The following is a 288358-nucleotide window of genomic DNA, read 5'->3' on the forward strand; positions in this document are numbered from 1 at the left end:
CCCATGCATTATATATTGTCTATACTTATTTTTTAATATATGCATATTTGTGTATTTTATATAATAATTTCGGTACTTGTGAGTTATCCGGGCGTCCGATTTTTAAATCGGGTCGGATCGGGACATCGCATCGCATCGCATGCGACCATCGGATGCGATGCGATGCGATGCGATGACCCGATTTTTCCATAGGAATCAATGTTAAAATGGACTGAGTCCATTTTAACATGGAATTCAATGGGAAAAAGGGTCCTTTTCATACCCCTACTATCCAAGTGGGCATGGAGTTGGATATAAACCTGTGGCGAGCGTAGCGAGCCACCGAGCCCGAAGCGTGGCGAGCGTAGCGAGCCCCGCGAGGGGACACAGAATACCGTCCCCTCGCGGGGCTCGCTTCGCTCGCCACGCTTCGGGCTCGGTGGCTCGCTACGCTCGCCACAGGTTTATATCCAACTCCATGCCCACTTGGATAGTAGGGGTATGAAAAGGACCCCTTTTTCCATAGGAATCATTTTAACATTGATTCCTATGGAAAAATCGGGTCATCGCATCCGATGGTCGCATGCGATGCGATGCGATGCGATATCGCATCGCATCGCATCTGATTGTATGCCTTAACTTAAGGCATACAATCAAAAAATCGGACGCCCGGATAACTCACAAGTACCATAATTTCTTTTTTTCATATATAAAATTTGTTATATCATTCCGTGCCCTGGTGTCCTTCTGTTCAGTGTGAAATCGCAGGTAAACTCTAGATCAGTTTCTGGCAGCGCAGGTGCATAAAACCTTGTTTTTGTCCATTACACATTATGCCACACACAGTGGCGTAGCTATAAATTTTTCTCCCCAGCGAAAATATTTTCTGGCGGGGTGGGTGTGTGGTTAGGGTTATAGGCTGCGGTATGTGTGTATGGTTAGTGTTATAGGCTGCAGGGTGTGTGTATGGTTAGGGTTATAGGCTGCAGAGTGTATGTGTGTACGGTTAGGGTTATAGACTGCGGGGTGTATGCGTGTATGGTTCGGGTTATAGGCTGCGGGTGTATGTGTGTGTATTGTTAGGGTTATAGGCTGCTGGGTGTATGCGTGTGTATGGTGAGGGTCAGTGGCATAACTATGGAAAAATCTCCCCCCCCCCGCCACAACCCTTTTGCACGCCCCCCGCCACAACCCTTTTGCATGCCCCCAACACCCTTACCCCTGCATGTAGTGCCGCTGCGTCTGCCCAGGGACCTTCAGCCGGCGAATCAGTCTGCACTGCGGCTCTCCGTCTCCCTGCTCTCCCAGCTCCTGCTGTCATAAAAAACATGTCACTCAGAAAATGGCTGCCCCCGTACAGCAGACCGTTTTTAAGGATGCTAGAGGAGGCCTCCGCCTCCTCTAGCATCCTCAAAAACGGTCTGCATTACGGGGGCAGCCATTTTCTGTGTTTCACATTTTTTATTGCAGACGGAGCCAGGAGAGCAGGGAGACGGAGAGCTGGCGAAAGGTCCCTTGGCAGACGCAGCGGGACGGTAACAATAGCCACGCAGACCCCCAGCGCCCTCACCTTCCAAGCATCTCCCCGCCACCATGGGGGCTGCGGGGCGATAGTTACTCCACTGGTTAGGGTTATAGGCTGCGGGGTGTATACGTGTATGGTTAGGGTTATTGGCTTCGGGGTGTATGCGTGTATGGTTAGGGTTATAGGCTGCAGGGTGTATGCGTGTATAGTTAGGGTTATACGCTGCGGGTGTATGTGTGTGTATGGTTAGGGTTATACGCTGCGGGGTGTGCATCGCTAGGGTTATAGACTGCCTGGTGTGTGTGTGGTTAGGGTTATAGGCTGCGGGTGTGTGTATGGTTATGGTTATAGGCTGCTGGTGTATGTGTGTGTATGGTTAGGGTTATAGGTTGCGGGGTGTATGTGTGTGTGTGTATGGTTAGGGTTATAGGCTGGGGGGTGTGTGTATGGTTAGGGTTATAGGCTGCGGGGTGTATGTGTGTGTGTGTGTGGTTAGGGTTATAGGTTGCTTGTGTATGTGTGTATGGTTAGGGTTATAGGCTGCGGGGTGTATATGTGTGTGTGTGTGTATGGTTAGGGTTATAGGCTGCGGGGTGTGTGTATGGTTAGGGTTATAGGCTGCTGGGTGTATGTGTGTGTATGGTTAGGATTATAGGCTGCGGGGTGTGTGTGTATGGTTAGTCTGCATAGTACCGCAGGCAGCAGCGGAGGCTTCAGGACCGGCAACAGAAATCTTGGAGCCCCATACACTTAGATTTTTGGGGGCCCTCCTACCCCCTCAATCACTAGTAGTTGTGTGGAGCAGGGATGGATGGTGGGCGTATTGATGGCTAGAAGACCCATATAATGGCTGCCCCCAGCGCCGACAGTATCACTTCTGAACTGATAGCTACTACACACCGTAATGCCCATTAGACATTATGCCACACACCGTAATGCCCATTAGACATTATGCCACACACCGTAATGCCCATTACATATTAGGCCACACACCATAATGTTGGGGCTACCTGATTGGAGGAAATAGTTCCCTGGGTCTGATGACCTGGGTTACCCATTTACACGGCCCCTGACTCCGGTGAAGCCCCGTGTCCGACCCTGAACATTTGCATTTTTTACCCCTTTTACACCAAGCCCCGGCCGGACTGGAGAGGCAATAACCTGAGTCGCGGCTCTGGTGTAAAAGGGGTATATGTCTCATATGGGGGTTTTATTTTTATTTTATTTTGGGGGGGGGGGAAGTATCAAGATGGTGAAAGAGGACTCTCAATAATTATCATTGCCCGCTTGGTATATTTAGGACATAATCGCCTTTAGTACAGTATATTAAGTATTTTGGACCTAGAACCTGTCGTCAATCAGCTGCAAACCTTCCGCTTAGTAAGATTAACACCTGATCCATTGTGAATGTGGTTAATGCTGAATATTCAGCCCACAGCATCTATTCTAGAAATCATGTAAGAATACATAGAGCCACAAGCTGCTTTTTGCTTATTTTGCCCAAGCCCCCTTTTATAGGTCATATGCTGTACATATACATTCTTGCTATATTGAAATAAAATATACTGTTCTTGACCCAATAATACAAAATGACATACAGTACTAGGGATACACTGCCTCATTGATAGGGCAGCATGGATGGTGTAACGGTTAGCATTACTGCCTCACAGCCCTGAGGTCATGGGTTCGCTTCCCAATGTTAAGATATTCTCTGTAAAGGTCTGTTAATAAATAACTAATACCATACTGACTAAGATAATAGAAGTTGTGGCTTCTAAATGGTAAATGAGCTAAAACATAAATAACACAATTGCTGATCATGAACAATAAGTGTATCAATAACAGTAAACAGCTGCTGGACTGCAGACATTGCATTCCTGTAAGTGAGCAATTTGCAGACTCAGAATGAGGGACCAGAGATTTTTCATCTGGCTTTACACACATTGGGAAAACAAACATTGCATTTAATTTCATTAGATGAATAATGTATGTGCCTGTTGAAAAGCAATCTTTGAAATGAGAGACATTATGAAGAACAGATATTGATATAATTATATTATGTATATTATTATAGGCTTACACTGTTGGTGGTGGTGGGGGGGATAGGGGTGGACCCTGCTTACATGGGCACTTATCTTGCTCCATTGTTTCACACCTTTAGGCCAAAGTGTTGGTTGATGGTCCTGGAAAGCAGGTTGGACACAGACAGTACAGGAGAGAAACTCTGATCCCAGAACCTGCAGTAGAAGATAGATGCAGTGGGCTCAGTAGAGGGTCATCATTGGTACACTTAGCCTCAGACTTAGAACATCTCCTGCGCAAAGCATCAGAGAACAACCCGAGTCCTAAGCACCAGAGAATAACACCAGTCTTAAGCACCACAGCACAACCCCAGTCCTAAGCACCACAGCACAACCCCAGTCCTAAGCATCACAGCACAACCCCAGTCCTAAGCACCACAGCACAACTCCAGTCCAAGCACCAGAGCACAACCCCAGTCCTAAGCACCAGAGCACAACCCCAGTCCTAAGCACCAGAGAACAATCCCAGTCCTAAGCACTAGAGCACAACCCCAGTCCTAAGCACCAGAGCACAACCCCAGCCCAGTCCTAAGCACTAGAGCACAACCCCAGCCCAGTCCTAAGCACCAGAGCACAACCCCAGCCCAGTCCTAAGCACCAGAGCACAACCCCAGCCCAGTCCTAAGCACCAGAGCACAACCCCAGTCCTAAGCACCACAGCACAACCCCAGTCCTAAGCACCACAGCACAATCTGAGTCTGAAGCACCAGAGCATAACCCCAGTCCTCCTAAGCACCAGAGCATAACCCCAGTCCTCCTAAGCACTTGTTGCTGGTCTGATAATGTGTACAGGATAAACATCGACTCCATTTTTCTTTTAAAGTCTGTTAAGGTATTTGCCTCTGAAGCTTCTCCACTATAAACTGGGAGCCATGTGACTCCAAAGTGATAGGGCAGCATTATTGGGTTTATGTTGGTTATGGTTGGAACAGTATTTGGAGAATCTCCTTCAGCTTGTTCATTGGATGACATGTTGATATTGTGTTTATATCCTGTTCGTAGGACGCCAATTGTAACACTCAGGACTGAGGTTACAGAGATTTACCTTTCAGGAACATCTTCAGTGGCAACTCAGATTTCTTCACAGAGAGGCAGGAGTTAAACAGGTGACAGTGAAATAAAGGGAGTTTTATTACAATTTCAGCTTCTTCAAGCAATAATAGCAATTGTCACCATTTACTTAGAATACAGGTTCTGAGGTCTGCATTAGTCTGTGTGTCTCTTTAAAGAAGCCCTTGGACAGTTAAACAGTCTCTTTGTCATTAAGGCTCTGAATCCTTGCTTTTGCAGCCACAATCTCAAGAATATATATACACAGTATATAGAGTCTTTTCCAGCATTCTCAAACTATAGAATCAAAGTCAAATAAATGCTGCAGATGCAGCCTTTAGGATCTTGCCTTGCTTTCAGTACATTATCCGGATGGCACAGTGTCCAAATAGTAAACCAACAGTCTATGCATGGACTTGTCTTTTGGAGGGCGGTAGTGAGCTGCAGCTGTCCAGCAGCAGCCTGCTGGAAAGCTACCGCAGAGGAGAGCCAGCCGCAGGAAGGAAGCTGCCTGCAGCGATCTGCCAACAAGTTCAACAAGCAGACAGACAGAGCCACAGGCAGCTGTTCGGTGAGTGATTTCCCCCCTCCCGGTCCCCCCCCCCCCCCCCGCCGGAGACTGCCCGTCGTGCTTAAAGTGCTGCCTGACAGACAGACATCCCTGGCTGCAGCAATCTTCGGCAGAATAGCGGGCGGCAGCCGCCCCAGCCCCCACCAGCTAGTCAGCCGCAACCCGCAATGCTGTCCACCCCAAACCCCCGCCACCCACCCACCACCGGTGCGCTGGACACCACACCGGGACACACTCCACACAGCAATCTCTGTCAGTCTCTGGGCGGGTGGCGGAGCCGCCGCCCGCCCCCCTCCCCACACCCGCCCGCCCAGCTACTCAGCGGCAATGTCTTTTCATTACAACCAGGGCTCAGTTTTTGGGGAATTTGGCTATTTTCCCCATGTTTACATGGGACCCCTCTGGGTGCATAGCTTTTATCCCACAACCCAAAAAAACATACTGGTAAACTCATTCAAAGTAAAACATATACAGTCAATTCTGCTTATTTTGGTATAATATCTTTATTACTTATTTATTTAAGGCTATTTATTTTGTTTGCGTCTTAACTTGTGGCAATGAGAGGACATCTGGACTCTATTGAAAGTGTCACTTTTGTACATTTTAAAGTTTTTGTTCTATTTGCCTATTTTTTTGTTTTTGTTTTTGTTTCATCTGTAAATCGTGTTTGAATGGTGCAAAATACATTCCAGGGAATCTATGGGATGATGCTTGAAAGGATACGTCTTTAAGCTGTTTTTATTACTTGTGATGAGAAACTGTATTCATAAACTAAAGCAGGCACGTCCCCTAAATGCACAATCACCAATCCTTGTAGCTCCCCCAAACTCCCCATCCTGCATCATGAAATGTCAGCAAATAATGGGAATTATAACATAGTTGGGGGGGGGGGGTATCCTGTAGGTTTGCCTAGGGCGCCTAGATGCCTTGCACCGGCCCTGGTCTTTTGCAGTATCAGGAATAAACTTTGTAGCACTATAACACAAACAGCAATAGCTGAAACTTCCAAAGGCTGGGTGACAAACACAGACTAGTCACATATAAGTTCTGATTCAGCTGCTTGACTGGGAAAGTCTTTACTTGCTGGGTCTGTATTACAAACAAATGCCTGGTCATCACTTGTTAATTACTAACAGCAGCCAGAGTGCTCATCTCCTCTCAGCACTACTGTACCTTATAGCTTCACTCACTGTGGTTATGGAGGGATCACATAAACTCCAGGGCCTCTCAAAGGCCCTTATTCTGATCGGTGCGGATATTCCCGCATTCTTACGGTGCGGTCCGCACGCCACGGTGTTTTGCCGCGTGCGGCCATCGTCCGTAGAAACGCCCACGTGTCCTCCGCATTCGGACGGACTCACTCTTTAAGAACAGGGCGTGTTTACGGACGACATACAAAGCATGCGTGTGCGGGAGAAACACTCCGATTCGGCACGGTATTACAGAGTATTACAGAGTATGCTCGGGAATACCGCATCCGAACGGGAGCCAAGCGGTGCTACCGCACGTAAGCGGAGTATTTACGCCAAACAACCCACTATGAAGTATCTTCTGCTATACATCACATGACCCACTTATTCAATTACCTATCCTCATAAAAAAATGCTTATTTGGAATTGGAATCAATTAGATTCCAATATATCCTTACAAGCATGCCTAACACATGCATTGCACACATTAACCCTTACAGCAATGTAAGTGCAATGGTTTGTATTACACCCTGTGTAAAAGATTATAACCAATCTACACATATACTATTTAAAGTGCAAATAAAACCAACAACTGTAAACTTGCATAAAGAATTTATTTAAACAGACAATTAACAGAAATAAAAAAATATAAAATTATAAATTAAATAAGCAGGTCTTTGAGGTCCTGCAGGTCTGCTTGAAGGAGCCGCAGATGGTGCTCCGCTCGCAGGAGGGCCCCACGCACCCCCTCATCTGCCGGTGTGGTGTCATCTGTGGGCATGTCAAAGGGGCAAAAATTAGTCATGTTATTCTTGCATACATTTCACATACTGCGACATAAATTGCACAAATGCTAGGTGACATGTGTGTATATATATATATATATATATATCTATGTAGAGCATGGGTCCTCAAACTGCGGCCCTCCAGATGTTGTGAAACTACAAATCCCAGCATGCCTTGCCACAGTTTTGCTATAAGGAAGTGTTAAAACTGTGGCAAGGCATGGCGGGATTTGTAGTTTCACAACATCTGGAGGGCCGCAGTTTGAGGACCCATGATGTAGAGAGATAGAGACACACATAGATAAATAGATATGACACATACATATATACATACATGCTAACTTATTTACTACATACTGTATTTTTTGGCCTATACCCTTTACTCTGCAGAAGACATAACAGTCATATTGTTTCTTCTCAGTCACAACCCACCCATGACTAACCAATGACAACCAGGTCATGGCCTCCGTCAATAAGAACTTGTCACAATCTGCTCAGTTTAAGTTCAGTGATGGTTCGTGGCATGGGAGTTATGCAAATGTCAGGAATGCACAGTACACATCCTCAAAATCATAATTCTGTCTAAACCAAGCTACAATTCTGTGAGGGCAAAAAAACAATCAGAACTACAGGGGGTGTTTAGGTAGAGGAGGCTCCTGGGACACTGGCAACTTCTGACTCCATTCCAAGGTAGGCCGGGCCATACTCCATTTATAGCATACATCCTATAAGTTTATAAATAACATTCACCAACAATATAGATTCCACTATTTGATGGGTCATAATCAACGCTTGCAGCAGGTGAATTTAATCCACAAATGATCCACTCATCCCTTTACTCCAGGATCCTGTTTAACTACAACGGTTATGTGGCAGTCAAAATGGAGCTCCAAGCCATCCCACAAACCGGTGTAATTCAGAGGTGTCCTGGATGAAAGGGATGCCTTGGACACCCCATCTAACCCGTACCTGTATCTGTAGCTACCCACTTTGGGGTCTATATGAATAGTATGGGTCAAAAATTTTTTATCACCAGTGCAACATAACAAATACCAGTACAACTACTTCATGAATGATGCATTATGTTAACATACCGATCTGCTGGTATTCCGGGGCCTGGCACGCCTCCTCCCCATCGTCATCCGACTCCTCCGGGGCAACCGTGGCCTCCTCAGCCCCCTCCTCCGCCAGCTCCTCTGCAACAACAACCTCCTCCTCCAACTCCTCCTCCACCTCCTCCTCCTCCTCCTCCTCCTCCTCCTCCTCCTCCACCACCACCACCACCTCCTCCTCCACCTCCTCCTCCGCCACCAACACCTCCTCCTCCGCAACCAACTCCGCTTCCACATCCTCCTCCACCACCTCCTCACGCACCTCCTCCTCCTCCACCACCATCTCCTCCTCCTCCACTTCCTCCTCCTCCACCACCATCTCCTCCTCCTCCACTTCCTCCTCCTCCACCCTTGCCGCCACCTCCTCCTCCGGGTCTTGGGCCTCCTCCTGGCCCAGGGCTGCCTCCGCCTCTTCACGGGCCTGTCGTGCTTGGGCTCGTGCTGTGTGGTAGAAAAAAACATCATGGTCAATGTGGGGTCATTGGGGCACATGTATTAATCCATAACAAGACATACATGGAAGGGTGATAATGATGGCAAACGATGCAAGAAAGTAGCTCCTTACTGTTAATGGATTCCAAATTGTGACATTTAAATTAGTATGTGATTGGTAGTAATTTGTTCACACATTACAACCCAGGCATTTATCAATGTGTAACACATATTAGATCTGGCACATTGTATGCATCATAATCCTCAATGCTATGGCATTACATATAAAAGCCACATGACTGCATGTTAACCAGGAAGAAGCACACATAACAGTCTATGGACTTTTAAACCCATGGACACCCACTTATCATGAGACACATTTTATTGTTTATATATGCTATGTTGTAAGTGCGAAATTTCATAGCTAAAATACTCACAATCAGCAATTTCGCCCCTGAGTTGCTGGAGCAGCTGGGGCTGGCGCCTGCGGAGGTCCGACCACCGCCTCTCCAGCTGGCCGAGGGACCTACGCACCCGAGTGCGGGCGTAAATTCGGCGCCCTGCCGCAGCATAGGCCCTCCGCTTATGCCGGTTCGTGATAAAGGGCCCTGCACGGCCCAGCCTTGTCTCCATGACGGAGACAAGAACCCTCAGCTCCGCATGTGTGAAGGGTTCTGCCCTTCGTGTCTCCGCCATGTTGACAATGGCATCAATCAACCAATCAGGTGGTGGCATTGGTTGATCACAGTTATTTGTGTTAATAACTTTATTGTTCATCTTTACATGAACAGCGTCTCTGCGCCAACACAAATGGTGACAAATTCGCTTGCCTTCAAAACAGTAGTGTTGATGTATGGCAATGAACAAATCTGATATATATAAAACACAGTGTGTATGCACTTAGCAAATCCAATGACGCCTCGCTCCGCCAAGCAACGCGTGCTATAGCTTAGCAACGCATAGCTGTACTTAGCATTATTTACTCTATGCATCTATGTGTATGCGTACATTTATGTGTAAAAGACACATACACACACTTGCAGGTATCCTGAGACCAGCATTATACAACAGCCCTGCCTGCCTGCCTGCCTGCCTGCCTGCCTGCCTGGCTGCCTGCTCCTTGAAATGTTGAAACATGTGAATAAATTCTAATATCATATATATAGATATATATATATATATATATATATATATATATATATATCTGCAAACAAATCAGACATCAACACATGAAAAAATCCAAAACACATTACAGAATAAATCAATGTACTCACCAGTCATCAGGGATAGTATCAACTACAATAATGAAGATATAACAAACACATAAGATCCCTTTAACAAGGTATAATAATTAGCACCAATATTTAACTTCCCCCAAAACTAAGCACATATGATAAATATCTCCTATTTCTTTGCCATTAGGAGGGCAGGCTGGCTAATTTTCGTGTTGTAACACTGACAACTAACACACTGTACTTATTTGAAGGGGTGATTTGTACAATAATTGGTGTGTTCTGTCAACTCGATAACATGTACCTGAAGTATCTTTGCGCCACAGAGTCCCGCAGCTGGTATCCCCTCCGGCATTCAGGGGCGCGGGATGGGCGCATGGGCGGATCTTGCGGCTCAGATGGTACCTCCCACTCATCAAAGGGTATCTCACGCCGCACAGCAATGTTGTGGAAAAATATACACAGGCCCACGATCCTCGACACCATTTCAGGCGCATATTGTAAGTCACCACCAGTGCGGTGGAGCACTCTAAATCGACCTTTTAAAAGGCCAATTGAGCGCTCCACCACTTGCCTGGTGGCAACATGCGCCCGATTGAATGCCTCCTGTGGGCCCGGTGCTGGGTAGCTGTACGGCGTAAGTAGCCAGGGCGTACATGGGTAACCGGAGTCACCCAGAACCCACGCATCACGGCCTTCCAGCTCTTGGAGTCTATGCCATATCCCGGTTTGTCGGATGACATGAGAGTCATGGGCACTTCCGGGAAACTTTGAGTTGAAGGCGAGAATCTCCATGGATGGGCCACATACCACCATCACGTTCAGTGAGTGGAACAATTTGCGGTTCCTATATATCTTCTCACTTCGAGATGGAGGCACAAATGGTACATGGGTGCCATCCACAGCCCCTATCACATTAGGGAAGCCAGCAATTTGATGGAAGGCCTGCTGGCTTCTGCGCAGGGTCTCGGTGGCAAATGTCATGGCCATGAAGTGCCCTTTGCGCCTGAACATGGCCGACGTCACACGCCTCAGGATTCGGCAGAAGGCCGGCTGAGATATTCCAGCAAGTACTGCCACTACTTGTTGGAATGATCCTGAGGCGCAGAAATGCAACACCGCCAGCAGCTGTGTGTGAGGCGGAATTGCTGTCGTGATCCCGTGTAGAGGTTCCAGATCGCTCTGAATTAAGGTGAGCAGATCCAGAATTACATGTGGTGGTAACCGGTACCTAGTAAGTACCTCATCATCGGGCATAGCAAACAGAGTCACCCGTGTGCGATAGATTCTAGCACGTCCTGGCCTCCTTGGCCGACGAGTGGGGAGAGCCGCAAGTGCCCTTAGCCTCCTCTCCATGTAGCGCATAATAGCTTCAGCAACCTATAAAGAAATGAACATAAATACTGATGCACCTATGCACATAATGGCCATATCCCACTACAAATAGATTTGTAGCCTTCAATACGTACAATAGATGGCCGCCCCGTGAAATCCCGCAGATCCATTTGACTCTCTAATGATGACACAATAATATGAACTCAATACACACCGTCCAAAACACACAGATAAAGGTGTCAGCATTTTTTGCCGACATCATGTACTATGACACATTTCATCTATTGCTGGGACATGTTGTCCTGCAATAGATGAACCCACACAGGTTGAAGACCTGTGAGTGAAATAGTGAACATGTGACATGTTGCAATAATGATACACCACTTTGCTGGCCCAACAATCTGTAGTCAGTGAGGCAATGGTGCATACATTCATACACTTACATTGTTAATGGATATCATATCTACAAGGAGCATGGAAGAGCTTACCTTAGACCCTGACAAGTCCAGATCTGGAGACAAATGATTCTAGCAGGAAGTCACTATTTATAGGGCTCTCACATGTGTGGTCTATAACAGTAGAGATGAGTATTGCATGACTTGTGGGCTGGATTCTCTAAGGGATTGGGCTACTTTTAGCTTGCACTAAAACGCCACAATACCACAGTAGTCATGAATGAAATGTCATGTCATGCTAGCAAATAGCATGTGTATTGTGCAATAGTCACAGGTGTATCAGAAGATTCTATGCAATGTTAGCATTGGTGACCAGTATTTCATGTAGAACTTTCGCCAGGTTTTACACAATGGAATTTCCGCCACCGTATGCGGCGCGAAAAAACAGCGACGTACGCTCACGCACGGAACGCAGCTGCCGCTGATGTCCGCCAAACAGATTACACAAACAGTATATAAAGGTGTATTAGAAGGTGACAATGTTGTTGCTAACATGGCTGGATCCCAACCAGAGGTGGACCCAGTGCTGCAGCAACTATTTGACCAGATGGACTCCAGCACCACCTATGTGCCACTGCACATGCGGCCAGTGGGTAATGAGGAGGCTGCTGCCCCTTCTACAGCAGGGGAACCTGCACCTGACCATTCTACAGCAGGGCAACCTACACCTGGCCCTTCTGCAGCAGGCCAACCTGCAGCTGGCTCATATCCACCATCAGCAGAATTGTTTGGAACACAACAGGGGACTTCACAAGGTAGTACCATGGCCAGCACTTCAAGTGCAGCGACTGGTGCCAGGGGGCGTGGCCAGGGACGTGGCAAGGGGCGAGCCAGTGCAACAGCGGAACCACCCAAAAAAAATAAGGCATATGAAGCACAGGAGCTGGCCATCCTGGTTCCCCGAGCACGTGATTGGATAGAGTGTCCATCCGAGAAGCTGACACACACACGCAGATGGAAGATTTGGGAACAGATAACGGCAGAGATTAATGAAGTAGCGCCACAAGTTCGTGAGACGGACCATGTGAAGAAGAGGCAAGTTGTTTTGTGATACATGTGGCCAGTAATAGCCAAGTAATGATTGAATTGATGCTTAGATGCATTTAGCAAATGGGCCGTGAGGTTGTTACGATACACATACATTATTGCCATGTTATTTCGTTGAGAGTTAGAGTAGGGTGATTGTGAATGTGTATTGTAACGGTTGATATCCTAGTTGCATGTAATATTATATATGGGACATTAATCACATGTTGTAATATGTAGCACAGAGCAATGGCTGCAACAGCTAACATTGGGAGTGACATGTATTAATATGTCAACTTACATTGCAGGTGGCAGGACTTCAAAACCAACCTGAAGAGGAAGATGACCAAGCGGTGGGACCACAGCCAGACATCTGGGGCCGGCCCCATGCCATCAGGGCTAGAGCTCACCCCCCTGGAGGTGATGGCCGAGAGCTGTATATCAGTTGAGGAGATCAGGGGGGTGAGCACGATGGATAGCGAGGCCCCAGCTGAAGTGTTTGCGTCTTTTCTGGAAGGTAAATATTGGTCATGCCATAAACTTGTGCAAGTAATTATCGTAGAATGTCTACTAATTGTGTTTATCTTTTCCCACAGACACCCCACCGCTTGGTGACGACTCTGTTCAGGAGGTGGAGGAGTCCGTGCCACCTGGCCCCAGAGGTAGGCCTGTGCAGCAGCAGGCATCAGGCCAAGCCGATTTGGCCGCCTTGGCCGAGGTGCTTGGGGACATCAACCAGCAGGGAGACTTGGCATCAGAACGGGTGCGTAGGACCGAGGAGATCCTGGCGAGCTTGGTCAGCACCCAGCAGTCCATGGCTGCGAGCATGCAGGCCATGGCTGCAAGTGCTCAGGTGCTGGCCGAGCAAGCCACCCGCCAAAATGATCTCCTCCTCCACCATAATGAGCTTATGGTGGAGCTGGTTACCAGCAACAGGGTCCTAATGGCATCCGTTTCTGGTGCATTACCAGCGGCAACACTCCCTGCTGGCAGGAGGGGTAGACCAGCCAACCCCTCCACATCATCTGCTCCACCTGCCCCAGCATCTGGCCGTCCCCGAAGAGCTGCTGCACAGGCCAAGGAGCCTACCAAGGCCAAACGTGGTCGGAAATGAACTTGTGGCTGCATTAATCTCCGCCGTTATGTGTTCCCAAATCTTCCATTGTGCTGTGTGTGTCAGCTTCTTGTGTCCAATCACGTGCTGAGGGGAACCAGCTGAGCCCTTGCTTCATATGTCCTTTGTGGTTCCCCTGTTGCCCTCTTTTGCCTGCCATTACTGTCAGCTGTACTTGAAGTGATGGCCATGGTACTATCTTGTGAAGTCCCCGGTTGTGTTCCAAATGATTCTGCTGATGGTGCATATGAGCCAGCTGCAGGTTGGCCTGCTGCAGAAGGGCCAGGTGTAGGGTGCCCTGCTGTTGAATGGTCAGGTGCAGCTTGCCCTGCTGTAGAAGGGCCAGCAGCCTCCTCATTTCCCACTGGCTGCATGTGCAGTGGCACATAGGAGGTGCTGGAGTCCATCTGTGTGCAATTATATTTGTTTTGTATTATTATTTATTTTGCGGCATTCCTGCCATGTTGTTTATTGTTTGTATGTATTATTTTATGGTCATTGCATCACACTGGCATTGACTGTGACATGAATATAAATAAATGTGTTTACTTTACCCAAAATGTGTGGTTTCATGAGTACATGTCAAATACACATGTGTATTGCTAGTATTAATATTCTGTCATGTCCATTGTTAGCAGTTTGAAAGTGTCTGACAAGTACAGCATATGTGGGTGTTTAGTACGGGTTCCTTGAAGCAGCAATGGTTTCAATTAAAGCACTGACAAGCGTCCTATTAGTGAGTAATGAGTAAAGGAGTAGATTCTATTGGGTTCAGGTGTTAATGGTTGTAGTCATTAGGCGTACGTTCGCCTACCGCATGAACGAGTGGTGTCCGCAAAGCAATAGTACACTTGTGGACACCGCACATTTCTGGCCTTTTTGATCGCGTGCATTCGGAGTGGTTTCCGAATGTACGCCCCCCAACATAAGTGTACTCCCCCGTGTCCGCCCATGTTTCCGCCCCGTTTTGCCCACTTTGAAACTACGCCCATGTGTCATTCCGCATGACGCCCATAATACGCCCCTATTTCCCGAATGATAGCGGTGAACAGTTCTGGACGGGATCTGGCCGAACTGGTACCGAGTCAAGGCGTGGCACATGCGCGTTGCGTTCTCCACGCATGCGCAGACGCCGTAAACACGCGATCCGAAAGTATGCGGTAAAGTCCGCGTCAATCAGAATAAGGGCCAAAGTCTTTCTCTGCAGCTTAGCTGGCTATCTTCATGAGGGGTCAGTGCCCTTGCTCCTTGTAATGCTGACTGCTCCAATAGCTATCACTCAGCAACCATGCTCTCTCCATATGCTGGCTGACTCAGTCCTCTCTTTACTTTCACTTTCTAAAGACTCCTCACCTCATCCTGTGCATGTGTAGCCAGCTTCCTGAGCCAATCCGTGCACTAGGAAGTGCCTGCTGTACAGTTAAGTTAACCTCTCTGCAGTACCCAGAGTGTCCCTGAAATGAGGCAGCAGAATAAATAAAGCACATGGATGTTTTCCATAACAAAACAACAGATATGCATACACATTCCTGTATATTGCTTCAAAAAAACAGTCCTAGTATTTCTTTTTGGGGTGCTACCATACCTCCCAACTACTGTGTTGGGGAAATAGGGACACTCGCACGGCGAAAAGGGGGCGGGGCGTATGCAAATGAGGGTGCGGCTTATGCTAATTAGCCGCGACCTCATTTTCATACAAGAATAGACGCTAAGCGCATGCGCACAGCGTCTATTCCATTAGATTGGGGGGGTCTCCCAACTGCCACCCCCCGCAGCGGGACAATGCCTGCGGGACAGCGGGACAGGACCCAAAAATCGGGACTGTCCCGCTGTAATCGTGACAGTTGGGAGGTATGTGCTACATATGCCCTGCAGCACTGATCACTCCGCGCAGCGCTGATCGCTCCGTGCGTATGTCCTGCAGCGATGCGCGGCCCCGCGATATGTGCTGAGCGATCGTGGTTAAACACAGAGCTCAGCAAGACAACATGTGTATGGGGCTTAAAGTTATTTTTCATTTCACTGATTCAGTTCTGATGATCCATATTAATACATTTAAAAAAATCCATCACCAGCTTGCAGGCAGCATGCATACTAGACAAGTGTGTAAATGCTGGGCAGGGAGCACACAACCACCAAAGTATTCCCCTCCATAATAGAGCAACTGTGGACTCCAGATGGGGGCCGGAGGATGGAGAATTACACTCTGTATATTTGCTTTTAGTAGCAGAGGAAAATAAAGCTTAAATTACATATCTGAAAATACCTACATTTGTATTTTATTTACAGTGAAGATTATATAGGACTTTATTACTACCTCCAACTACTATTTATATCAGAATATGAAAGTACAGTTATATAGTTATGGAGCATGCAAATTTTGTCTGCTGGAAGTAATAAAAAAAGAAAACAGCGTACCGTAGTTTATTTTTATGGGCAGTAGCTGAGAATTCACGTCTTGCCACAATAAATAGTTTCGGCATGCCAGTGTATCTGACAGTACAGACAGACGGTAATGAGCCGAGCTTGACTTCTATGACACCAATGAGAGTAATATGCATCTCCATTATAATATAAATCTAGTCCTAGTAACAGCACAGTACACTGACCTAGCAGGGATGGCGGTATCTCAATCACTGCTGCCAACAGAATACATCAAAGCAATAATAGAGAGAGAATCGTATATTGTTTTGGGACCACAGTGACAACAGAGACCAGACAAAGCAATGCATTTGTAGCTCTGATCTTGGAACAGTATGTGTGATCTGCTCTAGTGCATATGCTCGTTATTGTACTGAATGTCTATCATACCAATTAAATTATGTTGAGGTTGTTCTAGTTGTTTTTTTTTTTGTGTTTTGTGGTTTGTTTTTTTTGCATCATGCTGGCAATGAGCATCCTGAATTCATTCTTTATATTACTAAACCTTAGAGAAACACTGAATGTTTCTGTTGCTGTAGTTAGTATACTCTTAGGACCTTATTTAGAGTTGTAGCATACTTGCCTACCCTCATGGAATGGCCGGGAGGTTCCTGAAAATCGGGCCCGCCTCCTGGCCCCCCCAAAAAATGGGCAAGCTCTCCACATTGCCGGCAGTCCCCCCCCCCCCCCTTGAGGTCCAAATTATGCAAATCACGTTATCGTAACCCCACCCCCTGCCATGTGCAATGCCTGTAACACAGCATTGCACTGTGGGGGCGTGGCCACGATGTGATCACATTGGCCATGCCCCCAATACAGTGCTTTCCTCATAACCCCCGACTCTGTTCTCCCAACTTATATGGCACGCTGCCACACACCCCCCCCCCCCCCTTGTTTGGGGCAAGTTTGAGTGGTAGCGCCATATATGTGTAGGGCCTCCGAAAAAAAAGCAATGCAAGATTGTAATAGCTTTGCATTGTGAGTCTGCTGTAAAAAAAAGTTCACACAAAGCAACTCACACCTTATGGATTGACCCCCAAGGCAATGGTGTCCAACCTGTTGTTGTGTCCCAGCATGCATTGCCACTGTTTGGTAATAAATAATGCTAAAACTGTGGCAAAGCATGCTGGGATGTGTAGTTTCATAACAACTGGCGATCTGCTGGTTCCCCAATCCTGCACTAGAGGGTGACATTTCCTGGGCAGGGGATGGGGGGTGCGGGGATTTGATGATGTTACAGTGCTGCTGCTTCTGGTTGATTAAACAGCTATTTTAAATAAAGCAAATACTGTCATATACTTTCAATGATGTGCTATTTTAGGTACTGTGTCCTTGTAATATTGGGAACATTACAGAACTCAGCAATTATTCCAATCCTTGTTTCCAACTAAACCATATGTTTCCACATTTCTCAAGTTTAAACATTGCACATTGTACATATTTTTTCAGTCTCAAATTGGTACTAGTGGGCTCTGAAACGGGTAATAGCAAGGGGTGTGCCATAGGATATAAAGGGGTAGATGTATGAAGCAGTGATAAGGGAGGAGAAGTGATAAAGTGTGTGCTACTTTATCACCAATCAGCTTCTGACTGTCCCTTTTTAAATCCAGCCTGTTACTTGACAGTTAGGAGCTGATTGGCCGGTGATAAAGTACCAGGCACTTTATCACTTCTCCTCCCTTATCACTGCTTCATACATCTACCCCAAAGTACCATAAGGCAGGGTTGCCTACTTTTTAAGTCTCCTCCCTGGGAAAAGCCCGGAGAGGAGACTGTCCGCAGCACTTCGGGGGCGAGGCCTGATGTAGACTTCATCAAGCCCCGCCCCCAGTACTGCAACTCCTACAATTTGCGGGTCTTTGTGGAGGGGTGGGGATAAATGACATGTTTTGCATCTTTAGCCCCGCCATCTCCCAACAAAAAGCCACGGAGGGTAAGCAAACCTGCCATAAGGCATAAATAAATGCATAAATACAGCTCTGTGGAGTTGTGTTTTCTCTGCCCCTGTTGTAATTGTAAAGTTGCTAGTGATGATTGTGGGTGTTTGGTTTCAAATAGTGGAAATACAGTACACCTATTTATGCAAAATCTCTGAAACTGATGCAGTACTTTTTACATGTAACATGAATTAATGATGCTTTTTGGCATGGGTTTGGCTGCACATATATTTAAAATTGATACTACTTAGTATTTGCTCTTGTCAAAAAAAAAAAACACATCACAAGTGCAACTACGTTGCCCTGAAACAAAAGGTCACTCAAGAGAAATGATTTTGCAATTATAAATGGTCTATGGCAAGTGTTTATTTCTATCATTAGTGACAGCACCCTTAGTGACAGCACCCTGATGTTGGAGATCCTTGGCTGTGTTGGTCAAAAATCAATGATAAAACCCATCTATGTTTTTCAGAGCTTGTGTGGTTGTGAGTTTTTTTAATGCGATACATAATGGGTGATAAAAAAAAACTCACAACTCCACAAGCTCATTGCCTAGGGGTCATCCTTTACTCAGAACTTCAGAACTGTCCTCACCTCTTCAGGCAAGCTTATCCTATTTACGTACCACACGCATAACCCTCTTATGGGCACTTATATATTATATAGCTTCCCTTTTGGACTTGGTGGGATTGCTATGCTATTATTGGTGCCTGTCCTTGTTTCCCTCCTATATCCCTATAGATTGTAAGCTTGCAGCAGGGCCCTCCTACCTCCAAGTCTGTCTGTTACCCAGTTTGTTTTATCACGGTCTACTATTGTAGAGCGCAACGGAATCTGCTGCGCTATATAAGAAACTGCAAATAAATAAATAAATTATATCAGCACGGTTTCTTTCCTGTATAATTTATGGCAATTCCACCACCATAGTCTTATACCCCTTTTCCATCTGAAAACTGTGTCGCACCCGGGATTTTGTACGGTACTTGTTTCCTAGCACGGCCACAACGATCATGATCGCGGGTAAAATCGGGGCCATCGCGGGCACTAAAAAATCGGCCGCGATTTCCCCATAGAGAACAATGTTAAATGCCTCAATTTACCCGCGATGACCCCGATTTCCCATAGGAAACAATGTGAAATGGATCAATTTACCCAAATTATCATAGGGAACAATGGTAAATGGCCCAAAAACACCCCTGAACATAAAAATGTCCCCCCAAAAGTACTATACGCCACCCCGCGATCGACGTGAACCCGAAGCGTGGCGAGCACAGCGGCGGTACGCGTCCTCCGACCTTTTCATACCCCCACTATCCACGTCGGCGTGGAGTTGAGAATAGAATAGTGTGGCGAGCGCAGTGAGCCACCGAGCCCGAAGCGTGGAACGGAATCTGCTGCGCTATATAAGAAACTGAAAATAAATAAACTCACCCAAAACTAACTTTCTCTGCACATATAACATTTCCCCCCCCTGCCATGCAACAGGGTTTTGCCCATTAGAGAAAGATTTTGGTCTTAGGGCCTTACTGAATTAGGCCCTATGTATAATGGTCAACATGACCACAGACATAAGTAAATACAGTATAATATTGAACGCCACATGCTGTGGAAAAAAATTCTTCCGCAGCAGGCAGCACTGGAGCACCTCCAAACTCCCTACAAAATATGCTACTGTATCGCAGTCCCCCACCTGATCTGCACCTTGAAAAACTAGATGGTTGGAAGGTATATGGTGCTAATGGTCTTCCACACAGTCCAAAAAGCATACTTTCCCATATTGACTGTCTCCAGTCAGCCCTATCCAGGAGGGGCAGCCAGGTCATTTGCATACTCTCCCATTCATCCTATGGGAGTATGCGAATGTGGTCTGGACTCAAGCTTGTATATCCTTGCATACCTGCAATGTAATGGTAGAATTTGGGAAATTCTGGGTATAGCAGATGAATTAGGTAGCAAACAGGGCCTTATAACCACTAGGTCTGTGTGTTATTACCCAGTTTTGTTCTGTTACTAATTGTAAAACACAACGGAATAGGCAGAGCTTTATATAAGGAACCGTTAATAATAAATAATTACTGTATAAGTTCTAATGTGGAAGGAACCGAAGCCCCTCAACAAAGTCCCCTATTCTGGTTGCTTTGCAATCAGCATTCGTTCGCAGTCCCATTGGCCGGGCTGTGCGCATGCACATTTCTGCACATACGCAGGGTGTGCGCACCCAACATGCGGGGGGGGGGGGGAGAGGGGCGTGGGGCACCGGGCAGCGTCATTACTACATGGGAACGCCCGGCGTTCTCATGGTAATGAGGCCATGACGCTAATGCGGGAGGCGGGCAGCTGACATCACTTGATGTCAGCTGCCCGCCCACTTCCCCCCAAGGGTGCACGCATATGTAAGGTTGCTCAGAGCAATCTTACATATTCATGTACGCACCACATCTTTCGATGGTCGGCAACCATCGAAAGATGTGGGCGTTGCCCCTGGCCTGCGAATGGATGTTACTGTGTAACATTCATTCGCATGCCCTGTGTGTGACACGCCCTTGCGAATGGGTGGTGCCAGCCAACCATTCGCAAGGCGAATTCGCATCCTTGCGAATAAACCTGAATAACCCCCTAATTTCTATATGTACAATGCTGTAGAATATGTTGCAGTTATCAATTAAAAGGTTATGACAATAAAACCAGTAACACACTGCATAATTCTACTTTATAGCACAGATGTCATCAAACCATGAACAACTGCTTAGATCAGTGTGAAGAAGTACAGTTATTATACAACACAGTAATGTACAGTACCTACTGTAATAGGAAGACCAAGTAAATGGGAATGCCCTTCATTTCTATGTGGGAATAGGGACGTCTCCAGATGTAATTGCTGCAAGCACTTCAGGGAGCAGCTGAAAGGCAATGTGGCTGTCTAATGGCAGCATTACATAATGAGTGACTGTTAGGAACCAGTGATGAGGAAACAAGAACCTGCCAGAAGCTCCACTTACCCAAGCACATTGCACAGCTCCTTCCAGTAACCGCCTGCTCTCAATGTACAGTATGAGCTAATGTAAAACCTTACACACATTAGGATAAGTCTTCAAACAATTCATTATATTTTGAGTTGACTTCTTTCTATAGTAAAGATGTGTTGTTGTTTTTTTGTAATCGATATTGATGTTATTTAAATAGCACAGTGTCGCAGCAGCTAGCACAGGGGTTCCCAATCTTTTTTGAATTACTGCACCCTAGAGTATCAGAATTTTTTTCAAGACAAGCCTTAACCCCCCCCCCCCCCACAAAAAAAAGCAGAGTAAGTAAAACATTAAGTAGATTTGGTTTACATGCAGATCTTAGAGTCAGTTATGTGGTAAAGGGCAGGATTTGCTTCTGTTTGTACACATATTATGATTGGCAGCCACCAGCACTGGTTTTACCCATAAATAAGTAACTAAATAATTTGAATTGGTATTTGCCACCAACCTGGGGCTCCCCTGCAAGTGTCCTGAGGCACCCCAGGGAGCCACGGCACACAGTTTGGGAACCACTGAGCTTTCATCATGGAACATGGATTCTGTTACAACCAGGGCTTATTTGTGTGGTGTTTGTATATACTCCACTTAAGTGCATACGTGTTCTCCTATAATAAAAAAAAACTGGTATTTGGATACTGTCACAAAAAAAACCCTAGGAAGAAGTGGTTAGGGTTAGGCTGTGGACAGGGATCGCATGAAAAGTTTACACCTTACATGTAATTTTCCTGCAATTGTGATCTGAGGCGTGTTCCTGTGCGCCTCGCATTGCAATCACAGATCCTACAGGCTGCCATGAATATTCATTGCAGCGCATAACCCTTGCTAGGTTCAATACATGGTATGCAAAAGGGCCACATACAATGTATCATATGCAATCCTACTGCCCGGTAGCTGCCAGGTGAATTGGTGGGTTATTGCGTGCGAGGTAGCAAATGCAATACCTATGGGGTTACCTGAAAATGTACACACCCCCCCCCCCCCCGTATTTGGGAAACCAAGATTGGCTCACAGAGCCTAAGACTGGTTATGTCTGGGGGGCTGGACTGGGGAATGCACATGCAAAGTACCGTCGCTGATACTGCACATGCACAGGTCCCAGCGCCTGTCATCTGCATTGTTCATAGGCGCCAGGACTGCGAATGGGAGCAGTGTTGAGCTTTGGGGGATATCCCCTGGTCCTCCCAGTAATTAAATCTGTTCCTGACTGGGCAGACTTTAATAGCATTTATTAAGTGCTTTATTTGAACTGCACTTGTGGTACCCTGCAATTGGGGTACCCCTTTTGGTGTCAAAGCCCCCATTGGTGGCCAATGCTGCCTATACAATTAAAGTGACATGGAGCACAGGCCTTTGGGGCTTGCTAGGCAACCACCCCGCAGCAGCACTCACCACAGGAGGGACTCTAGGACCAAGTTGTTTTGCCCGTCTCTCTGCAGAATGAGAAGTAAAGGGTACTGTCCTATTGGTGGTCAGTGGGTGCCAAACAGTGGGGGCTAAGCATTGTCGGGCACAAAAGTGCAGTGCGGAGTGACCCTGGAGAGAGAGAGGTGTGCAGTGTAGGCTGAGCAGGGGACTCACCAGGCCACAGAAGAGATCTGTCAGCAAAGTCCCAGCAGTGATCCCCAGTGAGCGGTGACCCCAGCGCAAGGTGACCCCAGCGCAGCCATGATGGCAACCAGCCCAGCCAGTAAAGGAGTGCGGCCCCTGGCGGTGATTGACAGTGGGGACCGGAGTGGCACACAGGAGAGCCACTGAGGAGAGGCACGTCCAGTGCAGCACAGAGGCGGTAATTGACAGCCGGCGGCCAGAGCTCACAGAGGACCCTGAGGCAGGTACATGGCAGCAGGAAAGGGGAGAGTGCATGGTGCACCAGAGAAACCAGCGGTTACCTGCCGCTGTGATGCCTGAGAGGGAGGACAGGGAGCCGGGCAGGAGAAGAGACGGAGCACACCAGGGAGAATACACGCCGGGAAACCAGCGCAGCACAGCAGCACACAGAGAAGCGAGACACTGGTGAAAACTCCGGTGCCAGTGACCCCAGTGGCGCAGCCCCGTAGCACAGTGAAAGGGATGCTGAAATCTATCAGAGCAGTTGGAGAGCAAGGTGTCATGACTGGCGGGAGCCAGCAACTGTTGCAGACAAACAGGTACCCTTCTCCTGGTCAACCCACCTATCACCAATCCTACTTCTCCCAGGTCTGTTAGCCCGATTGACACCACTCCACCCCTGCACCATTTAAATACCTTTTTAAATACTGCCTTCACCTCCTCCATATTGGCAGGCCTCTCCCTGTGAACGCCTGCGTAGACAAGGCCCGAATAGCAAAGTGCCCATCTAAAGCCGCCCTCCACAGCAGCCCTAAGGAGAGGGTTTTGTACATAAACATCTAATTGGGAGCACCCCCCACTTTAACTCACCAGTGACTCTGTATCAAAACACAGAATCTCTACCATTTTGGATTACAATTACAGTTATCGCATAAGCAGAAAATAAGGGACTTACACACGAATTGCTTAAACGGAGGCCAACCAGGCCAGTTATTGGAGCCTAACTTGAGTGAGTTGCATCCAGTGTTGGCATCGTGCCAAAGTTCAATCACTACTAGCCACAATTAATGTGAACATAAAGCAAACAAAGGTACCATAGTGAACTGCGCAGTTCAGGGACTGATTGTTGCTAGAATTCAGGACACTTGAATGCATTATTGAATTGGTTTCATTGCACTGTATCATTATTGCATGTTGTATTAGATTGGTGATTTTACTCGGTGGTTCGTTACGCAATATACTGTGCATATTGCGACCCGATGGTTTATGTGGGTCCCATTCCGCAAAATATCATTCATTCCTTCAACCCTTCATTCTTCTTTTGTCATTCACGCTATTGTCTTTTGCATGATCCAACATTTCTTTCAGCAGTGAGCCGTGATTTTTGCTGCATAATAAAATTTCACAATCACCATCCACGCATGTGGTGATAGTTTTGTTTGTGTGACTGTGTTTGGGTGTGTTGCCTCTGTGGGGTTCCTTGTTCTTCTGCCCTCAGAATTCAGGTGAGTGTAAAAGAGAGTCCACAAGTTTACAGCAACAGGGGGGATCAGGAGTTAAAGGTAGCGGTCTTATGCATTCACAGTCTGACACTTTCGCACTTGGCTTCACGAACAGGATGAATAACAGTGGGGGACACCTACAAGTCTTGGGGTAGTTTTCCTTGTCGGACGAACATTAAGTAGTACGGTGTCAAGCCAGCATTTGGCGTTGTTATAGAGGTATGCCAATTGTGGGAGTAAGTTTGGCCACATGTTTCAATCTTCAGTCGACAAACTGTGGAGCATTCCGATGATGATCTGATTGGCCCGCTCACAGAGCCCATTTCCCTGTGGATGGTATGCTGTCATTCAGACTTTTTGACAGCCATAGTAGGAGCACAGCTTGTGGAAGAGTTGGGACTTGAAGTAGGGTCCTTGGTCAGTAAGAATGCAGTGGGAGGTTTTTGGTTGGCACCCGCACTGGATGTTCCACCACGATTGTAAATATTTGTAACGTAATAATCAGGTGGAATAAATTTGGTTAATCCAAATCCTCAATTTATAGTCTGACAACTGTCAGTGTTCTATTATAGGAGGTTTGAGGGATAACATAGGTTAATACAGAGAAAAAGAAAACTCATTTGTGGGGAACGCTAAAGGTATATATGCATATTGATCAAAAAGTGTGATAAAAAGTATCAAGTCCTAAATAAAATGTAACTTTTAATAGTTATTTTTTTTAAATGGTAACAAATATGTAAACCCTGTTTGTGAGTGATATAGATAAATATACTTATTTGTATGTGGACTACTATCTTTATATGTTTCTTGGAGACTATAATAGAATGTATTTGGTATGTCCCTCTCACAGAGAGAATATTATAAGCAGAACTTTTCGTAGAAAATGCTTTATGGCTACCTATAAGTGAGAAAGAGGTGGTAGAAGGGAAACACCCCTTCATTTTCTACAGTGGATTCATCTATACAAATGAAAGAGTTAAGGGAATGTGCCAATCTCTTTACAGTTGGGGGAGATATTTCAGAGCAAACTGATTGTACCCGAGAGAGAGTTAAATAAAGTTGGCGTTTGCATGGGCTGTAGTGCAGTTGCCCGCTGAAGATGAGTTTATAAAAGGGGAAGCTGGGGAAGTTTTTGGAGCTTTCTCTCTGAGGAGAGTGGTGAGAGAGAAGTAGCCCGCTGCTGGGTGAAGTATTAACTTTTGCCGTGGTGATATTACATGGCTACCTCCGTCTGACACAGAGAAGCTGGGGAGCTGAGGAAAGTGTCAGCTTACCATAGAAAGGGGGTGGACCCTCCCATATTAGAAATATAGGGAGGGACATCCCTCACCATATACACAGAGCAGGAGCATTATATATATTGCTGGCCATACTGTGACACTGAGTGATAGGGAGAAATTGAGCACATCAGCTACATCTATCCTCCTGCAGATAGGTTCTCAGGTACACCCAGAAGCAGACTATTAAACTTCATCCTGCATATTATAAATATACATCTGAGTGAAGAGGCTAAAGCACCAGTGTAATAAGGATGGCATGACAGGCTGCATAATATATATATATATATATATATATATATATATATATATAAAGCTAAGAGAAGCAGAGGAAGCATATGTGACATAAACATTCGCACTACATATGCATTCTGTGAAATCACATTAAAGTCCCATCCTAGCAGGATATATTACACTGTAAAGTGGCAAAAGGTAGCAAAAGGTGTCAGAGGAGCCTGTCATATAGTACTGCAGGACTATCATCTATCTGTGGAGAGCAAGGCTCAGTGGATACAAAGTATATAATCAATATTAAGTCTGTCACTCTACCTCACAGCAGAAGCATCTAACGCTGACTATATTGAGGAAAAGATTATTAAAGGAAAGTGCATAGGTCCCACGCTGAAAGTTATACATAACTATTCATTGTCAATCAGGATACCTTTGTCACTCTATTTAGTATAATCCAGATACTGTCATTATTACTGCTGTGGGCGAATTTGTCCATTGATGTACTAACTCTGTGATAGACTGTGACAGATGGTTTATATATTCAGCAGCCACCACCAGGATAATATAATAACGAGAAGTATATGAGGCTGGATCCAAGTGCAATTTGTTTATTCCCTACAAGGTGCAGCATCAGGGAAAGAGCTCAGTAACCGACATAGTTTGACCACAGGATTCGCAGGATAAATTCTTCTTTATAGTCTTGATGTGGATTACAAATACCTTATACTGATATATTGCACCCAGAGTCACTTTGTTTCCTCAGCACACTTACCTTACAGGACTCAGGTAATAAACTGTTGTTGGGGAGGAACATTAAATAAGTGGCTCCACAAGGAATCCTAACAAAAGAAAACTAAACACATGCATGCGCTTGTATTCAATGTATACTTTGGTTATTGGTTGCAGCCAAATCTGTTAAAGTTGGATAACTATTTATTTTAGTCATTCAAGAGGAATAGGATCTCCGTTTACTCAAGTTCCTGATCCCGTAAATAAAGCTGTGCTTATGATTGGGAATATATGTATATATGCGGTTATCAACTGTGAACTGGTATTGTAGGATATAACTTGTTGTGTGTATTAGCAACAAAGGTATAAATAAATTGTGCAATCGTTTAATCCAATGGATCATTATTACGGGTGATTCCCCAAGCTCATCCAGATAGTTGTCACCAACTATATATATTTAATTTGCATTGTTACATAAGACACTGCTTGGGGTGGAGGCACTGTATAAACTTATATTCAAAGACCAAGAATAAAACAGCGTTACAAATACACACAACAGAAACACAAGATTAAAAGACTAAACACACACCCCTATGTTACAGGCAGAGGTAGTACGGATGGTGACTTTTTCACCTACTTGGGATTGAAATTTGCTGCTTAAAATGTTTAGTTTAAGAGAAGAGAGAATCAATGCTTATAAAACAGTATTTGACTCCTCTATCGGAGAACTAGAAGCTCTAGTTGAAAATTTAGATGACATATTGATTAAATTAGAAAAAGCTCTCACCAGGGAGAGTAAAATCTGGTGGGAAGTGGCCACTCTAGAGAAATATATTTCTGCTAATCTAGTACCTAGAGGTTTAAAAATTTAAAAGAAAATCAGCCACACCACACCCACAGAGCTATTCCAGCAAAAATGGGATGGTATTCTTAAAAATTGCTCAGTGGAACTGATGCAATTAATCATTATGGAGAGGAAAGAAAATCTAAATAGTCTAGACGGGGAAATAAAAGAATATAGAAATCTAGTTCAACCCTTTGCTGATCAAAAACATTACAAAGAGCAAGAAGAAATGATCAGCAATAGAATTAATAAAGCAGAGAAAATCCTTATTAACAGAAAAGTCAAAAAGTTTCAAAGAGATACTAGGGAAAATCAAGATATCATTAACCCTAGTTTAATAGCAAGAGAGCCAAATAGGGTCCAAATAGAAAATCCAAAGGGTGATAGAGAATATATGAGAAAAAGAATACAAGGGAACTATAACCAATACCAAAATAAAAAGAGAGATAGACAGGATTGGAGGAAAGATAGGAGAGAACATTCCCTAGAACATCTCCATAGGAGAGATAGAGAAAGAACCCCGGTACAAAGGTTTAGAAACCACAGGGAACAATATGAAAGAAATTATGAGACACCACAAAATTTTAGACCAAGATCTCCAATTCGAAGAAAACCAGCCCCAATTGAACATATTAATTCACCGCTACCCATGAGAAACCGCTATTCCCCATTAAAAAGGGTGGATTCTCCCTACCCTTTTTTAGGAAAAAGAAGGGGGAATTTCGACCACCACCTCAAACAAAACGGAGGGGAAAGAGGGGGGTCTAACTAGACATAAAGAAAAAAACAAACAGAAAAGAAAAGACAAATGAAAAAATTAACATCAAATTCCCCAATCAAATGAGGAGGCAGACAAGTTACATACTGAAAAAGTAAAAAAATTCAATTTAAGCGATCATCTATTGCTTAAAGAAGAAAGGTCTCTTCTGGAAAAAGGACTACATTTTTGTCCAGCTACAGGCATTAATCAGTTCAACATATACGTTGACGTGCAAAAATTCCTTAGGAAATTAACTTTGAAAAAATTTTTTGTCACAGACACCGTTCAGACCTAAGTCTACCTTCTACCCGGCCCATTTGAAGGGCTGTTTCATTGACACTTTTGGGAGCTTAGTGGTTGAGGATTTACAAAAATTAGGAGATAAACCGGATAGGAATAAAACCAATCTATCAAAAAAAGAAAGACTAGCTATAAAAGAATTAATGTAAAAAGAAAATCTGATAATTAAACCAGCAGATAAGGGGGGGGGGGATAGTAATTTTTAACAAAATTGACTATGAATCAGAAATATATAGACAGTTAGCTGAACAGGATACATACAAAAAAATAAGAGGGGACCCTACAAAGAAAATGTCCCTGGCCATGAAAAGTATCTTGGATAGGTTCCACAAAAAAGGCACTTTATCCGATAAAGAGTATAAGTTTCTAAATGTGGAGGATCCAATTATCCCCACAATTTATATCCTGCCAAAGGTACATAAAAGTACCACTAATCCGCCTGGCAGGCCTATCATTTCGGGGGTGGAATCCCTTACAGCCAATATGTCACTTTATATTGATTCCTTCCTCCAACCCCTTGTCATCAAAAATCGCTCACATTTAAAGGACACTGCTGAGGTTTTACAATTTTTAGAAGATTTTAACTGGAGTGAAGAGTTTTATTTGGTTACTGCGGATGTGAGTTCACTCTATACCATTATTGAGCATAGTCAAGGTATAGAGGCGACTAAGAAAGCACTCCGCACTTCCAATCTTAATACTCAGCGACAGGAATTTTTAATAGAGGGAATCTCGTTCATTTTAAACAATAATTATTTTGTTTTTAAAGGTGATTTTTTCATACAAAAACGAGGTAGGGCCATGGGGACCAGGTTCGCCCCAAGTTACGCGAATCTCTTCATGGGAGCATGGGAGGAGGAGTTTGTGTATAATGACAACCCATTTGGGGCGGGCCTGGTCTCATGGCGTCGGTACATTGATGATATTTTATTTATATGGAGGGGGGACAGAGAGATTTTAAACCAATTCTGCTGCTATTTGAACTCCAATAATCAAAACATCATATTAACGTACCAAATTAACAAACAAAAAGTCAATTTCCTTGATCTTGAAATTTACATAGAAGACGGCCAGGTAAAGACGGCCAGGTAAAAACAAAAAACTATGTAAAATCTACTGATTCTCGATCATATATCAATAAAAATAGCTGTCATCAGGATACCTGGCTTAATTCAATCCCTTTCGGGCAGTTTAAGAGGTTAAAAAGAAACTGCTCAGAATTAGAGGTTTTTAATCAGCAGGCAGAGGAAATGAAAAAGAACTTTCTGTCAAGTGGATACAAACAACAAGATCTAGATAGATCTATATCCATTGTAAAATACATTGATAGAAAAGAATTATTAAAGAAAAAAACCCCACATGAGTCCACAAATACAGATGCATTCAAATGTTCTTTCATTTCCAACTTTACCACACAGCATGGTAGGGTCAAAAATATTTTTAAAAAACATTGGCCCATTTTAAAGCGAGATCCGGTCATTGGGAATCAACTGCCGGATCTACCGAAATGCATCTTCAGGCGTGCTCCCAACTTAAGATCGAAACTCACTAGAAGCCTATGCCCGAGTTCACCTAAAAGGGACACAATATTAACTAAAGGCTTCTTTAGATGTGGGTCCTGTTTGGGATGTAAATGTGTCTCTAATAAATTTGGCACAAAACTTATAGAGTTATCCATCAACGGGCAAAAGTGCAATATAAAGGATTTCCTCACATGCCACTTGGTTAATGTTGTGTATATAATCGAGTGCACATGTGGAAAGTTCTACATTGGCCGCACTAGTAGGTCCCTCAAAATCAGGATGGGGGAACACCTACGTTATATTAAAAAAGGCCTTGAGGTACATGCTCTGTCTCAACATTTTCGGGAGGAACATAATTGCGACCCCAAATATATAAAGAACTTCGCAGCCCTCAAAAAGATCAATATGGGAGAAAGGGGGGGAAACATTGCCACACTATTAGCCAAAAGTGAGATGAGTATGATCTATCAATTTAAAACATTAGTGCCAAATGGACTCAATAAAGATTTTGAATTAAAATGGTTTTTATAGGTCTTTTAATCATCCTGTTATGATATCCGAGTGTCCTCGCCAACCCTAACTCCGTTGTCATCGAATGGGATTGGTGGCTGCGTGCTAGTGCTAGGCTTCGCCTATAATAGCCGCGTTCGACAGAGCCCGTTAGTCAGGCTCCGCCCCCGATGCCACCAGGTCTTGAGAGTTGACAACGCTGCCACCAATGTCAAGGATGAACAAGGGGAAGACTAACTACCCCAAGAAGGCGAGGTCACCCTTGCTCTGTAGCAAACAGGGTAGACGTAACAATACGTAAAGATGTAACACAAAACTATACCAAACAGGTGTAACAATACACAGAGGTGTTTCATCAATATCAAGATACGAGTAAGGGCAGTCTGGGGGTAGACCCCACTTATCTGTGCTCCGAGGAGACAACGGCAGCGGGAACCAGGGTACGGACAACTGGACAACGCACGGACACCAGGAGGACAGGAGACAAAACGGAGGACACGGCTGGGAATCAACGACAGGACGCAGGACGACTGGGCACAGGAACCAGGAGCAGTGGATAGGTGGGAACCAGGAACACTTGAGACCCTGAGGTGCAAAAGCTATAACCGGCGCCTGTCCTGGGCAGACGCCGGCTCTTTATTCAAAATCCCCGCTGACGCTGACGTGCGCCGCACTGCCGGGCGCATGACCTCAGCGCGCCGGCACGCCGACGGAGACGCTCGGGGACGTTGCCCGGCAACGCCCCGATGCCTGCTGACGATGCCGTGGGGACGGAAGCTAAGGGCGTTGCTGCGTGACGGCGCTAACGTCTCCCCCGGCACTCGTCTACACTGTCTGTCCCGGCGGGTCCGGGACAGAAGTGTAACAGTACCCCCCCCCTTGAGGAGGGGTCACCGAACCCTTAGAACCCGGTTTCCAGGGAAATTTTCTAAAAAACTCCGCTCTTAGCCTGGGCGCATGCAAAAACTTTTCTGGGACCCAAGATCTTTCCTCATCTCCAAACCCCTTCCAGTGGACAAGAAACTTGAGCTGACCCCTGACTACCTTGGAATCCAAGATATGTTCCACCACATACTCCTTATGCCCCCGAACCAAGACAGGTCTTTGAGTACGTGTAGAGCTGGATGGAAGGGTTCCGATGACAGGTTTGAGCAGGGAACAATGAAAGACATTATTGATGCGCAGAGACCTGGGAAGCTGAAGTCTGAATGCCACAGGGTTGATTTGTCCGATAATCGGAAATGGACCGATAAACCTGGGACCCAACTTGGGACATTGCGGTCGAAGTCTAATATGGCGTGTGGATAACCATACTCTCTGACCCACTTTAAAGAGACACGGTCTTCTGTGCCTATCAAAGAAAATCTTAGACCGGGCTGAGGATTGTCTAAGGGCTATGTGTACATTCTTCCAGGCTTTCCTAAAAAACGAGACAGTGGACGAGGATCTTGACGGATCAACCGGGGGCATGAATAAACTACATTTGGGGTGCAAACCTGAGTTGCAGAAAAAAGGAGAGCTCTTGATAGCTGAATGATAAGAGTTATTGTATGCGAACTCTGCTAATGGAATAAGCTCAGCCCAATTGTCCTGGCACTTTGAAACGAAACAGCGGAGGTATTGTTCCAAAGCCTGGTTGACCCTCTCGGTCTGTCCATTCGACTGCGGGTGGTAGCCAGAGGAGAAACTGACCTGAATCCCTAAGGCTGCACAAAACTGTCTCCAAAACCTGGCCACGAACTGGGAACCTCTATCTGAGACAATATCGACCGGGAGTCCGTGAAGCCTAAAGATGTTGGTGATGAATAAATTCGCTAGGATTTTAGCAGTAGGGAGCCCATGTAATGGAGTAAAGTGAGCCATTTTGGAAAATCTATCCACAGTAACCCAGATGGTGGTGAACTTGCTAGACGGGGGCAGGTCAACTATAAAGTCCATAGAAATATGGGACCATGGTTTTTTTGGAATGGACAAGGGAAACAGCGGCCCAATAGGAGACTGTCGAGACGATTTGTGTCGCGCACAGACCAGACATGAGGCCACAAATCTGTCGACATCTTGCCTCATAGAGGGCCACCAAACAGTCCTGGCTAACTGTTCAAAAGTTTTGGCAATACCTGGATGCCCGGAGCTTTTTGCCGAGTGAAAGTCCCTGAGAACCGCCTCCCGTAATTTCTGGGGAATAAATAAACGGTCCTGTGGGGTCTGTTGAGGAGCCGACGCTTGGGCAGCAATAACTAAGGTGGCTAAATCTTGGGTCAGGCCCGCCATGATTACTGAGCAAGGGACGATGGGAGATGCTTTCACCTCAGACCCCTGGAAAGTCTGAAAACTGCGGGAGAGGGCATCCGCTTTCACGTTCTTAGATCCCGGCCTGAAGGTGATGATAAACCGGAATCTGGTGAAGAATAGTGCCCACCGAGCCTGTCGTGGATTGAGGCGTTTGGCGGACTCAATATAAGAGAGATTCTTGTGATCGGTGATCACGGTGATGGTATGCTGAGCTCCCTCAAGCCAGTGACGCCACTCCTCAAACGCCCATTTGATGGCTAATAACTCACGATTGCCTACATCATAATTTCTCTCGGCTGGAGAGAATTTGCGGGAGAAGTAAGCACAGGGATGAATCTTTAGATCCAGTGGCCCCTTCTGAGACAGGACTGCTCCAGCACCCACATCAGAGGCGTCGACTTCGATTAAAAAGGGTAGCCTGGGATCTGGGTGGTGCAGAATTGGGGCAGAGCAAAACGCCTTCTTTAATTTTTTGAAAGAATCCATCGCCCGTTGAGACCATTGTCCTGGGTCAGCCCCTTTCCGAGTCAATTCCACTATGGGTGCCACGATGTCCGAAAAGGAGCGGATAAATTTGCGATAGTAGTTAGAAAAACCAAGAAATCGCTGAATGGCCTTGAGCGTGGTTGGGCGAGCCCAGGATTGAATGGCCTGAACCTTAGATGGATCCATGGAGAAACCTTGAGGGGAAATAATATACCCTAAAAAAGTCACTTGTGACACTTCGAATTCACATTTTTCCAACTTGGCATATAGATGATTCTCCCGTAGCTTCTGCAGCACCAGGCGGACGTGCTGCCGATGTTCAGGAAGAGATTTGGAAAAAATGAGAATGTCGTCCAAGTAAACTACGGCAAAACCCCCTAAAAACGGTCGAAGGACTTCATTAATAAAGTCTTGGAAGACTGCCGGGGCGTTAGCTAGACCAAAAGGCATCACAAGATACTCAAAATGCCCCGAGTGGGTATTAAACGCGGTCTTCCACTCATCACCACTTTTAATTCTGATTAAGTTGTAGGCCCCCCTGAGGTCTATTTTGGAAAAAATCACTGCCTCCCGAATCTGGTCAAATAATACGGAGATGAGGGGTAATGGGTAGGAATTTTTTACCGTAATTTTGTTAAGGGCTCTGTAATCAATACAGGGCCGTAAAGACCCATCTTTCTTCTCAACAAAGAAAAACCCCGCCCCCACCGGTGATTTTGAGGGCCGAATGAACCCCTTTTCAAGGCTTTCTCTAATGTAGAGGTCCACGGCTTGGGACTCAGGTGCGGATAACGCATATAAACGACCCTTAGGAAGTCTGGCATTAGACACTAACTCAATGGCACAATCAAAGGGGCGATGAGGAGGCAAGGTGTTGGCTTCCTTTTTAGAAAAAACATCTGAGAAATCACGGTACTGAGGAGGGAGAGCTTGAAGATCAGGGTGCATCACACGGAGAGGGAGAGTGAGACAAACATCCGAACAGGACCCTCCCCACCGAGTGATCTCACCAGTTTCCCAATTAAATTCAGGGTTGTGTTTTTTCAACCAGGGCAGCCCCAGGACTATAGGAGTGAGAGGACAGTGAAAAATAAGAAAGGTGATATCTTCGGAGTGAAGAGCCCCCACCGACAGACGAAGGGAGGGAGTCCTAAAAGATATACCGCCTTTAGACAGTGGACGGCCATCCAACCCACATACAGAAACGTGATTGGCCAAGGGTATGGGCATAAGGCCCAATTGTTGCACCAGGCCTTCATCTATAAAGTTACCGGCCGCCCACAATCCACAAAGGCAGATCCGTTCCAAGAACGGTCGGAAACAGAGACTGATACCTGAATTAATACAGAATCTGAGGGAGAAAAGCTCGACAGGCCCAAGTGAACCCCCCAAGTATCACTTAGGCCCTTGTCCTTTCCCGCCTTCAGCGGACAAGCAACAGCAAGATGACCGGGACCCCCACAATACAAACAGAGGCCCTTGAGACGTCGGCGGTTTTTTTCGGAGGAAGATAGTCGAGTGGCCCCCAACTGCATAGGCTCGTCTCCGGGTACCTCGGTAGACTCGTCTACAGATGAGGAAGGCAACACTCCAGACCGTCTCTCTCTCTGCCGCTCCCGAAATCTCCTATCCACCTTAATGGCTAACTGCATGATCCCATCTATGTCTTTGGGAGTGGGGTACTGTACTAATGCATCCTTAAGGGATTCGGATAAACCAATCCGAAACTGACTACGAAGCGCTGGGTCGTTCCAGCCAGAATCAATAGCCCAACGTCTGAACTTAGTACAGTATGCCTCAGCTGTGTCCTGCCCTTGACGCAGGGCCCTAAGATTTGACTCGGCCGAGGCCGCCCGGTCCGGGTCATCATATAATAACCCCATTGCTGAGAAGAATGCATCCACTGAAGAGAGAGCCTCAGCACCATCTGGAAGGCCGAAGGCCCAAGACTGAGGATCTCCCTGCAGGAGTGATATAACCATTCCAACCCGTTGAGCCTCAGAACCAGAAGATCCTGGGCGCAATTTGAAATAAAGCCTGCATGACTGTTTAAAATTAAAAAACAAAGACCGGTCACCTGAAAAACGGTCAGGGAGATTTAACCTGGGCTCCAGACTCCCACCGGAGGAGGAGCTAGACTGAGACCGTTGCTCGTGTGAGTTTACCCGTAGGGTGAGCTCTTGAAATTTCTGCGTCAGCGTGTGCATCTGTCCTGCAAGAGAGTGGGCAGCAGCCTGCTGTGACGGATCCATGATTGGGTTTCCCCACGACTACCGAACCTCTGAGCTGTAGGGGCAACAACAGTCCCAGAGTATGGTCTGGCCGGTTATAATGTTATGATATCCGAGTGTCCTCGCCAACCCTAACTCCGTTGTCATCGAATGGGATTGGTGGCTGCGTGCTAGTGCTAGGCTTCGCCTATAATAGCCGCGTTCGACAGAGCCCGTTAGTCAGGCTCCACCCCCGATGCCACCAGGTCTTGAGAGTTGACAACGCTGCCACCAATGTCAAGGATGAACAAGGGGAAGACTAACTACCCCAAGAAGGCGAGGTCACCCTTGCTCTGTAGCAAACAGGGTAGACGTAACAATACGTAAAGATGTAACACAAAACTATACCAAACAGGTGTAACAATACACAGAGGTGTTTCATCAATATCAAGATACGAGTAAGGGCAGTCTGGGGGTAGACCCCACTTATCTGTGCTCCGAGGAGACAACGGCAGCGGGAACCAGGGTACGGACAACTGGACAACGCACGGACACCAGGAGGACAGGAGACAAAACGGAGGACACGGCTGGGAATCAACGACAGGACGCAGGACGACTGGGCACAGGAACCAGGAGCAGTGGATAGGTGGGAACCAGGAACACTTGAGACCCTGAGGTGCAAAAGCTATAACCGGCGCCTGTCCTGGGCAGACGCCGGCTCTTTATTCAAAATCCCCGCTGACGCTGACGTGCGCCGCACTGCCGGGCGCATGACCTCAGCGCGCCGGCACGCCGACGGAGACGCTCGGGGACGTTGCCCGGCAACGCCCCGATGCCTGCTGACGATGCCGTGGGGACGGAAGCTAAGGGCGTTGCTGCGCGACGGCGCTAACGTCTCCCCCGGCACTCGTCTACACTGTCTGTCCCGGCGGGTCCGGGACAGAAGTGTAACACATCCCCTTTTCCCTGCTGATTTTTTGTATTTGAATATATTCCTTTTACTATGGATTTACATTAATGTGTCGATTATGGCTTTTAAGTGTTTTTTATGAAACTATGTGTTCTCTTTTTCCATGTATTTTTAACATATCTTTTAATGTTCATGATTCCCTATTATTGATATGTCCTTGCGTGGTGTATTCATTTATATCTTATTCCTTTCCTTATATATGCGGGGACATCAAAAATCAACGCTCCGCCAAATAAAATGGCGGTGGAACGCAAGCTAAAGCTGTATTTCATCTATATGGAACGCATATATGGGGACATTAAATACGGCCGGACCTACGCAGAAACCAGGAAACAAGTGATGAATACTATATGCGTATCACCGCGGAACCGGAAGTGACGCAGAGACGCATACACCTTCCGACTTCTGGTATCAGGTGGAACGCACGGAAGCGCAGACACGCGAAATACCGGCATCATATCACATCTCCTGTAATAGAAGGAGAAAAAATCTAGGAACTGAACAACATTATTACATATAGGACTAGAGGTTAGAAATCCGTGTCTGGAAATAGGTCTCACTGTGTAATTAGGAGGTCTGGGTATAAATACCCGGACATGGGGATATGTCTCTATGCCTTGATAAAGGACTTTCATGTCTGAAACGCTTTGGATGAAGGGACTGATAGACTTTGGACGGACCACCAGGACTTTGTTACATCTTCCAGCTTCCAGGGACACCTAAGGTTTTTCCATTCATGCTGTCTACTGTATGTCTGCTTCTCACACAAGTAGACATAGTGTTCTGGTGAGAGTCCATCGTTTATTACCCATTTGTGTACTGTGCATTGTTTTTTAATAATAAAAACGTTATTTCACTATTGGAGAATTTTCTGCTGAAATATTTTACATGTTGGGTGACTACGGACAAGTTCAAAGGATGAGTTTGAGGACCTAATCTCCAGACCTCACTCCATTAAGCGATCATTGTCTACCTGTGTGTGGACAATTAAAGAGGGTACGGTTCCCATCTTACAGCAAAATTTACATTGATTCATCAACACTTGAAGGTGTTACACTATATTGCTGTTTTTTCTCCTTTTCATGTCCCACGAGTAATCTACAGTGGTCCATGCGAAGGAGACATACGAAAGGAGCGCTTGAAAAACTGTCAGTAAATCTTTTGTATTGTTACCCCTGCCTCACAGTGCTGAGGTCATGGGTTCGATTCCCTGCCTCACAGCGCTGAGGTCATGGGTTCGATTCCCATCATGTGTGGAGTTTGTATTTTCTCCCCGCACTTGCGTGGGTTCCTCCGGGTACTGGGGGAGAAGGTAGCGCTAAAACCAATGAGGATTTTATAAATAAAATAACATTTATTAGTACACATACATATTACATTTCATGAAAAATGAAGATGTTAAAAACAATGCTCACTGCCTGCAGGGCCACTTTTTAACAATATTTGGGGGGGGGAGGGTCCACTCCTATTTGTGCCGCCAGTTGGTGAAGCAAGGGACCAGTTAGTATGGCAGGGGATTGTAAACTTCCCAAATCCAATAGATGTTAGATGGTTGGTGTAATTTCCGATACAGTCCTTTGGTGGGTTCGTCTGGGAGATCTTTAAATCCTTTTTGGATAGCATGAAAGCTGTGTCATCCCTTGTTGATGAAACATGAGGAAGAGTCCACTTGTGGGGCTGGAGTTTAGAACACGGTCCACTGGTGAGGGCGGCTGGTTGGATCCAAAGACAAAGTGCAAATGTGTGAAGTGGCAGTTGGGGGCAGGTAAGTATAGCAGCTGTTAAACAGTGGCCCTGCAGGCAGTGAGCATTGTTTTTAACATCTTCATTTTTCATGAAATTTAATATGTATGTGTACCAATAAATGTTATTTTATTTATAAAATCCTCATTGGTTTTAGCGCTACCTTCTCCCCCATTTTTCTTCTTTGTTTTTTGGGACCCACTCAGTCCCATTGGTAGCTGCTTTACAAAACACCCCTTGCCAGCACCCTATAGCTACCCAGTAACTTTAGCCCTTTCTTCCTCCAGGTACTCCAGTTTCCTCCCACAATCCAAAAACATACTGGTAGGTTCTTTTGCTCCTAACAAAATTAACCCTAGAATGAATGTGTGTGCGTGTACATGTGGTAGGGAATATAGATTGTAAGCTCCACTGGGGCAGGTACTGCCTCACAGTGCTGAGGTAATGGGTTCGATTCCCACCATGGCTCTAATTGTGCGGCGTTTGTATATCCTCCCCGTACTTGCGTGGGTTTCCTCCGGGTACTCCAGTTTCCTCCCACAATCCAAAAATATACTGGTAGGTTATTTGGCTCCTCACAAAATTAACCCTAGAATAAATATGTGTGCATGTACATGTGGTAGGGAATAAAGATTGTAAGCTCCACTGGGGCAGGGACTGATGTGAATGTTCAAATATTCTCTGGAAAGCGCTGCGGAATGTGTGTGCGCTATATAAGAAACTGTTAAAATAAAGGTATAATTGTATCCTGATTTTGCATAAAAAGAAATCGTAACTGGTACAACAAATAAATAACCCGCTCAGCAATTATCAGACTGCAACTGGAAATTATTTTATAATAAGTATCGAGTAAGATATGTGGGTCGTAGCATAGAAGTGTATTCAGGAGGAATACACTTCTATGAAAAGACCTCTGAGTGCCGCTGTTATTTATATATATATTACTGATGACCTGGCACTCCATGGCTAATAGTGCCGTGCATCCTCTCCATGCAGCTGAACCTCATTCAGTTTGCAGTCACATCACCGGGACATTGGAGACCAGACTATTCTATCGCTGTACCAGGGTTAAAGCTGGGAGAGCCGGCAACACCGCTGTCCGCAGTCCGCACAGCACACTACTAGTGTGTGTATGTGTAACCGCGAGCACGTGCTTGGCGCCGCCTGTGTGTCAGTGCCGGCACCTCCTGAGCTCGGTGTCAGAGTGAGAGCACGCCCCCCAGCGGTCACTCCCAGCCCGGCCGTACCCAGCAGCAGCAGGAGGAGTCGGCGGAGTGGCGGCGCCTCGCACAACCTGGCTGCACCGGGAAGAAGTTGTCCGTGCAGCAGCAGCAGCAGCAGCAGTACCAGCCGGGGCTGGGGGAGAGCACACAGCAGAACCAGCTGCCCGATCCCCGGTGACAGTGTCCTGGCCAGCACTGATGAGACATTATCCCCTGTAACCCAGCCAGCAGCATCCGGGGAGGCGATTACATGACGCCTGAGCACAGACAGGTAAGAGCCGGGAGGCAGTGTCATCACCCCGGGCTGGGGCTGTACTGAGCACAGGACACGTCGGGGGGCTGCTGGAAGTTACCCCAGGGGGAGGCACAGCCTGATTTGTGCAGCTATTCGTACTCCTAGTATTGTGTGTAATGACATGGGGAAGTCAGTGTGAGGTTACACTGTGACAGTGTAGTGACTTCAGGAGTTCTCTTACCCAGCAATGGCATCACATGGCAGCTATATAATAGAGGGCACCCAACAATGGCATGTACAGGGCACTGACCCAGCAATGTCATGCACATAACAGCTGTACAGCAATGGCATATGAACATGCCAGCTATATAGTACAGGACACCCAGCAATGGCATGCACATGCCAGCTATATAATACAAAGTACACAGCAATGGCATGCAAATGAGAGCTGTATAGTACAGGGCACACAGGTTACCCAACATTGGCATCACATGACAGCTATATAGTACAGGGCACCCAGCAATGGCATGCACATGTTAGCTATATAGTACAGGGCACCCAGCAATTGCATGCACATGACAGCTGTAAAGTACAGGTTACCCAGCAATGGCATGCACATGACAGCTGTATAATACAGGGTATCCACCAATGGCATGCACATGACCGCTGTATAATACAGGGTATCCACCAATGGCATGCACATGACCGCTGTATAGTTCAGGGTATCCACCAATGGCATGCACATGACCGCTGTATAGTTCAGGGCACCCAGGTTACACCAGTGTTTATGGCTCTGCATTCCCAGCCACACTGTACCAGGAAATGAACTTTTATCGTCATTGTTTCTCTCTCATTGGGCTGAGCTCTATGCTATTCTCTGCGCTGGTTATGAAAGTTCATGACTTAACCCTCTGCTGGCAGGCAGGCAGGCAGGCAGCCCAGTGCCCATATCCCTATGGCCGCAAACCTTTGCTCTTTTCTAATTACAGTGTCTGCTTTGCGTAATATAATTATAATGTTGATTCTCATGGAACATACAGTGTTAGTCACTATGCAATCTATGCTGGGGCTGCGCTGCCTCACTGTGGCTATTGTAGCAAGCCTATTGATTTATGATATGTTCTGGGAATTAAATGATGGAGTTTTGCTTTGCCTAGGTCTGAGCTGTTAGGGAAGGCTGCTTTGCTGGCACTGACTTGCTGCTGTACAGTGTAGCTTTGTAGTATAAGGCTGCCCAGTCCCCTACTGGTAAATGGGCTCCCTCTGTGTACTGGGAGGATGTGTAGCTCTGATGTTTCCATGTGAGGAATATGCTATGAAACGCAGCTGTAACAGATAAATGCCTGAAGAGTTTGCTTGGTACACAGGGATTTTGAAGGGGAAAAATTAGCCCGCAGCCGAGACCGCTGATATACTGTAGATGAAGCTAACCATTGCAGGAGCCTATGCATATTAGTTCATATATTCAATGGGATTAACTGTAGCTCATGGCTATTCAACATGCAGCCCTGCCACAGTTTCAGCAAGCCCTATTTGCAAATCTAAATCAGAGCATGCTGGGATGTGTAGTTCCACAGCAACTGGAAGGCTGCTTGTTGAATACTCGATTGTCGGTGTTCTATACCTGTCGTTATTTTGTCAGTCTGCATTTGGTTGTGGGGATCTATCAATCTGTATTTCGTCCGCCGTCGAATTAACTACATACAATAGTCCCTTTTTTTATTGAGGTAATGGGGGCACAACACTTCTGAGAAATTTTGTGGTAAAATTAATTTTTACTACATAAAACTGTGACCTATTTGTTTTACACACCCCTTTAGTACTGACTGTGATATCCCGGAGGATACTGGGATCATGCTTTTAGAAGGAGGTGCTAGTGTTCCCAAGGTTAATAGACATTCATTTGTCAACTGAAGAATAACTGATTGCTGAAAGGTTCCTTAAAGCAAAGGAAAATGAAGGTCAGGTGGGGGTTTGAGTGAGGACATCTTGCGCTGAGTACTTGCAGAATTCAAATAGATGGGGGCACATATTGCAGGTTAGACCTAGAGATGGGGCGCATATTGCTGGTTAGACCTAGAGATGGGGGCACATATTGCTGGTTAATCCTAGAGATGGGGGCACATATTGCTGGTTAGACCTAGAGATGGGGGCGCATATTGCTGGTTAGACCTAGAGATGGGGGCGCATATTGCTGGTTAGACCTAGAGATGGGGGCGCATATTGCTGGTTAGACCTAGAGATGGGGGCGCATATTGCTGGTTAGACCTAGAGATGGGGCGCATATTGCTGGTTAGACCTAGAGATGGGGCGCATATTGCTGGTTAGACCTAGAGATGGGGCGCATATTGCTGGTTAGACCTAGAGATGGGGCGCATATTGCTGGTTAGACCTAGAGATGGGGCGCATATTGCTGGTTAGACCTAGAGATGGGGCGCATATTGCTGGTTAGACCTAGAGATGGGGCGCATATTGCTGGTTAGAACTAGAGATGGGGCGCATATTGCTGGTTAGACCTAGAGATGGGGCGCATATTGCTGGTTAGACCTAGAGATGGGGCGCATATTGCTGGTTAGACCTAGAGATGGGGCGCATATTGCTGGTTAGACCTAGAGATGGGGCGCATATTGCTGGTTAGACCTAGAGATGGGGCGCATATTGCTGGTTAGACCTAGAGATGGGGCGCATATTGCTGGTTAGACCTAGAGATGGGGCGCATATTGCTGGTTAGACCTAGAGATGGCGCGCATATTGCTCGTTAGACCTAGAGATGGGGCGCATATTGCTGGTTAGACCTAGAGATGGGGCGCATATTGCTGGTTAGACCTAGAGATGGGGCGCATATTGCTGGTTAGACCTAGAGATGGGGCGCATATTGCTGGTTAGACCTAGAGATGGGGCGCATATTGCTGGTTAGACCTAGAGATGGGGCGCATATTGCTGGTTAGACCTAGAGATGGGGCGCATATTGCTGGTTAGAACTAGAGATGGGGCGCATATTGCTGGTTAGACCTAGAGATGGGGCGCATATTGCTGGTTAGACCTAGAGATGGGGCGCATATTGCTGGTTAGACCTAGAGATGGGGCGCATATTGCTGGTTAGACCTAGAGATGGGGCGCATATTGCTGGTTAGACCTAGAGATGGGGCGCATATTGCTGGTTAGACCTAGAGATGGGGCGCATATTGCTGGTAACCGCACACTTATGTATATTAGTGAGGAAGTTTGAGCCGTCTGCGGAATTTACGTGGTTGGAACTTGGAATAGGGTTTGTGTAAAACTTGGTACTTTATGTGACAGGGCCCAATCTGTTTCCTCATTAGCTCCACATCTTTTTGTCTCCACAGATTTTAGTTGTTTGGATTTTTACTTGCCTCATTTCTCCATGATTAGATCTCCCACTGCATCTCATTGCTATATGGATATACTTTATTTTAGTAAAGGATCTCTATTTAGATTGTACTGTTACCTGTTTTTTTTCTGTCCAGCATCTGTGGATTTGTACACACACACACACACACACACACACACACACACACACACACACACACACACACACACACACACTTCTAATGACACTTGCTAGTAAATCTCATTCAGAGTTGAGTGAATCCTACAGTGACAGTGTCAGCGCTCCCCTGTCCCTCCCCCAAGGCTGGCTGCATGGTTAATTGGTTAGTGAGCACTTAGTTGATGGAAAGCAGATGTAATATTTATGAATGTACTGCATGCAGTTACCACCGGTGGGTCATTGCTTCCTCACTTTGCTGTGTCAGGTATGAACACGAGGACTAGTTTTCCTTGTCTGAGTCAGACCCAGAGACACCTGCAACTCCGGCTCACCTCCTCTCGGCTATTTCATGTGTCTTCTGTGCGCTCACAAGAACTGTCCTGATGTCAGACTAGATAATGTGGGTAGTCTCCATTGTTTACATAGCAGAAATCTTGCGTTAATGTCCTTCCAGTCTATCATACATACTTTCACATCCTTTCTATTTGTGGCATATGATATAGAGTAGGTAAAGTGGGGGTGGTGGGTGGAACACATCGCATCGCATGATCATTAGTAAATAAAGTTATTTTGCTTTTCGTGCTTCTGATTTTTTCTCTTTATTCCATTAACCATTTTTCATTTAAAGTTTTAATTGCTACGAATTGTTACAATTCAGCCTCTATATGGGTGTTTGTATGCATGTATGTGTGTATATACAAAATATATAGTACACTAGCGAACCACCCCTGCTTCGCACAGGTACATCTCCGTTATTAGAAAAAATGTACCCGTGTGAAGTAGGGGCAGGTCGCTAGTACAGTATATAAGGGAAGTGGAGTCTCTTTCCGGTCTCTCACTCCCTGCTGACACAGTTGGCGCCATCAACTCAACCACTCTGCCCGGTGTTGTACTCCACTGTCAATGTCCCTTGCCCTTACTGGCTCCTGGCTGCTCTCCGTCCTGACTACTACTGCTGCTGCCGCCGACACCCAAATGACCAACCAGCTGCAGCCTGAAACACCACCTTCACATGTGATCCGCGCCGGCCAATCAGCCGTGTCCGTTCCCCCCCCCCCTCTAGCGGTTCTATCCCAGCAGCAGTGCCACTTCTCTTCTGGAGACTGAGTGCTGCCAGCAGCCAGAGAGGGACAGTTTACCTATTGTGCTGATGTCTCCTGCCCCTCGCCGAGTCTTCTTACGCACACTGGGCCTTATTCTAGTTCACTCTTTCTGACAAAATCCTTCTTAGATGGATGGAAGTAAAACCCCACCCAAATCTAATTCTCTCTGCACATTTTACATCTGCCCCCCTGCAGTGCACATGGTTTTGTCCATCTAAGAAGGATTGGTACTTGTTTCCTATCTGGGCGCCCACGATTGAAATCGCGGGCATCGGGGGTAAAATCGGGGCCATCGCGGGCATCGCGGCCAATAAAAAATCGGGTGCAATGTGCCAGACGCGATGCCCGCGATTTTCCCATAGAGAACAATGTTAAATGCCTCAATTTACCCGCGATGACCGCGATTTACCATAGGAAACAATGTTAAATGGATCAATTTCCCCAAATTATCATAGGGAACAATGGGAAATGGGGCAAAAACACCCCTGAACATAAAAATGTCCCCCCAAAAGTAGTTGACGCCACCCCGCCATCAACGTGAACCCGAAGCGTGGCGAGCGCAGCGAGCCCGCGAGGGGCGGCGGTACGCGTCCTCCGACCTTTTCATGCCCGACTATCCACTAGGGCGTGGAGTGAGAATAGAATAGTGTAGCGAGCCACCGAGCCCGAAGCGTGGCGAGGGGACGCGGATACCTTCACAGGTAAACGCGTCCCTTCGCGGGCTTCCCAGGTGTCCGCGTCGCCATGGACACCTGGGAAGCCCGCGAGGGGACGCGTATAACTGTGAAGGTATCCGCGTCCCCTCGCGGGGCTCGCTGCGCTCGCCACGCTTCGGGCTCGGTGGCTCGCTGCGCTCGCCACACTATTCTATTCTCACTCCACGCCCTAGTGGATAGTAGGGCATGAAAAGGTCGGAGGACGCGTACCGCCGCCCCTCGCGGGCTCGCTGCGCTCGCCACGCTTCGGGTTGGCGTGGATCGTGGGGTGGCGTAAACAATTGGGGGGGCCATTTCAGAGTTCAGGGTAACTATTTGGGCTCTAAGGCCCATTTAACATTGTTTCCTATGGTAAAATCGGGTCCATTGAGGCATTTAACAGTAAAATCGTGTCCATCGGGCCTTTTTACATTGATTCCTATGGCAAATCGGGAGCATCGCGTCGCGGGCATCGCGGGTACATTTATGGCCGGCCGCGACGCGACCGACGCGATTTCCATGTTTAACATGGGTTTCAATGGGAAATCGCGGGCATCGCGTCTGTCGCGTCGCGGCCAGACATAAATGTACCCGCGATCACCACGACGGGCGCCCAGATAGGAAACAAGTACCGAAGGATTTTCTCAGAGTGAACTAGAATAAGTCCCACTGTCTTGCTCGGCCACAGTGATTTTTCTTGGACTTGATTCACTAAAATCGTGATTGCTCGGCTCCCATACACAGGGCAGGCGACAGGGGGGGTCAAGGGGGACACCTGTACCGGGCCCCAAGCTTGTGAGGGGCACCAAAGTTCTGACGGGCTGTAAGCATAGCTGCGGCAGTGCAGTGCCTAAAAAAAAGGTTTATAAAGGCACCCACCTGGATTCCTGTAAGGGTACTTACCCAGACACCCCTCCAGTATTAGTGAATATTAATTGTGTATTTTGTAATAATAAAAAAACACATTCAATAAGCGGTATACAAAAAATGTTCTGCTCAAGGGGGCGTTGTTAGGGGGCCCCAGAGATATCAGTGTACCGGGCCCCAAGATTTCTGTTGCCAGCCGTGCCCATACAGGATAGGCCGATGGGTAATATACCTAAACCTTTCTTTGAAAACGGCACAGAGATTTGTCCAATGGTTTTCGAGATTAGTGCGTTCAGACAGACAGACGTGCTTCAGGGACATTCTTTTATACTATGTAATGATATCTCAAGGATAGGGGTTTCAGTGACTATTGGTGTTAATATTTATATAATAGCTACAGTTAACTTAGCTTTATTTCACCATAGTATGCAAGCTTGCCTAGTGCCAGCTTGCCTCCTGCACTAGCCCCCCCCCCCCCCCCCCCAAAAAAAAACAACACTTTGGGGGTTGCTCTTCAAATTTAAGCATCCCAAAACGTATCCATATGCAGCCGATGTCAGGGAGATCCCATTTTTGGTTCCAAACCACTCCAATTAATTTTCTATAGGGATTGCTATAGTATGAGATTTACTAATGCCCTAATGGAGACATTACCAGAAACTTCTTTATACGTGTAAAGCTGAGTTGCTGAGGTATGGATTATCTCTAAGTGACATCAAGGGAGAGAGTCAATAAAGAAAAACAGGGGGGGGGTTGAGAAGGATGCGTTGCTACTGTAACTGTGACTAGCACAAGGATTGTCAGTCCTCAGTACATACTGGAATGTGCGCTGGCTGTGGTTTAGCGATGCTTGAACAGAAATATAACGGAATACTCTAAATAGATTGGATGGTTTCTTCTTCTAAATTAAACAATTTATTATTTAATAGCAACGTAATTACAATCAATATGGATATCCAAAAATACAGTTTAAAAACTACATATATGTGTATAATGTCAAAAATTGTGACCGCTTACTGAGTCCCAGAGGGCCCCCACCACGGTCGTATCCCCTCGGAACCATGTGAGGTTAAGCCCCGTACACACGGGGGAGATATATTGCTCAGTTTCTCCTTTTCATCAGCGACCAGAGATGGTCACTGATGAAAGGGAACCTCTGCTGGCGGTGCTGCAGAGGTAATCAGCTGCGATTAGAACGGGGCTGAATACGGGAGCGCGCAACCAGCGATTTATCGCCGGGGCACACTCCCATCACTGGCAATATGGTCGCCAGCAACCATATTCCCAGCGATTTCAGCCCATATCGCCCCCGTGTGTACACAGCTTAAGACACATCCCCTCGCATGTCCCACTGGCGGAGAATCATTCAGTGGTCGCAGACCATCACACTATTTCTTCAGGCCATGCATATATGTCAGTGAAGACATTCCGCCGCCTGCCCCTGGCACACCTCCTCCCACCCTCACCCCTATGGGAACGCCTAGCATTTTCATGGGGGTGCCCATGGGGGGTTTTCACCTTTTTTTTGTTTTTGTTTTTTTTGAGCCGGCATATGCCAACAGGCGGTATTTCATGTCCTACCATCCACTAGGGCACAGTGGAAGAATAAGATAGTGTGCCCGAAGCATGGCTAGCGCAACGGTGCACTTTTTTTAGTGTCCATGACGACTGAGTCAACATTCGGGACAAAAAAAGGTCAAAAACACCATGTCGACCTTCCCCATGCCAACGTAATGACCATTTCGACCTAGTGGTGTCGCCCTAGTTGCTGTCTATCCAATGATCCATACCCGGCTTGGCCCCAGATGAGTTGAGGCTTTTGTTTCCTTTTAGTCTTCTGAGGTGACGGCGTTTAGATTGTGGTAGATATGTTATCAGATAAAGTACTCGCTTACATTTTCCTACTTCACCATGCAGTGACTTGGGGTTATCTTGCAATTAGAACCATTGCTAAGATGCGACGTCACACTGGGTTTTGAGATGCAAACCCTACATGGAATTGATTGCTTGTGGCTTTGGAAATTACAGCTAAATTAAGCAAGATTTTGTCCCCACCTCCATAAAGCTTTTAGATTAGTATGTTATTGATTATATGCAAAATCACTGGTTCTCAATTATCCTGGAATCTTAATGGATTTTTTTTTTTTATTGTGTAAAATTACCCCCAGTCCAATACCTGTACTGGTTTTACAGATGAAGTCCTGCACTAAAGGTGGCCATACATCAGAAAGAATTTCTTACAATCATGATTGTATACTAGCCTGTATAAAATTTTGATACCTTTTTTTAAATAAAAAAAAAAACTTTTTAAGGTCAGGACAGTAAAACTGTGGAACTCTCTTCCCGGAGAAGTGGTGTCGGCAGAGACAATAAATTGTATTCAAATAAGGTTGGACAATCATCTATTGGGCAGAAACATCCAGGAGTACAAATAACAATTAAAATCGGTATACAGTATAATTAAATCAGATTTCAGTTCTATAAGGGATGAAGCAAACACATCATGCACTTTAATAACGAAGGTTGAACTTGATGGACGCAATTCTTTATTCAGCCTTAATTACTATGTATTAACTTCCCTTCAACTCCCCCGGCACTTGTTTTTTTTTTCTGGACACACAATGTACTCACAATCTATCATACAATCCAGCGGCTGCATGATTGTATGATTGTAGCTTAATGTAAAAAGGGGGCTGGCCTACTAGGATCAAAAGGATAGGAGTACCAAAAATCCAGTTGTTGGTTTTTTTTTTCAATTTACAGGTTGCCAGCAACTGCCTCTCTACTCACATCTGCTGCGCAACTCCATTATGAAATAGACCTAATATCTCCCGCGCGCCCCCCATCCACTACGCAAACATATCTGAAGCTACAAATTTCTTCAGATTTCCCTTGAACTCTTCCAGGAATCTGATCTGACTCTGGGTTAAATTTTCACTCTATTCCAGTGGTTCACAAACTTTTTTAAATCACGGCGCCCTAGAGCATCAAAATATTTTCATGGCACCCCTAGGCAAAATGCTTCTTATCGAAATTCAGAAAAAAAATATTAAATTAAGTGCATTGTTTTTATATGTCACAGTTATCTGGTGAGGGACAGGATTTGCGTCTGTTTGTATATTATGATTGGCAGCCACAAGCACTGGTTTTGCCTGGTACATTGACCATAAATAATTTGAACTGATCTTGGTCCACCAACCCAAGGCACCCCTGCAAGTGTCCTGAGGCACCCCAGGGTGCCTAGGCACACAGTTTGGGAACCACTGCTCTATTCACTTCAGATACATCAGAGCAGATCGATCTGGTGCAGACAGATTGCTTCAGATGGATCCACACATGCTACATCAGATGTATCTGATGGATTATGTAAATATATATGCTGTTAGGCTGGGCTACTATGAGGATATATGAAGCAGGTGCCATTTAGAACCAGCACTGGGCTCCTGGACCGGTCCTTTTTACAAAAAATTATGGAGACAAAAGATGTAGGGGTCCCCCCATATTTTTGCAAACAGCACCCGGCTCCACTAGCCTGGGATGTAATGTCACAGCCCGGAGACACGTTTGTAGTAGTCCTTAGGGGCTGCAGCATTAACACCCCAACTAGTCACCACTGGCTGGGGCCCCTGCAGGAGTGGGGAACCCCCCCCCCCAATAAAGGGTTCCCTCCCCCTCCAGGGCGCCCAAGGTCAGCAGCCACCCCTTGAGAAGCCAGGGGACGTGCCTGGTGTGTGCAGCGGCCACCCCTTGTGAAGCCAGGGGACGTGCCTGGTGTGTGCAGCGGCCACCCCTTGTGAAGCCAGGGGTTGCATCCTGGTGTGTGCAGCAGCTACTCCCTGTGAAGCCAGGGTTCGTATCCTGGTTTGACAGCGGCGGATGTACTTGGTGTGGGGCGGCTCCGGGCTGGGAGGCGGGTGAGGGTCGGGCTGATGGACACACACACACTCAGGCACACGCCTCTCTCCGCAGCAAGACCCTTCCAAAGCACCTCTGATGGCTGTAGATCAGATTGATCCTTCGTGCAGCACTCATTGCTCATTGGTTTCATAGATCAGTATGAATCTGAAGAAAACATAATACATAGCCTCTGAGTATGACTGTACATCGGTAGAACATACTGTAGTTGCTGCCAGGAAACTCGAGCACCTGAGGAAACTTGTGCAAACAAAAGGAGAACATAAAACCCCTGCAGATGGTGCCGTGGTGGGAATTGAACACAAGATCTCAGGACTGTAAGGCAGTAAGCTGCTTGAAGTGCTTCCCTTGTACTTCTTCTTTGATATAAAGATTTACGATGGACTCCTTGGTTGTTCTATCTGTCCAGATGAAAGGTTTGTGAGTACACATCACCCACAGGCACAGGGAATAAAAATCCTGTACTCTTGGATATAACACATTGGGACAAGAGAAGAATTTGCTCGAATAGGTTCTCCACTCAAGCTTAAATATATAGATACTGTCAAAGACATCTGAATATATAAGCATCTCACTATCTTGAGATTATAAGAAGGCTTCTACTACACCAATCGTCTCCTGAGGTGTCGCAATTGGACCCTAATTACGGTCCTCTTTCTGAATCGTGACATTCTTGCCTTTGGACCCTGAAGGGTTAATTGCATTTTATTTATTTTTAAGATCATGAACCCCTAATGAAGTCTCTAATGAGACGAAACGCGTTGGGTATTGGTCACATTTTCATGAAAATAAAAAGAGAAAAGCTTCTCACAAAAAGAACTACTACCACTGTATTATCAATTTTTTACTTATTATTTTTTATTGAAATGTTTGATGGACATTACTAAGTGAGGGCGCTGAGGACACTATTGTTGGTAAAGTTGGGTGTTTTCTATCCCAACTAGTAGGGGATAGAGTGTCAGCAGCGACCACCAAAGATTGTATTTTAATAGCGCAATTTATAAAACTTGACAATGCGCAAAGATAAATCAATAAAAAAAAAGGGTCCAAGTAATACCAGTCCCACAGGGTTTATTCCTGTATGCAACAGGGATTCAGGTGTCTTGATTCCTTCACCTGTAGTGAGGTTTCCTTTTTGCTGGGTAATTACACTGGCTTGTTTTCTTAAGCCGGCTGCTCCACTTTGTAAATTCCCGAATCCACGGGTCAATGATATCTAAAAAATGAAAGAAGTGGGCGAACCAATAGTGTATTACCACTTAGTTTTTATTGATATAAAACAACACAGAACAAGCGAATTGGGTCGCGTACCGCAACATGCGGCTGTTACCTGCCGCTGGCTGGTTACACTCCACACTCAGCTCGATCACAGCTCTACGGACACAAACTTCACAGAGACGCTAGGGGCGTGGCCTAGCGTCTCTGTGAAGTTTGTGTCCGTGGAGCTGTAATCGAGCTGAGTGTGGAGTGTAACCTCTCCTATCCTTTAGAGTACGGAGTACTCGGTGTATGCTGTAAAGCCAGCGGCAGGTAACAGCCGCATGTTGCGCTACGTGACCCAATTCGCTTGTTCTGTGTTGTTTTATATCAATAAAACTAAGTGGTAATACACTATTGGAGCGCCCACTTCTTTCATTTTATATATATATATATAATTTTTTTTTTTTCAAAATTGAATAGAAAGTTAAGGCCCCCAAACATTTGGCTGAGAAAACATCCCAAATAGCATGTGTCTGATATCTGGTCTGATGCGCGGTCCTGTGTGCATCGGATTGGACCCGCAGATCATACGTGCTGCATGTAAAATCTCTGGGGTGAACTCCCTCCTGTCGTCAGGGAGTGGGAATTGCATGCGATGACGACAGGGAGTGGGAATTGCATGCGATACATCGCATGCAAAAGGGCAGCATGAAATGTATCGTATGCTATCCAGTTGCCCTGAAGGGATCCGGGTGGTTCAAGGGGAATTGGAACCACCTGGGCCGGAAGTCTGAATCGCACAGTGTTCCGCCAATGTGCTCCCCTGTTTAGTCCGTATAGAAAAATAGATTGTGCAGGCGAGTCTATCTTGACTATCTCGCCTGTTCTATGTACAGTAATTGGCCTAGGGCCAAATTCCAAAATACATCTAATGTTCAGATACGCCAAATTTGGTTTCGAACCTAAATGACACCGTGTGTCCACACCTTAATCTGCATTATTTCTAGACAACCATAAAATATTAAATTTACTATATATATTGATGACTTTTTATTTTGTTATTTATTTGGTTTTTATAAACATCTGGTTTATTAGAGTTTGCCAAACAGTTAAAGGTTATTAAATGGAGCTGGCACACCTTGTGGAATACTAGTTAGAAATGGGTTTAGCTACTGGATTAACTCTCGGAAGTGTTCATTTATACCCCTTTCCCACTGCAGCTCTTAAACGTTTTATTGCCGTTTTTTTAGCCTTTTTAAACTGGCAGAGCTGCAGTGGGAAAGCTCCAGGGTGCTTTACCCGTTTAAGAAATACCGGTATTTGTTAAACGGGTAAAAAGCAGTGTCAGACCCGTGTTTTTTTTGGGCAGTGGGAACGGGTCTGAAACGGTATCCCCTGGTACCTGCCCTGCGCCCCCCCCCCCCCCCCTTCCCTAGTACTTACCTGTGTGGGGGATCCGGGCACGGGGTTCGCGCATTGCTGGGGAGGCAGCGGGGTCCCGCATGGGCATGGTACTTCGGGTCCCTCCCTGCGTCTGATGGATGCTGGGCAGTGGGAAGGCAGCGGGGTCCATCCCGCATGGGCATGGTGCTGTGGGTGCTGGTGGTGCAGCGGGGACCATCCGGGGTCTATACGGCTGATGGGAACTAGTAGTTCCCACTATGCGTAATGTGCGCAGTGCATACGAAAGAGCCGATTATTACATATGCGCATATGTAATGAGTGGCTCATTCATATGCACTGCACTCATTACACATGCACATAGTGGGAACTGCTAGTTCCCATCAGCCGTATGGACCCCGCTTCACCACCAGCACCCACAGCTCCGTGCCCATGCGGGATGGATCCTGCTGCCTCCCCATTGCCCAGCACACATCAGCCGCAGGGAGGGACCCAAAGTACCGTGCCCATGCCGGAACCCCGCTGCCTCCCCAGCAATGCGCGAACCCCGTGCCCAGATCCCCCACGCATGTTAGTACCAAGGCAGGTACCAGGGGAGGGGGGTATATTACTGGTTAATTACCGTTTTGTACCTTTCACAACGGGTTCAGTGTGAAAGGTACAAAAACAGTAATTAACCAGTAATATACCATTTACTACATGCAGTGGGAAAGGGGTTAAAACCTGCTTTTAAAGCAGGTTTGGCAGTGGGAAAGCAGCAGCCTTCTGCATGTACCCTACAAATTTGCAATATTTTCCCTGCATGGTAACTCAAAGATTTTGGGCAGTACAATGCTGGGGGCGAGCTGGGACAGCTCGCATGGTCAGTATTCAACTGACTCCCCTGCATACGTTGTTTCCCCCTCGCTAGGTTTTTGGAGCGAGAGGGAAACGTAGTATGTGGCTGCTACATTAGCGAGGATTCCCCGGAACGTTGAATAGGGTGAGCAGCCGGGGCGGGGGGGGGGGTTAAATGGTGAGGATCGCTCGTTTTACCCCCCTCGCCGGCCGCATTGAATACACCTATATGTGTTAAATAAACCCTGGAGGGTGCAGTTACCTCCAGATTCTTCCTCAGCTAGCTCCTAAGGCTGCAAAGAAATATCCTTGTTATGTGTGGCAATGCATGACCTAATTGAATAGGCCCAGAATGACTATTAGCAGTGGGGTACACCCTGCAGCTAATTGGAATCCCTATAATTTACAATAGAATCTACCCAAAAAAGATTACAGTTTTAGGAATAGAATGTCATTGACATAATTGAAGTTCAACATTTGGGTCAATATTAAATACACTAGATGTACACTTGGTAGACCAACATCATCAAGTGAGCAGGACGGAGGATGAAGAACATCCCCAAAAGAGACAACATGGCATATAGCTCATGAAGTATCCAAAGGTCTGTGATATAAGTTGTTTTGCTGTTTGGTGCTTTGGCCCAAGAGGTTGAACTCCTATAGGGGCGTTTCAGTTGTTTTAAGTGCCGGCAGCCACTATATGACGCATGACGGAGCAATCCAATATTTGCTATGTTCGGGTGCTGGCGAGCTGAAATGAGCAAAAAGTGCACCCATAGGGCACATATCTTATCATGCCCCACACTTTAGTGAAGTTTGCCATATTACTCGGCTAAGTCCGGTCTATCAGGGTGCATTTAACGCTATCTTCCCCCCCCTAATTGAATTGAGACCTACAACCTCCTTAGGTGGGAGATGTGGACTGCGTGTAAAACAGTTGCACCCATTTTTTTCTTCTTAATAAAAGTGTATGACACCCTTGTCAACATCGGTCTCTAAAGGAGGTTAGGACAGTGTTGTCCTTTTAAGGAGGTTAATATTCCTTGCTGTTGTAATAAATGGAATTAGATTCCTGTGTGAGAAAATGGAATGCCATTTGGTAAAAGTGCAAATAGAGGGAAAATATAGTATTAAGGAAAAATAGAATATTAGTTGTCTGTTTTGTTTTTCATGAGTTATTGTCTACTAAAATAATGTATATAATCCATTTCGCCTGTGCTAGAACACATTTTTCCATTATTCCTGAGTTACAGTAATACCGCTTTCAGACAGCTGCGGCCGAATAACCCCGCATTTAAAGCGCTGTTTTTTTGGCTGTGTGCTGTCAGAGAGCAAATCTATTGACCCTTTCTCACAGAAAAAGGACCCATATATTTCATGAAATCCTCGGGTGGAACTGCTTCACCCAGGAATTTCATTTTCTGTGTGAAAGGGGTATAACTGAGAACTGTGCTTATTCGGGATGACCCTCTGTAACGAGGTGCTGGGTGAGCCCCCTAACCTGGAATCATGAAATCAAATTGCTTCAGTGTTCTTATTTTTTTCTTGCAAAACCTCATGATTTTTTGATATGCTGTTCAGCATGTCATCTATTATTAAACTCTCCTTAATCCAGGGAAAAGAATTGCTGGCATTATATCTTAATTTTTAAAGATCTGTCACCAGCCAAGTGTGTTGGACAAGTTTCATTATCATTCTAAATCTTCTCCACATTCGCATGTCCCCGGGTGGTAATCAGACAAGCTGCAGCCAAAGAAACTGTCTTCTAAAAGAAAAGTCTTGTCAATACCGGTGACCTGTCTGTGTGACTGAAGAGCGTATTCATTATTGAGAGCGCTGATAGGTAAGACTAGTATTTTTTTTATCCATCATCTGATGGGCTGCTAGGCCGATACAGGATCGCTCGTAATGATCCGAATTGGTCCCCAGCCCTGATGGTCAGGGTTTGTGCATGAGCATGTACCGAGCAGTCGCCGGCCCGTTTGTTGTGTGGTGGAGGGGGCGGAAACGGTGCTGGAGCAGGGGATGCTCAAGCGTTTTATGGGCATCATAAAATGATTTCTGCTGCTAGTGGACACATGTGAGGGGATGTGTTAGCTAACACATGCCCTTGTATAGTACCGTGGGGATTTGGTGGTGGTGGTGAGATCTCCCAGGTGCTCCCAGCCGGACCCTTGGATTTAACCATTTCATATTGACCCAATGTAAAGGTCATCCAGTAAGTCTTCACACTTCGGGGGTCGATCCTATTACACCCAAAGGGTGCGGATAATTCGCAAGTTGCAAATCATCACTACACCATGCGCACTTTGCGACAGGCCAAATTTGCTGAAATGTGCTCGCACCTCCATAGGGGTGCGAGCACTTTTCCGCAAATTTGACCCTGCGAAGGGTGCGAGATAAGGTTAATTCGGGTGCCCTTTTCGGCCTTAAAATGGCACCCAAACGGCAGCTCGCACCCTTCGGGTGTAATAGGATTAACCCCTTCCTTTTTTGTTCTGGTTCTCTCATTGGCTTAGTATGAAGATAAGATTATAGATGTTGCTGACAGCAGAAGCTACTTTCAAGTCTGTATGATCCAGAGTAGACCTAGAATTCTTTAATTTACTCCTGTGCTTAATACTGCAAGAGGAGAAACAGCAGAAATGAAAGCACTTATGTTTAACCAGTTTTATGAAACTTTTCTATGATATCTACGTAGGGGGAGGCAAGACACACTCATGTATCATTCAATGTTTTTACCGATACTATACAGCAGTAATCCGCCATCCACCGAGTATTTTCAGACTTTATTTATTGTACTTTCCCCAGCCCCTATAAACTCTAAAAGAAGTCCCCGCAGGGGCCATTATTGGCGGTGGCGAAGTGTCTGCATCGGCAAGTGCATACAGTTATTCATGCTTCATAGGGTATACGGTTCACCTGGTGTGCTTATGCAAATTTAACGCCGGAGCACTACTCAATGTCCTAAGTGGGGAAATGCTGATGGTACATTTTGGCATTTATCATGTGACTGTCTCTTGAATTCCTTCTTTCGGGATTGACTGGTGTTGTGTCCTGTACAGGTGACCCACTGTTCTTACCCCTGTAGTTTGTATACTGAGCATTATAGATGTGCATGTGTCGGATATATTTTCTAACTAAACAATACTGTATGTGTTCAATATGTGCATTCTGGCCAAGGTCTGATGCTTATACTTGTATGGCCTCTATGGCTCCAGTTTATAACCCCTGGCCCTTGGTTAACATCACCGTGGCATATGAATAATATTTCATAGCTAGAAAAAGCAAAATCTAAGGTGAATAATATCTGGGCTAATTGGATTGAGCCCAGTGGAGGCGGACTCTGTCTTGGCCCCATTGCCGTAGTTTGCTCTCTGGAACATAAATGTTACATATGATTGTCTGTGTTAATTTATTTTTTGTATGCTCATGTGTGATGCCCCTTTAAGAGAGTGTGATTCTCACTAGCTTTCAATTCGATTTTGTCAAAATCAAATCGAATAGACCTCAAACTGTTTTTTAAGCCGAACTCAGTGCTGATCCGATCACGATTCGCGGCCCCTCAGCATTGAAATCAAATAGAAAAATAGTCTGCGCAGGCAAGACTAGAGTCAAAATCCAATGTGTTTTTTTTCTTGACGATCGAATAGCAAGGCAATCGCACCATGGGGGTTATTCCGATTCCCTCGGAAAGGCACAATCACTCTGTAATAGACGAAACCAAATGCACTGCAGCCTGATGTAACATGTGCAGAGAGTTAGATTTGGGTGTTTTATTGTTTCTGTGCAGGGTAAATACTGGCTGCTTTATTTTTACACTGCGATATAGGTATCCGTTTGAAGTACACCCCCCACCCAAATATAAATCTCTCTGCACATGTTACATCAGCCCCACCTGCAGTGCATAAGGTTTTGTCCATTAGAGAGTGATTGTGCCTTTCGGAGTGAATCAGAATGACCCCTTAAGTCTATGTTTGGCTTGCCAAAGATGACGCATCGCCTTACATTGTTTACCTGTTGTATTACTCATGTTAAAGAATGTGTTTGTTTTTCTTTTCTCACCAGGTTATTATTTTTTTTATAGTGTATTGTTTGTATTTTTTTGTGTTTGAATAGCACCAGTGTATTATATTACTCTATAAAATGGGTAATAAAACATGACACTGTAATACAGACAGAGGCCCAGATGGCAGAGGTTCTTCGTGGGGATGTATGTTGGCCTGGGGTTAATGCTAATATATAAATAAAGATACCTGAGAAACAATTTCTATTCCATTAGAAGCTATTAAAAATAATCCAGTTTAATGATTCATTCTATTACCTTCATAAATAAAATATGCATAACTCAGTCCATGAATGTGTTCTCAACAGAAGTCCCCAAATAAAATGAAATGGGATCCCTCAAGGCCAACCATAACTATTTAGTGTTCTCTCCGTTACTTATTCAGTGGGGCCGCTCCTCGCAGTGCCGATCTTCACGTATCTGTGTGCCAGACATGGGAATCCACTTGAAAGTCAATTACCAATCGCTTGGAACGCACATACAGAGCCCGCACTAGAGAATACGTTCTCTGTACAGTCAGTAACTTGATTGAAGTCTTAAAAAGGCATTATGGGATTTGAGTCATACTAGGTTCATAAGTCCTGTTATCCCATCTGGGAGTCATGTAACAAATACTGTAGGTTAGGCTTGAAAATTGATTAAATTATTTTTGTTATTCAAAGTTTTAAAATGCTATTTTTTGGAGAATTATACTTTGTATTCTAGCATTCTCCATGCTTTTTTATAAAATGATCACTCTTATTTCTGTCAGCAGTATGTTATTTATTTCATGGAGGACCGTACATTCTCTGGCATTTATTCTAATTTATACACCTTTATGGGCTCCATGAAATAGACATTGTCTACCAGACTTTTGGATAATCCTTCCCCTTCTCAACACTACTTTGTACAATACCCTCCCTCCCCCCATACCACTGTGTTCCAACATATCCTCCCATACCACTGTGTTCCAACCTATCCTCCCCCCATACCATAGGGTTCCACCCTATCCTCCCCCCATACCACAGGGTTCCACCCTATCCTCCCTCCATACCACAGGGTTCCACCCAATCCCCCCCCCCATACCACAGTGTTCCACCCAATCCCCCATACCACAGTGTTCCACCCAATCCCCCCATAACAGTGTTCCACCCAATCCGCCCATACCACAGGATTACACCCTATCCTCCCCACATGTCACAGGGTTTCACCTTATCCCTGCCCCATGCCACAGGGTTTCACCTTATCCCTGCCCCATGCCACAGGGTTTCACCTTATCCCTGCCCCATTCCACAGGGTTTCACATTATCCCTGCCCCATACCACACAATTCCACCCTATCCCTGCCCCATACCACAGTGGTTCCACCCTATCCCTGCCCCATACCACAGTGCTTCCACTCTATCCCTGCCCCATACCACAGTGGTCCCACTCTATCCCTGCCCCATACCACAGTGGTTCCACCCTATCCCTGCCCCATACCACAGTGGTTCCACCCTATCCCTGCCCCATACCACAGTGGTTCCACCCTATCTCTGCCCCATACCACATTGGTTCCACCCAATCCGCCCATACCACAGGATTACACCCTATCCTCCCCACATGTCACAGGGTTTCACCTTATCCCTGCCCCATGCCACAGGGTTTCACCTTATCCCTGCCCCATGCCACAGGGTTTCACCTTATCCCTGCCCCATTCCACAGGGTTTCACATTATCCCTGCCCCATACCACACAATTCCACCCTATCCCTGCCCCATACCACAGTGGTTCCACCCTATCCCTGCCCCATACCACAGTGCTTCCACTCTATCCCTGCCCCATACCACAGTGGTCCCACTCTATCCCTGCCCCATACCACAGTGGTTCCACCCTATCCCTGCCCCATACCACAGTGGTTCCACCCTATCCCTGCCCCATACCACAGTGTTTCCACCCTATCTCTGCCCCATACCACATTGGTTCCACCCTATCCCTGCCCCATATCATAGGGTTACACCCAAACCCTGCCCCATATCATAGGGTTACACCCAAACCCTGATCCTGGTGTCCTTCATCAAATTAATCATCACAGTCTCCTTGTATGTTCTAGCCACTTCACATAGCAACCAAAGTGCATTATAGTAACCGCTAGAGGCGGCGTGCCAAGGGGGGCAGTTTGGCTTGACTGCATTAATGATGTATGAGGACACAACTGTAGGACTGCTGTTGCTGGTGATGCTGCGACTTGGCTCAAAGGTGATGTGGGGCCAAAGTTGCTGCACACACTGCAACATTGGTATTGCTAGTATTTTCTGCCATTAATAGTTGGTTCCTCCATTGCATCCAGCCATTATTATCTCTTATCATGCTTAACGAGGTCGTATATTGGGGTGTACAAGAGACTGTGCCGTGTCTATTCCAGAGGAGAAGGAGAAAACAGCATCTTCAGGGACTCGTGAGCAGTGTTTTGCCCGGGGGCATATGTTCCAGAGCCCGTTTTGAACGGTTGTTATTCAGTTCTACCACCTCCGGTAATAGTACCTATCTGACTACTGCACTTCAGCCCCAACTGTGTAGATCACTTTTATCTGGACCATTTCTGTGAATTTATCCGTGTGATGTTATCATGTGTTTTATATTATTAATGTTTCTCTTTCAATGGTCCTGGTGACACAGCTCAACACTGGGATGTAGGAGGGTCCGAAGGAGCCAGGCACCTATCCTAAAGTTTTAGAGGGTAGGCTCCTCCCCTACTGCATCCCTGGACTCTTCAGTTCGTGTTAGGTGCCCACTGGAGTGGGTGCTATTCTAAAGGGCTGCTGGAGCAGCCGAAGAATTAGAGTAGTTAGGGGATTTTTATTGTTTTATTAACTTTCACCCTAGCTAGGTAGGCACAGTGTGAGGATTCTCATAGTGAATCCTCACACTGCTAGCGCAGCAGGAGCTGACAGAAGCGCGTCCTGTCAGCTCACTGTGCACAGGGGAGACACTGTCTGGTCTCCCTGTGCAGCGCTTATAGCCTTTTCTAAAAGGCTGCCTGGGCTCCGGAGTACCCTGAAACCGGCTCCACGTTTAGGTGGGGATCATGGGGGACAGGCGCTCCGTGATGGCGGCGGCCATTTTATGCGGAGCTTACACGCTGAGCTCCTAGATGAGAGGACAGCAGCGTTGTGACAGGCATGTTCCAAGTGATCCCCATTTGAGGGGGAGACACTGGGACTAGGAAATCCTACCTAAGGAGCGGCTTGCTGGGGGTGGTTGGCGCCAAAAGGTCACGGACCCCGCAGCAGCAGGGACCTGTGGTCTCTTCCTTCACTCTGACTTTGGCGCCTTTCAGAACGCTTGCAGCGGAGCTGAGCTGGCTTACTGATCCTGGCAGAGTGACTTGGATTTCCTGGGCATCGCTTCCCCGCAGTTGAAACCAACAGACAGATAAGTGACTGGGTGCATTGCTCTGTATAAACGCTTGTACATTGTTTGCACTGTGTATACTGATAGATATACATTTATCACTTGCATCATGTCTGAGCATCAGGCTGTGGTTTTGGGGGAGGGAGCCCTTAATGCACTGAGCGCGTGCAATGTTTGCACACAAAAGTTTGTCCCTGAACAGATGGCCAAGGGGGGCTTATGTATTACTTGCGCTGATGTGAGACCCATGGGCAGTGATCCCCATAGGGCAGAGCAGATGGAACCTGCGTGGGCCAGGGCCCTAGGCAGGTCAGTAAACGCTTTGGTGCAGCTTTTGGACAGGCAGAGTGATGGGCTGGTAGAATCACAGAGACCTATGCCATCATCTCAGCAGTCGTCTGGCTCCTTGCCTCTTACCCAGGCAGATCCTGCACTTATCCAGGTGATGCAGGATACTGCAAAAGGGATTAACAGGTTCAGTGAAATGCTGGACAAAATGGATGATGTGGCAGGGACCCCTAGAAGGTCTTATGCTTTAACTACTGTGGTAGATGAAGAGGAAGGAGAGTATACTGACATCCCCTGGGATCAGGGTGATGATTTGGAAGAGAACTCTGCTGCTGGTATAGAGGATCTCATTGTAGCTGTGAAGCAGGCTTTAAAGCTGTCTGTGGAGGATAAGACTCCTGTTAAAGGTGTTTTTAAGCGACAGCGAAAGGAGGCTGTTACTTTTCCTTCAGATGAGGGGTTACAGGAATTATTAGAAGGGGCTTGAAAGACTCCTGATAAGAGGCTTCAGATGCCTAAGCGATTCCTTACTCTGTACCCCATGCCAGAGTCTCATGCGGAGCTCTGGGAAAAGGTCCCAGTTGTGGACGCTTCAGTGGCACGTTTGTCCAAGGCTACTGTATTGCCAGTACAGGGGGGTGCAGCTTTTAAAGATTCTGTGGATAAAAAGCTGGAGGGAAACCTCAAAGCTATCTTTGAAGGGGTGGGGTTTACCTTACGGCCCCTTATTGCTTCAGCCTGGGTCTCCAAGGCCATGATAGAGTGGGCTGGTGAATTATGCACCATGCTGCAGGCTGACCCTGGAGCATTACTGCTTGCAGAAAAGATTAAGGCAGCGGCAGAATATGCAGTGGAAGCAGAGGAGGAAGCTATTAAAATGGCAACCAGAGTGTCCACAGTCTCCATTAATGCCAGGAGAGTGCTTTGGCTTAAAGCCTGGGAAGCAGACAATGAGTCCAAGAAGGCTCTGGAAACATTAGCCTTCAAAGGAAAGGTACTCTTTGGTACCGAATTAGAGGAGATTATAAAACAGGCCACGGGCGGCAAAAGTACATTCCTGCCGGCCTCCTCAGCAAAGCAGACGTCCAGATTTTCTGCTTTTAAGCCGTCCTTTCGGCCCTCCCCTAGAGGTGGTGCGTCCTTTCGAGGACAGTCTTTCAGGGGAAGGTTTCAGTTCTCTAGAGGCAAGACACAAAAATCAAAATTTGGCTCTTTTCACAAGAAGCCTGCCACAAAAGGAGAGGATAAACCCTCTGCATGACTGTCAAGGGCTTCGCCCGACAGTGACAAAAGTGGGGGGGGCGTCTCACACTCTTCAGGGACGCTTGGGCTTCTCTAGGCCAGGATGCCTGGGTGTTAGATATTATAACACAGGGTTACAAAATCCCTTGCAGAGGGCCGCCTCCGAAGAGGTTCATCCCCACATCCTTACCAAAGGAGGCACGGCTGCGTACAGCTCTTGTGAGAGCAGCTCACTCCCTTTTGGAAAAAGGGGTGGTTACACCAGTCCCCAAGGCAGAGTGGAAGAAAGGCTTTTACTCCACGCTGTTCCTGGTGCCCAAACCAGACGGGTCTTTCAGACCAATACTAAATTTGAAATCCCTAAATGTTCATTTATGGGTAGACCATTTCAAAATGGAGTCCCTACGGTCAGTACTCCTGAGTCTGGACCAGGGAGAATTTTTGGCGTCCATGGATGTCCAGGACGCATATTTGCACGTTCCTATACACCCGGAGCATCAGACCTTGTTGAGGTTTGCCATAGGAGACCTGCATTTACAAGTCCGGGCGTTACCCTTTGGGCTAGCAACCGCGCCAAGGGTATTCACAAAGATAATGTCAGTAATGGCGGCGGTGCTGAGGCTCAGGGGAATCACAGTAATACCCTATTTGGACGATCTCCTGTTCAAAGCAGAGTCAGCAGCCACGCTGCAGAGTCACTTGGCAGAGGCCATCAGTTTTTTGCAGGCTCACGGCTGGATTTTAAATTTGCAAAAATCTCAGTTGGTACCGTCACAAAGGCTCCAATTCTTGGGAGTCATACTGGACACCCATCTTCATCGGGTATTCCTCCCGGAGGTAAAGGCCAGGGATCTGGTCATCCTAGTCCAGGAGATTCTCAGGGCTCAGAGCATTTCAGTATGGAGGTGCCTCAAGCTCCTGGGGAAGATGGTGGCGTCATTCGAGACGCTTCAATTTGCCAGGTTCCACTCTCGGACGTTCCAATGGAACATTTTGTCAGCCTGGTCAGGAAACACTTTGACCATGAAATCCGAGATGATAGTGCTGTCCTCGGACACCCGAGAATCCTTGAAATGGTGGACAGAAGTAGATTCCCTTCAGTGGGGTCGGTCATTACAGACCTGGGACTGGTTGATAGTAACTACCGACGCCAGTCTCAGGGGCTGGGGGGCAATAGTCCTGGATCTCAGGCTTCAGGGCCTGTGGACGGCAGAGGAATCAGCGTTACCAATCAACATCTTGGAGCTGAGAGCTGTCTGGAAAGTGATTTCCTTGGCGGGAGACAGGTTACAGAACCTCCCTTTGAGGATTCAGACCGACAATGCCACAGCTGTGGCGTATCTGAATCACCAGGGAGGTACACGCAGCAGATTGGCCATGTGGGAGGTATCCAGAATCTTCCTATGGGCGGAACAGAATGTTCCAGCTGTATCGGCTATATTCATCCCAGGAATAGAGAATATAGAAGCCGACTTCCTGAGCAGGGAGGAGCTCAAGGAAGGGGAATGGAGCTTACACCCTCAGGTGTTTCAACAAATCACTTCGATGTGGGGAACTCCGGATGTGGACCTGATGGCATCCAGGATCAACCGTCAAGTGCCCAGGTTCTATGCCAGAACAAGGGATCCACTAGCGGAGGCAGTGGATGCCATGACTATTCACTGGCAGGGAGATCTCCTTTATGCATTCCCACCAGTACCAATGTTACCGAGACTTCTGAAGAAGATACAAGGGCAGAAGGTTCCAGTGATCTTAGTGGCCCCAGATTGGCCAAGGAGATCCTGGTACTCGAGGCTTCAGAGGTTGTCTGTGGACTCATGGCGTCTACCTCTGAGACCAGACCTTCTAAGACAAGGCCCATTCAATCACCTGGATTCAGATCGATTGATTTTGACGGCCTGGCTATTGAAACCACCATTTTGAAAAGAAAAGGGTTTTCTGAGGCAGTAGTACAGACGATGATAAAAGCCAGAAAAGCTGTATCTTCGGCAAATTATTATAGAGTCTGGAAGACTTACATTCGATGGTGTGAGAGAAGAAAGGCTCATACATCTCATTTTAAGCTATCAAGAATGATGGAATTTTTACAAGATGGTTTTTCATCGGGCCTAAGCCTTCAGTCACTGAAGGTGCAGATTTCGGCCTTGTCCATCTATTTCCAGAAAAAGATAGCCATTTTGCCGGAAATTCAAACCTTTTTACAAGGAGTATCCAGGTTGAAACCTCCATACAAGCAACCAGTAGCACCTTGGGATCTATCACTGGTTTTGGAATGCCTTCAGAAGGCACCTTTTGAACCTTTAAGGTCGGCTGACTTTAAGTTTCTCACGTGGAAGCTAGTGTTTTTGTTAGCAGTAGCATCTGCTAAAAGAGTTTCAGAATTGGGAGCTTTGTCATGTAAATCTCCCTTCTTAATTTTTCATGAGGACAGGGCTGTTTTAAGAACAGTGCCTCAGTTTTTACCGAAGGTGGTATCTACCTTCCATTTAAATCAGGAGATAGTTCTACCTGTGTTTCAACCCCCAGAGGGTTCTAAGAAAAGGGACAAGTTGAGAACTTTGGATGTTGTGCGTGCCTTACGCATATATGTGGACAGAGTGAAGAGTGTCAGGAAGACTGACACATTGTTGGTATTGTATGACGTACACAAAATTGGTTGGCCTGCATCTAAGCAGACTATTGCTAGGTGGTTGCGGTCTGTGATAGCCTTTGCATACACCAAAGTGGGTAGACCAGTACCGGCCAAAATAAATGCGCATACCACCAGGTCAGTTGCCACCTCTTGGGCGGTTCGACATGGGGCCACAGCTGAGCAGGTTTGCAGAGCTGCCACTTGGTCATCTGTTCACACATTTGCCAAATTCTATAGATTCCATGAGTTCGCGTCGGAGGACGCATCATTCGGGCGAGCAGTGCTGAGAGCTGCAGACCTGAGCGTACCCTCCCAAAGGACCGGCTCTGGAACGTCCCAGTGTTGAGCTGTGTCACCAGGACCATTGAAAGAGAAAAAGGGATTTTTGTAAGAACTTACCGTTCGAATCCCTTTCTCTGATATGGTCCTGGTGACACAGCGATCCCTCCCTTACGCTCAGTAAGTATGCCAGAAGTTTCATGATGTTCATGTTAAAATGGTTAAAAGTTAACAGTTTTCTGTTATAAAATGTGCATATAATATGTGCAGGCGTTTGTACTGAGTTATGTATTCCAGTGGCTTTGAAAGATTGAACTGAAGAGTCCAGGGATGCAGTAGGGGAGGAGCCTACCCTCTAAAGCTTTAGGATAGGTGCCTGGCTCCTTCGGACCCTCCTACATCCCAGTGTTGAGCTGTGTCACCAGGACCATATCAGAGAAAGGGATTCGAACGGTAAGTTCTTACAAAAATCCCTTTTTTACTTAAACTACTTCACATTGTGATATTTATCTCCTTTATGACACATGCTCCAAATGGAACTCATAATATAAAGGAGGATCACCTCAATGAACACACTATAGCGCGGTTAAGTAATTACCTAATATATTTTTTGGTGTACTTTTGGTGAAGGGGAGAGGAACCCCTTATTGGTCTATTGCTGACCTTGTCGCTTAGCACATTACTTTCACAATCACCTTCCTGTCCGGTATTTAAACCAGACTGTTTGGACTGCAAAGGGTTAAAGGAATCAAACCTGGCCTGATTGCTAGATGAGTCTGACCTGTCATGGTACCTTCCCTTTCCTCATTATATGCCTGTCAAGATGTGAGGTAAGTATTGAGTACAAGTAAAAGTGCCTGTTCCTCTGGGAGTTTGGTGTGAGGCTTAGCTGGGATTTTGCTGCTAATCATGGTTTAAAATGTCATAGCAAAATTCAACACAAAAATTGAGATGTGACGTGTGCAGGTTACGGTAGCAGGTTCCAGTAGAAGGAACGTCAACCTTAGGAGCGGCCTAAACAAGAGGATATTCAATTAGCCTCCATTGTATGGAACATTCTCTGAACTCTCTTATTGTAAAGGAAACTATGCTATATGTAAGTCTTATCAAACTTATTGAGCGAGCAAATTTTTCCATAGTTGAGAGATTTAATGTTCGCCTGCAAGTTCTACAGCTTTTGGCGGACAGTTTGGCCATTAGGCGGTTCGTTTGTGATAGTCTCTAGGGGAAATTCTATTGCTGGCAAAGGGGGCGAATTGCTGTTTCCATTGTGTTTAAACGCTGGCAATGGTAGTCCTTCTCGCACTCTTCACTCGGCCGATTTGCATCCTGATTTGTTCAAGAGTACCCTAGCGTTCATCTAGCACCCTGCATCTTTCAAAATCTGTGCAGTTCCACTTTCCTGCCTGGGCTGTCACAATCGGCTGTGGTTCTATTAGCGCATTAGTATGATCTGTATTTCAGCAGAGGGCTACAGACCAGTGTTGGAAGCACCAGAGAGTGACACCCCAGTCAGGGAAGAGGAACTGCACGAATTCTGAAAGGTGCAGGGTTCTAGAATGAACATTACTGCCCTATAGTTTTTTTTTTTTTTTTTTTACTTTTGAGTGAATTCCTGGACTGGCTCACATATTCGGCTGGACAAATGGATTTGCTCTTAATTGAATTCCCCACCGTCTGATGTTAATAAGGTTGACCTAGCGCTTGCGTCTAACATTAGGTACTGTCGATCTAGATCTGGGGTAGCCAATCCTAGTCCTCGAGAGCTACCAACAGTGCATGTTTTGCAGGTCTCTTCACAGAAACACGAGTGAGCTAATTAGCTCCATCTGTGTATCTTTTAAAATGTGTCAGTGATTAATGAGTGCAGCTGTGCAGCAGTTGGTTGTCTGGAAAATGTGAACTGTTGGTAGCTCTCGTAGGCTAGGGTTGGCTACCACTGATCTAGATGCTGTTGACTGTCTTTTGGCATCTAACTAGACGGGTTCTACTAAGCGTGGTGAACCATAACATGGACGATGTACACACCGTCGATCCACTATAACATAACCAGAGAAGTAAGTTCCACAGGGATTGATGATCCTTATGACCATCAAGTTTTTTTTTAAATGAGCGCTAGAGAACGTCTTCTCCTAACATCCAATACACTAAAGGTAACAAGCGTGGGTTAATTTTCCATTTAGAAATACATATTGTATATAGAACCAATGTACAGATTGTACTTGCTTTGGAATTTTGTAGCCGTGTATTGTTGTGTGATGACCGCTGGCATTGTGATCATACAATATACACGTACAGTTTGTGGGGCGCAGGCATTGTACAAATGTGTTCTGCAGTGGAACTGTTGGAATCCGTTTAGGACAGAGAATAAAAGGCCATTTAAAATAAATGCAAATACGTGTAACAGTGACTGACATATTATATGGAGCACAGTAATTTATCTGCAGTTCTCATGAGTCACGGCCATTTCACATGTGTGATAAATCATATGGTAGTTCTTCTAGAGCGTGGAACAAAAGGGCTGCAGGTGTACAGACCCATCATTTTCGCTTAAATAACTTTATAAAAAGGCCAACACGTGTACAGTGACCTGCTAAAATCAGCTGCTCACATTTGGAAAATGAATTCTAACATTACAGGAGGTTGGCCCTTCCTGTGTTCTGACTCGGCTCTCAGAGGCTAATTTCTCAAGAGAAGCCAGCACAAAACAACTGCGTTCTCTGCGCTGTAATATACAGACATGGGAGCAGGGGTCTGTATGCTACACTGGCACCTTGTTCACGCTTAATTACATCTGAAACCAATGTTGCATAGTGAGGTATGGTTTTTGAAATATTTGCATTCAAAGTAAATTACTTTACGTTTTCTATATTATGCAAAAGTTAATTCATTCTTGTTTCTCTGTCAGAGGACTGATTTTTCATAGTGAACTGATAGACCACATTCTCCAATCTGTGTAGGTGTCTTGCCCCTTTAATATGTATACAGCACAATTGGTCATGAAGTAAAAAGCACTGATAGAACTTTTATCTTGAAACTGTTGCTGTTTAAAAATTGTGCCAATATTTTGGATGTTCTAAACATTGTATAGATCGGGATACGGTCATTGGGTCACCAGCAAGTTGTTAGTCATTAGGTCGACATGCATTTAGGTTGACATTTGTCTAGGGTTAGGTCGACAGGGTCATTAGGTAGACATGGGTTAGGTCGACAGTCAAAAGGTCGACATGGGATTTTTCACTGTGTTTTTTTTTTTGAGCCGACATGTGCTGACAGGCAGTATTTCATGCCCTACCATCCACTAGGGCGTGGTGGGAGAATAAAATCGTGCCCGAAGCATGGCGAGCGGACGTGGTGCACTTTAACCTGTGTTCATACAACATTCGGGTAAAAAAAAAAAGTGACATCCCCCATGTCGACCTTCCTGCATGTCGACCTTCCTGCATGTCGACCTAATGACTGTCTAATAACTTGCTGGTGACCAACTGATCCACACCCGTATAGATCAGGGGTAGACCACCTGTGTCAGTCCAGCTGCTGTAGAAGTACACATCACAGCATCCCCAGTTTAGCTTGCCTGAACAGGAAAGCTGTGGCAGAGCATGCTGGGATATATGTCCACAAGCATGGAGTGCCACAGGTTTGTCTACCCTTAGTGTGCGATTGTTAGATATATTATCCCATGGCCACATCCAGGAGCATGGTGTCGCAAAAGATATCTTCAGATCTGCCCTTTGCTTTGGTTCCTTTTTTATTGGTTCATAAATCTGGATCAGGCCCAAATTGTACAATAAGAAAAACAAAAAACTGCAACATAGGCTAGATTATCCAAGTTTGAGTAAAACCAACATATAACCTATATGAGCAGTTATAGTTTGGGGAATCCATGGTACGGTGCTTTGCAAAGTGCAACTTAATATCTGTCAGACCACCTAGTGGGATGCACAGGTGAAGTCAGTACTAACTGCTGAATCATTCCTACGCGGCACAATCTACAGATCCACAGGTGGCCTGGAAAACATGAACTGTTGGTAGATCTTGAGGACCGGTTTGGCCACCCCTGCCTTTGGCAGAGATACACAAATCCTGTTAATAATCTAAGTCTGATGGTTTCATAAAAGTATATGCAATTTCCTATCCACAGATGAGAAACACCGTTAAAGAATAATGGCTACCTAAAATAAAAACATACATGTCTATGGATACAAAGTATTTTTTAGAAGCACAATTAGAGCCAATAACGGGTCGACCCAATGCATGTTGACCTAAATTGGGTTGACCCAGTGACCCATACCCTGTTAAACAACCCGTCTAATCATGCCTTGCCATGGTTGCTCGGTAGTGACGAGCATCTTTTGCGCATCTTTTTCCATTAAAATGAGTCTTATTTGCAAAAAGAAATTCCTGAATACATGTAAAATACCATTTAGTTTGAAGATACAGCCGCAGTCACTTACAGAATGTAGGCCTGCCACATATCATGCCTCCCAACTTGTAGGTATGTCGAGGAGGGACGAAGCCGCGTGGGCAGAATTAGAGGGCGTGGCCTATAAGCACATCATCCCGCCCCCATTTTGACGCTTTGGGGGCATGGCCCAGAGGCTCTGTGAGCCTCTCGCCATGACCCCAGCCCCTCTGGCTGCGGGAATAGACGCTGGGCACATGCGCACAGCATCTATTTAATGCTGGCCAGCAACTGACAGGGGGGACTCCCAACTGCCCCCCTGACTGCGGGACACTGCCAGCAGGGGCGGATTTAGGGATGAGGGCGCCCCTAGGCACAACAATAATGTTTACTAAGTAGGACAGTTTATAGGGGCAGTATCTGCATGTCCTATCCATTTACACTCTATTTAAGATGGAATATAGTACAGTACAGTGGATATTTTGCAGTTATTGGTACATTTTGGGCTGACAGTACTATCTCAGGCATCCAAGTGCCGCCCCCAAACATGTGCCGCCCCTAGGCCGGTGCCTCACGTGCCTAATGGGAAATTCGGCTCTGACTGCCAGACGCGGGAACGTTCCCGCGGTATTTGGGACGATTGGGAGGCATGTAATTTTAATCAGCAGAGTCTTTGCTGCGTGGCATTCTAAAGGCAAGATGTATGAGGACACATCTGCCTCATGGCCATATAAAGCTGTAGGCTATGTCTTTTGTAGCCAAGGGCATAACTAGAACTTTGTGGGCCCCATTTCCCCACTTGGTACCCCTCAAAATACTCTAGACACCCCTCCTCAGTGGCTGTTAATTTTTTGCCCTATAATAGTGATCTTGTGAACTGGCTGCCCTACAAGGTGCCATAATGTGAACATTACACCAGAGTACTCCCAGAATTCCGTGCTCTTTTACCTGAGCTACTCCCTCCCATCCTTGTGATCTCTGTACCAGATATGCAGCATAATGGGCCCCATACATCAGCAATTAATTGTGACAATCCTCCGTTCTGGAGATGATTGTCACAATTAATCTTTAATGTGTGGTCTCCACAGTTTTGGCGATTTTGATCGGGATTGCTGAATCAGAATTTTAAACATGTTTAAAAATCTGGATTTATTGGAGTTTCATTTTTGTACGTGTGGGCATTCCCTAAGTAAATTCTGCTTACCTTTCATCCTATGGCAGGGGGAATGTGCGGTGTATTCGACATCGGCCATGAACCATCGATGATTTCGAATCGTCGATGGCCATCCCTAGTGGCCTGCGATCCGCTGTGTTCATGAGTGGGGTCGGCGGCTCGGCTCAGGAGCATAGAACACGTGGCGTGTCTCCTGTGCTCCTAAATTCCCCCATCTGCAGCTGCGTGGCTCAGGGTGGCCTGCGGTCAGTGAGGGGAGGGTGCGGTTTCTGGGCTCCGGGGGGCTCCGTTTATTTACATTTTTTTGGACTGGGCAGGCGGCGGCTCCTCCTTTCCCCCAATGTAGGCGGCGGCGGGCTCTGGATGACCTGCAGTCCATTAAGGTGTTGGCGGGGCTCTGAAGGGGTCCTCCATTTGTCCCATCTAGCATGTGCGGCGGCAGGGATTTTACATTTTCTATGTCCATTGCGGCATTTTATGTCCAAGCTGCAGCGCCTTTTTTTTATTATTTTTTTGTAAAATAACTACACAGCCAATAGGATCTTGCCCCGTCATAACCACGCCCCCAGGCTGATATCTAAATACATCAGCGCAAGACCTGGGCGGGCATTTCGGCAGGAGAGGAGCTGTCAAGTGCTCCTGAAGTCCAGTATCTCAGGTGGGTGGCAGGCCAATGCAAAAGAGCTTAGCTGGCTGGCTGCTGCCCCCTGGGTGAAGACACCTGGATAAAGACTACAAATTTCCTAGTAGAAGAGAGACTGCTGTTTAAAATGATTTTTCAAAACCTGTATTGTGTGTATTATTTTAATATTTTCACTGCAGGAATTTAAAGTCCTGGCAAGGTGGCATTTGTGGTGCTCCAAATGCCACCATGCTGGGAATAAACTGCTGGGACTTGTAGTCCTCCTGTAATGAACAATATTATTTCAGCTATTAACCCTGCACCCACCGCCGAGGGGGGCGGGGGATAGTCCTGGGCTTCAGCACATGCCTGGGGTACACTGGAGAGGGGAGACCCCTCTATTTGAGGGGGTCCCCTCCTCCCCAGGAATACCCGACATGGGCTGACTAGCTAGGGTGGCTGAATGCTTGACGTGTCCCCTGACTGTGGCATTACCTCCCTGGCTAGTGGAGCCTGGTGCTGGTTCCTAAAATATGGGGGACCTCTAGTCATTTTGTCCCCCTGTATTTTGGGAACCAGCACCTGCTCCAAGAGCCCTGTGCTGGTTCCTAAAATACGGGGGACCCCTATTTGTTTTGTCCCCCGTATTTTGGGAACTAGCACCTGCACCAGGAGCCTGGTGCTGATTCCTGAAATATGGGGGACCCCTAGTTGTTTCGTCCCCCGTATTTTGGGAACCTGCACCAGCTCAAGAACACAGTATTGGTTCTTAAAACATAGGGGACCCCTAGCTGTGTTGTTTTTCCCTCTTATAGTTTTATAGCATTGCTATAGTGACAAGTGAAAAGATAAATTGATTGAGGTGATGTATGGTCTCTTTCCAGATATGAAGATGCAATCTTATAACAGGAAAAATCTGCCGATTACTGAAACAAATCTGTAGTGTGTGGGCAAGTCAAATAGATTGAAGAAACAATTTATCTGGGGAAAAAAAAAATCACTGGATCGGAGAAGAAATTAATTGTGATCGCAGGTGTATGGGGCTCTTAACTTCTGTGTGCTAGAACGGCCCCTTTTTTGCTCCCTACTGTAAAATTCAAGCAACTCTTTAATACATTATTACATTATTGTATGCGTTATTGGGCTTTTATGCTTCTGTCTATAATTTACTGGTACAAATGTAAAACCATTGACATATTAAGAGCTTACTCGAAGCAAGAGATCTTTCCAAGAGCTTTTATCTGCTAATTGTGGAACGATGCACAGACATAAACAAAATGAATAATTGAAAAAGTCGGTTTTAGCTGGACTTCTAAAGGCACAGTCAGCTAAAGGATAATCTCCGGCACCACATGTGCTTACTGGCTTTCTTGTTATCAGAACCCAGTAGTGTTTTGTTTCGTGATTCAGCTGCCTTGGAGAATAACTCATCTGTATACCGTTGTCCTATATTTCCCAGGCCTTAATTGCTGCTTATTAAATATGTAAATAAGTCAGACGTTGGCTGCTTACATCAGGTTGATTGGATGTTCCAGAGCACAGCTGCTCATAGGGAAATGGGACACTTTTATTTTTTATTTTTAGCAGAGGTAAAAATAAATTATCCCTCTAGATTGTTGCAATACATGTTTTATTGTTGCTGTATGGAATGGGATCATTGGGTCGACACCACTAGGTCGACATGGGACAAGTTTGACACAAGCATTAGGTCAACATGGTCTAGCTTGACTGTCAAAATGTCGACATGGGGTTTTTCACTGTTTTTATTTTTTTTTACCCGAAAGTTGACATAGGAAACAGGATTAAGTGCACTCGCATGGCTCGCTGCGCTCAGCACACTATTTTATTCTCCCACCACACCCTAGTGGATGGTAGGACATGAAATACCGCCTGTCGGCACATGTCGGCTCAAAAAACAGTGAAAACCCCCATGTTGACCTAATGCTTGTGTCGACCTAGACCCATGTCAACCTAGTGGTGTCGACCTAATGACTGTCAACCATCTTTAGGTCGACCAACCGACCGTATCCCTGTTGTACAATCACCGTAGCAAGAAAAAAGTTCTATGAACTCCACATATTATTACAGTTTTATTGCAAGTACTTCTGCTATGCTGAGATCCCCCCACGTATCCCTGAACAGACTCTGAGTTGATTGGTCAGCTGGCTGCAATACATTGCCCTTCTCTGTATTTATTGGAAGGCAGATGCAACAAGGATGTTAATCAAAATAGTGATGATCTGTAGAGCACTGTGAGGACTTCCCTTGTATAACAGATCTGTCAGTGGTTGTGACTTAAGGTGCCCACACACTAGAACGATTTTTGAGCCGATATATCGTCCGATTTTGGTCCGATGCGAGCTCCCGTGGATCTTTAGCTGAATCTTCTGATCTTACGTGCTGCACAAAAGATCAGAAGATTTAACAAAAGATCCACAGGAATGCACATGGGATCTTAAGAAAAATCTTTGGTAAAGATGTGCGCTTGCCTGAAATCTTTTGTCCAGGATGGAAAAAAGATTACAAGGCTAATTTATGCGCACATCTTACGATCGCAGATCTTTCTAGTGTGTGGGCACCTTAAACTACTACTAGTGCAGACTTCATACCGTGTTTCCCCGATAATAAGATATCCCCCGAAAATAAGACCTCCCCAGATTTTGGACATGTGTCCAAAATAAGACCTCCCCGAAAATAAGGCAGATTCAAATTTCAATCCTGTGGATTGCAAACAATAAATACTAGACCCCGCTAACCTCCAGGTGATCTTCAATCACCTCTGAGGTATTTAGAGACCTCCGGGTTCTACAGATGCCGCTTTGCTCCCAGTCCCAGGGATGCATTGCGGGAGCCGCGTGACGTCGCCGCCCACATCACACGGCGGCTGCAGCAGAGCACGGAGCGCTGGTGTTGATGAGACAGAGAGGAGGAGAGGTGTGTAAAGGAGGCTACGGTACGTTCCCTCTCTTTAACTGGGGGCATGTTTACAAGGAGCACTGGGGCATGTTTACAAGGAGCACTGGGGCATGTTTACAAGGAGCACTGGGGCATGTTTACCATATCAAGGGGGTTTGGGGCATGTCAAAGATGGCGGTCTGGGGCCTGTTTAAAAGGAGCACTGGGGCACGTTTAAAAGGAGCACAGGGGCATGTTTAAAATAAGACCTCGACTGAAAATAAGGCCTATGGTGGTTTTTGTTGGTTGAAAAAACATTATTATCGGGGAAACACGGTAATAATCTATTAGTAATCTGAGGGATATTTGTTCTGTTTTTTACTATCTTGGTAAATGTACACATCAAAACAATCTGGGATACATCTATGTAATACCCCTTTCACACCGCAGCTATAACCCGGTAATTTGCCGATTTTTAACCGTTTCAAATCGGTTATAGCTGCAGTGTAAATGCGTCAGTTTTAAATTACTGTTTCAAAAACGTTAATTAAAAACGGTTAAAAAGAAGGATCCTACAGTGTGAATGGGTCTGAACCGCTTAACTTGCTCTGACCTGTTTTAAGAAACATTTAAAAAAACGGGTCAAAGCAGGTTTTGCGGTGTGAAAGCAGCATAACAGACCATGGGCCTGATTTGAGATTTCTGCGCTAATGCTTATTCCTGTATGCAGCGGATGTGCAAATGGCAGACCTGGATCCTCTATTGAGACGCCCACCTCCAGCTTTGAAGATCCAAGCAACTGTGTACAAGTATGCAGTAATAGTCGCAGATACTATACTCCTTTGAATACCTAGCGTCATGCAGATTGACAACCGGAATCAAGATTATTTTGCTACGTTTTGTGCACACAGGGTCAGGGTTGTAGACTGGGACTGCTCCCCCCCCCCCCCAAAAAAAAATGGTTGCGACACATCTGCATTTTGCCAACAACTCCCCATTACCTCCCCTAAATGGTCTCTGACTGTAAATCACTTTGCAGATAAATATTTCTTCAAGCATCATTGTTTTATAACTATATATGTCTCCATTGTATGGGTTGCACTGAATTCAGCATTTCAGGTTGTTTATTGCATTATTACACCAGACCTGTATTAAGCTTCTACACAATGGGCGGGATTCACTAAAAACCCCCGCTGCACATCGCCGGCATTCGCATTGTTAATAATCGCATATGTACTAACATATGCGATTATTAACTCAAAGGCGGTGGCTGGCGATGTGCAGCGGGTCCCCCTCCCTGCCTGCACCCTTACCCGGCTTTAAGGGCTCCGTTTCCTCCTCCCTGCACTCGAAAGTGGTGCAGGCAGGAGGAAATCACTGGTCCGGGCAGCACAGCAGGAGGCTGCCCGGACACAGGTGAGGGAGGGCATCGCAGATCGGCGGGGGGCTCGCTGGGCGGAGGGGGATGCGAAGGGAAGCCCAAAGGCTTCCATGGGGTTACGTCATATAGAACTGGTGTAACCCCCAGCGGTGGGGCTTTGCTGCATATGAAAATGCGGTAAAAAAACCAAAAACTGGGTTTTTACAGCATTTTTAGTTTGATGAATCTCGCCCATTATACCTTATATATTACTGTTCCAGTTCTGAATTCATTATTTATAAAGATTTTAAAAAATAAACACCCCCAAAGCTCAGGGTAGAGCTAGATTAACCCTTTGAGCAGATATTTTGAGGAACCTTCACAGCAACATTGGCACTCAAAAGGGTTAAGTTTTTTACTAGGTTGAAAGCTCTGATGGAAAAACATAAATACTGTAATCTATTTCACTCAAAACCCATGAGCAAGACCTGAATCCATAAGCATAATGCAATATAAATATTGGAGTGTGATGCAAAATTGACATTTTATCACCTGATTAGGTTTCCCGTTTCTGCTGCCAATAATCTCCTTTATGTGACCTAAATAAGCAATGCTGTTACAGGAATCTCTGTGGCTGTCATCATGCTGCCTGGTAGAAATTAAAATGTAATTTGCTAGAGTAATAAGTGGAATCTGCATGTGTTGTGTAATCGTTCTACTTAAAAGAAGACCGGTAATGTCATGAATAAATTGATGTCATTCATGGCCTGTGACTAAAGTTCTCTTTAAGGCCTTGATTAGTGCAAGAATTAAGCAGTCAGCCATATCGCTTGCCAGTGTTGACAAATGCCCACAAGTCTCACTCAGGCTGAGAGAGAGATCCCAAGCAGAATTTCTTCTGTTCTTACTGCAGTTTTTGAACAACCCTTTTGCGTGGTTGCAGTAAAAAGTTTAGACCGAGATAAACTCTAATGTAAAATAAACGGCACTGCAAGGGTAAGTTAATAGGTTTCAATGTGAAATGAATGCCCTTATGATATGGGAGTAACGCATAAATCGCTGGATCTGGGTGGAAAATTATTATAAACAGTCTGACCCAGAGACTTGGGTTGTACTGTATATCAACGCAGGCTTTACGCTTTATCTTTAACCTGTCTTTGAAGACACAGTGTAGCGAGAGAGAGTTTGTGTGCTGAATTGAAGGCTTGTGTTATAGATTTCTTGTGTTATAGATTTCCACCATTTCCCCTCACAACCATGTGTTCTGAAGACACATCCCCTCGCGTGCCGCCGCTGCATGGGAAATCATTCGATGGTTGCCGACCACTGAATGATTTCTCCTGCCATCGCAAATAAAAGTCAGTCTGAACTGACTTTTATTTGCAGGCGCCCAGGACAAAGACAGGGCGGGCCGGCTGAAGCCATCGGCCCTGCCCACTAACCCATGGGAACGCCATGCATTTTCATGGTGACACTCATAAAATGCTGGGCGCTACCATGGCCCTGCGCCTCCACCGCTCCCCTGTCCCTCCCTGATGCGAACCGCCCTGCGAATAGGTAGCTCGCTGTCAGGGTTTGCACATGTGCAGAAATGTGATCCGCAAGCCCAGACCATCGGGGCAGGGACTGCATTCGGATCACTATGAGATTTCAATGGCTAGTCTATGAAAAGGGGGTGCTCGAGTTAGGCTGCATTGGGAGGAGAGTGGGGTTAGGCTGCCAAAGAAGGTGGTTGGAGTTACCCAAAGCGTACTTAACCAAAGATTGCCCTCATTTTCACCATCAGGATCCCGCTGACGGCATTCTAACATTTTGAATTCTGACCAACGGCAGTCTGTGCCTAAGGCCTGATTCAGACCTGCACGCTCGGCTGGGAAAATGCAGCCAAAGTGAATATCTGATGACCGTTGGGATGGAGGGCCGTTGACATCAACAGCAACCCACTCACCACTGCCTTCGCTGCTCCAAAAAAGTCTAGACTTACTTTGCGCTTGGGAGAGGGTGGGGGGAATCCATTTGATTGTGAGCGGTTATGAATGGATTTTCCCCCTGTGTGCATTCGCAGCCTTGCACATGGGTGGGATTTCACTCATGCAGGGCCGTGGTGACCTCATCGCTGGGCTCTAAACTGGGCCTCTAATCCTACCCAGATATTGAAAAGTAATTTTCCACATAATTCAGTGTAATTGCTAATTATGTATAATTACAATCTTCTTAAAGGCAAGATGTTCATTGCTCAAGTTTTGAAGCCTCTCCTTACAGATGTTGCTTAGGGGTATCACTGTGACCGAAAAATACACGTATATCGTGCATAGCCAGGGACTTATGTGTTTTTGGACCAATGATTGTGATGGTGTGCGTCCAGGTTGCAGATTTTACATCTGTGTTATGAAGTTATCCAATTTTTCCAGAAGACCTCATCTGCAGGAAACCGCCTGCTGCAAGGATTGTATAACCATACACCAGGGGTGGCCAAACCGGTTCTCGAAATCTACCAAAAGCATTCTAGTTAATTCAGTATATGAAGGTCACAATAGTAGAACCATAGTACAACATTTTGTTTTTACCAAGCCCCGGGGCTTTAGGCCCCTTTCACACACTCCGGCTGACACCGGACGACGAAAACCCGCACGGGCACACAGTAGTTAATAATGGACATGATTGTGTCCATTCACACAGGACGACCACGGCCTGGCCGCCCGGTGGCAGCCGGATGTCACCACTGGAAGGGACGGCTGCCGCGCTGTGGCCATCCCCACCATTGTAAACTCCGGTGTGTGGCACGGCTTCTTGGCCGTGCGGGATTTCCCCGCCCGGCGGCTGCCGGTGTGTGTGAAAGGGGCCTCACTGGTTCTGTACCTATTATGAAGTATTCTCTATGAATTACTGCAGTTAGGCATTAATGGAGCTAACTAAAATGGGGAAAGTTTACTGCTTTATCTCATATAAATGGCTGGCTGACCTTCTGGGAGATTACTGAAGAACACAGATATAATTTTTTTTAATAACTATAACCTTGAAACAAATGATTGCAAACAGAGGTGTAGCTCGAGTGTTGGAATAGTCACACTAGTGACGCTACTGTATGTATCCTGGTTAAAGCTGGTTTGTGATGCTGGAAATTCCTTATTATTTTAGGCGTGCATTCTTTTTCATTTACAATTGCATATTTATTTTAAAAAATGGTTCATGTTCAGCTGGAGTCCACCATTGGGCTACACATTACAGTATTTACCAGCTGGGGGATCCTGTGCCGATGACCACTTGCACAAGCTTGGTTGGAGCAACCTAGTAGCTTAGCCGACTCCACAACCCAGAAGTAAAGTCATAATATATATGCCCCCAGGGTTGGACTGGGACATGAAGGGCTCACGAGGGACTGCAGTTGTACGGGCCCATGCTTAAGGCTCATTAACCAGAAGGCCAGCCATGACTTACACTTACACTAATCATCTATATTTCTATAAAAATACTTACTACTCCTCACCTCTATGAGGTGAAGTACCCCCACTGACCACTAGAGGCCACTTGACAGACTAAAAGATGTCAACAGAAAGTGAAAGCTATTTTTACAGAGACACTGATCTTTTTCAAACTTACTGGATATGGAGAGATGGAGCTGTGAAGACAGAGATTGGAGGTAGGAACAGATACGGTAGGAACTGAAGGTGGGGTGGAGAGTTTGTTAAATCTGTCATCGCTCAAAGTGAAAGTACATTGCAGAAGACACCATTTAATGGGCTTTTAACTAGTCCGTTGAATATTGGTGCAGGTGTTATAATTTTCAACTTAAGCTCCCTTGTGCTTCATTGGGTAACTGACCCTTTAATAGAATAACAATGTTTAATTGGAGTCTGTAGCCAGACCCCTAGAGAAGGAGGTGGGGCCTTGTAAGCCTGTCATCCAATCCTGTATGTCCCACAGAAACAGGACTAGTGGTATATTCTTCCTTCTTGACCCTTACATCCCCTTATTCATGACTCATGAATAAAGCTTTTTTAGGGATGATTGCAGGTATCTACTCTTTAGAACATTTTACTTGTCATTTGGGAATTTACAGTCTTTATTTTTGGTTTGGCTTTTATAGTGAATTGTATCTGATTTAGGGCTAAAGCCTTGTACACCAATGTTATGGAGTGTTCAGTAGTAGCATACCCAAAATAAATCTTGCGCGGGTTCAAAATGATGTAGCCTCTTGTCTTGGCACGGTTCATATTTGTCTGATTTAGGAAATGAGCTATTTCAGTCTTATGGGGCCTACACATGGGCCGATTTCAGAGCTATATCACTCCGTGTTTAGGTGCCATAGCGTTGGACGGCCCCGCTCATCACTATCGCCTGCCAATTGCTGGATAAATCTAGTTACATCGCTGGTCAGGGCCAGCGTTCTCACAATCTAGTAATGCTCCGATAGCTCAGCAAAATCTCCTAGTGTATAGCCCGGTTACTGGATATTCTGTTTAGTGCTTTGTGTTTGAGTGATTTGAAGTCCTCTGGGGTGCAATGCAAAGACATTTCGCATTGGCAAAGTAATGAATAAACATTAAGGCAGTTTCTGATAGTGAGATTAGGACTTGCTTATCTGGTATACCTCCGTGGCTGTGTACTTTACACTTCTGAGGTTCTTGATCCAACTTTTTTTTTTTTTTTTTAAAGGGGGGGGGGGGGGGGTGGATTATAATGCTATAATTGTTAATTGTTGAACCATTGAGGTCAGTGAAGTAAATCTGCTTTATTTTAGCCTGGTAAGTTAATTATGAACTTTGTACATTATTATAGTGCAGTTGGTCAGGGAGCTCGGTCCTTATTACCCCACGCAGTGCATGTTTTGCAGGTCTCCTCACAGAATCACAAGTGAAATAATTAACTCCACCTGCGGACCTCATACAATGTGTCTGTGAGTAATTAGTACACCAGTGCACCTGCTGGGTTACCAGCAAAACATGCACTGTGTGGGGTAATGAGGACCGAGTTCCCTGACCACTGCTATAGTGTAATATTAGCTAGCTCTACATTACGTCTTCTATTGGACTATTTATTGATCTTTATGACACTGATTCATGTACCCAAATGAGATGAAATAATTCTTCTGCAAAATAAAAATGATTTGTTTCCTTGCCAATGGTTCCCATGTGGTGATACAGGGCTGGATGCATAGTGGATACTATTCCATGTCTTGCGTGAAACTTCTCTGCACATGCCCAAAAAGTGATATACATCAGGGTTGCCGACTTTCAAAAAATCCTCTCCGGGAGAAGCCCGGAGAGGAATCTTGCATTACGCGTTTTGGGGGCAGGGCTTAACTGTGACGTCATTAAGCCCCGCCCCCATTACAACAAATAGCCGAAGTAACTGTTGTCCGTTACCCCTCCCCTGAGACCCGCGGATTGCGGCATATAAATGCCGCGATCGGGGGGCTCAGTGGGGGTCCCCCTGATTCCGGGAGGGTTGCCCACCCTTCCGGGGGCCGGGAGGAAGGACCCGATTTTCGGGAGACTCCCGCAAATTCCGGGAGGGTCGGCAACCCTGATATACATGCTAGATGAGAGGAATATGGTTCAGAGTTAAACTGCACTGCAGGTACCATTGGCAGCTCCAGTCGGAGTCCCTCGGTGCACTGAATGCATTAGATTTGCAAGTTTAATGCTTGTTTAATATTGCATGGGATAAACTACTGTATGTTGAAAGCTTTTTACTGAAGCTGCAGATAAAATAAAGTGCAAAATCGTGTTTGCTAGCAAATCCATTTTCTCCTTGTGGGCTTAAAATGGGCCTATACATATTATCTATTGCTCCTACAAATCTGCTTTTAAGTGAAAGGTAAGGCGATCAAAATAGCCGAATTACTGTGTTGGGTACAGCAGAAATGGTACTTATGTAATATCTGGGCGCCCGATTTTTTTTCATCGCATGCAATATAGTGGCGATGCGATTTTTCATTGTAAAGACCTGAGTTTTAATTGTATAGTCACCCATGGGTGATTTCATACCCCCACTATCCAACTACGCATGGAGTTGATTTTATATAGTGTGGCGAGCGCAGTGAGCCACCGAGCCCGAAGCGTGGCGAGCGCACCCAGAATACATGTAAAGTAATCCGCGTCCCCTTGTGGGGCTCGCCCCGCTTCAGGCTCGGTGGCTCGCTGCGCTCACCACACTATATAAAATCAACTCCATGCGTAGTTGGATAGTGGGGGTATGAAATCACCCATGGTTGACTATACAATTAAAAATCGGGTCTTTACAATGAAGCATCGCATGCCTTAAGTAGTGGCATGCAATGAAAAAATTGGGCGCCCAGAAAATACATAAGTACCGCAGAAATTATTGAAAATCTTGCAGGAAGCTTCATTGATACTTTCTGCAGCTGCCCAGCTGAAGGTTCACTCTACAGACAGATGTCTTAAATATAAATGACATATTAATTACAATTAAAAGAATGAGTCAATAAATAATTTAAAACAAATGCATTTTCAGTCACAGATCTGTCTAAATTGACCTGGTGATGTTCAGTTGTTTTTGCCAGAAGACCCAAGTTACTGGGTGCCCATTACTTATTGTGTATGTTGCGCACAAATGCATCATATAGATTTGGTGGGGGGATTCAGTTGTTTGCGCTGGCAGCTGTTGGTTACTTTGTTTTGGTGTGAACAGCTGCCAACGCTGCGATCGCGGCTCCAGAAAGGGGGCTGCCACACTGGCCAAAGTTCAAATAGGGGAGCAACACCCACTGCTACCAACTGAAGGGGCGAATTGGCCCACCGGGAAACCGAGCCATTTCCCGGTGGGCCGGCCCAAAACTCATTAAAAGGGGCCGGCCCAAAACTCATTAAAAGGGGCCGGCCGCGCTCCCCCCTGAGCCAGCTGGCCCCACCGCACCGCAAAGGTACCGGACGATACCCAGCTTGAGTCTGCCTGACTGTGGATTGCTTCCCTCCGGTAGGACTGTGCATCCTTCCCGCCAGGTGAGCCCTACCTCACCTGCCTCCTCTTTGCACGGGAGAACCTGGGCCCCTCCAAGATTGCTGACTGCGGCGTCAGACCACGTGGGAGCTGCTGTGCAACCCACCCTGCCCCCCCCCCAGGCAAAACACCACCGCCGCCGAAATTTGAAATTTGGACTTTAATGCAGCCCTACCCCTGGAGCCGCCACTGCAACACTATAGATTCTGCTTTGCAGCCTCCTGCGCTGGCAACCAGAAATGTATGAATAGTAACCCACTTGGGCACTCAAATGGCACTTTTTTGCTGTGCCCAGCTCTTTAAATCTGGTTTAGCCTTTTACACAGCTAAAACCGGCACAGCAGGGTGAGATTAGCACGATAAAACAAAAACTCTGTTGGATAGCGGTCCCCGATCTCCTGTCACTTTTAGATGGGAAATCGGGCATGCTTAAGCAATTGATTTGCCCCCATTAAGTGTAAAGTACTGGGTGTGCTTAATTTGGGCACCCAAAGCCCAGCTTTTCGCAGATTGTGCTTGACACATCGCGAGGGTGTGAGCAAAATCTTTATCAGTTCATCTTTAATGTGTTATGTGTGACCAGGCCACAGGAAGGAAGCAGCCACGTGGCCTTGTGTGCTGACTCACCTCAGTGTGACAGAGGAGTAGTTACTGTGAATAGAAGATTCCAGCAGGCTGATGATGATGATGATGATGATGAAGGCTAATGAAGATGTGACTTATTTCAGCCTCTTGTAAGCGCAGACCTGATGCCTGTGTACTTCATGTTTCTTCTGGCCTGTTTGGTTTCATTGCCTGGTAAACATGCCACTTATGTTGTGTATTAATCATGCTTCCAGCAACACAGATTTTACCTTTCTTCATGAACAGAAAGTTGTTTCTCCATTTTCTCTTGTGCCTGTCTCAGGTCTAATAGACTGGGAAGCGTTTGATTCTGCCGTGGTGGTTGATATCTGGTATAAAGCGTCATTCCAAAAAAATAAGTAAATAATAATCCTTTGGTTGAGTTCATACCGAAGACTTTTATGCCATTAAATGTTTAAATATATATATAAAAACTATTTAGAATATTATATACTAGCAAATTTACTGTCATTGAGAAACGTAGTCAACTGAAGCATATTAGAATCTGCACATACCTCCTAATATGGCCCCTTCCAGGAGGGACCAAATGCTCTGTTCCTAGGCTTCCCTGTTATGTAAGTTTACCAGCACCTCTGGTGAAACATCTTTCTTATCAATTTACCTGTTCAACACAGGTGATGGCATCATAAATTAAGAGGAAAGTCCAGGAGCGGAGCTTTCTATCCCTCCTGAAATGGGTCATGTTGAGAGGTCTGTATACTTTGGGCGGTATTCAATGCTCTCTAGTGAGCAGTGCTGATTGCTCACCGTGACGGGTCAGTATTCAATTGAATTAAACAGAGAGGATGGCTGAAAACAAGCTACTCTCGCCGCAGACACCCGCTCGCCAGCGCCTGGCCCTTTGTCGACATTTCTTATATCACTAAGGTTGTAGTGTCGATGTCTGGCATGTCGGCATATCAGCATGTCGACATTGCCTGTGTTATTGGCCCAGGTGGAGTCCTCTGGGTACAGCGGTAAGGTGAAGACGCTGTCATGTCGTCATGGGGTGGTTCCGGCAGGGAGTAAATCTAACCCGAATCCTAACCACTTACCCTGTGGTGTAGACAGTATGTTTGGCAGCAATTTGAATGAATGCATAACAAGCAACAAACCATGTATTTCTACCACTGTTTCAAATCTAGGAGGTAGGGCAGTGGTTCCCAATATCGGTCAAGTACCCCCGACAGTCACGTTTTTCTGGTCACTCGGCAGGTGCATCGGTGTAATCATTATTCACATTTTTTTTTAAAAAGATCCATAGGTGGAGATTATTATTTTACTTGTGATTTCTGTGTGGAGACCTGGAAACCACGAGCTGTTGAGGGTAGAGGAGGACCGATATTTTGAACCACTAATCTAGAGTATAGCATTTCTCATTGCCATGGAAATGTGTAATTGTGTGGTTATTGTTCAGATTGCTGGAACTACTGACTGTCACTGATGACTGTTCTAAATGTGACAGTGTGCCGTTGACTAGTAGTACCCATTTACTGTGTTCTGCTTTTTGGTGATGTGCTTGGCATGTCCTATAAATGCATATATAGATGTACTGCGACAGTTCTTCATTTTTTATTTATTTTTGGTGTACAGATTTTAATTATTTATTGACTTTTCAAAATCATGAATTTTTAATCTGGTGTGTATGCAGTCCTGTTTAACTGTTCAGACTACTCTGTAATACTCGCTTCTTAATTACAGGTAACCTGACGTTTTTACCTTTTATATAAAGCTCAAAGCAGTATATCATTTAATATGCGTGTTATATCTGTACCATGTTCTTGGGATTATAATGTGCTGTCCTTTTGCATGTCAGCAGCAGCTAGAATAACATTCAATTCATCTTTGTATTGTACATTTATTTTGCAGTTTTTGTTTTTTATTCTATTCTATACTACATTAATATGGTATAGTTGCTATTCTACAGTAAGTGCTGCATTAACAGTGCATACATATGAGATTGCGTATGTACTGCTAGTATTTCTGGATGCCACAAAATAATTTTAGATGATAGTTTACCCTATGGAATAGGGGATTACATGTGTTTAGGATAAATTCTCCTCTGATGGAACACAAAAGGCCAGTGTATTGATTAGCAGTACTGCTTGAGTGGATGGGTTACTAGACCATTTTTTCACTTACCCCACTTATTGGAGAAACAGCACCTTTTTAGAACCTAGAGAAAGCCTTAGGGGGGTATTCAATCCCCCGCTGTTATTTCCGACAGGGGAAATAGCGGCGGGTGCCTATTCAATGCTGTCTTTCCCGACAGCATTGACCAGGCATCTCGGCGAAACGAGCCTGACTTTAAAAGCAGTCAGGCTCATTTTACCAAGAACGACCGTGGATTGTCAAGCTCATGGCCGGATCTCGACGATCCATGTCCGCTTATCATGGCCACGCCCCCTTTTCGGCACTCGGCAGGCGGGACATTGAATACTGCCTGCCGATTTGCCGTCGAGCGAGCAAAGAACGGGAGAGGGTCATGGCTGTCGGGGTGTCCCGACAGTTGTAACCCGGGATTGAATATCCCCTTACTGCTTTGTGGCAAGTATTAAAGCATTTAAAGTGCGTTCTTCATGCAGCATTATGTGCTGGTGGCATAATATGCACTTTCATAGTGTTCTGCTAAAATTGAGGGGTTAACGCTATTGAACTCTGTTGGCAGCATTAACGTTGGTATTGAGTGAACGTGAACCCGATTTTTTTGTGTGTGTATGTGTGTGTGTGTCCATATGTTGTCATTATTGTTTTTCACTACCTGGGTTAAAGTGTTTACCAAGCTTTAAAATGTGTGAATTCACAGTATTAACCCCCATGTGTTTTCATCCATTAGACTGACACGGCTTTATTTGCTTTTGTACAATAACTTCATCTCATTGAATTACTCCAGCGTGACCTTATCTGTAAGAGTGAGGCGCTGAAGAGGACTTCAGTCGCGTCTCTTGCCACGTAATGTGCGATCTGTCTTTGTCAGTAAATTAGAATTATTGTGTCCAATTTATAATTCTTGTGTATGAGTAATGCGGGCCCTGAAAGCACTGGCTGGTGCCGGCTGTACAGATGTAGTAATTGCACAGTGTAGCAGGGGAAGCTTTTGCAAGCTGAGGCAATAAGACTAATGATGCTAGAGAAGCCTCTTATCACTTCAATTAATGAACAGACATATTTATGAGCTTTCCACTAAAGAGGAGACCTTGATTTATATGTAGTTTCTGCAAGTATTTGTAGAAAAAGATAGATGGATACAGGGATATACTGGATTAACATTACTCTTCTATAACCAATAACAATAGCCATGTTTAGGGCCCTCTCCGCCAGCTACCGCATTCCTACTAATCGCATGTGCACTAACATATTATTAACGCAAAGGACATCCCTCTGCTTATGTGACAGGGCTGCACTGCAGAGGGAATTCCATAGAATTCCCATAGAATTCTATAAGGTATCTCCAGCAAAATCTGGCGATTTTCTCTTCGCAGCAGTGCCCCGTTGGAGTGGCTTTACTGCATACAAAAATGCGGTAAAAACCCTTATTAAAAACAGGGTTTTTACCGTATTTTGGGTTTAGAGCACCACGCCTGTTTGGTCCTTCCACAACATTGCAGTTGATGACTTTGACTCGACCATGCCAAAACATTAAATGTCTACTCTTTAACCATTCTTTGGCAAGACTTGTATGCTTTGGGTAACTCTTTGCTGCATTGTCAATTTTGACACTCACGGAAAGGTGATATTGGATCATTTTTTCTCAATACAAAAAATGAGCACCTCCAATATTTTTTGTCTCATTTGTTTGATTTCTTTCTTTTTATCTTTATTGAGGACTTCTGTGAAAATCTGACTTAATTTAAGGCCAAATTTCAGCAGAAATATTGAAAATCTGTAATGTTCACAAACTTTTTGAATTCTGCAATTTTTTTAAAATCTTTATGAAAATAAACGGTGCTTGAACGATATCCAATATTTATTTTACATAGTTTATATACAGTATTGCTTGGTTTGTAAACTATAGTTAAAAAGTCTATTAAAGTTTACCACCAATTAGTTTCTCTTTAAAAGAATTGCTCAGGCATGTGTGTGTGTCATTTTTAATTGATTTGTTCAGCCCTTTGTACCTTTTATTTTGCATGTGTTAAGTGAACCATTTCTTGCACATAATGGAGAGTTAACCCCTATATACTGTACCATCCCCACCAACCCTCATTGTGTTTTGGTGGTAACTTTCCAATTGAAAGTATTTTGATTAAAGATTACAGGCAGTGGTGCAGCTACAGACTCTCAGCAGTTGGGACCTTCATTATTAACTAGTTAAAAGCATGTGTAAATAACGGCTTCTGCAATTTACTTTCACTTTGAGCTGTGACAGTTTTTATCCCACAAACACTCTATCCCACCCCAGTCCCTATCTGCTCCTACCTCCAATCTGTCTTTACAACTGCCTCTCTCCATATCCATGTTTGAAACAGATCAGTGTCTCTGTAAAAATTGCTTTCACTTTCTGTTATGGCATCTTTTAGCACACAAATGAGTAATTTGGTCCGTCGAGTGGCCTCTAGTGTTCAGTGGGGGGTACTTCTCTTTATAGAGATGAGGAGTAGGTAGCCTTTTATTTATATTTAAGCCTTGTGGTGGCTCCAGGATTCAGGTCCTGATTTCAGGCACTTAATCCCAGTTGACAGCAGTACTGTAGCTAGGCGAGCTACCCAAACTATGACTTAGCTACTGGTAGCTCGCGAGCAACAGGTTGGAGACCACTAGTTAGACTGTCAGTAGGTCGATACCATATGGTAGGAACTCTTACCAGTTTAAAGTCCATACTCAGTCACTCTCTAGCCAAAGTCTCCAGGAAGTCTACATTGAAAGCCTTCTTGTGCCTACATTGGTTCTCTAATACACGACCAGCAAATCAGGTCCGTTTTTGTTGAGGTGGTACTTGTTTCCTAGCACGGGTCCCATCGGGTCCCATCGCATACCTTAACTTAAGGTATGCGATGGGACCCGACCGACCAGATTTCGGCCTTTTTTTTGAGGCTTCCCGAGAAATGTAAAATCGGGTCCATCGCATGTCATTATAATGGCATGCGATGCGAATGACCCGATTTTACATTGTAAGCATTGTATGTAATGTTAAATTCCTATGTAAAATCGGGTATATTGTATGCAGGGCTATTTTTAAGCAGGCTCCAGCAGGAACTGAGGCCCTTATTCTAGTTCACTCTTTCTGACAAAATATTTCTTAGATGGACAAAACCATGTGAGGCAGGTGAAAATCCCCACCCAAATCTAATTATCTCTGCACAAGTAACACCTGCCTCACCTGCAGTGCACATGGTTTTGTCCATCTAAGAAATATTTTGTCAGAGTGAACTAGAATAAGGGCCTCAGTTCCTGCTGGAGCCTACTGAAAAATAGCCCTGATTGTATGCCATTATAATGGCATAGAATGTGACCAATGCGATGGACCCGATTTTACATAGGAACCAATGTTAAATGGCCCCCCATACCCAATTTTTTATTGTATACCCACCCTGATGGGTAATTTGTATGTCAAATACCCCCCATTGTTAACGCCACCCCACGATGAACGCCAACAGGAAGCGTGGCGAGCGCAGCGAGTCCGCGAGGGGCGGCGGTACGCGTCCTCCAAACTTTTCATATACCCACTATCCACGTTGGCGTGGAGTTCATTTTATATAGTGTGGCTAGCAGAGCGAGCCACCGAGCCCAAAGCGTGGCGAGCGGACGCGTAATACCTGTGAAGTAATCCGCGTCCCCTCACGGGGCTCGCTGCGCTCTCCACGCTTCGGGCTCGGCGGCTCGCTGCGCTCGCCACACTATATAAAATCAACTCCACGCCGACATGGATAGTGGGGGTATGAAAAGGTCGGAGGACGCGTACCGCCGCCCATCGCGGACTCACGTTGATCGTGGCGTTAACAATGGGGGGGCATACAATGAAAAATGGGGTCTGGGGGGCATTTAACATTGTGGCCAATGTAAAATCGGGTCTCAGGCACCATTTAACATTGGTTCCAATGTAAAAAATCGGGTCGGTCGGGTCAATCACATCGCATGCAATTTGGTTGCATGCGATTGACCTGATTTTTGCAACCCGATTGCATACAATTAAATTGGTGGCGCTGTGCTAGGAAACAAGTACCGTTGAGGTTTGTGATTAGTCCTCCCAATGCTATACCTCTCTTGTAGCATCAGCCAGCCTCTTTTTATGCCTCATAGCAGTGAGAAGTGCTGGCACTGCCCCGGAGAAAAATGGGTCTTCAGTTGGGGAACGGGTAAGAAGATTCGTAACATTCATACACTAGATGAGAGACCGGATCCAAGTTTTATGCTAGAATTTTTTTTAACCTTGGTGTAGAACATTACATATTTTAAATCTAATTACAGACTGGAATGCTGTAAAGTATGTTATTGACAACAAGCCCATAGGGAATAATATGTTCTCTTTTCTAGGTGGTTACAAGGCTTGAAAATCCTGTTCATACCCATCTAAAAACATCTTGAAGCGAACAAGGCCTTAACGCACAATGGACGGCCTGTAACCAGGCCTAGGTAGCCCAATCCAAGTTGAGTTAGAGAAGACTGCTTAAGTCCGGAGCCAAGCATTGGATTATTTCCGTGTACAGTGGAAGATCTGAAAGTAAAAGGTACAGTATGTATAAATGCTAATATAAAACAAAAACGCATAAACAAACCTGGATGCGTTTCCTTTTTTTTGGGGGGAGCGAGAGATCATTTAATAAACAGAAAAGATGATTGTACTTTGCTGGCACAATTTATTCCGCTTATTTTTGCCTTCTTCATATTTGCACACCCTTCTACACTCTGTAACGCAGTCTGGTATAACCTGTCCTGCTGCTTTCAAGGTACTATGTTGCCTGTCATGTTTTTGTTAGAACTGAAATACTTTTTAGTATTCGAGATTTTCAGCAGTTATGCATTCAAGGATTTCGTCTACAAAGATGAAATGCACTCTGGTCTGTTCACAAAGGTTTTCTTTCTGAGGGGTATGAAGCAGTGATAAGTGAGGAGAAGTGATAACGGGACAGATGTATTAAGCCTTAACAAGAGATACATGCAATGGTGATAAAGAGAGATAAACATCCAGCCAATCACCTGCTAACTGCCATGTTACAGGCTGTGTTTGAAAAAAGTCAGTAAGGAGCTGATTGGCTGGACGTTTATCTCTCCTTATCACCCTTGCATTTATCTCTTGTTAAGGCTTAATACATCTTCCCCAAAGTGCCTGGTACTGTATCACTAGCCAATCAGCTCCTGACTGTTCAGTTACAGGCTGGGTTAAAAAAGGGACAGTCAGGAGCTGATTGGCCGGGCACTTTATCACTTATTTTCCCTTATCGCTGCTTCATACATCTACCCCACAATACTTAACGTTAGGATCAATCACAGTAGCAGTATAAGAAAGAGCACAAACTAACGCATTACTCACAATCAGTTACTCCCCATCAAATGATTTTTCCTCTGTTCGCAGATAAAAGTAAGCCAGGCTTTAATTTTAAGCAGCTCGGTCTTCTGCCTATTGTGACGTCATCAGCCCCCCTCAGCAAACAGGGGCATGCTTTCATTCGCTGGGGTCCTAGCATTCCTGTGGGATGCCCATGAAATATTGTGCAGACCCCAGTGTCACTCAGGCTGCGAGCGCCTCGGCGAGAAGCAACTTAGCTGAAGGTGCTCGCTGCCAGGGCCTGCACATTGGCGACAATGCGAATGCGTAGAGCAAAAACTTTGGGGGGCGAGGGCCGAATTCAGACCTGTACGAACCGGTCTGAATTGGCCCATAGTTTCTGTTGAGTGGACTTATAAGGGGTTATTCTGGTTCATTCGCTTGGATGCAAAATCGCATCCTTCCAAATTAACCAGATCCCGCCTTGCGATTGGCCCACCAAATGGCTGCGAATGGATTTTTTTATATCAGTTCGCCTGCCACTGGGACCGTCCCACATCTTCCGATGGTCGCCGACCATAGAGAGATGTGGAAGGTGCATGCAGATCTAAGGTTGCTCAGAGCAACCTTAAATATGCGTGGGCGGGCAGCTGATATCCGGTGATCTCAGCTGCCCGCCTCTCGCATATCGGTCACTGCCTGATTAGCATGGGAACTCCCTGCCCATCAGCTCCTATCTGACATGTTACAGGCTGGATTTCAAAAATGACTTGTTGGTTGGTAGTTTATCACCCTTTACTAACTTGGTGGAAGAGCATCACTAAAGGCCGCCATACAATATGCGATTTGGCCCCGATTTCACCCGATCCAGATGGATCGGGCAGTGAAATCAGACCAAATCGCAGGTTTTGACACCCGGTCCGACCCGATGCGCGGTCCCGTGCGCATCGGGTCAGAGTCGGGACGTCGGACCGGCTGCACATAAGATAAATCTTATGTGCAGCCGTGGGGACTCTGAGGACACCGGCGAGGGAGGGGGGCGGGAGATGCCGGCGAGGGAGGGGGGCGGCAGGGGGAGCCGGTGCAGGAAACTGTCATGCTCCGTCCGGGTAGGGGGGGGACGACGACACGCCGCTAGTAGTGCGGACGCTGCGGGGGACACAGGCGGCAGTGACATAGAGCCGGGCAGGGGGAGCCGGGAGCATTCAGCACTGAAAAAAAAAGCCCATACAATGAATGGGCAGCCTGTGATTGGCTGAGCGCTCTCTCAGCCTGTCAGCAATTGGCTGAGAGAGCGCTCAGCCAATCACAGGCTGCCCATTCATTGTATGGGCTTTTTTTTTTTCAGTACTGACAGCTCCCAGCTCCCCCACCCGGCTCTATGTTACTGCCGCCTGTGTCCCCCGCAGCGTCCGCACTACTAGCAGCGTGCGTCCGTCCCCCCAACCACCTTGCAGCATCCCCCGCCCGACACCTCGATGTCCCCGGCCCCCCTGCTCGCTCCACATTGCAGCTCCCCGGGAGTTGCAAATGATACATTGCATGCGATGTATCATTTGCAAAACTTGGCACATCAAGTGCCAAATCGTGTGTCCCCCTCCCGGGGAGCTGCAGGGGGAAATCGGGTCCGACTTGTCCTTAGGACAAGTCGGACTAATGTATGGGGGCCTTAACACCCCTATAAGTTTTAAAAACACTGGGGCAGATGTATTAAGCCTTAACAAGAGATAAATGCAAGTGTGATAAGGAGAGATAAACGTCCAGCCAATCACCTGCTAACTGCCATGTTACAGGCTGTGTTTGAAAAATGGCAGCAAGGAGCTGATTGGCTGGACATTTATCTCTCCTTATCACCCTTGCATTTATCTCTTGTTAAGGCTTAATACATCTGCCCCACTGTTTTTATTTACACATCTACATTATGTGCTTGGGGTGGAACTGTTCTTTGAGACTGGCCAGTGCATGAACATCTGAAGCTGTGGAGTTTCCATAAACTACCTCCAGTCTCTCACTGTTACTTGTTGTCGGATGATACTAGGAGTTTTTGTTTCTGACCAGGAATGTATCTGGCTCCCAGTGTGTGCAAGTGTCGACACGTCCTCTTGTTTTGTTTAATGCTAATATAACTGCATAGTTTTTCACTTGTTAGATTTCTGGTATGCATGTAGCTACGGAATATTGCCATTTATAGAGACAGCTTCATGACTCTGCTTTTCAGAAAACTGATACTTTAGATCATTAGAAGGCGGTAATCTACGCAAATGAGACAATGGTATGTTAATTTCACCTTAGTGTAACACTTTAAAAGCTTTTCAGGAAACGGTGTGGGATGCATTAGCATCTTGTTCTGCTCGTCTTTATTTCTGTTTCGGAGAGAATAGATTTCCCGGGGAAATTTAATAACATATGTAATTGTCATTGTAACATCTTTACAATAAGGAAGCGTTGCTACTTTTTCAAAGTCCTGTTTGGTATGGGTCCTTGGGTCGATATGGGCTTAAGTCGACACCTGAAATTGGCTGAGGTTGACAAGGTTGGAAGGCTGACACAAGAATGAGGCCAGCAGTCAAAAGGTTGACATGAGTTCTTCATGGTTTTGACCCAGATGTCGACCGTCGACATGTGGACACGGTCAGGCATGTCCAAACTATGGCCCTCCAGCTGTTGTGAAACTACACATCCCAGCATGCCTTGCCAGAGTCTTAGCATTCCCTAATAGCAAATCTGTGACAAGGCATGATGGGACTTGTAGTTTCACAACAGCTGGAGGGCCATAGTTTGGACGTGCCAGGTCTAGATGTTCTGCGCCCCCTTGCATGGCTTTCTGCACTCGCCATGCTTCGGGCATGGTGCCTCTCTGCACACTATTTTATTCTCCCACCACGCCCTAGTGGATGGTATGGCATGAATTACCGCATGTCGGCTCAAAAATAAAAAGTTAAAAACTGGACTTCCGGTGGGCGGGGCACCTAGAGCAGCCGCATTTTAGAGAGGCTCCTTCCAGCTTTAGGAAAATCTACCTCCACTGCATACCCTCTGCACTATTCCTGAACATAATTTACCCCACTGAATAACTTATATCAGGAGGTTGGCGGTGACATCCTTTTGGAGCCGACACGTCTAATTTACACCGGAGTCTGGCCTTCAGCGTGGAAGGCCTGCATGACCGCCTGAGTTTGGATGCGAAATCCAGGACCATACTACAGGCACAACACGGAGACCGGACCCTAGTTTGATCGTGGCTGCTTGCCTGTGGACTGCGGTGGCCCGGAGGAGCAGCGCACTCCCTGCTTCGGGTGAGCCCCCCTGCTGGCTTCGCCTGCCAGTGCGTCTAGGTCCTTTGAAGGATGCCGCCCGCAGTGTCTGACCTGCAGGTGTTCCTGAACTCCGTGATAACCCCTCTGCTGATCGGCGGGGCTCCGTCCAGTCCCCCATCTGCATACCCGCCACGGCCTCCCTGTCTGGCTCGCCCCGTCCGCCCTGTCTGGCTCACACCCCCGGACCTAGACGATTCCTTCCTCTCCTGTCACTGCTGCTTGGTCCTCCCGGGGAACTAGGGAGAGTTCCTACTGCCTATCTAACCGGGACTGGTGGGTGACTTGGAGGGACAGGGACACCAGGAGAGCCTGCACCCACTTATTCTCTGCACACTTCTGCTTAGCTGGCCGAGACTACCACCTTTTGATCCTGCGATCCCCTGGAGTAACTCTTCGGCAACACCCAGTCGGCCAGTGATGACCCTACACATCGGCATCTGCCAGTGCTCGCGGTTGACCTATCACAGCACTCCACTTATCTTCTGCCGCTGCTGGACATACTGCTGGGGGACATAGGCGGCGGTATCCCTGTGTTATTGATGTCGGAGGTGAGGTAAACACTGACACTGCAGAGGAACACAGAGGCTGTCGGTAGTTGGAGGGGAAGACAGCCCAGTGACGACGCTTGCAGCGGTTGAGAGAGGGGACGCCCAGAAGGAAGCGAAAAAAACCAAGCACCTGGAATATTACGGAGGACTTTGGTGACTTTGACTTTTTTTTTCTTCCTTTATCCCCATCTCCACAGACCATTACCTTGCCGGACTCACACCAGGTAATTGCACTAATAAACCAGTCCCTAAGTATCTTTGAGGGTTGAAACACCCCTCTTGCACTAGACCTCTGCATACACCGTTACCAACGGACTTTATTATTGCCCTTGGATTACGCCTCAGTGCAAGTCTTCCACAAGGAAAATCTGCTACTTCGTTTTTTTTGTTTTGTTTTGTTTTTGTATACCTGAATTAGATCTTGACCAGTTGTAACATTTTCATAGAGTTTGAGACACAATAGTAAGGACATATAGTATTATTGGTAATTTGGTAGGTGTCCAATATTACACTACTAAAAAATACTCCCTATCCATTGTAAACTGCTATGGGAATTACTTTTCTTTAACAAGAATTATTGTTCTATTTAAATTTTGCTATTTTAATCTTCACCTATATTTACTTGACATTGTTACTGAGTTATTGAGTTCTTCATACTCTTTCTGCCTTTTCAATAGTTTTATATAATACGTTAGTGATACTTTATAATACTAATAAGATAAATGAGCAATTTAGAGACACCTGTGGTGTTTGTAGAAAACTTCTCAGACGACTAGTTGAGCTACTGTACATTACGACCTGTGTATTTCAATATTGTATTTTTTAACACAGGTAAACATTGAAAATAGCAGTACTTCCAAAATGCCTGATGACAATGTTATTGTGACCATGTTGGCGACCGAAGTATCACGACTGCTAATGCCCTATTTTGAAAAAAGATTTAATGCTATATTATCTCTTTTTGACCATCTGGAGGTCTCTCTGGATGACCAGCCCCACAATGTGGGAGACCTTCATACAAAATTCCTCGAAAACTGCTGAAAGTTCGGATGTGAGCCCTGGTGACATCCCTACACCCAGTGTCTCCTCACACGTTGCTGAAACAATCATACCTAAAACTGTCTTTGTTTCAAACTATGGGAGTGACTACTTTTGTTCACCTTTGAATATAGTGACACTAGATTTATTCATGACAAGTGATACATACTTAAACCTGGAAGTGTTGCAGATTTCTTCTGAATTCCATCAGAAGCCTTTGATTGACAAGACCATATTTCACCCGGCCTACTATGGAAATCGACTGGCTTTATTTACTTCTGGAGTGGTGAATATGATTCGGAGATGCCGCCTTCTTTCCCCGAACCCTATTCGTTATTTGATACCCTTGTTTCAGGTTGGTTTTTTTTTTGGTCCGGTGACATGAATGTTCAGGTGGTTATGTTATTTAACACATAGGACTACCTACCTGGTCATGACCCCCTCTCAAATAATATGACACTTGAAGAGTTCATTGTCTGAACTCAACTTTATTTAGGGTATTCTGCCTTGAACAGAGGAAATATTGGTACCAGCTTTTAATGGGTTACATCAAGGGCCATTAAGAATTAAAGATACATTCTATCCTGCTACTAATGGTTATATATTGGCCCTGCTCCTTTTTGGAACGTTGACTTTCCTATTGTGGTGGCTTATGCCGCCCTCCATGTTGTGGCTTCTCCAACCCCCCGAATCTGCTTGGTACAATCCTCAGCGAGTAACCCCCGTTACGCAAGTTGCGCATCTACTCACTGCCTGCATAGGGGCGGTAACATGAGTGAATTCTTAGTTTACATTAATATGACTCCTGGCCATCGGACACACTTTTGACACTTGACTATGCCATGCCCCTGGTTTCATTTCTTTAAAAGATAAAAATATTCTATTCAGTTTTAGTTTATTCAGATTGCGACGCAGATTTCACATGACTGTACTTGGTCACATGATATAGTGTATCTGATTCCAACTGGATTGTAACAAACAGAAACCCTCTAAACTTGTTTTCATAACATGCACCATATAGCTTAGGACTTTATACTTTATTAGTGAATTATTTGGACCTATCATATTGTGTTCAGTTTGTTTTTGACTATTTTAATATGATGACTTGTTGAATTTAACATGAACCGTTGAAGAAACGATTCCTGTTCACGTACTTAGGTTTGGAAAATTAAGAAAAGGTGGCAGAGAAACTTTACATCATTTAGTTTACAGATATTAAAATATTGTAACTTTTTCCTAACCCTCTTGGAAAGGACAAATCTGCTTTCATTTTACTAAGTCACATAGCTATTGAGATTTGTAATACTTAGAGACAGGATTATATGCATTTGCATATTTTGCCCATTCTCACTGCTTATTGCATATTTTACCTAAAATCTAGTGATGGTGCATATTTTAGGCCCTGCCCCCTTTCCACCCGCGAGTCACAGCACTGCAGGCTAGGGCAATATGGGCGCAGTGTGGGGAACCTTGAATGTACGATATGTCTTACACTGCTCTAGGCTGCCAATCCATGTTTATAAAAGTCAGTCGGGCGGATGCCATTACGAAGCTCCTGAACTTTTGCCTGCCCCTGGCCTGGGACTTTACACCAAGAGACAGACTTCTGCAGCAGAGGAGGTGGGTGGAAGGGTTGTGACATCACGTGGCGCGGAGGAAATGCCGTGTCACAGTGAGTATGCGGCGCAGGGAGGAAGCCTTCCACTGCGCCGCCCTCACACGCTATGCTGACATTTGACCAATCGGCGCTGGAGATGAGGGTTTGTGTAGTTGATGCAAGAAGAGCTTTGGACGCTGCAGTCTGCTGTAGCAGCCAGGAAGAAAAAAAATCCTGTGTACAGCGCTAGACATCTGCAGATGCTGTGGGCCTATTTTTGAGGTTTATTTGCAACTAATTTTATGCTGATTTTTAAATAAGTTAAAAATTACTTTTTTTATTGTTTATATGTAGCATATTTTAACACTTTTCATGCATATTTTAAGTATTTTGCATGCATATTTCAAGATTTTTTATGTTGCATATAATCCTGTCTCTAGTAATACTATTCGATATTGCATTTATACTGCTTACATTTTTATATGTATCTGCACTGCATATTCATGTCTGATGTAGTGATGTGTATGACTTACTATATTGTGATGCAAATGTTTCAATAAAAATCTATAGTAATAAAAAAGTGAAAAACTTATGTCTACCCCCAACCCTGTCGACCTTAGCCATTTCAACCTATTTCAACCTATTGATAATGAACTTGCTTTACTTCATATGTGGCAGAATTACTGCAGGTATATTTTCCTTATTCCTCCACACATTTTTTAAGTGTTTCCAGTACTTAGGGATTAATGTGTAAAGCCATCGGATTTCATTACACATATCAGTGATTTCCATCCATTTAGACCTTTTCATGAGCTCTAATAAAGGCAGAGTACTCAGTGGAGAGTTTGGGTTCAGCAGAGCTAAACATTAGCGGTATAATTACTTCTTAACAAGGGAGACTGCTTATAAAGGGCCCATTATATGTCCTAGCCTTTATTGCTAAAAGCATTTGTTACGTTGTTCTACTCTGCCTGAAGATGTTCCAAGATGTGTTTTCTCTTTGTACAACATTAAGGGCTCATTATTCCCAGGATTGATATTGGTTGTTCCAGGATATAATGTGTACTGTAGGACATAAGGACCATTGCAGTATGTGCTTTACTGGTCCTAAAACCAAACATGGATTTCTCCATTATTATATAGAGACATAAATGGCATTTCTTTGCTCAAAGTTTATTTTGCGATCATTTCATGAATTTTTTTTAAGTTTATTACGGCAGGACATGAATATCTACTTGCATTGTTCTTGTAAGATATGCAAGTTCATTTTAGCACCCTTCCTCTTTTAAAATGCCAGCAGTTCCTCTTCCTTGCCTGGGATGTCGTGCTCTGCTGTGATGCTTCTAGCACAGTATGGTCTGTATTTCAGGACTTAATAATAAGCCCCACAGCAAAAAGCGACACCATGGAAGGGGATCTGCAGGGATTTTGAAAAATGCAGAGTGCTAGAATGAACACCAGCAGTTGATATGGACTATCCCGGTTTCCGTGATTATGGCCCCAAAACACTCACAGTAATCCAGTCAGAATCAGCATGATAATTTATGCAGCATCTTGGCCAGTTCATCCAGAAAGTGACAGCTGTATTCTGTTTACCAGTTATGGAACATAAACATGTAAGAAGACTGTGTGACCTCAGAGAACATTTAGATTAGTCAAAGTTTGACCATTTTATTGGCCCATTATTAGCAGAGTGAATAATTGTAAGTAGACATTTTTGTTTTTTTTATATATTGATACATTTCTGAATCCACTACTAATTAAGATCAGAGAAGGTAGTCTTAAAATGGACTTTCATCTTAATGAGAGCAAGGCAAAGATTTGAACAACTGGCAACCTTAATCATTTTCATAGAGATGATATTGAAATCGTAGATAGTTTTAGCCTGTTGGGATCACTCCTTAATGCTACAGCAGCGAGCAGACCGACAATCCACAGACAAACAGCACTTGGAATATAGCCATGAAGGATCCTGATTACAAATTCAAGTGAAAAGATGTGTCTGCATACAAAGCTACAACTCAATCAAGCTATGTTTATTTAGTAAGATTATTTGGTGCGGAAGCTGAATAGTCCAGAAGCAAAATAGGAAGATTATTTGAGCTTTTGGTTTATAGTTCTGGAGACGAAAATTAATGATGCCATGGGCTGTCTGAAGAAGAAGACAATCGGCATTAGAGAAGTTCCTAAGCTCTTCCTAGAAGAAATGACCATACTTTCCTTTCCTGCTCGGTTACATGATTTGAAAAACAGGATCACTAGAGAAAGACTTTATGCTTGGAGAAAGTTGAAGGCTAATGAAGAATGGGGAAGACCAGCAGTGAGATGGCTTGATACCATCTCAACTAGGGACACCACACTTTCAACACTAAACCGCCTGGCTGACGGTTGAAGTTTGTTCTTGGTTGCTATATGGGTGGCCAACCCCGGGATCGGCGGAATCCCGGTATTTGGCCCTAAAATTGCCAGGATTTCAGTCTCTGGATTTGAGTTTCCAATTCATGTATTCAATGCTCCTATGTCGCCGTAAATAACGGTGAGAGTGCATGTTTTTTGGAGAGTGGTGAACTTTTCTCTCCTATTTTGTGCTTCCCTGTATTCAGCTCTGTTGCTTCTCCAAAAATATTTTGCGAAGCTAACTCAGTTCACCCTGCACTTCTCCCCATTTCTGTTCAATGGGGATTTTAGTGTCTCTCTCCAAAAGTGTATTCAATGCACAAATTGCGAGTCCTGCTGGTTTCTTTTTTTAGAGCAGTTCTCCATTTTTCCCTCGGCATCTTTTTTAGGTGAACTGTAGGGTTATCTTGGTTAAAGTTGTTATTTTTTTTTGTTTTTTATGGCTTATAAATTAAAAAAAATGTACTCTAATGTATTTCTTGCAAGTGCCATAATGCTGTACTTCTATATTAATTTTTTGGGAATTTAATAAGTTATTTTAATGGTAACCAATAAGAAATCATTTTGGAATGCTCCTAGTAATTTCCCATGCTTCCTCTCTTCTTCCTCACCTAACCCCCAAACAGGCTTTTAAACACGCTAACAATTATAAAATAAATTAAATAAAAACACAGGGCAAAGAAACAATGCTAAAAGCACAACACAAGGATAAAGGCCAAACAGAACAAAATACACCCGTCTGCACAAACCCAATTAAAATAGTCACACAGCCATTTGTTGTAAAATAAATACTGAACAAAACATTTAACTTTCTAAACCTTTGTAAAAAAATACAAGTCCACAAATGTGAGGAACACAAGCTGCTGGGATGAACACACTGCTCAGGAATATCCCACTCTGACCAGCTCACGTGGAGAGCAGGAGAAAGCAGAGAAGTCTCCAGTTACAGCACTCCCATTTGAACTCGCATAATTATGCTAAGTTCGCAAAAGGGGTCAGTGAGCTGGCCACACGTTGAATACTGAGGAAGTCAGAAATGAGGAGATAAGAAAAAGTGGTGAGCACTTCAGCGAGATCACAGGGACACAAGACAGTGAGCGGTGAGCCAGACTCTCAAAAAACATTGAATACTCAGGAGTTCAGGATTAGTCTAATGTCAGGCAGCATCTGAGCACTCGTGTTTGGCTCTGTGCTGCATGAAGTGGTCAGAGGTCATGCCGCACCGTTCTGATTTGCTGCCACCCGCCCACTCCCGGCAGAACCTCCCCTGATCCTGGCCGATCAGGGATTCCCAGGACTGGCATCCCTAGCTGCTATCCATAGGGTTGTCATAACTCTGCATTGATATACAGAAGTAACAGCAACAACATTTCATAAAAACTTTTTTCATTTGGGCAGCTTTATTATTCAGTTCACTCTATTGCCTGATGCTGTCATATTCGTTAATTAGATTAATCATTCCTCCAATTAATACTGTAATGGATGATTAGTACCTTTCTATATATAAAATGAAAATGAACTGGTCATCCATCAGATCCTTGAAAAAAAAAAATTGTTCCCTGCATAGTGCTATAGATCGTAAAAAAAAATCCCCAAAACCTCAGTTAGGAGGAAGAGTAAGTGACTGTGGAGGCAATCCACTAACATGCACTGTAATACATCGCCCTTTACCGTATCCGTTATAGTCGCATATGCACTGACATGCGATTATTAATGCAAAGGACAGCTCTTGCGATTTCACCCTGTGTGCGAAGGCTGCTGCCAGCTCAGTATTGTGGTCAAAGCCTATTTATGTCATCTGAGGGCTGGTCTTGGAAATTATTGTTATTGGTGTTAGTGCCATTAACCACTTGCTTTGCATGGTTGCATTAGATGCCACCACACCAGGCTGGGCTTTTCCTGACATCATTGCATCAGATGCGTCCTATCAAAATCGCAGGAGAATCTCCCTGCTGCTGCTCTCAGAGGGATCTCACCTCTCCTTCCCCCAAAGTAGTAGCAAGTACAGCACAAAACCTGGTAAGTGTACTGTACAATTGGGCTTACACTTGCAGATGCACAGTGTGAAAGCAGCACATGTACAAGAGCTTTACCCTATATGGAAAATCAGATGCTACAGCAAGACAATAGAAACCAATATTTTCCCACATTTGTGTTTGTTGGAATGTTTTTCTTCATTTCTTCCATGTTCTGGATAGTCTAACGATGCAATTAGAAGCATCAATGCCACCTGTTGAAATAAAAAGTATCTTTGTGAATGTTTTTGTTACATTCATTAACATCTACATAAGTATAATTGAATGATGTGTGTGTGTGTGTGTATGGATGTTCCATGATAACTCTGGAACGCTTTAACTAGTGGTTTTCAAATTTTGCACACTAACTTATCAAATTAACTGATGATCTAAGTTCGAGGATGGGTTTAATCAGACAACTCCTTAAGGGTGCTGGGGTTGGGTCCATGCTATTTCTGTTTTTTTCATGCGTTGTGATATGTTGTTGGAAAGCTTTTGACTTTCTGAATACAACACAATAAACAGACTCCCTTAAGTGGACCCTTAACTCTTTGGGCGGTATTCAATGTGCATACCGGCGACGTGCAGCGAATCCGGTTTAGGATTCGCTGCACATTCGCCACTGCTCGCTGCGTTCCGGAGCCTCGCCGGCTCAGGTATTCAACGAGTCAGGGGCTCGCTGCCGGGTATATTCACTACACCCGATCATGCATATGTAATGATCGGGTGCAGTGAATATATGAATATCTAATGAGCGGCTCGGCTGGTCTGTGTAAAAAAAAATATATATATATATTTTTTTTAATTAAATATATATTTATGTGCTTACAGCACATGAATAAAAATAGCATGCCCCTCCTCAGAATAAAATTCCAGATTTTTTTACACCAATTGTAAAAAACAAAACACTTTATTTTAAAAGTTCACCTTCCACTTCACCATAAAAAGATAGCGATTGCTACTCAGTGAATCATGGCGAAAAAAACCTTGAAATGTATTCGCCATCTGGTCATTGAATAGGGTGATTCACCGTTTTAGTCAGAAATTCGCCTTACAGCACAAAATCGCCATAAAAACCTGGCGAATCAGCCTCATTGAATACCGCCCTTTGAGTGGCAACATCGCTGTGAGAGATTCGCGAAATGCCAGCCTTGCTCACATTTGTTATATAAATTCAAATAAAAAATGTTGTGTAAAAAATATTTCCTTTTATAAGGTAAACATCATAGGTCATTATGATGAATAAACACCTATTTTGACATATTCCCTTAGCACTCAAAGGGTTAAAGGCCTATAAGGGTCCATTAAATGAATAAAACATTTTCACTTTACAAAATGTTTTGACAAACTGAAATGAATAAGCGATTCATCGGCAGAGTGGTCTGTGAATCGAATACTGTAGATATCATTGTGAACTCCATATGAGATTGATTCCCAGTCAATTATATTTTCTCTGCATTGTTTGCTTATTCATTGAGGTTTTCAGGATCTTCTGCACCTGCTGCAGCAGCTCCTGCCCTGCTGTTGTTGGGAAGAGAAGGTGGATAGTTGGAGACTTGCTGTGCCTGCTGCAGCAGCTTCTGCCCTGCTGTGGTGGGTAGGGTAGGTGGATAGTTGGAGACTTGCTGTGCCTGCTGCAGCAGCTTCTGCCCTGCTGAGGTTGGGAAGGGAAGGTGGATAGTTGGAGACTTGCTGTGCCTGCTGCAGCAGCTTCTGCCCTGCTGAGGTTGGGAAGGGAAGGTGGATAGTCGGAGACTTGCTGTGCCTGCTGCAGCAGCTTCTGCCCTGCTGTGGTGGGTAGGGTAGGTGGATAGTTGGAGACTTGCTGTGCCTGCTGCAGCAGCTTCTGCCCTGCTGAGGTTGGGAAGGGAAGGTGGATAGTTGGAGACTTGCTGTGCCTGCTGCAGCAGCTTCTGCCCTGCTGAGGTTGGGAAGGGAAGGTGGATAGTCGGAGACTTGCTGTGCCTGCTGCAGCAGCTTCTGCCCTGCTGAGGTTGGGAAGGGAAGGTGGATAGTTGGAGACTTGCTGTGCCTGCTGCAGCAGCTTCTGCCCTGCTGTGGTTGAAAAGAGTAGGTGGAGCAAGAATTGCATGAGCATAAACTTTCGCCGGTTTGTCGGACGGGATCCCGACAGGAATTCACCCGACGTCGGGATCCCGACTGTCAAAACACCGACAGCCGGGTTCCCGACGGCCACCTGCTATTTTTCCTCGTGGGGGTCCGCGAGCCCACAAGGGGCTTAGTTGCGCTCACCATGCTGTCTGGGTCCGGCCAGTCGGGAACCCGACGTCGGGATAATGACTGTCAGGATCCCGACTGTCGGACTCCTATACCACACCCTGTCGGACGAGCCTTAAGACTAGTACACAATAAATGTAAATTGAGAAAGGTGCATTCAGATAATCTAGCATCGAATATCCATAGACAGGTGTTGAATCTGGTATCGTTATGATTTGAGTTTTGCGGATAAGTTTTCTTCAATAGATTTATCTAAAGTTTTAAACCCTTATTAATGCCATGTACAGCCGACACGGAGGCCGCTGCCAGATTCCTAATTTGGAAAGTGGAGACTCAGCACGGTTCTCAGTACTGTCTGGCTCAGTCTGTTCTTGTTTAGCTAGCGGGGCTCACAATATTAACCGTAGGAGGATATGCGGTATTGTTTTATATATGTTATTATTGAACGGGAGCAATTATTCCATTTGAAGTACATTTCTCACTTTCAGGGCATTCTGCATAAGATCCCATGTTGGCAAGCTCTCAAAATTAGTTCTCTAGTCTTTTATTGTTTCTTTTTATTCTTCTGTATTTCACATTGTGGAGCTTGACTGCTGTTAAGTGTTTGGATTTAACCTTTTTTTCGTCACTTGTATTATTGTGCTGTGCCGAGCACTTCATGTAATATCACTGTGCTGGGCACAATGCACTCTATTCTCAGAAGTCTATTTTGGGGATAACTGGATAATAACTTGTGTCAGGGTAATAGTCAATGTGGAAAATACACAAAAAAAAGTCATAACGCGATCATGGAAAAGACAAAACCCCCCAGTAACTTCAAAGTTAAAAATAAATGTTTGTCACTTTGCTTGACAAGAAGTTATACAGTAAAACCTGTCTAACTTCGAGCATTTCATTTTGAAGGTTTTTCTCGAAGACATGGTTTGTAACCTGTCAAAATTTTGATTGAGTAGGAGGAGACTGGTCTCTTTACACACAGACGTGTACAATAGGAGCTCTTGCTCACCTGTCGTGTTCCTGGCAGGTGAGCAAGCACTCCTATTGTGCACAATCTTTCAGGAACACAAATGATTGGGATGTACAACACTGATGGTTTTTATCTTGGATTGAAATAGTTAGTTTATACCCCTTTTCCACTATACAAGCGGGGGTCGCACCTAGGATTTTGCACGCTGGTGCGACCCTGTTTGCAAGCCCTTTTCCACTAGCCCCGACCCGGCATAATGCCTGGCAAGCGACGTCATCGGATGAGAGCATCTCCCAGCAGTGGCTTTTACATTGCAGTGAACGGGATTTGGGTTGCATCGACCCGGGTTACAAGTTTCCACTGCCCCAGGACCATCCCGGGTTCAACCCAGGTAATTACCCATGTGGATTGCCGGGGCACTCAACTTAGAATTTTTCCTGGGAAGGCGTTACCACTTGCAAAAAAAAAAAATGGTTATTTTTGCTAGTGAAAAGGTGTAAGGCTACACAAACATTGCTGCAACTTTCCAAAGTTTGTTTTAGTTACCATAATCACCTATTTTTGCCATGAACATCAAACTGTGTCTAAGGCCGCCAAATGTGTCCAGGTAGACATAGTTTTGTGTTGCTCTTCTCACACAGCACCTTCAATCTTTCTTTCCCATATGAGAGGATTAGCACCTTTCAGATTATTTGGCAAGCACAGGGAAGGGAGGACTAAATGATGTACTCTGTTGGGAGACTTAACAAAGTCATAGATATTATGTAAAGTTCTTTAACAAGAATATTGCTTTGCATTCATCCATACATAGTTACACTGTTACAATAGGTTATTAAAGACACATGCACACTAGGCAACTGGCTCTATCGCTGATATCATTAATGATATCGGCGAGAAGCCTGGGCGAATGACATTGTGCATACACACTAAACAATATCGGTAATCGATAGTCAGTCGTGCCACCTGCCCGCGACTGCTGCAGCATTGAGCATGCATAGAATAGACAGGGGGGGGGGGGGTCGTTAACAATATTTACCATACCGATAAGAGTAAATTACACCTGTTCCCTTAACACAGTGGACACACCCTTCTTTTGGTGTAAACCAGTACTCAGGAAATTGGCATTTGGGACATTGGGCAAAGTGTGCACAGAATTACACTTCTTTGCCACAAAGAAATGTGTCATATTACTAACATTTAATTATCAAGGCCTGATAAGCTCACAATTTATGTATGATTCCCGCATATGGGAATACAAACATCTCCTTTCATTCACCTTGCTACAGAAAATAAATCTGTTTTATCTACCACTCATGAAACTTGGTGAACCAGTACTCCTACTGTGCACTTAGTTACCATGGAACGCCCTTGCTTGTCCTCTCTCCTTATGTCAGTCGGTGTGACCAGCTGCTCCTATGCAAACAACTGCATCTTGATTCGCAAACATATGTGTGGTGGTAATCTAGGTGCCCCGGTGCTACTGTAATACTCCCTACACACGTGCAGCAAAAAGGTGAGCGTGCATCCAGTCTGGTATTAGGTATGTGTGAAAGCAAAATCCCCGGGACGAAGTCCTGGTCCCCATCCTGCTCTCTACCAGGGTCCAGCTGAGACCTGGGAAATTGCCAGTTTGATATACTGTGATCAGCTGTTTCCTGTGCTTGTGAAGGTGTAGAAGTCATATTTTAGGTGACGGTTGCATCGTTTTTTTGTGTTTTAAATGTAATTGTGCAATTAGTATGAATGACAAAAGTGATGGTGTACTGTGAAAGGATCCACATTCCACAATTAATGTGGTACCGTATGTGGCCTTGACCATAGTAGCGGTCTGAATCGCGTTCAACCGTCATGGCAGCAAAAACCAAGTTGAAGATGAACCTTCTCCGTCATACTTGCCTATATTTAGGACCTATGGGACTCCCGAGTGGCAAATGCAAGGAGCATGGTCATACAATACGATGTGTGTGATCACAGTCCTGCCCCCAGTTGCACAATTCCCCACTTTATACCATAAAGCAGTGGTGAATGGACTGTGGCGGGGCAAATCACGTCATGAAGCCCCCAATGTGGCTGCTTGTAGGGAAGGGACCGTGCCTTACTCTTGATAGGAGTCTGGGAAACCATGAGATTCCCAAGACTCCTGGACATTCAGAAAGAGACTGGAATCATATCTTCAGCCTACAGCCCCTTGCTTGGGTTCATAGTTTAAATTGGAGTTACAATAACTGGTGCCTGCTTTTTGTAGGATGGGCATAGTTGTTATGCTAGGTACACACCAGAACGATCCTGATCGTTAGCAGATCGCGTGATGGTCGCACGATCTGTTGGAGCACACGATCTGCATATGATCTGCTAACGATCTGCATCTGATCCCAATCCGATCAAGATATGTATCCAGTTGTACCTGCAGCAGGTAGGATCTGTAAAACAACCAAACAACCAGCGGGACACGCATCGGATCGGAATCGGATGTAAACATGCCAAGGCATGCCCAATTCACCTACAATCAACATACCAAATTGAGGCCAAATCTTTCTGGTGTGTACCCTACATTAGTTGGAGTGTGGATCGTATTGTCGACTCGACTTAGGTTGACAGTCATTAGGTCAACACCGTTGGGTCGACAGGCGTCTAGGTCGACATGGGTTTAGGTTGGCAAATGCGTTAGGTCAACAGGTCGTGAGGTAGACATGGTTTTTTTCACAGTTTTTTACCCGAATGTCGACATGGACACAGTTGGAAGTGAACCGCAGCTTCGCTCACAATGCTTCGGGCATGGTGCCTCGCTGCGCTCAGTATACTATTTTATTCTCCCACTACGCCCTAGTGGATGGTCGGGCATGAAATACCGCCTGTCGGCACATGTCGCCTAAAAAAAACTCAGTAAAAAAAACCATGTCGACCTCGCGGCATGTCGATCGAACGCATTTGTCGACCTAAAACCATGTCGACCTTGTACCATGACCTAGACGCCTGATGACCTTCATCCATGTCGACCTAGAACCCTGTCGACCTTGTTGCCTGCCGACCCAATGGGAGGTGGGGGGCGTGATTGCAGTTACATTTTCCTTGCAGCCCAACACCAGTAACTTTCCTTATAAAACCCCAATTTTTCCTGCCTGTACAAATGTGTTGCCCCACCCAACACAATTAACCTTCATTTTATTCTTAGTGGTCTTCACAAGGATTTGGTGAAGACGCTCCCCCCCCCCCCCCCCCCCATTGGCCATAGCATCGGTTCTGTTGAACATGCAATCCAATGAAACAATGAATTGGGTGGATCAAAAATATACTGGTAGGTTAATTGGCTTCCAATAAAATTAACCCTCCAATGTCTGTGTGTGCGTGTACATGTGGCAGGGAATATAGATTGTAAGCTCCACTGGGGCAGGGACTGATGTGAGTGTTCAAATATTCTCTGTAAAGTGCTGTGGAATAAATATGAGAACTATATAAGAAACCTTTTAATAAATAATAATAATAAACTGATGGTGCCCACTATACGATGTTCTTTGGAATCCATTGCAGATGGTAACATTGTCTGATATATCGTATAAAGTATACCATTCCCTTTAATTATACCCCGTGCCCCTCTACAGCTCAGCAGGCTCATGGTCTCGGTCTTCTTGCCTGGATCTGAAATGAATCCCCTGCTCTGCTTACTTTTCTAAGGAATGCGGGTGATCAGCACCGCTCCGTCCTGCCCTATGTTGAGCTCCTAGCTGCAAGGGCTGGTTTTAGCTGAAGCTTATCACCGCAGGGATAGCAACCGTATAGTTACAGCACAGGGTCTGTATCAAACAGGCCCGCCCCAACTGCCACTGCCTACATCTGATCTGCCATCACTGTATCTTGTTCTCTAAAGGTCCATACACACTGGGCGACTATGCCCAGCGTGTATGGACAGCGATGATTTTAATCATCGCTGCGGGGAAGGCCGCTCAGTGCATACACACTGAGTGGCTTTCCCCCTGCCCGGCGCCAACGGAGGGGGGAGGACGGTGTTGCAAAGCGCAGTGCTATGCAAAGCCGTCCTCAACAGGCTGTTTTGAGCGGCTTTCAGCTTAAAGTCGCCCAGTGTGTATGGGCCTTTAAAGACTGTGTAATCTGTCTATTCTGCATGTGTTAATGTCCTACATTTTTGTTTTTAAACCCATTATGGAAAGTTTTTAAGATAAAGGTTTTTCCATCCTTTAAGTACTGTATGAGTACTACTTATCACTTTTCTCTATAGGCCCCATACACTAGTGCGATTTGGGCCCTTTTCACGTTTTGACTGTCGGGATCCCGACTGTCGGAGCCCCATACCACACCCCTGTATACAATGTATAGTAAATAAAATGTCTCTGTTGCGTTGCAATTCTATGTGTGAGCGTGCATGTACAGTATATGCATTTGAAAACCTACATATGTAGTTCAGCCGTTTGTATGGCGATACAGACCTGGACGCACAGCACTACCAAGTCACACCACAGCATAGCGTGACTAGAAGGGCCACATCTCCACAGTGAGGGTTTAGCTACTAGATTAATGGCCAAACTTAAATTCCTGTGGTAAGCCATAGCTAACGAGTCAAATACCCAAATCTATGTAATTACCGTCTGCAGTAAGCCTGCAAGTAGCCCGATTTCTCCGCGCACCTCAGAAGGGTGTGAGCAGTAATCCCCTCCTTAAGTGCACCCTCAGGGCTAGTCACACATTTACCGTGGACAGTAGTTATTAGCTCCGGGCACTTGGGAGCTTAATCCCCATATTAAGTGCTTGTTGCCACCTGTAAACAGATCTTCTAATTATTAGCATTTAGGGGGTAATTCAGTACCGTTCGCTAAGCAGCGGCCATTCACTGTTTAGCGAGCGGTTTAACGCCTCCCGCCGGACGCCCCCCTCGCGTGCGACACTGAATCCCCTCAGTAACATGAAAGGGGTGTGAATGAGAACAGATCCCCTCGCATGTTAGATATATGCTCTACTTATAAGTAAAATGTATGAAGTCTGAAACCAGAATCAAATCATTTCTTACATTTTTTTTTTTTTAGAAATAGATTTTATGGTTTACATTACCCATAACAGCCACCTGGTACAGCAGTAGATGTAAGTTCATACATAGCTATAAGCTGATGCAGAGAATGGTCCATTTGTAAGGTGCAGAGTGGGGGAGGACAACAGTTTGTGTTTTCCTTGCTGTACCTTGCTGTCATCCCCATCATTGTGCGGCAGGGGTGGGGCTGGGATCACGAGAAATCACTTCATCAACATAGCGGACTGTCCACTTCTCTGGAGGCCATATCTTCCGGGAGAGCTCCTGGAAAGTGTGTGAGTCTGCCAGACGTTGCAAGAGAGTAGCAAGTAAGAGTACGTTATTACAAATTGCAATTGCCAAGCATTATTTTACATATTTTCCATTTGGGATCCCCCAACCAAAATTGCATTATTTTTTTTTTGTTCTATCCATTCTCCAAGTGTATAAATAGCCTATGTTCAGTTTCTGTTCATAGGGAGCAAAGTTCACAATTACCATTAGTGTTTTTTAAGTCCTGCCGTAATGAACTTTAAGGTCTTAAAACTCAAAAGTTTAAAAATGTCGGGGAATACAGTATGCTTTATTAGGCCTGAATATTGCGTTACTTGCCACTTTCAATTACTTTTTCAATTTTGGATGAACAAGATATTAGGCGGTAACGTCGATTCATGGACAGCCAGTTACCATAGAGGTGTCCGGCCGCACATTACTTTCATCTGAATCCCCCCCCCTTCTCTTCACATTATTCTCTGCCCCATTACCTCTTTCCATGAGGAGTAGGGAAGCGGTCTGCCCCTAGTCATCACACCAATAGGCCCAACGTGCCCAATCTCCGCTATGTAAGTAAGGTGGCTCCTGCGATCGGCCCATTCAGTCAAGCCTTCGTTTTACCATTTGAAAGTATTCTGTCTACATCACAGAATGCTATTGGCCTTTGGCCCTGTACTACAGCACAAATGAGGAGGAGCGTGATTACAGCATGAAAATCATTTGCCAAATACTTCAGTTGTGAAATACAGTAAAACCATATTAAGATATTACTCGCAGTTATCTTCAATTAGATTAATAACCTACACTAATCTCTAATTAGATTGCAATACACTAATAAAACTGATTATGTGGTCACAATCATACTGTATAAAAGTCACTATTGTAACCCCTTCAGTGTCCTTAGCACCCTATTGCTGGAACTCTCAAGTCCAAAAATACCTTCTAAGTGACCTTTATTGATGTATGCTTGGTAATTGCAACTTTAAAGTGCTAAATTGGAACTTTTCTGACATTATGATATTTTACCATAGGCAGCAATCCATGTGCCCTTGCAGCTGCTCCCCCACCGGATTTATGTCCTTGCTGCTGCCGCCGCCACCTCTGAAGATAGCAAGTACTTTGACACGATCTCTTTGCCTCCCCCGAAGATGACGCCATGGCGATAGCTGTCACAGATCTCAGGGGCCCCTGTGCCCATTATAGATATGACACTTGCACCGACTTAAGTTACTTTTTCAAATTGCTGTCCGGCATATGAACAAAATTAATTTATGGTGGTTTTCCTTTTAAGGTCTCTCGCCTTTTCCTTGGACACAAAATCCTTTAGCTGGAACATACATCATCTTCTAGGGGGTAGAAAAATCCCCTGATTACGCCAGTCGCTGAACAATAAATCCATGTTTGCGTCCTTGTTTAGAGGACATGCTATCTACAGTAGGGGAGAGCTTGGCAGGCTCCGTTATGGTTAATTATTTCTAATTGATGCTATAGTTCAGTTCATCAGTGTAACTATCGTTAGTAAAAGGATAAAAAAAAACATCTTAGGTATTGTCGTGGGAAATGAGTGTCACTGGAGCGTTCAGAATACATGTTTGCTGTCGTTGTGTGGGAGACGATCAGACCCCACAGCGGCTGCAGCACTTAACAAGAGGTAGTGTTGGGGATAGCACAGGGATTTGTGAGGAGGAAACTGTTCCAGTGGGAGGAAATTACCTTTCATTACCTCACACTGCATAGAACGTATGCACCCATTAGCACATAGGCCCTGCTTTGGCAGAGAAGAAAGCATGCTGGTAGACGTCTCTGGGCAGGAGCAGATTAAAATAGATACTGTATGTGGCAATTACAGGATGATTTCCACAATGACAGTTTCTCGGTCGGCTGGTCTCATTTAGAGTCGCAAGGCCTAGGTCAAGCATGGCCAAACTATTGCCCTCCCAGCATGCCTTGCCACTGTTTTGCTATTAGGGAATGCTAAATCTATGGCAAGGCCTGCTGGGACGTGTAGTTTCACAACAGCTGATGGGCCAGTTTTGCCATGCCTGGCCTAGGAGTTTTCCCACAACTTTTAACTCTTTGTGGTCGTTGGGTTGACATTGTCTAGGTCGAGAGTTATTGGGTCGGCCAATATTGGTCAACACATGAAAAAGGTCAACATGCTTTTGGACAATGCAACTATGATCCACTTCTGTGGGAGAACATTGTTCTTGGTCATAGACGTGCTGAGAACATAGCGCAGATATAAGGCTATAGTAATGTATACCAGAGACGTGGTCAGTCACACACATCGCTACAGGAGATGAACAGTCCCTTCATATATATGAAATATTAATGTTGCTTTATACATTTATAACCTCATCAGACTTTAGTCCCGTAAGTAAAACATACATTCCTCAAATAATTTAGATGCCACCCATTCAGATTAACACGTGTCACTACTCCTGATCGCATCAGCCATCCCTGCAGACTTCTGCTAGCATTCAATGTGTACGTGGTATTCTCACCCACCCGGTTACATATTTATGGGTCATTGGGTCAACCAAATTTAGGTCAACATGCATTGTGTCGACCACTGAATTTGGACAGGGCTTAGGTCGACGCCTGAAATCGACATGGCTACGGTCGACAGGGTTGGAAGGTTGACAAAAGCAGGTCGACAACGTCAAAAGGTCGACGTAAAATTCACGGTTTTGACCTGAATGTTGACACAGTCGACATGGACACCATCAAAGTGTACCGCGTCCCCTCTCATGGCTCACTGCACTCGCCATGCTTGTGTTGACCTTTTAACTCTGCCAACCTTAGCCATGTCAACCTATTTCAGATTTTAAACTAAGAGCCCTGTCGACCCAAAGCATGTCTTCCTAAATGAGGTCCACCTAGTGGCCACATCCTATTTAGATATTGGTAAGTAAAATAAACGATCTTAGCAGCGACTTCTCACATGTATGGCCAGTTTGAGAAAGGTCAAAGTAAAAAATAGTTATCCAAAAAAGACCCTTTTTTTTATTTATTTTTTATTTTTGTGTATGTATTAGAAGCCTCCTCTGTATACTCCCCCCCCCCCCCCCCCCAAAGTGTTCTCTGTGCTAAAACAGCAGGTTGCTGTGTTATAACTGATCAGAGGCTGCTGTCAGTTGTTTGACTGAATAACTCGGCAGAGATCAAGTGAGATTTCAGGCATGGAAATATATTTTTTGTTTCTGTGCCATTCACTTACCTTAAAAAAAAAAAAAAAAAAGTAGTTATTTAGTACACAAAGTTCTAGCATTTGATGCCACTCCGGTATTATTATTGTGCTTGTTTTCTATGTTCTAGACTTGCAAGCAGTGTAATATGACATTGCCACTGCTACCTGTCAAGCAGCAGCAGGAGATTCTCTCCAAGGATTGCCGAATGTTTTGTGCTCATCTGAGAGTTCCTTCTGTTTGTCAGAATATACAGTATACTGAGCGCTCTGCGGCAGTGATGGGCAAAGTGATACACTTCCAGGGCCATAGTCAGTGTCCCCCTAACCTTCACAAGGGCTGCACGTTACTCTTAATTCTATTTATAAAGTACAGTATTTAATTAACCTTTTATTTATTATCAGTTTTTATTTAGTACCTGAATACAGGTCGGGTATCCCGAATCCGGGCATCCCGTATCCGAATTATTCCAAAAACCGTGGTTTTTTGGAATAATTCAATTTTTTTTTCTCCCCCCTAACCCTCTTTTAATACTTACCAAGTCCTTCGGAGTCCATAGCAGGCCTTCAGCATCCTCTCCGGCGTCTCCAGCGGTCCCAGGAGTGCTTTGCGCGAGTGCGCGCGCGCGCCGGTGATGTCACCGGCGCGCCTGGGAACTTGCGCAAAGCACTCCTGGGACCGCTGGAGACACCGAGACGGTGCTGGTGGACGCCAGAGGACTCCATGGACGCTGAGGGACCATCAGGGACCCACCAGGGGCAGGTAAGTATGGCTAAAAAAAAATTATTCCAAAAAACGGAATATTCCCTTATCCGGAATGCTCGTGGTCCCGAGCATTTCGGATAAGGGATACTCAACCTGTATATTCCTTTAACCCCTCATGGACACTAAACGATGTACTGTAGTACTGATATCATTAATGAATACGGTGGTAAGCCCAGGCAAACGATACTGTGCTTACACACCGAACGATATCGATAAACGATATCATTAGTGACTGCCTGCTCTGGTGGGGGGTAATAAATAACGTGTGGGATTACGCATCATTAACGACATTGAACATATAAGATGTATTCTTATATATAGCGCACACATATTCTGCAGCGCTTTACAGAGAATATTTGAGCATTCACATCAGTCCCTGCCCCAGTGGAGATTACAATCTATATTCCCTACCACATGTACATGCACACACAGACATTCTAGGGTTAATTTGTTGGGAGCCAATTAGCCAACCAGTACATTTTTGGAATGTGGGAGGAAACCGGAGCACCCGGAGGAAACCCGCGCAAGTACGGTGAGAATATACAAACTCCGTACAGTTAGTGCCATGGTGGGAATAGAACCCATGACCTCAGCGCTGTGAGGCAGTAATGCTAACCATTACACCATCTATACTGCCCATAGCCTTCTGAGTGATCTTTTAACAGCTGATTTAGTGTGTATGGGATGTTATGTGGCGATTTTAGGGCATTTTCAAAGTGATCTCACTAGATTGCGTTGATAAATACAGAGTGATGTAGGGGCCATAGCGATGCGCTGCCGCGGGTTTCACTATCACCCGGCTATTTAATATCCAGCAAGCAGGATAAATCTATAATCCCCGGTGTCAGGGCCAGTGGTCTCCGTCCCTGACAGATCACTCAGAGCACAGCGCTGACACATTGCTGTGTGTGATGTAGCATCGGTCAGAACGCTTCAGCATCTCCCCGTGTGTAGGCCCCATTAGACTTGGGAACAAACTGTAATCTAAACAAATCTGGGAAAGGACAGGCAGGCAAAGATAAAGTAATGCATTTAATCAGTGGAAGACACATCTGTAATAACATATCAGAAAGTCTTTTAAACAAGATTTACGAGCTTTAACAACTATGTACGAAGGAGCTGGGAGCTGCAAATGAAGGCTCGGAGGGCCGTATGGGACCCATCCATAATCTATAGACTATAAAGTACAATAATTGTTTCTGTTTCTAGCTTCTGATTCGAATTTTCTGTGTGTTTGTTCCCTCTAACCTCAAACTTATGTACAGTACCACAAGAACTTTTATCCTTTTGATCTCTGTTCTCTATTTGCCCAAAGCCCTTTAATGATTCAACAGTTTACGGAACCATTTTTAAACGGTTCTTTTTTCACACGGGCAGTACATTACTAAACAGTTACATTCCTGTTCCTTTAAACTCCACACAGACATAGGCATTCATCCACACTCACACCACTTATCTAAGAAATAAAGACGCGTACAACTGAATTGGGCTTAAAGGGGACGGCTTATTTATTTTGAGCAGGGGCGGCCTATTTGAATCTAACTAAAATTTATGTCCCTGCTCTAACTAAGGTGGCGGGCAAAGAACGGCATGCAATATAAATAACATTGCTGGAAAATAACAAAGTAATAAAAATAACAAACTCCGGATCTAAGGGCCTCCTGCCCTTAATTGCCTAGGACCGGCCACCTGCCAGCGTCCATGACAACGGCACAATTACGAAACGGACTTTTCCAAAAAAGGGGCCACTTGCCCTTAAGGTCAGGGGGTTGACCTTCTGCCTCTGCCCCTGACCTCGCATATCACTAAGGCAGAGCTCACCACTCTGCCCGAGTCATCAAAAAATTGGGCCACCTGCCCTAACCTACAAATGTCCGCAACAATTTACCATATCCGAAGTAGATGATTGTTAAGGTCCAGATGTGGGCCCACCTGGATCGGTGATGCCCACATCTCGACATCAACCACCAGCTAAGTGTAAATACAGCTCTAATTTAAACTACCGTTCTTTCCGCCAAACAAAATAAGCCGACAACAACTAAACGGATAAATGCAAAAGATGTCTTAAAGCGAATTCTAACTAACAATTGGGGCGGGAGGGAGGGCAACGGTTCCTGAAGCAAGAGGCAGAAACTTCTGGAAGCAGAATCATCATCCCATCAATCTCCACCTCCAACGTCAAGACAGCCTATCCTGAAACATCATTCAAATCTGCCAACCCGTCAATCAAGACAAGCCGAACCCCCGGGCCCAGATCCAGTGTGTAAGCTAAGGATTCCTGCCGATAGCCAGGTGAGTTTATGCTGTTTTCAGCCAGACAAGCTGGCTTCTACAGTCTTTACCACCTGTTCCCCTGGAGTATTGTGTTTAGTATTGTACTTTGCTGATTCCTTTTCAATGAATCGGTCCATTGGTAAAACATAGCTTATACGGTATACAGTGATAACAGAAGTCACCTCATTGAAATTACCTCATATAGTGGTGTTTTCAAATGTAGAACAATCTGATGACCATATAGGAATTCCTGAACTACATGACTCTGATTGGTTGCTATGGGTAATGCGCATGCACCAGTTTGGGATGCCAGTGCCAGGGATGCGGCGCCATGACATCACAACGTCCCTAGCCACGCGACAGCGGAGCACACTACTGGCGGTCCTCTCTCCCCCGGCTGTCAGTGTTCACCTGCTCGTACAGAGCACAATACAATCTTCCCGCCCGCTCGTTCCCTTCCCTGCTCCACACAGAGCACACTACTTGCTGTCCTCTCTCCCCTTGCTCACCCGTCTGGTCCGGCTCTCAGTGTTCACCTGCTCTCGTATGGAGCACAATACAAGCTACCTGCCCCCTCCCTCCCCTGCTCCACTACAGTCCGCCCGCTCCATTCCCCTGCTATGCCGCAGCAACACCAGTACTCTGCCCACCAATGCTGTATTTGCCCATAAGCCAGCAATGTATATGTTACTGGCACCACTGGTCACCAATGCACATTTCTTTATATGCCAGTAATGTATAATGTATATATTACTGGCATATAAAGAAATGTGCATTGGTGACCAGTGGTGCCAGTAACATATGCATTTCTGGCTTATGGGCAAATACAGCATTGCCACAGGCCAGCAATGTTTATGTTACTGGCACCACTGCACACCAATGCACATTTCTTTATATACCGGTAACAGGGGCGTAGGGAGGGTAGCAGGGCGCTGCACCCCACACTCTCTGCCCACCAGTCCGCCCTCCGAATGGCGTCCACCGTGGAGTCGAAGAGTCTCTGACAGAATTACAGAGAGCCTGTGCCCTGGCCGCTGCCACAGAGCAGACACAGTATAGGTACTCCTGCACCTCCAGCATCTGTCATCTGGCGACCATCTTTGGAGGGGCGCAGGGTCTCTGTGATGCTGTCAGAGACTCTGCCCCTCCGTGGGTCTGAGGGGCGGGCAATAAAAACATTTAAATCCCCCTGGGCAATGAGCATGGAACACCTGGCAAGGACCATGTAATCCCCCTTGACAACAAGCATGTAATCCCCCCTGGCAACCAGCATGTAGGTATATTTGTAAGCCGCACTAGTGCAGGTATTGTGCGCAGAGGGAGTGGCACTACAGGGGGCATTATATGTGTAAGCAGCACTACTGGGACCATTATGTGTGTAAGTAGCACTACACGGTGCATTATGTGTAAGTGTCACTAAAATGCTATGAGGGGGTGTGCAAAATATATAATTACACCCTATTTCATAGTCTCTTGTGGGGCCCACACACGGGGCAATTTCAGGGCATTTTCTAAGCGATCTGACGTACTTTGACTAGATCGCTTAGTAAATTCCCCTACATCGCTCCGTGTTAGCAGTGTGGGGCCTGGCGATTACTGCCCAGCATACTGGATAATTCAAGTTAGGTCATCAGTCAGGGCCAGTGTTCTCATCCAAGAACACTGGCCCTGACCGATCGCTCCGCACACATCGCTGTCATGTCGCTGTGCAGCACTGTTTGTTGAGCAATGTAGCTTCGCTCAGATCGCTCAACAAAATCTCCCCGTGTGTAGACCCCATTACACTTGTTAAGGTCCATACACACTATGCGATTTTGCCCAGCATGTATGGACAGCGATGACGTGAAAGTCACTCAGTGCATACACACTGAGTGATTTTCACAGGGGGTGGACGACTTTCCATAGCAGGACTCTATGGAAAGTCGTCCACGCCGCCGCTCATCTTCTGGTAATACGGTGATGATGCGGGAGTGCGCATCAGCGCTCATCACTGTCCCGTACACACCAGGGACGTGCAGTGAGGTAAATGGCTCAAGAGTCCCTGGCAAGTACCAGAACCAGATATGCACACAATATATGAGCCATGGGGTACATGCCAGCCTTATACACATGTGCAGCAGTGTACACTTCTGGAGATTCACTGAGTTTTGATAAGAGATGTGCAGAAAAGGTAGCCAGGTGAGGCACTGCCTCACCTGCCATAGACTTTTTACTCCATAGTTTTGACTATAAAAATTATTAGAATAATAAAAATATTTTTTTTTTTATAAATTATTTCTATTTTTGACATACTTTATCAATTCATAATGCCGGCCTATACGCTAGTATGACAGGAAAGGCTGTGCCTCACCTGCCGCACCCCACCACACTCCACTGGTACACAGTGGGTGGCATTTGAGCTGAAAGCAGCACAAACGACAAAACCGAGTTGCTTTTAGCACAAAACCACACAGTGTGTATGGGCCTTTAATGGGCGCTAATGACTTGTACACTGAGGGGATCTACTGGTAACAAGGCTTTGATGCTGATCTTTTCACCTCTTCTATCCTGACAGGAGCAGAACAGAAAGCTCCTCTTCATTACTCAGTGTGTTTTCCCTTTATTCCCTGTATGTCTAGTGGCAGTGTGTTTTTCTGCAGCTTTAATTAATATATAAGCAATAGACAGTTGGTGTCCAACTTCACACAGAATAAAAGAGAGGTTAGTGGTGGGTATGACTTTTCTGTAAATTAACATTTATGTATTCATGACTACAGCATTTTTTAGCTTCTGTTCCACAGATAGGCTCCACAGCTGGGATTTGTAGTTCCACAGCAGTCTGACTTATTTGTTATGTGTTTTGCTGGCTTTCAGGGATACTATGAATGTTCCCAGTGAGAGCAGAGTCAGTATTTTGGTCTGTGGATTTATGGATAGTTCGGGCACCTGAAGAAAACCCATTAATGTTGAAATCTTTTGGATATAAAGATGACATTGTGGTTGTTGGATCTTATCACTTGACAATTGTTCTATGGCTATGTCAGAGTGTCTGGTTTATTATTACTATGATGATGATTATTATTAATCTTTTTGTTCTATATTTGGCAGTGTTTTACATTGAGCTGGTTATATCAAAAACCTAAGCGGACATAAAACACATTGCTTAGGTCAGGGGTGTCCGAACTTTTTGCGACGAGGGCCAGATTTGGTGAAGTGTAAATGTGTGGGGGCTGACCATTCAGCCTGACATTCTTTGAATCATTAATCACATCAGAATGGTCCCCCACTCTGCCCCCATTCACTGTATGTCCCCCAGCCTGCCCCTCCTTCACTGTATGTCCACCATTCTTTGTATGTTCCCCACTCTGCACCCATTCACTCTGTCCTCCAGCCTGCCCCCCTTCTCTTAATGTTCATCAGTGCCTCCATTCATTGTATGTCCCCAAGCCTGACCCTCCTTCACTGTATGACTCCCATTCACTGTATGTCCCCCAGCCTGCCCCTGCTCCCCTTCTCTGAATGGCCATCACTGCCTCCATTCACTGTATGTCCCCTAGCCTGACCCTCCTTCACTGTATGTCCCCCACTCTGCCCCCTCCCTTCTCTGTATGTTTCCTAGCCCCTTGTGTGAGCTAGAGGAAGGAGCGGCAAAGCAGGCACTGCAAGGACAGGAGATGCTTGGGCTCCTGCTGCCCTCCTCCGCTCTGCATGTTACGGGAGCAAGCTTCCCCCTTGCTGCCCCCCTCCCCAAACACTGCTGTCACTGTGACTGTGGAGTAGGGTGATATATATACGATTGCAGCAGCAGGGGTAGGACGCCAAACACATCTGACTGTGGCGGCCGGCACCTTCTCACTGCAGCAGACAGCAAGGTAAAGGCGCGCTCGCCGGGGCCCCACCTTTAGTGTCCTGTGCTGTGCTTCCCACGTCTGATGCTCTGCCCGCTTCCAGCTGGAGGCTGCGGGCCGCTTGAAATGACAGCACGGGCCGCATTTGGCCCCCGGGCCTGACTTTGGACATGCCTGGCTTAGGTGGACTTGCTGGGTATACGGTTGTTACGTCGACACGCATAAGGTCAACATGCATTGTGTTGACAACCGAAGGTCAACATGGCTTAGGTCAATATGGTTGAGATGTCGACACAAGCATTAGGTCAACAATGGCTAGGTCGACTGTCAAAAGGTCAACATGGTTTTTCCACTTTTTTTTTTTTTTGAGCCGACATGTGCCAACAGTCAGTATTTCATGCCATACCATCCACAAGGGCATGGGAGGAGAATAGATCATTGTGCCGAGCATAACATGCGGTAAACTTTGTCGACCATGTCAACATTTGGGACAAAAAAAGTGAAAACCCATGTCGACCTTTTCACTGTCGACCTAATACTTGTGCCGCTCTTCCAATCATGTCGACCTATTTCACATATCGACCCAAGCCATGTCTACCCAATGCATGTCGACTTATACCCCATTCACACCAGCCTAAATTCCCGGGTTGAGTCCGGGAACAACCCGGTACTAGCGCTGGTGTGAAAAGTTCCCGGGACAAAATCCCGGGCTAATTTCAACCCGGCTAGGTACCAGGGTTGTTCCCGGGTTCAACCAGGGGACCTGGCTGGTGTGAAAGGTACAGGGTATACTTACCAGGGTTGCCGGGTCCTCCGTGTCCTGTCCGACGGGAATTAATGCAGGCAGCGGTCGCAAATGACGGGACAGCCGGTGGATGATGATGACGCAGCTCTCCGGCGGCAGTGAGGGCGCCGGAGAGCTGCGTCATCTTCATCTGCCGCCTGTCCCGTCATTTGCGCCGCCGCCTGTGTGGATCCCTGGCCTGTGCAGAGGACCAGCAACCGGGGTGAGTATTCTGCCCACCGACTGCCAGACGCCATCCCGCCGACTGCCCGCCTCCTCCCCACCTCCTGCCGGCCTCCTTCCCGCCCCCTTCCCACACCAGAAAATGCAGGGACATTTCTGGTGTGAATAGGTCCAAACCCGGGAATGTCCCTGCTTGTCCCGGCAACTGAATTCCCGGGTTTGTCCCTGCATTTCTGGTGTGAATGGGGTATCAATGACCCATACCCCTTGCATTACAGTAAAACAAGGTATTGCTATATAACTTACCTAGATAACCATTGCAGCTGTTGGTAGGGAATATATATTTGTCTCCTGCAACCTAGAAGCATTATCCACCGCCTATATGGAGCAACCATTGACGACTGATGTTTCAGTTACCGGTGGTGTGTTCTCTTTGGATTGTGTAGGGAGAGTGGCAGGCGAAGGCATCTAAGATGGGCTAGCCATTGTGAGATAGTAAGATGGTCAGTGGCTGGCACCCTCACCAGTTCCCCACAATTCCTCTGAACTGAAGCTTACTCCTTTTCTGGCTCTAGAGAAGGCTAGAACCAGGCTTTCCCCTGGTTATCCTCTGGCTTGGTATTTGTGTTAAAAATAAGCTTAAGATAAGGATACAGGACTAGATGGCACTTGATGTCACTTTACCAACCAAGCGTGTTGCAAAGCTGTCTTCTTTTATGGGCCGTTCACTCACTTCCTTATTGCGGAGTATATTTATAGTGAAATCTTTCGATTTTTGATTTTATCTGTTTTTCCCCTCCATGGTTCTATTTCACTAAACTAAAGTGAGTAAAGAAAATTTCTTCTGTCCTCTTCACAAAATTGACCATTATCAGTGATCCAATTGCGGTTTGGACAAGAGAAATCCGAAGGGTGTGAGATGACAAAACTTTGTCATATCTAGTGCTCCTGTGCACTAGAGAGAGACGCGCTCTAGGTTTGTATTTTGAAACTGATTGGAAAATATTTTCTCTCCACAGGGGGCTGTGTGTATGTTTGTGTGATAACCTTGGTTGCATGTTCTGTCAGACCACTTCTATGCTGTACAATCGTGTCCTACAGCAGTTTCATCCTGATTGGCGGCTCTCTTCAGCTGTGTTACACATTTAGGGGGTATTCAATCTGTTGCAAAATTTCTTGACAGCGCAGCATGTCAGCGCCCCTCTCCCCGCGCAGCTTGTCAGCGCCCCTCTCCCCGCGTAGCTTGTCAGCGCCCCTCTCCCCGCGTAGCTTGTCAGCGCCCCTCTCCCCGCGTAGCTTGTCAGCGCCCCTCTCCCCGCGCAGCTTGTCAGCGCCCATCTCCAAGCGCAGCTTGGCGGCGCCCCTCTCGCAGTGCAGCTTGTCGGCGCCCCTCTCGCAGTGCAGCTTGTCGGCGCCCCTCTCGCAGTGCAGCTTGTCGGCGCCCCTCTCGCAGTGCAGCTTGTCGGCGCCCCTCTCGCAGTGCAGCTTGTCGGCGCCCCTCTCGCAGTGCAGCTTGTCGGCGCCCCTCTCGCAGCGCAGCTTGTCGGCGCCCCTCTCGCAGCGCAGCTTGTCGGCGCCCCTCTCGCAGCGCAGCTTGTCGGCGCCCCTCTCGCAGCGCAGCTTGTCGGCGCCCCTCTCGCAGCGCAGCTTGTCGGCGCCCCTTTTGCAGCGCAGCTTGTCCGCGCCCCTCTCCCAGCGCAGCTTGTCCGCGCCCCTCTCCCAGCGCAGCTTGTCCGCGCCCCTCTCCCAGCGCAGCTTGTCCGCGCCCCTCTCCCAGCACAGCATGTCCTCCCCAGTCACCCATCACCACAGAACACAGCCAGAAACACCCATAACCTCTCACCCAGCCAGCTCAGAACCCCTTGCAGCGCAGTCAGCTCAGCAGACACCACTCACACTTGCTGAGCTGACGTACTTAAAACTCACTGTTAAGAGGTACAACAGCCACGTCTGCCACAGCGCGTTTCCCAGCTTCTTGCTGTGGAGGCTGAGCCGGTAGGTGTAACTCATGAGCTCCGCAAAGGCCCAGCTGGGCATTTACAGCAGTTCTCTAATGGGCGTGTTAATTGCAGTACAGAATGAGCTTCTCCGCCCAATTGGAGCTGAGCTTTGATTGCAGCATCCACTGTCACTGCTGTCCCAGTGTCCCAAATCCCCTCTGGCCCTATGCTTGGCATGCCCCTAGGCCTTTGCCCACAATGCCTATGTCTAGAGTCAGCTCTGATTTGCAGCCTTAAAAATAGGTTCCCAAACTCCACCATTACAGTCCAGGTATTAAGGAACTCCAGACTTAAGCACAGGTGACTTAATTAGTTTCACAGTCAATTAGATTTAACCATCTCCACTCAAGCACACATATGTTAAACCAGAGGTTCCCAAAGCAATCCTCAATGTACAGGGTTTAGGACTTTAGGGGTATCTCTGTTTGAACACAGATGGTTTAACCCAGGCATGTCCAAACTATGGCCCTCCAGCTGTTGTGAAACTACAAGACCCATCATGCCTTGCCACAGTTTTGCTATTAGGGAATACATGGCAAGGCATGCTGGGATGTGTAGTTTCACAACAGCTGGATGGCCATAGTTTGGACATGCCTGGTTTAACTAAACTGGCTGAGGTGCTACTTTATACCCCTTTTACACCAACGAAAAACCCAGGTCGGACCCAGGTCGGACCCAGGTCAGTGTTGGTGTAAATGGGACCAACCCAGGTCCATTGACACTGGTCTCCTACCCAGGTCCTGACCAGGGTTGAACACTGGTCGGACCTGGGTCGTGAGCGGTGTAAATGGTCCCAACCCAGGTCGGGACATCTGGCTAGTGCTGAAAGGATACCAGAAGCACGGGACGCCTTTCCGTAAGTCAGTACCATGTGTTCCACAGTGCATTGCAGCAGCAGAAGACAGCAACCCGTGCGGACAGTGCACACAGGCTGCTACCTGGCACTCCACAGGTGGACCTGCCACAACCCTATCTGGCTTTTTTTTTTTACCCAAATGTCGACATAGTCGACATGGACACAGTTTTAAGTGTCCATGCACTCGGCACATTATTTTATTCTCCCACAATGCCCCAGTGCAGTGATGGCTAACCTTGACACTCCAGCTGTTGTTGAACTACACATCCCAGCATGCCCTGCATCAGTTTTAGCATGGCCAAATAGTAAAACTGTAGCAGGGCATGCTGGGATGTGTAGTTCAATAACAGCTGGAGTGTCAAGGTTAGCCATCATTGCCCTAGTGGATATTAGGGCATGAAATACTGCCTGTCGTTATATGTCGGCTCATTAAACAGTGAAAAATCCTATGCCGACCTAATGCTTGTGTCGACCTAATGACCTGTTGACCTTGTCCCATGTGGACCTTGCAGTATGTCAACCATCTTTAGGTCGACCAACTGACTGCTGCTGCAGGGGCAGAGGACTGGGGGGAGCACATGGGTGATGCTGCACTTTTATACCGCTATGTGCGCTTCATCACTGAATATAACTTTTTGAAAAAATATTTAGCTAAATAAACCAACCAACATTTTTCAATGCTAACTTTTCATGTCTTTTAATTTTTATTTAAATCATTGAGGGAAGGTTGGCTGGCAGTTTATCAGTCCTAAAATTGACATTTTTATTGTCATCCATAGGGGAAAGCAGGGCTGACCCAGGTTCAGTGTAAATGGTGCAGACCCAGGTCCGACCCAGGTTGAAGTGCTGTGTAAATGGGGTATGAAGCAGGGTCCGACCCTGGAAACTTCCGTGTTCAAAGACCAGGGTCCGACCAGGGATTTTGGTGTAAAAGGGGTATTAGTCATATGTGCCTAACCATGGATATCCTAAAAACCTGGACTGTTGGGGTGCCTTGAGGGTCATGTTTGGGAACCTATGTGCTAGAATGTAATGGTGAAGTGACATTTGGGAATCTGAGATTATGCCAGTACATTATAGACATTAGACCAGGCTTTCTCAGCAGTCCCACCCACAGGTCATGTTTTATGGCTTTCTGTGTTTGTGCAGACCACGATGTGGGAAGCATTGTCACTACTCTGTAACATGATGCCTGCTGCGATTGCTTGCAACACATATAGCGAGTATACATTTTTTCTATATTTACATATTGCTAGGCAACACCATACAAGTTGTTGTAAAAAAAAATCCTATCCTTTAGTGACTACAGACACAAATGCCTAACAGAAGGTGAGTTCCTATTCTTAACACTGCTTGGATTTAGAAATCTTTCTTCAAATTCAGTCTAAAAATATTTGCAGCTTGTTCCGACAAGCCAAGAATCTAGGACGGGTAGTATTCCTGCATTATTCTTGTACAGTTGTTAACTGTTGTCAAGAGAGGAAATAAATAAATAAGAGACGGTTAAATTGACCAGCCAGCACTTTTCAAAGCTGCCGCATGTCTGCTCGATTTTAAAGAGGCAATCACAGATACAGCGCACACCTGATTTTGCATTTTGCTTACTGCCCCTTTAAATCCAGCAGTCAAAGATGTGGAAGCCTCATGCCGCTTAGTACATTTACACCATAGTCTCAGAGCATAGATTAGTATTTTTGATTCCCATAGAAAACTTAGTGATTAATAGATCTAAAGCGACATTAATGGTGGAATCCGTATGGTAGGTCGGCACCATCGGCCAAATGTAATCGTTCGGCGGCCCGGTGAGGCCCCTTTAAAAGAAACCTTCTTGCATCCTGCACAGCCGCCGAACTCTGAGGCTATATACATTTGCTGCATATGTTTGACATGGTCAAAAGGTCGAAATCGCAATGGTCGACACAAAAAAGTCAACATGAGTGTTTTTTTTGTTTTGTTTTGTGAACGTTTTCATACTTTGCCATCGAAGAGGACTACATTTGGGGGCAGTAAAGTGTGCTAAGCACAGTGGTAGCAGAACGAGGCACCTGGCCTGAAGCACAGTGAGCGAAACAGTACACACATTGGGAAAATTGAGAGAACTCATGCCAACCTTTTTGAGTTTTTGTCACTGTTGACCTTGTGCATGATGAACTTTTGGCATCAATAGCAGCATAACGTTTTTCAATGTAAACTGTTAATGGTGTTATTTAAGCACATAGGCCCAAATGTATTACACCTTAACAAGTGATGAAGTGGAGCGTCATAAAGGGCCAGATGTATCAAGTTTCAAAAAGTGAAGACTGATAAACAACCAGCTTCTCAATGATCCCCCAAATCTTTTTCATTCTTAAATGTTTTTTGATATATACTTTTTTTTTTTTGATGATCTCAAAATATAATGTACAAAAAGGTAGATGCTAACACTCTGGAAACCCCTGTTTTCAATGCACATGAAACGACCTCAATTAAGAAGTTTTAACTCTCTTTTTTTTACAACATTTTTTCATTTGAATTTATATAACAAATGTGAGCTAAGCTGGCATTTTTAGTGGATAATTTTTTTTTCCCCACGAGATATTGGCACTCAAAGGGTTAAAACATGGCTTCAGCCTACTTCAAACATTTTTGACAACCCACGTCCCATGTGTCCTTCAATGTGAGCATCTTGCTGTAGAGCAGTGGGAAATACTTTGTGGTCCAGGCGACGGCTTATTTTCAGTAAACATTAAAACCAAGTAAAGGAAATGTAAGTAGCGCAGAGTGAGAGGTCTGCTCTACCTCCTGCACACATCCTGTGTGATCTGACGTTACTGGGAACTGAGCAGACAGATGCAGACAGTGACCTATTAGAAATTACCTGGAAGACGTTCAGCATTGCTTTGTTACTTGGAAAGCCTTTTCATATATTGCTGGGGGGGGGGGGTGTAAAGTATAAAGATAGGAGATATCTATAAGAAACCTAGGTATCATGCAGAGATTAGTAACCCACATCAGGAATTTGGGGTTATTCAATCTCGCAGACATTTCCGCGTGTCGGAAGTATTGGCAGTCTGCATTCAATCCTACCTGTCTTTGGCCATGACTCTGCTATGCAGCTTCGACTTTGTTAAAAGTTAAAGTTGTATTGTCGAATCATGGCCGTTATCAGCGGTCATTTATACCAATGAATAGAGTTTGACTCTCAGATTCCGAAAGCCAGAAAACCTGAGCTGACATTGAATAGGTCAAATGTAAATTTGACCTATTCTTGTCTAATTGAATACCTCCCTTTGTCAAAAGCAAGATCTTCTGCTCTGAGGGACCCAGAGAGATGCATGAGTTTGGGATGGTTTCTGGTTTACATTTCGCCTATATACTAAGATGACGGGTTTCTGATGCGTATGGGCATAGTACATGAGTCTATGGGCTTATTTCCCTTCATTGCTGTCAAATCGCACCTCCCACGGCCATTACACCGATTGTGGGTCCCACACTTTCAACCTTAGGCAAAAGTCCGCATCTAGTCCCAGGATGGCATTTGGGAGAGTTAGGGAGAGGGTGTCTGCTCCACGCTCCTTCACTTACTGCAATGCGTCCAGAAAATCCTCGGTTGTCAGATGGTTCACCAGCCATCTGACAACCGAGGACCTCTGGACGCATTGCAGTACGTGAAGGAGCGTGGAGCCTGCACCCTCTCTCTCTCTCTCCCAAAATGTTATCCTGGGACTAGATGCGGACTTTTGCCAAAGGTTGAATCAGTGGAACCCACAATCGGTGGTGATATGCTTATACTTCTGTTCCTTTGTCAGTGTATTGTGAGATTAATAATTTGTTGAAGTACTGAAACATATTGCACTATGCTGGTGATCTTTGTTCTCTAAATTAGGACAACTGATTACTGCCAGAATTCTTCTAGGCTATGAGAATCCTGCACTCCATTTGAAAAGATTTGTACTGTGCGTGAAAACACTTGTATTTATTTATCATTTTTCACCTTGTTTGAAAAGTCAACAAAGCACAGTTTTTACACCAATTTTCTAATTCTTATGCTGTTACTGGCGATATACAGTAGTCAGATTGTGCTGCATGCACAGGTCAGTAACCAAGCACGGGAGCGCATCGTTAACGATATTGAACATACGCCATACACTTAAAAAAATGTTATCACTCAGGAAACGCCGATAGGAAGTGACATGGGCAGGTCTTGGATACTAGAAGACAGTCTGGTAAATCTCTGTCCCACATACGGAGCAGAAGATAGATATTGCTTTTTAATGTTCCTTAATATTTTTGATCACATATTTCCTGCACATATTTCATTACACACAGAATACAGAGTAGGTTTATTTTCTGTACTAGGATTTTTGCAGACATCACAGTGGGTGAACATAAAGAACCCAGTGATAGTATTCCCGGCCTTTATGAATAGAATGTCTTTTTTTTATTATTATTATTAATGGGGTGAAGGGGGTGGGGGTATTTAACATGGCTTCCATCAACAACATATTCCAATGTTTATTAACTTTCCTAAAGAGGACATGTCAGGTTTGTAAAAAAGGCACAGTGCATTTTACATAAAGCTATACACTCCTTGGCATTACTGTCTGCACCATGCTTCATCTCTGCATCATCCGCAACCTACTGTGGTATCTCTCCACTAACAAGGCAGGGAGCAAAGGGCCAGATGTATCAAGCTTCAAAAGTGATAAAGTGGAGAGTGCTAACCAACCAGCCAATCAGCTCCTACCTGTCATGTTTCAAACCCGTCCTGCGACATGGCAGGTAGTACCTGATTGGCTGGTAGTTTTTCACTATCCATTTGATCACTTTTTTGAAGCTTGATACATCTGGCCCCAATTGAGATAACATCTCCAGGGGCCCGACGTTATCATGCACTGTCCTGAGTAGATTTATACGTTTGACTGGTCATTTTCTTGTCATTTAAAATGCTCCTGGCCTTGTTACTAGTATAACATATTTGAAGACGTATTTCAAAGATACATCAGGATATAATAACCATAATTCAGCTATTTTTAACAAACAGTGGGGCAGATGTATTAAGCCTTAACAAGAGATAAATGCAAGGGTGATAAAGAGAGGTAAACGTCCAGCCAATCACCTGCTAACTGCCATGTTACAGGCTGTGTTTGAAAAAAGTCAGTAAGGAGCTGATTGGCTGGACGTTTATCTCTCCTTATCACCCTTGTATTTATCTCTTGTTAAGGCTTAATACATCTGCCCCAATATTGCCTTTTCTCGCATAAACAGATGTATTGGGTTACATTTGTATAACTGAGGAAACAAATTGGAAATACAGATTGGTAGAAAATTGCCCTTTGCTGTGTTACTTGCTGAGTTTAGCTGTGGTCTATCTTTCTTATGCCATTGGTTCCCAAACATTTCTAATAAAATCAATTCAGTAAATTGTGTTGTATGTTGAGGGACAGGTTTTGCGTCAGTTATGATTGGAAGCCACAACCACTGCAATACCATCGCAAAGCTGGGTCTAACCCAGGATTTTGATCCCAGGTCCGACCCTTTCACCCTAAACCTGTGTCACCATTATACACAGGGGAACTCGGGTCTAATTCTTCTTATGAATCGAATTGCTAGGTTGGTTGATTCAAGTTATAGGTTTGGTGCTTTCACAATACCCCACGACACCTCAATAACCAGGGTTATTGCCTCAATGTAAAAGGCGTATAAATAATATGACTCTAGAGCACCAACCAAGGGCACCCCATGGAAGCCACTGCCTTATGCTGTGTACCCTGAAGATCAGTCCTTTTTTGTATGACGTGTGTTGTTTCTATGTATAACTACCTCTGTGCACATGCTGTACACCCTTATAGGTACAATCCTATTTTTATACTCTTTATATTAATCTCCATGGCAATGGGTTCCCACTCTGAAATCTCATGGCTAAAGCTTTCTTCTTCTGTTCCTGCCTTACGGCTCTCAGTTTAAAAACTACATTAATACTGTCTCAGGCTGATACTATTTATAACTGTACTACTTATCTGTTTTTCCCCCGCAGGCAATATTAGGCAAGCAGGTCCTGAAATAACTTTTTGTGTATCATTTGCTTTATTATAATTTAAATGGAAGCTGGTATCTTGTGTGGGTTTTTTTTGTCACTATCTGTTTTTATGGCTTGCTGTAACTGCTATAATTTCTCTTTCCTTTCATGTTTAATAAACCTTTCTTCCTGCTGTCAATTTTGCAGTGATTGCGTGGGCCGTGGGGGCGGTGTTCTTTTGCAAACAAGAGAACAGTCTCTCTCTTTCTGTATATGCAATGTATGTATGTATGTGGTTATACAGTATGTATAAATGTATAGTATAATATGGGTGACTATATATATATATATATATATTTGTTTGTGTGTATGTATGTATGTATACAGAGGCGTACCTAGATATTTGTGGGCCCCATAGCAAAAGTTTGTAAGGGCCCCCTATTTGGCAACTGATGGTGATAAAAGTATATAAAACATATTACTGCAAAGATGGGCCCCCTTAAGCTCTGGGCCCCATAGCAGCTGCACCCCTTGCACCTATGGTAGTTAATCCCTTGTATGTATGTATGTATGTATGTATGTATACATACCTGTATATATCACTGTATAACAAAAGCGGTACTCTGAGACTTGGAAACAGGAGAAACATGAGGATTACTTTTAATCCATGTGCAGGTAACAAAGTAACGTTTTGAAACTTGGCGGCTCCGTGGTCAGACTAACAATATGCACGACGGAGCCGCCGAGCTCCGAAACGTTACTTTGTTGCCTGGACATGGCTTAAAAGTAATCCTCACGTTTCACCTGTTTCCAAGTCTCCGAGTGCCGCTTTTGATATACAGCGATATATTCAAGGTACCCATCCCTTCTTGAGGGCACCGGAGCGAGTCCTTTCGCCAGCATTTGCCTGAAGACCCGAGTGCCAGGCCCCCCTATATATAGAGGTCATGTTGTTTTTGATATGGGAGTGACAGATTCTTGCTGGTTTATTTGTGTATGTATATGTAAATATTATTCCATAGGGCCATATAGGTCCATTAAGGGCATTCGACAAGTCGAAGGATAACATATTTAAGTTGTTTATTACATCACCTTATCAAACGGCTGAATGAGAGAAGCTCCATCTGCTTTTTTCTATTAAATTTTACTTCTATAGACAAAATTGAATCGAAATCAAATGGTTTTCAGTCGCATTCGATGCCAATCCGATCCCATGGCGTGGTCCGGTTTTCTCTATATCAGATAGAAAAATAGACTGTGTGGGCAAGACTATATAGTACAGGTTGAGTATCCCTTATCCGAAATGCTCGGGACCACGAGCATTCCGGTTTTTGGAATATTTTTTTTTAGCAATACTTACCTGCCCCTGGTGGGTCCCCGATGGTCCCTCGGCGTCCATGGAGTCCTCCGGCGTCCACGGCAGGCCACCAGCACCGTCTCCAGCGGTCCCAGGAGTGCTTCGCGCAAGTTCCCAGGCGCGCCGGTGACGTCACTGGCGCGCACTCGCACAAAGCACTCCTGGGACCGCTGGAGACGCCGGAGAGGATGCTGAAGGCCTGCCGTGGATGCCGGAGGACTTGGTAAGTATTAAAAGAGGGTTAAGGGGGGGGGGGGGGGGGAATAAAAAAAATAAAAATTTGAATTATTCCAAAAAACCACGGTTTTTGGAATAATTCGGATACGGGATGCCCGGATATGGGATACCCGACCTGTACAGAAATAGTACAGATCTGTCTTATATAGTGAAAATCAAATGAGTTTTGCTTGACATGCGATTCGATCCTGCACATGCGCCAGGGTTAACGTGGCCTCTTATTTTTTAAGCCATGCCCGCGGTTGTGTGCCGTATATGAGGCAGGACTGAGTGTCACACCCTGTTTTCATCATAACGGGGCATGTAGAGCACTCTGAGCTGCTGAGTTTCCGCCAGACTCTACCTGCACAGTGGATGATGCACGCATCCATCACCGCTCCTTGGCAAGGGGATAACGCTAAAATAGCAGAGCTGCTCTACTGTTCTGGTGTCACCCAGTGTGCGCCCCCCCCCCCAATGAGTATGAGATGACTTGTGTTGTGGGACATGGCACTTTATCCTGTTAAAAGTTTGCTGCAGCCTGTCACTGTGGGTAATAAGTGGGTGCATTTCTTCACATGCTCTTAAATTCGATGTCAAATAAAGGTATCTTTAACTTCTATTTACATGTCATAGTGCTGTATTACTACAATTGTGAGTGTATAATAAATGCATTTCCCATCTGTCCCATAACCCAGCAACAACAAAATGCCATTAAATAGAGTATAAAGATGTTTGTGCTGATAGTGCGCCCGTATCGTGTTTTGGGTAGCACCTCACTGTATTTACAATGACACTGTATCACCTGATACAGACTGAAGAAAGCACATATGGTGTATTAGATATTGACTTGGTTCATTTGTCCCGGTTGTCTCCCTAGGTGCTACGGGAATGTGTACACAGCGCACAGAAGATGAATGAGCAGATGTGTTTACCTGGTGTTCCACTGCCTACGTTTAATGAGCATCACGGGAGTCTCTGTTACATTTCCTGAGACGAGAACTGATTACTAACAATGGGCGAGGAACGGAACCTGGGGGTGTCCCAGAAGATGCTCTCTCCATCCCGTAGTACCAGCAGCTGCTCCTCCAAGCTGGGCAGTCGCCAGGTCTGTATGCACCCATTGTTGTAATGTGTGTGTGTGTGTGTGTGATACAGGAATTACTACAGACAAAACATTATTAGTAGTAGTTATTCTACGTGGTAGAATTATTATTTTGAGTATTAGTGCTGAGACTGATGCCTTTATTAGAAAGCCAAACTGTTGCCAGAAGCAACAATAATGTTATCCTTAGTTTATTTTATCCAGCAGGACTCAATGTCACAAACCCAACAAAAACACATTTTACAAAGGAGTTAGTATTAAAGCAAGTAGAAAACCACACAGAAAAAAAAAATGACAATAAGCATAATACAGGGTTGGTGCAGTCATTTTGGGTAATATCTTCCACAGTTTATAATATATATTCCACCCATGAAAGGTACCAGGTGAGGCAGCTATCTTGAGCGCACTATGTAGGATTGCCCTGGCTGAAGTAGATTACACAAAATGCAGTGGTTGCAGCATCTTAACGTTTATAGTAGGGTCCTGACTCAACAGTCAGGCCCATGCATTTTTCCTCCCCTCCACAAGCTTCCCATGTGAGGAAGCCATGTTGGGCACACTACAAAGGCTACACTGTAGGAGATAAGCCATACAAGGACCTAAGTCATATATAGGAAAACAGATACTTGCCTACCTTTAGAGCCTCCACTCCGAGGCTCTCTGCAGCTTTTCTGGGGGTGGGACTTGTTAAGCCCCGTCCCATTAATCCCCGCCCCCAGTCCTGTAAATGCAGTGATTCACGGCTCTCTGGGGAGGGGGTAGTACTAAATGACACGATTTGAGTCATTTTAGCCTTACTCCCTCCCGAAAGAGCCACAAATGCTGGTATTTGACAGGCAGAGGGCGGGGGAGTGGGGCCGATGCGGGGGGGTGGGGTGGGACGCTAAATGCGGGAGGCTTGCCCACCCTTCAGAACCCTTCCAGCCATTCCAGGATGGTAGATAAGTATGCTCTGTATCAAGCGATCCCATCATTAGGTCACAGCCCAGGCTCAGGCCCCAGTACCATCCAAGGCCAGGAATGCCTGCATTATATGAATAGACATGTCCTGCCAATGAAGAAACCATCCAAAGCAGCCATATGAGATGCACCGCATAAGTTGGCATGGTGGGTAAAGCAGGTATAGCATATAGTGGGTGGGTAAAGGACAAAAATGTAAGTAGAAAGAAAAACACTGTGGCATAAATGTATTGGACCCTATGGGTAATGCCATCTATATGTGGCATTGCCCATTAGAAGCCTGTAGCTTATTTCTACGTCTCCCACTGAGAGAGATCCAACGGGATCCCTCACAGCACTCCCAGCACCTGCTGGCGTTAACACCGGTATGTACCTGATAAGAGGATTATGTACCGCAGCGTGTATGTGATGCTTAGTACATCCCACCAACTCTCTGTTATATTGTACGGCAGACTGAAACAATCAGATATCGTGTCCATACACACTGAGATATTTCTTAGTGTATGGCCACAATATCTGCATTCCTCCCTGGGGAGGAATGCAGATATTGTAACGTACTTTACTTATCTTTACAGATAAAGTAAACGTACTTTACTTAAAAAAGTTTTACATTGATATAGTGATGCATTCAGTATAGAAAATTGCCACGTTCCGTGCACTGGCCCTTGGCCCCTGTGCACGATTTGTGTCAGAAATCTCCTGGTCTGTATGCTTGCACAGTTCAATAGTCCAATCCTTGCTGCTGGATTGCAGCGTTATTAGTCTCAGTCTATTTTATTATACTCTGTTGGCGGCGTCCCGTCAAACAGTTGTATAATGGTGCAATCAAATCTTCGGGTACCCCTTTAAATCTTATAACTTCTTCTGCAGATTTTCGGAGGAGGGGGGGACTGGTGCAGATTAGGGTGCCGGTGTCTTCTCCGCTGCTAGTGGGATGACGGAGGTGCCGCATGAGTGTTAGTACACTCAATGCGTCACACGCCGCTGACACCCGTTCGCTGCAGGGACTTTGGGCAGCGGAGGTCGGTGTATTGGGCAGCGGCGCCACCGTCGACACCGCCTCGCTTGTCCGCCCGGGGAAACCTCCTGCCTCTCTGGTCCCTCTCTACCTCCTACTTACCCTCTCCACGCTGACGATCTCTCGTGCAAGCTTCAGACGGTGGAAGTCTTCAGATCTTAGTTCTTACATCCGGGGATGATCTCAGCCCGATTCTTTGTCTTGGCTAGGTATGTTAGGTCTCCAACGTGTTTCACCTAGTTGCCTTCTTCAAGTAGGTGTGTGTAAACTATTTATATAGTGTCATTGCCATTGAGACCATGGGCCTTATTCTAGTTCACTCTTTCTGACAAAATCCTTCTTTTTTTTTTTAATTGAGTCTTTATTTATACATTTTTTTTTTTTTTTTAAAACAACAAGACAGTATCCATATATATCACAAGTTATACAGCAGTATACCAACAGAGGTATATATACAAACATGTAGGTACACAATAGATTACAAAGCTTACATATACACCCCCACCCCCCCCCCACACACAAAAACCCCTGACCTATCATGTCCTCTCTTACCTTCCTTTCTACTATTCTCTATATCTACGCTCATTTATAGTTACCAAGAATTTTAAGCTTTACCTGATGCAATTCCTTCGACCCTTCCACCACCCGCCAGTTCTTTTTTTTTTCTTTTTTCTTCTTCCCTTCTTTTCTTTCCCTTTCTCCTTCCTTAGAAGCGCATTACCCAGACTACTTTTACCCTTAATGGATACCATAATGACCAAGGTAAAGAGGCAATGAAAAGGGGACAAGACTATATTAAAAAAAAAAAAAAAAAAAAAAAATTGTGTTCAATGATCTATTCTTATAAACGTGACCTTAATCTCGTGATTTGTCTAAATGTGTCTAAAATTACTATTGGGCCTGTTGACTTTTCTCTTTTTTTTTCTTTCCCTTCCCTTTCTCTGTTCCTTTCCCCTTTTTTTTTCCCAATCAATTTATTCTTAATTGTGAGTACCCTTTTAACCCCATAATCATTACTGTTTAACCCGCCTCCCCCCCGCCCCCCCTCCTTTAACTAATCTCCATTCGTGCTGTGTCGAGTTGAGCTACTTGTGACTTATGTATACGATCCGTGTAATATTGTAAATAACATTACCTACCCGTGTTATCTAACTGTGTCCCTATAAATTTACCCCTTGTTTATTATGTGGTATTGAAGTTCTCCCCCAATACCAAGGCCCCTCCAACGTGTTACATTGATTTTATTTCTCTTAGATAATTATACCCACTTAATCCCCTTGCAAGTTCCTCCCCTAACCCGTGTAGTTATATTGTGCTTATTTAATGTGCTAATCCAGTCCCTTTACAACTCTCTTGACCTCGGTCACTCGCCATCGTTCCGGGCTGCCACTTTGTATAGTCTTGAGTGTCGCCATCTACCCCAAATCTTTCCATATTTTACCTGAGCCCTTCTGGAGGCGTATACATATCTCTCATGGTCACACGTACTGTTAACTAAGTTCATCCATTCGATAATGTTTGGGCCAGAGGAGGCCATCCATTGCCTTGCGATGATGACTTTCGCTATTGCGGACACATTTATCACTAGATCCTTCCACTCACCAATGGGATCATCCCTCTCCCACACCCCCATTACCATACTTAGCGTTGTAAGGAGTTCTCGAGGTACTCCCACCAACACCAACTTATCCTCCACCGCCTCCCAAAACTCCTTGATGACCGGGCATTCCCATAAGAGGTGCCAAAAGGATCCTACCTCCGCCCTACATTTCGGGCAGCGATCAGAGTGGGTTCCTGCTATTTTTTTTAACCTGACCGGGGTTAGGTAACTCCTATGTAGAATATTAAATTGTACTTGTTGTATACGGATTGAGGTAGTTGCCCTTCCCGGAGCTGCCAATGCCCTCCCCCAACCTATCTCAGTCACCTGCGGGATGTCTGCTACCCACTTGTCCAAAAGGACCTGCAGTTCTTCATCCTGGGCGTATGAGTTCAAAAACCCGTATATTCTGGACAATCTCTTCCCACTCAATTGTTTAATAAATCTTTTACAAGGCGATTCTACTATATTATGTTCTATCCCCCCTTCTTCTTGCTGCAATGCACTTCTGACCTGAAGAAATCTAAAGAACATATGTCTAGGCAAATTGAATTCCATCTGGATTTCATCAAACGATTTGATGTTTCCATTCTTATAGAATTGTCCAATCCTTGTCATCTCATATTTCCCCCATATCTCCATTCCCTGTTGGTCTTTTATTTCCCTCAGTGCATCCAAGGAAAAAATGGAGGTATCAGGGTCCAACCCCTCATATTTAATCACCTTATGAACCCATCTCCAGATTTTTACCGCTTGCGTTACTATAGGTGGGGGATGTCCTCGCAGATCCATTGATACGAGCCGCTGGAGTGGAGCTAAGTTGTCCTCGACGCAACTCATAAGACCCGCCAGCTCCACCGTGGCTTCGCCATCTCGAACCCAAGCGCAAAGATGAACCAGCTGGGCAGCAATATAATAAACTTTAAAATTAGGAACCGCCAATCCACCCCTATCTCTATCTCTGCACAAAATATCCATCCTGATTCGAGGTCTCTTATCTCGCCAAATAAAAGAAGAAATAATACTACTAATTTTCTTAAAGTAATCATCTTTTATATAAACCGGAGATTGTTGAAATATATATAGTAGCCTGGGCAAAATCGACATCTTTATCAGATTTACCCTACCAATCTGAGAGATAGGGAGTTTTGACCAGCAGCGACACTTGGCCTTAATATCCTTTATTAACGGCGTGAGATTGTCCTGAATATAGTCAGTTGTAGCTTCCGAGACCCACACGCCCAGGTATTTGAATTTTCCCGTGGGCTGCAGGGGAGAACCCGTTGGGCCTCCTACCAAGTTATCACCTACCCTCATCAAATGTGATTTCCCCCAGTTGATTGTAAGTCCCGAAAATTCCCCAAATTCCCGCATACACTCGATAATTCTAGGGATATCCGCCTCTGGGTCTGCCACACCCACTAACAAATCATCAGCGTACAAGGAAACCAGGTTCAGACCAAGCCCCGCTCCGGGCCCCACTCCCACTAGTAGTTTTCTTAAAATGCAGGCCAGAGGTTCGACTGCTACTGCAAATAGCAGGGGTGAAAGGGGACATCCCTGCCTGGTCCCCCGAAAAAGTGGGAACAGCGGGGATGTAAATCCATTTATCGACACTCTGGCTTGCGGATTTTTATAAAGTAGTGAAATCCACCCCATGAACCGATTCCCAAAGCCGAAGGCCTTAAGAACCGCCCATAAATATTCCCATTCAATGCAATCGAAGGCTTTATTTGCATCGAATGATGCCACCGCTACTTTCGCCTTCCTGCTCTTTGCTATTTGAATGTACGAAAAGACCCTTCTCAGATTGATCATGGTTGACTTCCCAGCCATAAATCCCGTTTGATCGGGATGTACGATCTTATCAATCACCTTACTTAACCGATTCACCAAGACCTTAGCAAAGATCTTTGCGTCTGACGAAATCAAGGAGATAGGCCGATATGAATCAATCTGAGAAGGGTCCTTCCCGCTTTTGGGAATCATTATGATCGATGCCTCAGACATAGAAGGGGGGATATTCTCCACTTCCTCCATCGCCTGAAACAATTCTAACAGCTGTGGAACCATAATTTTATCATATCGCTGATATACTTCCCCCGGAAGGCCATCTAATCCTGGAGCTTTATTAATGGGCAGTGATTTAATTGCCTCCGCGATCTCACTCCATTCAATGGGGGCCTCTAGAGATTCACTGAGTTCCTGTGGTAGCCGGGGCATATCAATTGACTCCAGATACTCCCCAATGGCCTCCCTCTCCTTGCTAATTTGGCTTTGATACACCTTTCCCAGGTGGGCCATAAATACCTGTACAATCTCAGGGGTCCCCGAAATCGTCTCACCCGATTCTAGTGTGATTTTTGATATTATATTTGAAGGCCGCTCTTGTTTTGCCAGAATTGCCAACCATTTGCCTGCCCTATCCGCACTAGCATACCACTGGTGAGCCCCGAAGCTTAATCTCCGACATGTGACATCCTGTAAGTACTCAAGCCATTTTTTCTGGGCTTGCAGCCAATCTTCCCCATCTACCTCTAGATTGGACTTCAGATATTTAGTCTCGAGGTTACTCATTTCGGTCTCCAATTCATTGGCCCTTACCCTATGCTGTTTTTTTAGGGTTGCTATCTTCTTGATCATGGCGCCCCTTATATAAGCCTTAAAGGCATCCCACACAATTATCTTTTGAGCTGTCCCATTATTTGTCTCAAAGTATTCCCACATGGTGGACTCGAATTCCTCTTGATCACCCATTTGTTCCAACCAAAAGGGCTGCAATTTCCAGTATTTGAACCCCACTTCACACTCGAGATCAATCTGCATTACTATTGGGGAGTGGTCCGAGATTCCCCGGGCTTTGTATTCTATTTGGGAAACCTTGTTAAGGATAAATCCTTCTTAGATGGACAAAACAATGTGCACTGCAGGGGGGCAGATGTAAAATGTGCAGAGAGAATTAGATTTGGGTGAGTTATTTTGTTTCTGTGCAGGGTAAATACTGCCAGCTTTATTTTTACACTGCAATATAGATCTCACATTGAAGTAAAACCCCACCCAAATCTAATTATCTCTGCACAAGTAACATCTGTCCCACCTGCAGTGCACATGGTTTTGTCCATCTAAGAAGGATTTTGTCAGAAAGAGTTAAGAGCGTGTTCTTTAAATAGAGTGTGCAGTATATCTCTAGCCACTCTGGTCTAACTTGCTCTGCTGCATGCAATGCATAAGCTGTCAACCCTGACTTATTTATACTCTGTCATGTTATGTTGGGTGGAAGTTTTAGTTAAACATCTCCGGATTATAGGAGATGTTTATCAAATGCCTATTTCACAATTTTGATGCCATTTTCTATGTATTCACCCGAGCCATGGCCTTTACTGCAAAAATATTTGAACCAACATAATATGCGGTGAAGTCCTATTCGAAAATGTGCAAAGTGATTAGTATATTAAAAGCATATTTAGATTTAGTGATCTGCATTAATTCATATTTTGTTGTTGCTTTGGCTTAGGAACATGGTTACATAAAGTCAATTATTGAAGACCATCATTTAATCATAGACAAGCTGCTCATGGCTCACTCAGCATATAGATAGTGGTTTGGGCTCTTATTTAAAGACCAGCGGTTAGGTAGACACAAGGCACATTGGCTAGGGAGACACAAGTCTTGATCGATGTATGTACTTACCGCCATTCTGAAAAGCGCACCCAGTCACTGGAGCTTAGGGGCACTGCATGCGAAGGACGCAGAACCCATTCTACACATGTGATAAATGTCCACACCATTGGACTTTTGGGGCCAGATGTATCAAGCTTCCAAAAATGATAAAATGGAAAGTGATAAACAACTAGCCAATCAGCTCCTACCTGTCATGCTAAAGACTGGGTTTGAAAAATGACAGGTAGGAGCTGATTGGCTGGTAGTTTATCACTTTCCATTTTATTACTTATGAAGCTTGATACATCTGGCTGTTGTTGAGAATTTTGTTGAGATAGCCAAGCAGTTACTTATTTATTTTAATATCATTACTGTATTTAGAACAGCAGACATGAAATAATTGCCACAATTAATGTAAAGACCATACAAAGTATAATATGAGAACACAGGACACATATGGTATGTGAGTAAGGATTAGGTGCATGCAGCCATTAAGCCAGCCGCTTAGTGTGACATATGCTGAATTTTTTGTGTTCACGTCTTTGTAAGGTGAGTGGGGAGCAGGATACTTGGTCCTTCCTCATTGTGAGAATATGCTTAACGAGAGGATCTTGATGTGATAGAGCTGTGGGGTTTGGAAGATATGGTGGTCCAGTTGATAAGAGTTGGAATCATCTGATGTTGGGACCTTGCTTGAAACCTAGACGGCCATTAAGCAGGTAGCAGCACTTGTAATTATGGCTTTGCAGGCAGGGGCCGGCGTTTAATACACATGCAATGCTGTGAAATTCTCAGCATTGCGTGTGTACCAGAATAAGGTCCAATGTGTAGTTGCTGCACGGGATGTCCCGGGGACACTTCCTAACTGGCTGACGCTGCAGAAGACTGGGGCATAAAGAGAAGCTGAACTTTCCTTGGTAATGGTTGAAGGTGAAGACGGCATATTGCATAGAACTGTCTGATGGTTATGTGAGGACAGGAAAGCCTCTCTACAATCAATAGATGGCTCACATATCCGGCTGCCTACACCATGCTTAGCTGCCAGAAGCTTCCTTCTTTCTTTTTCTGTCAAAGTAGACTTGTACTCCGGAGACTTCTGTTATTGTTCACAGGAATCAATCAGTGCTGTTTATGTGAGTATATATCGGACAGTCACAGACCTGCAGCAAGGAGAGGTCATGGGGTGAGGCAGGTAACCTGCAGCAAGGAGAGGTCATGGTGTGAGGCGGGTAACCTGCAGCAAGGAGAGGTCATGGGGTGAGGCAGTAACCTGCAGCAAGGAGAGGTCATGGGGTGAGGCAGTAACCTGCAGCAAGGAGAGGTCATGGGGTGAGGTGGGTAACCTGCAGCAAGGAGAGGTCATGGGGTGAGGCGGGTAACCTGCAGCAAGGAGAGGTCATGGGGTGAGGCAGTAACCTGCAGCAAGGAGAGGTCATGGGGTGAGGCGGGTAACCTGCAGCAAGGAGAGGTCATGGTGTGAGCCGGGTAACCTGCAGCAAGGAGAGGTCATGGTGTGAGGCGGGTAACCTGCAGCAAGGAGAGGTCATGGTGTGAGGCGGGTAACCTGCAGCAAGGAGAGCCGCCCATGTACCCAAGGAAACGTCCAGCATTTCCTTGGTGACACCCATAAAATGGGCTCAACCCCGCCACCGCCCTCCCTCCACTCTGCGAACAGCCTGGTGAGTGAGCAACTCACCGCGGTCGTTCACAGTCAGGGTTTGCACATGGTGATCCGGAATCGGCCCCATTATAATAAGAAAAACAATTGAAAAAAGTGGTTAATCTGTGGCCACCCATACACCTTGGTGCCTGATGGTGCACCCCCTCTTCTCACATACCAGCTCATCAGCTGATACAAAGTAACTGACCGCTTCTGCAATGTACTTCCACTTCGCGCTGTGGCAGCATTGACTTTGAGCTGTAACCGTTTTTAGCGCATTCCTATGTGCTCCTACTTCCAATCTATCTTCACAGTTGTCTTTCTACATATCCAGCAAGTTTGAAACAGATCCGTGTCCCTGCAAAAAATTGCTTTTGCTTTCTGTTATGAAATCTTTTATCACACACGGGAGTAATTTGGTCCATCGAGTGGCTTCTAGTGGTCACTTGGCAGTGCCTCACCTCATAGAGGTGAGGGGTAGTTAGATATTACACCTTCTGTGTTTGTGCATGTGTGAAAAAGAGATGTAGTTTCACTCTTTGCCAGCAGATGGCAGTGTTTCGGAGACTCACGGACATTAGACATATATAGATAGTGTGTGTATATATATACCCGCCCGGGTTTTTATGATTCTAAGCATACCTGCTGTTTTAAACTTCCATGTATGTGAGCATTTATAACAGTAAAAGTGTTTTTTTTACATTTACGCTCATTGTGCGCCTTTCTGGTTTTTCTCCTACATGTTCCCTATATTGAGGCCTTGGTGAGCTCTATCCAGAGATTGAGCAGCACCGCGTGATTTTTGGATAATGGATTATTACGTATTTTGGAATGTTTTTATATTTCAATGAGGTATCATGCATTTATGTTGTATAAGTACATCAAACATAAAATACACACAAATGTATTTTATTTGTGCATGAAACAAGGTATTAAAACATGACACAAAGTTTGTGTAGAATCTCAATGACACTGAACTTGAATGCCATCAATCATTGTCTTGCACATATTTAGCGATATATTAGATAGCTATTGTAGATAGATATTGACGAAAATTACAAGTGCCCATTTTTTTTTTTTTTTCACTTTTGTCTTCTTTTAAACCCTCTTCTTTATCCTTTCTGATCATCTCCAACACAGTCTACTATGTAAGCTTCAAATATTTTCTATACTACTAAACATTTTTAATTCTGAAATTCACATTCTTTTGTGTGGATCGTTGAATTTAACCTCCAATCCAGAGTCTGTTATCAAACTTCTTCTAGCCAATTATTTTCCCTTCTTGTGTTAGCAGTGAACCGTTTATTTTATGCAGCTTGGTTTTATAGATATCTGCTAATAGGTATTTTGCCTCATTGCTTTCCTTGGTTTATATTGTAAATATCAAATTTTATTTCAACGCCTATAAAATTCACACGGTTCTTTCTATTTACAGAATTAATCTCTAGGTCGCGTATATACAGAGTCTCCTTTGCTCATTCACTTTGGACATTATTTAAGCAGTGTAAAGCTGGGTGCACATTAGAAATTACATATGAATATCGTTGGCACAAATCGTCTAATGTGTACCCATCATAAAGACCGATTTAGAGAAATAATTAAAATGTATTTACGGAGAGCTGAAACTAACCCATGAATATCCAATTTCCAGTGTGTTGACTACCAATATTTTGCCAACTATATCCGCTCACTTTTTCCAACATAAGTCATACAGCAGTCCCATCCAGAGGGCCATTCCATGTGACGGAATGTGACTTTTGGGTACTTATCTAATAAAAGTCCAAGTCCATGAATAAGGTGGAATTATTAATCTAGAACTTACATTGATCATAAATCAGTTAAGGAGCCTGAACAAGGAGAGATTTGCTGAGCGTTCTGAGCGATGTGTCAGCGCTGTGTGCTTGAGCGATCTGTCAGGGCCTGTGTTCTTCGGTGAGAACACTGGCCCTGACGTTGGAGATTATCGATTTATCCAGCATGTTGGATATTAATCACTGAGCGCTTCGCTATTGCTATGGCCCCTACACACGGAGCAATGTAGGGGCATTTTCTAAGCCAGCGGTGGCCAAACCGGTCCTCGAGATCTACCAACGGTCCTCGTTTTCCAGATCACCTAGCTGGTGCACAGCTGTAGTCATTACGAACAGTCACATTTTCAAACCTGCTGCATTCATGTATACTAAATCCACAGGTTGCCTGGAAAACATGAACTGTTGGTAGATCTTGAGGACAGGTTTGGCCACCCCTGTTCTAAGCGATCTAGGGAGATTGCTTCGAAAATACCCTTACATTGCCCCGTGTATAGGCCCCATTAAAGCTTAAAGTTAAATCTAGCTAAATAAAAGTTTTTAAAAAAGTGTAAATGTACTTGCGACTGGAAGAATTTTTCATTTTGAATGAATCCTGTTCTAAGTAAAATAACATTAACTTTCTGTGAAATCAGAGCCGGCTGATTCTTCCAGTGAAGGCCCAAAAGTTTAACCCTTTGAGTTCCAATGGAATTTGTCAAAATAGGTGTGAAAATTGCCAAGCAAACCTTTATATTCATCATAATGACCTGTAATGTTTCCCTTATATAGGAAATATATCAATTCAAATAAAATATGTTGTTCTTTAAAAAACAAATAAAAAAAATAATAAAAAGATTATAAGGAATGTGAGTGACGCTGGCATTTTAGTGGATATGTTGGCACTCAAAGGGTTAATGTATTCAATTTTTTTTTTTTTTTTTTTTTCATTTTTCAGGCCTTGGAGTCCAGTATCATTAGCTTTGAATGTAAATGTGTTCTCAATAATGTCATTCACATTCAGTATTATCTTGTGTTTGGACGTAGCTATGAAGTGCTTGACTGACTTCTTGGTTGCAAATGTAACCAACTCAAAAACACTCATTTGAATGCATTGATTTTCATCATACATTTCAGTGGTGTGATTCTAAGAACTAATCTCCCTTTTTCCTGAATTTTTATATATTTTTTTAAAATAAGAAATGTGGTTTTAAGAATCACTTGGTAGGGAGATAATGTTTTCTCAATGCACAGTGTGCTCTGTTTCGCAAGTACATCATGCATGGCTGCATCAAATACAATCACGCACAAGGCATGTGAGCAGCGCTAAAAGAAAATGGCAGTTGTTCAATGAGTTCCACTTATTTAAGGTGATGGGAATCCTCACTAGTTGTTACCGTTGGAGGAAATAGAACATAGGCTTCCGCAATAACTGGTATCCTCTTACTTTGGTGGTCTATGTTTGACCGTAGCCACCAAGGTGCTCCAGGATGCGGTGTCCGCCAAGTGGATGAAGGTTGGAAGTAGGAAAGGGCTTCTGCTCACATGGAATAATATCCTCCCACTCTGGTGGCTTGGGGGTGGTAAGCCACTGGAGGGTTCAGGGAGCATTGTCCGCCACAAAGGAACAATTGAAGAGGGGGGAAGTACTTGGTGTCAATAAGTCCACACTGGGCAAGTGGTCCACACAAGTAGGTCCTGTGCGTCAAGATTGGCTGCATCAAATGTAGGTTTCAGCTGAGGGATATCCAATTATCCCCTAAGCAATTTCAGATGTTAAAAACTGCGTGATCTAGCGATTTTTATGACCAATGGTCATTATCAAAGTATCCCATTACAGGCGGTTTTTAATGTCCAATAGTGGCCTGTGACCACGCGAAAACCCATGGGATCAGGTTTTTTTTTACCGATCCCAAGTGTTATGGTGGATTTAGCAGCTGCTTATGTGGATTTATGCTGTGCATTCCTGAAGCATTGTCCCCGATAAGTGCAGATATCATGAAATACAGACTCCAGCCTTGAGGCTAAATAGGAAAGCCTGCAGCAAACCATGTACCAGCGGTCAATGACCACGGGTGATTGGATACCCCCATAGTGTCACCACCCCTGTTTTTGACAAATTTTTTGGCAAGCTCATAAAATGACATTTCATCTTTAACTTCATACAGTACTTTGCATGTAAAACTGCATGCCATACCATTTCAGTAAGCTGTCAATGCAATTAACACTGCCTCTACCATGGCTTGTTGCTAGGAACCTCCAAGATTTTATATATAGATATATATATATATATATATATATATATATATATATATATCTATATATAAGAGAGAGAGAGAAAGGAATTCGGCTCGGCACTCCGTGGTAACAGGTCATCTGTAACTGCGTGCCTTGTCAAGACAAGATACAGCCAACGTGGTATCCCTAATGATCCATGAACCCCAGGACACAGACCGGCACTGCAGCGTTCTTAATGCAAATATTTATTAGCTCAACGTTTCGGGCGGTTGAGCCCCGTTTTCAAGAGCAACACGGGGCTCAATCCCCCGAAGTGTTGAGCTAATAAATATTTGCATTAAGAATGCTGCAGTGACGGTCTGTGTCCTGTGGTCCATGGATTATTAGGGATACCACGTTGGCTGTGTGTTTATGTGTGTATATATATATATATATATATATATATATATATCCATATCCCCTGAGGAAAACTGGCAGAGTCCAGTTGAAACGGCTGTCAGGTGCAGCTGTTGTATGTATTTACTGCACATCATCTGGATTCTTCACCTAGTGTGGGGGGTAAATATATATATATATATATATATATATATATATATATATATATATATATATATATATATTTTTTTTTTTAATATTATTTTTTTTTTCAATCACTTGTTTTACGTTGTATCAAAATTTTGAGGTACTGCTAAAAAATGACATGCAGAAGTTTGTACCTGCAGTGATATTGAGAAAAAAATATTTAAAGAACGAATACCAATGGGGCCTATACATGTAGCATCTAACTAGATCGCTTAGAAAATGCCCCTACATCGCTTCGTGGGTAGGAGCCATAGTGATGCGCAGCCCGGCACATTGCTATCGCCCAGAGATTAATATCCAGCATGCTGGATTTTAATCGGTCAAGGGAAGTGTTCTCACCAGAGAACACTTGCCCTGACAGATCACTCAGCACACAGCGCTGACACATCACTGTGTGCTGAGCGTTCTGACCGATTTAGGCCAATATAATAGTGATGTGACGTAGCGGGTATTAATTTATTTTTAAGGTTACCGTTCCAAGTTATTAAGTGATGGGCTATTTCTTAATATTTATTACATCACCAGCTGACTGATCCGAGGATTTAGTAAGTGTTTTGCACAAACGAATTGTACAGACACATGTACCAATCCGCTGCCTGACATGCCTGGCCACAGGAACCAGAAGTGGCATCATTGTTGGCTGGCATATGGGGGTCGGTTGGCGGGATGCCCATACACAAAGGCAGGTGTAAAAATATACTTGCAATTTGGAAATATCACAGCTCACGTGATACAGTATGTCTCTGAACAGAGTTCTTCTCAGAAATATCGGCTATGCACACGGCAATTCTGCATTATATTATTTGTTGGCTGTACAAGTAATATATCCGTGTGTACCCAGCCTTAATGGTAGAACATTGCTTGTTTTTTTTCTCTTATGTCAAAAAAAGCTCTGTTCATTGGAAAATTGTGCGCACTGCACCTTGCCCTATTTCTGTGACATTTCCTTTCCACATTGAAGTGGAAAGGCCTTGTCTTATCCTTTGTTAATGCTTTTGGTGAAACCAATTGGCAGATCCGAGAACCAATGATCTTCCTTTTAGTCGAATCCCTGTTTCATATAAAGACGACCTTGTGTGATGTTCCCAGGTGACAGCATTCACTTTAAGGACATTTTTTTAACCTAGCCTGTGACCTGGTAGTTAGGAGTTGATTGGCTGGTGGTTTTACATTTTCCATTTGATCACTTTTGAAGCTTAGTACATCTGGCCCTTAATAGTCTAATGTGCTGCATTTTTATTGCAGAGTGTATAATACCCCATTCACACCAGAAATGCAGGGACAAACCCGGGAATTCAGTTCCCGGGACAACCAGGGACATTCCCGGGTTTGGACCCATTCACACCAGAAATGTCCCTGCATTTTCTGGTGTGAGAAGGGGGCGGGGAGGAGGTGGGCAGTCGGTGGGGAGAATACTCACCCCGGTTGCTGGTCCTCCGTGCAGGCCAGGGATCCACACAGGCGGCGGCGCAAATGACGGGACAGGCTGCGGATGAAGATGACGCAGCTCTCCGGCGTCCTCACTGCCGCCGGAGAGCTGCGTCATCATCATCCACCGGCTTTCCCGTCATTTGCGCCCGCCGCCTGCATTAATTCCCGTCGGACAGGACACGGCAACCCGGGTAAGTATACCCTGTACCTTTCACACCAGCCAGGTCCCCGGGTTGAACCCGGGAACAACCCTGGTACCTAGCCGGGTTGACATTTGCCCGGGATTTTGTCCCGAGAACCTTTCACACCAGCGCTAAAACCGGGTTCCCGGTCTCAACCCGGGAATTTAGGCTGGTGTGAATGGGGTATTAGAAGCACCTTGTAAAGATACAAAAAAAAGCCAAATTGATGTGTTCTTGATAAATGTTCAATCGTCATAGAATATAATCTCAGGAATCATAATTTGTTACTGTGTGTGAAAGCGCGGCACTCCAAACATAAAGGATGGTTTTTATAAATATTCATGAATATTTTACGATCCACTTAATTTAAAGTACGCATAGTGCAGTCGTTGATAGAAATTCCAAGTTAGTCTCAGCAGAAATAAATGTGTTCTATAGAGTATAAATATTTGTCATGCCCACAAATGCTACAACAGGCTCCAACAGTCAGTTCTGTGCATAATCTCTGCGTGTTAAGGGATGGCAGAGATTTCCCTGTTACACTATTCCAGATGTTATTTACATTTATGTGAGACGTCATTGCTTTATGATGGTTAGTGGTGTCACACTGTAACCAGTGTATTTGTGTGAGATCGCTAAGGTGTGCACCATAGACTAACATTTATCAGTCTTCAACAGGATAGCTGGGAAATTGTAGAAGGCCTGAGAGGAAGCTCAAGTTGTACCCTAGAACCACAAAAACTGGAGGGCTTCCTGCTAAAGAAAAGGAAATGGCCTCTCAAAGGATGGCATAAGGTACGTGACACCTGTTTTCTCCTTCTTTTGTGTCTCGTTTTACCTTTTGTGTGTGTGTGTGTGTTTGTTAAAAAAAGAAAAGAAAAAAAAAAAGAAGAAAATAGTGTAGGTAGGTATAGAAAAAGTATTCTAGTAGGCTGAACATTTTTAAACCCGTGCAGTTCCTCTTTCCTGCCTAGGGTGTCGCTGTTTACTTTGGTGCTTCTAGTACAGTCTGCCCTGTATTGAGATACAGGCCACACTATGATAAAGACACCACAGCAGAGAGCGACACCCCAGTCAGGAAAGAGGAACTGCACGGGTTTTGAAAGGTTCATGGTGTTAAAATGAAACTAAGAAAAAAAAAGCATAAAAAAACACCTTTGGGGATGAAGGACAGATATACAGCATTGCATTAGAACAAAACAATTTTGTCATTAAGATTATATGATTTTAATGTAAGTGAATATTGTCTTAATTTCATGTGATGCCCAAATCAGTATAAACGAAAATGAATAAAAACAGTGTATATGTCCCTATATAGTAAGTATTTGCTTAGCTCTGGCACGCAAGACCTCTTGCTGTAATGTAGCCATGGGTCCCTTATTACTGTATTAATGCTATTAGTTGTCTTGTGAATTGGTCACTTCTTTTGCCCTATGATATTAGTAGTTATTCAGAATAGTTATTTTTGTCCATCCTTTCTACGGATTCACTATGAAATCCCGGCGGTCGGGATCCCGGCGTTCAAAATCCCGACGCCGAAATCCCGACAAGGGGACGTGGATCGCCCCCTTCCTTACGGGCTCGCTGCGATCGGCACGCTAATTTATTCTCCCTCCAGGGGTGTCGTGGACACCCACGGAGGGAAAAAGTGTTGGGATTTCGGCCGTCGGGATTCTGAACGCCGGGATCCCGACCGCCGGGATTTTAACTGCATCCCCTTTCTACCATCTCTCCAACCCCCTAACCAACCCCCACCCCTCCCCCACTCCTCTCCATTCTCATTTTTCTTCTCCTTTGTTCTCATGTTTTCTCTGGGGCTTATACTGGGTACACACTAGTATCTGCAAATCAATTGATCTGCAAAAATATGCTGCCTGATCCGTCGTGAGTGACATTGCAACTGGCCCATTGAGCTGTCAATCACTGACTGCTCCCGGCGCGGCTGTATGGGCTGTCAGCGGATTGCCCGTCCACACAATATATCTTTAGATATTTCGGGCATCAGCTGTGTTGCACATTCAACACGCTATTTCTATGAACGACGCCATTCACCGATATATCAATGATATACACTAGCCGATGCTCCATAGATTTATTACCCGTTCAGTCGAATGGCCGATATATCAGCCATTGTGTACCCAACATTAGTCTGGTTACAGATATCTGTAACCAGACAACTGAGATCTGCTGATGTTTGATCTGATGATCAGCGATACCTTGTGGAATTGGCAAAATACAGCACATTAAAAAGATTCAATCATTTTTGGGTCAGAATTGTCAAATAGAGGACTTTCAACATGTTTTGCCGATGACCCAACCCAGTTATCGGCAACACAGGGAATTTAGTATTGAGGAGGGAGCAGATATCCCTTGGGATGTATGAGTAATCCTTTATATGTGCTATACATGTACATAAAACTAGCTGATGTCATTTCGCTTTGTTAGATTTTGCAACTGAGGAACTCGCAATGACCCTAAGGGCCAGTCTTAGTATTTGTAAAGCATACACCGCCATCACCATAATCATCACTGACACACCCTGAAGTATGGGAATATGCATAACCTGTTATCTCCAGTCTGCCGCAGAGTTTTTCAATGACCACAATCACCTCCCTACTGCTTGTGTTTTTTCAGGCTATTTAATATACATGAATCAAGACTTAAACATAAACTGCATTTAAAAGCATACAGTTGGCTAAAGAAAAAATTGTAGTTTTGAGCAATAATCTGATAGTCTATCCAGAATATTTGTGTTACGGCAAACTGGGTTTCAGTAAAATATCTATTTCCGCATCATTTAAAAATGACAAACGTTACCCCCAAACCTGCTTACCCTTCTAAATGTCAACAACCTGTTCTCAGGTAATAAAAAAGAGGATTATGTTTCATTATTTGAATTTACTGTATCAGCCAAGACCTCAAACTCTTCTACGATTTAGTACCCTGAGTCGCTGCCATCGATTGAAGTATAAAACCTTTGCCCCATGTTTCCTTTAAAGTAGCGCAAAGGAAGGGGAACCACCGGTGTTGCTGAAGCTGCTGTATCGGGAGGGTGTGAAGCTCCCAAAAAGTACAGAAACGAGAAAAAAGAAATCTATGATACAGCGTTAGGTTTCTATTATGACAAATTTATTACAAATAAATTAAAAACCATTCATGAATAAAATATCACACAAAATATATAATTCATATGAGAATTGTCAAAAAAACATGGTCAACATGTATAATAAGAATTTAAAACAAAGAATTGATTCCAGCTAGTATTCCGATGTATTGGAGAGAGTCAATTGTTATCCCAAGAACACCATAGAATGTATAGTTACCAGAGAATGTAGATGTCCTTGATTATATAAGGACTTATGGAAGGTCCCGTGATTACCCAGTTATGGATGCCAATAATAACACTCCAGTTTGAAGTGGTGCAGTTTTGTGGTATAACTATACCCAACTTGAGTCCTGCAGAGCGGAGTCAACAATGGAGTCCAAAGTGATGGCGAAGAACTGGTCCGGATGAGATCTGGTGTAATGGCTCCAAAGATTGGAGAAAGGTGTGGGATGGGATGTCTCTCCAGAAATAAGCTGGAATACTGGTGCTGCTGCGCAACGCGTTTCGGCGTGTTAACACGCCTTCATCAGGAGCTGGGATAACAATTGACTCTCTCCAATACATCTGAATACTAGCTGGAATCAATTCTCAGTTTTAAATTCTTATTATACATGTTAACCATGTTTTTTTCTGAGAATTCTCATATTACTTATATATTGTGTGATATTTTATTCATGAATGGTTTTTAATTTATTTGTAATAAATTTGTCATAATAGAAACCTAGCGCCGTGTCATAGGTTTATTTTTCCGTTAAAGTAGGACCATATAGAATAAAAGAACACCACAATAAATCCATGCAGACTATATATGTTTTATAAGTGTGACAATCTGGTCAAAGACAGACATCCTTAACCCGTTGAGTGCCAAGCGGATTTGTCAAAATAGGTGTGAAAATTGCCAAGCAAACATTTTTATTCAGTATAATGACCTGTAATGTTTACCTTGTATACAAAATCTAATCTTTTTTTACACAATATTTTTTATTTGAATTTATATAATAAATGTGAGCAACATTGGCAATTTTAGCGGATAATTTGAACATCTCTCCCAGAGATGTTGGCACTCAAATTGTTAAACCAGGCAATATCAAAGTAAGTTTCCTGTCACGTCTATGCTGCTGCCGCCGGGCTGCAGTTATACATGTTGACAGCAGCATATACAGAGAGCTATGCTATATACATACCATGCGTAAGGTGACACTGTACAGGTATTTTGTGTCGGACACGGTCATTGTTCTGTTCTCATGTTTACTTCGCTCTTCTTTAGAGATATTTCTACCTGGACAAAGGAATTTTGAAGTATGCAAAAGGCGTGACTGAAGTAAGTTGCATTTTTTTATTTGAAATAATATCTGTTGTGTAGCCATGGTAGCAAATATTGTGCAATAAAGGTCATTCTTTTATCCTTTATTATGTAGCTTGTGTAGCTGTGATCATGTGTCATGTGCTGTACAACAGAGTCATTCACAATATGTCACAAACCTGTTGGTAAATCTAAATAGCATAAAAGACAATGAATAAGGAAACTCAAGCCATTCACAGCCACCCAGTATAATGATGCAGCGTTGATGATGCATACTCCATTACAGTAGCAGTGGGGTTACACGTTGTCAGGCTAACAAATGGTTTGCAGCTAGCCAGTGGATTATATTTAACAATGTAGGTAGATTACTGGTGTATATAATACAGGGGATGCTGTTTATGAATAGCCCTGAATACAGCGGGAACATGAGTTACCAGTTATTACCTAGGTGTGTGTGATAGTGGGGTATATTACTATGCTAGAAATGTCTGCAATTAGGTTTAATGTTTCATAGTAAAGGTCTATACACACTGGCCCGTATTCAATGCAGCCGGCGAGGGGGTTAAACGGCGGGGATCGCTGAAAACAAGCGATCCACGCTGTTTAACCCCCTCGCAGGCCGCTCACCCTATTCTACGTTCCAGGAAATCCTCGCTGTGGCAGGGCATGCTGGGATGTGTAGTTCCACAACAGATGGAGGACCATGAGTTTGACACCAAACCAATCAGTGGTTCCTATGCTAGGTGCCGGCCCGGGGTCTGCACAAAAGAAGAAAACTGTAACGTGCCCACTTGGATGACTATTTTAGTACCCTCAGACTGAAATTTACCAGTAACTGCAAATGATTTCCACTATGCTGATTATACGGCACCATGATCAGTGTAAATGGTTAGGCCTGCCCCTGTAAGCTGTCCTACTTAGTAAATATGCATACATCATTTAAAAATACAATGAAATGTCATATTTCATGGATATTTCAATTATTAGACTGTGTTACATTGCCAATCATCAAATGATGGCTTATAACCAATTAATGAAAATAATAGAATTAGGTACAGGGAACATCCGTCACCGTTGTGTCTAGGGGTGCCACAGCCCCTAAATCTGCCACTGGGTATAAGTTAAGACAGAGTACATGAATTGGAGAGAGTGTGTAGCACCATCAGTTCTGCGGGTCTGAGTGGGGGTAATCAGCTGGTTGCACAGCAGAAAACTAAGATGGGAGTTCTGTGTCACATGGGATGTTGCTATGGGCAACCAGTCAGAATCTACTTATTACTTCATTCAGCACCTTCTAGAAGATAATAGAAAGTATCTGATTGGTTGCCTATAGCAACATCCCATCTGAAATATAACTCCTGTGACTGGTATTTTTTACATTATGTTTGATTTCAGTTTATGTATGTATGCGTGTTACTCCTTAGAGTTACTGATATGTTATTTATTTATTATTTAAATCGTGATCCCACAAAGAGAGAGTTAATTTTTTCTTCTTCTGTACATATCCTAATTTAAACTCCAGGACCACACCAACAGAACTTGTATCCTTTTATTTAACCTTTGTAGAATTTTTGAGTAATCATGGTTCAAATATGAATATGACTGAGCCCCCTCTCCATATCTTAGGTGGCAGCATCCACTTGGATGCCTTTATAGCACTTGCAGGGGTGCCACATCTTTTGGAGATCCAGGACCGCATAAAATTACTAATGTTCATTGTGGAAGGCAGAACCAGAGCTGGTGGCCGCCCATCATAAAATATGTGGGCAAACATAAGCGTAACCCTGCCCACCACCACATACTGTAACTGAACTTAATGATGAGGTTCATTTACTTATTTTAATATTTTTTTATATATTTCTCACTTGGAAACATTTGGCCTAGGCCGGGGCACCATGATAAAAATGGTGATAACATAATGGCTTTGTGAAGATTATAGTCTTGCATTTTTGCATCTTACCCCCTGCGGGAATGAAAATATTTAATACAGTATTTTGCATTTTGGAAATGTCTAATGAGTGTAACTAGTGCCTAATGTATATGTAGGCTCCATTCGTACAACACTGGCTTCAGCTTTGCCACCACAGTCCATTGATGCACTTTATGTCCAACCATTCAAGCGTTTGCAAATGTCACTCATGTAATCATGGTCATGTATTCGGAAATGTCTGGCAGATGGAAGCCGCTCTGGGATACCATGTTACCTCATAAACTATTTGCTTATTAAGAAGATCTCATGTAAATTTGTTTATACTGTGTCCTTGCAGATGGAGAAAGGAAAGCTACATGGCTGCATCGATGTCGGCCTTTCTGTCATGTCAGTTAAAAAGTCAACTCAATGCATTGACCTGGATACAGAGGAACATATATACCATCTCAAGGTAATATCACAAAAGCATTACCACTGTATAAAACCTAATGGCTCCATATACAGTATCCATTGTAAACATAGGCCTACACCTTAGGGTTTGCTTTTGGCTGTTCTCGATGATTCTTACCTTGTGTGGAGGATGATTTTCCCGTGACATTTGTAATATAATTATTATCGTGTCACTAATTTACCTTATGATTGAATGTTTGGCAATTTCTGCTTTGTTGGGTAGGGCAGTGGCAGCCACCCTGGGTATTGTGGTATTGCAGACCAACAGGCCTAAAAAGAGTGATTGTGCATTGCCAGTTCAGGGGGCCTCAAGGAGGAATTACCACCGCAAGGTGCCTGAGGATGATAGAGTGGCAATGTCAGAGCAATTGGCCTGGGAAGAATATCCGGGCCTCGGAAGGATAGCATGGGATTGTGAGAGCAGCAGGTCTCCGAATGATAGCATTGTATTGTAATCACAGTGGGCCTCAGAAGGATAGCATGGCATTGTCAGAGCAGCGAGCCATAGAAGAATATCCTGGCGGTGTCAGAGCAGTGGGCCTTGGTAGAATATTCTGGCGGTGTCGGAGCAGTGGGCCTTGGTAGAATATTCTGGCGGTGTCGGAGCAGTGGGCCTTGGTAGAATATCCTGGCTGTGTCGGAGCAGTGAGCCTTGGTAGAATAAATCTGGCGGTGTCGGAGCAGTGGGCCTTGGTAGAATATCCTGGCTGTGTCAGCATAGTGGGCCTCAGAAGGATAGCATGGTGGTGTCAGAGCAGTGGGCCTTGGTAGAATATCCTGGCTGTGTCGGAGCAGTGGGCCTTGGTAGAATATCCTGGCTGTGTCGGCGCAGTGGGCCTCAGAAGGATAGCATGGTGGTGTCAGAGCAGCGGGCCTTGGTAGAATATCCTGGCTGTGTCGGAGCAGTGGGCCTTGGTATAATATCCTGGCTGTGTCGGCGCAGTGGGCCTCAGAAGGATAGCATGGTGGTGTCAGAGCAGCGGGCCTTGGTAGAATATCCTGGCTGTGTCGGAGCAGTGGGCCTTGGTATAATATCCTGGCTGTGTCGGCGCAGTGGGCCTCAGAAGGATAGCATGGTGGTGTCAGAGCAGCGGGCCTTGGTAGAATATCCTGGCTGTGTCGGAGCAGTGGGCCTTGGTAGAATATCCTGGCTGTGTCGGCGCAGTGGGCCTCAGAAGGATAGCATGGTGGTGTCAGAGCAGTGGGCCTCGGTAGAATATCCTGGCTGTGTCGGAGCAGTGGGCCTTGGTAGAATATCCTGGCTGTGTCGGCGCAGTGGGCCTCAGAAGGATAGCATGGTGGTGTCAGAGCAGCGGGCCTTGGAAGAATACCCTGGCATTGTTAGAGCAGGGGGCTAGTGAGGATAATGTGGAATCCCTGTCTGTGGCCCCCAGCTCCCCTTCAATACCAGTAAATTCACAAGTACAGAATGTTAAAGAAAATGATTACACATGATTACACTGCGCAAATGACTGTGTGTTGCAGGGTTTTTATCGCTTTATCAGGAATTTTGATTTGTGCTCAGCATGAAACATTGAAGAGTCTTTTATATAATTAGAGCAGGCCTGATAGTCATCAAAAGATAGAAATAACGGAACATTTTTAAGAATCTTCCTCTTAACTGAAATCAGCACTGTAGCGATCTGCATTCAGAATTATCCGAGCAACGAACTGATCTTGTGAAAAAAAAAATGTGTTTTGTTGCAGTTTCATGCACTGTCTCCCCTCTCTCTAATACATACATTAATAATTCCACTCCTCTCATAGTGGACAAAACAGCAAGTTAGCATCCCTGATTGCCCATTAGCTATGTCTTTTAATATAGCGTTTTAGAAAATGATTTGTTCTTTTACTGCTGATCATACTTACCTACTTTTCTAGATTACTCCCAGGAGATCTGGGGAAGGCCATGTGGGAAGGGACTACATGCCCCCGCATTGCGGTCTTGTACGCAGTTGCATAATGGTGCAATATACAGCCTTATTCCACTGTAGGAGGGGCAATGACTAACCGATTTACAGTGTATTGGCGATAAGTAGGCTTTTTTATCAGAGATAATGGCTGTAAAAATCTGTAGGTCCACGACTTTACATAGACCCATGTATTTTCTCAAGGAAAATTAGTTTCTTGGTGAGTTACAGGATAGGTAGGGGGGGAAAAACAGCGAAAACCCCCATTCTTCACTGGTGCTAAATTATCGGGACAATAGGATAGCATACTAAAAATCTGTAATATTTATTTCTGTGGTTTAACAAATGTTTTTGCAAAAGAGCTTTTTTTCTGGGAAATTACTCAAACAGGCTCTTGTGTCTTTGATGTTATTTCAGAGCTCTCCTTTCATTAGTCCCACATTGTACATTCGCTGTATGGGTCCTGTAATGCATTTCCTCACACATCCAGTTCCTGGAAAATGCTGAATATTTTATACATGTTGGAATTTTTGAGGGTGTTTTATTGTCGGTGTACATTTTGTGTAACAACGGTGTCCCAGATTTCTGCTACATTTGTATTAATGGTTCTAAGCTTCACAAGTAATCGAATGGAGAGTGATAAACAGCCAGCTAATCAGCTCCTACCTATCACGTCACAGACTGTGTTTGAAAAATGGCAGGCAGGAGCTGATTGGTTGGTTTTTTATCACTCTCCATTTTATCACTTTTGAAGCTCAGTGCATTTGGCCCAGTATCAATTAATAAAGTTCGGAAACCTACAATAAGTCATGGAAACTGTTTTTCAAAATTGAAAAAAAAAAAAAAAAAATTTAATTAGCCAAGTTCCTTGTTCTACAGGTGAAATCTTCCGAGGTGTTTGAGGAGTGGGTGATGAAGCTCCGGGACCACCGGCTGTACCGTCAGAATGAGATATCTGTGTTTCCACATGATCTAAATGCTCAGTTTTTCCCATTGCTCTCCAACACCGAGTCTGCTTCCAGTTTTGATCCCATGTCAGGACCGCAGGTAATCACACAAATTTCTTCATTGTCGCACAAACCTCGATTTTGTATTGGCCTTTTCTGAAGATAAAGGTAATAATTATTGTTCACATTTAGAGCCTGATTCAGTTTGGCTTACCAGGCAGCGTACATTCACTGCCTATCGAGCCAATAAATGCTGCCCAGTGAACCTCACCCATCGCTGAATCCCCTCGTACCAAACACATCCCCTCGCATGCGGCCCCAAATAGTTATCGCCATTTTATTGGGGGTGCCCAAATAAAAGGTTGGCCATGCCCCTGCTATCGCCCCATGCACACCCCAAGCCCTCCCTCCCCACAGCAAACGGCCCAGTGACTGTGTAATTTGCTGAAGCCGTTCGCTGCCAAGGTTTGCACATGTGCAAGCCCCGATCATTGTTGTTGGGGACGAAATTCAGATCGCAACGTGCGATCCTGAATCGGACCCTTAATAATTAATTGTATGTGAGTGAGGGGCTTTACTTTTGGTATATTTTCCTTAAAAGGTAATGCACTGCACTGGAACTGGAACAACCTCCCGCCACCCATCAGGCTATCTGATTCCCTTACCTCCTTCAAGCGCTCCCTCAAAACGTACTTTTTTCAACTAGCCTATCCCTCCTCCTAACCTCTTTTTGAGCCTCCTATCCTGCCTCCGTTCCCCTCCGTTCCTACTTATCCTATTGTTTTTTCATTCGTCCACCCGCCTCCTTTTAGTATGTTAACTCTTATGAGTAGGGTCCTCCTTCCTCACGTACTCACCCTACCTCTTTACCTCACCAGTGCTCCTGTCCTGTTCTTCCCTTCCCCTACTTCATCTTCAGTCTCCTCGACAATTTCGACACCTTCTCCAGAACTAATGCTGATTTTAGTTCTACCAGCTATACCCCTATTTATGCTGTATTTTATCAACACACCCTGTACGTTACCTTGTCATTTGTTTTTTGTTTGCTATGTACGACGCTGCAGACACTTTGTGGCGCCTTATAAATAAACGTACTACTACTACTACTAGAGGACAGATGAAACATTAATGGCAACACGAACGAAGCACAAACAGATAATTTGACACACAATAAGGTTTATTTTCTTCCATTGACAATGACACATAGTATTCATCAGATTATGTTCTCCAATTCCCGTCTGGCTGTACGTCTCTCACTTCCCACTGCCTCCAGTGTAATATTTGTTGTTACGGTTATGTATTGTGCTCATTGTAATATACAATTCTATGGACCTCACCTCCTTTGTTAATCCACGCTACTTCCATTGCTGACGGGAATACATGTGAGGTTGTCAACAGCCTTATAGTCTTGTTTTGTTAACAAGGGAGATAATGCGTCTCCGTCTGCACACATCAATACCGGCACGAGGGGCATTGAGTGCAGGCTGCATTTACGTCCATTCCGTGTGAAATATTCATGTGTGGATTGCTGATACATGTTTATTGCTTTGGTCTTGTAGATAAATGCTGCCTGCATCCCCCTTACTGACACCTGGACAGTAGGTTGTGGCTAGAATCACTTCTGTCTTTTGACATTTCCCATCATGCACTGGGTCAAGGTATACCTGGAGGGGGGATATAAGTGTGGCAATTCACCGTGCCTGTAGCAATAAAAGAAAATAACCTACACCTATGCAAATTACAGAGAAAATAAAAAATGCTGTGAGGGCAACTTACATCATCCGTACTCACATTCTAGTCAAAGAACAGAAGTGGATCTAGACACAACCCTGGTCAGTAGGCCGATATCAGACATAGGTTCATAGAGGAGATGTATGAAAGCGGTGAAGTTGCCCATTGCAAAAAATAGCTTCTTAAGGTGCCCATTCACGCTGCAATGATTGCACCTATTATGGGCTGCATCGCATGCGATGCGATCCGCGGGCAGTACAAAAAGTATGTGCACACATACTTTTTGTACTGTGCGATGCGGTGCCCGCGGGAGCGCGCATCTCACTGCACGGTGCTAAAGGGGGTCTTTACAAGTGGAGGCTCCAGTGGGCGACCTGCAGCGAAGTTCAAAATAGGGAAGGCATAGCAACTGCTACCAACTGTCATTCAAACTGACTCGCAGGCAGTGGGTTTTGCTACCCTATTTTAATTTTCGGACAGTGTTGTTGGGGCCCTTGAAAAAGGCTCTTCAAAAAATGTCAGCTCCAGGCCCATGATATGCCAATGCATAAGATAATAATAAAGTCATGTGTGCATTGGTTTCTTATTGCGGTTATATTACTTGGGTCTACTTTTTAATATTCATGTCACTTGCTAAAACCATGTCACCTGCTATAACCGTGTCACAGTGACCATGTTATCTATGAATTTACTGCTGCAATAGAGACAACCCTTTAGAATATGTATTTATTGTTGGCAATAAGCAGCTGCCACAATAGGATACAAGAACTGGTCTAGTCAGTATTATTCCGTATTTATATTCCGTGTCTGTCCGATTATTTGTTGGTACTGTATTCCATTATGTACATGGGAAAATTCTTCATTGATTTTATAAACTATTTGTGCCGGCTGTGGCTCCCTAGGCATTCTGCTTCAGTGTTAATCAATAAGTGTCCTCTTTTATCTCTCCACTGTTACTTTATTTATTCCTGCTTATGTTGTTATATGTTTGTCCTTTTCTCATCCGCCTCACATACTGTACACACGGTGTTCCCACAAAGCTGCCTGCCTGACAACCTGCAGAATGACTGGGCTTTGCCAAGTCTCTTGTTACCCACTGCTTTTCTGAGAACACTCTTAGCTTCCATGTTTTGGCGTTCTTAAATAGAATCTGCTCCACATTTAATGACACCTCTCAGGCATCCCTTACGTTGGACACCTGTGCCCGCGGTGCAATTCTGGGATGCATGTGGCGTTGGCTGTGTGCGCCGGAAAAGATCATTTCGTGCTGAATATTTGCTCTAAAGTAAATCCACCGTTCAGTGCTACTCTTTCAATTTATTTGTGTGACTGGAGAAAATATTTCATACCTTTTAAATCTAAAGTGTATATTTTTTATTTTATTAGCACTTTGATGTGAATGTTAGTTGCAAAGCCTTGTTTCAACTGCGTACTAACACTTAAACGGTTCATTGGAGTTTACATGTAATCTGATAATAATCTTTGCCCATTGTGATATTATAATTAAAATCTTTAGCCATTGTTCATTCAGTGGAACGTTTATTTTCTTCCTTGTTCCTGAATTCCATCTACGCATACACGTTGTTAGCATTGCTTACTGTGACCGTTACAGAACATTTTCACTTTTCTGGTGACGGTAAGACTTGTTCATAATTTGTGTACACTTGGGTGGTAGTGGGTTGTAACCAAGCTGTGTGTGTCGGGTGAGAGGTACTAGTGGGGTGCGACCATGCGTGTATCTTGGGAGGGGCACTAATGGGGTGCAACCAAGCTGTGTGTGTCAAGAGAGAGGTACTAATGGGGTGCCACCACGCGTTGGGCGAGAGGTACTAGTGGAGTGTGACTAAGCTATGTGTGCTGGGTAATAGCAGGGTGTGAACAAGCTGTGTTGTGTTGGATGAGAGGTTCTAATGGGGTGTGGCGAAGATGCATGTGCTAGGTAGTAAGTAATAACAGGGTGTCGCCCAGCGTTGTTGTGTTGGGTGAGAGGTACTAATGGGGTGTGACTAAGATGTATGTGCTAGGTAGTAAGTAATAACAGGGTGTGTCCAAGCTGTTTTGCGTTGGGTGAGAGGTACTAGTGGGGTGTGACTTAGCTATGTGTGCTGGGTAATAGATAATAGCAGGGTGTGACCAAGTGGTGTTGCGTTGGGTGAGCGGTACTAGTGGGGTGTGACTTAGCTATGTGTGCTGGGTACGAGGTAATAACAGGGTGTCGCGAAGCTTTGTGTGTTGGATGAGAGGTACTAATGGGGTGCGACCAAGCTGTGTTGCGTTGGATGCGAGGTACTAGTGGGGTGTGACTAAGCTATGTGTGCTGGATAATAGCAGGGTGTCACCAAGCTGTGTGTGTTGGATGAAAGGTACTAGTGGGTTGTGACTAAGTTCAATGTGCTAGGTAGTAGGTATAACAGGGTGTCACCAAGCTGTGTGTGTTAGGTGAGAGGTACTAATAGATAGAATTCCTTTATTCGTCTCACAATGGAGAAATTTACAGGGGTGTGACCAAGCTGTGTTGCGTTGGGTGAGAGGTACTAATGGGGTGTGACCAAGCTGTGTTGCGTTGGATGAGAGGTACTAGTGGGGTGTGACTAAGCTATGTGTGCTGGGTAATAGCAGGGTGTTTCCAAGCTGTGTTGCACTGGGTGAGAGGTACTAATGGGCTGTGACTAAGATGTATGTGCTAGGTAGTAAGTAATAACAGGGTGTGTCCAAGCTGTTTTGCGTTGGGTGAGAGGTACTAGTGGGGTGTGACTTAGCTATGTGTGCTGGGTATGAGGTAATAACAGGGTGTCACCAAGCTGTGTGTGTTGGGTGAGAGGTACTAGTGGGGTGCGACCAAGCTGTGTTGCGTTGGATGCGAGGTACTAGTGGGGTGTGACTAAGCTATGTGTGCTGGGTAATAGCAGGGTGTTTCCAAGCTGTGTGGCACTGGGTGAGAGGTACTAGTGGGGTGTGACTAAGCTGTGTCAGGTGAGACCTGCCCTTGCTGCAGTATGAATATGGTTTGGGAACAATTGGAAGTGCTTACCATGAAATCTTCCATTGTATAATACGCTATTTAATACGTAATGATAAAGTATATACCAGATGGACAAGTTAGTGGGGGAACTCTGCTGTCTCATCCTGATGAAGGGGACTTCTTCCCCGAAAGGTTTAGAATAAATGCACCATTTGTTTCACTAACTTCATATGTGATGTCATGTATATACTATATATGATGGACAAATCCCGGGGATCGGCAGCACTGTACACATAAGCCATAACATAGTCTTTCTGAGTCCACCCCAAGACTCCTATTGGCTAGTTTTACAGGAGTCCGGTGGTAGGCTTAAAAAGAGTCATGTATGGCTTAGGGACTTGGCATACATTTCCCCACTAAGCCTCTGATCTTTGTAGCATAATTACTGTACAGCGCGGGCTAAAATCACCAATTAGTCCAATTCTTTTTCATTTTTCTTTGCTGTTTTTGCTGTGAGATCTTAGTTATGTGATAGAGAATCACCTTTGCTGTTTGAACGCTGCTGGAAGAGTTTGAGGCTGTTTTTTCAGTTGATACAGCTGTGACAGTCTCTCAGCAGCGCTCAGTGATCTGACATCGCCGTCTTCCTTTATAATCGTACTAATTTGACTGTTCCATAGCTGTTTGTGTATCTTTGTGCCTTTATCTTTCCTGTCTTTTATGTATGTAAGTCTGTGGAACTAATTAGTGGGATGGTACAGTCATCACCAAGCCTCACATGAACCTGAATGCATTAGCTAATAAGTCACTTCTTGCTTACTTTCACAGGAAACTCACTTCGCCAGGCAGAACTCGCTGAAGCTGGCAGGCGGCCTAAACTTTTCCTGTTTAAATAATGACACCAAAGTCCCAGCCTGGCTCCAGTCTAATGATGATATGGAAAAATGTGCTAAAGGTACCTTACTACAATACAGCTGGTTATGACTCCATACAACCATCTATGAATAATAGATCATTTAGCATAATGGGTGGTTAATATTCATGTTGTTCGCTTTGTGGATTGTAAAGCTGCAGCTTCAGCAGTAATTGTGGCACCATGCGCTGCAATAAACTCTGCTCCAACTGTGTATTTTATGTTGCCGTGCCACAGGGGATCATTTTGGTAGATTACTATTAACCTCGTGACTGGTTGCACCACTTTTATATCTGAGCATGTTCTTCAGTTTGGGTGGGACGTATCAAGCATTGGAGGGAGAGAAACGACCAACCAGTCTGCTCCTAACTGCCATGTTACTGGTTATGTTTGCAAAATGACAGCTGGGAGCTGAATCTCTCTCTCCACTTGTTTCCAAGGCTCGATACCTCCCACCTTTGGTGAGATGCATCATTGCTTGTAGAGTGATAAAATGGAGAGATATACAGAACCAACCAACCAGCAAGCTCCTTTCAAACACAGCCTGTACCATGGCAGTTAAGTGCTGATTGGCTGGTACATTATCTCGCCTCCCTGGTAGAACAACATGTCTGGCTGATTAATTTTGAACAGGAAAACATTTGTCAGCTATTGCTACAGATAACAGTAATAATCTATGTTCCCGTAGATCTTTCACAGTGTCACAGCTACTTGGTGGAAATAAGTCAACTCCTTCAAAATATGGAAGTACTCCACAGGACGTACTCAGCGCCCGCAATAAACGCCATCCAGGTATTCCATTAGCAAGAATGTGTTTTGTGCAAACAGTGATTTCCCATGTTAAGGCCTTAAAGAAGCTAGAGAAAGTGAGATAAAGGAGTGGCTTTGCTAATAAGCAAGGTAGAAGTGTTTACGTACATCTAGCATCCTAATACAGACAACTTCGAGTCACACCATGCATTGGGGGTGTATTTTTTGTGACTTTGTCTATTAAATAGCAGAAGCATCTTCTGCTGATTAAAATGATTATGCCTGTACAGATGTGTCCACATACATCTATCCTCCATGTGATACAAGTCACGTTAGACATAACACGTGAGCTTTGTGTGACTGTTCGCAAAGGGACCAATGTTTGGCATATGTGCAGCAGCATTTATGCACATGTGCATACGCCGGGGTGTGCGGCCACGGCGAACAGACTGCAGGGGGGGGGGTGCGGCAGATAGTCGCGCCCATGGGAACGCCCAGTAGACACCAGCCTTGACTCTTAACCCTGATGCAGTGACGGCAGTCAATCTAGATAGAAAATATCATAGACTCCCAGAATGCACTACTCTTTGTCTCAGGAATGTCTTGACGAAGCTAAATGAGCTAATGACATTTAGTAACCGATACAAATGCATTTTTGCCAGGTTGGTCCCCTTGAGAGTCCCAAGAAAGAGAAAGGTATACACAGGAGGAAGTGGCGGACAAAAGGAATGAATAAAGATCCTAAAGGTTCCTTACAGGTAGTATTTCCTATTCCTGTTCTGTGTTCACACAGAATGATATATTGAGTAATTGGGTACTTGTATGTTAGTTGGGCGCCCACTATAGTTAGTACGCTCATACCCCCACTATCCATGTCGGCGTGGAGTTGATTTTATATAGTGTGGCGAGCCACCGAGCCCGAAGCGTAGTGAGCGGACGCGGAAAACTAAGCAAATAGCTTAGTGGGCGACCAACTAACCTATAAGTACCGTATTTTGTAATGACACACAAGACCTCACAAATGTATCCTTTCAGACTTTTAGGACTACTGTATTTTAGGCTGCACCAACTCTGTGGAATGCTTTTTCCTTGCTAAACAAGACCCCTAGCCAACAATTCCTCCAGCAATTTCTGACAAGTAACCTTTTCAGACACAAGCTGATCGTATTCCTGAACCACCCAGTTAGCCTACATAAGCTATAAGACCCCTGTACACAGTTCACACAAAACCTACATGTGTGCTTTTACTACACTCAAACAACAGTCAAACCCCAGATCATATGCAGTATGCCGCATGTTGCACTTAACCTCCATAATAAAACTCCTGTTATTAAATAGAATGGGACTCATTTTTTCAGTCTTTTATTACCCAATATTTTATTACGCTTTCGTTCCCAATTCTAATGTGCTGTTGCTATATAAATATATGTAAGTAAATACATATTCTTCTTAAGCACATGTAAATGTGAGAAACCAGTATGCAGAGACTTTGCAATTGCTGCCACATTCCAATATTTTTTTTTCTTCGTGACATTGTTTCCATTCCAGAAATCACTGTACCAGACAAATGATGGTTTCTTAATGGTTTATTGGCAAACTTAATCTGACAAAATGACTTCATTAGATTAATAGGGAAATTCAATGTCCGGCAATGTCTCCATTGTGTGTTTCATGTTCTAGAATTCATTGTAATGCCAGACATCTATCTATATAGTGTATTTTCTGTCCTACAAGGCACTGTAATAAATCTCTTGCTGTTCTGGTAATCCCCCGCTATGTTTTTCAGGTGCCGTCATCGTTTTCAGGGAACGTGAGATTGCATGCTTCCAACCCTAATTTGTCTACCATAGATTACACAGAGGAGAAGCAATACTCCAGTGGTTCGGACAGCTCGGAGTTCTTAAAGATGCAGGATGATTTGTGTCATATTGCACACAAAGGTGAGCACACTGGACTTACATTACTGAACTGGCAGTACATGTGTGTGTGTTATGGTTACATCCAGAGGTGTCGGAACGCTTTTAGGCTTGGGAGGATGAATATGATATTTGAGGGTTAACTTTTCAAGCACTGAAAAGAACGGAGAAGTAGACAAATGAGGAGGTTGCCCTTAGCAACCAATCAACTTGTGCATTTTAAACTTTCATCTGGGTGACTGCACAATTAGGACAGCTCCTGCAGTACATTGATAGGTCAATGACACTAGTGTTCTAGTACAGAGCACTTAAGTTCAAAGAACGTTTGCATCATCTCCATTATTATTTCACACCGGTCTTTAAGGACCCCTAAGGAATGAATGCACCATGTCTTTAAAAATGGGACAGTAATGACTACACCTGTGCACCATCTAGGTTAATTGTTAAGGGTCCTCAAGGACTGGGTTGGCTACCCCTGTTCTAGAGTATGCATTGTGAAACCTTGTTCTAGTTAGTTCATCCACATTTCCCTAATTCATGGTGGTAATGAAGAGCTTCCCTCACCTCGTGCTGTTCTCGGTTATCCAATCAAAAAAAGGATTCCAGTTTAGCTTTCTTACTTCAGCGCTACAAAGTCATTGTCCAGTTGAAGAGTAATGGTTCAGAACATTAAGCATCTGTCGTGCGGAAAATGTGCTGCAGTCGTTGTTATCTGGCACACACAGGGAAAGGTTCGACCTTGCAACTACTTAGACCTGCCATATTTATAGACCGCACCATATAGACTTTATTTCTGTTGGATCAGCAGTCCAGATAACAGGTTCTCCAGTCGCTGAGAGATGTTTCCATGTTTTTCTTTTTCTCTATAGCTTATTTCACTTTAAAGTCTGCTTATAGCACAGTCTTCGCTGAGCGAGAGAAGCTAAAGCAGTTCTGTGAGCAAGACTCTTCGCCAGCCGCACAAATATTGGGCCTGAAGAATGCCTTATCGGCGGTAAGTTATTACCGAACACGTGGGACATTTGTGTCATCAAGATGTATTATCACTCACATTTGTTAAACTCATTTTATTTCAAGAAATACCACAAAGTGTCAATCAATCTGTTTCTATATTGGACCGGTGGTTCCCATACGCAGTCCACTCCTCATGGCATCCCAGCATGCAGCAGCTGTGGTTTAGCACAGATGGCTTAAGCTTTAGACGCACTCGACCAAGCACAGGCAAACTGTGGCTCTTCAGCTGTTGTGAAACTACCAGTCCCAGCATGCCTTGCAACAGTTTTGCTATTAGGGAGCACTAAAACTGTGGCATGGCATGCTGGGACTTGTTGTTTCACAGCTGGAGAGCCATAGGTTGCCTACGCATGCACTAGATTATATAATAATAAATAATAAAGGCCCCTCCTAAGGATATCTTTTACTATCTTGTCTAGTCTTCACACTCCAGCCCATCCTTACCAACCCTCTCCCTAGTCTGAACCAAGTACAGATTAGCAGTATCCTCTTTAAAGATGGCATTGCTGCGGCTTCAGCATGATGGCCCTTGTGTCGTTCAATGTTTATGCATTGGCGGAGCTGGCATCTAGTGTGTTTAGAGGCTTTAGTTGGTACAGTACCTCAATCAATTTGACCATCTGAGTCCTAAGGACAGACTTTGGGAACCTCTGCATTAATAAGAGTTTTTGTGACTGCTCACCCTGACTGCTCACCCTGATGATGGCGCAACACTGTGAGGCAATGTAACAATAAATCTCACTGCCATACATACCACACCGTGTGACAGCGCAATGTGTCTGTTACATTAAGCATGTAACAACAGCATATTGGACGTGCATTCTTCCCATTGGACGCTCAGCAGATCCAGTGAAGTGATTCAACGACCGAAGACCGTGACCAACCGATTTGGGCGCACACACTATAGAATGGTTGTTCAGATTGGTTAAAAGCACCAAGAGGACATTTTAAATTTTATAGCAGTGGTGTCCCTATCTTCTGTGACATCTGGTGGATTAGCTCATGATGTTTGTACATCCTCAACCTTCTTTGACAAAAGGTGCTGTGGCAGATAGTGGGTGTGGTCTTTTGGCTCATCCCCCATTTAAGTCACCATAGAGATCCCGGAGATGCAGACGGCCCCTGGAGACCAGTCATTATGCAGTGCCGGGTCCTACACTGTGACAGGAGGTGGCTGCTGTACGTAATGTTACAGCGCAGCACCTGGCACTGACAGGAGTTGGCACTTGGGTGACGCCACTGTTGTTTAGTGTGTACCCAGTTTAACAAGATCTGTTCATTGAAACTATACTTTTACATAGATTGATGTGTGTGATCGTATCTGAAAGATCCAATGGATCAGTGCTCAGGCTGAAAAACTGGATGAAATCAGGATAAAGGTGCGATGAACTCCACGCTTTTAGTACTAGATTGCATAGCATCTAGTACATATAGTATGCAGTGTGCTACAGCACCGTGCTTTTAGTACTAGATACTATGCAGACTGGACTAGACATGTCTAACCGTTTTACAAAGTGAAATTGTGATTGATTGCCATATAATAATTCAGTTATCGAAGGGAGATTTTGCTGTCTACCCTACCTCCCATGTAGCAGTAGGGAATATGATGTACTGGGACTTATAGAAGAGGTTTGGACAGACTCCCTTAGCACAGTGTCTTCAGGTAATACAGCCCTCATTTTCTCTTTGTAGTCCCAGTTTATATGGGGGAGATGCATACTTACCTACTTTCTGGCTGCTCTTTCCGGGAGAGGGCAGCCAGCTCGGGGGGGGGGGGGGGGGCGATGCTGTGGGGAGGGAAAAGGGGTGGGGTGGGGGCGGAGCCACACGTGTGGCAACTTTGTGGGCATGGCCAGAGCGGTAGTGCCATTTTAGCCAGGCCCACTGCAGTGCAATTGCTCACCATCGAATGATTTTTCCTCCGCTTGCAGATAAAAGTAAATCAGGATTTACATGTAAGATACACGGTCTTCTGCGAATTGGGTGCAAGTCATCTGCCCGCCCCGATCAGGCAGGGGCACACCTGCGTTCGCAGGGCTCCGCCCAGCTTTTCTATGGGTGCGCCTCATTGGCCTTTTGTGGGCACGCCCATGAAATGCCCCCTGCCGGTCAATCAGGCAGCGAGTGCCCCGGCAAATGAAAAATTTGTTGAAAGCGCTCATTGCGGGGATTTGCACATGCGCCTTAGCGCAGACCCCTACCAATGAGGACTGGTCGGAATTCGGACCTGTGCGAACAGGTCTGAATCGGCCCCTAAATGCATAATTGGTAGTGCTTTTTTGATTATTAAATACAGGTGACTTTAAAAATACAGAAACCTTTGGTTAATGAGGTGCACAATGTATATTGTGCCACACAGATATTCCTGGTATTACAACACTTGATCTTGCTTACTGGCCCAGTATTGGGTGTCCTACAGAAAGACCTCAGTGACTTACAGTATATAGAGGGGGAATTGTTCTAGCATTAGGACCGAAGCTGCAGTATGGGTACACTGGGTACACAATGGAGCGATGATGGATCTACCCCCACTCACTGTGTGCGGGTGATTGCGTGCTCCCTTGGTTTAGTAGCGACGGACTCTAGGTTTGGTGTGCCGCACATCATCGCTACCGCCATCCCTAGAGACCTTGTTTATGCTTATAAAGTACAGAACAGAACCATAAAAACTTGTTGCGTTGTGCATATAGAATCTGGGCCCAATGACATTTGTTCCAATCTGGGAATGAATCTCAGTCGCTCCAATGTATACCCCGTTTTACAGAAAGCTATATACAATATACAGTACACAGTACAGTTGATGTAGCGTTCCTGTAATCTAGTAGTGACACAGCAGCTTTTAAGACCCCCCCCTCTGTTTTTTTTTAATGTAAATATCTGTGCACTGCTCTGAGGCTGTTGCTTATGTATGTATACATCTGATGCAGAAATGCAGCCATCGTCATCAGCATGGAAACTTGCTCCAGGCTTGTAGACGTTCTCATACCGGGCATATCTCATAAATACCTTTAAGCTAAATTGGACACACCTCTGTGGAGTGTCTCCATGGAAGATCATGCAATAATTGTTAAGCCCCATACGCACTACCCAGTCTCTGCCGACACCGATATTGGAGCTGTAAAGGAGCGATGGCTGGGGGCAGCGACGGTCATGCTGACTGTCGTTAACTAGGATTCCCTCGTCTGAACATGTTAGGAGGGAGAAGGTCGTTAACGATGAGCGGGAGCGGGCGTCATTAACGATTAGGAGTGTACACACAAGGCGATAATGTAAAAGGTATCCCTTTTCTGAGTGATATTGTGAACAATATCGCCTAGTGTGTATGGGGCTTTACACCGTAGGCAGAGGATGTTTGTGTGTGTATGTGTTGGTTTTCTGCTGTAGATACTACACTGATGTAACGTCATTGTTGCTGGAAGTACCTTTATGTAATCCGAATTGCATCTGTGCAGTAGTGATGCAATGAGCAAGATTCCTGCAGCATACACAGACACCTGAGCTCAGGGCCAATCAAAGGACTGACTTTATTTTCTACTGTATTTTTTTATTAGCAGTTACTGTATTTATACAGTGCGCTCACATAATTCACAGCGCAGAGAATATTTAGTCATATTCACCAGTCCCTACCCCACTGGAGTTTGCAATCTTTATTATTTATCACATCATGTACACGCATGTCCAAACTATGGCCCTCCAGCTGTTGTGGACATAGGCGTGCGCACAGGGGGTGCCAGGGGTGCACAGGCACCTCCTAATGATGGGCACCCCCCTCACAATTGCAGCCAGAGCCGACATCGGGGAGCAAGCTTGGGCCGGCTGCAGTGTGTGACAGACGTGGCAGAGGCTGCTGCAGCAGGATACTACAGTACTATCTGTATCTAGTGACGCCCCTGGCTGCCTCTAGGGGGAGCTGACATGCACAGCTTCGCTGCCTGGGTGAGAAGGGACGGAGGAGTGAGTACTTCCTGCTTGCTGATTGAAATTTGCTGCAGGTCACAGCAGGTGTGCTCAACTTATCAGGACTCGGGAGGTGCTGGAACAGGGGGATTTGTATATTATCTGGGCAGTCTATGGCTATGTTTTATGGGGGGGTTTATAAAAAGTTATTTTTATATTTGTTTTTAATCATGCTGCCTGCTTTTTATTATGTCAAAAAGGTGTGTGTGTGTATGTATCAGCTTTTTGTATGTATACTGCATGTGTGTCTGCATAGAGGGGCTGTGTATACTGTAGGTATGCTGTGTGGGTGTGTGGGAGGGGGCTCTGTGTATACTACAATACATCTGTGTGTGTGTGTGTATGTGTGTGCATGCTGTGCCTGTATGTATAATGTGTGTGTGTGCATGCATAGAGGGGGTGTATGTGTGTATATGTGTGAGCATACTGTAGGGGGCTGTGTATATGTATACTATGTGTGTGGGGGCACTGTATGTATATACCTGTGTGTGCATAGGGGGCATGTGTGATGGGCATTATTGTGTGTGGCATTATGTCTAATGGGCATTACAGTGTGTGGCATTATGTTTAATAATAGGCAATGATGAACATGCCCAGTAGGCGGTGATGGACACGCCCCTCCAATGGTGCACCCCCTAAGAAAATGGCCTGCGCACGCCTATGGTTGTGGAACTACAACTCCCACCATGCCTTGCCACAGTTTTGCTATTAAGGAATGCTAAAACTATAGGAAGGCATGCTGGGATGTGTAGTTTCACAACAGCTGGGGGGCCACAGTTTGGACATGCCTGCACAAGACTAATTATGTTTTAGAAGGAAACCGGGACAACTGAAGGGAAATCATGCAAACATGTGGAGAACATACAAACTCCACACACATATAGCGCCTTAGTCAGACATTGATGCCATGACCACAGTGCGGTGAAGTAGTAATGCTGACCCCTGTTACACTGTTATGGTCTTCAATTATTCATGTCCCATAGTGGAATATGCAAAAAGGCATAAGAGATGACCGTACTGTATACTGGATTAGTAGAGAAGGAGTTTTCTGAATCAGCATTTGTAGTAGTCTAAAAGCTTTGTCTCCCAAGGGCAGCCCAAATATAGGGGCCTGAAAGCAGCAGTATACCTTCATATAACCTCTGACCCTAATCCGTGGCCTGTGGTTTGTTCAGAGAGAGAGAGAACTTGTTCTGCTTTTTACTTTCTGCTTTGTATATATATGTGTATGTGTTCTTGCTTTGCTTTTATGTGTTTGTAAAAAAAAAAAAAAAAGGAAAACAGTCAAATACTTACAAAGACGCAATACTATGTACACTTACCACAATCTAGTCTATTTCAGGATTACTGTATCTAAGGTTTTTCCTGACTCTGGTTGGCTGTGTAACCTAAACATGTGTCTTTCCAATGTCTAACTTATATGGGATGACCTTGACCTCCAAACACCCTGAGATTCGCCAACCATTTGCCAATGTTTTTCTGCTTTATTATCGCTACTGTATCTGTATTTTTCTTAAAATATTCCAGGCTGTAAAACAAAACGCTGATCTCAAAGAACGCTTACACAGAATTCACGCTGATTCTTTGATCCGTGATTCATCCACTAGTTCAAAGTGCAGTCCGGAGAAGGTGGGTGGAGATCTCCTTGTTTAGGAAATTACCCAGAATCCATTCCTTCCAGCAGAAGTTAAGTGTACATAAGTATTTGTCATGCAGGTGAAATAACTGCGATTACTTCCCTCCCTCTTTCGTCTTCCTATAACCAAAGCTTTTATTTGTTGGTGAAATTATGTGGTGTGTGTGTGTGTGTGTGTGTGTGTGTGTGTTTGATTGTTTGTGCTGAAATCTGCATTTCTCTACATATTTCTACTCATTGCACTGGATTGACAAAGTAGATTAGTGGTCACCAATTACCTACTATGGATGGATGGATTTGTGTGCGCATATTTATACTGTATATTACACATTATAGTGCATGACTGTTTTTTGGACCATTGAGATGATGGGTCAGCCGTTAATTGACGTAATTGGTTGTGGAGACAAGGCATGCCCCGAATCTGGGCTCTCCTGCTAATTGATGCCCATTAATTGTGTCCAACACCACCTTGCGCATGATTAAGCTCTGGCTTAAGGAGACTCAAATATGTAGATTCTGGCGCATGATGTACCAGTCACCCAAATAATACTGTGAGAGCTGCTCGCCACAAACGGCTGAAAACAAGGAATAGGAATGAGTGGGAGAGGTAAATGCAAGTATATTGTCACAACCCACTTCCTTTTATGAAGATCTGTCCCCGGCATTTGAAGGAGGATGGCCTAAGGTTTTTGATGTTACTTATACGACTATACACGGTGCCATTTACTGTCTATTCAATCCCGATCGAATCGCATGGCGCCGTGTACACATTCGATTTAGACTATATAGTACAGATCTTTTACTATACTGTATATAGGGGTATTCAATCTCCCGCTGCCATCTCCCGACGGGGGGGAGATGGCCGCCGGGCCCTATTCAATGCTGTCTTCTCCGACAGCATTGAACAGGGGATCTCGGTAGAACGATCCCGAATTCACAAGCAGTCGGACTTGTTCTGCTCAGAACGGCTGTGAATTGACGAGCTCCCGGCTGCAGCTCGCCTCTTCCCGGCCGCAGCTCACGGCCACGCCCACTTCTCATCCCACAGCAGGCGGGACATTGAATCCTGCCTGCAAATTCTCAGTTGAGCAGAGCGGGACAGGGTCACAGCTGTCGGACCAGCTCGACAGCCATGGCCCAAGATTGAATAACCCCCCCCTATTCTATTTTAAAATCGAATAGAAATATAGACCAACTTGAACAGTGTTTATACTATGGAGGAAATTTACTAACGTGTATTCTACTTCACATGTGATGTTGCTATGGGCAACCAATCAGATCCTGTCTACTATCTTCTAGAGCAGGGGTGGCCAACCCGCGGCTCTCGAGCCGCATGTGGCTCTCCCCCTTGCTAAGTGCGGCTCCTGCTACCCTCTGTCCCCGTCCCCCCGCTGCCGGTTCCCCGGCCCGAATCCATCTCCTTGAGGGGAGGAGAGCGCGCATTGCGCATCTCTCCTACCCCTTAGTGTGCATCATTGAGCTTGATTCGTGGATGGACCAGTCACAGGGAAGTGAGGGGGGGAAGGAGACGTGCGCTGTGCTCTCCTCCCCTCCGTGACATGCAGGAGTCGGACTGCAGGGGGACGCCAGACTGTCCTCTCCCCGCCCGGCAGCAGCAGCAACAACGGTGAGTGCTGCTGCTGGGAAATTATCACGGGGGGCATAACTAGCACTGTGGGGGGGCATATGTGGCATTGTGGTAACCTATCTGGCACTGAGCACATAACTAGCACTGTGGGGGCATATGTGTGGCATTGTGGGGACATACCTGGCACTGGGCGCATAACTAGCACTGTGGGGGTATATGTGTGGCACTGGGGGCATATCTGGCACTGTGGGGCATATCTGGCACCGTGGGGCATATATGTGCAGCACTGGGGGCATACCTAGCACTGTGGGGGGCATATCTGGCACTGGGGGCATAAAGTTTTGTCATGTAGCCACTCCCCCTTGTGTCATATGACTACTCCCCTGACCACGCCCCTGACCACACCCTTCGGCGCGCGCATGATGTCGGCTCTTTGGCTTGATTGCCGATATTTTTCGGCTCTTTACCTCGGACCGGTTGGCCACCCCTGTTCTAGAGGGTGCTAAATAAATAAGTAGTAGATTGGTTGCCCATAGCAACATCATATGTGAAGCAGAATACACATTCTTATTTCTGTTTCTTTGGGGTTTATTTACCTAGATTTGGAAAGAGAAGCAGCAGCCAATCTGCTCTTACTGCCCTGTTACAGGCTGTGTTTGAAAAATGTCAGGAAGGAGTTGATTGGCTGGTACTTTCTCTACTTCTGAGTAAATGGGAGGGAGTGTCCCTTGGCATCTTCCACTTTAACATGGTGCAACTGTGCTTGCGATTCGATCCTGATTTGATTGGGATCAAATCGAACGTCAAGCAAAACGCATTTGATTTGACTGTATAGTACAGATCTGTACTATATAGTCTTGCCTGCACTGTCTATTTTACTGTGCGATTTACACTAATCGGGGGCGCGCATCGGGGTTGAATCCGCATTGAATGAGGCTGAAAACCATTCGATGTCTATTCGATTTCAATTAAATTTTGAGTATAGTCAAAATCTAACTCAAAATCTCACTGTGTGTACACAGCATAAGAGAAATGCCATATGAAAGTTTAAAAACCAATGTTAATCACCTGTACAATACAGTATGGGCCTTATTCTGGTTAGCAAAAATGGACAAAACCATGTGCACTGCAGGTGGGGCTGATGTAACGTGCAGAGAGAGTTAGATTGGGTGGGCTGTGTTCAAACTGAAATCTAAATTGCAGCGTAAAAATAAAGCAGCCAGTATTTACTCTGCACAGAAACAAAATAACACCAAAATCTAACTCTCTCTGCACATGTTACATCTGCCCCACCTGCAGTGCACATGGTTTTGTCCATTAAGGAAGGAGTTTGCTTTTGCAATCCAGCCAGAATAACCCCCTATATATGTGAGAGCGGTAAATCTTCCCTTTATACTACATGATCCCCATTGTAGAAAGCTCTTTTTATCCAGTTAAATTCTCCTGTGTGTAAAGGTAACCATACTATAAGCCATGGTGTCGCATGCAATACTGCAGCAACACACCCGGCGGCTAGATTACATGCAATACATAATGGGGTTAATTTGCATACAGTGTATCACATACATGATACAATGTATCCTTGGTGCAACGGTGGCACTCTTCAGATCCAATGCTCATCGTATCAGAATCGTAAGTAAAAGACACCTGATTGGACACTTTTCACATGATATATTGGTCCAATGCGTTGACACTGTAGAAAAGAGCCAAATCATACTTGTGTATGGACACCTTCAGAATGTTCTTTTCTTACTGTGCCATATCTGGAGTTGATGCCTGTAACTCATACCTGTGCTACAACAAGTGAATCATTTAACTCAATTCTCAAACTGGGTCCATGTGTCATGCAGGGCACCAGCAGTGGGGTGTGGTATGGGACTCCGACAGTCGGGATCCCGACAGTCATTATCCCGACGTTGGGATCCCGACTGCTACACAAGCCACCTATTCTATTCTCCCTCTATGGGGGTCGTGGACCCCCACGAGGGAAAATAGCGGGTGGCCGTCGGTCACCTGGCTGCCAGCGTTTTGACAGTCGGGATGCCGACGTCGGGTAAATGACTGTCGGGATCCCGACTGTCGGGAACCCATCCGGCACCCCCAGCAGTGGTGCCACATGCTGATGGTCCAGGACCAAATCTATTTATGGTCCATGCTGGTGGCTGCCTGTAATAAAATATCTGTACACACAGGAGTACATCCCTGTCCACCACCACCACCTGCAAAATTGTTCTCGAAGAATCTTTTGGTTTTTGGGTGTAGTAACAAAGATGCTGACACCTGAAGCCTCTCCATATTCCCGGTCATACTTGTTACCACTATGCTTTCAGTCAACTATGTTCCCAGTGTGTAGGAAAATGAGGTTGGAAAACACAGGGCAATGACATGACATAGGGCGAGATTCTCTATCACAGAAATGCGGTAAAAACCCTGTTATCTGGGATTTTACCGCATTTCTGTATTCTCTAACCTCCCTCCGCAGTGTCAGCGCTGCGGAGGGAATCGCCAGAAAAAGCTGGCGATCCCCTGCAGAAGCCTATGGGCTTCTTACCGCAGCGCTGTGTGAGGGATCAGTCACGGATCCCTCCCAGCATGCCCCGCGGCCGGAGCGTCGGTCTGCGCATGCGCAGACGGACTCCCGGGTCATAGACCCGGAAGTCCAGCAACGGCGCCGCATCGCAAGGGACAGCTCTTACCGCAAGAGTTGCGTCCCTTGCGTTAATGACCGCATATTTTAGAGAATATAAGGTCATTAGAAATGCGAATGCCGGCGATACTGGGCTGCGGATTTTAGAGAATCCCGCCCATAGTCTCCAAGACTTCTTCCAGCTGCTGGTCCTTCAGAACACAGGTGTGAGCAGCCTAAGGGGGTGATTCTAGCTGTGCAGCTTACCACGCACCAGAGACACTGGCCATCCTAACGTCCTCCCCTGTCGAATCCCCTCATTTACATGCAAGGGGATGTGTAACGAAGACACATCCCCTCGCATGTCTCTGCTGCAGGAGAAATCATTTGACGGAATGAATGGGCACAAATTCCATCAGAAATGCTCCAAAATCAAGAAGACTAGAAGCTGTTGTAGCTACATAAGGGGGACAAACTCTTTATTAAAACATATATTTTGGACTACAATGTCATTACAGTCCCTGTTGTTGTCAGCAGCCCAAATACTTTTGTCCATGTAGTATATAGTATGGCTCCTGGCATCACAGATTACATTCTATTAAGAGGACACAGTGTTGATGGAGTGACATAGTTTATTTTCTCAAACTGCAGAACACAATAAGCTTAGACATGTGTGCCATCCCTTTGGCATTTTCTAGTATGTGTACGATCCCTTGGATAATAAGTTAGAAGATGTGTGACAGAGTTCATATTACCGCTTGAGAACTATACCACATATAACAACATGCAAGCCTTTAAAAAAGAAGAATCCCAATGCCAATGTTTTGCATAACTGGCAATCTTAGGGCCACAGAAGGAAATGATAGAACCCGATTTGTGGTTCTAGTAATGCAACACTTTTCTAAAATGCGCTAAACAATTAACAAGTACAATCCAACTGCTTGCTGCAGCTTACAGCGCCCTCTAGCTTCAGTCATCCGCCTCTACTGTATGCTTACTTGCTTGGCTGCTATACAGTGGTTTAAACTGTATTTCTACTTGTGCATAACAGTGACTGAGAACAAATTGGTATTGTATTGTTAATTGGCCATGTGCTGTTATTTAGATCAAAGTAGCATTTTCCCTCAATATTCCAGCCCACATCTGTGATTTATTTTTCAATTAAATATTGTTTGTGACTTATGCATAAGTGTAACGTGCCGTCTCCGGGGATGGCCTTGTAGAACCGGCAGATAAGGGTGTTGTCTGTCATGTGCACAGATGCAGCCGTATCGTCCCCATTCAATTATTGACAAGCCAGCTCCCATCTGAGGGAGATGTGCGGGAGGTGAGTGTCCTATAGGAGTATCCTTGTTATCATGAAGAAGGATAAAAGCACCAGGAACACGTGTAGTGTTGTGTTTTGTTTCATACAGCAATGAAGTCATGAAAAGAACTTCAAAAGTAGAAAGAGGGCAGTCTGTGGTCTCATACTGTAATTCTTTATAGCACTACTGTAGATTGCAAGCGAACATGCTATGAAGTCATTGCATTAAGGAGTTCAACGTCTGCCCTGGTTCTCATTTATTACTGTGTGAGCACGACCTGGGGATCTCTTGTCGCTGTATTATTAGACCACATGGCCCACAGGCACCTTAGGAGGGAAGCAATGATAAAACACGCACTACAAATAATGTATAACAAACTGCTTACAATGGAGCTACAAAGGATGTATATTTTTCATTGTTTTTACAGTTGAAGGTTTATTTTATTTTTTTCAAAAAGCTGTGAAGAACATCGGTCTCTATTATACTGGGCAGCTCTTCAGTCCTTCATACAGGAAGGACATAAATCACCCATGGATTTTGATTGAAAAGTATTACATCTAGATGATATTGTAATGAGCACTGATGACCATATAAATCCAGGTGCGGTACATTGGTATACCTGGGAGTATGGCTGGATCATTGGGACATGTGCCCCTTTATGTGTCTACTAGTGGTCATTATATGTGTCAGTGGTAACACTGATTTGAGGAGAGTCCCATCGGGTGTGGTATAATTCACAGACAGTCGGGATTCCGACAGTCATTACTCAGACGTCGAAATCCCGACTGCACAGCGGGGGGAGCGCAATGAAGCCCCTTGCGGGGCTGCGCTCGCCAGCTATTTTATTCTCCCTCTATGGGGGTCGTGGACCCCCATGAGGGAGCAGTCGGGATTCCGACATTGGAGTATTGACTGTCGGAATCACGACTGTCGGAGAGCCGTCCGGCACCCGTACCATCCGCCCTTCTTGGGTTATTGGTATTTGTCTGATTTTATAGAATAGTAATGCCAAACAATGTCGACCTTTTCCATGTCGGTCATTTGTTGACTTGTGTCAACATTTTCATCAATGTTGGCCTTGTTCATATCAACCTTTTTGGTGTCGGCATAGACATTGTCTGGCAGAAATGCGGATGCCACAAAATATCCGTTTGACAGGGATGACAGATCTTGTCTGAATCTTCTATTTAGTTTACTGACCATTAATGACAACCGTTATAACTGTAAAAATAATCCTCTCTTTTGAATGATGTGGTTGTTAGGAGAGTCCTCGTGAGCAGAAGCCTCTGGTTCACCAGATGTCCAATGAGAGCCGACTGTCCATCACAGATTCCATCACAGAGTTCTATGATGCTCAGGAAGTTTTGCTGTCTTCAAGTTCATCTGAGAATGAGGTCAGTGACTGTTTTCTACATTTTCCCATACACGTACCCTTAGAGTCTTCAGAGGTACGGTTGTTGTATTGGGTTGGGATCATTTGGTCTACAGCATGATGGTCGACAGTCATTAGGTCGACATGGGAAAATGTTGACATTGGTCTAGGTCGACATGGTTATAGGTCGAAAGGTCATTAGTTCGACAGGTCATTAGTTCGGGTCATTCGTTCGACAGTCAAAAGGTCGACATGGAGTTTTTCACAGCTTTTTTTTTTACCTGAATGTCAACACAGTCGACATGGACACAGTTTAAGGTGCATTCTCTGCGCTCACAATGTGTTAGGCACGGTGCTTCGCTACGCTCGGCACACTTATTTTATTCTCCCACCACGCCCTAGTGCAGGGGTGGCCAACCGGTCAGAGGTAAAGAGCCAAAAAATATCGATAGTCAAGCTAAAGAGCCGACATCATGCGCGCGCCGAAGGCGCATGCGCCAAAAAAGGGGCGTAGTTTATTTTGACCCCTTGGGTGGGTGTGATACAAATATGCCTCCAATAGTGCAGTGCCATATATACATATGCCCCCAATAGTGCCAGATACACATATGCCCCCCACGGTGCCAGGTATGCACCACACGGTGCCGGGTATGCCCCTATGGTGCCAGAAAGCTGGTGTGCCCCCACAGTGCCACAAACTGCTATGCCCCACAGTGCAAATTTCCCAGCAGCACCACTCACCGTCGTTGCTGCTGGGCGGGGAGAGGACAGTCTGGTGTCCCCCTGCAGTCCTCCTGTCATGTCACTGATGGGAGGAGAGCACAGCACACCGCGCGTCTCCTTCCCCCTCACTTCCCTGTGACTGGGCTGTCCACCAATCAAAGCTCGCTGGCCAGCTCCTGATTGGCTGCTGGCCCGCGAGCTCTGATTGGCGGACAGCCCAGTCACAAGGATGCACAGTAAGGGGTAGGAGAGATGCGCGATGCGTGCTCTCCTCCCCTCAGAAGGTGAAGGGATTCAGGGAACCGGCAGCAGGGGGGACTGGGACGGACGGTGGGCGGCGGGCAGCAGTGGGAGCAGGAGCCTCACTTTACAAGGGGGGAGAGCCGCATGAGGCTCAAGAGCCACGGGTTGACCACCACTGCCCTAGTGGATAGTAAGACATGAAATACGGCCTGTCGGCACATGTCGGCTCAAAAAACAGTGAAAAACCCCATGTCGACCTTTTGACTGTAGACCTAGACACTAATGACCTGCCGAACTAACGACCCGTCAAACTAATGACCTTTTGACCTAGAACCATGTCGACCTAGACCCATGTTGACATTTTCCCATGTCGACCTAATGACTGTCGACCATCATGCTGTAGACCAAATGACCGCATCCCGTTGTATTGGTATTTAGAATTTATGTATATTCATTTCAGGGGGGTATCTTTTTTTTATTTTTAAGGCTGGCTTGGCATCACTTTTTCATCCCCTTACATCATACATCCCAACATTAGGAAGCTTCCCGATAGGGGCATGGCCGCTGCACACTCTGAGCATGGCTGAGACATAGTGGGTGTGGCTTACCAGAAAAAAAAAACTCCTCTTTTTACTACACACAGACAAGACACCTGACTTCCCAGTAAAGTCTCCATCAGTGTCCACTGCCCATGTTCTGGTCTTCAGAAACATGTCTCCAGTGCAAATGTCTTTAAGGACATTGGTACTGAGCATGTGCAGATCGCTGGAAAAATTGTCACGTACTATTTTTTCAGTGATTTCTGCTGCTCTGTAGCACTGGCCAATGCAACTCCAGAGACAGCGGAGAGGTTAGTATAATTGTATAACCGCAGGGAGAGCAGTGCAAGCCCCCCACCGACACTTATATATGCATACATTTTTGGGATGTATCCTTATAATCCACATTTGCATTAGTATACTATAATTTAATTGTTACTGGCGCACTAACATGATGTGAACCAACACATTTAGACCTTTTATGCAAAAAAACTATCACTTCTGGTGTTACTCACTTTTTTAAGGCCATTGCCCAACTTGTTGTCCCCTAGAGAGTCATACTCTATACCATTATACTGTATGCACACTGAAAATGAATTGACAAATGCCGGTACTTATGTAGTATCTGGGCTGCCGATTTTTTGATTGTATGCCTTAAGTTAAGGCATACAATCAGATGCGATGCGATGCGATATCGCATCGCATCGCATCGCATCCGATATCGGATGTGATGACCCGATTTTTCCATAGGAATCAATGTTAAAATGATTCCTATGGAAAAATGGGTCCTTTTCATACCCCTACTATCCAAGTGGGCATGGAGTTGGATATAAACCTGTGGCGAGCGTAGCGAGCCACCGAGCCCGAAGCGTGGCGAGCGAAGCGAGCCCCGCGAGGGGACGGTATTCGTCCCCTCGCGGGGCTCGCTTCGCTCGCCACGCTTCGGGCTCGGTGGCTCGCTACGCTCGCCACAGGTTTATATCCAACTCCATGCCCACTTGGATAGTAGGGGTATGAAAAGGACCCATTTTTCCCATTGAATTCCATGTTAAAATGGACTCAGTCCATTTTAACATTGATTCCTATGGAAAAATCGGGTCATCGCATCGCATCGCATCGCATCGAATCGCATGGTCGCATGCGATGCGATGCGATCTCCCGATCCGACCCGATTTAGAAATCGGCAGCCCAGATACTACATAAGTACCCAAATGCCTACTCTCCCAGAATCTCCAGCGTTTGGGGGGAGATCGGAGAGTAGCTCACCCTCCCCCCATTATGTTAGCGAAATGGACAGGACAAGAGGTGTAGTGAAGCGGTCCTATGACCATTAAATATCAAGTATATAGATATGTGTTCTTTTAGGGAAAAGTTCAGTTTGGCCCAAAATGCTAATCTTCCTCTCAAAAGTTATGCAGATGTCAGAGGGGTATTCAATCCTGGCTGCTATTTTCACCTGTGGAAATAGCAACCGTTGCCTATTCAATGCTGTCATTTTCTACAGCATTGAAAGCAGTGTCCGACAAAACAGATCCGACTTTTCTTTTTAAAGTCGGATCTGTTTTGTTGGATAAGGCAGCGGATTGTCGAGTTCTCAGCCATTTCTCGACAATCTTGATCCCTTTTCGCCAAACATCAGACTTTCCGACAGTCGGAACATTGAATTCTGACTGTCGAGTTGCAGTCAAGAGAAGCCAAAACGGCCCGGAATCCCGACTGCAGGACGTTTCCGACAGTCGGAATCCCAGATTGAATAACACCCCCCCCCCCAGTTGGCAGACTTTTTTTTTTTACAATATTTACAATGTGCAGTTTATCACCAAAACTTCCTTGTTCTAATGAAAAACGAGAATTATTAAAAATTTATTTTTATTATATTTCCCTTAAAAAGTTCCCTTGATTTAGGGAAATGTGCCTATTAGTAATGGCTGCACCTTTGCCCCAGCAGGGTGGTCTAGAAAACGACAGATGGAGCTACAACTCCATAAAAATAGGCCCATTCTCATGACAGTGTGATAATGACCAGCTGCCTTGCTTTTATGGCCAGAAATAAGTATTACAGTTTTATTTCTAGATTTTGCACAAAATTCTACAATTTTTATAAAACAGTTTTTAATTCAGTCATTTTTATTGATTTTTTTTTATAATACACTCAACAATTATATCAAGTCAGACATAATAAAACAAGTGTGACATTCAATTAAATAGATCAATATCAGAGAGTTGTAAATACTGTAGGTTAAGATTACACAAAAGACACAATTTTCCAAAGGCGCCATTCTGGTCCCCAAGTCAAAGATAAAAAAAGGAGTATATTCACTTTTATTTAGGTACACAAAACTCCACCTTTTATAGACCGTAAATTGTACATCACTATGAGAGAAAATGATGACATACACAACCAATGTCTACCCAAATATTAAAACTATCCGAAACAAACAGCAATGTGGTTTAAAGCATTAGTCTGGCCAGCTCTCAAACCCTTGAAAGGACAGAGATTAAGTAACAGTCCCTTCCAAGGTAACTCTACGATAAGCAGGAGCACATTGGGCATACTTGATCTTCAAACCCCGCAATCACATGGCATCCAACAGGAGATGAGGGTGAATCTTTGGGGGCACCATAGCAGCATCAGAACATCCAGGAGTGGAATAGCAATTAGCCTCAAGTTTGGACAGATCTGTTGGAAAGAACAAATTCAAGATGTAGACCAGTGGTTCCCAACCTGGGGTACTAGTACCCCTGGGGGTACTTGAAAATAATGTTGGTAATGGCGGATGACGAAAAGGTCTTTTGATGGCTGAAGAAGGCCCATTGCCATGGAGACAAACCATGTTGTGTCATATGCCTGACCAGCAATCCACTGGGAGCTTCCCATGCTGCCCTCAAACATCAGCAGTCATCTGCCCAGCACTGACAAAGGTGGAGGAAGCAGCGGCATTAATCCTACCGGTGTAAGCGGGAATCCTGGAGATAATACAAAACCAGTGTCTAGACACAGAAGGGTACGATTCCTTGCTGTATACTACTCCTCCGCTCCTCCTTAATATAAGGACATGCATAAGAATCCGCATACCGCTAAGTAATGTCCATATTTCAAAATGAGAGGAGGGGGTACTTATCAATGAAAAGCGTAATCAAGGGGTACGGGAGAGAAAAAAGGTTGGGAACCACTGATGTAGACAATCGCAGGAGATGTGGGGACTGCAGGATCACAATGCAGAATTCACAACACTTCTCAGAGGCACAAGGAGAAATGAGATCCACCTATTTATCATCAATCTTGTTGAGAAGCCTTTGAGTAGATCCATCAACTGCCTGAAGGAGTTGTTGCAAAGAGACATCCATGCTTAGGGTTAAAATCACACAGCAGGAATTACAGCACAACAGTGAAATCAGAAGTTCAGCCATAAAGGCGCCCCGCGGCAAGATTGTGGCAACTATGCCACAAAATGTGCAAACAGGCGATTGTGAGACAGCACATATAGAATAAGAGATTTTATAACAAGCGGTTCAGGCGCTTAACAACAAGATGTTAATAAATTTATGACTGGACCCTTTGGAATCAGGAATATTAACAAGGGTATAATAACCAGATAAAAACATTTATTTTCAACATAAAGTGCATAAAATACATATACAGTAAGAAAATGTATTGCCATAAAATAAGTTAAAACAAAAAGGGGGATAAAATGTCCATGAACCTCACCATTTAAGAGCGGTGCGGTGGGCTGGGTACTGATGATGGTAAATCCCGTTTTATTCTTATTTTATGGCAAGGATATGCACTTTATGCAAGTTTTGGACTTTACTGTATGTAACTTTTGCACTTTATGTTGAAAATAAATCCTTTTATCTAGTTATTATACCCTTGTTTAAATTCCTCATTCCAAAGGGTCCAGATCATAAATTTAATAACATCTTCTTGTTAAGCGCCTGAACTGCTCTCTTTATAAAATCTCTTATTCTATATATCTGTCATAGAGTTTGTGTTGCTCTGTCCTTTATCAAGCAACGGCTGCTGACATCAAGTTTATTGTGCACATAATAATATTTTAATCTCAGTATTCCTGATTGTGAGACAGCAGGCGGCAGAGGTGTTGAGCTAAAATCAGTTGGAGATCGGAAAGAAACAACCAATTGCTCAGTTCTGGATACACTTGTCACTATGCTGTTTTGGGACATCTAGCTGGGAGATTTCAAGATGGCAACGAATACATCCAGAATGCTAAAGCATGAGGAGGGACCAGACCAAATCACCAAAGATTACAGCCAGAGGCCAAGGAGAGTCAGAAAGGAGCAACGGGCAACAAACAGGAGGAAGCACCTGCTGGGCACAGTGCTAGGAAATAGCCAGCGGAGCCAGGAACTCCACGCCAGAGGACCTGGCTATGGAGATCACTAGCAGGATAAGTAGTCCACTTGAGTATCTCAGGGGGTGCAGGAGAGAATACCCCACCGCTATACCTAAACTGGAATGGATCTACTGCTAAAACAGAATATATAAACAGGAGTAAAGTGGGAGAGCTGGCAAAAAAGTCATATGCCAAACTACTCCAGGCCGCGTCACCCGGTTTTTCTATTTCTATGATAATGTAAGAGGCGTACACACCCACACGGCACTGACCACACCCACAACGCACTGGTCACAGCTCCTCCCATTTGCAGTATAGACTCTGTTACAGGCCAATTTAGTTTCCCATTCTTTATATATTTGACCTTCTTAATTTCAAGCCCCCCGCCCCAATAAAATAAAGTCTCATTATCTACAGTCTCTAGTATTGCTGTCCTTTGCGCTGGCCATTTATGCATGTATCTGTCTGTGTTCTAGGTATCAGATGATGACTCGTATGTCAGCGATGTCAGTGATAATGTATCAGAGGATAATCTAAGCAATGACATTGACCATGAAAGACAATCGCTAGGTATGCAGCGCTTTGGAGTTTTTTTCTATTGGGCAGTTATGTTGCTTTTACATTTATTAGAGAAGTTTGGTTTTTGTAATAACTGAATGAATGCAGTGGCTGCTTCTATAATACTACCAGCACTGGGTATAATGTCCATTTCTCTCCATGTAACTATGATTGCAGCTTCATGCAACATAAGAGAGGTCGGTGACTTGTGCTAGCACAATGGGAGAAGAATCAGACTTTCTAAAGAGGACATCTGGAGAAATGCTCATAGCAACCAATTCGCTTCTAATTATCCCTTTATAGCAGGGCTGGGCAATTGCAGCCCTCCAGATGTTGAGGAACTACACATCCCAGCATGCCTTGCTTCAGTTTCAGCATGGCCATATAGCAAAACTAATGCAAAGCATCCTGGGATGTGTAGTTCCTCAACATCTGGAGGGCCGCAATTGCCCAGCCCTGCTTTATAGTATATACAAATTAAATGATAAATACAAGTTGATTGGTCGCTAGGGGCAATTTCTCTAATTAACGGTTTGATGCATCCCTCCCATAGTGTTAGTACACGTCTTCCAACACTCTCTGCATTGGAATCATGGAATGGAATTGGCAGATAGGTAAGTGTGGGATCCATGTAAATTGTGAGGATGGAAATGTGTTACAGATTGGGATTTTTTTTATTATAATCTATACTGTATATACTATATATATAGGCGGCATCCACACGTGCACATACGACGGATGGGGTAATTAATCACCCACTGATGCACTCATCGGGCATACACTCTGGCCCTTTCTGGTTTGCTCGCAAAGACAAATTCCTTCTCAAATGGACAAAACCATGTGCACAGCAGGTGGGGCAGATGTAACATGTGCAGAGAGAGTTAGATTTGGGTGTTATTTTATTTCTGTGCAGGGAAAATACTGGCTGCTTTATTTTTACACTGCAATATAGATCCCACTTTGAAGTAAACCCCCACCCAAATCGAATTCTCTCTGCACGTGTTACATCTGCCCCCCCCCCCCCCACACACACACACACACACACACACCTGCAGTGCACATGGTTTTGTCCATTTGAGAATAAATTTGCCTTTGCGAGTGAACCAGAATAAGGGCCTCTGGGAGTTCTAATGAGTGATATCGCTCTGGAGAGCTAAAATGAGCAATATCGATAATTGTAGTGTGTCCGGGGCTTTAGAAAGAATAGTTTAATATTGCGCTAGTATATCCAGAATCATGGATTGTTTTATTAAAACAATTGTTATTACTAAGAATTCTAGATTTAAAGAGGAAGGGGGGGGGGGGGGGTGCTCCATATACTATAACGTAATGTGTTACAATGCAACATTCTCTTGATGTAGATGAAGCATCTGTAGTGGATGGCTGTCCCAAGCACCGATCGTGTCTTCCTGCACCTTGCCCGAACACAAGTAACATCAGCCTGTGGAACATTCTTAGGAATAACATCGGGAAGGACCTCTCCAAGGTCTCCATGCCGGTGCAACTGAATGAGCCCCTCAACACCCTGCAGCGCCTGTGCGAGGAACTGGAATACAGTGAACTGTTGGACAAAGCCGCTCAGACTCAGGACCCATTTGAGAGAATGGTATGAAATGCGCGGGGCTCATTCTCCTTTGTCACAGTGTGGCAGATGCAGAGTTAAAGGCAAATCCATTTTAAGGGGGTATATTAGGTGCTTTCGGTCTGAGTGTGCGCTGGAACCAAGCGTAGGAAATTACAGTTAATGCAGCGTTATACGAACCCCAAACACATCTCCCCTAATGACTAAGGGTCTGTACCGGACAACCTGCGGCTGCTTTCCCATATGCCCCTTGCTTACCTTTTGGTTCTAATGAGAGAAGCTGCCTTTTCTTACCAAGAATCTGTGCGACTGCATGAACAAGCTTATCCCGGACACTGTTCCTACAGCTGTGATCTTTAATATCCAGACATACACCAGCCCCCCCCCCCCCCAAAGTATGATCTGTAGGCAGACTGATCACCCCATATGCATTAACAATTTTTGTCCGTGTGTATACCTGATTTGGAGCATTCCGAGAAGCCCATTTCTTTGTTTGGTGCCTGCACAGTAGGCTAATATCTTTGAGATCCAAGTGTAGCCCCTAAAGCTTGCTGACTGGGCTGTGTACACATAATTACATCTGTATTCCTGGTGCTCAGTGAGGATTCTGGGGCACAGAGAGCGGCAGTCTGGTCACAGGTGTACAACTGCACATGTGCGTGTAATTCCGTGCGCGCAATGCGGGAGCGGTTACATCCGATTTCTTGATCCAGAGTGATAAACATCCAGCCAATCAGCACCTTCCTGCCATGTCACAGTCTGTGTTTGAAAAATGACAGGTAGGAGCTGATTGGTTTGGAGGTTTATCACTCTCCATTTTATCACGTTTCAAGGCTCAGTACATCTCGCCCTTAACCCTTTGGGTAGTATTCAATGCGGCCGGCAAGGGGGTTAAATGGCAGGGATTGCCAAAAACAAGCAACCCTCGCCGCTTAACCCCTGCACCGGCCGCTCACCCTATTCAATGTTCAAGTGGAACCCCCGCTGTCAGATGATGATGAGGATTCCCCCAATCAGCGAGACTCGCGGATAATGCAGGAAGCCCACTGCATTTAGCCACGAGCCTCCCGGTTTTAGCGGCTGCACACGCCATTTCCATGTCGCTGCAAAAAGCCAACAATGTGGAAATAGCATGTGCTGGGGGGGAGGGCAGTTGAATACTGACCGTGCTCGCTGTGACAGCAAGCAGCCAGCACTGCTCGCTGTCACAGCTCATACAAAGCATTGAAATACCCCTCTGAGCACCAACATCTCTGAGAGTTGTGCAAAATATCTGCTATAAATACCAGCGTTGCTCCCATTTGTTATATAAATAAAAATAAAAAATGTTGTGTAAAAAAAAAAAGATTATATTTTCTATATAAGGTAAACATTACAGGGAATTGTGATGAATAAAAATGTGTGCTTTGCAATTTTCACACCTAAAATGACCAAATTATTTGGCTCTCAAAGGGTTAATATATGTTTACACTTTTCCAATGTTTTCTTTTATCTTTTCAAATGTGTATTATCCTATGATAGAATTCCAGTTTATCAGATGTATTTTGTGTCTTTTGTATTGTACTGTAGGTTTACGTCGCCACATTTGCTGTGTCTGCATACGCACCTAGTTTCTATAGGGCTGGTAGTAAGCCGTTTAACCCTGTGCTGGGAGAAACCTATGAATATTGGAACGAAGATAAAGGATACAAATTTATTGCAGAGCAGGTACAGTAGAATGGGGATTTTGTTCTGTCCTTCATTCAAGTAGATTGTCCTTCTGCTAATAACATTATTAGACACCTAGAATTCCACGGTAGATAAGAACCATTTTGACCCATCTTAGTCTGCCCCTTTTTTTTTTACCGTATTGTTACCCATAAACCTTTATTTCTTTGTAAGAGTATCCTTACATCAGACGCTAGACACAGGCAGGTGAGAGACTGCGTGTCGCGTCAGTCAGCAACCCCGTCTAAATTTCCATCCGATAGACGGGGCAAGACGGAGGCAGTTTGCTCACCTTCCAGCTCAACATCGGCAGTGTAGACATCACATTTGGGACCCCTGCTGTGAGTATCGTGAGCCCGGTACCACAGTGGCTATTTGTGGCACTTTACATATTCACCAACGTATACGTCAAATATTACAATACCAGCTAATGACTGTCCACCTGGCATATTAAAGACTGCCTATTATATATGCCAATCAGATCTAAAATGCATATTATTTTGCATTGGAATTAGCAGCGATTTATATTGGTAAACTGGATACTTTTTCTAAATATATCTTGATGTACATATTTGGTATTAAATGTATTTAATGTATGCTTTTTAATTGTGGCAGTGTGAGTTCATACATGGTGTAATTGGTTAACTCAGCGCGGTGCTTCCACCTCTTTGTCTTCCTAAGAGTATCCTTATGTCTATCCCAGGCATGTCCAAACTATTAAACAGATACTTAGTCACTAAAATTTAGTGACCAAATCGGGCGCTAATATATTATAAGATATATTGATAATACTAGAATTTTACTATTCGGGTTTTGTATAAACATATTGAGCTGCAGCTATTCTATATGCTCAAGTGTCTGAGCATATAATTTGTGTTAGGTCCGATAACGGACTTCACACAAAAAGACTAAAATGTAACCACCAAAGTGGGAATTGCTGCGCTATTTATTTGTAATATCTTAAAGGAATACACACCATGAGTGAATGCACAGACTCAAATAACTGGATGGAAACTGTCTCGGTATAATATTAAAGCTAATTTATTTAGACAAATATAGAAAATTTTAGACACAATAATGTACTAAAAATTCAAGATAATTATTATGTATATATATATATATATATATATATATATATAGACGGCTTGGGGGATGGCGGCACTCGGCAATGAGATGAATTCCACACGGGTTTAATACCAACGTTTCTGGGCTTTATTGGCCCCTTTATCAAGGTGCAGGAAGAACACATGTACATAAAACAAAAGAACATTTATACCTTACCGTCCGTTCGCGCCACCCGCCGTCTCCCGCCTCGGCGTCTGACTGATGACGTCACCTGCTAGAAGACGCTACGGGTAGCGTGGAGGGATCCCGTGCTGTGTTGTTGCCGGGCAACCGCCATAAAGCACGGGATCCCTCCACGCTACCCGTAGCGTCTTCTAGCAGGTGACGTCATCAGTCAGACGCCGAGGCGGGAGACGGCGGGTGGCGCGAACGGACGGTAAGGTATAAATGTTCTTTTGTTTTATGTACATGTGTTCTTCCTGCACCTTGATAAAGGGGCCAATAAAGCCCAGAAACGTTGGTATTAAACCCGTGTGGAATTCATCTCATTGCCGAGTGCCGCCATCCCCCCAAGCCGTCTACATACAGCAGCATCCCCTGCAGATTGGAGGGCACCGGAGTTATTAGCAGTTTTCCTTGCTGTCTGCACAGCTACTAAAAAGGCTCAAGTCGGAGTGCCTCCTCTCTACAAGTATATATATATATATATATATATATATATATATTTATAAAAACTTTATACAATGAATTTCTGTATAGACAAGACTTTTTATATAAATAGGCTTTCTATTTTCCTCCCAATTTTGGATATATTTCCAGGGTAGTGGATGATATATATAGCAAATTTGCCAGAAGATCTTGTTCCTTGTAAGGAAAGGGAAAGCCGAGCTGAACCCACAGTGTTGCCGGGCCACAGCACTACACAGCGGGGAGTCTGTATAGATGAAGTATAGCTCGCGGGAGGACAGTTTGTATATAAGAGCAGATGCTATGGAGGGTGGTGTGTTGTTGGGTAAATATCTCACCTATACCTCCACACAGTCCTTCACCTTGCGAGTCCGGAGTGTCCCGCCGTACGGAGTTAGCTGTGATGTTAGGCGGGTGGGTGCGGTTGATGTTTTGCGCACTCACGCTGTCAGTGATAATACAGCGCGTCTCTCACCCACTCTGGATTAGTACTCCTGCTGGCGTTCTCCGGCTAGACTCCAAGCTTGCGGCTTTGTACGGCTAGATGGTGCTGCCGTAGAAGATGGAAACCAAGCAACTTTGCAGAAAGAAAAAAATAATAAATTCTGGAAATGGTCATCCGATGTTTGTAGGCTGCTGGGCAATATATCACCAATCGCTGGGGGGTAACGTGTAACGCGGTTCGCCCTCCAAAAGGGCTTTTTCGAGGAGGAAAATAGAAAGCCTATTTATATAAAAAGTCTTGTCTATACAGAAATTCATTGTATAAAGTTTTTATAATTTTATATATATATATATATATGCGCATAAAAATTATCTTGAATTTTTAGTACATTATTGTGTCTTATTGTTTATAGGTGGCCGCCTATTAAAATTTTCTATATTTGTCTAAATAAATTAGCTTTAATATTATACCGAGACAGTTTCCATCCAGTTATTTGAGTCTGTGCATTCACTCATGGTGTGTATTACAAATAAATAGCGCAGCAATTCCCACTTTGGTGGTTACATTTTATGTCCAAATTATCACCCCCCCCAGCTGTTGTGAAACTACAAGTCCCATCATGCCTTGCCACAGTTTTCCTATTAGGGAATGCAAAAACTATGGCAAGGCATGCTGGGACTTTTAGTTTCACAACAGCTGGAGGGCCACAGTTTGTACATGCCTGGTCTATCCCATGTATGTTTGAATTGTTCTACTGTCTTGGCCTCTACCACCTCTGATGGGAGGGAGGCATATCCACTTGTCCACTATCCTTTCTGTGAAGTAATTTTTCCTTAGATTTCCCCTGAACTCCCTCCAGTCTCAGTGTATGTGGTCTAATACTGACCTTCATTTGAAGAATGTTTCCCTCCTGTACCTTGTTTAAACCCTTGCTGTATTTGAAAGTTTCTTATCATGTGCCCCCATACCAGTTTATGCTCTAAACCAGGGGTTCCCAAACTTTTTTGAATCACGGCGCCCTAGAGCATCAAAATATTTCCAAGGCACCCCTAGGCCAAATGCTTCTTATCGAGAAATTCAGAAAAAAATTATTAAATTAAGTGCATTGTGTTTATATGTCACAGTTATCGGACAGGATTTGCTTCTGTTTGTCCACATATATTATGATTGGCAGCCACAAGCACTGGTTTTGCCTGGTACATTGACCATAAATAATATGAATTGATATTGGTCCACCAACCCAAGGCACCCCTGCAAGTATCCTGGGGCACTTTAGGGTGCCTAGGCACACAGTTTGGGAACCACTGCTCTAAACTATATGTATTGAGATTTTTAGTCTTTCCTGGTACGTTTTGTGATGTAGGCCATGCACCATTTTAGTTGCCCTTCTTTGTACAGTCTCTAATGTATTTGTATCCTTCTGGAGATAGCCTCCAGAACTGGACACTGTATTCTAGATGAGAGAATTCTCTCAGACAATAACCGGCCGGCCAGTCTTTTAAAAATACTCTTTCAAATTCAGTAGCCGCTTCCCACCCCGCCTCTTGGCAAATTCCGCTACAAGCTCCCAGCCGCCGCCTCTCAGACAACGCTGTCTGGACCCAGCTGCCCGCCCCACCACCTCTGCTGCAGCAGCTCCCCGGGGGGTTATTACATGCAAAAAATTGCATGCACATCAAGTTCCAAATCGTAAGCGAGCCTCCCGGGGAGCTGCCAGGAGACTCTCAAAGGGCAAACTGGTCCAACTTGTTCTTAGGAAAAATGTATGGGTGCCTTAAGAATTTTGTGTTCGCCCTGCGATTATATATGCCAGGATTTACAGTACCTCCAACTTGATTTTTATTTGAAGCCCCATCAGGCTGCAAACAGTACGCAAGTCAGCAGCAAATTGAGGTGCCATTGGTGGCTTTTACAAAAGATACTTAGGGGGATATTCAATCTCCGGCGAGCACCTCCCATCGGGGAGATGCCCGCCGGGCCCTATTCAATGCTGTCTTCCCCTGTCGGGCTTGTTCTGCCGAGAACAGCTGGGAAGTGACGAGCTTCCAGGCCGCAACTCGCGGCCACGCCCCCTTTTCGCTCCCCGGCAGGCGGGACATTGAATCCCGCCTGCGTGTTCTTGGTCGAGCTGACCGAGAACGGGACTGGGTCACGGCGGTCGAGCAAGCTCGACTGCCGTGACCCTGACATTGAATACCCCCCTTAGACTATAATGGTAAATTGAATCAACCCATTGCCATTTTCATTTGGGGTTCAGTTTTAAGTTCATCACTAGGGCCACATTTGTAGTCACTGAAATCTGCTGCTAGAAGAGCTGAATAATTCTAAAACTGGGCTCTGCACTAGTTAATGGAGAATTTGCTCCGCAAGTTTTCAGCAGAGCAGCACTCTTACAGAACCATTTCTCATTTTTTATTAGGTATGCTAAAAGGATGTGCTAAACATAATTGGGTACTTGTTTCCTAGAACGGCCACAATCGTGAGTGATCGTGGCTCTTAATTAAGGGACACGATCCTCACGATGTGGCCGATTTTTTACAATTTTTTCACTTTGATTGACAGAAATCGGGTCAATCGGTCGGTCGCGACCAATTAAAATCGGCCGCGATGCGACCGACCGATTGACCCGATTTTTCCATAGACTTCAATGTTAAAAAATCTTTTAACATTGAAATCGGTCGGTCTTGTGCCATTATAATGGCACAAGATGAGATGGACTTGATTAAGTCCATCTCACATAGGGAAAAATGATAAAAAAGGTGAAATGGGCCAATATGACCCATTTCACATTTTTTATGTGCCCGCCATGACCCCACGATAGACGTGAACCCGAAGCGTGGCGAGCGCAGCGAGCCCGCGAGGGGCGGCGGTGCGCGTCCTCCGACCTTTTCATTCCCCTACTATCCACTAGGGCGTGGAGTGAGAATATAATAGTGTGGCGAGCGCAGCGAGCCACCGAGCCCGAAGCGTGGCGAGCGCAGCGAGCCCCGCGAGGGGACGCGTATACCTGTGAAGTTAGACGCGTCCCCTCGCGGGGCTCGCTGCGCTCGCCACGCTTCGGGCTCGGTGGCTCGCTGCGCTCGCCACACTATTATATTCTCACTCCACGCCCTAGTGGATAGTAGGGGAATGAAAAGGTCGGAGGACGCGCACCGCCGCCCCTCGCGGGCTCGCTGCGCTCGCCACGCTTCGGGTTCACGTCTATCGTGGGGTCTAGCACACTTATTAACATTTGGGGGGGCAATTAAAACAAATCTGGTGAAAAAAAAAAAAAAATCGGGTGAAAAATCGGTCGATCGGATCGGTCGCATCGTATGCGACCAAATCGCATGCGATGCGATCGATCCGATTTTTTATCTTACGACCACAACGATCTAAATCGTTGTGGCCGTTCTAGGAAACAAGTACCCATAATTGTATTACTTCTGTAAATTGCAATGTTTCTAGCTGTGAACTGAGAATTGAGTTAAGAACATTGATCATTTCTAAACTCAAAGTGCAGACTGTTTTCTTAAGTGCAAAACAGGTCAATATGCGTCTAGCTTGATGTCTGGGTCATTAAACTGCCCCATGGGTAAGGGGTCTCCTTGCTTTGCACCTTACCTGTAGTGTATGCGTGTAAGTTAAATTTGATTTTATTTTTGCTTTAGATCTATGGTCAGTGAGGGGTATTCATTTATTGCAGCTGTTTCACATAAGGGAAAAAAATTAATGCCACCCCCGACTATTCAATTACGTCAGTCTTCGCTGCTATTGAAGGCATTTTTGGCAATGCAGTTTCAACTTTTTATTTTACCCCATTCGCTAAAAAGTTTTTTTTATTTTTTACCCCATTCGCCCCCCCAAAAAAAAAAGTGACGATTTTTCGCCAAGGTGAAAAATCGTCACTATACATATATACATATATATATATATATATACTGGCAGATGCTCAATTAGTTTATTGATATCACTCAGGTGCTCCCAAGGGTGGGGTGATTTTGAGAAAGAAAAACACTTTGTTTTCCCCCAGCACTCGGAATGATACCAGTAACAAGCTATAAATCCTATATGGTAACAGAATTCAGAGAACTTGTTTACATATATTGGCGCAAATATATAACATACATAAGCTGTTGTCAAGGCTTCTCTGTGTATTGGGGTCCCTAGCGCCATATCTAAGTGCAGGTTGTGGCACTCCAAAAAATCAGCATAAGCCAGAAAGCCCAGGACAGCAAACCAGTGAAAAAACTAGACTTAATAATTATTAGTGTTAGGAAGTCTTTCTAAACTCTGTTGCCATATAGGATTTTTGGGGGGTATTCAATCCCCACCGCTATTTCCGACGGCTGAAATAGCGGGGGGCACATATTCAATGCTGTCTTGTCCGACAGCATTGAGGAGGCAGTTAAAAAGTTGCCCGACTTTAAAAGCTGTTGGGCCTGTTTTGCCAAGAGCGGCCGTGAATTGTCGCGGTCACAGCCGGATCTCGGCAATCCATGGCCGTTTACGCGGACACGTCCCCTTTTCGCTGATCAGCAGGCAGGACATTGAATCCCGCCTTGCAATTTGCGTTCGAGCAAAAAGAAAACAGGCCAGGGTCAGGCTGTCGGGACCGGGATTGAATACCCCCCCTATATCTTGTTACTGGTATCATTCAGGGTGCTGGGGGAAACGGTGTGTTTTTCTCATGAAAAATCGTTTCTAATTGAATACCTCCGCAATGTCTTATGTTGATTTATGGCCCAGTCATTTGAATTCTTGAAAATTGCATTTTTACAGCACTGAATGTGCGTAGGGCGTTTTCTAAAAGGTTATTTTGTTCCTCGCAGGTGAGTCACCATCCGCCTGTATCTGCCTGCCATGCCGAGTCTGACAATTTCATCCTACACCAAGGTAATTATTCAAAAATGTTAGTAAGGGTTATAATTACAGATGGGTTTCTCCAATTCATAAAAATATCGTACAGATGGAGCGTGTGAGACGCTCACGCTTCCCCGTCAGTGCGCCTCTCCGCCAGCTAAGGGAGTCTGGCGATTTCCAGCGATCTGTAACTATTTAGCACCCCCTAATACAATATGCAGATTACACCACATGTTAGTGTGCAGTGGAGATCCATAAGAGCCTTGCAACTAATAACCTTTAAATAAAAAAGTGACAGATTTATTAAATCTTGGAGTGGGATAAAGTGTCAAGTACCAGCCAGTCTGCTCCTAACTGCCATGCTAAAGGCTGTGTTTGATCAATTACAGGAGCTGATTGGTCAGTAGTACTATACTGTATATCTCTCACAAGGCTTTGATGAATCTCCACCTTTGTCAAAGACCAATGTGGCAGAGAAGCTTAAACCCGGTGTTGCATAGGGCGGGGCATGGTGACCCGGTTCATCACTTACTCCGCCCTTCTTTAATGCTCAGTGGTGCAATTTGTGATCATGGGCTTGGTCATGATGGTGGGATTCACAACCAGGTGGGTTTTTTCTGATTCGTTTATATGATGCAACAGCTAAGATGTGATACAATAAAGCTGTCCGCTGCACTAAAAGAGAAAGTAATGTACTTCATTGTGTATAAAGCAATCCATGATATTTCCGTACAGTGACTAAATAGGCCATAAAAACATATTCCGAGATGATGAATTGAAGGCTTGCATTGCAGCGATATTTGGCTGCAGTTGCTGGCAGCTTTTAATGGGTCAGGTATCATCCTGGGACGCAGGATGTTCTGCAAATAGCATAAACAGTCTACTGTGTTTGGAAATGATGTCTACAAATGGGATTTAATGAACAAGTGATGACTGTAAATGTGATTTCAAATACACATTACCAGTCAGTTGTAATGAGCAGTGTCTAATAGGAATGCATTACTTATTCATCATTAGCTACTTAGAGCATATAGCACCTACTTTTCTCCCCCCCTGACATCCAGCAACCTACGTTCCCTGTTGATCCATCAAAATATTCCTAAGTCTTTAATATAATAACACGTTCTATTCCCAACATTCACAGAGCTGCGTATTCTGCAGCACTAGGAGCGAGACCCTTGTTCAGTGCTTCGAGCAGAACGTTTCTCTGTTCTGCTGCTGTCAGTGGTTCTCTCCAATTACTCTTATCTAGATTACATGGAAGTAAGGGTTTTCTGGGTGCATGGGGTTTCCATAATTTGGCACTTTCGATATAATAAAATGACCCCTCCATGCTAAGCTGAATAGCGAGCGCCTCATCGTAGCTACAGGAGGAAAGGTGTTGGGATTATGTCTGTTCTTATGATCAAACCACCATACAGCAACAGTTTCCGGTCTGGTTTATGGACTTACTTGGATGGAGGCCTTGGACAAGAGACTGCATAGCCTGTACCCTCAGGGAGATTAGACTGCCCTTGCGCAGGCGAATGCAGAGGGTGCTCAGACACTGACCAGCGGCTCCCCTCTCTGGCTGTGCGGCTATGCGCGGCGTGACGTAATCAGAGGTCACACTGCACAGCTCCCCGGCCACACCGCCGCCCCACTCCCAGCCACACTGCTGATTTGAATAAATGTGCCGGTTTGGAGGAGCAGGGGCATGTTTTTTTTTTTTTGGGGGGGGGGGGGGGGGGTAATTAGGGAGGCCTACTCCCAGCATTGAAAAAACTCCCCGGGATTGGCATACCTATGTCGTCTACAAAAGATGTTACGATTGCAGTGGTGCAACATTGGCTATATGCAGAGGCCTTACACTACTGGTGCAGACCTCCACCCATTTGCTTTGCTTGTGACATACAAATTACCTTATAGGCATCCATTAAAATAATAACAGCTGCAATACATTCACACACATTGATGTACCATCAGGAAGCGTTCACCCACATCAGCCAGGCACCGTTGCAGTTTCCAGCTGTACATGTGTTACTGCGCCAGTCTGCCGCTATAGTCCCAGTCACCCACCTCCGCCTGCGTTACAATACCCTCTTCTTACCCCATCCTGCCTCTATGGGTGCTAGCTACCGTGCCAGTAACATGTATGTATGTACGCCTGGCTTTCTGCATGTGCATAGGGAGCTGCCTCCACCCGGCCTCAGTGTCTATAGGAGATTAGCATACAGAATATACTGTAGCTTACAGCAACATTAGCAATTGTTTAGTCAGACAGTCTTATGGGTGACCAAGCCATTAAGGTTGGATTTCCCACGATCCTCTCTTTGTAAACCTTTTCCCATGACCAAATAGCATTTACTGCTGATTGTATTTTTAGCAGTAGTATAATTTTCATATTAAAGTAAAGCAATTTAAAATGATTAAGGGGAAAAAACAGATCAGTGGTTTGCAAAGCTGATTCACTACAGCCTGTTACTCAGAGTTATAAACACATTAGGAAACACTAGTATATTAATATAGAATGGACTTCTGGCTATATTGTGGCTCACCAGATCCTTTTATATTGCTCATTACTTCCATTAGCCTGACTTGCGGGACAGTTATGTGGCCTACCCAGCAGCCCTGCAGGGGAAATGCTAACATAGGTTTATATTGAGGCCCTCTCATTACTTGTGCTGCTGCGGAACCTACATTGGAATTGTGCACGCTCCAGAAATCAGATCTTAGCTAGGAGAGAGCCTCTTGCATATCACAGTATTGGGAATAGAGAAGGTCTAGTATCCGCTCTGTAGTCTATCTCTGTATTTAAAGCTTGAGTAGGCCCTCTAGTGGTCACTCCTTTTCTATGTATTGTACATTCATTTTTAAGAAAACTTTTTTTTTTACCTAATGCATTATAATTTTCCTGAATGGTTGATAAATGGTTTATTAATTTTGTGAATTTTATATACAGTAGAACCATTTTTTACAGGGAATATTTAGTCACACATCAGTTACTGCCCCAGTCTATATTTATTATCACATGGACAAGCTGGCCTGACAGCAGTGACCTTGTCCCGTACTCGACTGTGATTTTGCAGGCAGGATTCAATGTCCTGCCTGCCGAGCGCCGAGAAGGGGGTGTGGCCACGAGATGCGGATGGATATTGACGAGCTGCGGCCGGAAGCTCGACAATTCCCGGCCATTCTCGACAGAACCTGCTCGACTGCTTGTGAAGTCAGGCACGTTCTGACGAGATCCCTGTTCAAGACAGCATTGAATAGGGCCACGTTGCCATTTCCCCCGTCGGGAATGGTGGCGGGAGATTGAATATCCCCTATGGCTTCAGTCATGCCAAGAAGCCCTTTGCGTACAATAGTTCCCAGGTGAAATTGCAGCTCAGAGTGCCTTCCTCACCCATAATGGTGTGACTATTCGCATAAGTAATTCTGTTGGTGACAGTTACATTGCTAGTTACACTTATTGGTTTGATATTATATCTGCGTGCACTAAATCTGTATATGAAGCAGCCATGCATCTAGTACTCTGTGAGTATTAAGTCAACATGTAAATGAAAAGCCAGTACTCTACACCTCTCAGAGCATCTCAGTCACACCATCTGTACGCTACACCCCTCAGAGCATCTCAGTCGCCCCATCTGTACACTACACCCCTCAGAGCATCTCTACACTACACCCCTCAGAGCATCTCAGTCGCACATTCTGTACACTACACCCCTCAGAGCATCTCAGTCACACCATCTGTACACTACACCCCTCAGAGCATCTCAGTCGCACCATCTGTACACTACACCCCTCAGAGCATCTCAGTCGCACCATCTGTACACTACACCCCTCAGAGCATCTCAGTCGCACCATCTGTACACTACACCCCTCAGAGCATCTCAGTCGCACCATCTGTACACTACACCCCTCAGAGCATCTCTACACTACACCCCTCAGAGCATCTCAGTCGCACCATCTGTACACTACACCCCTCAGAGCATCTCAGTCACACCATCTGTACACTACACCCCTCAGAGCATCTCAGTCACACCATCTGTACACTACACCCCTCAGAGCATCTCAGTCACACCATCTGTACACTACACCCCTCAGAGCATCTCTACACTACACCCCTCAGAGCATCTCAGTCGCACCATCTCTACACTACACCCCTCAGAGCATCTCAGTCACACCATCTGTACACTACACCCCTTAGAGCATCTCAGTCACACCATCTGTACACTACACCCCTCAGAGCATCTGTCACACCATCTGTACACTACACCCCTCAGAGCATCTCTACACTACACCCCTCAGAGCATCTCAGTCGCACCATCTGTACACTACACCCCTCAGAGCATCTCAGTCGCACCATCTGTACACTACACCCCTCAGAGCATCTCAGTCGCACCATCTGTACACTACACCCCTCAGAGCATCTCAGTCGCACCATCTGTACACTACACCCCTCAGAGCATCTCAGTCGCACCATCTGTACACTACACCCCTCAGTGCATCTCAGTCAACCCATCTCTACACTACACCCCTCAGAGCATCTTAGTCACACCATCTGTACACTACACCCCTCAGAGCATCTCAGTCACACCATCTGTACACTACACCCCTCAGAGCATCTCAGTCACACCATCTGTACACTACACCCCTCAGAGCATCTCAGTCACACCATCTGTACACTACACCCCTCAGAGCATCTCAGTCACACCATCTGTACACTACACCCCTTAGAGCATCTCAGTCACACCATCTGTACACTACACCCCTCAGAGCATCTCAGTCACACCATCTGTACACTACACCCCTCAGAGCATCTCTACACTACACCCCTCAGAGCATCTCAGTCGCACCATCTGTACACTACACCCCTCAGAGCATCTCAGTCGCACCATCTGTACACTACACCCCTCAGAGCATCACTACACTACACCCCTCAGAGCATCAGTCGCACCATCTGTACACTACACCCCTCAGAGCATCTCAGTCACACCATCTGTACACTACACCCCTCAGAGCATCTCAGTCACACCATCTGTACACTACACCCCTCAGAGCATCTCTACACTACACCCCTCAGAGCATCTCAGTCACACCATCTGTACACTACACCCCTCAGAGCATCTCAGTCACACCATCTGTACACTACACCCCTCAGAGCATCTCAGTCACACCATCTGTACACTACACCCCTTAGAGCATCTCAGTCACACCATCTCTACACTACACCCCTCAGAGCATCTCAGTCACACCATCTGTACACTACACCCCTCAGAGCATCTCTACACTACACCCCTCAGAGCATCTCAGTCGCACCATCTGTACACTACACCCCTCAGAGCATCTCAGTCACACCATCTGTACACTACACCTCTCAGAGCAGCTCCGTCACACCATCTGTACACTACACCCCTCAGAGCATCTCCGTCACACCATCTGTACACTACACCTCTCAGAGCAGCTCAGTCGCACCATCTGTACACTACGGTATTTTTTGTCAGAAGCCAGTTTTTGTATGTTTTTTTATATTGTGGAAGAATCTGAAGCACCTGAAGAAAACCCACACAATCGCAAGGAGACCATACAAACTCCACACAGTATTGAACTAATAACCTTAAGGATGTGAGGCAGTAATACCAACCATAGATAAAGACTAGGTCATTATAATCTCGACTATAGTTTGTTTTCTAGTTGTCATTATTGCACTTTTATTCATTTTGTCAAAAGCCATTTATCCAACCAGTTTATCTCGGTGGGCGAGGGGGTTAAATGGCGAGGATCACTGAAAACAAGCCGCCCTCGTCGTTTAACCTCCACGCTGGCTGCTCACCCTATTCAATGTTCCAAGGGAATCCTCGCTGTCAGAGAATGGTAAGGATTCCTTCAAACTGCAAGGTTTGAGGCTAATGCAGGGAGCCCGCTGCATTTAGCTGCGAGCCTCGCCATTTTAGAAGCAGCCGCCCAAGCCGATTCCACCTCTCTGTAAAAACCCAGCAAGGTGTAAACGGCGGGTGCAGGGGTCAGTTCAATACTGACCCGCGAGCTGTGACGGTGGGCAATCAGCACTGCTCGCTGTCACAGCTGCAAAAAGCATTGAATACTCAGTGTGTGGGAGCAAAGTTGTGCACACTTAAGGAGAACATATACAATTCACACATATATACTGCCATGGTTGGAGTCAAACCCAAGACTCCATGTCTGTGTCACTGTAGTACAGTGCTTGCAATATGTTGTATTCAATACCACAGTGTACAAGGTCTTTGCAATGTAATATAAAATTACTGTTTTAACTTTTTTTTCCCCCCCAGATATTCGGTGGAAAAATAAATTTTGGGGCAAATCCATGGAAATAGTGCCATATGGCACAACTCATCTGATTCTATCAGGGTAATAAGTGGCATTATTCTACATTTGAACAATAAAACATAACACATTGTAGTTTTCTCAATATTTTTTATATACACATTCAAGGCTTCCATAATTAATTTCCGTACATAAAAGACCGGCTCCCCAAACCATAATAACTGCAGTTAGTTACTTTGTAAGGTTCTGAGTATTTGTATTTCCTTGCCTAGCTCTCTCATGAATTGGTCAGAAATTTGGTGTGACTTATAGACATGAACAATGTCAACAGTTGCTGTGTCGTCAGTGTTCTGATGATCATAGTAAACCGACACGATACTCATGTTAATAAAAGCTTTATAACCAGTGCCACACTATACCGTTACGCAAGAGAGTGAAACATCAAGTCAAAAGATATTAGTGATCTGGTTACAATTCTTTAATTTTAGTCAGCATGCTCTGACCAATGTTGTACCTGTGACAATGTGTTCAATAACATTGTGATTTAAGGATACATACTGTAACTACGGTACCTCCCATTCATCAACAGGGTTATATAAAATATTAGATTTCAGAATTCCAAAAACATGCCTCCAGTTTTGGAGCTGAATTGTTGATTTTACCTATATCCCATTTACCTGTATTGTATTGGAAATGATGGCCCTTATTCTGGTTCATTCGCAAAGGAAAATTCCTTCTCAAATGGACAACATATGCACTGCAGGTGGGGCAGATGTAAATTGTGCAGAGAGAACTAGATTTGAGTGGGGTTTTGCTTCAAAGTGAGATATATATATTGCAGTGTAACAATAAAGCAGCCAGTATTTTCCCTGCATAGAAACAAAATAACCCACCCAAATCTAATTCTCTCTGCAGTGCACATTTGAGAAGGAATTTGCCTTGGCGCGTGAACCAGAATAAGGGCCTATATCTGTGGCAGCTGATTCACTGTACTCCTCCCAGTATAGTGGTCTGGCCGCAGGATCGTTCTGGTCTTCCAGTACTCAGCATTCTCTGCTCCCAAATCCCACAGTATGACGGCGCCTACAGTAGGAAATGCAGACGAAACAAATTATTTTGGGGGATTTTAACATTTTAGTTTTTCTTTTGAACTTGACGCTGTAGATTTGAGGACCATTATGAATGGAATAAGGTGACCTCCTGTATTCATAACATTTTGAGTGGCCAGAGGTGGATCGAGCATTATGGAGAGATTATCATCAAGAACAATAGTAACACTTGTCATTGCAAAGTCACATTTGTGAAGGTAACATTGTTTTGTGTTTATAATGTGGTTTGACTAAATACATGTAGAGATGAGCAAAATGTTCAAATGTGTCCCATAAAATATTCCCCGCATCCTACATTGGGTCTGTGTTTGGGATGCAGTCAAAATCCCGACAACCATTGACCGACGGTCAAAATCCCGACCAGGTCAAAATCCCGACATTTAAAATCCCGACAAGGTCAAAATACCGACGTTTAAAATCGCAACTAGGTCAAAATACCGACATATAGAATGTAGACAGGTGAAAAAGTCAACATGACTTTCGGTCGACATGGGTTTTTTCACTGTTTTTTGACCCGACAGGCGGTATTTCATGCCCTACCATCCACTAGGGCGTGGTGGGAGAATAAAAAAGTGTGCCGAGGGTATAGAGGCACCGAGCCCAAAGCATGGCGAGCGATGCGAGGGGCTGCGGTTGACTTCCGACTGTGTCCATGTCCACTGTGTCGACATTCGGTTAAAAAAACAGTGAAAAAACCCATGTCGACCTCGCCACCTGTCGACAGAAAGTCGTGTCGACTTTTTCACCTGTCTACATTCTATATGTCGATATTTTGACCTTGTCGGGATTTTAAATGTCAGTATTTTGACCTTGTCAGGATTTTGACCGTCAGTCAATAGCTGTCTGTATTTTGACTGTCTGTATTTCATGCCGAATCTCTGTATTGTCTACTCTATTCTACGCAGTGTCAACTTATATGTTCTATAAATTGTAAGCCCTTGTGAACTGCGCTCTCTCTTCACTATCAGACTCTACTTCAGAATCTATTGTCTCACCAGATTGCAGAGAAGCTTAGCTTATACTGGATCTCATCCTCTACAGTCCCCTGTCCTAATAATGCCCCTGACAGCAGTGTATAGCTAAAAGAAGCTGTTGAGCAGGACAGCAAAGCAATGCCAACCTCAAGAAATATGACCAGCTTGCGGTGGGCTGCAAAAGATTACCTAGCTGGCTGTGGGTTGTTAATCTGTGGCCTAGACTGTAGGCCAGGGGTCATTTATATACCGTACAAGACATTACTTGCTTTTATTTGTTGCACTCTTTCATAGGGTATATTTTTATTTAAATAATCCTTTGTATTAGTTAATTTTGCAAACTCACTGGGGGCTTCATAAACACAGCCACAGAGTTCATGAAGTAAATAAAAATGGAGAATGACAGCAGATAAGAACTACTTGGCCCATCCAGTCTGCCATTGTACATGCGCACACTAGGGTCCGTTTTTGTCAAGCACCAATTAATCAGTGTATTTATGGATAATGGGAGGAAACCCACGCAAGCACAGGGAGAATGTACAAACTCCACACAGTTAGGGCCATGGTGGGAATAGATCCCATGACCTCAGCGCTGTGTGGAAAATATATAGATAGGGAGCCTTTTTATGTACTTAAATATCTGGGGCCATTCACACGGTATCAGATGATTTGGGCGCTAATCACTCTGTTGGGCATAGAATGGTTATTTAATAGGATTTCCATCATTCTAATTCTTTTCACTTCTCTTGCAGGCAAAGTATTGGAATCCAAATGTGCATGAGATTGAAGGGACAGTGATGGACAGAAATGGTAAAGTTGTGCATCGGCTGTTTGGCAAATGGCATGAGAGCATGTTCTACGGGTCTCCTTCCTCACCAATCTGCATCTGGAGGATGAGTAAGTTCATCACACTGGTCCCTGTATAATGGGGACATGTACACAGTAAGAACAAAGGGGATGTTGAAGAACTTGCTGAAGTATTACGGCATGGCATGTGCTCTATGCACCCAACAGTCCCCATATTTACATCCACTTAGTTTAACTGGCTGGTATACAAAGAGAACAAGATGTGTGTGGAGATAGTGAATCCCCACCAGATGGCGCTGCCACACTCAATCGGATTTATCAATAAGACTCTACTAGAGAGATATATTTGATCTTTGAGTTTTTTTTAATAAAAAAAACCCATGGTATACATAATAAAATAAGAAATGCACATTTTACATATAAATTATTACACTCAAATGGGACATACAAGACATACAACACAAAACATATAAGGTGAATAGACACGGGCTGGCTATGAGGCTTATGGCTGCATGTAAATAATCATGAGACAATAAAACTTTTTCCTTATTGAGCAAATAGTTACCAGTCCACATGGGATTAGAGCTCTTGCTGTGCTGGGCGTTGATACCAGATCCTATATCTGAGCAGAAGCTGCTTTTGGTAATGCAGTGGATGTCCACTCCCTTATTGGGGGAGTTCAGCTCCAGGTACTGGTTTCATCCCAAATAGTGTCCAAATCCCCAATGGGATATTTGTAATCCACACAGTGATAGCGACTGGCAACAATATGGCTAAAGCAGGCTCCAGCTGAGGAAGCCGCCGAGCTAAGTGAAGGCGGAGAAACGCGTTCTGGAGCCTGCTCTAACCATATTGGTGCCAGTCGCTATCAATGTGTGGATTACAAATATCCCATTGGGGATTTGGACACTATTTGGGACGAAACCAGTACCTGGAGCTGAACTCCCCCAATTAGGGAGTGGACATCCACTGCATTACCAAAAGCAGCTTCTGCTCAGATATAGGATCTGGTATCAACGCCCAGCACAGCAAGAGCTCTAATCCCATGTGGACTGGTAACTATTTGCTCAAAAAGGAAAAAGTTTTATTGTCTCATGATTATTTACATGCAGCCATAAGCCTCATAGCCAGCCCGTGTCTATTCACTTTATATGTTTTGTGTTGTATGTCTTGTATGTCCCATTTGAGTGTAATAATTTATATGTAAAATGCGCATTTCTTATTTTATTATGTACAGTATACCATGGTTTTTTTTTTTATTAAAAAACTCAAAGATCAAATATATTTCTCTAATAGAGTCTTATTGATAAATCCTATTGAGTGTGGCAGCGCCATCTGGTGGGGATTCACTATCTCCACACACATCTTGTTCTGTTTGCTCTACAGAGAATCACAATCTCTCTGATAAGGTGGCAGCAGCCATACTCAAACGATTTAATATTGCCGTTAACTTGATGTGATCTCAGATCTCCCAGCGGAATCAGCCAGCGCTACTGAGTGATCCTTTCACTCTCCACCCCCCCTCTTGTTTTGGTATACAAAGAAACTGACCAGTTTTGGCTGAAGAGCTCACACTTTTCTATTTTGTCCTAATGTGATAAGTCACAGGTCTTCAACCTGTGGCCCTCCAGATGTTGTGGAACTACATGTCCCAGCATGCCCTGACAGTTTTGGCATGCTCTTATAGGAAAAAATGTGGCAATGCATGTTGGAACATGTAGTTTCACAACATCTGGAGGGCCACAGGTTGAAGACCTATGCGATAAGTCATGGGTCCTCAAACTGCGGCCCTCCAGATGTTGTGAAACTACAAATCCCAGCATGCCTTGCCACAGTTTTAACACTCCCTTATAGCAAAACTGTGGCAAGGCATGCTGGGATTTGTAGTTTCACAACATCTGGAGGGCCGCAGTTTGAGGACCCATGCGATAAGTGATATTTCTAATGATGACCTATGAATCTTTCCCCTCCCACCCTGGGATTACCCTTCCTTCTTTTTCAGTTCTAGCCCCCTTCCCCTACTCCCCCTACCCCCTTTTCCTTTCTTGTCTGTCGCTATTGTGTTTACTTATTTGTTTCAGCAATTTTTTTTCAGTATTTTGTCCTTTCTGCAATATTTATCTTTTCTTGGTAATATCTTATGTGTACCCATAAGCGCCGTAAACATGGGCAATTCTCGCTTATAGTACCGGGAATAAGCTACCAAATCCCAGAGCACTGCGCGACTGTCGCTGGGAGCGGGCTCCCACAACCAGCCCTAAGGAGGTCACTGGTCAGAGCAGCATTCTCCTGTGATCAGCTGTTTCCCCCGGCAGAGCAATATTTTTAGTGTCTGGTCGCTGATGAAATCGGGACACTGAGCAATATATTGCTCCGTGTGTATGGAGCTTAAGGCTACAGTATGTGTCTTTAAATAAATGACAAATTATATATAAAAAGAAAAGTATCTCTGTACCCTGGCTTTTTATCAGATATACATTGATCTGTTTTTATATTTAGAAACCACGATAGCGATATGATCCTTGCACTGCTGTTATAGGTTGTACCCATGGGCATAAGCTGATGCGGGAGTTGTGTTTCTGAGCGGCACGGATTTTATTGTTCCTGATGCTGACGGACTTTGTAGATTTTATTTCTTAATTCTTACTCCTGAGAATATTGCTTTATTGGGAAAGTCTTTTCTTTACCTGTTAAGACTACAATATATTTTTCCACATAAGGTAAAATGGGCTGTTTTTTCAGCATCATTTTACTCCCCTCATTAACCAATGGGCTAAGATCATTATTACACATTGGCAACTACATTGTTTAAAGGTCCATACACACTGGCCAGCATCTATGGACAGTGATGATTGCGTTCATCGCTGGGGGGAAAGCCGCTCAGTGCATACACACTGAGCGGCTTTCCCCCTGCCCGGCGCCGACGTAGGGGGGAGGACGGCGTTGCATAGCGCAGCGCTATGCAAAGCCTTCCTGAAAGCCGCTCATCTGTTGGTAATACGAACAGATGAGCGGCTTTCCCGGCTATGTTGTGGGAGTGTGCAGCAGCGCTCATCGCTGGGGCATACACACTGGGCGTCTTTCCCCCTGCCCAGCGCCGCCGTAGGGGGGAGGACGGCGTTGCATAGCGGAGCTATGCAAGGCCGTCCTGAAAGCCGCTCATCTGCTGGTAATACGAACAGATGAGCGGCTTTCCCGGCTATGTTTTGGGAGTGCGCAGCAGCGCTCATCGCTGGGGCATACACACTGGGCGGCTTTGAGCTGAAAGCCGCTCAAACCTGCTGTTTTGAGCGACTTTCAGCTCAAAGTCGCCCAGTGTGATTGGGCCTTAAGTGACCCTGTGACATATGCAAGTAAGAATGCTCCAGCCTTTTTGTCTGGTTCCCTTAATGTCACTGCACCATTGGTCCATGAATTCACAAATGATGGAACCCAATAGAATTATATAGTATGTCATTAGGCCCATGCACAGTGTTCCCGATTATAGCAATCTAATAAACAGAAGATTCACAGAAGAGAGGCGAGTGGACACAATTGGGTTATTTTTTAGCAGGGATTGAATGGAAGTGGGAAAGGGGTTATTGCTGCACCCCTGAGAGTTTTCAACATGACATTTTGTTTGATTATTATGCTGTAAAGGGGGTGAACTGCACACTCTAATATATATATATATATATATATATATATATATATATATATATATATATATATATATATATATATATATATATATATATATATATATATATATAGCTAACTGCTCCTCACCTCTGAGGTGAAGGACCTCCACTGACCACTGCAGGCCACTCGACAGACCAAATTACTCCTTTGTGTGCTAAAAGATGTCATAGCAGAAAGTAAAAGCAGTTTTTGCAGGGACACTGATTTGTGTTAAACTTGCTGAATCTGCAGAGAGGTAGTTGTGAAGACAGATTGGAGGTAGGAGCAGATAGGGACTGGGTAAAAAGTAAAAACTGTAACAGCTCAAAATTATAGTACATTGCAGAAGATGTCATTTTGACTGGCTTTTAACTAGTTTTAAACATGAGAGGCGCTACCTTGCTGAGACTTGCAGTGCCACACATAAAAAGAAAATGCATGTGCACACATACAAGCACTAACAACATTGGTCATATCATATCGCTAATACTGACATACAGTATATGCTCTATTTTTATCTTATTATGCTCGCTGCATTATTTGTTGCACTAATGCAACGATTTGATACATTTATGTATGTGGGGTTTTCTTTATACTGTGTGTGGTTTTGTTTTACACATTTGCTATTTTTATCTTCTAACAGATCCTATGCCCAAAGACTCTGAGCTGTACTACGGGTTTACAAGATTTGCACTACAGCTTAATGAAATCGATCCAAAGACTAAACCGCTGCTACCGTGTACTGACACCAGATTCAGACCAGACCAAAGGTAACATATTAACCGTGTGTGTGTACGTATGTGTGTGTTCTGATATCTGACAAATATCACAGTTAGCCACTCTGGGCACAGTTGTATTCTCTATGTATGTGTGTGTGTGAATGTATATGTGTGTGTGTATATATATATATATATATATGTATATATATATATGTATATATATATTACACACACACACACACACACACACACGTGTGTGTGTATCATACATGCAGAGAAAATTGGACATAGGTTTGTATGTTTGTGCAGATTTGGGAACCACTGTATTAGGTTGATTGCAGATGATTGATGTCAAGCGTGGAACAATAGTAAAAGAATGGTAAGTACAATTAGTCCAGCTGCTCTATTCAAAATGGCCTGTAGGGGTGTTAAGGCCCATACACACTTAGCGGCGGCACATTGAATACCCCCCTAAGTCTTTCTTGGGAACACCACTATGAAGGATTTATCAATAGTCACTCAAAGGTGATACATACAGATGACTGGTGGTCAATATACTGGTGCCGGCATCCTGTTTCAGGGGAAATTCAGAAATAACAGTCACTGAATAGATCGTATGATGTGATGGCAATATTTGGAGGATGAATACTATGGGGAGTGCACATTTTGATCTGGCTTTCTGGTACAACCACTAAACCAGACCATCAGTGAGCAGTGTGGCCAGTCATGTGGTTGACCACATTCTGTTTGATCAAGCAACTGCTTTTCTGCACCATAGTGAGGTGTCTTCATGGAATATGTCAGATACATCCCTGATTTAGTCCACGTGCTGCGCTGTAAAGGCTGCAGGGGGCATCATCGCTGGGCCGGACATGCAGCAGGGGGGTCACGGTCGGGATGCTCCTCCTACAAGCGGCGCGGCCGAACTTCTGCCACAGGGAAAACGTTGCTGATTTCACCATGAGCAAATTTGAGCCATTGAGTTATGGTGGGGCTGATTATTATAACCGAAGGGGTGTTTCATAAAAAGGAATTTCAATGGGTAAATTTACTAAGATGGGAATTCTATTAAAGATGGGATGTTGCCCTTAGCAACCAATTAGATGTGTTCTCTCTAGAAGGTGCTAGTTAAATAAGAAGTAGGATCTGACTGGTTGCTAGGAGCAACATTCCATCTTCAATAGAACTCCCATCTTAGTAAATTTACCCCTTTGAATAGGTTTTATTCGTATTTTCTAATTAAATAGCAGACACAAATGAATGCATTGAACTTCCAAGTTCACTTAAAAAAAAAAAAAGAAAAAAAAAAAAAGTCTCATTTAAGGTCAGCGATTAATGTTATGTAGGGCAGTGTGAGCTGGATCCTGTCAGACACGCTCTGTGGAATTGTCACTTGTATATTCCTCTCTGGCTAATGCATATGTGGTTTTGTCCTGTCATAGATTTCTTGAAGAAGGAAATGTGGACGGAGCTACAGCACAGAAGGAGCGCATCGAGCAGCTCCAGCGAGAGAGGAGGAGGGTTCTGGAGGAGAATACTCTCGAGCACCAGGCCCGGTTTTTCAGGTACAGATTTCCCATATGCTGTGTACAGTTGTCCTACATTTCTCACATCTGTCGGAGTAATGAAATGAGCGTTTTTACTAAACAAAAGGATTTCTTTCTAAACAAATGCAGCACTGACCATCCCAGGCAGAGTGCAACACTGGGACACAGATGTATTAAGCCTAGAGAAGTGGTAATAAAAGTGGAAGGTCATAATGCAGCAGCCAATCAGCTCCAAACTGACAAGTTGCAGGCTGGATTTGAAAACTGATTGTTAGGGACTGATTGGCACATTATCACTTCACTAGGCTTAATATATCTGCCCCCATTGTGTTTTATGTACAAATGGAGCCAGCATTATTTCCGTCCCTGGCGCACCAATCACCACGGTGCGCCGGGGGTTATGGCGCGTGCGTCTCTGACGCCTGTGCGCCGCATTGCAGGCAATGGTGGTGCAAGTGTCCGAGAAGCTCATGCGTGCACTGGCGCCCCACCCGCCAGACCGGAGCATCTGGCATGCCAGCGGCAATAACAAGTCTGTCTCCATCCGTAGCATAAGCTAGTATGCTTTGTTTACAACAGTTTTATTAATATTTTTTTTTAAAGCTGCGGTCCCATGTCATTTTCTTTCATGTTAATCACTGTGACAAGTTCTAAGAAGAATCTTGATATTTATCAGTTCTTTTTCGGCCATTTCTTCAGACTGCTATTAATGCTGGAAAAGGTGCACAATTTTCCAGCATTAATAGGTGTACCTGGCCATGCAGGCTCCGTTTCCAGACATTTGTGATACAAAATGGGTCGTTCTGAAGTGCTCAGTGTTTGCAAGCGTAGTACTGTGAATAGGATGTCACCTGTGCAATAATGGCTTGTGAAATGATTAAGTGGACGCATTTAGGAACAACAGCAACTCAACCATAAAAGCAGTAGACCATTTAAAACCAATGACTGCTACGGTCATTAATTTAAGCACAAAAACTGTGTGGGCGGGAGCTTAGTGCAGTGGGTGTGTATGGCAGAGCAGCTGCATGCTAGCCTCACATCACCAAGTCCAATGCCAAGTGCTGGCTGTAGTAAAGCGCACCAACTGGACTGTGGAGCAAAGGAAACGTGTTCTGTGAAGTGACCAATCAGCTTCTCGGTTTGGCAGTCAGAAGGGCGAGGCTGGGTTAGGCAGATGCTGGGAGAACGTTACCTGCCTGACTGCATTCTGTCAAATATGAAGTTCGGTGGAGGAGGGATAATGGTATGGGGCTGTTTCTCTGGGTTTGGGCTAGGCCCCTTCTTTACAGTGAAGGGCAAAATCAACCCTTTGAGTGTCCACGTCGCTGTGAGAAATGTGCAAAATATCCACTAAAAATACCAGTTTGGGGAAGACCTTTTCTGTTCCAACATGAATGTGCCTCAGGGCACAAAGCAGGGACTAATAACCTTTTGTTTGCTGAGTTCCTTGTGGAAGAACTTCACAGAGCCCTGACAGCAACCCCATCGGGCAACTTTGGGATGAACCGGAATGGAGATTGTGAGCCAGTGTCTGACTTAATAAATGTTCTACAGAATGAATGGTCACAAATTCCCACAGAAACACCAAAATCTTATGGAAAACCTTTCAATAATAGTACAAACTGTTATAGCTGCAAAATGGGGACCAGCTCTGTATTAAAGTATATGTATTTGAATACAGTCCCTGTTGGTGTAATGGTCGGGCATCCCACTACTTTTCAAGCAGGGTAAGGAAAAGTACTCTCCCACTGTACCGGACTGGCTACTTTATACCTTCAATTACATTGATTGTGGATTCTCTATGTATATATTTCTTATACACAAAACTGATTCATTGTGGCTTTAGTTCACAGGTTCTCTCCCCGTTTTTTCTGATCCCTGTTTATGTTATCCAAATATTTTTGCCAGATTGAGTATAACCCCCCCCCCCCCCCTCTCTGCTGTCACATAACATACTGAGTGCTGTGATCCTGAGTCACTGTGGCAAACTGTCTTTGTCTGTGCCAGGTAACCCAATGTTTTGTGTCTGCTTTGTGCAATGTGACAGCCTCCCCACCCCTCAAACCCCCCCCTGCTGTCACATGACATGCTGACATTTGTGATACTGACATGTAGGATGATAGTTAAGAAAAATACTTGATCAGTAATGAAATAAGAAAATCACTCTTTGGCTTTGTTGCTCTAAAGACTAAAGTACACAATGTCCTTTTATTTGATGATCACCTTATAACTAATTTGTTTTTGTTTTTTTAACCAACAGAAAATCCAGTGATGATTCCTGGGTGACGAATGACACTTACTGGCAGCTACGGAAATATCCAGGGTTTGCTAAACTGGACTGTCCAATATTGTGGTGATCATACAGAGCAACTCTCTGTACCAAGCACTGTTCACATGCACATTGTAGTATGTGTATTAAAGGAAAATGCTGGAATCCAACCATTTTTAGAGCTGGTCTTTAATGAAATGTCGCACACGTTCTGCAGTGTACAATATCAGGATCTGACATTGTTAGTGACATAACATTCATCCTTCTCATCTGCTTCATGCCAACCTGTGACCCCATATGTTTAGCTTACTTTAAGGAACTTTTAACACAATATAGTCACCATGTGCTAGTTATTTCTAGAGACAGAGAAGCATGTTCATGATATTTCTATGCCAGTTGGTCAGTACGCCGATTCTCCCAGATGGAAAAGACGTTTCCACATTCACCTAAATGTCCATCACACACCGATCTATACAGCACTTAAACTATGTAGACAGCAGTAATGGTCATTCAAATAGCTTTTGTTATCCGTCATTCCAAGGGCAAGTACATTCTACAATGACCAGGGACCGATATCTGGCCAAAGCAGATCGTCATACCAGCCAGATTATTCAGTGAGTACCCGCAGATAGCATGCAAAGGCAAATTTGGACCTCATAGGGCCCTAAGTAAGAGATACTGGTTTGGGGCAGTCCTTGCTGAAACAATCTGCAGTACTATATTATTGATGGTGATTGTAGCTGGCATCGGTAGATTAGCTTGGCGAGTGCACAGTCTACAGATAAATGCTCAGCTGCATGAACGTCTGCATTGCGTACAAATCTGAATCCGGTTCTAGATCTTATGGAAGAAGGCGTAATACCTGCATCGCATTACAGTAAATTGACTGCCCACATACAGTGGATGAAACCATTTTACGGGTACAAATACTTTTTACCCAATTCAAGATCATCAAGGGGATTTGGGGAGTGTGGGCAGGTGTATGTGATGTCATGATGTCACACGGTAGTAGCTCAATGCTTTGCCTTGTGGAAAATCTGCCTCTGGTCACATAACGATATCTTTCGCATGGCCGTGCTATGTAATGTATGGCATTAGGCCATGATATCGGTGCACTGTGCAAGTGTGTACGCACTGCGCAATGCAGGATCCGCTGTAATGTGTACCCAGCCGTAGAGCTAATTTATCAATGGATTTATGTGCTCAACATAACCAATAGGATACCTCTCAGTAACGCCCTGTACACACTAGATTACTTTTTTTTTTTTAAAGATATAACTCAGAAGGTCCCGGTGACATCACTGAACGATATTTTTTACCGATTGTTCAGTGTGTATGCTCAATTTGTGTGGCCGATATCAATTACTATATCAGCCGCGGAGCGGGTTGTCTAATGTGTATGGGATGTTAGTCAGCTGTATTGATCTCTACTGCTGTGCAATTTATTTTTTGGGAGGGAGGGTCATCTATAACCGAATGTGTGTGATTTCATAGTCTATGTCAATCTCAAAGTGGACACTGAGGAGATTTGGACATTTGTTATGATATAGATTTGTCTTTTCAAACAAGTTGATCGCAGGTTCTCAAACTCGGTCCTCAGGCCCCCACAGTGTATGTTTTGCAGGTCTCACAGACAGGGCCGCCGACAGGGGGGTGCTGGGGGGTAGAGCTGTCCTGTGCCCTAGCCTCTGGAGGGGCCCGGGCAGCTGCCCACCGTGACGCCCACCCCGCACACCGCCTTCCTCACCCGGCTGCCCCCCAGCCAGGCAGCCTGCAGAGCGCCGAGCCTAGGACACAGAGGGGCTCGGCGCTCTGCACACTGCACTGTGCCTGTGTTGTGGCTTGTGTGTTCACCGAGAGCAAGGTCAGCTGAGGTGAGTTCCGGGGACTGTAGGTCAGTCCCGGGCCCCAAAATTTCTAGTGGCGGCCCTGCTCACAGACCTGCAAAAACATGAACTGTGTGTGGGGTCCTGAGGACCGCGTTTGAGAACTTCTGTAGTAGATTTATCACACAAACTGTATGTATCAAGTATTTGCACATTGAATGTGATACATCCTGCCCCTTATTAATGCTGCATGCATAGATAATTGTGAATACTTGCACAAAGGATAGCTTTTCCAATGATAGCTGTCCCTAGCTTCTGGGTTTATGACCCATTAGTCCTGTTACACATGCACAGAATGGGATCTTCCAGATCCCTCTCTGGGGATGTGTACATTAAGAGACCTTTATTATTATATAGGCAAATGCTGTCTTTAGATGATGTTGCCTATATGGCACAAGTTCTGCCTCCCACGGCTTGATACATATGGGGATCAAGTCGATTCTGCCTTAAAACCTTAGGGGTTATTCTGGTTCACTCGCAAAGGCACAATAACTCTCTAATAGACAAATCCATATGCACTGCAGGTGGGGCAGATGTAACATGTGCAGAGAGTTATGCTGGCTACACATCAGACCAACTTCCCCCCAACCACCCACTAGTTGCTTGGATGGAATAAAAATATGGTACTGGATTGGAGAAAATGTAATATTTACTTCAGAAATTTGCTCCCAAAATCTGGAAAAGGACAAAAACTGTCGCTCAGACACGGTACTGTAGTTGAACCTGTTCGATTTAAACAATTTGACTGAAACTTTTTGTCCATTTTTTTTGGTTTGAGAGCACATGTCTGATTGTCCTTTGCTCCCAACCATTACCATATTTTTATTCAATCCAAGCAACTAGTTGGATGGTTGGAGGAAAGTTGGTCTGATGTGTGGCCAGCGCTTTATTATTTCTGTGCAGGGTAAATACTGGCTGCTTTATTTTTACACTGCAACATAGATATCAGTTTGACGTAGAAACCCCAACCAAACGTTAACTCTCTCTGCACATGAGCCCCACCTGCAATGCATATGGTTTTGTCCATTAGAGAGTGATTGTGCCTTTCCGAGTGAACTAGAATAACCCCCTTAATTATATAAGAATAGCATTTAGACATTATGTATGTTACTCTGTTGAAACCTTTTAAATTGTACAGTAATTACTACACCATTTATCCCTATACCGGACACGGGAAATTAGGGATGAGCTGCACAGAGCCATACGGTTCCTAACCCTAGGATGTTAGCGTGTTTGGGATTGGACAAATTGAGACCTAATATTGTTTGTTTTGTTATCTCTTTTTTTATTTTACAGTCGGGATTGGATAGCAAAGCATGTGACAGACGGAGAGTAGCGTTAACTGCATAGTGTAAAATGCCTTTTATTAAAAAAAAAACCTATCAAATGTAACCAAATGTATTTACGTCATGTGTTTTTAATTTTTTAATGACACTGCGATTTGCATTGTATTCAAAACTTATGTAAAGTATTTGGGTTTTTTTATTCACATATTGCCTTCACTGATTTAAAATTCTATTAATGTGCTTTCCAATAGTATTCATAATGGAAATAGACTGAACCAGGAAGGTTCTTGCATGTGAGACGCCCAGAAGATAATCACATACTATTACTTAGGCGATGGGCAAGTTGTGGTGTAATGTGCTTTGTTCGGAGAATGGTAATTCAGACTGGAGGATTTATTTGGTGCTTGGTATTAGAATTCGAACATCATAGTACAATGCACTAGCGATGGCTATGGTATGGTATTTGTACAAAGTCTCGGTCCACACCTGAAAAGGTTGACATGAATATTTTTGCATTTTGTTGGTGTTCTTGTCGATACCTGAGCATGTGGACCCGCTAATTAGTGTACCACCTTTTCTCTGCCCTTACCACGAGGTGGTAAAGTATATAAAAATAAAAAAATCGCCAAAAAACCTCATGTCGAAGTTTTCACCATGTGGACCCTACAGATGACCATATATATCCATAGCCTTGGCGGCTGGCGGACGGGGATGCGCGAGTATCTCACACGCGCCCCATTCTGGCAGACGGGGCGGGGGCATCGCAGGCTGGAGGGGAACGGCAGATGGCAATCAGATCGCCGGGAGCCGCACTAATGAGAACAGCTCCATCTGTATGTATGTCGACCTTGCCAGTAGCCATCCTGATATATAATATAATGCTCTGTGGGTCAGTGCAATAGTATATGTCTGTGTAGCGCTCATCTGGCTGGTGATATCCGTCATTCTCAACTGTCATCATTAATAGGCAAAAACCATTCCAGTTGTATGAAATTAGCCAGCATCCCATTTATCTGGTCGCCACCTACGCAAAGATTACTGTCCAGAAAGCAGAAACTTATATGACCGATTCATCATACCTTCTAAAGACGACTAGGATCTGAGTCAGAGGCGGATTTAGACCTTGCAGGCCTCTAGTCAAGATAACAGTTTTGGGCCCTCCAACAGTCTATAGCACTATATTTTTGCTGGCATCAGTAGGATGCACCGTCTACTGTTAAATGCTTAGCTGCGTGAACATCCGCATTGCGTGCTAATCTGAGTCAGGCTCTAAGGGGCAGATTTATTAAGCTTGGAGAAGAGATAAACCGGAGATAAAGCGGAGAAAAGGTAAAAGGAGATAAAGCACCAGCCAATCAACTCCCAACTGTCTTTTTCAAACACAGCTGATTGGCTGGTGCTTTATCTCCTTTTACCTTTTCTCCGCTTTATCTCTTCTCCAAGCTTAATAAATCAGCCCCTAAGTCTTTTGGAAGTAGGCTTAATACCTGTGTCACATTTAAAGTAAACAAATTGCTTACAGTGGATTTAACCTTTTTTTTATTCAATAAAAGAACATCAAAAGGACTTTGAGTGTGGACAGGTCTATGTGATATCATAACGTCAGTCAGCAGTCTCGCAATGCTCCTCTGGGAATGTTTTGGCTGGCTAGGCTATCTTTATGGGGCCACTTGGGACGACCTCTTGGGCCCTAGGTAGGTGCCTAGATTGCCTTAAGGAAAATCCACCTCTGATCTAATTGGGCTATGGGCAACTCTTTAGAATGTTTGATAAATCTCAGCTATTGTCAAAACTGTTAACAATAAATTAACCTTTTTAAGGTGCATCTGCCCATCTGCATCCAGTCATTAATTTTTAGAATACAGCGGATCAGGAGGTAACTAAGAGCATAATTGACCTGCTAATTTCTCAATTTCATCTTCTCCTAATTATTCACAAAATGGCTGCAACCATTGTATGTATACAACTGGTGATCTCTATCCAAGAAGGTGGGGACAGAGGATTGGATGAGGGAAATGGCTACAGCAAAATGGCCAATTGGCTTTAACCATATGCTATCGGATATTCTTATTTTTTTTTTTCTTGTTATTATCAATGTTTTGTGAAAAACTAGTGTCTTCCTTTGCCTTGGTTTATGTAGATAATGTAGGAATACACAGTTTATACATATAGTCTCATACCTACAGTTATGTCAGACGCAGTAACACAAAGCTACATGCAGTATGTCACAGGCTACAGGGTGTTTTTCTTTTCATTTAAAGTGTCTTCTGTTTTATTAGATACATACTGTACTTATCTGCAGTACATTTCTAATCCAAAGCTGAATGTATATATATATTTCTATTTTTAATACCCGTAACATGAAAAGTTATACGTCTTCCATAAATAAATATAGAAAATAGCCTTAGTTCTGTACAAATAAAGAGAAACACATTCCGTATATACCGTACACAGAAACTGTGTATATATATATATGTCAGATATTTAATTGGTAAGCTGCTATGAAGACTCTTTACTGTAGAGGAATAATTATCAGTGAGCATGGCATGACTATTCTGTATGATTGTGTAAATAAAATCTTATTTCACAGTAAATAGATGTGTTGCATTTCCATAGTTACCGCTAGTGCCGCACTAAAGTTTTTGCAATCTGTGCAATTGTAGGTCTGAGGCTTTCACTAATCTGCAGCTGAAACGGGTTGGAAGCGGTCATCGCTGACATCACAGACCTGCTGACATCACAGACCTTCCTCAAAAACGCCACGGCACAACTGTGTCTTTTTTTTTTTTCCACTACCCCCAGAAAATGACAGGTGTCCACCCCCAAAAGCCAGCTTCCTGCCAAAGTCTGGCTCCATTGCATTTGGCATATTGGCCCATATTGGTCCTTATTCTAGTTGAATCGGACAGATGCGTATTTCGGACAGGAACCGAGTGTTCTTAGCCCCGCCTACCCTATGGATCGCTCACACCGTCCAAATGCGGTAAGACGCCGACCGAACAGGCTGTGAGTGGATGTTTCATGTGAACACCTCCATCTGTGGGAACCTCCCTCATCCTCCGATGGTCGCCAACCATCGAATTATGAACCGAGTGGTCAGGCAGCACCGAGTGCTCCAGACCACTCGGACATTTTTCCGAATGAAAGCAGGGATATGGGCGGCCAGCTGATATCCGGCTGTGTCAGCTGTCACGGCCGGATTACCATATGAACGCCCAGCGTTTTTATGGAAACGCCCATGAAACGAAGGGCGTACGCATATGGTAATGATCCCAAACAGCCCTTCACGCCCCTCTCCATCCCCTGCTCGGATGGTTCCGTAGGATCATTTTCTGCATGGACCTCACGCCGTGTTCGTACTTGTGAGGCATTTGCACATGCGCAGATACACCTTTGCACATGCGCAAACACCAACCATCGTCCGTCTGACTCAATCAGAATAAGGGCCATTCTGTGATTTACAAGTTGCTGCCCTTGTAAATTCTTAACAACAAGTTTACCACATTTCTTTCTTAATGATGCATTCGACAAGCATGGCTCACTCATAGGGACCTGTGATAAATGCACACGGTAGTGTTAAGGTCCATAGACACTGGGCAATTTTGCCCAGCGTGTGTGGATGATGATGGGGAAAATCGATGGGCAGAAAAACGTTAGGTGCATACACTCTTAGCGGTTTCCGTTTTGCTGATCTTCCCAGGGGTGGACGACTTTCAATAACGGGACAAAGGGTAATGGTGCAGTGACCTAATTGTAATGTAAGAGAAAAAAATAGGGGTGTATAATTAGGTGTAGACTAAATGGTTCTGTGACCAATATAATTAGGTCACAGGAAAGTCAAATGCAGTATACACAGTATAAAGGCGAAAGAACAGTACTGTACTCTATTGGCTGTGGCACAACCAGCCCAGTTTTCAAGGTATAAAACATTAGATAAAACTTTCGTTTTATTGGTGTTGCTAGCAAAATCGAAAATAAAGCTAAAATGACATAACCTGACAACATACAAATGAAAGATTATATATAACATATTAGTGATAAACTTCTCTGTTGCTGGTACCAGGTCAAGGAGACCTAGATTTATCAACTGCGATGCTGACAATGTGCATTTCAGGTGTACAGTATCTACTAATTACGTTTGACCAGCAGTCACAAAGAAAGCACAGTTTTACTGTACATATGGTACTGTATGTATTCATTCCGAAATGGGAATATGTGATATCAGGAACAGTTGGTGAGAAAATATATTTTCAAATACTAGCCCAAATTGTGCAAAATATATAACTTTCCCTGGCAAGATTAGGAAAAAATCATGACAATTCACGGGTAAATCCCAAGTATATATATTCAGACAGGCACCGCAATGTATCAGTCAGTAAAGTAATTAGTGATTTTATAATCCCGGTACTCCCAGTTCTACAGATTAAAGGTCTAGTATACAGAGAGTCTGATACGTACAGGTTGATAGAGATCAATATGGAAGCTGAATGAAATGATACTCTAATAAAGCAGTTCCCAACCTCATTTCTCTCCCATGCCCCTGAGCCTTTTAATTTGTGAGTACCACTTCCTCTCAGTTTGAAATGTCCACAGTACTTAGGGGGGGTGTAGTGAAGTGAGAGGTATGCAGTGGCGGTTTTTACCTACTGTATGAGCTGCAACCCCCCAGTTTAAATCTGCCACTGTGTGAAGCCAGATGCAGTCTTGAGACTGCACTAGATTCACTGTCACTGGCAGTGACTTCCTATTGGAAGTCTGACCTGCCAGTCACTCAATGTAGTCCTATTGGGAGGTTTTCTCTCTATGCGCAGCTGCGGGCAGCCCCTAAAAATGGGTTCTGTGCATGTGCAGTACCTCAGACGATGCTGCGCATGCTTCAGACCCCGGGATCATCAATACAATTCTACAGGCCTGCTCCCGAAGCAGCCCCATAGAGGCTGTGGCCAGCACAGTACCAAAGAGGCTACTGCGCATGCGCCGGTTCCCGTGATGGTGATCAGGACAAGAAGATGGAGGCTGCGGGAAACAGTAGCGGCGGCTCCGGTTTGGGGGGGGGGGGTGGTTGGTAAGAGTTGCCACTGGAGGTATGTGTGTGTTATTAAGGAGTAGCGGAGGAGTAGTGTGCGGTCAGGAATCAGGTCACTGTGTCTGGCCGATGACTGTGTACTGTCTCCGGGGTTCCTACTAACGCCTGTAGGATTAATGCCGCTGCCTCCTCCACCCTGCAAATACTGCTGCATATTATTTACATTTACACTGAATGATACATGATGGGATCAACATCTTGTAATAGAGGATAAGGGAAGGAAGTAACAGCCTGATTCAGGCTTGTTCATTGGCAGCTAAATTCCGCCCCGTTCCGTGGGGGTCTTCACATTTGCATATTTATGCATGTGCAGACCCCCCCCCCCCCCCATGCGAACACCACTAAGGGGAAGGCAGGGGGTGGCTGCAGTGGAACGCCCAGCATTTTTAGGCAGGTCGAGGCCTGCGTGGTGTGGCCGGCTGACGTCAGCTCCCTCCACCTTTTTGGCAGATAGTGGCTGTATCCGAAGACAGGAGCAATCATTCGATGGTGAGCGACCATCTGTGATTTCTCCTGCTGGTGGCCGCATGTGAGGGTATGCGCATGCTTGCAAAGGGATTTGGGCGCAGGCACGGTGTTAAAGAGCTCGCTAGGTAACCAATACACGCTGCCTAGCGAGCCAACCTGAATCAGGCCCTTAGCATCAGATGTCTTGTTTTAATCTAAACTGATAAAACAGAAATAACTGGACATACGTTTTCCTCTAACAACTCATTGCTGCAGGGAGGATTTGAAAACGACCCATTGAACTTGGTATAGATCGGGATCAGATCCGATGCAGATCGTGCAACCATTGTATGGTCGTCTCACGATCTGCTCACAATCGTGATCATTCTGGTGCGCACCCAGCATTAGAATCACTGAATTAAGACTATTTTAATTGTTTGGTGACTTAATTTGCTGAATATAGCTTTATACTGAATTAAGAGTAACACATACCCAGATAATCCATACCTTAACTCACCTCTCCTTATATTTTGTAACCCTGTATTTAATTTAGATTTATTTTTAATAGTGTTTGGAATATTAAAACAAGAGTCGCCTCTTCCTTTCGGATCAGTTCCACCGCATGATGGAGAAAGCTCAGGAGAGTTTAACAGTGATACACAGGTGATATTCATATAAAATTAATTACAAAGACAAGTCTACATGTGATTTTAGCTGTACAGTACGTAACATAGCACACTATCGGTGTTCTCTTGTCTCCTGTTAGGAACAATGTAGTTACTGTTCGGCAAACACCTGCAGATGACTCAAGCTATAAACGGCCATATTACCTAACCAATAGTGTTTTTTTTTTTTTTTAAATATATCAGACTGTACTCACTGTTGTATGCATAGCGGTTATAGATCGAAGCTTTGAGCAAATTGGGGTTCTATACAGCTTACCAAGCTGTGAGTTAATGCTGCTTGCAGGTAGTGGTGCAAGGATGCTAAAACCGCTTTATATCCATAGGTAATCTCTGGAGTTAAGTGACAGACTTGTATCTTCACCATGTTCTAGTACTTATTTATTTTTTATTTATTAACGGTTTCTTATATAGCGCAGCATATTCCGTTGCGCTTTACAAAAGGAGACAGTGATACAACAAACAGGGTATTTACAGACAGTCAAAAGGTAGGAGGGTCCAGCTCGCAAGCTTAAAATCTATAGGCAAATAGGCATTGATACATAAGGATAGATACTGTATTCTTTATGCAAGAATGCAAGGTTCTGTGACTGGTTCTGGAATTTGATAAGCTTGCCTGAAGAGATGAGTTTTCAGGGAACGTTTATAGTTTATACTTCCCACTATTTTAAATAAGGATCTACAACACAGGTGTCACACACAAGGCCCGCGGACCAAATCCGGCCCGCCGACCTCGTCATGTGGCCCGTGCAGCTGCCGCCGCCACCCACCCGGCACCGATTACATTACTGCGGAAAGCCATCACAGTGTGAGTGTCACATCACATTCAATGACACTCACATGACGACTCGAGACTGAGAGACATACCTAACAACATGAGGAAGCCGGGTGACACAGTCACTCCGCCGCGGCGCTCGCTGGGAGGAGGAGGGAGGCAGGACAGTGGACACAGACTTGTTAGTGTCACTGTGTGACATGCCCGGCTCCTCCTGCGGGCAGTGGCGCTGCCATGTGTGACACACGCCCGCCTGACAGCAGTGCCAGTGACACCGTGACGTGTCTGCTGCTGCGGCTGCCTGTCGGACTTGGACGCCGGCCCGGCGGTGAGCTGCCTCCTGCCTGTGGTGCCACACTGCGCAGCAGTGGCATCAGTTGGTTCAGTATATTTATTGTAAGTTCGGCAGTGGGGTGGGCACAGTTGTGTTGTCTCTTGTTGTCCAGACCAGTCTGTCCAGTCCAGAGTCCGTGGCCGGGCAGGCAGAGAGCCAGGCCAGCAGCACACAGCCGCAGCCTGAGCCCACAAATCTGCAGTGCGGCTGCCTGTGTCCAGGGTCATTATCATTATCTGTCCCACTGTCACCACCAGTCCAGAACTCTAGCAAGAGTCCTGCAAACCCAGAGGCCCAGGTCACCTGCTGGGCGATCTGATGTCATGTCACTGTGCCCTGTCCCAGGCCCCCAGCCAATCTCCCAGGCCCAACCAGCTCCAGCTGTTCCACTGTCACCAGTCCAGGACTCCAGGTAGTCCCCTTCTGCGGCCCTTTGAGGGTGACCAAACTGCTGATGCGGCCCCTGATGATTTTGAGTTTGACACCCCTGATCTACAAGATAGCTGCAATTACATAGTACAACAGATTAGACAGGCCTTCCTAAATCCTAGTGTCCAGCCGGTATGCGCAGTGGTAAGTGCACTCATTTGTAACATCTCCAATACTCATTATCATTTACATACTGTACATACACTTACACACAGTGGTATTAGATAGTCTGTGAACCGATTAGAATTTTCAGATTGTTTGCATAAATATGGCTCATCTCCCTACATCTCCAACCAGTGCCGACACTAATTATGAGCAAGTACAGAGACTTTGTGGGTGCACATTCACCCGCCCAATTGTCCGTGCTCCTGTCTTGCGGCATAAATGGAATGGCACCTGCAGCCAGTAGCACGGTAGTAGTGCCCCCGCAACAGCCCCCCTACTGTCCTCTACAGCTGCCCAGACTTCAGAGACTGCTGTAGTTTTTGGGTGCTGGCAACCTGACCCCTGTACTTGACATCACATGTAAAAGGAAACGGGACCAGCACAGGGTCTCCAACCAGTCCACACTCCCTTCCATCCTCCCCACTACTATTCTGACCAATGCTTCTCTGCTATGGTCATTTGTCTTCCAAGATTTCACTCGAGGTGACCCCATACTCTGGATCTCTCACCCTTGACCAGTCAAACTCTACCAGTACCAGCCACCCCAATTTTAAATGATCCCTTGAAACATTTTCATGAAAGCTTACCAGCATTCCTCATAACTTACAATTTTTGCAACCCTCCATTATCTAATTTTCCCAGATCACCTGCAAACCATTCTTCACTTTCTGTTTGGTACATAAGCTCTGACGGGCAGGGCCCTCCTCTCTCTTGTTCTTTTCTAGCAACCTCCATGGCCCTCATTCTGATTGACTTGGTAAGCTGCGAAGCTTGCAAGTACCAGAAGGCACACCCTGCCGAATCACACCTCCCCCTTGCGTGGTATCCCCTTGACACATCCCCATGCATGTCCCGTTGGCGGAGAAATCATTGGATGGTCGGCGACTATCAAATGGTTTCTTCAGTCCACACAAATATGTCAGTGAAGACTGACTTATACAGTATGTGCGTGGGCCTGGCCGAAGACGTTGACCCCCCCCCCCCACACCATGAAACGCTGGGCATTCCCATGCCCCCACTCCACCCCCCACTGTGCATGCACCACAATGCAGGTCGACGAGGGTGCTTGCACAGAAGGCCTGCACATCCGCATAACTAATTATGCAAATGCCCAGGCCCTAACCATCTGCCCCCCGTGCAAAAGTGCTGGGGACCGAATAGACTGGAATGAGGGCCCTCTGACCCATTGTCTCCTTGGTTCCTGTTAGGTTCAGTGAGATGCCCTACTCATGCCATATTGTAATTAAACTTTAATACCATGTTACAAGATTTTTATTTTTTTTAGCATATACAGCATTGCATACATTGTCACTTTATAAATAAAAGATCATAATAATAAAGGGGACTCAATAAATTTGAAACAGCAGAAATATATAATTTTTATTTATCGATTATAAAGGAAGAGGAAAAAGAGAAAGAGGAGAAGAAAGAAGGTGTTGTTTATATAGCGCAGTTTTCCCAATAGGACTCAAAGTGCTCTACATTCGCATTAACAACACAAAATACAAAATAAACTTAATAGAAAATAACTAAGCATTGGGGACATTTGCCTGAGTGTTTTTGAAGGAATTTAGGCCCTGATTCTAGTTGGCTCGGTCCCCCCACGTGTTTGCATGGGGGACCAATGTTGAAGCCATACACATGTGTATATTCCTTTATGTGCACGTGCAGGGCTTCTGTGCGGGTGCCTTGGAGACTTGCGTAAATCTCTGTGAGGCTCCCACGGGGGGGGGGGGAGGGTTTGGACGCGGGCAGGAGGGATCTCCATGCGAAGGCCTTGCATTTCCTGGGTGTACCCATGATAACACTGGGCATTCCCGAGCGAACGCAGGCGGGTACCTGCCTTCCAGGGCAGCGGGTGGCTAACGTCGCCAGACGCCCACCCAGTTCTCGGAGCAGGAATGCTGCAAGTCTGACAGCAGAGACTGATACTGACTTGCGAGCACTATAGAAATCATTTGGTGGTCGGCGACCATCAAATGATTTTGGGACCGCAGGCTAGCTTGCGAATGGATGTATATGCAAATCATCCATTCGCAGAGCGGCGGGTATATTCGCTGGGTGGTGGATGTCGTTACAAGGCTCGCTATGCAGTGAACTACCACTGCTTAGAGAGCCAACTAGAATCAGGCCTCTCGTTCAAGGCAGCAAGTTCCACACACTTGGAGCCGCAAAGCTAAATGCTTATCCCCCAGAAAATGTCAGCTATATTAAGTACTACCAATAGTCGGTCATGTACAGATCGCAGTAATGGATCAGTGCAATAAGCAGAGCCGACCCTTAACAATTTTATGCCCTAGGCAAGATTTTGGCACGTGCCCACTAGCACCACTGCTAGTTCTGCCTCTGATTGAGCACCAGCACAACACCCATCACCCAGCAGCATAGAGCACAGAAGCAGCCAGCAAAACCCATGTCCCCGCACCCATAGCAGCCCTTATCCACAGAGCCAAAAGCATTGGCGGCTCTACCACCCCTACTTTAAAGAGGGACAGTGCGTGTCAATAAGGGACATGATCTTGCTGGGAAGGAGCGTGGCCACAAAATAGTACCCCCAATTCAACTTATACCACACAGTAGTGCAACTTTACATTACACAACACGTTGGTGTCTCTTACTCACATTATGCCACACAGTAGTACTAGTTTAGCTTATTACATTTCACATTAGTGCCCCTTATTCACGTTCATGTTAAAATAGTGTCAGTTATTCACATTACACCACATACTCATACCCTTTATACCTGTTCTAAGGGTAAATTTAGGGGATTGGGATAGGATAGTAGGGTTGGTTAAGCACTGCAGGTGACACATACTCAAGCATAAGCTTTTCAGAAAGTGCGTGCAGGGTATTGACCTTAATGTTTAAGACCAAATCAAATTGTGTATAACAGGCATTAAGAACACTTAGCACCTACTGTAGATGAAAGAAATCTAAAACACAAATCACCCAACACGGTACTTATGTAATATCTGGGCTCCCGGTTTTCTTATGAGAGCGCGTCCGCTCGCCACGCTTCGGGCACGGTGGCTCGTTGCGCTCACCACACTATATAAAATCAACTCCATGCGTAGTTCGATAGTAGGGGTATGAAAAAATGGGGTGCATTTAACATGGGAGTCCAGATAATACATAAGTACCCCCAACACATATTAACCACACAACACAGACAGGCAATAACCTTAAGACAAACCACGATGGAAAAGTAATTGTAACAAAAATGAATTAGTAATGTTTATGCAAAGTGAAAGCCCCCATACTGTACATTAATGCGACTTCGTAGTGGGTAGAAGTCGCATCCAATCCCCCTTTTTGCATGCGATATATCGCATGCAATCCCATTCCCCGCTGCTGGGAGGCTGTCCAAGGTTGAAAGTGCAGGCATGTCCGATTTTCAATTCCGATGGGCACGGGACCTAATATCCAACACATGCGATTTGGCCAATTATCACCCAATTTCTTGGCCTGATCTTTCGGAATCAGGTGAAAAGTGGTCAAATCGCACTAGTGTATGGCCAGCATAAAAGTGTGGTATAAATATCATTTAAAAATATCTAAAAAATTGTTATGTCAAACAGCTTTAAACAAATACAAAACCTACTAGCGCCAATGGCAAAGCAAAGAGTATTCTAGGCTAGAGCGCATTATAGTGACCTTCATATAAAATATACATGTAAAAACAGACATGAAATTTGACTGCATCTCCTTGCCCCTATAAAGGCCCTCTCCAACAACACAATTCCCTTATTAAATAGAAAAAAATGGTACTTCCTCATCTTTGCGGCCACCACAACACCAGTTACATTAGCCACTACGTAACCGCTACGTAAAGATTTTACAAATCTGCTCTAGAGGCATTTTTTGAGGTAAAAGATGTTTATTATATTTAATTCACCTCAACGCCACCCTCCTGTGTCCACGCCACCATCTATTACCTTTAGTAAAATTGGGGCGAACGAAGCGGAGTGAGCCACCAAGCCCGGAGTGTGGTGAGCGAAGCGTGCCCGCGAGGGGACGATGCTTAGCAGCACCATTGACCCCTCGTGGGCTTACTTCACTCACCACGGTAAAGGTAATAGATGGTGGCGTGGACCCAGGGTGGGTGGTGCACAAAGATTCCTGACCTGATACTGCTTTTGTTTCTTGCTGGTTTCTGCTGTTATACCGCCAAACATTTTTATGGTCATATATTATTATTTAATCTCATGGCCCATTTGCACATTTTCTCATTTGTGTTTAAAATGTTTCTTTGTTCAAGAAAGTTACTGCATCTTCATCGGTTTGTGGTAAATTAAAACATTTGTTCAGTGTTAATAAATTAATAATTTGTTTACTGGCTTCTTGTACTCTCCGTTTTATTATTTATGCCAATTAACACACTGTAATTGCTTATTTTCAGTGATCCTTGCAAAAAATAACCTTTGCAGCTCTCCGTACAGTACATAAGTTCTGTAGCGTAAGCGGTGGCCGCAAAAAAAATCCCCTCTCTCACTCATTAAAAATATCTAGGCTCCCTATCTGCCATCCTATAATGTCCAGACTATCCCACATTCACCATACAATGTATATTCACCATAAAATGGCAGCTAGCTCACTGCCTGCTGGAGCGCCAGGCAGCAGGCGTCCTGCGGCCCGGCACTGGTAAATGAAGGAGACTGGTGTTCTGCGGCAGTGGACAACCTGTAGCCCGCCGCTGTTAAATCAAGTAGGCCGGCAGGTGGGGTGTGACCATCGGCCAGGGGGGTTCAAGAGGGGCGGGGCCCGGGACAGTTCTACCCACAGCACCAGAGCCGGCCCTAGCCTAGACACCCTAGGCAAGATTTTGGCTGGTGCCCCCCTAGCACAGCCACTAGTTCCACCTCTGACCCTGCTCCCCTTTCCCAGCACCATCAACCCTCATCATTGCAGTCATCATTTTGGTGCTCCAACCCGCAATATTTTAAATAGAAACAGCGCACACATTCGGTGCGCAGCCCAAACAGGGGTGTGTTCTTGCTGGGAAGGGGCATGGCCACACAATAGTACTCCCAATTCAAAGTATGCCACACAGTAGTGCTACTTTATTCACATTATATCATGCGATGGTGTTCCTTTTTCACGTTACATCACACAGTAGTACCACTTTACCTTATGCACATTACTCCTCACATTATTCACATTATACCCTTAGAAAAAAATCCTGAGAAAATATTGTATTTTAAGCACCTCCATGGCTACACTGCAACCCAGCACAAAGCAGTGCATGCTGGGCAGAGGAGAAGAGCTGCAGTTGCTGCTGTCACTTAAGTGGAGGGGGCCCGGGGCCCCCACTGGGCCCTTTCATCAGACTTTGGCCTGGGTAATTTATACCACCTACCCCTTTCTCTCGGCACCCCTGATAATACCACACAGTAATGCCCCTTACACATGACACACATTATTAATGTCCTTATAGCCATAATGCCCCTTACACATTGTGCCAACCTTTATTAATGCCCTTCATACACATAATTACACAACATAATTACCCTTACACATATGTTGCACATTATTAATGCCCTTATACACATGACACACATAATGTCTGTTACACATATGTCGCACATTATTAATGCATTTATACATGACACAAATAATGCCCCTTACACATATGCCGAACACTATTGCACAACCAACCCACCCGCAGACAGCACTCACAAAGCTGCTAACACTGTGACCTCTGCCTCTGCTTGGATACAGATGTTTCCTCATACATCTCGACTCAATAAACCATGCAGCTCCTGGCCAGTTCTGCTAACGTTGGGTGCCTTTTTTGCAAAAAAATTGTCTTATTTTCATTGTTATGTAGCCAGGACACACAAGGAGCTTCCGATGATTAAAATGATATGTGGCATGCCTATATTCTGTGTGTGACTGTGGCTGTACCTGCATACGGAATGCTATGTTACAGTGATTTCCATAATTACAATATTTCATATGCAGATACAGCATCACTCACACACAGAATATAGGCATGCTGCATATCATTTTAATCAGCAGAAGCTGCTGGTGCCCCTAGGTATTCCAAATACCCTAGACAATTGCCTAGTTTGCCTATGCCTAAGGCCGGATCTGCACAGCACCCCCTTGATGGCGGCCCTGCATCAGTCACCCCCTAGCATGTCTGCACACCCAGAGCCTTGTCCAGTGGCACCTCCTGCAGGTACTCCACAAAACAGACAGGCAATAACCTTAGGACAAACTACGATGGAAAATTAATTGTAACAAAAATCAATTAGTAATGTTTATGCAAAGTGAAAGCCCCCATACATTACTGCGGGTTGTTGGAAATGTATAATAGGTCACCCCAACCAGTTAAATTCACATACGAGATAAAAGGATACTCCGATACATTATCCCGATGCATTAATCACAAAAAATTAAGACCAAATTAACCATAAGTATGTATGCGCATTGTGGAACCAACCAACAGAAACAACATTCATCCGCTGTCCCTAAAATATAGTGTGCCCTATTCACAATTCTTACAGTGCTTTCATATTAATAGGAACACTGCGAAGTGTAATGAACAATTAGAACAAGGGATGAATAACATTTCTAGATGGGGTTACAATTCAGCTGAACTAACACAGTGGCAAAAAGCAAGAGAAGAGCCCAAAGCAGTATTACTATCTACATCTAAAGCCACAAAATCCAAAAAAATATTACATCCTATGGGTCACGTGGTGGTAGTAATATTGTAAAAAAAAAATAAGCCAGACAAAAATTGCCAATTATTACTACAGATAGTGATTTGAAAATGCTAAAATAATTTTGTCATGAGCACATAACTTACAAGATCTCTAGGTAAAAACAGATGTGTCCACTCCAAACCTAAAACCTACTTTCTAACAAGATGGGCTGCTTTAGATGCGCTAATTGTGACAGGTGACTACTTTTCTCATCCGCTGACTGGTAAAAAAAATTGGCATCAGGCATAGGTTTTCTTGCACCTCCAAATTTGCAATTTACATGATCACTTGCCCATGCAGCCAGCGTTACATAGGGAAAACACAACGAATGTTCAAGGAGCACATGGCTATCCACAGAATTGAAATAAAATCAGCCTTGGAAAAGGGTGTTGCAGAAAAACCTGTGGCTAAGCATTTCTTAAGTCATCTACATAATTTGGCACCTTTAAGATACCGAATAATCGATCAGGTCCCATTGCTACAAAGAGATGCTGACAGAGTCCTTACAGTTAGGCTGGCCGTACGCTCCGGGCGCCGAGATGTCACCAGAGCCGTGCACTCTGCCGCTGGCTCCCCCACCTTGCTTGCTGGCTCCCCCCCCCCTCCCGACATTATATATATATATACATATATATATATATATATACACGAGCGTGGGCGGTCCGGCACTCTCCCCTCCGGTAATGGAGACCTCGGTGCCCTCCAAACAAATATACAGCACGGACAAAGAACAAGGCGGCACTCCAAGGATTTTCAATTCAGGTAAGTGTATTCAAAGATGACACCAACGTTTCGGAGCGTGGTATGCTACTTTGTCAAGGCAGGTAAAACAGTGAATGACAAGACGTGTACAGTGTCTTACCTTAAGTAAGGTGAGTTACCGCCTCCTCTTCTCCTCAGTCAGCGCGGGTTTCCCGTATCCGTCCCTGTATGCTGAAGTCGGAAGTGACATAGTGGTTTCCTGTAAGAGGGCTGGAACGCATGGGTGGCTTGGGATGACACGCATGACGTTAGGACCAGGAAATGAATCTAGCCGCTGGCGGTTGCTAGGAGACCAGTTCTGAGGCTATGTGCACGCAGGTGGATGACGGGAAAGTCCGGCTGCTGTAAAGAGATGGCGTATACATAAAAATGGGGTGAATAATAATATACCAGTGCAAGAATTAAGACATGATCAGAAAATAAGACATGATATACTGTGAAATAAATGAAAAAACATAAACATGGGTATATGTCAACACACCATAAGTGTATACTGTAGATAAAAAATTAAAAACGGATAAATTACTATTAGGCAGATATATAACTGATGCTTCTTCCTGTAATATATAGAAAAGTTCCGGGAGGTAACTAATGGTTATCCATGTGAGAGCTACAGAAAAACAGTTAATGGTAGTTTATCATTAAGTCCGTGAGGTTTAACCGCATTTAGTCGGTGGATCCATGTTGTCTCCAGTCTGAGAAGTTTACCTTCCTGACCTGGAAGACTGAATTACATCGTTTTGGGAGAAATCTACGCCTCAAGGAACATTTTCAATATCAACCAGCACTGGTCCTAGATAATCCACCTCCCTATCACAAATTTTTGAGAAGCCGCAGCACATCCACTTTTGATCCACCGTCCAACAACGCCTCCATAGCAGCTTATCTCAGGCTGATGGATGAATCAGTCACACGATATCAACAAGCCCCTCATCCTGTACATCAGAACCTTAGTAAGTGTCAACAAATAGCCCTTAAACAACTTGGCCAATATAAGGATGTAACATTCAGACCCGCCGACAAAGGCGGAGGCCTGGTGATCCAGGACCTAACTGATTATAAAAAAGAGGCCTATCGTCAACTGAATGATGAAAGCGTATATGAAAGACTGAAGGAGGATCCTACAGACCTTTACAAACAGGAAGTCGACTCACTACTGAGTAATGCATATAAGAACGGTCTCATACCCGACAAATTATTATCAGCATTAACCCAGAAGTCACCCAAGGTTCCCATCTTTTATACTGTACCAAAAATACACAAAGCCCTACAAGATCCACCAGGCCGCCCCATCATTAGCGCATCAGAATCCATTTTTCAACCTATTTCTCAATTTTTGGACTCCATTGTACAACCCATCATAATTCAACAAGAATCCTATATCAAAGACACAACTGCATTCCTTAATAAATTATCCACCATCAAAATGGTACCAGAGGGAGCTAGACTGGTGACGTTAGACGTGAGCAGTCTATACACCAGCATACCCCAGGACCATGGACTGGCAGTTATGAGAAGATTCTTAAGGAATAATAACATGCAAGATATACAACTTGAATTATTTATGGAGTTAATGGAACTAACGCTAACAAAAAACTACTTCCTATTCGACGGAAAGTTTTACCGCCAAAAAACCGGCTGTGCAATGGGGAGCCCAGTCTCTCCTTCATTCGCTAACATATATATGTTCAATCAAGAACAGAATATGTTTTTCGGATGTGTAGAGACCACCAACAAGATCCTCACCTTCAGCAGATACATAGATGATCTGTTCATGATCTGGGTAGGACAAGAAGAAGAATTGGTACAGCTGATCAATAAAATTAATGCAAGACCATCACCTATTAAATTAACATTCCAACACTCTACAAGTGAAATTAACTTCCTGGATGTGAATGTAAAGATCAAGGATAACACTATCCAAACAAGTCTGTATGTAAAACCCACGGACCGTAATACTACATTAAAATCCAACAGCTTTCATCCCACCGCCCTGAAAAAATCCCTGCCCAAATCTCAAATGATTCGAGCAGCTAGGATTACAAGCCAGACTGAGACACTACTTACTGTATTGGAATCTATAGTCTCTAAATTCCATGATAGAGGGTATCCAACTCATCAGCTACAACTCCAAAAAGCGGAAGTTCTGAAGATGGATAGAGCAGCACTTCTCTCGCATAAACCTACTACACATGCCAACAGAGGGGAGGAACAAGAAGAGAAGATGCCATTTGTCACCAAACTCACCCCCATCAGCAAAGTTCTACCTCGGGCCACTCGGGCATTATGGCCCATTATTAAATCTGACAAACATCTATCATGTTTCCAAAAGAAAAGGCCCATGTTATGCTATACCAGGGGAAAAAACATCAAAGACACCATAGTGCATGGAGACATCACTGGATTCGAACAGCACCAAAAAGAAACAAATAGCCACATTCTCACAAAACCAAAAGGATGTTATAAGTGCATAAAGTGCACAACATGCACTGATATGCTTACAGGACCAGCATTTATCCATCCTATAACTCGTAAAAAGTATCCCATCAATTATGTTTTGGACTGTATGTCGGCGTTTATAGTATATGTGATCCAGTGCCCCTGTGGCCTAATATATGTGGGCAAGACCAGCAGACCCATGCGAGAAAGAATGGCAAATTATCGCTCATCTATAAAAAAAAGCCCTAATTGGAAATACAAAGAATACAGATTTACCAGTGGCCAAGCATTTTGCTTTAGCCCACCACAGACTGGCTGACCTCAAGCACATGGCTATAGACCATGTCCCAGCGTCTATAAGAAGAGGGGACAGAGAAGGTAAACTTCTCAGACTGGAGACAACATGGATCCACCGACTAAATGCGGTTAAACCTCACGGACTTAATGATAAACTACCATTAACTGTTTTTCTGTAGCTCTCACATGGATAACCATTAGTTACCTCCCGGAACTTTTCTATATATTACAGGAAGAAGCATCAGTTATATATCTGCCTAATAGTAATTTATCCGTTTTTAATTTTTTATCTACAGTATACACTTATGGTGTGTTGACATATACCCATGTTTATGTTTTTTCGTTTATTTCACAGTATATCATGTCTTATTTTCTGATCATGTCTTAATTCTTGCACTGGTATATTATTATTCACCCCATTTTTATGTATACGCCATCTCTTTACAGCAGCCGGACTTTCCCGTCATCCACCTGCGTGCACATAGCCTTAGAACTGGTCTCCTGGCAACCGCCAGCGGCTAGATTCATTTCCTGGTCCTAACGTCATGCGTGTCATCCCAAGCCACCCATGCGTTCCAGCCCTCTTACAGGAAACCACTATGTCACTTCCGACTTCAGCATACAGGGACGGATACGGGAAACCCGCGCTGACTGAGGAGAAGAGGAGGCGGTAACTCACCTTACTTAAGGTAAGACACTGTACACGTCTTGTCATTCACTGTTTTACCTGCCTTGACAAAGGAGCATACCACGCTCCGAAACGTTGGTGTCATCTTTGAATACACTTACCTGAATGGAAAATCCTTGGAGTGCCGCCTTGTTCTTTGTCCGTGCTATATATATATACACATATATACATACATATCTATCTACATAACTATACTGATCACTGCATTACAATGTGGAGTTCTGGAAATGCTTTTTTTTCATGTGGGGACCAATATGTATTTTTTTTTAACCTGTCATGCCAAAAGGGTGAGGGTGGGGGGGGCCCTGCCCCTTTCAAGAGGATTTATATGCCCAGAGGGGGAGAGGGGTTATATGCGCAAGAGCCCGCCAACTACAAATAGGTGGGGGGGAGGAGCGCGCAAAACATGCCCTTGCTCCAGGCACTGTGCCACGTAGCTACACCACTGATCACATCACATGTGTAGTCAGCAGACGGCACAAACATGGCAGCATTGTGGATGCACAGAGTGATGGGAGGAGCCTGAAGTAACAGACAATTTGTTTGTTTTTTCCTAGCCAGAATTACCCCTCCCTTTTGGCATCTGCGTGACACACCTCTGATTGAGCAGCTTACCAACAAATGTGTTGTGTAACAAACAATTCAACAAATTTTTCAGACTCCTTGAATCAGAAGGAGGTTGGGACCCACAGTTTGAGAACCGCTGCAATATATTGTATACAATATAGCCTGACAGTAGCAGAATGAAGGGGTCTAGAAGTATGGGCCTTGCTACCACCAGAGTGCTTTATACAGTATATATTAAGGTGCCCATACACGTTACAATTATTATATACAATATCACATCTCAGCGCATCTCGATTTTGTGATGAGATGAGATCTAGTACATACAGTATGTGCAGCACATACTGTATGTACTAGATCTCATATCATTTCGTCGCAAAACCGAGATGCAATGAGATGCGATATTGTATATAATAATTGTAACGTGTATAGGCACCTTAATATATACTGTATAAAGCCATCTTTTGCCCTGGTAAACAAAGTCCAGTTCTAGTGGTAGCAATTCCATAAGGACCATACTTCTAGACCTCTTAATTCTGTTACTGTCAGGCTATACTAGCCGCCCCTACCCTGGTTACACATTTACTGGCCCAATAACTGTGCGTGCAGATCTCACACCTCTGTCATTTCTTTCCTGACACCTTTTCAGTGACTTTAAAAAATTTCAGCCATTTGCATCCTGCATAATGTATATTTTGTTTTTCTGTGTTTACGTGTTGGAATGTTTTTAGCATATAAATCAGCTGTGGCTGCTATAAGAGAGTTATATTCTGTTAGTTTACAGAACCGTAAGCAGCAGTAACCATATTTCTCTGATGGGGCAGCAGCACCACCTGGTGGAAATGTACAGTAGGACAAATGGTTTCTTTTAGATATAGCAGAAAAAAAAGTAATATCTAACAAAGTTCTTCACAGACGTGGTGCAAGCAACTGTACTGTAAGCAACTATTCAACACCATACGGTATATAAGAAACTGTTACATATACTAAAATGTCCAATTGGGCTTTTCCTGCATGCATTGGGTTATAGGCCCCACACTCTTCTGAGATTGTAAGCTTGCGAGCAGGGCCCTCCTACCTCGATGTCGGTTTGTTACTACCCAGCTTGTTTAATCACTGTTGACGTCCTGGGAGCTGGTGATAGTTGTTGGAACTGGCAAGGGACTCCGCACAAGGCCCAAGGGGGTGCAGGGGACACAGGGGCAGAGGCGTAGGGAGGGCGGAGCCACCGGAGCTCAAGCTCCGGGCGCCGATTGGTGGAATGGCGCCACCGGCCCGCCCCCCCTCCGCAAATGATCCCTGCATAAAGTTAACATAACAGAGTCTGTGACACAGACAGTCACACACTAGTAAAACTAACACGGCAGGCAGCGTGCGCCGGCAGCTGCCCTGCCCGGCGCCTGCCCTCCTCAGCTCCCCCGGTCCCTGCCGCCAAGCGTCATGGACGGAGGCCGGGCGGCTGACTCACTCACTCACTCCTCGAGTCTTCCTCTCTAAATTGTTGCTGCTGCTCGGTCTGTCTTCCTGGCAGCGCAGCGCAGCAGCAGCACTCCAGACTCCTCCCAGAGTCACCTGCCTCGCTCTGCTAAGCTGTAGCCTGGAGGAGGAGAAGGGTTTATGCTACCGCCTGTGCCGCCCTGTTCCTGCTATTATCGCTTTATTCAAGGTGGATTTTTATTTTACAGCTTAATAATGATGTTAATAAACATATTAATAAACTTGTGATTTGTGGGGGAGGGAGGGAGAGAGAGTGAGTGAATCTCTCTGGCTTCTGCTGCTTCCCTGATGTGCTGTATATATCTTTATTTATTTACAGCATCTTATAGCACAGCAGATTCCGTTACAGTGTCCTATATAGCGCAGCAGATTCCGTATCAGTGTCTTATATAGCGCAGCAGATTCCGTTACAGCGTCTTATATAGTGCAGCAGATTCCGTTACAGTGTCTTATATAGCGCAGCAGATTCCGTTACAGCGTCTTATATAGTGCAGCAGATTCCGTTACAGTGTCTTATATAGCGCAGCAGATTCCGTTACAGCGTCTTATATAGCGTCAGCAGATTCCGTTGCAGCACCTTATATATCGCAGCAGATTCCGTTACAGCGTCTTATATAGCGCAGCAGATTCCATTACAGCATCTTATATAGCGCAGCAGATTCCGTTACAGCGTCTTATATAGTGCAGCAGATTCCGTTACAGCGTCTTATACAGCGCAGCAGATTCCGATACAGCGTCTTATATAGCGCAGCAGATTCCATCACAGCATCTTATATAGCGCAGCAGATTCCGTTACAGCGTCTTATATAGCGCAGCAGATTCCATTACAGCGTCTTATATAGCGCAGCAGATTCCATTACAGCATCTTATATAGCGCAGCAGATTCCGTTACAGCGTCTTATATAGCGCAGCAGATTCCGTTACAGCGTCTTATATAACGCAGCAGATTCCGTTGCGCTTTACAATAGTAGACCGTGATAAAACAAACTGTGTGTGTATATATATATATATATATATTAGCCACGCCCCCAATTAATTACCTGTTGGGGGGGGGGGCGCGAAATATGCCCTTGCTCCGGGCACCGTGGCACCTAGCTACACCGCTGCACAGGGGACATCGCGCCATGATCCGCAGCCAGAGATGACACAGGCCGTGGGCCTGCGACGCAGCGCGGACCAGTGTGAAGGTAAGGGGTGCGGCCACAAAAGGGACTGTGCACCGCGGTTTGTGACACATGTACTGCATGCAATAAATGTATCACTAACATCTGATTGGTTACTAAAGGGCAAAATTTCTGCATACCATCTTTAGAAGTTTGGACATATATTAGATAAATAGATACCGGGACTGGCTGTACACACATATAAGACAATTTATTTTCTTAAATAACTGAATTTCTTTCACATATAATATTTAGAATGTATACCCACACAATACCTTTTATTACTAATTACTGTCATCTTTATGATCCATGCCCAAAGTAGCGATGAGGCTTGTGTAGTAGGGCAGCTGGGCGAAATGCACTAAAATATCAAACTTGTTACGTTTACTACAATAATGTAAAGGGAGTAGGAAGCAGCATGCTAAAGTATGATAATGGCAAGTTTACTTATTCATCCAAGTGATTCTTTCGGAACTCAGACCTGAGATTACAGTGCATTGGACCCAATGCTATGTAAGACTGAGTCTATACATGGGTGCAGCGGTTCCGTGGGAGGCGCTGTGCCGCATGGAGCCTGCACACAGGTTACTACAGTATGTGGCAGTCTACAAATATGCAGTGGCATACCTCCAAACTGTCCTGATTACTGCAGGAACATTCCCAGGGCAGTGAAAAAAGGCCATCACATGTGATCACATCACAGGGAGCAGGAACGTGAAAATCACATCGCATGCTGTTACTATGCGTTGTGCGATGCGATTTGACTACGTTTGCGTACGTAGCAAATCTGGGCGCCGTGCTAGGAAACAAGTACCACAATCAGTACCTGAAGAGGCAGCTAACGCTTTGGTGCTACCCTTGTGCTTTCCCTTTTTAAGCCTGTCTGCATCTCTACCAGGGCCAGATTATAATTGGGGCACAAGGGGTCAGTGCCCCTGGCCCCCCTCTAGCTAGGGGCCCCCTGTGGTTAGCATGTATTTTTTATTTTATTTTAGCTACAGGTTTTGTGCATGGGAGTGGGGTAGTGCTGCAGCTTCACCTATCTGCCAATGTGACAATGATTAATGGTGCTGAGCATTGGGAGCCAAGTGTGCAGTGCATTATTGGGAGTTGACTAAGTCCCATGACACTTTGCACCAGAGGGCAGAGGCTGAGACGTTTGTGCTGAGCTCTGATTGGTGGAGCTCATTACATGCTTCTCAGGCCCATGGATAACAGCAGCAGCAGCCTAGTCATGGGAGGGTTTTTAATCAGAGGCAGCACTGGGACTGTGAGGTCTCCTACAGAGTAAGGTGCAGAGGGACAAACACATGCTTTTCATGTGGTATGTATGTATGTATGTATGTATGTATGTATATATATATATATATATATATATATATATATCCCCTGAAGTTACCCATTGACCAACTTTATACTGCCTTTACTCTGTGTTTTGACAGTGTAATATTCCACCATGCAGTTTGCGGCTAGTAATGACAAGTGCAAGGGGGCCCCCCTGTCTAAAGTGCCCCGGGCCCACCGAAGGCTTAATCTGGCACTGATCTCTACTATAGTCTGGAACAAGCTGGCCAAAGTACTGACCAGTTGCAGCTTTAGAGGAGGGGCTGCAGAATAGTTCAAAATTCAAATAGGGGAGGCACAGCAACTAACACCAACTCACTGACAGTTGGTGCGGCTCCCCAGTGGCAAACGCAGAATTTTCAGAAGGGGGTTTCCAGAGGGGCGGAGCAAAGCACGGAGATGGACACTTAGGTGACCCAGTATATGCCGGGTCAGTTAAAGTATTATAGATAGACCAAATGTATATAAATAATAATAATAAAAAAATATATATATATACACACACACACACATATATATATATACATACATACATATATATACATACAAACATACATACATACAGGGGTGTCAACAGCAGTGTAGACCCCTGGGCATAACAATGTATTGGGGCACCTACCGATCCTCCAGCGGTAGGGGTGGGGGAAGCTTTGATGTCCCCCCGGTGGTAGGGGGTATTATATAAACCGCTCAGCATGTAGGGCCTGGATCAGTAATTTCCACTAATTACTCCTTTACTGCACAGACGGTGGGAGATGGGGTGGGAGAAGGGGGCATTGGGCGGAATGAAGGGTCCCTGATACATAACTTCCAGGGTGGTAGAGGATGTTGAATACGCAGAGGATGCGTGTATAGTGGAGTGTGCTTATTATTCATAATTGTCTGGTGGGAGGACAGTTTGCTTGACTGCACATATCTCCAGTTCCCAGAAATAGAAATGGAAAAAACTAGAGGATCCCACCTACCAAATGGTATTGGGGACTATGGGATCAGAGTTCAGGAGGCAGAGCAATCTGCCAACGAGGATATAAAACTACATTCCAGGTGTCCGGAGCTGGAGCTGGAGCTGGAGCAGTAACCAGCTGCTGGAAGGCTGATATCTCTGGTTCTGGGAAAAGTAGAGACAAGCTACTAGTGTCCATCAAAGGGTCAGACAGAAGCTGAAATATCTGACTGGGAAGAGCAATTAACAGGCTTGGATGGGGACCACTGCTTTGAAGTCAGATATCTCCGGTTCCCAAGGGCCGATTTTAAAAATTCTTGTACCCATGGAAAGAGGGGACCCTCAGCTTTCAGGCTATGGCCCTTAGACTCCTAGGGGGTGTTTCTGTGTACTCAGAAACCCCCCCTGCGTGCGCTACTGCTCCCCTATTTGAATTTTGAACTGTGCAACAGCCCCACCTCTGTAGCTGCCACTTGTACTGACAGTCACATGACTGACATGCTGCCTGTGCGGACAAACCCTGCTTTCACCTCCTCTTCTTTCTGGCTGCATGTAGTCATTGGCTGCTGCAATCAGCACTGGACTGACCTGCCCCTCCTCTGTCTGCTTCTCACCTCCAGAAAAAATCTTCCTGTCTGGCATCACAATAATGCTCCACTTAATGTTCTCCATATTATCAGATGTTCACAAAAATGTTCTTATTACCCTCAGAGGAAAGTGGTGTCAAGTCTGTTATACCACTGTCGTAGAATTATGGAACCCTCACATGGAGCTGAATGTATTAAAGGGTTAACACTGTGTGCTGTGAATTATCTATAGCTCAGGATATATGCTCTCCCTAGGTTACAAGTATTATCTTACATAGTTTTGCATGTGTTTGAACAACTGTATTATAGTGGGGTCTTGGGAAGGTCAAGAACATGTAGAATGATGGATGGTGGATCCTCTTTGACATGTGGCCCCTATATGACCAAGAATGATTTTCATGGTTATAATTATGAATCTTGCTGTGTCCAGGTTTTAACTATAACTCTTTATATGGTGTCACGTGCAATTAGTTCAGGTTACAGCTGTACCATTTGTAGGATGTACCATCCCTAGTTAAGCTGTGTGCAGCCGAACAAATGTTGTCACTTGGTCCCACGGCTAAGTCACCCATGCGCGCATGATAAATAAAAGACTGATATGCTGTTTCATCTGATCCTGGTCTTCCCGCTTATTTATTGCGATCACATTTGGTGCCGTGACTCGGATTGGATGTTGTATCACTGCACGGGACCAACAGTCTGCTGGCCCCCCTACCGCAGAAATCTCTAAGCTGCAGCTGGGTAAGAAAAAATCTTTTTCTACCATCTATAGTTTCTGTGGTGGGGTGCGGTCAGCCTGTCCTGTGTAGTGGCGCTCACTCCAATCAATGAACCTCTCTTTCTGAGGTAAGGATCAGGTGAACGCATAATCATTCTTGTTGGTAATCATATGATAATTAATTTAAGGTATAAGTAATTGATTGTTTGACAGCAACTGTTGATTGTAATAACACTAACTCAGTGTATTTTAACTCTGTGTATTTTATGTTCCTTGCTTTGCAGGCTTAACCTTTTTCTCCCCCTAAATGTTTGACGTATTAATGATAAGTGATTTCTAACGTTAACCTTTTGTTTCTTCCTAGTGGGTTTAAATGTGTTGAACAAACTCTGCATTAAGTGTTGTCACTAACATACAAAAGGGGTTAATTGCACTAAACTATTTAACAGGTGCATAGCTGCTAAGTAGAGTTCTGTGCTTTTTGTGTTTTCTGTGAGGATGAGTACGACAGCTAGGGAATGCACGGGTGAATGAGAAAAGGTTCTAAGGTTTTACGCTGATGTGCAGCGTGTATATGGTATCAGAGAATCAAGGTTTTTGAGATAAAGTTAGCCTTGGTGATAAGTTGATGAAGTATCCCTGAGTGTGAAGGGAAAAGTGTTAAAGTATTGTATTCTTGCCAGACGTGGTGATTGCGGGTAGACTCAATGTTATGAAATATTGGTCCTGCTTCTTGCTGCGGTGAGAAACCCCATAATAGGTCTAGAGAGCCGGATATAGTGCGCATAAGAGGTGAAGTTGTTTGTTGATATTATGGGGCAAGGCCAGTCCGCGAAGGGGGAAGTCCCCCTGAATACTCCGGCTGAGAGAATGAGTCGTAAGCATGGTATGGTTGCAGTAAAGTATCTGAGTAAATGGAATAAGAAAACCAAAGCACAGAACTCACTGACTTTTCCCCTCACAGGAAGCTTCGACAGAGACATATTGAATAACCTAGGTAAAACGTTGAAATCATGTAATGAATGGAAATCGTATTGTTTGTGGGTAGCTGAATCTGTAGCTCTTCTACCTTTAGCTAAATGTCCTCCACCTTATAAGGCACATACTATGACCCCCAAAACAGACGCAGAAGAGGACGAAAGAAGGGAAGAGGATTTATATCCCTCCCTCCTTCGGCTTCCAAGCAACCTGCAGGGAACTGCACAGGCGACAGGAGAGGACCCTTCCACTGCCTCTGCACCTCCCCCCATGCGGGAAGACAGAACACCACCAACATCTCCTAGTCGCCAGCAATCCCCTGACTCTTCAGGTACACATAGGTCAGATCTAGCTGTAACACCTCTAGCAGAGGGAAGTAGCAGGCGAATGGTGCCACTGACTTCCACTCCGCTACATCATGATATAGCACCTTTGTCCCTGACTCCTATGAGGCTAATTACAGCCCCACTGGCAGATGGACAGGGACCAGGTATAGCCTACTCCATGCACGTCCCTTGGACAGCATCGGACCTCAGAGCCCTGGTAGAGAAAATGCCAGATCCACACAAGGATCCCAGAGCAGCCTGGGAACACTTGGTATTAATTAAAAACATGCATATCCCAGAATACAAAGATTTGATACAGCTACTATTAGCTGTATTCAAACCAAATGATCATGCATCTCTGGCATTCCACTTGCAATGGAATGCTGCAGATGTACCTGATGCCAGAGGGTTAGCAACAAAATGGACAGAATTAGAGACTGCCTTTAACAAAGCTTTTCCCGCAGAAATAGATTGGACACAAATTGTAGCCATGGCACAGGACCCTAAGGAAACTCTAGCGGATTACACTGCTAGGTTCTTCAAAACTGTCAAATGCCACTGTGGCATTCCTGACATACTCAAAAAGGAAGATTTAGCCCCCTTGTTAATCACAGTGTATGTGGAAGGGCTCAAAAAGCCCATCCAATCAAGACTTAAGATACAGACCCCCGACTGGAAGTCTAAAACCTTGAACAACGTAATAGACTGGTGTCGACTCCATGAGAATAACTTAATCGAAAAAGAATCTGACAGGCATGAGAGAATACTACATTTACAGCTGAAAGCGGCTGAAGCAGCCGCACAGCAGGCATCCCATAACACCCAAGGTGTCAGGAGACCAGATTCTCAAGATAGAGTAATCTGTTACAACTGTCAAGAAACTGGACACTTGTCCTACGACTGTAGAAGACCCCCCAGACAGAGGAGACAGAGATATGATGACAGAAGTTACCAACAGCCCCGTAGTAACGCTTACTGACATGAGGCTGTGGCTCCTGTGTATGTTATAAGGGAAACAGGACAATCCGATCCCATGGGAGAGTTAATTGTGAATGACAAAATAATTCCTTGTCTAATCAACACCAGAGCCACTTAGGAATGATAGGTTACTGCAGACAATGGATACCTAACTACTCCCAGTTAGCTGCACCTTTGTATGAACTAACTAATACCGCTTTTAGCCCGCACTCCGAACACGGCATATTGCCGTGTTCGCGGGGCCTAAACACGGGTCACGGTGCGGTTTGAAAAGGGCACCACGGGTCGAGCAACACGGCTATTCAACCCTGGTATTGGCTATGACCCGTGTCAACTGCGGTGTGAACGGGTGCCTGGGTCGAGCGACCCGTGTCCCGTTCACAGTATGGAGGAGGCAGCACTGTCAGCTCCAAGTACTGCCTCCTCCCGAGCCCCCGATGACGCGCCGCAGCCCAGCACCGCCCCATGTGACGTCACCGACTCGGCAATATGCCGTGTCGGAACTTTCAGACCGCATTGCCGTGTTGCTCTGGGGATGGGACCCGTGTCCTAATCCCGTGTGCGACACGGCATTTGCGGTCTGAAAGTAGTATAAACAATCTATTCCTGAACCTTTACAGCACACCGAAGAGACAGAATACGCGTTCCAGACATTGAAGGATCTGCTCCTGCAGCCACCCGCGCTGGGCATACCACATTATAACAAATCTTTTTCCCTTTTCTGCCACAAAATCATGGGCCATGCTGCAGGCGTGTTAACACAACGACACGGGGACCGACAGCGTCCTGTAGCGTACTATAGCGCTGTTCTGGACCCCGTAGCATGAGCACTCCCTGTCTGCCTGAGAGCTGTAGCAGCAGCTGCTATCTTGGTTGACAAATCTGCAGACATTGTCCTAAACCAACCATTGTATTTGTATGTACCACATGCAGTAGAAACCTTACTTACATGCAAACAGACTCAACACTTAACTACCTCACGGCTCACCAAGTGGGAATTGGCCTTGCTGGCTTCTAGCAATCTTATCATCCAGCGCTGCAATATGTTGAATCCAGCAACCCTGTTGCCATTAGGGGATGAGTCTTTACAGACTCAGAGGGAGGAGGAGGAGGACACACACGACTGTCTTACAATAGTAGCACAAAACTTCTCCCCCCGCCCTGACCTCACTGATGAGCCAATAATAAACCCTGACTTGACTCTGTTTGTAGATGGAAGTTGCTTAAGACGAGAGGACGCAGCCTTGGGTCTGCTTATGCTATCTGTACACTGACTGACACGTTAGAAGCAGGCTCGGACTGGCCTGGCGGGGAACCGGGGAATCCCCCGGTGGGCCCCGGTGATTTCTAACCATGCCCACTTGTTTAGGGGGGGAGGTCCTTCTTATCGCCACCGCCGATACCTAATGTAGTATTGGTTCTGCGGAACCATTTGCTAAAAAGTGCATTGTATTGTGCGGTTCTACTGCAGCTGTGCAAACACCGGAAGCACTTCCTGGTGATGTCACAGTTGCACTCGGCAGGAGGTGAGCCTGCTGGGAGCTGCTGCCGGAGAGGAGAACAACGGAGCTCTGTGTTGAGCATGGGCTGGCACCAAACAAAACCCCGAGGAGGAGAGAAGAGGAGGAGAGAAGAGGGGCCACCGGAGAGTGTGACGTGGCGCCGATTACCGGATCCAGGGCTGTTGGGAGCTGGAGCCTGCTGGGAGCCGCTGCGGGAGAGAACAGCGGAGGTCTGTGTTGGCTGGCACCAAACAAACCCCCATGCGCTGCAGCCGCCCTGCCTGAGCCTCCCTGAGGAGGAGAGAAGAGGGGCCGCTGGAGCGTGTGACGCGGCGCCGATTACCGGGTCCAGGGCTGTCGGGAGCCTGCTGGGAGCCGCTGCGGGAGAGGAGAACAGCGGAGGTCTGTGTTGAGCATGGGCTGGTGGCTGGCACCAAACAAATCCCCATGCGGTGCAGCCGCCCTGCCTGAGCCTCCCTGAGGAGGAGAGAAGAGGGGCCTCCGGAGCATGTGACGCGGTGCTGATTACCAGGTCCAGGGCTGTCGGGAGCCGGAGCCTGCTGTTGTGAGACCACCGACCACGTCTGAGGTATACAGCTGAAGTGAAAGCACTGTGTGTGGTTTCTTAAGCAGATTCACCGGCCTTAACAGCCGCGATTAGGTATCCGTTTTGATTCAAAATGGCTGCCTCATGGCAGCTGCTATGGCCGGTGAATTTGCATAAGAAAACCCACACAATGAGTCTGCCATTTTGTGAGTTGCACTTGAAAGTTGAAACAATATGCTGCCCCTCGTACTGGTATCACGGTGAGAAAGCAGTAGTCTGTTGCTTCACTAGGAACTACTGACAAATGAGGCATTTAGTGCCTCGTTATACTATCACCGAGGCAAGAAATGCCTCATTTGTCAGTATTTCCTAGTAAATCAGCAGACTACTGCATTCATCTCAAGATAATTTCTGCCCTTACTGTGTCCATAGAGCAGGTGCTGTCTAATTCTGAGAAGGTGATTCTGCTCCATAACTGGCCACTGCTAAACTTCTCCCTAGCCTCTTTCTAATGATGATATGGTGTCCCCCATTAGGAACCAATTACATGTCATTCAATGGCCCATCCAATAGCCTATGGCACATTTTCCGTGTCCAGTACTGGACAATGTACAAGAGTTCCAGTTTAGCCTTTTCAGTTGTGGGAAATAATATTAAATAAACATTTTAGATACTTTGAACGTAAAGGGCCACTGCATTGCCCCAGCTATGAAGCAATATTTACCCATCAGGCACAGCAAGTTCTGTTGTGGCATAATGTATAACAGGCATCACAGTGTGTAGCACAATGTATAATGGGCATTATGTGGTGTGTGGCCGTATGCGTAATTGGCATTATGGTGTGTGACTTTATGTGAAATGGGCATAAACATTACGGTGCGTGACATAATATGCATAGGCATTACAGCTTGCAGAGTACTGTGCAACGGGCATTACGGCATGCGGAATACTGTGAAGGAATTTTTAAACTAGCTTTCAGTACAGTATATCTTTTGGTGTACTTAAAATGGTCATTAGCACATAGAACCTGTTGTTAACTTATTTGAATCCCACCACTGGGCGGAGGCGAGGTGACGCCAGGCATGGCGGTGCCTCCTACTCCCTCCTCCTGTGCCTCACTGTAGGTAGTGTCACTACTGACTGCCTCACTAATATCGCCACTGTGCTGCTACTCCTGCCAGTCACGTGTCTCACAGCCAGTCACATAGCAGCTGCCGGGCCCCACACACCGCCCACAGTATGTTATCATACGCCCTATTGCCTCCAAGCTGTATACAACATAGAACGGGACCCAGCTTGCCAGCCCCTCGTCTGCATGCATCCCGTGTGGCGTAAACAGTCTGCGCCGAGTAGAATCATACTAGAGATGTAGTGGCATGTCTAATGAGCACCCATTTTGTTGGAGACAGTCACACCATTAACAGTAGGGTTGCGTCTAAATGGCGTGCGAAACAGGAAAGGCTACTTGCCTGTTGGCTCTCTAGTGGCTGCTCAATGACAACGGTGCGAGCCCGGGACTTACAGTTCTGAGCAGTAAGGGGCAATGCCGCAACTTCTGTGTGAGTGCCGGCGGGCGTGTGGCCATGGCTGTGCTCCTGGAGACCACGTTGGGAGACATTGTCATAGATCTGTATACAGAAGAGAGACCCAGTAGGTAACTAACAATGTGCTGTTTTTAACTTTTTATATTCTTTTTTTTTTTTTGTGAGGGTGAGGGGGGGGGTATGTGCTGTATTGTGTGGGGGTGAGGGGACCTATGTGCCACATTATCTGGGTGGGGAGGACCTATGTGATGTATTATATGTGGGAGTACATATGTGCGGTATTATCTGGGTGGGGAGGACCTATGTGCTGTACTAATCTGTGTGGGGAGGACCTATGCGCTGTATTATATGTGGGGGGCTATGTGCTGTACTATTATCTGTGTGGGAAGGACCTATGTGCTGTATTATATGTGGGGGGACATATGTGCTGTACTGTTATCTGGGTGGGGAGGACCCATGTGCTGTATTATATGTGGGGGGACCTATGTGCTGTATTATCTGGGGGGGCTATTTGCTGTATTATTATCTGTGGGACCTATGTGCATTATTATCAGGGTGGGGGATTTACCTATCAGACATGTCACACACCTGCGATTTTGGGCCAATTTCGCCCGATTATCGGCCCAAAGTGCCGAAATCGGATGAAATTGGCCCAAAATCGCATAGTGTATAGCCACTCCTCTCTGGTCAGGTGGCCACACCCCTTCAAAAAGACCACGCCCCTTGGTGGGCCCCTGTGAGTGCATTTTCCTGGTGGGCCCTTCATGCCCCAGTCCGACACTGGTTAGAAGCCAAAACTCTGACACCCCCACATTCAGCCCAAGCTGCTGAACTTATTGCTTTTATAAGAGCCTGCATACTGGCGCAAGACAAAACTGTAAACATCTACACTGACTCGCGCTATGCGTACGGAGTAGCGCAAGATTTTGGCGCACTGTGGAAAATGAGAAATTTCCTAACATCTAATGGTACACCTATTGCACATGCCAAGCTTGTACAAGAATTGTTAGAGGCAATATTGAAACCAAAACAAATTGCTGTAATGAAATGTAAAGCACACACTACTGGAAAAGCAGACAAAATGGCTAAACAAGCTGCAATGTCAAATAAAGAAATACATTTGGGGCGAAATGTAATAGGGTGCGATTTTTTAGACATGTGCGATTTTTGGTCAAAAACGGCCGAAATCGCACATTTTCCGAAAATCGCACATTTAATAGGTTGAAAATCGCGGTAAAAAATCGCACTTTTTACCGCGAAATCGCACTTTTAGAAGTGCGATTTTTAGTCACATTTCAATTCGCATCCAGATGTTTTCCCATTATAAAGTATACAACTCGCAAATGTAATAGGGTGCGATTTTTGGTCAATGTTACCAAAAATCGCAAAAAAAATAGACCAGGTTCTGACAGGCGAATTTGACAGAACCATGCACAGATCATTGAGATCTGTGCATGGTTCTGTTAATAAAAATGTGTAAAAGTGTTTTTATAAAAAAAAAAACGGCGTGGGGTCCCCCCTCCTAAGCATAACCAGCCCCGGGCTCATTGAGCCGGACCTGGTTCCAAAAATACGGGGGGACAAAAAGCATAGGGGTCCCCCGTATTTCTGAAACCAGCCCTGATTGGCTGAGCTATGCGTCTCCATGGAGACGCATACTGTAGCTCAGCCAATCACGCTCTCAGCCTCTGTAGCACTCGGACAGCGCTACAGAGGCTGTTAGAAGCGACGGAGACAGCCGCTTCTCCCCGCTGCCTGTCAGTTCGGGGGGAGCCGGCTGTAAAGCAGCCAGACCAGCGCTGGATCCAGGAATGGTAAGTAACGCTGGTGTAAAATTGAGGTGTGTGTGTGTAATAAACTTGTACTTCTCTGTGTGTGTGTTTTTTATAAACATTCTTTTTACAGGTGGACTACAAGTCCCAGCGGGCCCATTAATGCCCTGCATGCTGGGACTTGTGGTTCTCCAAGTCCCAGCATGCGGGGGAGGTCTGCTGGCACTTGTAGTTCGCCGGTAAAAAGCAATGTAATGATATGTATGATGGATTTAACCCTATCAGGCCGGCGTCCACTGGCCACGGACGCCGGTGACAGCCCCGGGCTTCAGCCCTGGACGGGTGAAGCCTGGGGGGGGGGGACCCCTTTATTGGGGGGGTCCCCACTCCTCCAGGTACCCCGTCCAAGGCTGACCAGCCACGGTGCTCATGTTTTGGCCGGGGGACCTTGTATAAAAAGTGTCCCCCGGCTGTGGCATGACACCGCGGGCTGTTGGAGCCCGGTGCTGGTTTCAAAATACGGGGGACCCCCAGATTTTTTGTCCCCCGTATTTTTGGAACCAGGACCGGTCCAAGAGTCCGGGGCTGGTTTCAGAAATACGGGGGACCCCTATGCTTTTTGTCCCCCCGTATTTTTGGAACCAGGTCCGGCTCAATGAGCCCGGGGCTGGTTATGCTTAGGAGGGGGGACCCCACGCCATTTTTTTTTTTACTTTTTTTTTTTAGCACAAAATCGCATTTATGAAAATGCGCACATTTTCATGACTGAAAATGCGCACATTTTCATGACTAAAAATCGCGGCAAATCGCGGCAAATCGCATTTTTTGCCGCTAATTCGCATCTCATTACATATGCGAATTCGCGGCAAAAAACGCGATTTTTAAAGGTGCGATTTGGTGCGATTTTTTTTTAGTCTAAAAAAACGCACCCTATTACATTTCGCCCTTGATGTCTGTAACCTGTATACCTCATGCACCAGCACTAATTTCTATGCAATTAGCTTCTTGTCCACAGGAAATCTCCACCTGGGAGCGGGAAGGGTGTCAGCCAGATGATGATGGTTTGTGGCGCAACAAGGAAGGCAAGCCAGTAGCACCCAAATCATTTTTACCTGCATTGGCTCAGGTCACTCATGGTCTGACTCATGCATCTAAAACTGCCATGACCAATCTGGTCAGAACCTACTGGTATGCCCCTGGATTCTCCACATTGGCTTCCAAATTCTGTCAAAGCTGTCTAATTTGTCTCCAGAATAATCCAGGAAGAGCAGTGCCCACAATTCCATCACACCTTCCTGCCACAGAGGGACCATTTCAGGTGCTTCAAATTGATTACATTCAGCTCCCTAAGGTAAGACAACTACAATATGTTCTGACATGTGTATGCTTATTTAGCGGGTGGGTAGAGGCATGGCCGGTGGCCACAGCAACTGCTAGCATAACTGCTAAAAAGATAGTATAGGAGTTAGTTTGTAGGTATGGGCTTCCCCAGGTAATCTCCTCTGACCAAGGTACTCACTTCACTGGAAGGGTATTCCAAGAAATGTGTGAAATGATTGGCATTAAACAAAACCTTCATGTGCCGTATCATCCTGAATCGAGAGAATTGAGAGAATTAATCAGACAATAAAAAATAAATTACAAAAATGTATTAAACAAACTGGACTGGCATGGCCTGAAGCCCTGCCCCTTGTCTTGCATTCCATCCGCACCACCCCAACTGGACCCTTACGCCTTTCCCCCTATGAAATCCTGTTTGGAAGACTGCCAAATCTGATGATGGACCCTGCCCCCGACCTCTCCACAGCTCATGATGTGACTGTCAAGTACTTAATCAACATGAGTAAACAGATCAAGCTGATACACAATGCCGTTGTTTCCCAGCAGCCCAGTCACCCTGAGACGTGCCATGATTTAGAGCCTGGTGACTTTGTGATGATTAAAAACTTTTTGCATTCCAGCTCCTTGACAGATCGGTGGGAAGGACCTTGCCAGGTGCTGCTGACGACTCCTACAGCAGTGAAAGTCGGAGAAATGTCCACTTGGATACACGCCGCCCATTGTAAAAAGGTTCGCTCGGACCCGCCCCAAGATCAGCCTGAGGACATCCTGCTGACCACCTCACCTGTTTTGCTTACAGGGCTGTGACCACCAGGTAGGACATAATAAAGCCTCCGGTGTGTTGCCACCTAAGTCGGAAAGGAGTAAAAACTCTCCTCTACCCGTGAAGAAATGGAGAAAATTTGTATACTATGGATGCTGATTGCCCCCGTCATCTTGGACACACAAATTACGGACTATGGAAATGAAATTAAGGAGAAAAATGCCATACTGACTATACATAAAGCTGTTGCTAGGGTCAATAACAAAACTGATTGTTGGGTGTGTACGCATTTACCTATGACAGCGGAATCAGGGATACCCTTAGTGGCCATTCCGGTAACATGGGAAGAAGCGATAAGATATGATTGGAGGAACTAGGAACATAACATATATCTAGCTGAGAAGTATGACAGAATTAGTAAAGAGGGAGCACTCAACTCACCCCCTTTAGCAGTAGTGGCCCGAGTAGGGACCCCAACCATTTGTGTAGTGCATAACGACACCCCATTCATAGATGTCAGTCATGATAGAAGGGGAAAGGCCATCCAAACCACATACAGACAACAGATGGGTGATACGGACTGTAAACAAGGGTTCCTAATCCTAGATGGAAAGCTGGGAGCGGCACATTCCTTTCGAGATCGTTATGGGAATAGCAATGGTTCAATGTTAAGAATCATGGAAAACAATTTAGACGTCCATGGTCGCAATCCCTATAGTGAGGAAGGTAATAATACCCATTCATTCCTGGCCACCCTGCTCATGAACATAAGGACGGGAGGAATGGCTCTCCCTAGAGGCTTTTACTGGTTCTGTGGGAACAACGCATATTCCTGGTTAGCAATAGGAGGAATAGGAAATTGTGTTTTAGCAAAAATAGCCCCCATGGTAAGAATAACTCAGGATCTCCACGGGATCCCACGAAACATTGATGAGAGACAAGTATTTTACAGGGTAACCCGAGGGGTAGTGTACAAGAATCGATGGGAACAGTTCTTCTACTCTCTTTTCCCCCAAGTAGGAGTAGGCATATTATCTGAAAGGCTAGAAGAATACACGCAATACATGGACAAGATAGTGAATGAGACTAGCCATGCCATGCGAGCCATAAACGAAGAACTAGCCCAGGTACGGAAGGTAGCGCTACAGAACAGATTTGCGCTAGACCAGGTGCTAGCCTCAGAGGGAGGAACCTGTGCTCTGATAGGACAGGAATGTTGTACCTTTATCTCAGATAACGAAGATTTGATAGAGGGACACATTAAAGAAGTAGAGAAGATGCAGACAGAAATATCTAAGATAGGAGGAGAAGGATGGGATCCGTTTGGATTTCTAGGAAGACAGGTATCCACTTTGATAGGAGGGATAATCCAGTATAGCGTGTTTTTAGGAGTGATATTGTTGTTCATATATATAGGAATAAAGTGTATACCAAAAGTAATTGATGGAATATGTCAGACAAAGGTTAGAAACGAGGCGCTCCCTTCTTCTTTGACTTTTCCACCCTCTGACTATGTTCCGATGTATCGAGGAGTAATAACCCCCCACCATAGTTTCCTACCGCAGGACCCTCCCACAATGTTCACCCTCTCTGCGGTAACCTTTAAACCCATTACTGATACCGACCCAGCAGAGACGTACGAGAAAGTGGGTTGTAAGTTGTGACAATGGAATTGTCAGAGGGAGGAATGTCGTAGAATTATGGAACCCTCACATGGAGCTGAATGTACAGTATTAAAGGGTTAACACTGTGTGCTGTGAATTATCTATAGCTCAGGATATATGCTCTCCCTAGGTTACAAGTATTATCTTACATAGTTTTGCATGTGTTTGAACAACTGTATCTATTATGGTGGGGTCTTGGGAAGGTCAAGAACATGTAGAATGATGGATGGTGGATCCTCTTTGACATGTGGCCCCTATATGACCAAGAGGGATTTTCATGGTTATAATTATGAATCTTGCTGTGTCCAGGTTTTAACTATAACTCTTTATATGGTGTCACTTGCAATTAGTTCAGGTTACAGCTGTACCATTTGTAGGATGTACCAACCCTATTTAAGCTGTGTGCAGCCGAACAAATGTTGTCACTTGGTCCCACGGCTAAGTCACCCATGCGCGCATGATAAATAAAAGACTGATATGCTGTTTCATCTGATCCTGGTCTTCCCGCTTATTTATTGCAATCACACCACTTCTCCACTAGCAAAAATAACCTGGGATTTTGTGTGGGGATCCGGGATGCTGGGTTGGACCCGGGTTGCTCCCCTGTCAATAGGCAGTGTAAATGGGTAACCAGGGTTGATGCAACCCGGGTCCACTTGACTGCAATGCAAAAGCCGCTGCTGGGAAATGTTCTGATCTCCCAGAGCCGGATCAGGCCCCGCCTTCCAATGACATCTCCCGCCCGGCATTATGCCAGGTCAGAAGCTAGTGCAAAAGGGGTCACAAGCTGGGAGGGAGCCAATTACAAAATGCCAGGTGCGACCTGGCTTGTATAGTGGAAATGGGGTATAAGTGTACTGACTCACACAATACACATCATTTTCATAGGAATGTCATGGGCGTGTTGTTAATATTTATAAAGTAGATGAGTCAGCATTGGGGGGGGGGGACGCCAACATCTATTTTGCCTCCGGGCAACTGGGGTGAAGTTACGCCACTGCAGGGATGGGCTGCTGTCTGTGAAACAGAGATAGCCTCGGGTCAGGAGGAAGGATAGGAAAGTGAAAAAAGAGAAAATAGATATTTTGGACAGCTGCCGGACTGGGTCCCGACAGTCGGGATCCCGACAGTTATTAACCCGACGTTGGGATCCCGACTGTTAAAACACTGACGGCAGGGTTCCTGACGGCTGTCAGCTATTTTCCCTCGTGGGGGTCCACGACCCCCAAGGAGGGAGAATAGAATAGTTGGCGAGCGTAGCTCGCCACCGTGCCCGCAGCGTGGCGAGCGCAGCGAGCCCACAAGGGGCTTTGTTGCGCTGGCCACGCTGTCTGAGACCAGGCAGTCGGGATCCCGACGTCGGGATAATGACTGTCGGGATTCCGACTGTCGGTGAATCATACCACACCCATTTTGGACTGTGCAGTGGGGATTTAAATGGAATGTTTGTGAAGGTTGTGTTGGCAGTTCCAAAATTTGATAAGCTGTCTGAAGAGATGAGGTTTCAGGGAGTGCTAAAATCAGGATTACCTACTTGACCCTCTCCTTCAGGGAGAACATGCTATGGGCAGGGTGATCCCACTGTCCCCATGATCGGCGTCTGTTAAAAAAAAAAAAACTACTTTTTTCAATAAGGGGGCATGGCCATGCCTCCCGTGAGTAGGTCCCCCCTATTGCAATAGTCTCCTTACTGGGATTGGTATGAAATCCCGGTGATCGGAATCCCGGCGTTCAAAATCCCGACCAACGAAATCCCGGGATTGGCTTCCCTAATAAAAAAAAACCTCCCTCGGCCGCCCCGCATATTTGCTTACAGATGCGTGGTGCGGGGAGATGGAGCCAGGGTGCGAGGGACGAGCTGGGTTGATGCAGCCCGGGCTGGTCGCCTGGTGGGCAGGAGAGTGGGCTGGTCCGTGGTCAGCGGCAGCCTGGTCCGCTGCAGGGCGGTTTGGTCTGTTGGTGCCCGGCAGGCAGCCTGTGCGGCCTGCGCAGCGTGATCTCTGACGTTGTCACGCTGCGCAGAGCCGCGCTGCCCGGGACGGGAGAAGCCGGCCAGCTGCTGAGCACCCGCTCAGACGCTGCCCGGCATTAGACTGCGCATGCCAATCCCGGGATTGAAATCCTGGCGTTTTGGGGGCCAAATCCCCGGATCCCGTCGATCCCGATCCCGGGATTGGCCACCCTACTTGTAATGTTGCTAATTAAATGTTTATGAGCGCTCAGGGACTTAGATCTTCTGGCATGTAGGATCTAATGCTTGTGGTGTGTGAATGAGGATGTGGCTTTAGGCGGCCCAGGAGACATTGTAGCACAGGGTTGCCTACCTGACCCTCTCCATCAGGGAGAAAATGCTCTGTTACTGGACTTCCCTGGTAATGTATGATTGCCATCACCTGTGGGGATCAGAGCTAGGTTATTGATAAGAAAGGTGTTACACCACAGGTGATGGCAATCATACATTACTCCAGCTCTCCATAGAAAAAGGGTATTTTATCCGTAACAGGTATCCATAAAACAAAACACAAGTAAAATCCTTTAAGGCGTCTAATGCATTATTGAGATGAACCTTTTCTTTCAACTTAAACCTTGATTACCCATAGCAGTAAATCACACGGACACATGACCTGAAATAACTCACACGGACACGTGACCTGAAATAACGACAAGGACAACCACTGCATAAGTTTAAAAAGGTAAAGGGTATTTATTGTGGTATGACCCTATTGAAAGGGATGGCCTAGAGAGTGCTTGGAGACCAGCCAGTCATAAACGTTAGCAATGGCGGCGACTACAACGCCCCAACTTGTAACTAGGGCGAGGAACCGCCCCCATTGAATTCAAAGCCAGCCTGCGCTGTGACTGTCTTGCCGTCCCTCCTAGGGCCTAATGAGGACAGTTCTAAAAGTGTCCTGCGTCCCCCCTTGGGGGCAGAACTCACCAGCCTTCCTGGCAGAGGGTGGCAATACCTCACAGTGACCACCTGTACTTCAAACTGGACTGCTGATCGAGAGCGCCCTCCCGCCAATTAATATTTAAATTGATGAGAGCCAAATTTGGGTGACGGCCGAAAGGCCATGTGGTAGGTTAGCACAAGGGAGGGAGGGTGGGAATCCAGACTCAAGAGGAAGATGGATCACCTGACTACCTCTTATGTACCTCCACCTAAGCTACCACCCCTTCTACACCTGATTGGCTACCCCATCTACACTGCACTTCTATGGGTAAGTGACACTCTGATTTCTATCTTTGTCATACCATCCCAAACTGCACCGACTCTTATATTCCCTCATGCCTAGGCAGCCCTCGCTCTCTCTAAGGTGTCTAATGCATTATTGAGATGAACCTTTTCTTTCAACTTAAACCTTGATTACCCCTAGCAGTAAATCACACGGACACATGACCTGAAATAACTCACACGGACACGTGACCTGAAATAACGACAAGGACAACCACTGCATAAGTTTAAAAAGGTAAAGGGTATTTATTGTGGTATGACCCTATTGAAAGGGATGGCCTAGAGAGCGCTTGGAGACCAGCCAGTCATAAACGTTAGCAATGGCGGCGACTACAACGCCCCAACTTGTAACTAGGGCGAGGAACCGCCCCCATTGAATTCAAAGCCAGCCTGCGCTGTGACTGTCTTGCCGCCCCTCCTAGGGCCTAATGAGGACAGTTCTAAAAGTGTCCTGCGTCCCCCCTCGGGGGCAGAACTCACCAGCCTTCCTGGCAGAGGGTGGCAATACCTCACAGTGACCACCTGTACTTCAAACTGGACTGCTGATCGAGAGCGCCCTCCCACCACAGCTGGGTTCAAAAATTGCCACTTAAAGACAATTACTGTAGAACCCAAGCCCGCCAAACCAATCAATAACTAAGTCAACCAGAGTAACACAAACCTAATCCCCTATCTGCAACAACTGGACAAGTCCTGAAATAGAACGGCCATGCCTGATTCCGACAAATGGACACCATCACTTCTGTAGAAGGATGGGGTCTCCAGTGCTAAAGAGGGGTGTCTAACCGCTGTGCCTCCCATGGACGTGACCGCTTTGGAGACCGCAAAGTTGACCTTGCGTCTGATCTTCTCTAATGACTTGGGGTTCCAGCAGCCCCTCCAGTTGAAACGAGGCACTATGTCGGACCAAACTATCCGCAATCCAGGCCAAAGGCCTACCAGAGTCTTAAGATCAGCCTCGATCCTCAAAATAAGGCCTATGCTGGTTCCCCGGCCTAAGTCGTTACCTCCTAGGTGTATCACCAAAACATCCGGGCGACCCCAGCGACGCTCTTTATCTGACAATAATGGTAAAAGACCATTCCACCGGAGACCCCTGACACCGAACCAATGTACTGCCTTCGCCCCTAGCTCTGCCCGGGCCCTGACAGCTAACTGATGATTGGATGCCCAGAAAATGTATGAATGCCCGACGAACCAGACAGTGGCATGAGTCGTTGAAGGGGGGGGAAGGGCTGAAAAAGAAAACCCTAACCGGTTAGCATTCAAACTTAAACTGTATAATGCACAACGTAGGGTTAGACATATAATGCACAACATGAATTAGTACACTAGAATCCAAGTGAAGGGGAAAACCTTAAAAAACCTCCGGTGGACTTGAGGGGGGGGAAGCCAATTGTAATCAGTCCACTATCGGAGGAAAAAGTAAAAAATTCCCTTCACACCGTCGATTCCGTAACGCTGCCGTTACAAAACCGATTGTAAACATAGTTTTTGGATCCAGCGCCGAAGGCGCATGCTAAACCTTTTCTAAATGAATATAAGATTTATAAGCGGAGGACTTCCAGCGGCCGAGTTCTTGTATGGCATTCACTGGAAGACCCTCCGCTGCTGCGTTGGTGGCCGCACCAATACGGAACGAATGCGTCCCGCAATCGGCGACCTCCAAACCCAACGCAGCCACACAACGCTTAAACACAGCAGTGCACGGTAAGCGCGTCACGGCCATGTATCAGCATGTGCGAGGAACTGGGCCGGAGCGGCAGGCCTCAAAGGCAGATATGCCGTGGCCAGCCGCACGGTGCAGACCCCCTTTCCAGCTGGGACTTAAGGGATAACCAGCGACCTCTGCCCAACTGATCGGTCTCAGACCGGCGGAGCACACAAAGGACGACCCGTCCTGGAAGACCATGTCTTCGAACCGCACCTAAATCAGTAGCATTCTTGCTGGCAGCAACCAGCTCGCTGACCCTAAAGTCCCTAAAGAACGCAAAAGAGAACGCCACCCGAAAGAGTGACGTCTCTTCTGTGCTCTCCGCTACGCTCTGAACACAGGCTACAATTTCCACCGCGTCTACAGCTCGATGGACTTGCAGGAATCCGCTGTCATGGTCTGTACTCTCGCCCACCAATCAAAGCCCTTGCTAGTGCAAAGGCTTTGGTGGGGTCCCGTTCTCCGCGTAACTTAGCACGGACTATGTCTCGGCTAATGCCGCAGCCATGGCAGATGGACAGGCCCGCACCATAATGCCCACGCCTGAAACAGCAACGGTCATCGACCGACTTCCACTGTTCCCCGGGGACTCCTAAAAAGGCCGCCCCGTCCTGCAGCGTGTCTGCATATGCCCTACGGGTTGAGGGGGCCAGGGATGGCAAGGTAATCCACCCATGTCTGCTCTACGATCTGCCCTACAGGACCTGGATAAGTGAGCCCAAGGGGCGCAGCGATCGGTACCAACTCGCGAAACTTCGCAAAGTAGAACCGCGACAGGGCATTGGCGATGCCATGGTCAACCCCTGTAACGTGCTGCGCCATGAAATGTACGGTGACCTGGAAGCAGCGTAATACCAAATGTCTGAGCAGTGTCAGGGGTGAAAAAAGGTGCCCTGGTTATATCACCATAACCACCCGTCTGGCTTGCCAATATATGAGCCCACCATCCCACCACTACAGCGATGGGAAAGAACTCTAATCCATGATTGAGGCCATGGGGCTACGCGCCAAAATATACCCCGAAACCCAGGGACCCCGGGGCCTGCGTAAATAACTGAAGCCTGGCCATAGGCGAAGGCTCTGCGGTCCAAAGAAGCTCCCCATTAAAGTCCACCAGAAATGGAGACCAGGCGACCAGGTCGTAGCGTATCTCCCGGGACAGCCTAACCATGTAGGGGGAGCCTTAGTCCCCGCTGTGGCCCCTACCCGTTTGTGGCAAAACACCGCCCCTGGGGGCGGCCCAGCACTTAAAGTCAAGGGACCCCCAGTAAATGACTGGACCTGCCTTAGATTGGCCTTCTTCTTGTCCCGGCAGCCCTGGATAAGGACCTGAAACTTGCAGGCTCGGTCAGCTGGCAGGCTACAGCCGCAGGCCGCAGTGCCAATCTCTAAGCATGGCCAGATATGACGCATGTTGGGCCCTCGGTCCTGGCGTAGGCCACCAATACCCCTAAGTTGGGGTGTCACGGAAGGAGGCAGAAAGCGGACTCCATGCCCAACTTGGCCCTGAGTGCCCGGTGCCCACTTATGGACTAGCCAGGGTAATTTATCAAACAGCTGATAACTCACTTGCAAGCCTACTCAGTAATAGCATCGTTAATGGATGCCCAGCGAGGGCAAGCAGGTGCTGGATTAACCGGTATTTACCCAGAGCCTACTTGGGTACTACTCCCAAGGGCGAAAAACCATATGTTGGGCAATGGTTCGGCAGTGGTGACTGGCCCCCCAATTCCAGGATCCGCGGCGAAAACGGCATCTGACGCCTCTATCGCCCTTTGAATCATAGAAGGCAAAGCACTGGCCTTTAGCGGCTGGCTTCGTACCCTACTTGCCAGGGGAAAATGGCTTCTTGGGATGGTACTCAGAAGTAGCGTGGCCTTTACCCATGACCTGCAATCACATCCTGACGCGCTTAAGGCCCACGGGCGTAACCCGTGCGTCGGCGTGGCTAAGATGAAATTTCTCGTCCTAATCCCTAAGAGCCATACCCTTGTAAGCGAGAGAAACCCGTGCCCAAGTAAAATGCACCACCGAATGCTGTTGCACCCCTTGAGTCTAGAATTAAAATAGCCAGATGGAATGTAAGGAACTGCTTAAGCTAGGGTGAAAACTCTGATACGAGTTTTAACCGACACCGGCCGATTTCTTGGCCTTGTCGAAATCAGTTACATGCAACGTGAAACATCCACGAACTTCCCCTTGGCTATTTTACCCTTTGTGCCCATATGAGACCCCTGGACCCTGCAGTGTCGCTGCGATGGACCATGTCAGAGGAAAGCTGGGATTTAGCGAAGGATTTAGACTTGCTAGCCCGCTAACCCCTTCCCCTGCTTGCTGTGCAACTGCGCGCGCTAAGCTTGGCAAACCTGCGGGGGCGTCTAATGGTTCCTGACTCCTCGCAGCCGGACTAGGAATGGCCCGGAAAAGACTCAGAGGTATAATAATCATCGTGCTCACCATCACCCAGAAAGTCGACAGCCTCCAGAGACCTGGCCTCATGCGATGCCCCAGCTGCAGCTGCCTGCAGAAGCGATCGCCGTTGTTGCCTGTTCGCCTGTCAACCACACTTGCCTGCAGAAGGTATAGGTGCGTCTGTAGGCGTTCCTGCTGACCCTGTAGCGGTGCTGACGACTCTGGCCGTTATGTTCTCCAGAGACGGACGCTCCCCCTCTGAGGCCGCCTGACGTGCAACTGATGACACCAGTACCGTGATGTCAGCGGCCAATCCGACACCGATGTCCCAGGAGAGGCCCATCGTTCAGCACCCCTGGAGGATCTTCCGGATGGGTGCGGCTGCTTGCATCACTGTCAATGTCGCCGTCATGTTCTGCGCTCCAGCCGGAGCTGTCATCCCGGAAGGCTGCGTCGCAGGCGGACTTGCGTCATAGGAGACCATCTGTGGACTCTGCACCCTGTTCCTGGAGGCAGCATCAAAAACCAGCACCTGCAGATAACTCGGGAGACACAAGCATCCTATTAACTGCCATGCAGGAGCGAGAAAACAACCCCATATCCCCCCCGCCAGACCTGACTGTAAGGTGCCCCAGCTGGCCCCATGGTACAAGGGAAATAGGGAAAAAACCTGGGCTGGTGCAAAGGAGGGGTGACCAACTGAGGTGGGAGGGTTGGAACCCTTGGTGCCCCGCAGATAGCGGCATGGTGTATAGCCGCGTAGTCTGCGCCTGGTGGATACACAATGGCTGAAAAACCGCCTGTAAGCCGGCATTGAAAACGGGCGTAAAACCTGAGGCCCACGTCAGAAAAGGAGGAGACCCCATGAAGCAGGCTGTGGTGCCGGGGCCTGAACCAGGTCACTGTGACTGATGCGGAGGCAGCAGGTGAAGTGGGGCATGGGGCGTAGGGCCAAGGGTGGACACGCCCAGTATCAGCCTACCCAACGGCAAGAGCCCGGGGGAAGCTGGCAAAAACTGCCGTGGGGCAATGACCAGCAGGGGGAGCCAGAGGTGCACCCCTGCATGCCTAAAACGGGGGCTCAGAGAGTATGGATCACCTTGCTGGGCCTACAGTACCATGCTGCAAAGGGGTGCCACAGGGGTGAGCCCCTGGGGGGCCCCCCCGCTACCCGCAGGGGGCTGGGAGGGGACTGGGGCGCCCATCACCTGAATGGGGTATCTGTGCCCTCATGAGCCTGCTGGAGGCGGGCCTGGGAAATGGACTTGGTGCCCTTATACTAGGGGGGGTAGCTGCGGCAACCCTGTGGTCAGTCAGAGCCTCTGATGGGTGCTTGGCATCCCCCCTTGGCTGTTGTGCAGGCTACACTCCAAGCCGCGCTAGCCGCGGCCGGGAGATCAAAGGAGGCGGCCGCCGAGGACCGCGTGGTATCCCCGGGGGAAGCTGCGACGCAGCTGGCGTTGGGCAGCGGGGAGATAGACCCGGTGTCCTACAACCCGGGGGGGGTGTAGCCGCGGCAGCCTTGAGGTCAGCCAGCGCCTCTGCTGAGGTGCTTGGCATCCCCCCTAGGGCTGGTGTGCAGGCTCCCCTCCAAGCCGCGCTAGCCGCGGCAGGGAGATGAAAGGAGGCGGCTACAGGGGAACATGTGTTATCCCCGGCGGACGCTGCGGCTCAGCCAGCGTTGGGCAGCGGGGAGCCGGAGCGGGCACCAGAGCAGAGAGTCCTGGCTGCCTTACTCCCACAGCCGCGCTACAGTTAACAGCGGGGGGGGGGGATATTTAAACCAACGAGGGGGCGGACTGTTGCCGGACACGCTGCTGAAAGGATCTGGGAGAGGCAGATAAGGGTAATGCAATGATGGGGGTACAGGGGCTGGAGATGAGAAAATAGCCCAGTGTGTGGAGGAAGAGGCTTAGAATGAAAAACACTTATCTGCTCCCCCAGAAATCCAGACTCAAGAGGAAGATGGATCACCTGACTACCTCTTATGTACCTCCACCTAAGCTACCACCCCTGAGTTTGAAAAAAACTCAGGAGCCCGAGGTGTGCTCCCCACCACCAGTGCTGTGCCTAAACACGTGCAAAGGAGGCCGTGCGATCGAATGGGTCCGTCTCCTAGGAGACAGGGCCCCGTTTTTCCCCTAACCCCTCTCAACCATAAGGCCGAAGAGGGGAAAATAGGGAACGGTGGGTCCTCTTCGCCGAAGCTTAGAGAGACCCTCATTCCTCAACCCCCGAAAGGGTTAGGACGGTGGGTCCTCCGCACCCCATGGTTTGGAGAGACCCGCAGTGGACTTCCCTCCGCCTTGCGGCTCGGGGTCGTCCTCGGGGGGACCGAAGCTCTCCCCAAAAGGCGAGAGCTTCGACACATTGGGGAAATGGAAGGCCCGAAAGGGTCGACCACACAACCCAAAAAAACGTGACAAAACTACAAAAAACAAGGAACGTGAAAAGTGACAAACGTGAGAGGGGGAAGAGAAATAAATAATAAAGGACCCTAGCCAGAAGGCCAGGGTGGGGGTGTGAAAAATTGTCCTACCCCATCCAAAAGGACGGGGTAAGGACGTGAAGCGTCACCTGAAGGGAAAGTGCGCAGTGCAAGTGCCATACTAGTGCATGGTGATTTTGGGATCACCCGTGCATGTTCGGCACCCCCGAGTTTCCCCGGGGGCACAGTGCAGCCTCGGACTCCAAGCAACCGACCGATCAGCGTCCGACCAAGGTTTCTCTGTTCCCATCGTAGGGCATTTTCCAGCCCCTGGCATGGGAATGGGTACTCCACTGGGCTTTTCGAAAGACTCCCTTAGGGGCTGCACCCCCCTCGGAAGAGCAATCTACTCAGTCCCAGTGTTTCTCCGCTCCCAGGGTTAAGATACTAAGCTGAGCTTTTCGCTGAGCCCAGGTTGGGGCCCTACCCAACCTGGACCAATCTACTCGGTCTCAGCTTTTCTCCGCTCCCTGGGAATGGATACTAGACTGAGCCTTTCGCTGACTCATCCTTCGGGGGCTACGAACCCCGTCAAGAGAGTCAAACTACTAAGCCCAGTGTTTCTCCCCCCCTCTTACCAGTGGATTTACGGAAACAACACCTCCTACTAAAGGCAGAGGTGAAGGTACTCAGCCAGACTTTTCACCACTCCCAGGCAAAAAAGAGGGGTCCCACACCCTCCGCCCATCAGAGCAGCTACTCAGTCCAGCCTTTCTCTATTCTCTGCCAGAGGCCAGTCCATACCCACTGATAAGAACAGATACTACACTTGATCTTAGCCAAAAGGCCCTTCTACACCTGATTGGCTACCCCATCTACACTGCACTTCTATGGGTAAGTGACACTCTGATTTCTATCTTTGTCATACCATCCCAAACTGCACCGACTCTTATATTCCCTCATGCCTAGGCAGCCCTCGCTCTCTCAAAACAGAGGAACCACACAAATTTTGTTCTGGTACAAGTCTTCACGTAGTTCAAAATTCCGATTTTAAATAAAAATGTCTCGTTTCGGATTACAAAAATTACACAATTTTAGTTGATTTTTAAAAAAACAACTATTTTCAATCAATCCAAAAGCAAGATTTAAAATCTGAATTCCGATCAAAAGAAACACGCCAATATTAGAACTATAGCTAAAATACTATAGCTAGACTCAGCACCAATCTCTTCCTAATACCTGATGTATCAGGGATACGGGTCATTTAATGCATTAGAGATTATATGAAAACAAATATCTGAAAAAGTATTTACTCAGTCTTGAAAGCAGTTACTGGTCTGATTGTAAACAGCATTATGTGCACACTGCAGACACACTATCTGCTCACCCTCACGGCAAGCCTCCTCTCTGTCACTAAACGAGACACACATTTATTAAAAGTACAGCATTTTCCAAAACAATAATGGGAGCAATTTGGGATACACACTACACACAGTGCACACGAGCATAATAATAATAATATGAATAGAACGAATTGGATACACTGTAATGTAATGTGCACTGTGCAGATAGGTTTCCCCGCCCCTTTGTCTTGCTTTCCATGTTGACAACTGAAGCTGCCAATCATAGAGCAGTTCTGTATCATTCCCGACCAATGAAACACCAGGAAGTCTGTGAGTTCATGATCCGAGCAACAACAGAAACAGAAAAGGGAAGTATTGTAGCCAGCTACATCCACTACACACACAAACAGTGCAGTCTGCTTCCCGGGACTAGTCTTATTCATGTGCTGACAGGAGGTGAGTGGTGTCTGCTCCCTATGTACAATTTGTCCTGCTCTGTCCATATGGGTCACACCTTAAGTGCTATCTGTCCTGTCCCCCTATAGGTCACATAGGCAGTCACTATGTACTGTCTGACATGTCCTGTCCCTCTACTGTATGTCACATAGGCAGTCGCTATGTACTGTCTGACATGTACTGTCCCTATAGGTCACATAGGCAGTCACTATGTACTGTCTGACATGTCCTGTCCCCCTATAGGTCACATAGGCAGTCACTATGTACTGTCTGACATGTCCTGTCCCTCTACTGTATGTCACATAGGCAGTCGCTATGTACTGTCTGACATGTACTGTCCCTATAGGTCACATAGGCAGTCACTATGTACTGTCTGACATGTCCTGTCCCTGTCGGTCACATAGGCAGTCACTATGTACTGTCTGACATGTCCTGTCCCTATAGGTCACATAGTCAGTCGCTATGTAATATCCGACATGTCCTGTCCCTATACTGTATGTCACATAGGCAGTCGCTATGTACTGTCTGACATGTCCTGTCCCTGTCGGTCACATAGGCAGTCGCTATGTACTGTCTGACATGTCCTGTCCCTATGGGTCACATAGGCAGTTGCTATGTACTGTCTGACATGTCCTGTCCCTATAGGTCATATAGGCAGTCGCTATGTACTGTCTGACATGTCCTGTCCCTATAGGTCATATAGGCAGTCGCTATGTACTGTGTGTCATGTCCTGTCCCTATAGGTCACATAGGCAGTCGCTATGTACTGTCTGACATGTCCTGTCCCTATAGGTCATATAGGCAGTCGCTATGTACTGTGTGTCATGTCCTGTCCCTATAGGTCACATAGGCAGTCACTATGTAATATCTGACATGTCCTGTCCCTGGCGGTCACATAGGCAGTCACTATGTACTGTATGACATGTCCTGTCCCTATGGGTCACATAGGCAGTCGCTATGTACTGTCTGACATGTCCTGTCCCTATGGGTCACATAGGCAGTCGCTATGTACTGTCTGACATGTCCTGTCCCTGGCGGTCACATAGGCAGTCGCTATGTAATATCTGACATGTCCTGTCCCTATAGGTCACATAGGCAGTCACTATGTACTGTCTGACATGTCCTGTCCCTATAGGTCACATAGGCAGTCGCTATGTACTGTCTGACATGTCCTGTCCCTATAGGTCACATAGGCAGTCACTATGTACTGTCTGACATGTCCTGTCCCTGTCGGTCACATAGGCAGTCACTATGTACTGTGTGACATGTCCTGTCCCTATAGGTCACATAGGCAGTCGCTATGTACTGTCTGACATGTCCTGTCCCTATAGGTCACATAGGCAGTCGCTATGTACTGTCTGACATGTCCTGTCCCTATAGGTCACATAGGCAGTCACTATGTACTGTCTGACATGTCCTGTCCCTATAGGTCACATAGGCAATCACTATGTACTGTCTGACATGTCCTGTCCCTATAGGTCACATAGGCAGTCGCTATGTAATATCTGACATGTCCTGTCCCTATACTGTATGTCACATAGGCAGTCGCTATGTACTGTCTGACATGTCCTGTCCCTGTCGGTCACATAGGCAGTCACTATGTACTGTCTGACATGTCCTGTCCCTATGAGTCACATAGGCAGTCGCTATGTACTGTCTGACATGTCCTGTCCCTATGAGTCACATAGGCAGTCGCTATGTACTGTCTGACATGTCCTGTCCCTATACTGTATGTCACATAGGCAGTCGCTATGTACTGTCTGACATGTCCTGTCCCTTTAGGTCACATAGGCAGTCGCTATGTAATATCTGACATGTCCTGTTCCTATAGGTCACATAGGCAGTCGCTATGTACTGTCTGACATGTCCTGTCCCTATACGTCACATAGGCAGTCGCTATGTACTGTCTGACATGTCCTGTCCCTTTAGGTCACATAGGCAGTCGCTATGTAATATCTGACATGTCCTGTTCCTATAGGTCACATAGGCAGTCGCTATGTACTGTCTGACATGTCCTGTCCCTATAGGTCATATAGGCAGTCGCTATGTACTGTCTGACATGTCCTGTCCCTATAGGTCACATAGGCAGTCGCTATGTACTGTCTGACATGTCCTGTCCCTATAGGTCACATAGGCAGTCGCTATGTACTGTCTGACATGTCCTGTCCCTATAGGTCACATAGGCAGTCACTATGTACTGTCTGACATGTCCTGTTCCTATGGATCACATAGGCAGTCACTATGGGGTTTATTCTAGTTCATTCTTTCTGACAAAATCCTTCTTAGATGGACAAAAACATGTGCACTGCAGGGGGGCAGATGTAACATGTGCAGAGAGAATTAGATTTGGGTGAGTTATTGTTTCTGTGCAGGGTAAATACTGACTGCATGATTTTACACTTTAATATAGATCTCACTTTGAAGAAAAACCCCACCCAAATCTAATTCTCTCTGCACAAGTTACATCTGCCCCACCTGCACTGCACATGGTTTTGTCCATCTAAGAAGGATTTTGTCAGAAAGAATGGACTAGAATAACCCCCTATGTACTGTCTGACATGTCCTGTCCCTATAGGTCACATAGGCAGTCACTATGTACTGTCTGACATGTCCTGTCCCTATAGGTCACATAGGCAGTCACTATGTAATATCTGACATGTCCTGTCCCTGGCGGTCACATAGGCAGTCACTATGTACTGTATGACATGTCCTGTCCCTATGGGTCACATAGGCAGTCGCTATGTACTGTCTGACATGTCCTGTCCCTATGGGTCACATAGGCAGTCGCTATGTACTGTCTGACATGTCCTGTCCCTGTCGGTCACATAGGCAGTCACTATGTACTGTCTGACATGTCCTGTCCCTATAGGTCACATAGGCAGTCGCTATGTACTGTCTGACATGTCCTGTCCCTATAGGTCACATAGGCAGTCGCTATGTACTGTCTGACATGTCCTGTCCCTATACGTCACATAGGCAGTCGCTATGTACTGTCTGACATGTCCTGTCCCTATACGTCACATAGGCAGTCGCTATGTACTGTCTGACATGTCCTGTCCCTATAGGTCACATAGGCAGTCGCTATGTACTGTCTGACATGTCCTGTCCCTATAGGTCACATAGGCAGTCGCTATGTACTGTCTGACATGTCCTGTCCCTATAGGTCACATAGGCAGTCACTATGTACTGTCTGACATGTCCTGTCCCTATAGGTCACATAGGCAGTCACTATGTAATATCTGACATGTCCTGTCCCTGGCGGTCACATAGGCAGTCACTATGTACTGTATGACATGTCCTGTCCCTATGGGTCACATAGGCAGTCGCTATGTACTGTCTGACATGTCCTGTCCCTATGGGTCACATAGGCAGTCGCTATGTACTGTCTGACATGTCCTGTCCCTGGCGGTCACATAGGCAGTCGCTATGTAATATCTGACATGTCCTGTCCCTATAGGTCACATAGGCAGTCGCTATGTACTGTCTGACATGTCCTGTCCCTATAGGTCACATAGGCAGTCGCTATGTACTGTCTGACATGTCCTGTCCCTATAGGTCACATAGGCAGTCGCTATGTACTGTCTGACATGTCCTGTCCCTATAGGTCACATAGGCAGTCGCTATGTACTGTCTGACATGTCCTGTCCCTATAGGTCACATAGGCAGTCGCTATGTACTGTCTGACATGTCCTGTCCCTATAGGTCACATAGGCAGTCGCTATGTACTGTCTGACATGTCCTGTCCCTATAGGTCACATAGGCAGTCGCTATGTACTGTCTGACATGTGCTGTCCCTATAGGTCACATAGGCAGTCGCTATGTACTGTCTGACATGTCCTGTCCCTATAGGTCACATAGGCAGTCGCTATGTACTGTCTGACATGTCCTGTCCCTATAGGTCACATAGGCAGTCGCTATGTACTGTCTGACATGTCCTGTCCCTATAGGTCACATAGGCAGTCGCTATGTACTGTCTGACATGTCCTGTCCCTATAGGTCACATAGGCAGTCGCTATGTACTGTCTGACATGTCCTGTCCCTATAGGTCACATAGGCAGTCGCTATGTACTGTCTGACATGTCCTGTCCCTATAGGTCACATAGGCAGTCGCTAGGTACTGTCTGACATGTCCTGTCCCTATAGGTCACATAGGCAGTCGCTATGTACTGTCTGACATGTCCTGTCCGTATATTGTAGGTCACATAGGCAGACATAGGCAGACCCAAATCTAATTCTCTCTGCATATGTTACATCTGTCCCACCTGCAGTGCACATGGTTTTGTCCAGCTAAGAAGAAATTTGCCTCTAAGAGTGAACTAGAATAAGGCCCAATCTGACATGTCTTGTCCCTGTCGGCCACATAGGCAGTCCCTATGTACTATCTGTACTGTCCCTATGTATCACATAAGCAGTCACTATGTAATATCTGTCCTATCACTATAGGTCACATAGGCAGTCACTATGTAATATCTGACATATCCTGTCCCTATGGTCACATAGGCAGTCACTATGTACTATTTGCCATGTCCCTATAGGTCACATAGGCAGCTGCCAGTATCCCCTTCCACTGAACACTGCAGCAGCCAGTGTCCCCTCCACAGCACACTGAAGCAGTCAGTATCCTCCTCCATTGCACACTGCAGCAGCCGGGGGTTCCCCTCCATGGCCCACTGCAGAAGCCGGGGGTTCCCCTCCATGGCACACTGCAGCAGCCAGCAGCCCCCTCCACTGAACACTGCAGCAGCCAGTGTCCCCTCCACAGCACACTGCAGCAGCTAGTATCCCCGCCCCCTACACACTGTGGCAGCCAGGGGTTGCCTTCCACTGGACACTGCGGCAGCCAGCAACCCCCTCCATTGGACACTGCAGCAGCCTGTGTCCCCTGCACAGCACACTGCAGTAGTCAGTATCCCCCTCCCCTGCACTCTGCGGCAGCCGGGGGTTCCCCTCCATGGCACACTGCAGTAGCCAGCATCCCCCTCCACTGCACACTGCAGCAGCCAGTGTGGGATGTAAAAGATCTGGCGCTACCCCTGCTGCAGGTCACCATTCTTCTAATAGCTGCTACACAATCACTGATATAACTTGAAATGTACATCAAATAAAAATGTAGGAAAAACAGTATCTTGTGTAGATAGTTCTAGTATATTTCTTCTTAAAAGGAAGTCTCTGATAGGTGATTTTCATACTGTATATGTGTTTTTCAAAAATGACTGACAAAAGGAAAAACATATAAAATGTGGTCAGTGGAACGGTATGTACAAATGTCAGCAAACCAAACAAAAAGGGAAATGAAACACCAGGCGACGGACGTCTTCTCTTATATTTTTACTCCAAATGTCCTAGAATGCTCACATTCATCTTACATGAAAAACACAGAGAAAACGCCCATAAAGGTTTATTTCATTACATTTCCATTTGTTGTACATTTAAAGTGTGGGATGCAGTTATGATGCTGCTATTGGCCTTCTCCGTGACACCCTGCAGCAGCTGATGTGCCCCTCCACTGCACACTGCATCATCAAAATGATGATATCATGTTTATAGGAAACATCCTAGCTCAGAGGGGTATGGATTGTATGGTCGACCTAAAGATGGTCGACAGTTATTAGGTTGACATACTGCAAGGTCGACAGGGGTCTAGGTCAACATGGGACAGGATAGATCAGGCATGTCCAAACTATGGCCCTCCAGCTGTTGTGAAACTACACATCCCAGCATGCCTTGCCATAGTTTTAGCATCCCCTAATAGTAAAACTGTGGCAAGGCATGATGGGACTTGTAGTTTCACAACAGCTGGAGGGCCATAGTTTGGACATGCCTGAGAAAGACAGTTCATTAAGTCGACACAAGCATTAGGTTGACATGGTCTAGGTCGACAGTCAAAAGGTCGACATGTTTTTTTTTTCACCTGAATGTCGTCACAGTCGACATGGACGCAGGATTAAGTGCACCGTGTCTCCTCGCATGGCTCGCTGCACATGACATGCTTCGGGCACGGTGCCTCGCTACACTCAGCACACTATTTTATTCTCCCACCACGCCCTAGTGGATGATAGGGCATGAATTACCGCCTGTCGGCACATGCCGGCTCAAAAAACAGTGAACAACCCCATGTCGACCTTTTGACTGTTGACCTAGACCATGTCGGCCTAATGCTTGTGTCTACCTAATGACCTGTCAACCTTGTCCCATGTCGACCTAGACCCCTGTAGACCTTGCAGTATGTCGACCTAGTGGTGTCGACCTAATGACTGTCGACCATTTTTAGGTCGACCAACCGACTGTATCCCGCTCAGAGCATAGCGCAGAGCTATGCAAAGCCGTCCTCAAAGCCGCTCATCTGCTGATATAACCACCAGATGAACGGCTTTCCCGGCGATGATGCGGGAGCACGTAGCAGCGCTCACCACTTATCGCCGGCCCATACACACTAGGCAGCTTTCAGCTGACAGCTGCTCAAACCTGCTGTTTTGAGTGACTTTCAGCTCAAAGACGCCCAGTGTGTATGAGCCTTTAGATTTGGGTGGGGGGTGTACTTCCAACTGATATCTATATTGCAGTGTAAAATAAAGCCGCCAAAATAACACCCTAAAAAATTGACTCCTTCCCACAAGGAAAAAGCGAGTCGCTAAAATCTCTTGTCATTCTCGGAATGACTCTTGTGGTATTTATTCCAGTTTAATTACAAATTTGCAATTTCTACATTGGTAATTTCAATGTATTTTATGTTTTCAGGACCTTGTATAAACGAAGATGTTTGCAAAAGCTACCAGGAATTTCCTGAGAGATATTGATTCTGGTGGCGAGTTAATATCGGTCTCCAGTGTAAATGATTCGGATAAGGCCCAGCTCCTTAGTGTAGTGGCTAAGAAGAGGCGATTCTGGCACTGGCAAAAACCCAAGTACCACTTTTCCTCATGTGCCTGCCTGCTGAGAGACATACTGACGGGGGAGAGCACTGTGCAGCCCGGTAAGTGTCATATAAGGACGTGTGTCACTGACTCACTGCAAGATGCCACTTATCACACACCATGTGATCTCTGCTGCTATCCTTGGTACAGTCACTGTCTGTACCTTTGTACCGCTATTATGGTAGTGATGTATACGGGACTTTGTGCAAATATCGAAGCTGCTTTTTCCTCTCTTTTTACCTGCTGTGACTGATCATTAGGGCATTGTTGTTCCATAAAAGCATAGACTTTGGATATTGTGCCGTTGATTTTCTCAAGTCATTAAATGCTCTTCCTTACCTTAGTTGCATCCCTATTTTCAGCAGCTTGGATTCAGTCTGTGGGGGAAATTTACTAAGATGGGAGTTCTGTTTCAGATAGGATGTTGCTATGGGCAACCAATCAGAATCTACTTATTTATTTAGCACCTTCTAGAAGATCATAGATAGTATCTGATTGGTTGCCCAGAGCAACATCCCATCTGAAATAGAACTCCCATCTTAGTAAATTTCCGCCAGTGATTCCAAGTGCTACAGATAGTTCAGCTGAGGATGCTGTATTGAATTAAATTTTTGAGGGCGACTATAGTTTATACTTCCATGTCATCTTATATTGCCATGCATAGAGTGTACATTTCGTAATTGGTTCATTGGTCTGAAGATTATCATTTGTAAAATTTGTACAACCCCTAGTACAGGGCCCGATTCAGACCTGACTGCAGGCCCAGCGATCAGTTTAGCCTCCACCCAGTAGCCCAGGACTTACTCGGTGACTGCGATGAATACAGGCACATTTGGGCTGCTACTGACGTCACACACCCTCCCCTAACGTGCTTTGGCACACCTGCATTTTCCCTGGAATTTTTTGGTGTTTTTTTTTTTTTGGCACTCCAATGAAATGGTTGGCTCCCAATACCACACGCCACCATTTGCAGGACTCGATCGCCGCCAGTCGTGGTGCACGCGCATTGAGGCCCATAAGCACGCGTAGTACATCCATAACCGTCCACTGTGTGAATCCGCAGCCATGCGATCAGGTCTGAACATTCCTATCATGTCAGGATACCACTCTCCATTTTCTGAGAGCCAGCTTTACTATGACCTGTAACAGTGGAGGGCTTAGTCAGTGCACCGCAGGGTTTTCCACTTCTGCTTTGTATATTCAGTGTGACTTTTGCTAAATATGTTGCTTGTTCTCATTAGATTCTTGCTGCTGGGCTTTGTTGTACAGGAATATTACACACAGCTGCTTTCAGATACAGGCTATAATCTAGTACAAGGTTGTTAAAATTGCGGCCCTGCAGCTGTTGTGGAACTACACATCCCAGCATGTCCTGCCACAGATTTTGCACTCCCTAATAGAAAATCTGTGGCAGGGCATGCTGGGATGTTGTAGCTCCTCAATAACTAGAGGGTCCTCTGACACCCCTGATCTAGTGCAAATAACCAAGCCATGTACCAGGGCAATACAGAATCTACTTTATGGTTGGGGGGATCTTAGAATGCACACCCTATATACATGAGGTGCTATCATGCTGGGATTTGTAGTTCTGCAAAGAAAAACACATGGTGCAGATGCACACTCCATGTTATTAAATCAATAATAGAGGTTCTTGGTATATTCCACCTGGTCCTCTGTTATTTTTACACTGCAGTATAGATCTCACATTAAAGTAAAACCCCACCCAAATATAATTCTCTCTGCACAAGTAACATCTGCACCACCTGCAGTGCACATGGTTTTGTCCATCTAAGAAGGATTTTGTCAGAAAGAGTGAACTAGAATAAGGCCCTTATAGCTTAGTTTTCACCTTTGTGCTGCCCTGGGGTGACTGGCTTATGCTGGCTTTTTTGGGGTTCCGCACCCCAGATTCAAACTTAGTATTAGGGACCCACCAGAAATGAGGTCACCGTGAAGCTGGTTGGTGGGCAAATATTTCATGGTCAATGAGTATACCAAGAACCTCTATTATTGATTGCAATACAGTATATATAAATGACTGCATCGGAGTACTGCAAGTGCAATGTTAAGTAATGTATCCAATAAAGGGTGTGGATTAGCTCACAGACAATATCAAGGTCGACATGCACTAAGTCAGCATTAACGAAAGGTTAATGCATTTGGCTGACATTGACAATAGGTCAACTTGGAAAAGTCCAACTCATTAAATGTTGACCTGAGCACGTAGACCCCCAGTTAGTGTAGCGTGTTTCCTTTCACTGCTATAGCTACGCTGTATATGCCGTTTCTAATGGATAGTCTTTGTCAGGGTTCCTCCATTTCTCCTACATTACTGACCAAGAACAGGAAGCCGCAGAGGTTGTTATATTTGGGACCAATCAAAAGGTGCACCTTGTTACATAGGTGCACTCGGTATTCCAGTACCGGGGCTACAGGAAAAGGCACTTTGATGAAAATGTTTTACATGCAGTAGTTACTCTGGTGCAGCATTATTTCTAGAACTGTTTTATTAGGTAGCTGTAGCACTGTACTGCTGTGTACACACTATGCGATTTGGGCCCAATTTCACCCAATTCCGGTGGATCGGGCACGAGATAGCATGTGAAATCAGCCCAAATAGCATGTGTGTTCACATGGGTTTATCATATGCAGTCCCCCGGGAAGAAGCAGAGAACTTGAAAAAAAAAAAAAACGCCCATACAGATGATTAGGAAGCCATTGATTGGCTGAGACCTCTCTCAGCCAATCAGCGATTGGCTGAGTGAGGTCTCAGCCAATCAATGGCTTTCTAGTCATCTGTATGGGTGTTGTTGTTTTTTCAAGTTCGCTGCTTCTTCCTCCACTGCCCGGAAGCCTGATTCTTCTACTGCTCGGCGCCCTGCTCCCGCTGGCACCGCAACAGCTTCCTCGCCTGACCGGCTCCCTACGCAGCCTCCCCCTGCTCCCTCCGCCTGGCTCTCTATTAGCTGCCCCCCCTTCCTGAAAGACATTTCAGGAAGCATTCACCATCTTTGTGCACTTTTGTTGCTTTAAGTGTAAGAAACTTTTAAAGAAAGATAGCTCGGGAGCTGGCTCTGGAGACGAGTATGGGTCATAGGGTTGACAAGAAGGTCAACATACATTAGGACGACCACTAAAGGTTGACATGGCTATGGTTGACACAAGCATTAGGTCGACAATGGGAAGGTCGACAGTCAAAAGGTTTTTCACATGTTTGTTGTCCTGAATTTCGACGTTGGTTGACATGGACACCGTACCAGTGTACCGCATCGCTTGCATGGCTCACTGCGCTCGGCACACTATTATTTTCTCCCTCGAAGCCCTAGTGGATGGTAGGGTATGAAATACCGCCTGTTTTAGAAAAAAATGTGAAAAACTTGCGTTGACCTTTTGCCTGTCGACCTTCCCATTGTTGACCTAATGCTTGTGTTGACCTTCCAACCCTTCTGACCTTTGCCAGATCGACCTATTTCACGTGTCGACCTTTCGACCTAATGTATGTCGACCTATTTCACGTGTCGACCTTTCGACCTAATGTATGTCGACCTTCATAGTGTCAACCTAATGACCACATCCCCTGAAGACGGTAGTTAATCTGTATACGGCCCCTCTACTATATAAAGTGATCAATATCGTCTGATTGGTCCTGTTATGTGTGTGTATGACATCATCAGTGGTTTCCCTTTCTCTTTTCTAGTTGTTATTGAATCTGAATTTGTGAAATACGAGGGTAAATGTGGTGATGTCATTAAGGGTGATCTTGATGCTGAATTTGGAGTGTTTCATGGCAACGCCGGTGGGTCCGGGCATGTAGAAAGCCAGTCTTCCTTTGGATCCCTAAGAAAACAAGAGGTGGACATGCATCACCTAATGAAAGATGTACAAGACAGGTTGGTAGTCGTACTTATTACAAATGTTTGTCCTAAGATTTGTCTATTTATCTTCTGCTTTTTGAAAGCTACACTTTTTTTCCTACGTTATTTTTTCCTGTAAATAAGGATTTTTACCCTGATTACGGTCCTAGTGAAACATACTGTACGTATCAGTGTTCTCACTGGAGAAAAAAAGATGGAAAGGATATTAGAGTGAGACTTATATATACACAGGAACACAGAGCATATCATGGCCCAAGGAGGAGATAGAAATCCACTACAATGTACACTGGTGCTTCATTGGGAGGCAAATCCACTGACAGTGGACACTTTTTCTAGGGAGGCCAATCGTCAGGATTCGAATCTGAGAATTGGAACTTTGAATACCATGTTTTTGGTATTAGTCAGTGCATTTTTGGTACTTGTTTCCTAGCACGGCGCCCCCGATTTTGATCAAAGTGCATCTTATGCAATCGCATAGCATGCAATATAGCGGCATGCGATGCGATGCGATTTTTAATTGTCTAAGCACCCTATTGAGTGCTTACAATGTTAAATGCACCCCCATTGTCAACGCCACCCCCACTATCAATGCCAACCCGAAGCGTGGCGAGCCCGCGAGAGGCAGCGGTACGCGTCATCTGACCTTTTCATACCCTCACTATCCACGTCGGCGTGGAGTGGTTTTTAGATAGTGTGGCGAGCGCAGCGAGCCACCGAGCCCGAAGCGTGGCGAGGTGACACGGATTACTTTACATGTATTCCGCGTCCTCCCCCGCAGGGCTCGGTGGCTCGCTGCGCTCTAAAATCAACTCCACGTCGACGTGGATAGTGGGGGTATGAAAATGATGGAGGGCGCGTACCACACGTCAGGTTGACGTTGATAGTGGGGGTGTCGTTGACAATGGGGGTGCATTTAACATTGTAAGCTTGTACAATTAAAAAATCGCATCGCATTCCATTTGCTGGCATGCGATGCTATGCGATATTTCATTGTACAAGCACTCCTGTTAATTTAACGGGAATATCGCATCGCATACCACTAAATACGGTATGCGGTGGGTGCCGTGCTAGGAAACAAGTACCTTTTTTGAATGCCTTGGCATCGCTGAGCACCTGCAGTACATTATTCAGATGCTGCCCGGCTGCTGGGTGGCTTAGCATAGTGTGATGTAATATCAGCGGTTACCCTGCACAGGCTGCCTGACCACGTTAGTATCCACAGCAGCAACAAAAGCAATGAGTGTATATTATCTATCGAAGAACTGGGACTGTCACTGACTTCGGCCACTTTCCTATTATCCTGATAGTAGTGGTGCAGTGGTGGCACTGGGGAGATCCTGATGCATTTTAGTGAGTATCATAAACCTAACTGTCCCCATCCACAACGTAGCCCTAACCGTCCCATTCCACAGCGTAACCCTAACTGTACCCTTCCATAGCCTAACCCTCTCCGTCCCATTCCACTGGCTTACCCTAACTGTCCCCTTCCACAGCCCAACCTTAACTGTCTCCTTCCACAGCCTAACCCTAACCGTCCCCTTCCACAGCTTAACCCTAACCGTACCCTTCCACATCTTAACCCTAACCATCCCCTTCCACAGCTTAACCCTAACCGTATCCTTCCACAGCATAACCCTATCCATCCCCTTCCACAGCCTAACCCTAATCATCCCCTCCCACAGGGTAACCCTAACCGTCCCCTTCCACAGCCTAACCCTATCCATCCCCTTCAACAGCCTAAGGGCTGTTTCACACAGTACGGTTCCTGCCGCACGGTGAAATCCCGTACGGTCAGGGAGCCGCGCCGCACTCAGAATTTTATAATGGCAGGGATGGCCACAGCCCGGCAGCCGTCCCTTCCAGTGGGGGGATCCGGCTGCAGCCGTGCGGCCGGGCCGTGGCCGTCCCGTGTGAATGGACACAATAGTGTCCATTCACAACTGCTGAGTGCGGCACGGCTCCCTGGCCGTACGGGATTTCACCGTGCGGCAGGAACCGTACTGTGTGAAACAGCCCTAACCCTAATCATCCCCTTCCACAGGGTAACTTTAACCATCCCCTTCCACAGCCTAACCCTAACTCTCCCCTTTCACAGCCTAACCCTAACTGTCCCCTTCCACATCTTAACCCTAACCATCCCCTTCCACAGCCTAACTGCCCTTAGACTAAAATTTGCTGGATTTACAGGCAATTATAACACTAAAGCTTGTAATAGACTTCAGGTGGTTGGAGCATCGCAATGGCTACTGGAAGGAACGGTCTCCTGCTTGCTTGGAAAAGTGTAGAACCGTAGGGTTCGCCTTGCCCACAAAGAGTTCACCTTTCGTTCACAGGAACTTACCTGTATCATGGGATACTGGAGCTGCTTATTGACGGGGCTGCCTGGGATACACTAGTGACTTGCCTGGCCGCCCTGCACTGCTCTGTTGAGGAGCTTGTTGACACCAACATACCTCTTGGGAATGACCGAAATGGTTATTACTGCTGGGATATGACCCATTCTCCTGTTTGTAGTGCAGGTGCGGGGGTCTGCACCTGTGAATTACTAAGGGACTCTGCAAACAGTTTCCTTGTTCTTTGATAACGATATGGGTTATTTGCAATGAAAGCTGGCAGTGGCGTAGCTACGTTTTGGCCGCCCCCCCCCCCCGCCGTTAGGGGGGGCGCCCCCCCTCGCCGCCGCCCCACCGCCAAGCACCCCTACCCCCCTGCCCTGCCGCCCCGCCGCCTATGCAAACCCCCCCCCCAATCCCCCACAGACTTACCTATCGCGCTGGTCCCGGTGGCTCCGTTCTTCTGCTGAGGACCACCACAAAATGGCCGCCCCCATACAGCAGACAGTTTCAGAGAACTGTGTGCTATATGGGGGCGGCCATTTTGTGGTGGTCCTCAGCAGAAGAACGGAGCCGCCGGGACCAGCGCGATAGGTAAGTCTGCGGGGGATTGGGGGGGTTAACTATAGCACCGCAGCCCCCGGCGCCCCCACATGCACAGCACCCCCCCGCGGTGGCGGGGGCTGCGGTGCTATAGTTACGCCGCTGAAAGCTGGCTTGTATGTTGCACTCTGTACGTTACGTTTCATGCTATATTGTATTCTTATATTAGAAGACCGGTATTCTGATTCTGTCTTGCTACAAAACTACTTGGAGGCCATATCTCCAGAAGGATATAAATACATTAGAGACTGTACAAAGAAGAGCAACTAAAATGGTGCATGGCCTACATCACAAAACGTACCAGGAAAGACTAAAAGATCTTAATATGTATACTTTAGAGCAGAGAAGGGAAAGGGGGGACATGATAGAAAATTTCAAATATATCAAGGGTTTTAACAAGGTACAGGTGGGAGACATTCTTCACAGTAAGAGGAGCAACAGAACACGAGGACATTCACTGACACTAGAGGGAGGAAGATTCAGGGGAAATGTGAGGAAGAATTTTTTCACAGAAAGAGTAGTAGATAAGTGGAATAGCCTCCCATCAGAGGTGGTAGACGCAAATACAGTAGTACAATTTAAACATGCTTGGGATAAGCATATTGATATCCTTACCAAAAAACAAGGATCAAATATGGTTTGAGGTAACATGTTTAAAAAAAAGGGGCAGACTAGATGGGCCAAGTGGTTCTTATCTGCCATCAAATTCTATGTTTCTATGTTTCTACTTCATATTCAGGGTTATATACCGGTTCTTTTCCTGCATATTGATCCGTCTATACTTAAACTATTTTACGAAGTTGCTATACAAGCTTTATGCAAGCTTGCCATCTAGTGGTGATATGTACTCAGTACAGTTTATACCTTAGCTCTAATTCTGGTACAGAATATCTGCTATTGGTCCCTTACCTGAATTTTACAATGACTCCTCGCAGACAACTCTGATATCTTAGCTATACAAAAATGTGGATAATATCTGGGCTTCTTTACAAACTGTGTGATCACCTTGAACGTCACAGCATTTATGATTGCTATCACCTGTGGTGAAGCACCTTTCTTATTATTAGTTTACCTGTTCAAAACAGATAATGGTAATCAGAAATTAAGAGGAAAGTCCACGAGTAGAGTAGCTTGTCCCTCCTGGAATGGGTCATGTTGGGAGGTATGCCTGTATATGGACATATACAGGGGCGGATTTAAGGGGGGGGGGCACTCGGGCCCATGCCCCTCCTGTCTTTTAAAATAATTTTTTCAATTATTTCAATTATTCCCACCCGCGCATCTCACACACACCCACAAGCCGCAGACTGTCAACACTCATATTTGCACGGGGAAGGCTGAAAGCAGCAGCCTCATACCTTATTTTTATAACTAACTGTTACTGGCCTATCGGACATGCCTGCCACATTACACTAAGCCTGACTGTTCCCCCCCTATCTGGGCCACTGACCACAGTTACTGTGATCGCTGTGGCGAGCGGTCCTCCGGCCCCATTAGCGTTGCTGCTGGAGGTGCACCTGGCTCTTATCCACACTGTTGTCAGAGCCCCACCTGCCAAAAATGTGGAGTGCACCCTGCTCCAATCCTTGCTGCCCCAGGAGATCCACCGGGTGCCCACAGACAGCACTGCTTAACCCCCACTGGACCCCTGGTATTGTTAGCTTTACACAGTATCTCTTTCCTCACCATCTCGTCCTGTGTCCCCTCCATCACTGTCCCTGCAACCCCGTTGTGTCCCCACCATCTCCGTTCCTTGTTTCTCCACCGTTTCAGTCCCTGCCGTGAGTGTCCCTGCATCCCCGCCATCCATCCGTCCCTGTCGTCACTGTCCCGACCATCACTGTACCTACGCTCCTGCTGTCACTGGGTTTCCGCTGCCTCTGTCCCTGCGTCCCTTCAATCTCTGTCCCTATGTCCCTGCCCTCACTGACCTTGCATCCCCGCCGTCACTGTCCCTGCTTCCCCTCTGTCTCAGTGCCTGTGTCCAGTGGCGGATTCAGGGTGGAGCACCCAGGCACGTGCCCCCCCTTTCATTTCATTTTGTAGCTGAGGACCAGGGCTTTCCAACGAGCCCAGCCCCGTGTCTCTAGCCCCCGGGAACCGGAGATATCGCCTGGCAAATCTGTAACGTTTTTCCCCATAGGATAATATGGGACCCGTTAATTCCGACCCCCACCCGGTTCCGATGGCTGCCAGTTCCCTCCCTGGCATCACAGAAGCTTGTGGTTGATCTCATTCAATTCCAAATCGCTCAATCGGTTCCAGAGATATTGTGTGTAAACCAATTTTTTTTTTAATTTTGGAAATGTAATTTCATGGCTGTTCATGTTCTTTGAGGGCAGACTCTGGAACCAAACGTTCCAGTTTCACTGGACCAAAATCATTCAAAGCCCACTCAAAAGTTCTTCAATATGATACTTGTCTCATGTAAATGGATCAGTTGGTTCCGAAGATATAGCCGGTTAAATTAGATAACTGGTTAAAGGGGGGGAGGGGTGGTTTTCTCTCCCCCTCACACCAGAAAATGCAGGGACTAGGCTGGTGTAAAAGGGGCCAACCTGGGAATGCATTTTATGGTGTGAAAGGGGTATTATTTCAAATAGCCGGGACCTGCAGTGCTCTGAATACAGCCAGGCTCTGCCACTGTCAGTGGCTATCACTTCTGCCTGGCGGCGGCTGTCCCCCATTTGCCGTGAGCATGTATTCCCCCTTGGCAATGAGCATGTAATCTTACATGGCAACGAGCATGGAACCTCTGGCAATGAGCATGGAACCCTTGGCAATGAGCATGTAGATAAGCAGCACTTATGTAGCATCATTTTTAATAGGAATTATAGTGTTTGGCATAATACATAATGGACATAATGGCGTGTAATTTAACGTGTAATGGATATTATGGTGTAAATGTTTAATGCGCGCCATTGGTCCCTGTTTATGAAGTGTATTGTGAATTTTGGCTTAATCTGTGTGGCATTATGTGAATTCTGGCTCAATCCGTGTGGCATTATGTGAATTGTGGCTCAATCCATGTGGAATAATGTCAATTTTGGTTCAATCCATGTGGCATTATGTGAATTTTGGCTCAATCCATGTGGCATTATGTGAATTTTGGCTCAATCCATGTGGCATTATGTGAATTTTGGCTCAATCCATGTGGCATTATGTGAATTTTGGCTCAATCCGTATGGCATTTTTTGAATTTGGCTCTATCTGTGTGGCATTATGTGAATTTTGACACAATCCATGTGGCGTTATGTGAATTTTGGCTCAATCCGTGTGTTATTATGTGAATTTTGACACAATCCATGTGGCATTATTTGAATTTTGGCTCAATCCATTTGTCATTATGTTTAAGGGGCAAGTATAATGAGGTCTAGTATTTTGTTGCATAATGTGTAGAAGTTGTATATGGTGTGGTACACTACACTCAAGGACACGCCCCCTTTTGAGTGGCCACACCCCCTTTTCCAGAGCGCGCGCACAACTACATGCTTCACTTTTGTCTCCATGGTGGGCCTGCATATTTTAAATGCCAGGGCCTATTTTTAATCCCATTCCCACCCTCTATCTGCCGCTCTCTTAGCATGTACACTGGCACCACTAACACCACTAACACCGCCCTCCCCCACCCAAACCCTCTTTTATCATGGTGCCCCCCCTGTCATTTTATCCTGGATCCGCCCCTGCCTGTGTCCCCTCCGTCTCTGTCCCTGCATCTTCGCCATCACTGTCCCTGCACATTTTATGTTGTGTAAATTCTCACTTTTATAATAATTTCTTGGTAATAAAAATCGATTTCAAAACGTTGTATTTTCCTTTTTGTATGTTTAAGTAAAGACTAGATGGGACGATGGGTTTTCTGTGGTCAAATTCTATGTTACTAAAACATCCTCACCCTTAGCCACAGCTCACACCAAAGAGCATTAGCAGACACTGAAATAAGAAAACTACTGCTACAGTATACCACTTTCAGGCAGAATAGCCCCTAAATCCCGGCTTTTACACTGCATTTGAGTGCCAGGTTGTTTTGCGGGACCCAAAGTGATCCCCTTTCACACAGAAAAACTAATTACCAAGGTTAAAAATTTCTACCCGGTAATTTGCTGATTAACACGGTGGGCCAAATGTAATAGGGTGAGAGTTTTAGAGAGATTGTGAGAGATTTTGGGAGAATTTTCCCAATTTTTTTTTTTTAAAGCAGCAATCAATTACATGGCAAAATCAACCTGGTTTTGCATTTTCTATGATTACTGCTTTAAAAAAAATGGAAAACCCTCCCAAAATCTCTCACTTTCTGAAACTCAGTAATTTGCTTTTCTGTGTGAAAGAGGTATTACACATACAGATGGGGCAGGCATCTTGTTTGCTGGCGAATCGCCAGAACGTCACCGCTGGCGATCCGCCAGCAGCCTGCCTCACCATCTGACTGAGACGCGCGTGCGTCTCACGCGCACGCGCGTCTCAATCTCCGTCGGCAGCGCGACGGGAACCCTGTCCGTCTCCGCTTCAGGGGGGGGGGAAGCGCCGGAAGCGCCGTCGGAAGGGGACGCACGCACCTCTCGTGCACGTGCGTCCCCTTCTCGCTATAGAGATGGCGCTGGCGGGGGATGGCGGCTGCCGTCGCCATCGCCATCCCCTGCAAAGATGGGACCTGCCCCATCTGTACTTGTGTTCTTTGCTCCCAAGGACTAAGAGGGGGTTGCAGAGAGTTGATATTAAGGACTGCTGTTAAGGACCAGATAGCAGTCAAAGTAACTACACCAAATCACTGCTTTTGCAAATTGCTTGGTGGTGCACTAGCTGCAGTAAATAATCAGGGCAGCAGGAGATATGCACTTCAAATGGGAGTCCCAATGCAGGTTCTAAGTTAGGCAACTCTAAAGTGGCCCTTCACTTTCATGCTTTTTTTTTTATACTTTAATCTCAATCCTTAGTTATTTGTAAGGATATCCATAGGCCTATCCCAAGCATGTTTAAATTGCTGTACTGTATTAGCTTCTGCCCCCTCTGATGGGAGGCTATTCCACGTATCCACTACCCTTTCTGTGAAGTCATTTTTCCTTATACGTGTCTCCTAATACTTTACCCCAATTTATAATATTCCATACATCTCTGCCACAAATTCAATATATGACACACAGTTATATCTCCACTTCATAATTATGCTTGGTACTTGTTTCCTAGCACAGCGCCCACGATTTTGATCGAAGTGCATCGCATCGTTAATTGTACAGGCACCCTGATGGGTGCTATCAATGTTAAATGCACCCCCATTGTCAACGGCACCCCCACTATCAACACCAACCTGAAGCGTGGCGAGCGCAGCAAGCCCGCGAGGGGCGGCGGTACGTGTCCTCTGACCTTTTCATACCCCCACTTTCCACGTCGGCCTGGAGTTGATTTTAGATAGTGTGGCTCGATGCGCTCGCCACACTATCTAAAATCAACTCCACGCCGACGTGGATAGTGGGGGTATGAAAAGGTCAGAGGACGCATACCACCGCCCCTTGTGGGCTCACTGCGCTCGCCACGCTTCGGGTTGGCGTTGATAGTGGGGATGGCGTTGACAATGTGGCTGCATTTAACATTGTAAGCACCCATCAGGGTGCTTGTACAATTAAAAATCGCATCGCATGACGTTTGCTGGCATGCGAGGCTATGCAATATTATACTGTACTAGCACTCCTGTTAATTTGACGGAAATATTGCATCGCATCGCACACTAGCACACGTGCTAGGAAACAAGTACCTTATGATTTACCTCTATGCCTCCAATGTTTAATATGCCACACATTTGTGCCCCAATACATAATATCCCACATACTGTAGTCGTGCCTCACATTTATTGTATGCCACATAGCTGTGCCTTCAATTCATACCTATGCTACACAATGGTACCTATACATATGCCACATATCTGTGCCCCACATTGTGTAAATACCACACCTGTGTCCCAAATTATTAGTCCCATACAGAGATGCCCCGGATACATTGTGCCACACACCTGTGCCCCAATATATGACAGCATCCAGCAATTGACAGTCTGATGCCGTTTGGGTGTGGGGAGGGGAGGGGGAGCAACAACCTTAGTTTCTCCTAACCGGGGTGTGTCCCTGCTGTTTACAGGGAGGGAAGAGGTCAAGAATTTGTGTGATTGTTCTGAGATTGCCTGACCTCTGTGATGGGTGGCTTGTGTGTCTCCATGGCCAGTTATCCAGTGTTGTGTCCTAGGAAGCAGGTCGGTTCACCACTGCTTGTAATAGATGCCTCCTGCTGCATTACCATACGGCAATAATTACTCCAACCACAGAATCATGCCTTAGGTGTTTGATATCGGTGTGACCTGTGTAGGATGATCAGTATGATGATCAGTGTGTCTTGTGTGTATGATGATCAGTGTGTTATCGGTGGGGTTTCTGTAAGATGATCAGTGTAATATTGGTGTGTCTTGTGTGTATGATGATAAGTGTGGTATCTGAGTGGCTTGTGTATGATGGTCAGTGCGATATCGGTGTGTCTTGTGTATGGTGATCTGTGTAATATCGGTGTGTCTTGTGTGTATAATGATCATTGTGGTATCTGAGTGGCTTGTATGATGATCAGTGTGATATCGGTGTGGCTTGTGTAATATGATCATTGTAATATCGGTGTGTCTTGTGTATGATGGTCAGTGAGATATTGGTGGAGCTTGTGTATGATGATTAGTGTAATATCGGTGTGTCTTGTGTATGATGACCTGTGTAATATCGGTGTGTCTTATGTGTATGATGACCATTGTGGTATCTGAGTGACTTGTGTATGATGATCAGTGTGATATCGGTGGGGCTTGTGTATGATGGTCAGTGACATATTGGTGGAGCTATTGGGCCAGATGCACTAAGCTTCAAAAGTGATAAAATGGAGAGATAAACAGCCAGCCAATCAGCTCCTGCCTGACATTTTTCAAGCACAGTCTGTGACATGGCAGGTAGGAGCTGATTGGCTGCCTGTTTATCACTCTCCATTTTATCACTTTTGAAGCTTAGTGTCTTATGTGTTTTATTATCAGTGTGATATCGGAGTGGCTTGTGTATGATGGTCAGTGAGATATCTGTAGGGCTTGTGTATGATGATCGGTGTAAGGTCTTGTGTATGATGAGTAGTGTGGTGTGACATCAGTATGGCTTGTGTATGATGACTAGAGATGTAATACTTTATTATAATGTATGTATCGCTGATCTGAAATACTTTACTTGCAGTAGGTAAAAGCTGTATTTTGTTTCTTTTGAAACTGTCATCCACTTTCCAGTTCTAAAAGCGCAGCAATTGTGTTGCCAGGCAACTATGATGTCACAAAATGTGCTTCTTCCGCACATGAAGTAGCCTCGAACAAACCCTGCAAATAACATAATTACAAATTAAGATTTTGCACGACTTTATAAGGGTTCTCCAGAGAGGTGTGATGCTGATGTTTCGGTGAGAGGGGAGTGACTTTGGGACTAGCAGTGGAACATTTTGAATTATTGCAGCCCACGACTAGGCCATTATTGGATACACTGCTATAGTGTCACGATCCGAGCTCTCAGACAGACTTTCTTACCGGCTAAGTGCCTCCGCAGGTTCAGCTTGCGGTCCAGACGTCACCCCTGCCGGCGTCCTGTCTGCCGTGCGCCATCACCGCTGCCATCCTCCAGTCTGCTCAGCGCTGCTGAGTCCGCGGCTGCGCGGCGCACCGCTCTCCTTGTCCCCAGTGACAGTACTCAGTGCACGGCAATCCATCCGTCCGCCGCCATTGCTCCCAGTATCCAGCATGGTGTGCGCAAACATACTTTCCCGCCATAGCCTGACATGGGGGCTGCCATGTTTTCCCAGTCACATGTCATTCCCGTCCAATCCTGTGTGATCTGATCTCCCAGTCATACCTGCCCGGCCAATCCTGGCCACCCAGTGGGTATAAGTATGCTGGGAGCTCTCAGATCAATGCTAGTGCTTCAGTTGTCTCCTGTATATGGTCAGCTGTCCTTGTCTCCGTGCAAGTGTCTCTCTCTGCTGGTGTTGTCTTCCATGCTGCAGTGTATTCCAGGTTATTCCATCTCCTGTTGAAGTCCAGGTTATTCCATCACCTGTGAGCCTGCCTCGTCAGCCCAGCGATCCAGCCTAGCTCCAGGACTCTGGTCCTCCGATGCTCCTGCATCATCCATCTCCGATGTTCCACCATCGATAGTCCGACACTCCGGACCCACAGTCAAGCTTCCGTCCGTCATTCCGGACCCACAGTCAAGCTCCTATCTTCCGTCCGTCATTCCGGACCCACAGTCTCCATATCCGATATCCATCCGATGTTCCACCATCGATACTTCATTCATCATACCTGTAAAGTATTGCAATCTGCATGAACTGTCATTACTCCTGCATACTTTACTGCCTGTATCATTACAACCTTCTGCATAATAAATCTGGTTGTACTTTTACCTCTGACTACTTATTGGCTCTGGGTGCACTGTCGCGCAGTTCATGCGCAGGGGTCCTCTCCAACCTCCCCGGTTCAGGTACCGGTCCAGGTCCCCACCAGAGGTCTCAGTCTTGTCGACTGAGTCCCCTGGTGTGACATATAGTTAATAAGAGTACAGCTATCTATTCTCTATGAACGTGTCAGCTTCATACATTCATACATTTTGCTTCCCATACAAAAAATATCAGTAACTACATAAGAGGGCCAGCTGTGGTAACTGTTTAAGTTCAGTTTCGGTTTCTAGTGATTTGTTATTAGAATAGAACAAGAGGGGAAGGGGAAAAAAAGGTGTATTTGGTGGGGGCAGAAGGCCACTCCAAGTTTCAAAATGACAGTAAATCCTAAATATAATGTTCTAATGTCTGGCTACATTGGTTATAGTATAAAAGGTCAACAGTGTTTAGGTCATCAGTAAATAGGTCGACATTCATAAGGCCGACATAGGCACATGTCGACAGAAGCAAAAGGTCGACATGGAACTGGTCAACACAAAGAAATCAAAATGAATTTTATTAGTATAAATTTGTAGATGATCACCCCACACTAGTGTGTTGAGTCTGCTCGCATGGCTCGATTCCCTTAGCACACCTTACCACATGGACCCCAAATTAGTATACCCTGTCCCCTCGCATGGCTCGCTTCTCTCAGCACATGTTACCACATGGATCCCAAATTAGTGTACCATGACCCCTCGCATGGCTCGCTTCCCTCCGCACACCTTCCCACATGGACCCCAAATTAGTGTACCTTGGCCCCTCGCATGGATCGCTTCCCTCAGCACACCTTCCCACATGGACCCCAAATTAGTGTACCTTGGCCCCTCGCATGGATTGCTTCCCTCAGCACACCTTACCACATAGACCCCAAATTAGTGTACTGTGGCCCCTCACATGGATCGCTTCCCTCAGCACACCTTACCATAGGGACCCCAAATGAGTGTACCGTGGCCCCTCGCATGGCTCACTTCCCTCAGCACACCTTATCACATGGACCCCAAATTAGTGTAGCGTGGCCCCGCGCATGGCTCGCTTCCCTCAGCACACCTTACCACATGGACCACAAATTAGTGTACCGTGGCTCTTCGCATGGCTCGCTTCCCTCAGCACACCTTACCACATGGGGGTCAATCCTATTAACCCTGAAGGGTGCGAGTTCCCATTCGGGTGCCATTTTAACACTGAAAACTGCACCC

General features: G+C 45.5%; 2 protein-coding genes across 9 annotated transcripts in view; both read left to right on the forward strand.

Annotated features, from left to right (window-relative positions):
• The first annotated feature begins 39320 nt into the window (after positions 1-39320).
• OSBPL3 (oxysterol binding protein like 3) lies at positions 39321-213314 on the forward strand. 4 transcript variants are annotated; one of them, XM_083189186.1, is made up of 24 exons: positions 39321-39690; positions 89578-89771; positions 132265-132492; positions 148286-148402; positions 151981-152034; positions 154284-154397; positions 157186-157353; positions 162775-162901; positions 163548-163651; positions 164272-164367; positions 165396-165549; positions 166395-166519; positions 172024-172125; positions 178916-179047; positions 185362-185455; positions 186805-187049; positions 188595-188732; positions 195741-195804; positions 202065-202143; positions 203224-203365; positions 204895-205039; positions 209253-209379; positions 210771-210893; positions 213136-213314. In XM_083189186.1, exons 3-24 carry the CDS (start codon positions 132400-132402, stop codon positions 213230-213232), a joined length of 2640 nt encoding a protein of 879 aa, XP_083045312.1. In that variant the 5' UTR covers positions 39321-39690; positions 89578-89771; positions 132265-132399; the 3' UTR covers positions 213233-213314. The 4 variants fall into 4 exon arrangements, with proteins under 4 accessions (XP_083045312.1, XP_083045315.1, XP_083045314.1 ...); XM_083189189.1 differs by having other exon boundaries at positions 39322-39690; positions 148291-148402; XM_083189187.1 differs by lacking the exon at positions 39321-39690 and adding an exon at positions 54906-55026.
• A 51498-nt stretch (positions 213315-264812) lies between these two features.
• The window catches only part of GSDME (gasdermin E), an 88309-nt gene continuing 64763 nt past the window's right edge, over positions 264813-288358 (forward strand). For all 5 annotated transcript variants that reach the window (XM_083189191.1, XM_083189195.1, XM_083189194.1 and 2 more), the window contains exons 1-3: positions 264813-264950; positions 271689-271923; positions 275562-275754. In XM_083189191.1, the coding sequence (XP_083045317.1) occupies positions 271707-271923; positions 275562-275754 (410 nt within the window). In that variant the 5' untranslated portion in view covers positions 264813-264950; positions 271689-271706. The remainder of the gene's footprint in view (positions 264951-271688; positions 271924-275561; positions 275755-288358) is intronic.

The sequence above is a fragment of the Crinia signifera genome, chromosome 5 (assembly GCF_055691185.1).
Source record: "Crinia signifera chromosome 5, ASM5569118v1, whole genome shotgun sequence".
Classification (NCBI taxonomy): Eukaryota; Metazoa; Chordata; class Amphibia; order Anura; family Myobatrachidae; genus Crinia; species Crinia signifera.

What these genes read in the sequence shown, in the direction of transcription:
- OSBPL3 (XM_083189186.1), top strand. Translation starts at nt 132,400, where the DNA reads ATGGGCGAGGAACGGAACCTGGGGGTGTCCCAGAAGATGCTCTCTCCA. An exon ending in AACATATATACCATCTCAAG is followed by an intron (nt 154,398 to 157,185) that starts GTAATATCACAA and finishes CTTGTTCTACAG; the next exon opens with GTGAAATCTTCCGAGGTGTT. An exon ending in GTGTCATATTGCACACAAAG is followed by an intron (nt 165,550 to 166,394) that starts GTGAGCACACTG and finishes TTTTCTCTATAG; the next exon opens with CTTATTTCACTTTAAAGTCT.